The 252404-nt window shown below is 42.9% G+C and overlaps 6 protein-coding genes, 1 long non-coding RNA gene, 2 other non-coding genes and 1 pseudogene across 14 annotated transcripts; 5 read left to right on the top strand and 5 right to left on the bottom strand.

The window, feature by feature from the left end:
* The first annotated feature begins 1179 nt into the window (after window positions 1-1179).
* PPP1R8 (protein phosphatase 1 regulatory subunit 8) lies at window positions 1180-18836 on the top strand. Of its 2 annotated transcripts, none has more exons than XM_037057144.1 (7): window positions 1180-1296; window positions 3149-3209; window positions 7484-7637; window positions 9115-9335; window positions 10865-11009; window positions 14329-14393; window positions 17389-18836. In XM_037057144.1, exons 1-7 carry the CDS (start codon window positions 1241-1243, stop codon window positions 17740-17742), a joined length of 1056 nt encoding a protein of 351 aa, XP_036913039.1. In that variant the 5' UTR covers window positions 1180-1240; the 3' UTR covers window positions 17743-18836. The 2 variants fall into 2 exon arrangements, with proteins under 2 accessions (XP_036913039.1, XP_036913040.1); XM_037057145.1 differs by lacking the exon at window positions 1180-1296 and adding an exon at window positions 1533-1811.
* LOC118994594 (small Cajal body-specific RNA 1) lies at window positions 5042-5206 on the top strand. The gene has a single exon (XR_005068101.1).
* Window positions 18837-22893: 4057 nt separating the features above from the next.
* LOC118994526 (translation machinery-associated protein 7-like) lies at window positions 22894-26382 on the bottom strand (annotated as a pseudogene).
* A 15804-nt stretch (window positions 26383-42186) lies between these two features.
* THEMIS2 (thymocyte selection associated family member 2) lies at window positions 42187-58710 on the top strand. 2 transcript variants are annotated; one of them, XM_037057147.1, is made up of 6 exons: window positions 42187-42340; window positions 45579-45719; window positions 48139-48549; window positions 54022-55091; window positions 57471-57624; window positions 58059-58710. In XM_037057147.1, exons 1-6 carry the CDS (start codon window positions 42247-42249, stop codon window positions 58112-58114), a joined length of 1926 nt encoding a protein of 641 aa, XP_036913042.1. In that variant the 5' UTR covers window positions 42187-42246; the 3' UTR covers window positions 58115-58710. The 2 variants fall into 2 exon arrangements, with proteins under 2 accessions (XP_036913042.1, XP_036913043.1); XM_037057148.1 differs by lacking the exons at window positions 54022-55091; window positions 58059-58710 and having other exon boundaries at window positions 57471-57586.
* Window positions 58711-63864: 5154 nt separating this feature from the next.
* RPA2 (replication protein A2) lies at window positions 63865-82004 on the bottom strand. Its single transcript, XM_037057149.1, has 9 exons — window positions 81856-82004; window positions 81513-81619; window positions 77629-77730; window positions 77421-77534; window positions 73212-73286; window positions 72372-72488; window positions 66222-66329; window positions 65943-66037; window positions 63865-64573 (listed from the first exon to the last, which is right to left on the bottom strand). Exons 1-9 carry the CDS (start codon window positions 81866-81868, stop codon window positions 64489-64491), a joined length of 816 nt encoding a protein of 271 aa, XP_036913044.1. The 5' UTR covers window positions 81869-82004; the 3' UTR covers window positions 63865-64488.
* Window positions 64637-64758, bottom strand: LOC118994595 (small nucleolar RNA SNORA26). Its single transcript, XR_005068102.1, has one exon. It is a non-coding gene; the product is annotated as a small nucleolar RNA SNORA26 (small nucleolar RNA).
* A 10468-nt stretch (window positions 82005-92472) lies between the features above and the next one.
* SMPDL3B (sphingomyelin phosphodiesterase acid like 3B) lies at window positions 92473-112212 on the top strand. Its single transcript, XM_037057150.1, is given in 9 exon segments — window positions 92473-92766; window positions 103116-103329; window positions 106989-107080; window positions 108916-109065; window positions 110080-110252; window positions 111609-111694; window positions 111696-111858; window positions 111861-112123; window positions 112125-112212. Coding segments are annotated over 9 exon segments (1290 nt in total). The 5' UTR covers window positions 92473-92705.
* A 777-nt stretch (window positions 112213-112989) lies between these two features.
* Window positions 112990-119533, top strand: XKR8 (XK related 8). The gene is made up of 3 exons (XM_037057151.1): window positions 112990-113396; window positions 115334-115530; window positions 117945-119533. The coding sequence occupies exons 1-3, from the start codon at window positions 113104-113106 to the stop codon at window positions 118652-118654; spliced, it is 1200 nt and encodes a 399-aa protein (XP_036913046.1). The 5' UTR covers window positions 112990-113103; the 3' UTR covers window positions 118655-119533.
* A 2816-nt stretch (window positions 119534-122349) lies between these two features.
* Window positions 122350-218277, bottom strand: EYA3 (EYA transcriptional coactivator and phosphatase 3). Of its 4 annotated transcripts, none has more exons than XM_037057152.1 (18): window positions 218159-218277; window positions 182249-182349; window positions 175499-175542; window positions 173452-173531; window positions 172289-172355; window positions 169132-169268; window positions 162275-162412; window positions 157455-157540; window positions 154744-154927; window positions 150478-150617; window positions 146390-146473; window positions 145006-145095; window positions 142899-142957; window positions 140872-141032; window positions 138417-138531; window positions 137279-137400; window positions 134493-134593; window positions 122350-125987 (listed from the first exon to the last, which is right to left on the bottom strand). In XM_037057152.1, the coding sequence occupies exons 2-18, from the start codon at window positions 182279-182281 to the stop codon at window positions 125907-125909; spliced, it is 1722 nt and encodes a 573-aa protein (XP_036913047.1). In that variant the 5' UTR covers window positions 182282-182349; window positions 218159-218277; the 3' UTR covers window positions 122350-125906. The 4 variants fall into 4 exon arrangements, with proteins under 4 accessions (XP_036913047.1, XP_036913049.1, XP_036913048.1 ...); XM_037057154.1 differs by lacking the exon at window positions 218159-218277 and adding an exon at window positions 187508-187587; XM_037057153.1 differs by lacking the exon at window positions 218159-218277 and adding an exon at window positions 183662-183841.
* A 4121-nt stretch (window positions 218278-222398) lies between these two features.
* On the bottom strand, window positions 222399-229712 carry LOC118994521 (uncharacterized). The gene is made up of 3 exons (XR_005068066.1): window positions 229432-229712; window positions 225142-225253; window positions 222399-223173 (listed from the first exon to the last, which is right to left on the bottom strand). It is a non-coding gene; the product is annotated as an uncharacterized LOC118994521 (long non-coding RNA).
* Between the last annotated feature and the right edge of the window lie 22692 nt (window positions 229713-252404).

Below are 252404 nucleotides of genomic sequence, written 5' to 3' on the forward strand. Positions count from 1 at the left end.
CGTGATGGTAAATGATTGTATCAACATCTAATTGTGCAGGACAGCTGTGATTAAAGAGCATGGCCTTTGCCATCATACAGATTTAGGTGTGAATCCCACTCACCCCTTGTTCTAGGGTGAGGCTGGGCAATTCCATCCCTCTGAACCTCTGCTCAGTGATCATAATACCTATCTCAAGAGTGTAGAGAAGCTTAAATGAGATAACCCATATAAAATACATACTTGCCCAAAGAAGTAAGCACCCAATAGACAAAGCCATTATAACCAGAGGCCTTGCTGATAGTCTCTCAACTAGCCATTGACCCAGGGTAGGCCTGAATCGTGTTTCCTTTCATGATTTAGTCACTGTAACCAAAACTTAAAAATCCAAAGGGACCACAGCTTGATTACTATTGAGGATTTGGATGCCTGTCTTCTGGTCAAATTGTCCCTGGCTCCAGCTTGTCCAGACTTTATTTCATCAACAGACTGTATTTTGCAGTGTATACCGTGCACTTTTTTGCCCAAATTTTTGAGGGGAAAAAAAGGATGCATATTATAATCTTGTTTTGTAATTAGTTACATAAATATGTTCAAAATAAATGCTAAAATTCCTTTATAATACAAAAAACAAGTATCTAAATATAATAACTAATTGAATTTAAAAATTAAAACAAAAGCTTTTATTCCTGAAAGTCTGGACCCAAAACGTGGGTGCACGTCAATACACGCGATCGCATTTACACGGCAAAATATTGACCCCCTAAAGCGGATTCCCATATCATTTTCCGAAGCCCACGAGGCCCAGGTTTGGATTAGGAAGGGGAAGTGAGCATGCAACTCTGCAGAGAAGTGCCGGAAGAGAAACAGAAAGAGTGATCACTGCGATCTCTGCGCCCAAGCTCCTCTCTAGATTAGAGTGCAAGCCTGTGGCAAGGATGGAGTTGGAAGATTTAAGAGCTCAGAGGTATGGGGAGACCGACACCTCTCCTTAGAAGCACCTTTTCCTCAGACACCTCCCAGCTACGGAAAACCCTAGTCTTCGGCGGCTCTTCCAGAGAAGACCAACTGGCTCGAACACTGAAAAACACCTCAAAACCACATACACCCTAGTCTCCACCGCTACTAGAAGTGCCCTGTACGTGCGTGCGTGCGCGCTCGCGTGCGTACGCACAGAATACTGGGATGCCGCCTCTCCCCTCCGAGTCTTCCAGTTTCCCGGCGTGCTTCGAGCCCGCCAAATGGGAGGGGGAGACGCAAGATGGCGGCAGCCGCGAACTCTGGCTCCAGCCTCCCGCTGTTCGACTGCCCGACTTGGTGAGTGGCGGGGCGAGCAGGGGTGGACTGGCCTGGCCTGGCCTGGGCCGGGCGGCTCATTTCTCGCAGTGGGCCGAGTGGTTCAGACTCCTTGGGACTGATGAGGCAGAACAGTTGGTCGGGCCGGCGGCGTGTGGAGGAACCGGCAGCCGGGCCCAGGCACTGAGGAAACCCAGAGTTCGGGGGTTCTGAGGCGCTCGCTTACGCAGCCCCTCCGTCCACGAGCCGTTTGCCGGAGCGCTTCGGGGCCGTGGCCCTGAACTTACCCTAACTCCTGACTGCCTAGCGTTCTTGTGGAGCACCCTGCCTGCCCTGCTGCTCTCTGTCCCGAACGCGCACGAGCTGGCATCCCGGCCCCAACGCGACCTCGGAGCCCCGCATCCCCTGCGGTGCGGCACGCCTGGCCCGGTACCTGTTTGTCTCCCGCAGACTGAGAGCTCCCAGAGGGCAGGACGGCTCCGACCTACCCCTGTATTCCCAGCGACCAGCGCGCAGCCGGGCACAAGTGGGCATCAGTAATTGTTGGAAGGAACCCCTTTCATCCTTTCTCAAGTTTGGGGGAATAATGGAATAATTTAATTTAGTCTTTGAGTCGAGTACAAGATGAATAACTATGAATTGCCGGGCCAGAAGCCCCATCTGAGTTAGAGCTCTATCTCTGTTGCAACTAACCACAGAGATTGTATATTGTTTATGTGTTCATCTTTGCCTCCCGTTCTGTTGAGATCCTCAAGGGCAAGAGCTTTCTGATGCATCTTTACATTCCCAGCTCCTAGGCCTCAACCAGGCACCTAGTAGGAGTTCAGAAAGGATGTTTGGGATGCAACATTGCTTTTCCTGTTTCCCAGACAAAATGGGCCTTTGTCCAAGGCACTGTCCTTTCAGCAACGGAGTTAGCTCAGAATTATGAGATGACTATGTTGCTTCTTCAATTAAATGAATAGATACACACTTTTTGAATGCAAATGTAAGGACGAACTTCAAAGGAGCAAACATAGGAAGCAAGTGAGTGTGTGGCCGCTTTCTGGGTATCTGCATTTTTCGCAACACCTGGTTACTTCAGTCTACAAATTTTGTGTCAATTTTGGTTCCCTGCTGCATCAATTTCAGAAGTTGGACCAGGATAGTAAACTTACAGTTAGAGTAGACAGGTGACCTACCATTTCCTCAGGCTGTTATGCACCGGGTACTTTGTTAGGTGCTTTGACCTGTGTATCACCCTTGAATGCTGTGGTTATAGGAATTTAGAGAAAAAATTCCCTTAAAAGAGCCATTATAGCATGACCTGTTCAAGGGTAAGAACCATCTCTTGTATTTGTGGTCACCTGGTTCCATGGGCGTGATATTGGGTCGCTTGGATTCCCTAATTATGCACCTCTGATTTGGTCTCAAGAGTTCTGCTTGTTCTGTGATGGGATTGATCTTGATCAGCTCAAAACACCAATGGATTTGTTCAACCTTTATATGTTATTAGTGCTGGTGCCAAAACTCAGATTCAAATTCAAGTGATCAGACTACCCCAGCTATAGTACTTGGACACTCTGCTAAGTACTATAGTACTTAGTACACTGCTTTCTTTCTGAGGTAGAAATCCAGTGTTAAAATATAGGTTTCTTTGGTGCTGCTCTAAATACAGATCCACTAAAATCTGTTTTAGAGCAATTGAATCACTGGGGAAGTAAGTGTCAAACTTAGAAAGGAGCTGTAATAACAGTGAAGTAGATGACATTTCTGCTTGAAACATGAACTAATTATAGGCTGATAGGAGAGCTGCAGTGCTGAATGGGACAGTAATTGTAAATGGCATTTATGAACTCATCCCCAAAATGCTTTTTCCCCTCTTATTTTTCAGGGCAGGTAAACCCCCACCTGGATTACATCTGGATGTAGTCAAAGGAGACAAGCTAATTGAGGTTTGGAAATACATGTCTTCCCTTTTTTCCTACCACACTAAAGATTTTTTGCCAGTGGCTCACTTTTCCACCCCCTCTCCTATGCTTTGTTTTCCAGCAGTGCGACTTTTGTTCATCCTGATTTTTTTCTATTAAAAGCACATGGTGATATAACACATTCATACCTCATATCTCGCATAGACACTCAGTTTTTTGTGACTTCTCTCACCTTTTAAATGAAGGATTTTTTAATAGATCTTGGGCCTGTGGACCCTAATCAAACTGGAGCCCTATAATTTAGTGAATTCCCTCTCTATAAGTAAATGGAGTTGTGTGGAAGGTGCAAGATATGCAATAACTGGCCTGGCTGGTGTGGCTCAGTGGATTGCGTGCCCACCTGGGAACCAAAAGGTCGTCTGTTTGATTCTCAGGCAGGGTACATGTTGGGTTGTGGTCCAGGTTCCCAGTAGGGGGCGCACTAGAAGCAACCACACATTAATGTTTCTCTGCCTCTCTCCCTCTCTTTCCCTGGTATTTTACAAAGTACTAATTAATTAATTAATTTAAAATGTGGAATAACTGAAAAAGAAGTGAATGATGTCGATTAAGTTTAACTTTTAAGTTACTTTTGTGATATTCAGGCTCAAGCCCTTGAATGAATAGAATGGAATGCTGGTGAAATTTATTCATTTATTCAAAACATTGAGTGCTTACTGTGTTCCAGTTATTGTGCTCAGCATAGGGACTATAACAGTGAATAAAACATGGTTTCCTCTTTCAAAGAAATTATTTCGTGAGAAAGACACTTCACAAAAAATTCCATGGTGATAATTGAAATAAGTAGTATAAAGAAAAAGTTTAGCAGAATTCCAGATTTTTTTACAAGTCTCTGGAATGAACACCCCATAGAACTTGAAGAGAACATAAATTTTGATTAGCTAATAGGTTGTATATAGTTTTGTTTTTGTTTAATTCTTGTGGCACCATGTATTTACCAAGAATGGAGATTAAGCCTTCCTTCTTTGACCATGGAGGTGTGAGTCTCCATCTCTTAGACCACTTTTTTGTTTGCTTGCTCGAATAGAATTTAGGTTCTGGATCCCACTTCTGAGTGTATATAGTAAAAACATTTTTCCATGGTTGAAAAGTTATCAGTGAGATCTTCTGAATGATGTTCTGTAAATATACTGTTGTTCAGAATATTGTGGAAATACCCTGGTATTTTACAGAATATTAAGGCATGAGTTGTGATGAATTTTTTTATTCATCGTGCCCACAGCCAGTCACTTAAGCCCCTTTGTCGTGGGTTCTTCTGTCGTTTTATTTTATTTTATTTATTTATAATTGAATTTATTAGGGTGACATTGGTTAATGAAATGATATGTTTTGGGTATACAGTTCTATAATTCATTTGTATAGAGTTCTGTTTTAAGAGTTACAAAACAACATTATTCAATGAAATAATTTTGGTAAAATATCTATAAAACCTTTTTAACTGTAGCCTGTTTCACAAATATAAATACTGTTGCTAAATAGCATGAAGCTTTGAAGACATAAGAATCCATTTTGTTACTAGAATTTAATAAAGTTTCAATGTGCAACAGGAAGAAACAGAAAAGGAGACCTAGCCTTAATATCATATTCCTTTGTGAAATAATTTATATTTTCAAAGTGCTATCAGTTGTCAAACATCCCTCTGATTACTGTTTCCATTAACTGATAGTGTACTCTGTCTTTCATTGCTCTTAGGTGTGTTCAGTTGCCACACGGTTGTCAAGTTACAATCCTTAGACGTCACTGTGCTTTTTCTGAGAGGAATAGATATGAGATGTGCTTATTTTTAAGGATTTAGGCAGCACTTGATCTGAGCCGAACTATCTACATCCTAGCCATGTGTCAAAGGCCTGTGATGTGTTATGATAGCTGGGTTTAGGAAGTGCAGTATTAAAACAAAAGCCATGAGTCTTTTAAGCTCAGTGTTAAAGACACACTCTGAGTTATAATTCAGTGGCATAACTGGAAGGTACTAGCCATAGTTAATCAAGAAGTTTTGGCTTTAGTGATTATTGAAAAAGACCAGTGCATTATTTCATTTACATGGACAGAAGAAGCACACTATCCAGGAGTTAACAAATCTTAATTGTAAGACATACTGTTTTCCCGCTACATGTTCATGTTTTTATAATTGAAGTGCCTCTAATCATGAATGTATACATTTAACTTGAAAGCCCTTTTGTGCTCTTTTCCCCCTCTAAACATCTGGATTTCTATTATGTCTTTGACACCTCAGAATCATAGCAATTTGGTCAGTGTTATATTAGAACCCAAGAGCTGGTGGTCTTATATACTGTTTCCTTGAGAGTAGCCAGTGAGGACTGTGGTTAGCAAATTTTAGTTTGTGAAGGCATGATCTGTGTGCATGTAAACGTGAATGAGAAATGCACAGATATTACCCAGAGAGAATAAGATCTTGAAATTTCAGAGTTCTCTCGATTCTAAAGCAATGTCTTATATTTAACCCAAGTCTTAAAACTTGGGTCTAAGCAGACATAGGGATGGTTGTCTTATTGAGCTGTCAGGCTGTTAATTCCTGGTGCTGCCTAGCAGTATAGTTTGGACCTGGAACAAGCCTTGCCAGCAGCAGATGGGCACTCTGCTGGACAGGGTGTCCCAGAGGTGACCCACTTACCTATACTAGCTTGAACTAATTGAGCCTTAAGGCAAAGCTTGAAAGAAATCGGGTAAGTGATTGTTTTTTTTAAAAAATTAAGAGTGTGTCTATAGTATTTGTTCACTCATTAAAATGTTCCTTGGCATATGGTGCATTTTTCGATGCAGGTAGAGTGAAGAAAATATATAACGTGATTAAAAGAGCTTGGACTCTGAAGTGAGGCAGTTTCCATCTGTCTGAATTTCTAATTCAGCCTATAAATATCTAGCTGTGTGAACTTGAATGTGTTAATTTCTTTATACTTCTATTTTTCCATTTATAAAAATAGGAATAAAAGTACCTACCGACCTCACAGAGTGGTTGTGAGGATGAAATGACAGCATAAAACTCATCGCTGTGTGTGGCTCAAAGGTTCTCGGCAGTTGTTACTGTTATCAGTGCGTGCGGTATATTTCTGGTTTTGTGAGGAGAACACTCACTGAAAGTTCAGTGGCATAGCCAGCAATGAAACATAAGCCTCTTGATTCCTAGCCTCGTACCGTACTAACTTGACTGTGCCTCGCTCCTCAGCTTTGTGCTATGTTATCTCAGGGGTATTTAGGAGTATAATGTGAAATATGAACTAGAACAGAATGAGACCTCCTAAGGATTTCCTTTAGAGGAAAAACATCATATATCCAATAAGGGTTATTCTTTAAAATGGTCAGATGGTAGACTTAAAACTGGAGGAAGTCCTGACCAGTTGGTTACAGCATGGTCTCTATACGCTAAGATTGCAGGTCCAATTCCCAGTCAGGGCACACACAAAACTCAACCAATGTAGGAATTAAAACCAGTGAATTCATAAAGAAGTGGAACAACAATCTGATGCGTGCATCTCTCTCTGTCTCTCTCTGTCTCTCTCTCTCTCTCTCTCTCTGTCTCTCTCTCCCCGCCCTCCCTCCCTCTCCCCCTCCCCCCCTTTCTAAAAATCAGTCAATTAAAAAAATTAAAACCGGAAGAAGTGTGAGCAAAAATTTCTTTAGAGCTGTCTACAACCAGGGTTTACTGATCCAGGATTAAAAGAAAAATGACAGTGTAGTAAGTTTTTCATAAAGCTAAATCAGCTCCAAGTGTTTCAAAAGTACTTTGGGGCTCTGATGGCTGATTAGAATATAGGTAGGTGTTTATACCCCCTTCCTTTCCTAACCAATTGTTACTCTTCTTTTGGATGCATGTTTTCTGAAAAGCAGTCATTACTTTATAGATATGATCTGTGTTTTTTTTCCTGCTTGATCTAAAATTAAGATCTGGAAATTGATCTAAAACTTAAGATCCAGTGAAATCTTAAGTTTTCAAAGACAACCCCTCTTGCAGGCTACTTTCATCTGATAATTAGGACAGGTTTTTTTAATCAACACTAGACATTTGACCACTATATTTGGGAAGATTAATTGCATCTACCCCTCAAAACATTAGTAAATTATTTTGAGCTCTTTATCTTAAAGAATAAGAGGAAATAATTTTTTCCCACCTTGTCAAGGAATTTTATCTCTTCATAATCCTCTGTTTATTTGATTGGAAGAATGTTTGCTAAACCCTGTTGAAATGATTTTGAGTAATATTTAATCTAATGTTTATTTAGAAACTGATTATTGATGAGAAGAAGTATTACTTATTTGGGAGAAACCCTGATTTGTGTGACTTCACCATCGATCACCAGTCCTGCTCGAGGGTCCACGCTGCCTTGGTCTACCACAAGCACCTGAAGAGAGTTTTCCTAATAGATCTCAACAGTAGTAAGTAACTGACATCCCATCTGTCCCCGTCTCACACATTTCTCTTGGGCAGTGTAAAAATGCTCCTTGGGTTCTTCAGTTTCAAAATTGAGTTTTATTACTGATCAAGGAAAAAGTTTATGTTTGGTTTTTAAATCTGCTTTTCTTGACTCCTGTGATAATCACCTGTTTTCCTGAAATAATTGGTGACTGGAGAGCGAAGGTGTCCTGGAGAAGGCAGTAGGTATAGACAGAGAACAACAAAAATACCCAGGAGCTAGGGACCATGGGAATCCAAGCGTTTATAGGATCATGCTAAATTGTGGTCCAATTTAAGCAGAAGCTGTCATTAGCTCCATTAATGTAATAGAATAGTGGTGCAGGGCATTAAAAAATGCTTTTAAAAAAAAGATTTTATTTATTTATCTTTAAAGGGGGAGGGAAGGAGAGGGGGAGAGAAATAGCAATGTATGGCTGCCTCTCGTGTGTCCCCTGCTGGGAACTGGCCTGCAACCCAGGTATGAGCCCTGACTGGGAATCGAACCACGATCCTCTGTTTCGAAGGCCCACACTCAATCCACTGAGCTACCCCAGCCAAGGCAAAAAATGCTTTTGAACAGTTTAATTTTTTTGTAGTGAGTTATTTACTCCAGCTACATTCTGCTTTGACTACTAATAATATCAATTTTTATTTTATGAACATACTACAACTAATAAGATTTTCAACTTTGCCAAAGGTAATCCCAGGAATGAAACTGAGACTTAACTACATGGATCCCTGAAGTTTGTTCATTTTCTCATATATATAGTGTGAAATGTAAAGGAACCTGCTTCCTGGGCTGACCATGTCCTCCTTTGCACTTCCCAGCACGGAGCCCAGCCCAGTCTGCCTGTGTAATGGTTTTGGAGAGCCTTGTCTCACAAGTATTATTTGCAGGTTTATCTCATCTTTTCTCTCCATTTTACAACATGCAGAATGCAGACATGGAAAAGTTTTCAGACTCTGCAGTAGGATTTTGGCTTGCCTTGGCATTCATTATCACACCTGTTTCAGCCAACCTCTTTATCTTGTCCTGGGGAAAACCCAAGGATAACTGCCACCAGGGCCTGTGTTCCTTAGACTTGGGGCTGGAGAGGTCAGACCACAGCGATGCCTGTCTCTCACCATGGGTGGCATGGTTATTGCTGGGTTGGAGCCATTCCTGCCGGGCCCAGAACGGAGCCAAGCCTGTCTGGCAGCAGAGAGCAAGCGGTGGTATTTGTGACATGGGGTGACAGCAGGTCTGAAGATGTGTAAGAATTCCACTGAAGAGATTCAAGACCCAGTGAAGGAGTTTTCCTTTTCATTGTGACCCATGACAAGGGATGCAAAGTGGACCCAGTGTCATTTTCATTTTAAAAAGCAGAACAGATATGCTGGGAGGATGTTGTCTCCCTTCTACAACTCAGGTTTTTTTGTTTTTTTTTTCTCTTACCTTTTTGATTTGGTTATTCCCAGCACACGGCACTTTCTTGGGTCACATTCGATTGGAACCGCACAAGCCTCAGCAAATTCCCATCGATTCCACAGTCTCATTTGGTGCGTCCACAAGGGCATACACTCTTCGCGAGAAGCCTCAGACATTGCCGTCGGCTGTGAAAGGAGATGAGAAGATGGGTGGAGAGGATGATGAACTCAAGGGCTTACTGGGGCTTCCCGAGGAGGAAACCGAACTTGATGTAATTCCATGTCTTACGTCATTGTTTTGTCTTTTGGGACTCTGGTTTTGGCAGTGTGTAGCATAAAATGCCAATGACTTAGTGCCAGGAGATCTTCTTGAGGTCGGTAATGGGCCTTTGTCACTTAGGTAGACTAGTGTGGTCAGCTGTGACACACGTTGGATTGTTGCATTGTGTGAATTTGGTTTTGTATGACAAGGGGTGACAGTGAGACTAGGTCTCTTGCCAGTAGATACTCATGGTTTTCTTAATCACCTTCACTGGATGTTAGAAGCCAAGGCTGGGAGTTAAATTTTTCCCAAAGTTGCACTGTCCACGGTGGTAGCTACTGGCTGCATGTCAAGTACTTAGCAGTCATATATGACTAGTGAGTTCCGTGTTGAATAGCACAGATAGACAACACTTTTATCATTCAGAAAGTTTGATTGGACAGCACTGACGTATAGACTGAAGCTTTTTTGATACTGTTCAAATAACCCAGAAATCTTCTGAATAGAACTCACTAGACTATTTTTGTTCTTATGGACCTGGCTGCCCCGAATGCTGTGGTTGGTACAATATTTTATTTTATAGTTTTCTAAAGGCTGACCCCAGTAGTTTGTGATATGGCTGTCATCCTTTACATGTCTGTCCCTACATTGGTGTGACTGGTCTATTCAGGTAGAGCATGTGCAAGCGTGTCCTTAACCACCCACTTGCACCTATTGCTCTAGTGCGTTAAGGCAGTTTTCCAGCCCCTAGGGAGAAAAGCACTTATGGAAGTATTACAATTTAGAGGTTACTTTGTTACAAAGAAGTAGCCCCATAGCCGGAGGCCTTGATGGCAGTCGCTCTCGCCCTTTTTTCCTCCAGGCTGCTTCCATGCTTTTCTGTCTTTTAAATTTAGTGTGTGAGGTCCGCCTGGATCTTCATTCTCAAGACATTTTGAATATCGCAAACTGCAGTGCAGATTGGAGTAAGTCCAGAGGATGGGGAAGAGGCAGGCAGCAGGGCTGAGGCCGAGTGAATCGTGGAGATGGATGGGTGGGTGGTTGTGATAGAAATGGGGCCATACGCAGGGCCAGGGGAGTGACAGCACATTAATGCCAAACACTCTGAGTTCTAAAAGAAAGAAGCTGTCAGTTGTCCTTTCTCATCTCTGTTTTGTTGCTTTAAAAGAAGTCTTAGAGTTCCTTCCAGTCATATTCCTTTAATTCTCAGCATAAAGATGGGATAGCCTTCCTTTAAAAGAAAAGAAAGCTCAAAACCTCAACTCAGAGATGGTTGTACAGACAGCCTGTTCTCAGCTCAGGGCCTCCACCCCCTTTTGAATATCACCACTCCACTTGTCAAAGAAAGTGTCTTATACCTTCTGTCAATATTAGCAATCTGGGGACAGTAATGAGTTTTTTCTGAATAGAGAAGAGCATCTTGTCTGCCTGGGGAAGTCAAAGTTAGCCCCTAATGCCTTCCTGCCCTTTGTGTAGGAGTATGTTCTTCAGATCTTCTGTGTACTGACTCCTGTCTTTCCTGTGTGAACCTTGGCCTAGAACCTGACAGAGTTCAACACTGCCCACAACAAGCGGATCTCCACCCTCACCATTGAGGAGGGGAATCTGGACATTCAGAGACCAAAGAGGAAGAGGAAGAACTCACGGGTGACTTTCAGTGAGGATGATGAGATCATCAACCCAGGTGAGGTGTCTTCCCAGTTTCTTCTGATGGAAAAAGTGTGGTCTCGGAGAGTAGTGCACAGAAGCTACAGGGCAGTTGCAGTGTTTCTCACAAGGTTTAGGGTAATAGGTGCTACATTAGGGAGAGAGAGTTTCTGTAGTTCATTAGTGTGGTACCCTCAACACTCAAGCAGTGTCCACTTGCAGTGTGAGAGAAATAGCTAAAGGCAGGGCCCATGTGACTCAGTATACAGGGCAAAGCCGCAGTTTTCCTCTGCTGATCAAGTATGTCCGGGTCATAGCGAAGGTTTAAGTTAAGCACAGGTGTTTGCTCTCTTTACCTCTAAGGAGGACATTATTGTCTTTTTGCGGTTCTATGTGTGCTTGGTGACTCTTAAGATTGGAGAACCTTCTGCTGCTGCTATTAACCGCATTGAAGGCTGCCTGTCTGTTGTAGAGTAATTTATAGAAAGTTTGTCTGAAAATGTCAGTAAGATAAGGACATCAGATTATGGGACAGCCGCTCACTACCAATTTGTTCTATCGTTTAACATTTGTTCGTTGGGTTCCTGTTGTATCTTTTTTTATTATTATTACTTTATTGTTCAGTTACACTTGTCTGCATTTTCTCCACACCCCTCCCCCCAGGTTCATGTTGTATCTTAAGTACTCTGGTAGGTGAATGACATGAGCTGGGAGTTACAGTTTGTACTGTGAAGATGGAATTGGGATTCAAAAAACTTTGTTTGAACATAAATCTCAATGGATAGAAACAGTGATCCCAGACTAACAAGTCGCTATTAACACCCAAAATGAAATGTAATGAGAATCACTTTCAAGCCCTGCATTTAGGTTCAAAATATCAGTTATTTAAATGGAGGAGGAGACTCATAGGCATGGAGAACAGTCCCTTAGTCCTCTGGATGCTGGAATGTAGGGCAGGGACCACGCATGAGGGCGAGCAGGGGGAGGAGGCATGGCCCCTGTGGTTAGATGTGTGCAGGGCTGACCTTGAAGCAGTGGACAAAACCAGAGCCAGTGAGTAGCGTTTGGTTCGCTATAAAAAGCAGTGAGGAGCCCGGCTGGGTGGTTCAGCCGGTTGGGGTGGGGTCCCGTACCCGGAAAGGCTGTCGGTTTGATCAGGGTGCCTGCATGGAGGCAGCTGATTGATGTTCCTCTGTCTCCCCCTCTGTCTCCCTCTCCTCCTCTCCCCCCTTCCTTTCTCTCTAAAATCAATAAAGATATCCTTAGGATTAAAGCAACAATAACAACACTGAGTCCTTCGTACATTTAGAAGAGTTAAAAGGATTCCCGTGAAAGAGATTGGGGCATGCATTCTAGGGACCAGCTTGCTTTTCCCAGATGGTGTGTGAAGTGGAATGGTTCACTGCTAAAGGTCGTGAATGCCTTGAGGAAGTGTTTAGGCAGGGGTGGGATGACCGATCTCGGAAACTTATTCTGGGCCCAGAACCTGTGGAGTAAGAGTTTCTAGAGGTGGGACCTAAAAGTTTCTAGTTTAAAACAAGCTCTTATACTAATGAATAGCCGATAGCTTGTGAATTACTGGACTAGACAATCAGCATCTGATCTGCTTTGTTTTTCTCCTGGAGAAGTATTGCCCAGAGCTTTATTAAGGCCGTGTACTCAGGCAGAGCATAGTGTAGTGGTTAAAGAGTATGGACTGAAATTGGAGGGCCTGGGTTGGAAGTCCCCCTCTCTACTTAGTACCTGTATGACCTTGGTCAGGTAACTTAAAAGACTACTGTCCTCACAGGATTGGTGAGATTAAATGCATGATGTGTGAAAATACTTCGGATCGGTGCTCAGCATTCAGTAAACTCTTGATAATTTTAGCCGTTATATCCCCACCATCACCTGTCAGAATGTTGGCCTTCTAGCCATGCAAGCTTTCCTATACCCTGAAGTCTACTTAGCAGGGAATTTCTTGGTAGATGTCCAGGAGCAGGGGTCTCCTGGAATGGTTGTACCCTCTGTCTAGGAGTAGAATGGCTGGAGAGTGAGGAGAGGATGAGAGGCTTGACCACCATTCAGGCAGCACAGACCTGGGTCCCCCAGAGAAGCTTAGCCCCTCCCTTCTGTAGGCCTGGTGCATTCGTGGGGTGCACCCCCCAGTAGCTACCTGTCAGGCGCTCATTGCTCATGTGCCTCATTCAGCCTTCCTTGCTGAAGGGGTGACTGGAACAGGGCTCCTATGGGGATGAGAAAAGATAAGGGCGCCTTTTCTAGAGACCTCGTGTCCTTCCTGAATCTGGTTGTCTTTTCCTCTTTTTTCATGTGGAAGCCATTCATTGAACAAAAGTTGGTTGTTCAATAAATATCCCAGGGTATATTCTTTAGAGGCATCCTAACATGTGAAAAGCCAGGCTTAAATCAACCAGGTATTAATTATTCAAGTTAAGTAAGTAGTCTTTATTTTGCAAAGGAATTTATAGAAGTTTGTTTGTTTGTTTTTTAAGATTTTATTTATTTGCCCTGTTTGATGTGGCTCAGTGGGTTGAGTGCCAGCCTGTGAACCAAAAGGTTGCTGGTTCAATTCCCAGTCAGGGCACATGCCTGGGTTGCAGACCAGGTTCCCAGTTAGGGGTGTGTGAGAGGCAACCACACATTGATGTTTCTCTCCCTCTCTTTCTCCCTTTCTTCCCCTCTGTAAAAATAAATAAAATTTTTTTAAAAGGTTTTATTTACTTATTTTTAGAGGGGAAGGAGAGAGGGAGAGAAACATCAGTGTATGGTTGCCTTTTGTGCGTCCCCTGCTGGTAGTTAGCCTGCAACCCAGGCATGTGCTCTGACTGGGAAGCGAACTGCGATCGTCTGGTTCGCAGGCCCGCACTCAATCCACTGAGCTATACCAGCCAGGGCAAAATAAACAAAATTTAAAAATTTTTTAAAATTTATTTATTTTTAGAGAGAGGGGAGGGAAAGGGAAGGAGACAGAGAGGGAAAGAAGCATCCATGTATGAGAGAAACAGTTGCTTTTCACATGTCTCCAACTGGGAACCTGGCTTATAACCCAGGCATGTGCCCTGCTTAAAAATCAAACTGGTGGCCTTTTGGTTCTCAGGCTGGAGCTCAGTCCACCGAGCCTCACCAGTCAGGGCCTGAGTTGTTTTCTTGTCAATTAAGTGTTTACTGTAGTGGTGTTTACCTCATAGGCTTGTTAGGATTTAACCAGTGCTCAGCAACCAGTAAACATTCCAAGTATTAGCTGGATTTTACTGTTTTAATATGAGTTGTTGTGTTGCTTTGTTTGCAGTGAGCGCTATGCCCGTAATCCTCCCAGTAGAGTACCAACCTAACCTCTCCCTCACGTCTCTTTGCAGAGGATGTGGATCCCTCAGTTGGACGCTTCCGGAACATGGTACAGACTGCAGTGGTCCCAGTAAAGGTAGGAAGCACATTGTAACAGTATTTGAAATGCCATTTCATATGGTCTGGCTTAAAAATTCACTCTTTAAAAAAAAAAATCACTCTTACCCTGGCTGGTGTGGCTCAGTGGATTGAGTGCCAGCCTGTGAACCTACGGGTCACTGGTTCGATTCCCAGGCAGGGCACATGCCTGGGTAGTAGGCCAGATCCCCCATAGGGGGTGTGTGGGAAGCAACCACACATTGATGCTTCCTTCCCTCTCCTTCTCCCTCTCTTCCCCTGCCTCTAAAAATAAACAAAGTATTTTTTTTAAGATTTTTAAAATTATTATTATTTATTTATCTTTAGAGGGGAAGGGAAGGAGAGAGGGAGAGAAATACCAGTGTATAATTGCCTCTCATGAGTCCCCTGCTGGGAACTGGCCTGCAACCCAGACATGTGCCCTGACTGGGAATCGAACCGCGATCATGTGGTTCACAGGCCCGCACTCAATCCACTGAGCTACACCAGCCAGGAACAAATAAAATCTTAGAAAAAAAAATTCACTCTTTCATGTGAATGAAAGTTAAGTGTTAAATGTGTGCCTAATTTTAAAACACGTTCTTTACTGTCTCCCATTTTTTACCCCGTGGAAATACTTTTACTTCATCTATGTCCAGGGGATCCTGGAGAGCCATAGAAAGACTGTAGGTGACCAGCCAGGTCGATGCTGCATATAAATTATGGTTGCGATGGGTGTCTGTAAATTTACCTTGCAGTGAGCTTCAGAGAGACTCACCTTTCTTTAGTCTTTCCCTTCTGGCTCAGTTTAAGTTTTTAGGTGAGGAAGAGGCATTGTTGCATTTCTGCATGGCACCTTCAGCTTTCGCTGTGCCTTTATGCTGTGCGTAGGAATGGCACATACAGGAAAGGCAGCCCAGACCTGGATTAGGTTTGAAGGCCAGGAATGTTGAAGAACCAGGGAGAGGGTAGTTACAAAGGTGTTCTCATTGCTCAACAAATGGAGGAACTCTACCTGACAGCTAGGAACAAGTAGCCCTTTAAGTACTGAGATCCCTGTAAATAGGGGTATTCAAAAAGCAGTTGGAAGATGCTGGTCAGAGATGCTATAGAGATTTTTTTTTGTCTTTATTTTATTTTTTTAAATAATTTTTTTTATTTAATTCTTGTTCAAGTACAGCTTTCTGTCTTATATTCCCAACCCTGCCCGCCCCCCGCCCCATGCTCCCCACCTCCCTCCCATTTCCACCCCCCACCCTTAGTTATTGTCCATGTGTCCTTTATACTTGTTCATGTGAGTCCATCCCCTTTTCCCCTATGATTCTCTCCCCTCTCCCCTCTGGACCCTGTCAGCCTGCTCCATAATTAAGTGTCATTGGTCATATTTTGCTTGCTTGTTTGTTTTGTTTAGATCCCTGTTAACGGTGATATCATATGGTATTTGTCTTTCACCGCCTGGTTTATTTCACTCAGCATAATGCTTTCCAGTTCCATCCATGATGTTGCAAAGGGTAGTAGTTCCTTCTTCCTTTCTGCAGCATAGAATTCCATTGTGTAAATGTACCATAGTTTTTTGATCCAGTCATTGACCGAGAGATTTATTTTTAATAAGTCTTTAGAATAGCCCTGACTAGTGTGGCTCAGTTGGTTGGGTGTTGGCCTGCAAAGACAAAAGTCACCAGTTTATTTCCCAGTCAGGGCACATGCCTGGGTTGCAGGCCAGTTCCCAGCAGGGAACTCACGAGAGGCAACCATACATTGGTATTTCTCTCCTTCTCTCCTTCCCTTCCCCTCTAAATAAAATATTTAGTAAATAAATAAATAAAATCTGAGAAATAAAAAGTGGGATATATTAGACTAAATTAATATGTCAAATTCCTGGTTAGTCTTTATTTAATTCAAAACAAGTAGAGAAGTGAGGGGAGTCTAGTGTGAAAAACTATTTCAGATGAAATTTTCTGTGCAGCTCCAGTGTGTTTATGTCACATTTCCCCTTAAGCCCATTTCTGTCTTTGGAATGTTCTGTTGTCATTAAAGCATAAGACCAGCAGATATTTTTACTTTTATATTAGCTTTATTTTGGTATAATCCATACAGTGAAATGAACACATGTCAAGGGTACAGTTTGGATTTTGACAAATGTGAACACCTGGGTCACCACCATACTTAAGATTTGGAAAATTTCCATCACCCCAAGATGTTCCTTTATGTATCTTTGCTGCCAGTCCCCTGCCACTCCCAGACCCAGGCAATGAGTCAGTTCTTTCATTCACTACAGATCTGTTTTGCTCTGAGATTATTGTTTAAAAGTTGGGCACCCGGCGTGAAAATAGAGACTTAACTTCTTATGCACCCCCCAGCAAAAAAAATTTAAATACCTGCTTCCACCCATTATCACCTCTGTTTCCTAAAAGGACATTTTAACACCAACCCGCCCCCTTGCCCAGGAGCCTGGCTTGTATAGCTCAGTGGATTGAGCGTGGGAGTGTGAACCAAAGGGTCAATGGTTTGATTCCCAGTGAGGGCACATGCCTGGGTTGTGGGCCAGGTCCCCGGGGGGGCACTGCATGAGAGGCAACCGCACACTGATATTTCTCTCCCTCTCTTTCTCCCTCCCTTCCCCTCTCTCTAAAAAATAAATAAATAAAATCTTTAAAAAAATAAAATAAATAAAATCTTTAAAAACCCAATAAACAGAGGGGGAGGAGTATGATAACCTAAGGGTAAAGAATGGTCACTTAAACTGGATGGATGTGTTTTACTTTAGGAAAGCTCACACTCTGTCCTCACTTTTTTGGTGTGACTCAGGTCGTGAAGACTTTTTGTGGACCTGGCATGTTAGATGGCCACTGTAAACCCTGAGGTTTCAGGACAGTGAAATAGACTGGGAAATAAAACAACAATAAAACAAAAGGGGGCCTCCCCCAATTTTTTTAGGACTAGAGTAGAAAAAAAGCTAATTAGTACCACTCTGTGTCTCACCTCTTGTCTCCTCTGTTCCTTGTGAACCACAGAAGAAGCGAGTGGAGGGTGCTGGCTCCCTGGGCCTGGAAGAATCGGGGAGCAGGCGCATACAGAACTTTGCATTCAGTGGAGGACTCTACGGAGGTCTGCCCCCCACGCACAGTGAAGCCGGCTCCCAGCCACATGGCATCCACGGGACAGCACTCATCGGTGGTTTGCCCATGCCATACCCGAACCTTGCCCCTGACGTGGACTTGACTCCTGTTGTGCCATCAGCAGTGACCATGAATCCTGCACCAAACCCTGTCGTCTATAACCCTGAAGCCGTCAATGAACCCAAGAAGAAGAAATATGCAAAAGAAGCTTGGCCGGGCAAGAAGCCCACTCCTTCCTTACTGATTTGATATTTTTGGTCATGGAGAAGGGTGGGATTGGGTGGGAGTTGGGTGGAAGGGCGATGGGGGAGCTAATGAACTAGGGAGAAAATTTTCCATGTGTGCAGTATCGTCTTTCAGAATGTCTCCTGGGGTCCTAACCATGTAATATCAAAACTTGGGGTGGGGTTGAAATAGCCCGTAAAGACTAGTCTTCAGAACACTTTGAGTGTAGAGAAATGTTTTATACATCCTTTTAAATAGACTGCCCTGGCTCTCTCCCAGGCCTTTCATTACCTCCTCTTTTCTTCCCTCTTTCTAGGATCACTTTTATTTAAAGTCATGTACCTGGGGAGAGACTCCAGGCCCTCAGGTCGAATTCAGAGATGGGGAGGTGACCGTCACATCATCAGCCTTGTGGGTACTGCAGCCTAATTTATATTTACTGTCCCTTAAGTCCCACGTAGCAAAAGGGTTGCCACAGATCCGAGGTTGATCAAAAAGGGTTTAGTGCTTTTCAGTTAAGCTAAAGTTTAAACTCAGTGTTTTCCTGGTCAGTGGTTTTGAGGTCCAGTAGTTAGGCTTTTCTCTTGTGTTCTTTCTGGTGGAGTGAGAACATTTTGCTTGTGGCTGAGGCCAGTGCCAGAGACCCAGGTTGATAGTTTTACACTTACTACTTGTTTGAACTTGACCTTTTCTTGTCAAACCCAAGTACCCTACTTGCAGAAGTTTCTCATTTGATTCCAGAGTACTGTCCTCTACTCTCTAAGGCTTTCCTTTTCCTTTTCAAGTGTGTTAATGAAGGCAACTTACAAAGGATATGACCAGTTAGAAGAACTCCAATTAAAAAGAAAAAGATTTAACTTTGCAAGTAACTGATGTCTCTAGGAGGACGTTTTCAGAAGTTGGTTCAGAGGCTCTTTCCCCCCTTCGACTGAGAGCCCTGGCTGCGCAGAGCGCTAAGGCTCGTCCTGGCCAACAGACATGGGAGATGGAGGTAGGAAGCGTCGATATGAGCTTTGTACAGAGATTTGTACATTTGTGTAATAGGCCTTTTCACGCTTTAAGTGTAGCTTTTTACCTGTAACCTTTATTACATTGTAAATTAAATGTAACTTTTGTCATTCCCGTGCAGTTGTGATTCAGTCACCATGCTGATTCCCACCGACACTAGGGAGGTTTGTCAGAGGTACAGCTTTGGGCTTGGGGGGTGGTGCTCTGACCCCATTTTATTACCACACATAAAAATGCCCTCCGATGAATGCGAGACTTCTCATGGAGCCGGGTGGGTGAAGAGATGCCAGCTGCTCTTCATTGGGAGGCTGGGCTTTGGGGCATTTGTCCTGGAGTGGGTGTGGTTTAAACCTGGTCACCTGCTCTCTGGTTACAGCTGCAGCTCAGGTAGCACAGGAGCAAAAGGAAGCTAAAGTTGTGTATGGTTACAAGGGATTCCAGCTGGAGTTTGGATTGAATGGAAGTGTCTTGCCTGCTGGAGCGTCACTGCAGCAAGTGTACTTGGTGTGTGGCCGGGATTATGCACATAGGTGGCTTTGTGATGGAGGTGACAGCTCGGCTCCAGATCCCCTGGGTGGACAGTGGACTTGCAGCCAGCACAGCCTGATAACAGAAGGTCCATAAAGTCACCAGTGTGCAGGAAGTTGACTTCTCCATCGGCTCCTATAAAAAATGAGGGTCCAAGCCCTGGCTGGTGTAGCTCAGTGGATTGAGCGCGGGCCTGCGAACCACACAATCGCGGTTCGATTCCCAGTCAGGGCACATGCCTGGGTTGCAGGCCAGTTCCTGGTTCCCAGTAGGGGACGAATGAGAGGCAACCATACATTGATATTTCTCTCTCTCTCTCTCCCTCCTTCCCTTCCCCTCTAAGATAAATAAATAAAATCTTTTAAAAAGCCCTGGCTGGCATAGCTCAGTGGATTGAGCGCGGGCCTGCGAACCAGACGGTTGCGGTTCGATTCCCAGTCAGGGCACATGCCTGCGTTGCAGGCCGGTTCCCTGCAGGCTAACTACCAGCAGATGCACAAAAGGGGACGCACAAAACACCATACATTGATGTTTCTCTCCCTCTCTCCTTCCCCTCTAAAGATAAATAAATAAATAAAATCTTTAAAAAAAAAATCTTTTAAAAAAATGAGGGTTCTCATCTTGGGAGAGTACTTTCCTCTCATTGTCATGACACATTGATCACCTTCCCACCCTGCCAACCCAGCAGCGGCCCCCAACTCTTTGGAACTAGGGGCCAGTTTCATGGAAGACAGTTTTTTCCCTGACGCGGGTGGGGTTGTGGGGAGACAGGTGGAGCTTGAGCGGTAACACGAGTGGCATCCACAGGGAAGGAGAGGCCAAGGACCCCTGATGTACAGTGTGTCACTGGAGTTCACAGCCCCATGACAAGTCCTGTTTTCATCCCTATTCCACAGGTGAGAATACAGTCTCAGAGAAAATAAACTTCCCCGAGATCCCACTGCAGTGAGTTGGGGTTGAAACAAGTCTGGATCCAGGGTACAGGCTCACACAGCCTCCAGCACAGGTTGGGGTGAAGGGTGAGTGAGCGTGGCCCGCAGCTGAGGCACCGTTGTGTGCAACGGGCTGTAGATTTATTGATGTAGCTAGGCATTTGTTTTGAAGTTAATTGTTTAACTTCAAACAACAACGTACTTGAAGGTATGTGAAAGGATTTAGATTTAGTTTGGATAATAAAAGACATGCTTCCTAGTGAGAGCTCAGGCCCTGCATTATTTGGTTTCAGCATTTGTGTTGCAGAGTGAACTTGGCATTGGTGTCTCAAAGAAAGCTCAACAGAGCTTATCCAGGCCTGCGGAGCTATGTATATTTTCCTTCAGGGGCCCAGTTGACTTGAGTGGAAGCAGGAGTGCCTGAGCTTGGTGGTGACGTGAGAAGATGTGGCGGGCCCTGGCTGGTGTAGCTCAGTGGATTGAGCACGGGCCTGTGAACCACACGATCACAGTTTGATTCCCAGTCAGGGTACATGCTTGAGTTGCAGGCCAGTTCCCAGCAGGGGACTCATGAGAGGCAACCATACATTGATATTTCTCTCCTTCTCTCCTTCCCTTCCCCTCTAAAGATAAATAAATGAAAATCTTTAAAAAAATACCAAAATCCTTAAAAAAAAGAAGAAGAAGATGTGGCGGATCCTGGCCAGCAGGATCCGTATATGTTGTGGCTGCTCATGAACAAGTACACACAGACAACAGAAGTCCTGTGTAGAAAAAGGGATGGCATGGCCACTCTCAGAGAGAGAGGGCTAGAGGGCCAGAGAGCCCAGTCCCTGCCTGGCCAGGCTTTTATTGCTTCTCTGGGCACATTACATGGAGGGTAGTCCTCATTTACTATGCACAGGTTTGCTGCAGGGGATTACCTTTTACAGATAACAAAGGAAAGAATGTTGCAAACCACGGGAAAAAGTGGTTGATTTGGTCACACTCCATATTTGGGAGGTTTAGCACAGACTTTAGGAAGTTACAGTAAGCACTTGTGCCTCAATTCAGGGTGAGGGAGTTTTAGCAAAAGCAAGTCTCATAGCAGCCTAGGTACAAAGCAGACCTGATTCCCCATGGGAAAACCTCTCTGTGGGTGTGGTCCTGTGTTCCACTCACTCCCCACTGGTTTTCCGTGTGGAAGCTGAGCTACAATTCCACGCCATGTGAAATGGTTCCCTACAAGAAGGGATGTATGTGTAGAAAGAAACCTGGCTTGCCTGGTGCCATATTTCTGATTTCTCCCAATCATGTCTTCGTGCCCCTCAAAAATGAGCACTGCAGGAAGGAGCTCAGTTGCCTCTTTCCCTTAATGCAGCTTTAGACATTGACCTTCCTATTCACCACAGGTACTGACAAATGATTATCACTCAGATGAGCATGGTGCTGCTGAGAGACAGCCTCTCCCCGTAAGACACAGTCCACCCTGGATGGGAAGCGACCATGAGCTTCCCCGAAGTCCTGTGCCCACTAACGGGGCCATCGGCTAGGGAGGGAGAGGAAAACCAATGTTCCCCTTCCCCAGGGGGGAGAGGAGGTTGAATTCCATGAAGAAGGACAGGTACTGGCCCATTTCCCAGGTCATCCCGGTTTAGCATCTGCTGTTGGGTGACAGTTGCTTAAAATAAAGTAACTATTCTCTGCAAACCATAGAATTTTAGAGTCTGAAGGATTTATGAGATTCTGTCTGGACCCTCCGTTTTGCTTGTGAGCAAACCGTGGCAGTGGGGACTGACTTCTCTCAACAGGGCTGAACACGTAGGCGTAGTAGTAGGCGTAGTAGTAGGCGCAGTAGTAGGCGGTGCACTACTCCTGCCTACGGGGGGCCTGCCTCCTTCAAGGGAGCACGTACAATGCTGTCGGTGCTGAGAGCTTTAGTGGAGGGACAGACAGGTGAGGACAGTGTGACCTTGGGGGTCAGGAAGGCTTCTAGGGAGATGACAGTTGGGCCAAGCTTTGAAGGCCAGTAGGGATTTGCCGTGTGGAAGAGCGCGGACCAAGACTGTCCAGGGAGGGGAACCAGTGTGAAGAGGCATGGAGGCAGATGCTCATGTGCAAATATCGGATAATCCAGACTATATCACACACACACTCACCCGTCATCCACAGTTGGGGAGACTTCTTGCGGAGATTTCGGATGTTATAAAATCCCTTTGGCGGTGGATGAATAAGGCAATCACCTGGCCTCAGGTGAGACGGGTGTTTTAGTGCTGTCACATAATTTAGCAAATCTAGAGGTAAGTACAAATGTTAAGAGCACATGGAAGAAGAAGTTCCCGTAGTTCTGTCTGCAGGAAGGAAGGGTGGTTAAGGTCATGGAAAGTTCCAGAAGGGCGACATTTGTGTTTCCAAATGGTGGAGGGGAGGGCACTCCATGCAGGGACAGTTGCAGGACCAAAGGGGACGGGGTGGATTAAACCCCCCAGCATATGATGGGGGTGATGGGAAGGTTCTGGAGTGCTCACCTACTGATTTTTTTTAACAGCCATTAAATGAGTTGGTTTAATTCCAGATGGAACAGAATTCTGGATGGAGCAAAGACTAAAGAACGCACCTTGACAGGATTCTGGGCTAGGTTTACTCTGAACTCTCAGCTAAGGTTGAAATGGCAGTGAGAAGAACTAAGGAGATGAGCCAGTGCATGACTTTTTTTTTTTTACAAAAGTTTATTCTTAAATGTACAACAAGCTCCAAGACAACACTTCAGTCCAGCTATACGTGGCAAGAGATGTTGCAATAGGGAATCCAAATGTTGCAACGGGAATGGAATGAAGGGTCATCACAGCCCCAGAGACGAGAACAGCTCACTTTTCGCCAGATTTCTTAATTCCACCCATGGTCAGGGGGCCCTTCCCCGAGGCCTTCGCTCTAGTTCCTCAAGTCTCTTCTCTTCTTTTTGCTTCTGCTTGAATGCCTTATGGTCCTTGTCCATCTCCTTGACCTGCTTCTTGGTCTGCTTTAGGGGCTTCTTGCCACCTTTGTGGCCCGGACATTGCCCTGCTGCCTTGCCCAAAGCCTGCTACCGGAAGCTCTCACCTACTGATTTTGGATGACATCTATTTCGGAATAAAATCATTGCCTGTTCCCAGGTCCCCTGATGGGGACATGCGGGAGGCAACTGATAGATGTTTCTTTCACACATTGATGTTTCTCTCCTCTCTCCCTTCCCTCTCTCTAACAAATAAAAAACATTTAAAAAAAACAAAACAACAACAACTACAACAAAATCATTGCCTGTTCTACTAGGGAATCGGACCTGGACGGTCCACCTCTAGCAGAAGCAAAGTTGCAGTTCCAGAATCAGTCAGCAGGGGGCCCCCTGCCACCACCCTTGGAATCGCTGTGTTGACAGGTGTGAGCCCTGGAGTGGGTCTGTGAGGGGCAGATGAGGAGCACTGAAAAGAATACATCGAATTTTCTGGCTGGACACCTGTTTTACATGTGTTATCTCCCTAATTCTCCCAACTGCCCTCCCTGATAGGAGGTTGGTAGTGTCCCATTTTACAGGTAGGGAACCTGAGGCCCAGAGGAGTGCCAGGACCAAGGCCACAAAGCTGGCAAGTGGTAAGCAGAGAGTCCATCCCTGCACTGGTGGTTTGGACTATGCACAGCACAGGGGAGTTCCTGACTTGAGTCAATGTGTTGCCTGTGCCCTGGGCCTGTGAATACTCTGGATTTTGGTCTCTTTCTGCTTTTTCTCCCTCTCTGTTTCCTACTTCTTCTATCACTATCTCTGGTCCCCTTTAGGGGTCTGTGGGGCCTTAAGTGCTATCTCCACACCTAGGCCAGGTTGGGTGACGCTATTGCTTCATGGCCTGGGGGCAAGTTTACTATGGGAAAGTGCAGACAGATGTGGAAGGAGGCTCTGAGACGGGAACTTCTGATGGCCGAGTCTCCCGGCCTGCCTGCCTCTGCCCCCTGCCCACCCTGCCCAGCCAAGCTGCCACCTGGGCACTGGAGCCTGTCTCCCTCGCCTGTGGTCATGCCCTCTCCTACTGACGCTGTCCAGACCGCCCTCTGCTGCTGTGAACCACCCCGACCAGCAGTCAAACTCACTCTTACTGCTCTCACCTTAAAAGGAAACACAGCAAAAACTATCTCTTGATTCAATTCCACTTCCCCACCAGCGACCTCAGCTTCCCCCCAGCCCTTTCTCTGCCCTGCTTTGCAAAACATCTGATACAAATGGCCTCATCTTGCTGTTTCCAGTTCCTCTCCCCGCTTCGCTCCTGAAACCACCCCAGTCCACCAACAATTCATGGAAATGCCTGCTAATGGCCCCAGTCTGTCGTTTTCCCTGCTCCGATGGGGATGCTCAGGGGCAACCTCGTTCGCTCCAGAGGAAGAGCAGTCCTTCCACTGCACATGCTCCCCCTTTCCTCTTCCCCCTCCTACCTCTCTCCCTCTTGCTCACTGCCCTGCAGTCACCCAGAGTCTGGTTGATCCTTCAACCCTTGAGGCACACTCCCGCCCTGCCCCTGGGGCCGGACTCCGCACCCCCCCCCCCCGTCCCCCACCCCATGTCAGCACGGCTCCCTCACTCACTGACTTCAAGTGAGAAAGAGAAAAGCAAGCCCTGGCCCCCAGGAGCTAGTCTGGCACTTCAGGCTGGGCCTTGGGGTTCCCTGGCTGAATGTAAGCAGTTTCTCCAAACAACACATCACACAAGGGCACTCTGTGACCCTGGTGGATCAGAACAAACAGGACCACTCCAGAATCACGTCTGAGCAGAGAAAACACATGAAATGTGTCAAAACCACCAAAAGGACCAGTCTTCCCTGTAGAGGGCTGACTTATGGGCCCAAAAGATGTGTCTGCCTGAAACCTCAGAATGTGACCTTATTTGGAATAAGAGTCTTTGCAAATATCTCCCAAGGATATTGAGTAAGATCATCTTGGATTAGAGTGGGCCCCAAATCCAATTGTGAATGTCCTTAAAAAGGACAGAAAAAGAGAAAACACAGACACCGAGAAGACAGAGTGAAGACAGGGTCAGAGGGTGGAGTGATGCGTCTATAAGCCAAGGAATGTCAAGGAGTGCCAGCAGCCACCACGAGCTGGAGAGAAGCAAAGAACAGACTCTCGGAAGGAACCAGCCTGCCAATGCCTTGATGTCAAACTTCCAGCCTCAGAAACTGAGAGAAGGAGTAGATTTCTGTTGTGAGGACCCATCAAGTTTGTGGTGATTTGTTACGGCAAACCTAGGAGATTAATGCAGCTCTCCCCATATTGGCTAGCGTGAGAGCTGTTGATTCTTACTACCGGTAGCTGCAGCCTTGGTCTGGTCTTCCCTTCGCAAACAACAGTTTGTGAAGATCCCCAGCCACAGAACTGCCCCTGCTTCTAGACAGCATCCAATCCAGAGCAAAGCCCTGCTGTTTAAACCCTCCCAAATCATGGAACCCAAGCCCAAACCCTATGAGTGCTTTCAGACCCCCTCTAATTGAGTCGCCCGGTTTGTTAGCTGCCCTGTGTTTCTGGTGGTCTTTGGCAGGAGGGCATGGACAAAGTCACCGCCGGAAGCCAGCATCTCCAGTTACAGCTGCAGCCTGCCCCACCTTCTTTGTTCCTCACCCACCTGGAGGTGGAGATAGCAGCCTGGCCCTGGGGCTCAGGCCCGTTATTCTGGGAAAGCTCAGAACTGGCTGAAGTGGGTGGTCACCAGAGGAAGTGCAGGGACCGTATTACATCAGCAGGACACGGCGGGACTAGGGGGAAAGGCTAGCACGCCCCCTCCTAGTTCCAGTGGTCCCAACCACTGGTCCTCCGGAGACCTGCCCCAGATGGGCACCTTAATCGAGCCCCTTGGGCTCCATCCCTCACTTGCTATTCAGCCTCCTAAATGCTCCTCCCTTGTGCTCAGCATCCCAGGCAGGGCTTCTCTCCTCTCCTCTGGGCACTGCCTTGACCTCATAAGCGCTCCTCCCTTCCTGCCAGGTCCTTTTCCACACCACCTCCGACGGAGCCTCGCTAAAAACGCATTTCACACCACACCCATCAGGGACTCATCCCCAAAACCTCTGAGTCAAAGGCCAGCTCCTTCCTGGGGCCTCTCAGGGACAGTTCTCACTCCTTGCTGGGCCTCCACGGGGGCCACCACTTGGAACTTCCTTCTGTTCCTCAATGTGCTTTCTCCCTGCTGCCCTCCTGTCATCTCCAGCTCACTCTCCGTTAGCTTGTCACTTTCCCTGGTTGGCCTTCCCTGGTGCCCAGGCTGCAGAAGGAAGGTCTGCTTGAGTGACCCTCACCCACCAGGTTCTCCTGACCTGGGTGCCAGGAGAGCAGGCTGTCGTGTCAGCCACAGTGGGCCAGAAATATGGGTGACATTGAGCTGAAATGCATCACGTAGCCTTTTCACTCTCCACCCCCACTACTCCTGTTCCCCGGCCTTTTATCCTGACCCACCGGGTGCTGGGTGATGGGGTTGTTATCCTTTTTCCCAGTCAGGAGATGGAGGCCGTGCCTCAAACCCAGTGACACCCCTGAGCTGAAGTCACAGTCCTACGAGGCTCCCAAGCTGTTAGGGGAAGTAGGGCAGTGAGGAGAGAGCGGGGAGTTCATGTGGGCTAGGCCAAGAGAGTCCCTCGAGAAAGGGAACTTGCCCCAGGGGCTTCCTGCTCTGTACAGCCCAGAGGGGTGGTTTGAACCCAGGACCCTGGTTCAGTCGCTTCCTGGCTGCTGGGCTTTGGGTGCCCCACATAACCTTTCAGGTGGCAATTTTCCCACCCGTGAAATAGAAAGAACAAGATAACCTACAACTCAGGGTACTACAAGCTTAATGGAATGTAAAGCACTTAGCACAGTGCCTGGTGAGCCACGTTTACTGCCTCAGACCCCCACGCCTTCTCCGTGTATGAAAATTCAACTTCCCATCTCCTCTCCGTGTATGAAAATTCAGCTTGTGCAATGCCCAGACCAGCAGAGGGAACAGAGGACCTCAGGCAGATGTGCTGCCTGTGGGCTGTGTGACAGGGCCTTTGGGCGGGAGGAGGAACCTTTGACTTTGTATTTGATCCCTTTTCATTGCAGCTGGGGAAACTGAGGCTAAGAAGTGGTAGCGGCTGTTGTTGTTGCTCAGAGCTGGGCCCGGCACCTCTCACATTGAACGCAAGTTTTGCAGTGCCTTGGGAAGCCAGGCCGGGGAACCTGGACGGTGGGGGCGCGGGCCCTAGACTCAGACAATTACTTGACTCAAGATCACAACAAAGAAGCTGTGACTGAGACAAGCCACGAACCCAGGGCTCCAGATTCCCCATCCAGGGAGGCCTATCATGGCAGGTGTGGGGCTGGGTGGGGAGGGGGCAGATGCCACATCCCAGAATCCTCCCATCATCATTCAACAAATGCCAGGCTCTGTGGAAATAAGCCAAAAAGAGACATAGACCAGCCCTCATGGGGCATCTCGCTCACTGGGGATGAGATGTTAAGAATAAAGAATCAGCCAGGCGGTGAGAGACAAATACCATAGGATCTCACCTTTAACAGGAACCTAAACAACAAAATAAACAAGCAAGCAAAATATAACCAAAGACACTGAAATACAGAACAGGCTGACAGGCACCAGAGGAGAGAGAGGAGGGAATTTCAGGGGACAAGGGGAAGAAGGGTTTACAGGAACAAGTATAAAGGACACATGGACAAAAACTAAGGGGAGTGGAAATGGGAGGGAGGTGGGGAGCACTGGGGGTGTGGGCTGGGATGGGAGTAAAAGAGAACTGTACTTGAACAACAATTAAATTTTAAAAAATTACTGATATAAAAATTGGCCTCTGCTCCTGGTTCCTGGCACAAAGCTTCTAAAATAGGCTAGTACTTTCCTAAGTGACAAGAGCCCTGGGAGGGGGGAAAAGGCGCTAGAAACATCTTTTGTTTTATTGAAGTGACTCTGGGGAGGCTCCTGGGTGGTGGCTCATGAAGCCATGATCAGAAGTTTGGGGACTTCTGGCCGAGAGGGAGGCGTAGGTGGAAACACTGTGCCTCCTTGCACAACCAACTTTAAAGACAACAAAGATTTAGTAACAAAAACACAACCAAAACAGACAGAAAATTGAACTGTACCGAAGTCCGATAACAACGAACCATTCATCCAGACTGGTAAGAGGGGTAGAGTCAGCGGCTGACAGAGAGGGGTTACGCAGGAAAAAGCAGCCAACCAACCCAGGAGTGCAGGCGGCGGTTGGTGGATCCCAGGTGTGGGGTGGCAACGGGCGGACCCAGTGAGGGCACAAGGCAGCTGGCTGACTGTGGTCACACATTCACACGCAGATAAACCAGGCAAAGAAGCGAGCAGTGAGACAGACCGCACAAGCCAGGGCCCCAGCGATGGGAATTAAAGCCTAAAAGCACCAATTGGAAAAACTTTCAAGGGTCGAGGTGCTGGGAGAGGCTCCCAGGCTCACAGACAGTTTATTGGAGAGACCCACAGGGTCCTGGAGGGTGCACAAGCCCACACACCAGGGAGCCGGCATCAGAAGGGCCCAATTTGCTTGGGAAGCAGCAGAGGGGACCAAATTCCGAGAGAAAGCAGAACAAATTGCCCCTCTCTGATCTCACCCTCACATACAGCCTCACAACTCAGCAACCTGGGTTGCTCCGCCCTGGTGAACACCTAAAGTTCCGCCCCTCATACATAACAGGCGCAAGCAGACCAAAACAGTATGGCTGAAGAAGAAGAACAGCTCAAAGCCCCAGAGCCAATACTTCTAAGCAACCACGAGATAGCCAACTTATCAGATGCACAGTTCAAAACACTGGTGACCAGGGTGCTCACAGAACTGGTTGATTTTAGTCACAAATTAGATGAAGCAATGAAGGCTAAACTAAGTGAAATGAAGAAAAATGCACAGGGAACCAATAGTGATAGGAAGGAAACTGGGACTCAAACCAATGGAGTGGACCAGAAGGAAGAAAAAAACAACCAAACAGAAAAGAAGGAAGAAACAAGAATTCAAAAAAATGAGGAGAGGCTTAGGAATCTCCAGGATATCTTTAAATGCTCCAACATCCAAATTATAGGGGTACCAGAAGGGGAAGAGGAACAGCCACGAGTGGGAAACTTATTTGAACTAATAATAAAGGAGAACTTCCCCAATCTGGCAAAGGAAATAGACTTCCAGGGAATCCAGAAAGCTCAGAGAGTTTCAAAGAAGTTGGACCCAAGGAGGAACACACCCAAGGCACATCATAATTACATTAGCTAAGATGAAAATGAAGGAGAGAATCCTAGAAACAGCAGGAGATAAGGGGACAGTCACCTACAAAGGAGTTCCCATCAGACTGCCAGCTGATTTCTCAAAAGAGACCTTACAGGCAAGAAGGGGCTGGAAAGAAATATTCCAAGTCATGGAAGGCAAGGACCTACATCCAAGATTGCTCTATCCAGCAAAGCTTTCATTTAGAATGGAAAGGCAGATAGAGTGCTTCTCAGATAAGGTCAAATTCAAGGAGTTCATCATCACCAAGTCCTATGTGAAATGTTAAAGGGACTTTTCTAAGAAAAAGAAGGTAAAAAATATGAACAGTGAAAGGACAGCAAACTCACAGTTATTAACAACCACACCTAAAACAAAAGCAAACTAAGAGGACAGCTAGACTAGGAGCAGAACCATAGAAATGGAGATCACATGGAGGGTTAGCAACAGGGGAGTGGGAGGAGGACAGAGGCGGGAAGAAGGTACAGAGAATAAGTAGCATAGACGGTAGGTAGAAAATAAACAGGGTGGAGGGCAAGAATAGTATGGGAAATACAGAATCTAAAGAACTTGCAACACATGGACATAAACTAAAGGGAGGAATGGGGGGGAGGGAGTGTATAGGGTGGAGGGGAATGAAGGGGGGAAATGAGACAACTGTAATGCCACAATCAATAAAATATATTTATAAAAAGTTTGGAATTTCCAGCTCCTCCAGCCCCCTGCACTCCCACTTCTCCAGAGAGGAGAGAGGGAAATTGAGTCAATTGGTCACAGCTGAGGGACTTCTGGTCAAGATGGAGGCACAGGTAAACAGCTCACCTCCTCGCACAACCACATCAAAATTACAACTAAATTATAGAGCAACCATCACTCACAACCATCAGAAATCGAGTTTAATGGAAGTCTCATAACCACACAACTACAGAATCAAAGAAACCACATCCATCTAGACTGGTAGGAGGAGCAGAGACACAGAACAGGCTGGTCCCACATCCATGTGTGCTGGATAAAAATTCTGGAGGGATATCTTGGGAGCAAGGAGTGCTAGCTTCACACCAGGTCCCCTAGACCAGGATTCTAGTGACGGGAAGATAAGTTTCCATAACTTCTGGCGGCAAAAACCAGCTGGGACTCAGTTGGTGGAAGAAACTGCTGGTATCGCAAGCAGTTCCTCTTAAGAACTCACAGATAAACTCATCTACTCAGAATAACTCCCTCTGAGCTCTAGCACTAGGGTAGAAGTTTGAAAGGCACCAGCGGCATACAGGGAGGAAGTGAAGGGTGTGCTATCAAGGGGAGAGCTGGGGAACTGCTTTCTCCCAGATAGAAAGGCCATTGTCCCTTTTCTGAACCTTCCCTCAACTGAGCCACAGAGTTGGCAGACTTGTGCCATATCTGAGACTCCATCAACCTGGCTAACACTTTTTGCCCCACCCTAGAGATCCCCTGAAATTCTGTCCCACCCAACTTATGGGCCCACCCAAACTATTAACAGAGACTTTTCCACATGAATGGTTGATCTTGGCTCATGCTTTACAACTTGCTAAATTCTCTCAAACAAGCAACAGGCAACCTCGGTGGGCAGTCCCCAGCCCCCTACCTCTTGCTAAGTGGCCCCAGGTACGGCACTGGCAGTAGCCAGCCAAGATTCACAGCATGGCTTCACCTGTGAATTTCCAAGCTCAGCACAAGTAGCAACCATCTCAGATTGCTTTATAGCCTAAGCAGGGTGGCTCCAGGCAAAATACAAGTTGGGGCTGACCTTGGCCTGCACCACCCAGGAAACTGTAGAGCCTGCACACCCAGTGGACAGCTACAGACCACGTCAGAGCACATCACCCTGCCCTTGCACAACTGATCCTCCACGGAAGTCAGAGGTTGGTGGTCAGTGGTTATAGCCAGTCCTTATAGCTGACTGGCCTAGGTAAATTTCTCCCATTGACTTGCCAACAGCAACCAAGGCTCAACTACAAGAGGAGGGTGTACTCAGCCCACACAAGAATAGTACCCCAAGTACCTAGCTTGGATGGTAGGAGAGGCTGTGCCACTGCACCCTACAGGACACCTACTATATTAGACCACACTACCAAGACACAGAGTCAAAGCAGCTCTACCTAATACATGTAGAGGAGAGGCAACTAAAATGGGAGGAGACAAAGAAACATGGCCTAAATTTTTTTAAAAAAAGATTAAAACTCCAGAAAATAAGTAAACAAAATGGAAATAAACAATATGTCAGATGCAGAGTTCAAAACACTGGTTATAAGGATGCTCAAGGAAGTTAGTGAGGACTTCAACAGCATAAAAAAGATCCAGTCAAAAATGAAGGATTCAGCCCAAGCTGGTATAGGTCAGTGGATTGAGCGCAGGCCTGCAAACCAAAGGGTCATAGGTTCAATTCCCACTCTAGGTCCCACTCAAGCACATGCCTGAGTTGCAGGCCAGGTCCCCATTAGGGGACGTGTGAGAGGCAACCATATGTTGATGTTTCTCTCTCTCTCTTTCTCCCTCCCTTCCCCTCTTTCTAAAAATAAATAAATAAAATCTTTAAAAAGCTCTGAAGGATTCACAAATTGGAACAAAGAAAAACTTACAAGGAAACAATAGTAGAGTGGATGAAGCCAAGAATCAGATCAATGATTTGGAACATAAGGAAGCAACAAACAACCATGTAGAAGAAGAAGAAACAAGAATTTTAAAAAAACTGAGGATAGTGTAAGCAGCCTATGAGACAATTTCAAGTGGTACAACACTCGCAACATAGGACTGCCAGAAGGAGAAGAGAAAGAGCAAGAAATTGAAAATCTATTTGAAAAAAAAATGAAAGAAAACTTCCCTAATTTGGTGAAGGAAATAGACATGCAAGTCCAGGAAGCACAGAGAATCCCAAATAAGATGGATGCAAAGAGGTCTACTCCATAACAACTCATAATTAAAATGCCAAAGTTTAAAGAGAGAATCTTTTTTAAAATATTTTATTTATTTATCTTTAGAGAGAAAGAGAAAGAGAGAAGGAGAGAAACATCAACGTATGGTTGCCTCCCGTGAGTCCACCACCGGGAATCAGTCCGCAACCCAGGCATGTGCCTCAACTGGGAATCGAACCGCGATCATATGGTTCTCAGGCCCGCGCTCAATCCACTGAGCTACACCAGCCAGGGCAGAGAGAATCTTAAAAATAATTAGACAAAAGCATTTAGTTACCATGCAGGGGAGTTCCCGTAAGACTGCCAGCTGGTTTCTCAAAAGAAACTTTACAGGCAAGAAGGGATTGGCAAGAAATATTCAAATTCATGGAAAGCAGGGACCTATAGCCAAGATTGCTCTGCCCAACGAAGATATGATTTAGAATCAGAGGGCAGATAAAGAGCTCGCCAGACAAGAAAAAAATGAAGTTCATCATTACCAAATCATTATCATATGAAAGGTTAAAAGGACTTATTTAAGAAAAAGAAGATCAAAACTATGAACAATAAAGTGGGAATAAATATATATCTATCAACAATTGAATCTAACAAACTAATTAAGCAAATAACAAGAACAGACAGAATCATATATAAGGAGAGGGTTTGGATGGTTGCCACATGGGAGGGAGATGTGAGGGAATGGGTGAAGAGGTGAGGGGATTAAGAAGTACAAATAGGTAGTTACAGAATAGCCACGGGGATGTAAATTATATTATAGGAAATGGAGTAGCCAAAGAACTTATATGCATGACCCACAGACACAAGCAGTGGTGGGGAGATTGCCTGAGGGAGTGGGGTGTGTTGGGTGGAGAGGGACCAAAGGGGAAAATTAAAATGACTCTAATAGCATAATTAATAATATATAATTTTTAGCCCTGGTTGGTGTAGCTCGGTGGATTGAGCGCGGGCCTGCAAACCAAACAACCGTGGTTCGGTTCCCAGTCAGAGCAACATGCCTGGGTTGCAGGCCAGTTCCCAGCAGAAGATGCACAGAGGCAACCACACGTTGATATTTCTCTCTCTCTTTCCTTTCCTTCCCCTCTAAAGATAAATAAATAAAATCTTTATATATATAATTTTTAAAAAGAGTAAAAAAATTGCTTATGCCCATGTGAGGAAACCTCCATAAAATCCCAACAGTACAGGGTTTGGAGACCTTCCGGGCAGGTGAACATACTCCTGTCCTGGGAGGGTGATGCGCCCAGCTCCACGCAGACAGAAGCTCCCATACTTGAAACCCTCCAAGACCTCACCCTAGGTGTCTCCCCATCTAGGTGTTCATCTGTATCCTTTATCATATCCCTTCATAAACTGATATTCGTAGTATTTTCCTGAGTAATGTGAGCCTCTCTAGCAAATTGATTGAACCAAAGGAGGGGGTCCTTGGAACCTGCAAATTATAGCTTGTTGGTCAGAAGCACAGGTAATAACCAGAGTTTGTGACTGGCATCTGAAGTGTGTGTATGTGAGGCAGTCTAGTGGGACTGAGCCCTTAATCTGTGGAATCCAACGCTGTCTGCAGGTGGATAGTCAGAATTGAGCTGAGCTACAGGACACCCACCTGGTGTTGCAGGGAATTACTTGGTGTGAGGGGAAATTCTCTGGGAGAATGGGGTTTTCCCTACATGGTCACCCAGGCAAGAGAGTGGTGTGCATTCCAGGAGGAAGGCATGCCATGTGCAAAGGTCCTGTGGCGAGAAATGCAATACAATATGAAAAATGCTTACCTTTTAAGAAGGTGGAGTAGAGGTATCTTCTTTTCCATTTTTTCTTGAAAACTGACCCTCCCCCAAACACGTATATCCTGAGAGGAAGAAGCAGGAACTCTGCATCTTCTAGGAAGAGGTTTCTGACCTCAAAGTATAATATTATTGAAAAGCACCAAGTGCTCTAAATCCCAGTGTGGTTAAATAATGGAATTATTGAATAATTTAATCTGCTCTCTAGTTCTACACTAGAACTCGGCCTCCTCCGGCCTGTTCTTCCTTATAGTGTTAACTAATAAAATTCCAATGCCTGGCCCTAACAATGAAAGTCTTCCTAATTAACAACTGCTATGAAAATAAACCTCAAAAGATGAAAAGGAGCTGTCCTTTCTCCCCTGAAGCTGCAGAAACAAAAGTGCTCGCTATGCTCCATCATAAACATGAACGTAAGAATCAGTCCCGGCTGGGTCAGTTGGTTAGAGGGTCATCCTGATACACCAAGAGTGAGGGTTCGATCCCCGGTCAGGGAACATACAAGAATCAACCAGTGAATGCACGAGTAAGTGGAACAACAAATCGATGTCTCCCCGACTTTTCCTCTCTCTCTTTAAAAAAAAATCAATGAAAAAAAAAAAGAGAATCAGATGTGATGGGGTTAAAGTGAGAACTTTCATGAGAGCATCTGTCTTGTTTTCCTGTCCAGCGTGGGGATTTGTGGGGCTAGTCGTCAAGAACATGTTAGGTCTTCCCGGCTTGTGCGGCTCAGTGGAATGACGCCAGATTGTGAACCGAGGGATCACCGGTTTGTACCTGGCCAGGGCACACGCCTGGGTTGCGGGTCAGGTTCCTGGTTGTGGGCATATGAAAAGCAACCAAGTGATGTTGTTTCTCCCCCTCTCTTTCTCTCTCTCTAAAAAAAAATCTCAAAAAAAAGGGACGTGTTAGTTCTGTCGATAGAAATCCGTCCTCAAAAGGGTTGTTTGTGCAAGAGTCTTCTCTTGTTGTTAAAGTAGATTTTATTGATTATGCTATTACAGTTTTCCCATTTTTCCTCCCCTTCACCCCCTTCTGCTCTGCACCGCCCACCAGCATTTTCCCCCACTTAGTTCATGTCCAGGGGTCGTACATATAAGTTCTTTGGCTTCTCCGTTTCCTGTACTATTCTTAACCTCCCCCTGTCTATTCTGTACCTATCGTTTATGCTCCTTATTTCCTGTACCTTTCCCCCCATTCTCCCCCGTCCTCCTCCCCACTGATAACCCTCCATGTGATCTCCATTTCTGTGATTCTGTTCCTGTTCTAGTTGTTTTTTAGGTTCAGTTGTTGATAGCTGTGTTTTTTGTGACTTTACTGTTCATAGTTTTGATCTTCTTTTTCTTAGATAAATTCCTTTAACATTTCATATAATAAGGGCTTGGTGATGATGAACTCCTTTAACTTGACCTTATCTAGGAAGCACTTTATCTGACCTTCTATTCTAAATGATAACTTTGCTGGATAGAGTCATTTTGTATGGAAGTCCTTGCCTTTCATGACTTGGAATACTTCTTTCCAGTCCCTTCTTGCCTGTAAGGTCTCTTTTGGGAAATCAGCTGAGAGTCTTATAGGAACCTTTTTGTAGGTAACTCTCTCCTTTTCTCTTGATGCTTTTAAGATTCCCTCTCCTTATCTATAATCTTGGGTAATTTAATTATGTTGTGCATTGGTGTGTGCTTCCTTGGGTCCAACTTTTTTGGCACTCTGAGCTTCATGAAAGTCTATTTCATTTGCCAGACTGAAGAAGTTCTCCTTCATTATTTATTCAAATAAGTTTTCAATTTCTTGCTCTTCCTCTTCTCCTTCGGGCACCCGTATGATTCAGATGTTGGAATATTTAAAGTCATCCTGGATGTTCCTACGCCTCTCCTTATTTTTTGGAATTCTCATTTTTTCATTCTGTTCCAGTTGAATGTTAATTTCTTTCATCTGCTCCAAATTGTTGATTTGCATCCTGGTTTCCTTCCTTTCACTGTTGGTTCTCTGTATATTTTCCTTTATTTCACTTTGCATAGCCTTCACTTTTTCCTCCATTTTGTGACCATACTCACCTATTTCTGTGAGCATCCTGATTACTAGTGTTTTAAATTCTGCATTTGATAGATTAGCTATCTCTTCGTTGCTTAGTTCTTTTCCTGCAGCTTTGATCCATTCTTTCACTTGGGTCATATTTCTTTGTCTTGGTGCACCTGTTACATTGTAAGGGATTTAAAAATTTTTTTAAAGAATTTTATTTATTTATTTTTAGAGAGAGGGGAAAGGAGGGAGAAGGAGAGGAAGATAAACATCAGAGTGTGGTTGCCTCTCACACCCTCCTAACTAGGGACCTGGCTCGCAACCTAGGCATGTGCCCTGACTGGAAATTGAACCAGCGACCTTTCGGTTTGCAGGCCGGCACTCAGCCCACTGAGCCATACCAGCCAGGGCAACCTTCAATTCTTTTTTTTAAAGATTTTATTTATTCATTTTTAGAGAGAGGGGAAGAGAAAGAGAGAGAGGGAGAGAACTATGAATGTGTGGTTGCCTCTTGTGCATTCCTTGCTGGGAACTGGCCTGCAACCCAGGCATGTGCCCTGACTGCGAATCGAACCGCGGTTGTTTGGTTTGCAGGCCTGTGCTCAATCCACTGAGCTACACCAGCCAGGGCTCAATTCTTGTTGAACAGATATCTAGAAGTGGGATTGCTAGATCATATGGTAACTCCATTTTTCATATTTTCAGAAACAGGTAACTTTTCACTAAGCCTGTGCTGAAAAGGCCTAGCTACTTCCCCAAACCCAGAAATTAATTTAGAGTTTTTTGTAGTGTCGGAGCTCAAAGCCTCACCCTTACTCCCAGGACTGGGCCCACTTCCTTCTCTCTGCTCCAGCCATGCAGGTGCTGAAGTCCCTTCCGGGAGAGAAATGCACACACTTTCAACTTCCACTCCGTCCCACTTAGAAAGTACAGGGGCAAACATCTCTGTGGGCTCAAAACCACTTCTTCAGACCCACGGTCCAAAGTTTCACTTTCTTTCTGTGTTCCGGCTCTGCCCCTCCCTTAGCTTTGCTCTCGGGACCTGCCCTGTTCCCAGGCCTGAGCAGCTCCTGACCAGCCCTCCTCAGCCCAGCGGCCTTGCCTGTGATAGTGACCCCTCTCTGCCTTCCCAGAGCCCTGGGTCCAGACCGTGGGAGCTCCTCCGGGTAACCCCGCGTGCTCCCAAAGCTCCTCATGCACCCCCCTCCTCTCCCTCCCCTCTTCATCCTCTCCTTCCTCTTTTCCTCTTCTCTGCTTTCTTTTCCTTCCAGTTCCTCATTCCTCCCACCTCTTGTCACCCCTGCCTCTCTTTATCTCCCTCCTCACACAAGGGTCCTTGTCTGCTCCCCTCTTCCCAAGGTCAAGAATGCCAGAGAGCGGCACACTGACTTTCCCATCTCACCAGAGCACAAGTCAGTCCTTCGAAACTTTACAACCAGACATGCTCAGCTTCTTGAAGATACTGAATATCTTTTTCCAGAGGTGGCTTTTTCCCTCCAGGGAAAATCTTCGAGGTCAGGGCGCCACCCCCTCCACCCCCTCACCCTGACTGTCTCCTCATGGTCTCAGGGATTCTTGTCAGGGAGCTGTTCTGTCTATAAAGAGAAATCTGGAAAACAGAAAGGACAACAGATCGCCTTTGAAGCCCCCGAGGTTCCCAGGGAGGGCGGGTTTCTGGTCTCATCCTATGGGTTCTCTGCACAGGTCTCTGCGGGAGACTCTGGCACAAGGTGGGCTCTTGCTCTCCCAGGGAGAGGGCAACTCTGGGGAGGGAGAGGGAGCACAACTTCGGGGCCCACGGGTGGGTGTGCACCCACTCCGGTGAGGCACCCTCTCACCCAAGTACCCTTGTATGCTAGACGGCTGTGGGATGTGTGAAGGGGCACATTTCTCACGGCCACTCCAGAGCAGCCATCAGGGGAGGCTGCATGCAGGCCATGGGGAGAGATGTGCGTCAGGGGACCAGCAAGCAGAGGGCTTCAAGCCTTGGCCCCTCTCACTCACCCCTGGAGCTGAGGCACTCTCCACATCTCTCCCACATCTCGGTCCTGAGCTTCCCGACTGCTGGTGTGTTTTCCACTGCATTGGACCAACGTGCCAAATTGGTGGACATGTAAGTGAACAGTAAGTCACTGTAACAACCATCATCCGGTGTTGTTTCAATATTATGCCTCTTACCCTCCCAGAAAGGGGGAGGTAACTCCTGCAGGGCCATCCTACCCCCTGGTATGTTGTCGGAAAGTACCAGGCTACGTGATACCCTGTACAAGAGTGTACGATGCCAACACAGCTGCATCTGTTTCTGGTCACCCTGAATCATTCTGCTACTCTGACTCGGGGTGGCTGCCCACAGGAAGCCCCCAATGACCTCCAGATTCCAAAAACTCTAATAGAGACGGGTGGGCGAGACAAGGACGCCAACTCTGGCTTGCTGCAGGCGTCCTCTCGGGTCTCTTCTCCACCCTCCCCTTCCCACCTCTGTGTGAGCCAGAGCTTTCCTCTTCACACCCAGCTCAGCTCTTAGGAAGCCATGGAGACCAGGCCAGGGCTCCCGGTCTGCGGAAGTGGAAAGGGCTTGGGCAATGGTAAATTCAAATTCCAGTTCCTCCATTTGCATGTTGTGCAACAGCGAGGAAGACGGTTTCCCACTCACAATCTTATTTTCCTAAAGCAGAAAGCAGAGTAAAAGCACATGACGTCTTAAATTTCAGATAAATGTCAGAGGCACAGGAGGCCCTTGGCAGTAACGACAATACGACGTGAGGTCGAGCACCACCCGTCCTTCCTCATTGTAAAGAGAGGAGCTGAGGCTCAGGGAAGTTAAGGGACTTGCCCAAGATCACACAGCTAAGAAGTGGAGGAGCCAGGATTTGAGCCCAGCTCTGCTTCCAAAGCCTGTCTTTTTATTCTTCATCCTCTGCCACAATTCTAGGCAAAGCTGGACTGAGCAGAAATCTGCCAGTTACATGGTCTGCTGAAATACTTGTCCATGGAGAAGAGAGGGAGAATCGCCACTTTCTCCAGCCTGCAGGAAAAGCCCAGTAGAGCTGGGTTAAAACCCTAGCATCTCCATTGCTCAGTGCATGATCTCAGGCAAGTTCCTTCACTTTTCTGAGCCTCAGTTTCCACATCTGTAAAGTGGGAATAATAATGTTTGTTTTGCCTGCTTGTAGGGAGAATTAAGTGAGCAAATGGTTGTGTAAGGTCTGCGTGGAGCACACGCTCAGAGAATCACATCTGTTGATGTTTCTGGAGACATGCAGAAATGCCCCATTTGTCCCATCTTCTCCCCTTAGCAGACCCTCTTCCTGGGCCCAGGGCCCTCACAAGCCTCTGTGTTCCGCTCGTCTCAGCTCCTCCCTTATCTTATCAGGTTCACTGGAGGCTCAGGAGCCTTTCAGCACCAATGAAATACACCCTTAGAGGCTGTAAAAACCATCCTACCATTTGACCCAGAAATTCCACTTCAGGAACCTATCCCCAGAAAATATTTTTCACCTGTTTATTCAATGAGTCTCAATGCTAATTTATTGAGCATCTACTATGTGCCAGGCTCTGTGTGATACACTGGGGAGCAAAGCAGTCTGGCACCCCAGGCTCTGCCCCCTCAGAAGCCAACTCTAATTGCTGAGGAGAGTTAGCCAATCGTTAAGACAGTAACTGCATACATAAATATAGAACTGCAAATTGCAGCAGCAAGGAAATGGTTTTGCTGTATCCCTCACAGTAGGCTTTTGCCTCCTAGTTTCAGTAGGTCTGCTTCTGTGCCCAGAAACCTGGTGGAAGTTCTCATGAGATATAGGCCCAGTGAGAGAAAGGAAGTTCCAATTTTCTGTGAGTGTTATTGCCCAAGAGTTTCTCCTCGAAGGTGAGGGCTGGGTCCTAGGGTGCGCAGTCATGTCTCTGACTGTTCACGCAAGAAAAGAAAAAGACAACAAAAATAATAGGCTGCCCAGTGGGAAGGAGCCCTCTCAGTGACTCAATCGTGGTTCCTGAACATCATTCTCCAATAAAAGGAACGAGGACTTCTGGGAGAAATGTAGGGCTGGGGCAGGAAAAAGACAAGATGAGCCTGGAGCCTCCTGTAGCACCAGACAGTAAGGACAGGCTCTGGGACAGAAGGAAGGGGGCCTGGCAGGGGGACCCAGGAGCCAGCCAGGAGGGAATCCCAAAGCTGGAACAATCTGAGCAACAAATTAAACAATGTAGGATTAGATTGTGAGAGTATAAAATAAATATAGATGAGTTCATGCTAGCATAAATTAATAGTTGAATAAATAAATAAGTGGGGAGAAGAGGAAATCGTTCTGACAGAGGAATTCCAGGTAATTTATTTGGCTGTCCTCCCCCTTGGAAGGTGCGGCTTAGCTCCCCCTCCCCCCTGTGATCAATGCACCTAGTGCCTTGTTTCCGAACAGGGTACATGGAGAGGGGGCACTAGCGACTTTCCAGTGGAGAAACCTGGAAACCCCACCTTAACAAACGATCAAGGTTCACATCACAGTGAGAAGCCATGCGGGATGCCACGCCTGCCCTGGGAGGGTGTGGTGAGAGGGACACATGCCCCTGAATGCAAGACTCCTGGATGGCCATGAGGAAAACATCAGAAAAAAAACAAAAAAAGATTAAGAGACATTCTTCTGCAAAGCACCCGTCCAGTGCTCCCCAAGGCTGCCAAGGTCCTGAGAAGAACACAGAAAAGTTGAGAGTGTGTTACAGATGACAAAGCGCCAGCTGGGATCCTGGGTGAGGTTCTGGAAAAGGAAAAGGTCATCAGTGGAAAAACAGATAAAACCCAAGTAATGTCTCCAGTTTAGTTAACAGTCATTCAGCAAAGCTGGTCTCTTACTTTTGACGAATGTGCTATGGTAATGAGACCGTGGCATTGGGGGATTTGAAACTAGCTGAGGGTTGGATGGGAAATGTCTACTATTTTTGCAACTTTACTGTAAATCAAAAGTTGAAAGAAAAAAAAAAAACCACAGGCAGAATAGAGTGGAAAGAAATACAACAAAATTTTAGGAGTAAATGTATTTGGGTAGTGGAGAAAGAATGTCCTCTTTTTATTTGTCAAATATCTTTAGGGTTTATTCCTTTTCTTTTAAACATTCATTATTTTGATTAGACGTCTTCTACTGCTTTTTAAAACCATTTTATTCATTTTTAGAGAAAGAGAAATAGAGGGAGAAAGAGAGGGAGAAACGTCAGGGTGTGGTTGCCTTTGGAGCGCCCCCTACTGGGGACCTGGCTGGCAACCCAGGCATGTGCCCTGACTGGGAATTGAACCAGCGACCGTTTGGTTCGCAGGCCAGCACTCAGTCTACTGAGCCACACTAGCCAGGGCCCCATAGCATTTCTTTTAATCCTCACAACCAGCTAAGTGAGATAAGATAGGGAAAATAAAATTCGGAAAATCAAAGTGATCTGCCTCAAGTTATATAACAAGCAAGATGAGGCGCTGAGATTTGAACCTCTGTGGATCTGACTGACTCCTGAGGGACAGGGAAATATAAAAGCTTTATCTGTTCTTGTGGGGTCAGGACAAGAGGGTGGACTCTCTCCCAAGCAGATTTCTCTTTAGCCCAAGAAGACCTTTCAACTAGAATCATCAGGGGAGTAGGTGCGTCCGGAGAGGTAACGAGTTCCCAGTCAGCGGAGGGATTCAGGAACCGCGACCCTCTATTTTCCTGCTCAGAGCCAAAGGGCAGGGCCGCGCGTCTACCGTGAGACCCAGAGCGACACCGGGCAGGCCGGGTTTCCTTGTAACTGGGAGGACCGGGCGGGGGGCGGTGGGGGGCTAGGGAGCGGGCGCAGGGGGCCTCGGGGCTTCGTCTTCCCCCTGCACTGCCGGGTCCGTCACGGACGGCTGCAGACGCGGGGCCTGCTTTCATTCACGCAGAGCCTTCCTTATCCAGGCCCAAATCGTGCCGCCAAGAAGACAGGCAGGTACCGCAACCCATTCTAGAGACGCGGAAACTGGGGCCGGGCAGGCAAACCGCCTACCAGCGAGGCGGCGAGCGGCCCCTCCCCGCGGGGCGGGGCTCGGGCGGGAGCGCGGCCGCCCGGCCACTGCGGCCACGGCCAGCGAACCTCGCGGACCATGGAGCCCGTGCCGCTGCAGGACTTTGTTTGCGCCCTGGACCCCGCCTCTCTCCCGCGAGTGCTGCGAGTCTGCTCCGGCGTCTACTTCCAGGGTGAGTGGCCGGCGGCGACCGTCCGACTCGCAGCGCCGCGGCGGCCAGGGCCTCCCGGGTGTGTGGGCAGGGGCGCTGCGGGCGCGTCGGAAGCCCGGGAAAGTGCGCCCCAGCTTGGAATCCCCACGCTGCCCCTGCTGTGCGACTCGGGGCTGCGCGCCACCTGGGAAGTAATGGGCTCCGACTGCCAGGGGGGCGGAACCCAGCCGCGGCGGGGTCAAGCCGCTGTGCGCGTTGATTGAGGTGCGGCTGTGCGGGGCTCCAGCGTCAGGGCGCCCAGGACTTGCAGCTGTTGCTTGATTCTTAGGTGCCGGGTCAGCCCTCTGCTCCGTGTAGCCTCGTGCTCCCCTCCACTCCCATCTACACCAGCTCCCTGCGGTCCCTCCATCGCACCTTTGTGCTCTGCTAGACGGTGGACACTACTTGATCTGATCAGCTCTTCAGTTCTCAGCTTAGTGAAGAGAACTGAATCCCTCATCCTTGAAGCCTTCTCGGCTCTCTGCTCCGTACATGCCCGCACATCTGCTCCCCTGGCCACAGCCTGCCTTGTTCACAGGTGGTTAGTGCACAGCAGGGGCTCGGTCACTAGTTACTACCTGAAGGAGCAAGAGACCAGGGACTGACCGGCAGTGGAACACGGGAGAGGACAGAATGGCTGCTCAGCAGATGGGAAACGCAGGCTGCTGATGGTGAGGGATGGGCTGAGGGAGACAGAACAGGGAAGGAGGAGGAGAGGGAACCCAGACTCTGGGTGGGGCTGGGGAAGCTCCTTCCTTAGCAAATTAATGCGTGGCTGCCCTGACTATCTCCTCCCCTCTCTCTGTTCCCTCACACTGCCACATCAGCTTCCAGAATTCCGAGGCCCCAAGTGTGTCCTAGATGGAGGGTGAGGCATATGGAGGGACATAGAAGGCACAGGGCAGGCCACCGCACACTGGGTCTGGCCAGGTCCATTTGGGAATCTGATGGATCTGGGTTCGAATCCTGACTCTACCTCTGGGGGCTTCCGGCAGGCACCTGTGCTCCGTTTGCTCTCTTCCCGACACCCGCTGCTTGCTGTGTGTCTTAATATCTGAGTTTCATCATTCTGCCTGAGCTGGCTGGTGGGAAGTGACGGAAGTTAGGGTAAGAGAAGGACCAGAGGGATGCAAGTGTGCAGGTGAGGGTGAGTGTGGAGGGGACAGACCGTGATACTGATGGCACAGGCTCCTGGTCTGGACACTTGGAACGGGTTAGGAGTTGCAGTGTGGGGAGCAAGCACCCTGGACTCAAGTCTCAATTGGGTCTCTTACTACCTCTGATCTTGGGCCACCCATGCAACCTCGCCGAGGCTCAGTTTCTTCATTTGGGAAAGGGAAATGTCTGTCCCTTTGAGGGCAGTCATGGGTCATAAATGCAATGACCCATATGCAATACTGACCACAGCACCTCCCCTGGACCCACCAGCCCCTTGCCCCACCCCCAAAACTGTAGTCAGAATGTTTTATGAGCCTATGTATGTTTTCCGGGTGATAAAGGGAGGGGTTTTCACCACTTTCTCAGGGCTATGAGAAGGGTTGTGCGAGTAATACTCGAACCTTACGAGTGTCCACGCTACAGTCTTTCCTGTAAGCCAGACTCCAGCCTTTGTCACAGACTGGAGGGGCCAGGCCACCAATACTCCCACCAGCTGTGCAGGCAACGCCGGCAAACTGGAACAACAACACAGTGACTACGCTATTCATTCAGCTTTTATTAAGGTAGATTCAATCCAAATGCATACTAACCTAGTAACAGTAATAGTCACTCAGAAGCAACCAGCAATAACATCACACAAGAGCATTGGGGGATAATGAACCTGAGTCCCAAGAGTCCCGATCAAGTCTGGTGTGGGAGACAGCCGGTCAGTGCCTTACAAGGCAGAGTCTATGGCGGCCTCAGAGCCAGCCAGGGCAAGGTCGATGGGAGCAATGGAGCGTCCGTCCGTGGTCTCAGCTGCCCATTCACAGGCCTTTGCTTTCATACTCTTGTTTGACGATGCAGTGATGCATCAGCCTCTTGTTAACTCACGTTGTTTTGTGCCACCTCCATAGGCGTGTTGGTTATATCACTCCACCGAGCTGCTCTGAGAGGGTGGTGTTACCCTTCAGATAAGCATGGGCTGTTGACCACATTGCAGAGCGCATGCCCTAGGGATTGCAACACCCCTACCCGTCATTGCTCCACTTCGCGCACGCAAAACATGGCCCCCCTCCACACCATCTTAGTCGACAGGACTGACGCTGCCTCAGTTCAGTCCTCCTGGCTGCAGGGCCCTGCTGGGGATGCCCTGGGTTGGGCTAGGGTGGGGTGGGTCAGGTGGCCTTGACGCTCACCCACCTGTACTTTCCCGGTGGTCGTCAGCAGGACATGGAGCCTGCACACTCGTGTGTGATCTCTCCCCAGACAGATCTCTCTCCCGAGAGATCTCTACCAAGCACTTCCCTGTTTCAGATGCTACTTCGAGGGCCCAGAACCCTGCCTGCGGGGCACACGCTGTCAGTGGCCCTCCGTTCTGGCTGCGCATCCTTTAAAAACAATTCATCTGATGCCCTGGCTCATGTAGCTCAGTGGATTGAGCACGGGCCTGTGAACCAAAGGATTGTGGTTTGATTCCCAGTCAGAGCACATGCCTGGGTTGCAGGCCAGTTCCCGCAGGGAACTCATGAGAGGCAACTATACATTGATACTTCTCTCCCTCTCTCCTTCCCTTCCCCTCTAAAAATAAATAAATAAATAAAATCTTTAAAGAAAAATTCATCTGAAGAAGAAAGCACCGGGGCAGCTGTTAGGCTTTGTGTGAGCTTGGGTAGCCACTGACCCTCTCTGGGCCTGATTAAATAATAGTGATAAGGGAATGGGTGTCACAGGACCATGCACCCACTCGTGACTTGAACATATATGGACAGGCCAGGCCTGTGCTGGCCACAATGGTGCTGAGATGGGTCAGCCCTGCCCCATAAGCTGAGTTCAGGAGACACAGGGCTGTGAAGAGGGCCAGAGAGTGTACCATGGAAGGGTACATCCAGCACTAGAAGAAGGCAAAGGTGGCATTTATGCTGACGGAGCACAGCTCAGCCAGTGGCCATCAGGTAAGGAAAGACAGGGGAAGGCGTTCCAGACGGTAGAAGCACGTGTGCACAGGCGTGGCCGAGCAGGGCACAGGCCGCCCGGTGCTTGGCCCTTGCTGAACGGGGAAACTGCATCTGTGTCTTCGTAGGCTCCATCTATGAGATCTCCGGGAATGAGTGCTGCCTGTCCACAGGGGACCTGATGAAGGTCACCCAGCTCCGCCTCCAGAAGGTTGTCTGTGAGAACCCAGGGACAGGTCAGACCATAGAGCTGGACCCCAACTTCAAGGGTAAGGTTGGCACCCCTGTCTCCCCATGCGCCCTGGCCCCCTCCAGGCACCCCTGCGGACACACTCTCAGGCTTGCCAACTCCTGCATGCACTCCCGCCCCTCTGGGTTAGCACGTGCAACTCTCACGTCCACTTGGCCTCCAGGCTCAGGATGTCCTCAGGGTGGCCTGACGATGCCCTGATCCTGGCCGCCCCCTCCCTGTCCATCTCTCTGATCACATTTGGCTGGGATGTTTTGTTCCAGGTCTTTGTCTACGTGCCCGTCTCTGTGTTCGCTCATACCTTTGCTTACTAAACATTCGCTGACACCCACTGTATGGCCTCTGCTGGGGGTGGGCGGTGTGGGGTTTGGGATGAACCCGGGCAGCTCTCTCCAGTGGGGAGCTCCCATGGTGGCAATGAGAGGAGGGCGACAGTAGAAGTCGGCACAAGTTAAGAGGGGGCTCTGGCATGAGCAGCCTGCCTGGGAGGGGGGTGGTCTGTGCAGGCTTCCTGGAGGAGGTGGCACCTAGCTGGAGGAAGGATCTCTAGTGGGAGCAGCTAGAGGGAGTAGCATGTGCACAGTGGGGCTCCAGACCTCCACATCACTCAGTTATTGCAGGAGGTGTGTGGTGAGGCGGACTGTGGGCAGATGCCGAAGCCGAAGCCTAGGTGGGGATCTTGCTCTGTCACTAACTGTGGTTTTGGCCACTTCCTGTGACATCTCTGGGCCTCAGCTTCCTCCTCTGTGATGGAGTTACTCAGGCTTGATGTAAGGCTAAAACGGTTTCCATACGTGGAGCATGCAGTGAAGCGCAGAGCGGGCACCGTGTGAAGGCCGCCCTCAGCGAGAGCCACCGTGCCCACCCAGACAGGATGGGCGTGGCTGTGGGTGCCAGGCGAGTGGGCGGGGCCTGTGTGGGTCTCAGACCATTTCGGTCTCCACAGTGAATGTGAAAGTGATGTGTGTTATTTTGTATTTGGAGGATTTTGTTTTTATTTTGAAAAGGTTTCAAGTTTACAGAAGACTTGCTAGAACTACTGTATACCCTTATCCGGATTCACTAACTGTTAAACACTTGTTATATGTGCTTCCTCTCTTTCTCTTCCTCTCTCTCTTCACACATACATACACCTACATATAAATATGTGTTACTGTATATGTATGCCTATATATTTGTCCTAAACTACTTGAAAGTAAATTACAGATGTGATGCCCTTTACATCTAAATATTATTCGTAATATTTAGTGTGTCTCCTAAAAAAAAGGACATTTGTTCACAGAACTGGTTTAATGATCAAATTCAGGAAATTTAGTATCGATGTGATATTAGTGCCTGATCATGGTCTGTATTCAAACTTCATCAACTGCCCTAATGATGTCTTTTTTGGGGGGTATAGTTAAAAAAATTATTTATCAGTTTTAGAGAGACAGTGGAAGGAGCACAGAGAGAGAGAGAGATTGATTTGTTGTTCCACTTATTTCCACCTTCCTTGGTTGGTCCTTGTATGTGCCCTGCCTGGGGGTCGAACCGCAACCTTGGCATGTGGGAGCGGTGCTCCAGCCAGCTGAGCTACACGGCCAGGGCTGCCGATGTCTCTTGTAGCAGTTTTTTCCCTCGATCCAGAATCGAGCCCCAGATTCTGGCTGCTGTCCTCTTCATTTAGTCTCCCTCGAGCTGGGAGAGTTCCTCCGCCTTTCCTTGTCCTCACATCCACGTTTGTGAGGCGTCCAGACCAGTGCTTCCGCAGAGTGTCCCTCAGTCCGGGTTTGCATGACGTTTCCTGGATTGGACATGTGATGCGTGTTTGGGGCAGGAAAGTCTCTGAAGTGAAGTGATGTCCAGATATGAGGTTAGTTTAGACAAGAGGAGAATGGACGGGGTCGGGGAGGGACAGAGGGAGGAGAGCAGCCAGAACTGGCAGACACTTAAGGGGCGGGGGGTGGTCAGAGCTCATGCAGCCAGTGGCTCCTGGGCTTCCAGTTTGGGAGAGGGAGAGTGGCACTGCCCCTGGTGGGGTGACAGCTGTTGGGTGTGTGGCACTGGAGCAGCAGTGAGGCATCTGGAGGCAAAGTTGGAGAGATCAGAGGCAGGGGGAGTCCAGAGGTAGGAAAACACAGCTGCGGTTGGTGGCTCTGGTCGGGAGCACGTCCCTGTTCTGTCCTCTCTCCCTGGCAACAGTCCCTCCGTGTCTGTGCCCTTGTGTGAGAAGGAACTGTCTCCATTTCTGCTCCTCGCTGTCCATTCACACACGGTCCCTGGCTGCCTCCCACCTCTCAGCCCTGTGGCCCAGGGGTTCAGATGCTGACCTGTCCTTGGCGCCTTATCCTTGGGGGAATCTGGAAGGGTTCTCGTCAGCCAGCCCGGAGCCTGGTACATTTGGCCATGGGCCCAGCTGAAGCCTGCTCCACCCGGATCCCCTCTGCTGTTCCCCACAGGCCACTTCAGCCCCCTCACCGGCCCTCAGAGCTATGGAACCCTGGAGGAACTTGTCTCTGCTCTGATCCGGAGCTCCAAGCCGCTGCCCGTCTGGTTCATGTCCATCTACAGAATTGACACACAGACCAGGGTGGTGCCTGAGGAGCAGCCCCTCATGCTCGAGGCTGTGGAAATGCACCTCGGGACCTGCTCTGCCCGCTGTGTGCTAAGCATGGGGACCCAGGTGGTGGCCCTGTATCTGCCCCTGTCCACCAAGGGGCCCTTCTGGGAACTGGAGACGGGTGCCCCTCGGACCCTGCTGCAGGCCCTGCAAGACCCAGCCCTTAAGGGCCTCCTCCTCACCTGCCCCACCCTCCCCTGGCGCTCCTTGATCCTGAGGCCGCACTATGAGATCCAAGCCATCATGCACAGTGAGTTGTCGGGACAGGTGGGTGGGGGTCGGAGGGGAAGGGAGAGAGGGCCCCTGGGCAGCTGCTCTGACGGAAGATCCCCGCCACAGTCTAGCGATTCCAGGTGGCTTACAGTTTATACAGAGTAACAGAATGAAGATTCTGAAAGAGTGGGAAACTAGGTGTAAATGGAGATAGGCAAATAACCTAACTCTAGAGCAAGGTCCCAGATACGTTATAAAATTGGGCAAAGTGGGTTGTGAGCTTACTAGCAGCTAGGACACAGAGTTGCCACGTGAAACCTTGACCATTTGCTCAGGAGGAGCAACCTCTTCTCCTGCTTCTGGGGAGAGCAGGTGCTTCTGCAGGTCCTTGTGTCGGGGTGGCAGAGGGCATGGACTGAAGCCCCAGCTGCTTCACGGGGTACTTCCTAGGCCCGGCTGGGGGCAACATGCCCATGACGCAGAGGCAGAGGGCCTGTCCGGTTGGAGGCCAGGCCTGAGCAGAGGCGGAAAAATGGTACCTGGGCCCTGCTCCCTGGAGGCCAGAGTTCAAGCCCCCTGGCAGTTACCGAGACTGTCGGTCAGGATGGCTGACAGATGGCAGAGCCAAGCGGGGATTCTTTGCTCTGTTTTTGAAAAAAAATTTTAATTACTTTATTGTACAAAAATTCAAACCTGTACAAAAGCAAGGAGGAGGATAACAGACCCCCACAACTCCATTACCCAACATCGCAATTGTTGGCTGTCCTGTTTCATCTCTCCTCAGCTCCCCCTCCCCATCCCGCACCTGATTGTTTCAAAGCAGACCGACCCCAGGTACTGCAGCATTTCTCCATCAATACTCCAATATGTGTTTCTTTTTTAAAAAAACTATGTCTATTTTAAAATGCGACTTTTTTAAGACACCGAAGTGTTTAAGAACACTGTGCCTGGCAGTCCAACACACTTAAGTACTGTCAGGCAGTCCTTAACCTGTTGACAACCTGGCAATACTTCTGCTGGGATCACTTTCCCAGTGGGCATCACTCATCATGTATCTCGGCAAACAAGGACCAATGTTTGGCCGCGGCATTTATTGGTTAATATCTGACCACCCTTCGCGGCAGACCCCTGGCCGTGGACCACAAGCCTCTGTCCACTGGCCTGTTTTCAGCATTTCTCTAGCCCCACTTAGTCTGATGGATGGTCCCAGCCAGCACTTCCAGAAGCTCAAGCTGCTCTTTGGCTTTAGGGACCATTAGCTCTTTGGGGTTCACATAGTTAGTTGTTCATGTCTTCATACTTCTGTTGGACAACTCCTGTTTTCTGATTGGATTCATGCTTTAGAATGGAGACTGGTCCACTCTTCTTGCTCTTTTTATTATTATTATTATGGTGCTTGTGTAAAAGTCTTACTTTTATTTTTTTAAAAGATTTTACTTATTTATCTTTAGAGGGGAAGGGAAGGAGAGAAGGAGAGAAATACCAATGTGTGGTTGCCTCTCGTGAGTCCCCTGCTGGGAACTGGCCTGCAACCCCAGCATGTGCCCTGACTGGGAATCGAACTGCGATCGTGTGGTTCGCAGGCCCGCACTCAATCCACTGAGCTACACCAGCCAGGGCTAAAAGTCTTACTTTTAAAATATTGGTGAACCACCTGAGTTTAGTTTCATGCTTCTTTCTATCTCTGTAGTCATCCTCTTCAGTAATAATCCTGTTCTCACTGAACCTGACATAGACCATGACAGATGTGTCAGGAAGGAAGAGGCTGCCTTCTTCATCCTCACTCACTTCCAAACGCAATAGCTCTCCATTTTTCTGCACACTGTCCAGCCATTCGGGCAAAAGGTCATGATTTCGATGTGGCCTCTTCTTCATGTCCTTAGTTGTAGGACTTCTGCCCAGCTAATTTGAGGCAGTTCTGAATGGTGGTTGTTCTATAGTTGAGTTATTGTTTTGAGGTGGTTGTGGGAGATGCGAGTACTGCATTTACCTACCCCGCCATCTCGACCGGAGGCTCGCTCTTTTTAAAAAAAAAATATCTGCCATCCTTAGGCTCATAGGCCTGCGCTCAATCCACCGAGCCACACCAGCCAGGGATGACTCTTTTTTTAAACAGACACAATACCACCATCATACCAAATTCATGAACAATCATTCCTATGGCCAGCACACGTTGGCGACACCCACCCGGTGTTTGAATTTTCTCCACTATCTCATACTTTTTAAAAATTTTATCCACCTCAAGACCCACATAAGGTCTACAACATTGCCATTGATTGATATGTCTCTTAAGTCCACTTTAATCTATAGGTTTCCCCTTTTTAAATTTTCCTTGTAATTTCTCTGTCGAAGAGAGTAGGCTTTTTGTCCTGTGAGCTTCTTCACATTTTGGATTTTTGTCACCAGCATCCTTTGTGGAGTGTAAACCCCATCCTCTGTCCCCTGACTTTCCCGCTGGGTGGGCCCTGAGACACCCCCAGGTCTGCCGATTCAATGTGGGGACTCACGGGACTCGGCACATGGTTGTACTCACAGCTCTGATGGATCCCAGCGAAAGGACCCAAAGCACTGTCAGCAAAGGGAAAAGTACATGTGGAGAAGCCCAGAGGAAACCAGGGACTCACACAGGGAGTTAATTCCTCCAGCACTGAAGGGCCGCAACATGTGTGAGGTGTTGTCTGTGAGGGAAGCTCACTGGAGTCTCAGCGCCCACAGTTTTTACTGGAGACTGGTCACGCAGGCCCCTGCTGCCTGACCCCTACAAAGATTCAAGACCCCCAGAGGGAAAGCAGGTGTTCAGCTTAAATCACATCGTTTGCACAGTTTGGGCAGTGACTCGCTTTTTAAAAAATCCTCACCCAAGGATATATTTGTTAATTTTAGGGAGAGAGGAAGTGGGGGAGACAGAGACAGAGAAACACTGATCGGTTGCCTCCTGTACATGCCCAGACCATGAGTTGAACCTGCAACTTTTTGGTGCACCAGGTGAGGCTCCAACCAACTGAGCCACTTGGCTAGGGCCCACCTTTAAAATTTTTTTAATTTACTGATTTTAGAGAGAGGAAAAGGGGGAGAGAGGGGAGGACAGGGAAAGAAACATCAATTTGTTGTTCCACTTATTTATGCATTCATTGGTTGATTCTTGTATGTGACCTGACCAGGGATAGAACCTGCAACCTTGGTATACCAGGATAATGCTCTAACCAAATGAGCTACCCAGTCAGGGCACCAGTGATCCACTCTTAACAGGGGAGCCCTCCCCAAATCCACGATTCCTGCATGTCAGCCAAGGACTGACATTGTAGGCAGGTCTTTCTAGGGAGAACAGTCTCAGGCATACTGTGTTAGTTCCAGATTTGTACACACCTGGAAACAGGCACTTAGCTCCAGAGGCTTAACAGATAAAAGGGACACAGTTTTTTTTATAGTCATGTGAGGTGTAGGGCAAGGAATTCCCACTTGACTCTGTGTCTGCCACCAACCTAACTGGAGCATCAGCCTTTCCATGGGGTGTAGATCAGATAACACAATGGATGGGCCAGTGTGATGTGAGTGGCTGCTGCTGACCACTCCCTAGATCCATGATTTTGTTAGAAATTGCAATGGTGATATTTTTTTTAAATATTTTATTTATCTTTAGAAGGGAAGAGAAGGAGAGAAATATCAATGTATGGTTGCCTCTCATGAGTCCCCCGCTGGGAACTGGCCTGCAGCCCAGGCATGTGCCCTGACTGGGAATCGAACCGCGATCATGTGGTTCGCAGGCCCACGCTCAATCTACTGAGCTACACCAGCCAGGGCAATGGTGATATTTTAAGCTTGTCATTCCTTCATGGGGAAACTGCATAGAGAACACTCCTCACTTACTTTGTTACACTCTGTACAGGACATAGAGGGCATTGTGTTTGTGTATGCAGAGGTCCCTGGACACCATTCTTCAGCTCTGTTCAGGCTTGGTCACCAGCTGGTGAGACCTGACTAGGTTCTACCTCTGAGTCACCAACCCTGCCACCAGCCTGTGCTGAGGACTAATAAGTAACATTATTTTTTAAATAGATCTTATTTATTTATTTTTAGACAGGGGAAGGAAGAAAGGGAGAAAGGAAGAGAAACATGCATATGTGGTTGCCTCTTGGGCACCACCTACTGGGGACCTGGCCTACCACCCAGGCATGTGCCCTGACTGGGAATCAAACCAGTAACCCTCTGGTTCCCAGGCCGGCACTCAATCTACTGAGCTACACCAGCCAGGGCCTTTTTTTTTTTAACTGGTTTTTAAAATACGGAGTTTGCTCCTTAGCATCCTTCAGTGGGTGATTTGGGGTCTTTTAAAAAATCATTATGAATTCACAATTCTAATCCACTGAAATTGTTATTCTTATTTGAATAAATTATCTCAGCTTTGGTCAATGGGAGCCTTTTCAAATTGGCTCCTTACGTTTTGACATACCTTCGTGGCCTTGAATAGGTTTTCTTGCTTTCTGGTAGAAGATGTTTGAGGCTCATCTGAACATTTCTTCCCAGGTATGGAGGTTAGCTCTTTCCCAGCAAGCCCTGGGCAGTAAGAGACCACAGTTTGGGGAGCCATGGGTTTTCATGGTGGGTGGGGCTTGGCAGGCTGGATAATGAGGCAGCTCAGTTAATCCATGAGTATTTTGAAGAAAAAAACCAAACAGTATAATGAACCCCCACATCTCCCAGACTCAACCAATGATCAGTCCACCTGGCACAAGCAAAAACTCTAGCAGTGTGACCTGAGGGAAGTAATCACCACCCCACTAAGCCTCAGTGTTCTCACCTGCAAAATGGGGACATTATGCCCTGCTCCATCTTCCGTGTGATGTGGGTCAGCCTCAAGACATATCAGTTTTCCTCATACCCGAAATCACCCTTTGAGTTTATACACCGGGTAATAATCCAGAGAGGAAACAAGATGCCCAAGGTTATTTAGTCATTGTTTATCTTGACTTGGTTTTCTCTATTTAAATCCAGGAAGGACTTAGAAAGGCAGCTTAAAAAATTACATTCAATTAAAATTAAGAAGTGGTTGAACTGATTGGATATTCTATATTATAATAGGAATTACCAGATAATCACTATTATTTCAGCGTAGTAATACTGTGATTAGGTGGTTAAATTTTTAATCACCCCTCGTTTTAGAAATCACAGATCTTGTGATATGATGGCTCTGATTCAAAATAATCCAGTGGAGGGAAATAGACGGAAGTAGAGATTAAAGATGGGCCTTGAGTTCAGTGTTGTAGGTGGGTACATGGGGGTCGCTACACTAGTCTTTTTACTTTTATAAATGTTTAAAGCTTTCTAAAATAACTTTAAAAAGAAAGAGGTTGAAGGCAAGAGTTGGCCAAGGGATCTGGGACAGGACAGTGCTGGTAGGAAAGACAAAGGGAGAGAGGTCAGCCGGCCCAGATCTCTTTGCTGGGGCTGAAGAGTACACTGCTGAGGTGGCGTGTGGCCACAGCATTAAGCTGACCTCTGCCCTCCACAGTGCGCAGGACCATCGTCAGCATCCCTTCTACCCTGGAGGTTGACGTGGAGGATGTCACCACCTCCTCTGAACACATCCACTTCATCCAACCGCTGCTGCTGAGCGAGGTCCTGGCACGGGGAGGCCCCTTCCCCTTGAATGCACAGATCCTGGAAGTCCCGGAGGGGCCACCCATCTTCCTCAGCCCATGGGTGGGTTCCTTGCGGAAAGGCCAGGGGCTCTGCATCCATGGCCTAGCTTCACCTCCCTGGCGGGTCCTGGCCTCAACCAAGGGCCGGAAGGTGCCCAGATACTTCATGGTCTCTGGAGCCTACCATGGGAAACTGCGGCGACGGCCAAGAGAGTTCTCCACAGCCTATGACCTCCTGGGTGCTCTGCAGCCCGGCCGGCCACTGCGGGTGGTGACCATGAAGGACTGTGAGGGTAATGAGGAGGAGATCCCTGGGTTCTCTTCCCTGGCTATGGGAGACAGGCTGGAGGTGCTGGGGTCTGGTCAGGCCCATGGGTCTCACGGCAGGGACATGGACGTCTTGATGTGTCATCGGCTCAGTGACCAAGCTGGGGAGGAGGAGGAGTATGAAGAGGAGGCAGAGGATCAAGAACAGATTGTGCTGCCCCTCTACTTCTCTGGCAGCTTTGTGGAGGAGATGAGCGATGCCCGGCGATATAACCTGGCAGATCTGACTGCCCAGTTCTCACTGCCCTGTGAAGTCAAGGTGGTGACCAAGGACAGCAGCCACCCTGCTGACCCTCTGCCCCTCTTCCCTGGTCTGCGGCTTGAGGAGAAAATCATGGAACCCTTCTTGGTGGTCAGCCTGGACTCAGAGCCTGGGATGTACTTCGAGATCCCTCCCCAGTGGCTGGACCTGACTATTATGGAGGAGGAGGGGCAGCCAGGCCAGCCAGCTGGGTCTCTCCCCGCAGCCACAGTGGAGGAGCTGACAGATGCCTTCTATTATCACCTTCGGAAGTTACCGGCCTCAGAGAGCCAAGGCCCTCCACCCAGGCCCCCGAAGCGTCAGAACCTCAGCGAGCAGGAGAAACAGAGCAGACTGGAGGGAAGCATGAAGGTACCAATATAACCAATGTTGGCGGGATGGGTTCACCTGTTACGGTCCCTGCAAAGTTGGGCCATTCTCCTTGGTCTAGCATCACATTTCTCTTATGATTGTATGGAACTTGCAGTTTGGAAATGCATACTTTGCACCTATATTATTCTTATTCCATCCTGACAGTCATTATATTGGTGTGATAATCCATATTTTACGGCTGAGAAAACGAGGACTCAGCAGCCCTGATATGCACCAGTCACACTTAATTACCAGGAAGGCTGAACTGGAGCATAAGCATTCTGATACCAAGTTCATTGTGCTTTGCCTTTCTTCGCTACCCTTGTTGTCACTCCCTAGTTCAAGATTAATTACTTCTGACCTAAACTATCTGGCAGCCTCTTTAACCCCTCCCTGCAGCTGTCAGAATGGTCTTCGAAATCCTCCCCTGGTCACCAATGGGTTTTGGTCCCATTTTCCAAAACTTCCAGTGGCTCTCCATTGCCAGAGATAGGGCAGACCCCTTAACACAGCATCCAGGGTCTTTTATCAGCTGACTTCAGTATCACCTTCCCAAGGCCTGTCTTCCCCCACCAACTCCGAGGTTCACAGTCTAGACTCAGAGAAGCTCCTGAAACCCCTCACAGTGCCAGGACTTCTGCCTCAGCACATTACACACACCATCCCTTTCTTTCAGGCTCATGGGCAAGGCTCAGCTTAGATTTCCTTCTAGGCAGGGTCCTCCCTCTCATGTGTTCATACTGCATGTTGGACACAACTGGGGGGTGGGGTGGGGGACACGTAGTTTTCGGTTGGATTCACCTGAATCTCTCTGGTTACAGTGAGAGTCCTATGGGGACAGACCTTACCCACTCCAAAGGGGGAAGAGAAAGTGCCAGTGCGTGCTAAACTGAACCAAACTGGATCCCAGTAAGGGGGAAAGAACCAGGTAGATGTAAAGGCTCAATCCCAGTCGCAGTTTACTCACTGTGTGGCCTGGACTCTGAGCATCTGCTTTCTTACTAGTGGACCTGAGAGAACAGCGCTCAGTGCTGTTTCATTAGCTGCTGACTGTTGGGCGCTTACTCTGTGGCAGGCACCCTGTACGCATTGCCCTTCTTAGCTCCCACACTGTCCCTCTGCGGCCGGCACTGTTACCATCTCTTTGTACCATGGAGAGAATGAACACAGGCGGGTAAGGCAGTCTACCTGAGATCATGCGCTCACAAATGGTGAGCTGGGGTTTGAAGTCAGGTGTGACCACGTGGCTTGAGCAGCTGACTACCAAGCTCTACCTGTAGTTTGTATTGTGTGAGTAGTGGGACAAGAGTGGAAGTTCAAAAGATGAATTCTGCATCTCAGGCCCAGAGTGGGTCCTATCTGCAGAGGAAGGACAGTGGTTTGCAGAGAGGACAAAGAATAGATGGAGACTTCCATCAGTGCTGGAAAGAATACAGGACAGAGAATTCAGAGACCTCTGTCCCAGCCATGTTTCCTGATGGAAGTGACTTTGGGGCCCAGTTTCTGCTTCTTCTTCTTGATCTAGCAGCTTGTCCTCTCTGGGTATCAGTGCTGGCTGCTAACCAGGAGCTGTACTGTTTGCTCTCTAAAGCATAGTGTGGTAGAAAGAACACTGGCTTCGTTTATTTTTTTAGTTTTTATTTTTTTTGATTTTTAGAAATGAAGGGGGGCGGGGAGAGAGAAAAGGAGAGTGAGAGACAGACACACGGAAATGGAAACATCAATTTGTTGTTGCACTTGTTTATGAACTCTTTGGTTGATTCTTGTGTGTGCTCCAACCGGGGATCAACTTGCAACCTTGGTGTATTGGGATGACCCTCTAACCAACTGAACTACCTGGCAAGGACCAAAAGCACTGGCTTTAGAGGTGACAGACGTGTTCTGGGCTAGAGCCTTGGCCCAGCTAGGGAGTCCCTATGTAGGGTTTGACATGTCATACTCTCTCTGAGCCCTGTATAAATTTGGGACTGAACCAGTGACTCAGGATCGCCCAAGGACTAAATGAGCACATAGTATCCGGCACAAGGCAGGAGCTCGGGACAAGCCCCCTTCCCCCTTGCTACTCCTCTTGGCCCTAGAGCCCTGCTCTGAGGTGTCACAATGGCCTTTCCCCTTTAGCAGCAGATGCAAAGGACAATGACCAGAGCTCGGGACACTGTCTCTAGCTCCCACCACATTCTTCTTACCCTGGCCCTTTCCTCCCCTGCCAAAGACCATGTCATGTGCTTGTGGCAAAAATCCCAGGGTTCTGAGAAGCCCCACCTTGAAAAGGAAGTAGAGAAGGGAGCAGAGGAAGTGACATTTGAAGGAAGTTAGAGTTCACAGATTCTGCTGCTGTTTCTTGGGACCCTGCTGACTTCTGTTTTTTCCCCCACTTAGTCTTCTCCTGTCTCAGAACTGCAGCAACGCCCTCTGCTGCCCAAACTCAAGATGACGACCCTGGCAAAGGCCACAGAAGTTGGATCAAATACCTACAGCAAGATTCCTGCCCGTAAAGACCTCAGGCCCACTAAGTGCAGCACACTGGATCCAGGTGAGTCCCATCAGCCATTCACCTTTGTCCTTGCCCCTACCCTTCCCTTCCCACTCCTTGGATACTGCTAGCAGAACATTCAGCAGGGCCCTGCCCCTGGGCAGACCTTTCTGCAGCCCAGGCTGGATGGTCAAGCCTATATGTGGTGGACTTATGCTGAAGGGTCCCTACTAACCCTCTCCCAGGGGCCCCGGAGCCTAGGCAAGGAAAATAAGCTCCTTTCAACACGCTCCCTGTTCACCCCAAGGGATACAGGGAGAATGTTTGCAGACTGTTTAGTCAGAACAAATGATAGTTTCCCAGCTAGCAAAGACCTTAAACATTCAGACCAACCCCTTCCCTATCCAGACATGGAAGTGCGCCCTGAAGTGGGAAAGTGGGGGAAGCAACCTGCGTAAGGCCACAGACCCTCACTGGCTTGGACTTCTTTGCAGATGGTGATAAACATGACTATGAAGAAGTAGTTGAGTGCTTTCGGAAAACCCTCTAAAACGCTGGAGGAACCATGCATCCTAACTGCCTCTTCTCAGGGAGTCTGGGACACCAGCCAACTGTGACAAGCCTTTAGAAGACCTTGAACAGTCCCACAGAAACCAGACTGCTGACAGGGAATAGCTTTGTGGGACTATCTAAAACAGGAAGGACACTGCACCAGCTTCTCCCAGGTTCCAGGTTCCTGCCACTGGGGCTTGTTTGGGCTGAGCCCCTACACTGGACGTCCTCAGACTCAGAGCTTTGGTATCCAGAAGAGCCAACTGGTTTCTACTCAACCCTGTGATCCCAACACCAGCTATCCTACTGGTTGGTACGAAAGGAGTCAAAGTCACCAACCCTGGTGATGGCAGCACAGTGATTCCTGCCTCTTGGTAAAGGGGGACTCAATCCTGATCACCCTGAACTTTTTTTTGTTTGCCACTCCCACCCCCCTTCCCACCCCACCCTCCACCTCTGCCCTAAGGCTTTAATCTCCTGAGAGACCAGGATTCACTCTCTCATCTCTACAGAACCTCGCATGGCAGTTGCAGGTGACTACCCAAGATTATTTCACTCAAAAACTGTAAACTAAAAATGATACCCAGGCTTCTGGGAAAATGCAAAATCACTTGTTCTGTGTGCCAGCCCCTTTACCATCTTATTTATATCCTTTCTGAGGTAGACAATAGCATGATTTTAAAAAACAGGAAACAAGCTTGAATGATAAAGTTTCAGAAGGCAGACTAGTTCCGAACCTGGGTTAGGATCCCTGCCCACCACCTGTCACACTGTGACTATGAACAAGTTATTTTAACCTAAGATCTAGTTTCTTTATATGTAAAATGAAACTAAGTCATCTGCCTCACAAAATTGTTTTAAGAATCAAATCAGGTAACCTTTGTAAAGTACTTAACACAATGCCTAGTACAGAATAAACACGTATCATCATTACTGACCAAGATCAGACTTCTGCTCCTAGTGTCCGCAGTGTCTCCTAGTCATGGTACTGTCTCTGTTTGACTCAGCTTCTAGGGCTGTTTTAGGCCTGTTCGGTGAGGGAAGTGAGACCACAGGACTCATTTCCTGAAGTGGTGGGACTATGGTTTCCTGGAACTGACCACCTCGGTCAGCAGAGGACAGGAGGCAGACAAAAATTTGACCTGAGTCTCCAGCTGAGGTGAGAGCTGAAAGAGGGTCAAATTTCCAACCCCTGGACTCTAAGGGTCCCCTACGGTCTGACATCTTTTTGCCTCCCATCCCTCTGGCCTGTCTGTACCCACTGGACTTCCCAGGTCTCCTGGTCTCCATATCACCGTATGGAGTTTTCCAGGTAAATTATTTAGCACCCCATCCTCACCTTCCCGGAAATCCTTGTGCCCTCCTCCAGGAAGGCAAGCTGAACTGCACAGGAAGATCCCGAGGAAGAGACGATTCTGGGATAACCAGTAAACAACAAAGTGAGAAAGTTCTTCCCTGGCACAGAGCCCAAGGGGCCAAGCCACATGCAAAACATCAATAGTTTTCACTTCAGACTTCTGGCCAAGATAGAGGGGTAGGTGGAAACACTGTACCTCCTCACACAACCAAATTTAAAGACAACAGAGTATTAGTAACAAAAACACAACCAAAACACAGAAAACTGAACGGTATGGAAGTCCATCAACAACGAACCATTCAGCCAGACCAGTAAGAGGGGAGGAGTCAGCAGCTAGTGGAGCGAGGTTGCACAGAAAAAAGCAGTCTACTGACCCAGGCACGTGGGCAGTGGTTGGCAGATTCCAGGTGTGGGGTGGCAACGGGTGGACCCAGTGGGGGCCCAAGGTGGCTGGCTGACCACGGTCACACATTCACACTCAGATAAACCAGGCAGGGGAGTGAGCAGTGAGACAGACCGTGCAAACCAGGGCCCCAGCGATGGGAATTAAAGCCTAAAAGCACCAACTGGAAAAACTTTCGGGGTTGAGGTATCGGGTGAAGCTCCCAGGCTCACAGTTTGTTGGAGAGACCCACAGGGTCCTGGAGGGTGCACAAACCCACACACCCAGGAGCTGGCACAGGGCGGGGCAGGGGCGATTTGCTTGCGGGAAGCAGCAGAAGGGACTGATCCAAGAGAGATCAGAACAAACACCATTACTCCTCTCTGACTCTGCCCCCACATACAACATCATAACCCAGCAACTGAGTCACCCTGCCCTGGTGAACACCTAAGTCTCCGCCCCTCATACATAACAGGCACAAACAGACCAAAATACTATGGCTCAAGAAGAACAGCTCAAAGCCTCAGAGCCAATAGTTCTAAGGGACCAAGAGATAGCCAGATGCACAGTTCAAAACACTGGTGATGAGGATGCTCACAGAACTGGTTGATTTTAGTCACAAATAGAGGAAAAAATGAAGGCTAAACTAATTGAAGGGAAATGCACAGGAAACCAATAGTGATGGAAAGGAAACTGGGACTCAAATCAAGAGAGTAGACCAGAAGGAAGAAAAAATTGACCAAACAGAAAAGAATGAAGAAACAAGAATTCAAAACAATGAAGAGAGGCTTAGGAACCTCCAGGATATCTTTAAACATTCCAACATCTGAATTATAGGGGTACCAGAAGGGGAAAAGAAACAGCCACGAGTAGAAAACTTATTTGAACAAATAATAAAGGAGAACTTCCCCAGTCTGGCAAAGGAAATAGACTTCCAGGAAATCCAGGAAGCTCAGAGAGTCCCAAAGAAGGTGGACCCAAGAAGGAACACACCAAGGCACATCATCATTACATTAGCCAAGGTTAAAATGAAGGAGAGAATCCTAGAAACAGCAAGAGATAAGGGGACAGTCACCTACAAAGGAGTTCCCATCAAGACTGTCAGCTGATTTCTCAAAAGAGACCTTGCAGGCAAAAAAGGGGCTGGAAAGAAGTATTCCAAGTCATGAAATGCAAAGACCTACAGCCAAGATTGCTTTATGCAGTAAAGCTTTAATTTAGAATGCAAGGGCAGATAAAGTGCTTCTCAGATAAGGTCAAATTCAAGGAGTTCATCATCACCAAGCCCTTATTATATGAAATATTAAAGGTACTTATCTAAGAAGATAAAAATATGAACAGTGAAAGGACAGCAAACTCACAGTTATTAACAACCACACCTAAAACAAAAGCAAACTAAGAGGACAGGAGCAGAAGCATAGAAATGGAGATCACATGGAAGGGTAGCAACAGGGGAGTGGGAGGAGAAGGGGGGAGGAGGTACAGAGAATAAGTAGCAGAGACGGTAGATAGAAAATAAACGGGGGAGGGCAAGAATAGTATGGGAAACACAGAATCTAAAGAACTTGCGACACATGGACATAAATTAAAGGGGGGGAATGGTGGGGGAGGGGTGTGCAGGGTGGAGGGGAATGAAGACGGGGAAATGGGACAACTGTAATGGCATAATCAATAAAATATATTAAAAAGAAAAAAATCAAGTTTTCACTTCACAATTAATTTTGGCATCCAATTGAGCAAGATCACCAAAAGTATGCACAGAAGAGGGCTGATAATTCCTATAAAGGGACTAATGAGTGGCCAAATGAGAGGATGAAATTTCACAAGGAAAACTGGGCTTAAAAGGAAAATGTGTGAAAATCTCAACTGCGTGTGTGCCCTCTGAGCAATGAGGGTCGGCAGAGTGGACCAAAGGCAGATGTTAAATGCAGGGTGCTTTTGTCTTCTTTCTCTCTAGAATAACCCCCTGGGCATGGGAGGTGCTCTGATGGGGACTGAGATTCCCTCTGAGCAGTGGTCCCCAAAGTAAGCACATGCCTGGGAGTACCTGAGTTGGTCTACTGGAACACATGAGTTATTAGTACACCCCTTCATATCTTTAATATTCTTTTTTGCTTATATTTTGAATGTTTTATAATATACAACATACTAATACAGTAAATAAATGAATATAAATTAGAGGCATATGCTCAAAAAATTTATTAATGAGTCAAATTTATCTCACCTGTATTTTAAAAAACAAATCAACTGAACCACATCAAACACTACCTCTTACTGGCCTTTCTTTAGTTAAACCCAATAAAGCACTACTATTTCTCAAAGAGCCCAACTTCCCAGGTACACCTAGAGAAAGACTGGAGAGCAGGCTGGATGCACTGCTTGGCTGTGATGTTGGGGGGTTTCTGAGAAATTGGGAGCTACAGGAACTTGTTTCATGCTGTCTCAGAAACGTGCTAGCGGAACACTATGTATACATCCCAGGTGACCACAAATGCCTGCAGTGCAGATACCTCCTGCTGGAGCAGGGGAGCTTTATAAAGGCTGGAGTTTCAGTCTGCTGAGGAATGGGCTGCCTCTCAGGCCTCTGTAGTGCTCAGAAACCACACAACTTCTGTAAGACCATGTAAATGCCAAGGTGGCAGGGAATTCAGCACCACTGAGCAGTTACTCTGTGCTCCTGGGAATGCTGAACCAGCAAGTCCTGTGACTCCAATCTCTTATTTTGCTTTAAATTCCTCATGCTTGACCAATGGGCTGACATAATAGGTACTCAACAAACACCTAACTTAGCAAGGAAATAGTTTTTAACTACTCAAATTAAAAAATCAAAGGAATCAAGACTTCTGCCCAGAACCACTGCTATTGCCTTGACTATTGGAGAGCACTAGCCTGACAACTAGAAAGAAGTTCACCACCCATTAAAGTGTCCTATCATGCATTTCAAATTCCAATGTATATGGTTTTTATAACTTATCTTTAGCTCACTGTCCTTTATTGGAAACAATCAAGAAGCAAACATAGCCCTGGCTGGCTGGCTGGTGTAGCTCAGTGGATTGAGCTGGGTCTGCGAACCAGAGGATGGTGGTTTAATTCCCAGACAGAGCACATGCCTGGGTTGCAGGCCTGTTCCCAGTGGGGGGCGCATGAAACCATACATTGATGTTTCTCTCCTTCTCCCCTTCCCCTCTAAAGATAAATTAAGTCTTAAAAAAAAAGCAAACAGTGCCTGACTTTTAACATCTGCACTACTTCCAAGATGGGAACTACTCTGCCTATATAGAAAGTAACAACCACTTTATTGTTCGAGGTTAGAAACCAGGGTGGTAGAGCCTTCTTCGCACAGCTGCTAAGATCTCATTTAGAAATACAGTTAAAGCAATCATAGAACTTTTATTTGCATATTACACTTGACTGACTTACCTCAGAATTGAGTTCTTTCATTCAAGAAGTAGCTTACTCTCTGGAGTTGTCAGAAACATCTTTGAACTAGTTTCTTCTTCCACAAGAAAAGGAGCTGATTAAGTTGTCCAAAACATAGCTGAGGCTTTTAGTTTCACCTTGAGGTGACAATGGCAGGTACCTGATTCAGTCACATGATTATATTCTGCCAGAGTCAAGATGAAGGCCTGCCTTACAACCCTCATTGAAGGTAACACTAGATGCTTTACAAACTTTATTTCATTCAATTTTCATAACAAACCTATAAGGAAATGATGTTGTCTTTTCTTTTTTTTAAATTAATTGTGAGGGGGAGAGATCAATTTGACCAGGGGTCGAACACAACCTTGGCTTACTGGGACAAGGCTCTAACCAACTGAGCTCTCCAGCCAGGCACCCCTGATGTCTTCCATAAATGGAGGCTCTCAGAAGCTGTCATTATCCTGCTCAAGACCCTAACTGAGAAGGAGAGTCAAGACGTGAAACCCAGTCGAGCCACGCTCTGCTGTCTCAGATAAGGTAGTAATTATACTAACTTAACAAGAAAAATAAGGACATCTTCACAAGTTACTACAATAATATAACTATTTTATTAACCACATGGATGCACTTACTTTATACAAAACACAGTAACATTTCTTCCTCTCCTCTGACACATGAGGCCACCACTCTAGAACCTCATGTTTACAAAAATGCTTTTGGCATCAGCCATGACGAGTTGAGGGAAAGTGCAATTCTGAAATTAACACCACATAACCAAAACGGGGAACAAAACCTGGCAGAGGTTAGCACATCTCTTGGGTGGCTCTCTGCTGACAGGCCCTGGTTGTACTCATCTTCTCTCAACAGAAAATATTTTAGGAGTAGAAACTCCTGAGAATTATGTAAGTAATATTGCCCAACTCTCTTGGTAGCATCCTTCTTCCACTTCCATCTCTCCTGATATTACTATAACTAGCTAATTTGTAACTTCTTTAAGAAATACCACTCTGGATCACCCCGTCAGCTGGCCATCTCCCTCTGAACGTCAAAAAAACAGAAGAGAATAAGTTTCAAAAGGAGGTCAACTGAGACCTTTTACAGATGAAACTTACTTTCTAGAAGTGAAACTGGTCAAACGTAGGCACAGCTGGACAAAACAGATCATGAAAATAGGTCCAGCTGGAAAACATGTTGGGTGCTCAATTAGGTCCAGTTATTCTGCGTCTGTGGATTTAAAATGATCGTCATCCACAGTAGAATAGATGTGTCCCTCGTTGCTTAGAAAATCCACAGCTTGCCTGGAAAGGAAGTGGGGGAAAAGGCTCATTTTTTTTTATTCTTATATTAAAAAAATTTTTTTTAGCTGTGACACCAGACAGGCTCCAAAGAGGAGTTTTACCATCTCTTCTCTGGGTTTTATGGAGACTGACTTTACCCTTCCGTGTTAGCCTCTGAGGGCACTGGGTTGGCCTTAAAAGGGCATAGGAAAGAGCAAACGCTCATTTTCAAACTACACAAGAGAATGGCAATTGCCTTTCTGATACTGCCACAAATGTAAACTTCAATCATTTCCCCACCCCCACTTTCGATCTTAATTAAGAATTCACAGCCATTTGCTCACAAAAAGCTCTTGCAGGGAGAGATGCTGGTAAAAAAAAATCAGAAAACTTAAGTAATCCATGGAGACAATGGCTACTGGGAGAGGGCTGCCTTGGACTCTTCCCCCAAATTGTGTAAAGGCAAAAAAATAGGGCCTCACTCCAGTACCAGTGTAAGCAAATCAAAACAAGGATCTAAAGCTATAGTCCTGCTTGCACATAAAAATCCCCTAGAATAAAGAGCTATGTTTAAAAGTTGTTCCTCCCAACCCACCCACTGAAACTCTACCACCCTCTCTGGGAAGTAAAGTTGCAGGAAGTAAAGGGAAGGTCTTCCCAGAAATGGTAAGAGACCTTCAAATCCTTCAAGGCTCTCAGAGTAAGTGTCAGTAACATATTTAGTAACAGTAATAATTTCTAGAACACCTACTATGTGACAGCCATTCTGTACCTCATCATCATAGTAACTGACACAGAAATTATTATCCTCATTTTATAGGACAGGAAGCAGAATTAGACCTGAACCTAAGCATTTCTTTTCTATCTAGGCCTAGATTATAACCAATTTATGGTAACAACTGTAACAAGCACTGTAACACTCAGTTTGATCAATTAGTTCACTAGAATCAGGAAGCTGCTTATCTGACAAGTTGTCAGGACAGGAATGGTGGGGAAGGCCCGTCTAACGGCTTCAGGTCCAGGAAGCCTGATGCACACATCTCCACAGTGGGGATGGTAACTCAAATGGGACCGTACTTCTGAGGACCAGAAGCTAAGGACCTTGCTCCTCCAGATTAAATCAACAAGAGGTATTAGGTCAATTTTTGCTGAAAATTACATCCCAGCACAAAGTGGGATTCAGTATTTGTTGAATGAATAAATGAATGAGAGATGTGACAGCACCATCTTTGTGAGTTCTTTTTCTACTTTTCCATGACCGAATAACTTCCTTCTGTAATTAGGCTGCAATCAACACATATTTTAAACTCACCTCTCATTACCAGGAAACTCTGATGAGGTGAAATGGGTATACTTCTGGAGCACTAGCTCATAGAAACCAAATACTCACTTGATTGAGGCTATAGTCATGTGCTGAAGCTGGTTCTTGAGATCGTGAAAGTTCAATCCTTCAGGTCTTGGGCAAGCTTTAATCAAATTCAGCACCTGAACATTCAAATCAGAAAGATTTTAGCAACTACTTTGCATCAGCCCCCTTATTAAACTTAAGTATCTACAGGAAGGAAACAAGTTGGGTTCTTAGACAACCTTAGAACCATTAAGAAAGTAACAAAATTTAGGATTGTCTATGTTTTGCATTTCTGGAGTCACGTGGGTATGTATAATTTACCTGGTTTTGGGCCACAGTGAGACCATTTGCTGGTGTGAAGCTATTCCCACCAAAGTTCCCTGCTTCACCCATTCCTGGATTGCTGATGGGGGCTCTCCCTGCTGAGGGCTAAATTAAAAAGTTCACAACATTAGAAAATTCATCAATTTAACCATAGTCCTTGCTATTTCAAAGAACTTTTAATAAGGAGCTTATAAAAAATAATTTATGCAGAGTTTTCCCAATACCAAGTAATTACATTGGAAGGGAGAGCTACTATCTGATATTTCAAAGGAAGGTGAAGTAATCTTTTGAAGCACACATCATACCAGAGAGAAAAGTACCTCCTGACTCCTTCTATTCTCTGTGATGTGGGGGGAACCACAGGAAAACTAGCACTGAAAAGAAAATTATGCAGGTCTCCTATAATATTCTTGGTGATGAATCACTCAAGCATTCACTGAGTGGCAACTGGGCATGAAGCATTACACGGAAAAAATAGTTTCCACAGTCTCTTTTTACAACAACCAAATTAAAAAAAATAATAGACTATAATCACTGTTTTCATTTCCCTTCTTAGTCACCCCTCAAACCATTACTATTTAAAGTTCTCAATACACCTTTGAAACAGTTCTCACCAAAGACTTTTCAACCAACAGTAGCCAACAGTCTCTTTTTTAACACTTGACCTCTCAGAAGCAGACAATGCAGAGCATACTCCTATTGTAATGTACCCCTCTTTAGGCTTCATTTTTATTTCTAAAAAGATTTTCTTTATGTTTAGAGAGAGGGGAAGGAGAGAGAAAGAAAGGGAGAGAAACAACAGTTGCCTTTTGTTTTCACCCTGTGTGGGTACCAAAACCACAACCCAAGCATGTGCCCGAACTGGGAATAGAAACAGCAACCTTTAGCTTTGTAGGATGACACCCAACCACCTGGGTCACACATTCTTTTTGTTTTCCACTTACCTCTCAAACTATACCTCATCATACCCCTCATCAGCCTTTTCTACCACCTGTCTCCCAAAAGGCTGATCATTCTCCCAGGATTTCACTGCAGACCTCCTCCTAGGCCACAAATTCTTATTCCCAGCCCTCTGGTTGGATATCTCCACCTAGATATCTCATCCTTCAAAATAAAATTCATTACCTTCTTCCCTAAAACTGTTTACCCTGCTATATCTCATCTCAGTTAGTAAACCCAAATCTAATCACACAGATCCCCATCATCCATTCGCTTACCTTCCACAATCTGTCACCACAGCCTTTTAATACCATTTTCAGTGTTGAGTCAGTCCTCAACAATCCTGGTCTCCTGACTGCTATATCAGCTGCCAGTCTCTCCTACCCCAATCAACCCTCCTCTTTACCAAGTAGTAACTTCAAGTCATGCCACTACTCTGCAAAAAGCTTCCAGATGGCGCCCCCTGCCTGTGAAAAACATATAAAACTTCTACATATTCAAGACCTACCACAACTAGACATCAAAATCTGTATTTTATTCTTGATAACTCCGTTTCAACACTTTACTCCCCAGCTGCACTTGGATTTCTTGCCATCCACAAACATCCTTCTTACCCGAACATGCTGTTTCCCAGCTGGAATGCTCCTCACCCCATCTGCCTGCTAAACACTTCCTTAACATTTCCCGATTCAAGTTCAGTCACGGCCTTCCTTCTTGGCTAGCACAGCATTTGGCCCAATCTTTCTCATGGAAGCCATCACACTGCTTCCGTGCTGCTTTCCCTCCCCAAGCCCCTTCATGTTTTCACAGTGCCTCGTGAGCAGTTCATGCTCAGTCAATGGTTAATCTATTGAACTAAGTAAGGATGACAGATCCAATGTCAAGTATTTGTAACAGCACACAGGGGCACTGCAAGAGCTCCTCAGGAGAAACCCCATCCAGTCAGGAGCGTCACTCACCCAACAAATGTTCATCAGAAGTCTACTGAGAAAATGTCTATTAGATGACATTTGAAGAGAAGAAAACAAAACAAAAACAGAACAGAACAAAACAAAACACCAAGAGCCAGTCACGGTCCTTTGTTTTCAAGCTAGGTACCTCCACACGGCCTGCTGGTGAAACAGGAACCTTACATTGTATGATCCAGGAGCACTGAACTGAACGCTATTTCCTACCTGGTCACCTCTGCTGAAGAACTTCATGTCCTGCTCCAAGTGGCCCCACCTTGTGCATCTTTTAAGGTTTGGTTTAGGCAAAACCTCCTCTGGGGAATCTTTCTTAACGCCCAAGTTAGGATAGGAAACCCTTCTCAGGTTCCGAGGCACCTTGCACTTGCCCCTTACCACTGCTTAAATGCTCTGAACCCCCGATGCTCAATGCAAACTCTTTGAGGGAAAGAACTGTTTACAACTCAGTGTAACTGTCTATACTCCCAGTTTTTAGTCCCTAACCACCAATTTTTACTTTTGCCCCATCCTGTATATTATTAAGTATAGGAATAAAATAGACACCTGAAACTTTTTATCCAATCTCATTCTCAAACCAACTTTCCCCCTTTCCTCTACTGAAGCCTCTCTTTTGAAGACCCATGTTTCCAAATCTGACAGCAGACCTCTCTCATTATCTTATTTGACTTCTAGGTAGAGTTCTGCAATCATCTCTACTCCCTCCTTCTTAAAATACTCTTTTCATAATATTCTACAGAATCACTGGTTTTCTTCCTGCCAAACAGGCAACTTCAACTCTCCCTGGCTCCTATTCTGCTTCCTTACTTTTAAAGGTTAGTGTCCCACAGCTTAGGTTTCTGACCCCTTTACTCTCTGGCTGTGTTACTTCATACAAGGCTTTTTTTTCTTTTTAAAATATATTTTATTGATTATGCCATTACAGTTGTCCTAATTCCCCCACCTTCATTCCCCTCCACCCTGCATACCCCTTCCCCCACCATCCCCTTTAGTTTATGTCCACGCGTCTCAAGTTCTTTAGATTCTATATTTCCCCTATTCTTGCCCTCCCCCGTGTATTTTCTACTTACCATCTATGCTACTTATTTTCTGTACCTTCTCCCCTCTTCTTCTCCTCCCACTCCCCTGTTGCTAACCCTCCATGTGATCTTCATTTCTATAGTTCTGCTCCTGATCTAGCTGTCCTCTTAGTTTGCTTGTTTTAGGTGTGGTTGTTAATAACTGTGAGTTTGCTGTCCTTTCACTGTTCATATTTTTCATCTTCTTTTTCTTAGATAAGTTCCTTTAACATTTCATATAATAAGGGCTTGGTGATGATGAACTCCTTGAATTTGACCTTATCTGAGAAGCACTTTATCTGTCCTTCCATTCTAAATGAAAGCTTTGCTGGATAGAGCAATCTTGGCTGTAGGTCTTTGGATTTCATGACTTGGAATACTTCTTTCCAGCCCCTTCTTGCCTGTAAGGTCTCTTTTGAGAAATCCACTGACAGTCTGATGGGAAATCCTTTGTAGATGACTGTCCCCTTATCTCTTGCTGCTTCTAGGGTTCTCTCCTTCATTTTCATCTTGGCTAATGTAATTATGCTGTGCCTTGGTGTGTTCCTTCTTGCGTCCAACTTCTTTGGGACTCTCTGAGCTTCCTGGATTTCCTGGAAGTCTATTTCCTTTGCCAGACTGGGGAAGTTCTCCTTTATTATTTGTTCAAATAAGTTTTCCACTCGTGGCTGTTTCTTTCCCCCTTCTGGTACCCCTATAATCCGGATGTTGGAACGTTTAAAGATGTCCTGGAGGTTCCTAAGCCTCTCCTCATTTTTTTGAATTCTCATTTCTTCATTCCTTTCTGGTGGGATGTTTTGTTCTTCCTTCTGGTCCATTCCATTGATTTGAGTCCCAGTTTCCTTTCCGTCACTATTGGTTTCCTGTGCATTTCCCTTCAATTAGTTTAGCCTTCATTTTTTTCTCTATTTGTGACTAAAATCAACCAGTTCTGTGAGCATCCTCATCACCAGTGTTTTGAACTGTGCATCTGGCTATCTCTTGGTCCCTTAGAACTATTGGCTCTGAGGCTTTGAGCTGTTCTTCTTGAGCCATAGTATTTTGGTCTGTTTGTGCCTGTTATGTATGAGGGGCGGAGACTTAGGTGTTCACCAGGGCAGGGTGACTCAGTTGCTGGGTTATGATGTTGTATGTGGGGGCAGGGTCAGAGAGGGACAATGGCGTTCCCCTCTGCTGCTTCCCACCTCTGGGGCCTGCGCGGTCTGTCTCACTGCTCACTCCTTCACTGGTTTATCTGCGCGAATGTGTGACCGCAGTCAGCCTGCTGCCTTGCACCCTCACTGGGTCCGCCTGTTGCTACCCCACACCTGGGATCCACCCATGGCTGCCTACACGCCTGGGTAGGGAGATCTTTCCCACCTGACCCAGCTCTGCTGCTGGCTCCACCCCTCTTACCATCTGGCTGAAAGGTTCATTGTTGTCGGACTTTCGTATAGTTCAATTTTCTGTGTTTTGGATGCATTTTTGTTACTGAAACTTTGTTGAGTTTAAACTTAGTTATGAGAGGAGGCACAGTGTTTCCACCTAAACCTCCATCCTGGCGGAAGTCCCATACAAGGGTTTAAATACCACCTGTACAACAGTGATTCCCAAAGTTCTACCTCCATCCCTAACCTTTTCCTTGAGTCCCAACCTTATAAAACATTCAACCATCCATTCTGTTCTCCACTTACATATTTGGCACCTCGCACTGGGTTAAATCCAAAACAAAACTCTGGATTTTACCCTCCAAACTTGTAAGCTTCACCTAGGTTTGGGCAAGCTCAAGCCCAAACCTAGGAGTCATTTCTGACCCTCCCTTTTCCTTACATACTGTACCCAATCCTCAAATAGGTCCTGTCAGGTCTACCTTCAAATAACATTGAAATCCTACTACTGTTACCATTCTCCCATTTTCCTGTTGCTATTCTTGGTGCCTCATAGTCTACTTACCATACAGCAGCCTGAGTGAGATTTTAAATTGGTAAATCAGACAACCTCACTCCCTACACAGATCCTTCTAAAGGCTTGGCATCAATGAGAATAAAGTAATCCTCATCATGACCTACAAAGCCCTACATGATCTCCATCCTGCTTCCTAGCCTCCATCCAACTGTTTTCCCTCTCATTTGCTTCCCTCCATATTTTGGCCTTCTTGTTGGTCTCAGACATGCCAAGTGTATTCCAGCTTCATGGATTCCAACCTTCCATTCCCACTGCCTGGAATGTTCTTCCATCTGAATGGTGCCATTCTTTTTCCCACCATCACTCTCTTCTCCTATTCTGCTTAATTTTATTTCAGCACACCTACAGATATCTAAAATTATGTATTTTTTTAATTTATTGCCCATTTCTCTCAAGAACATCCTTAATGGCTCATCAGTCTCTCCTACTGTAATCAATCTTCCATCTTACCATTGGAACCAGAGGCATGGAAACAGGAAACAGACTGACAGCGACCAGAGCGGAGGAGAAAAGAGGAGGGGAGGAGAAAAGAGGAGGGAAGGGGATAAGGAGGGAGAGAAGGGGAAGGGTCTAGTCAAGGAATAGGCATAAATGACCCATGGACATGGATAACAGGGTGGTGACCGACTGGAGAAGCGGGGGTGGGGTGGGGCAGGAGAAAGCAATGGGAGGAAAACTGGGACAACTGTAATAGAACAGCAATTAAAAAAAGAGAGAAAGAATCATCTAAGGACATTCTAACACTGGAATCAATAACCCCCTTGGGTGGTCCTAGATGGACTTGCCAAACTAAATTCATACAAAAGAAAATGTTGACAAATTTCAGTACAAAGCAAGAAATATAACTTCAGGGACAAAGTAATGGTGCATACATTTTAACTAGACAGCCAATAGGCTGGAAGGAAAGCAGCAAAATGCTGTCCTAGTTGAGATTTTCCTTAGACTGTAGACCGACAATCCTGGCACTAAGAGCCGAGTCTATAATTACACGTCTACAATTGAAGGTTGTCTTAGGTCCCAGCCATCCATGCCAGTGGGATCAGAGGAAGTTGTACTTTGAGAGGAACATGACTGCTTCATTGGAATAAAATAACATGGCAAATCTCATGGAGGAAATGTTTTAAGGACTGAATAATACCTTTATTCTGGCTCAACCTTCAAAACATCAAGTTTATCAAAGCCAGAGCACAGAAGCTGGTTATGCTCTTAGGGGAGGGAGAACTGTGAGTGAGGCTGCTCACCTGGCTGTTAGCTCTGGCCAGCATCATGTGTGCGTTCACCACCTCCAGGATGTGTGCGGTGAACTCATTCATATCATCCAAGGGCATGATCTTAAAGGCTACCAGGCTTTTTTTGTTCTATTGAAAAATGAATAAGGGATAAACGCATTCAAGTCAATTTCAGGTAAAAAAAAATTGGCTCTTTTCTTGATTATAATATCTTGCTAATATGCAAAAAATTTGTTACATACTTAAAATTTTAACTCAAGGTTAATCCAAAATAATAAAACACACACCAAATCAGTAACCTTGACTTGATCAAGGTTACACTATGAAGCGAAGCCTAAGTATTCTGACTCTAAATCCAGGGTCTGCCCACCCACACCTACAGGTGGCAGCTGTAGGTGGGGATGCTGCTCTTTCTCTACCATTCTGTCAGTGTTATATTAAGGTAAAAACCCATTATTTCCTTTGGAAGAAGAGAACAATAACATAGCTTCATTATAGCTTCCATTAAACATAGTACCTTAGTTTTTGTTGTTTTAAAGATTTTATTTACTTATTTTTAGAGAGAGGGGAAGGGAGAGAGAAGGAGAGGGAGAAAAACATCAATGTGTGAGATATACTTCGATCAGCTGCCTCTTGCACACCCCTAACCAAGGACCTGGCCAGCAACCCAGGCCCGTGTCCTGACCGGGAATTGAATATGTGCCATTTTGGTTTGCAGGACAGTGCCAATCCACTGAGCCACATCAGCAAGGGTGGAACCTTAGTTAAGTTTTAAGTACCCTAAACACAGGCATGAATCCAGAGATTGTTTTATGCAAATACATTTTAACAGTCATTTCCCCCCAACTTTACCTGGAAAGACCGCAGATGACCAGCCACTTTCACATATGTTTCTGGAGGAACCACAGTGTTTTCACCGCTGGCATCCTAACAAATAAAATACAAACATATCACTAAGGTTTTAGTGATGGTGGTCAAAGCCTCTTTAAAATCTCTAAATTATGTGCAGAAACAGAAAGTTATGAAGTGAGAGAGTGACAGCACCCTAACATGGCACTACCTACCTAGTTTGCTCTACCTTTCAGAGTTTATTTTTTTGTAAAATCAGAAATTAGAATAAAAATCTCTAATGTAATTTCCAGTTCCAAAGCTCTGTGTTATTCACATCATAGAAAAGCACACAGTGACCGCACTCTCACTCAATGCTCTTAGGCACACAACTCTCTGGCAGACAGTGGACATTCTTAATGGCATAGCAGTTCTACTTTTAGGAATTAATTTTTAGAAATTAAAGCAATTAAGAACACGCATTAGTATTTAGCTTTAGGAATATTCATCATAGTAGAGATTACAATACAAAAAATTTAAAACACCTTAAGTATCCAACAACACAGAATTCTATTAAACCTCTGGGAAGACCAGTTGTAACATGTAGGAAAAAAGCTGATTTCTCATTTAGGGGAAAACACACATCAAAAAATGTTAATAATGGTTAACTGGGAGCCCTGGCTGGTGTAGCTCAGTGGACTGAGCAAGGGCCTGCGAACCAGACGATCGCGGTTCGATTCCCAGTCAGGGCACATGCCTGGGTTGCAAACCGGTTCCTTGCAGGCTAACTACCAGCAGGGGATGCACAAAAGGCAACCATACATTGATGTTTCTCTCCCTCTCTCCCTCCCCTCTAAAAATAAATAAATAAATAAAATCTTAAAAAAAAAAAAAAATAATGGTTAACTGGGAAAATTGGAGTTTTCTAGAATATGTACACTTTACTTATAAGAAAAATATATAAACCAAGTATTAAAAGATTTTCCTGGTTATAAAATACATGACTATTAAAAATTAGAGAATAAAATATGTCTTTAAAAATAAAACTCCAATTTCCATCACATGAAGATCATCAACTATTTTTTTTGCATTTCATTCTACCTACCTATTATTTTACATAGCTGAATCTATTACCAGATAAAACACCCAAATTAACATTAAAGAGTAAAAAAATTTTAATTTCTCTAAAACCAAAAAAATACAAGTAAAAATGAGGAAATTCTCATTGACAAGACTGTATTTTTAAAAACTATCCAACAAAAACTTAAGATTCATAAAACCCACTGTCAGAAAGGGTGTGGAGAGCTAACTGGGTACTTTTATGCACTAATGAAATATATAAATTGGTACCTTTATAAAGGGGGAAAAACCTGTAAAAATATAAATTAAAAAAATTTTTAAAGTAAAAAATATATACATGTATATTTCTTTCAGAAAATCTAGTTTTAAGAATTCATCTTAAGGAGATCACCTCATAATTGTGAAGAGATATACACAACAGAATTCTTGGGGCACTGTCTAGAATAGCAAGTAATTGGAAACAAGTTAAATGTTCCCTGATTGGACCTGCTGTTAAAAAAGAGATGGAATAGGCAGTTGCCAAAAATGATAATGTAAATCTGTATTTATTCACATTAAGAAATCAGTCCACAACACAGTTTTGAATGAAAAGAGCAGATTACAGAGCCATTGCATATCATATCCTTTGTATGAAACTGTAGGGATACATCTAATACAGGTACAGACATGCAGAGAGAAATTTCCGAAAGGTATTTACCAAAATGTTATGACAGTAGTCATCTCCAAAATGTGGGCTTTTGTGGGACTTTAATGTTTTATAAGCAAGCATGGTACATTTTGTGTGAGCCCGTAGTACTATGAATCCTTAGTATTTCCTGCCCCACTTGATGGCAGGGACTGTTTTTTTCAATCTTTGTAAACCTGGAACCGAGCAGTCTGGTTAAATATCTATATTCCAATAATAACCAGTAAATAAATCATCCTGTATTTTCCTGAGAAGTAAAAAATAAATAACTACCAAGTTATTTCTCCACAGATAACTTGTGGATTTTGAAGTGAAAATAGAACTCAAAGTGTTTATTATCCAAATTTTCTATAAGGTGTTTTAAAAACAACAATGTAAAAAGCCAAGAGGACTTCTGCCCAATTAGAAAATAAAAAGGATAGCCCTAGCTAGCTGGTGTAGCTCAGTGGATTGAACCTGGGCCTGTCAAGCAAAGGGTTGCCGGTTCAATTCCCAGTCAGGGCACATGCCTGGGCTGCAGGCCAGGGCCCCATTAGGGGACACATGAGAGGCAACCACACACTGATGTTTCTCTCCCACTCTTTCTCCTTCCCTTCCCCTCTCTCTAGAAATAAATACATAAATAAATAAATAATAAAAATAAACAAAAAGGATAAACATGTATTTTCTATTTTTTCCATACATGTTACTCTGCAAAAACGGAGTCATCTTATACACACTACTATCTTGTAACCACTCTTTTCCTGTGAACAATTTATGGTAAACACTTTTTTGTGTGATAATACATACATTTCTACATCATTTGGAATATTTTATAAACATACCATGGTTTAATTAATTATACCCTATTGCTAGCATTTTGAGATTGACTTTGTTTTTATTATAAACAATGCTATGATTAACACTGCTAGAACTGAATCACTGCACACGTATTTAATTATTTGCTTAATGTAATGGATTGGCCAAAAAGTTCGTTCGTTTGGTGTTTCCTCCTATAATGGCTCTGGTAGCACTTAGATGTCTTTAACTTCATATGAAACAATTTTGTTAGAATGTATTGTGATGGTTGTCATATCAACGTGCATTAAAAAAACTTACCAAAATTGGTGAATTTTTGTGTAGCCATTTTTATACTGAGGGTGGAAGATATTTTGTGACATTTTTGGCAAATTATACTTTATTATTTCAAGAAAGGTAAAAATGCAACTAAAACACACACACATACACACACAAAAAAACCAAACCAAAACTCAAAGGTTTGTGCAGTGTATGGAGAAGGTGCTGAGACTGATCAATCATGTCAAAGCAGTTCTCAAGTTTTGTGCTGGAGATTTCCCGCTGGACAATTCCTTATAGTGAGACCAGATGGAAGTTGATAGTGATCAAATTGAGACACTAACTGAAAACAATCAATATTATACTGTACCACGTGGAAGACAGCTGACATACTCAAAATATCCAAATCAATAAAGTTATTGGTAAAAATGAAAAAAATGTGTCTTTTACTTTACAGAAAAAAAAAAACAAACGGACTTTTTGGGCAACTCAATAATCTAGTAGTGGAGAGAAACGTCAACATTTTTATGATGGATGATTTTTGATCATCAGCTGACTTGAGAAAAGTTGTATCAATTTATACTCATCATCAGAGTAGGATGGTAGCCACTTGCCCATAAAAACAGTGACTTACTAAGTGCTAGAGGCACTATGCTAGCTACTGCTCTCATCAGAAGTAGGCAATGCCATTCTATTTTTTTCTTTGCCAACTTAGCAAGTTAAAAATGGTATCTTAACATTTATTAAAACTGCTTTTGGCCCTGACTGGTGTAGCTCAGTGGATTGAGCATGGGCTGTGAACCAAAGGGTTGCGGGCCAGGTCCCCAGTGGGGGGCACATGAGAGGCAACCACACATTGATGTTTCTCTCCCTCTTTCTCATTCCCTTCCCCTCTCTAAAAATAAATAAATAAAATCTTTAAAAAACCACCTGCTTTTGTTGTTGTTGCAACTTATATTTCATCTACAATGAATTATCTGTGCATCTTCTCTGCCTGTTTTTCTAAAATACAGTTGGTTTTTCTGCAATGTGAGAGTTTTTATTAAATAAAAAATTTAAGTGTTTGTAGTATGTTGCAGAACATTTTCCCATTTATTTAAATATTTACTCAGGGCCCCCTATGTAACTAGCTTTGTTCTAGGTGTTGGAGATACAGTGACAATAAAACTCCTTGTTCTCAGTTTACATTCTAGTACCTCCTGTCACTTCCTTTCAACTTTGTTTATAGTATTTTGCAAAGTTTATAAAGTTTTAAACTTTTATAAAATCGAATAAACTGACCTTGTCTTTGCAGTCTTGCTCATGTAATATTTTTATAAGAACCTTTAAAAAGTAAGACTAAAAATAGTCCAACCTGGGACTATATCTCAAAAGTCCCAAAGTAACCCCAACCTGATTAAAAAACCACTTACATCCGTGTCAACCCACTGGCGAACATCCATGGGTGCAGCTGTCATGTCATCTATTTTGTAAACAATGTTGGTTGGAGCCTTCTCTGCATGTCGGATTATCCCGATAATGACAACCTAGATCAGAAGAAAAAAAAGTTTGGTTTTTTTCAAAACCAAAGTAACATTTATATATTTTTAAATGAAGTAATTTTTATTTCATTCTTCATACCTGTGAAATCTCAACACTTCCAATTCTGAACACTTCATCGACCAGAGTGGCAGAAAGCAGCTGAGATATGGTACAGGGCACAACGTGCTGGGCTCGGGCTCTCTGAAAGAAAAAGTATGCATAAATTCAATTGAAATAGTAACTGCTGCTCATTTAAGACCTGTTTATGTGCTAAGAACTTTGCATACATTGTAACACTGGATCTTCAAAACAAACCTCATTATCCTTGCTTTTCAGAAATGGAAACTAAGATCATATAACTAACAAATGCCAGGTTTAACTCCAAAGCTCCTGATGAATGGGTAAGTTTGTGTTGTATTAAAGATTCACCAAAATGAGTGGACCAGAGTAGAGACAACATAAGGATGACCTACTTTCTGAATAAACCTTTAAGAGGAAACCCCAGCTTTAGGCTGAAGACAAGCTGAAGCTAGCTATTCATCCCTGATGAGGTAAGATGGTATTTGGAAAGGATTTGAGAAAGGGCCAGTGGAGACAGAACTTTGGACTTGCTCTAAATTTCTTAATATAATAAAAAGTTAGAGGTATGACTTCCTTTAGGACAGATATTCTGACAACCAGATGGAAATCTTGGAGAAAATAGGATAAGAGCTTGGTCACAGTAGACATCTTCCAAGATCGGGCGAGATCAGGTGCGTTCATGGTGGTATGACTGTAGATCCACACTAGACATCTTAAAGGGACAGGATGTGATAAGACAGAAGAGTGTCTAGTCAGGACACTCAAGACACACCCTGAAGCAGTCTAACAGTGTTAACTCCTTCTTGCCTATGACTGGCCAGGGTTGTCTGGGTGACATAAAGATGAGTATAGTTTGCCCTTAATACACTCCAAACCTAGGAGAGGTAAACACATAAGTAACAGACTTGATCTTGATACACTACAGAATGAGATGTGCTATGTGGGATATCAAAAAAATTTATTGGCGATTTGGAGAAGAGGGAGCATTTTAGGCTGAACCTTGAAGTGAAAAAAATTTGACAGTGAAAAAATAGTGGCTAAGGAGTAGTAAGTATTCACAGGCTGAGGACAAATATGCATTCCCACACAGTAGACTCAGGTTCCACTGAATTAGTAGCTGCAACTTTGCCTGTAAGGTCCAAGATACCAGCAATGTTTTACTTTGCTGAAGCACAATTTTGGGTAAGTATTGACAGGATGGTAGAAAATAAAATAAGCCCAGCCAACCACCAGAACACATGCCACAAATGGCAGCACTTGAGGGTTAAGATTATGGCTCCACTACTCAGGAACGCTGTGTTTTTGGTAACATCTCTCAACTCATCTGTACCTCAGTTTCCTCATCTATAAAACCAGGATAAAATCATTATGAAAATGAAACATATGGTTAAGTACTTAGAATACCACCTGGTATATCACAATATTCCACAAATATCAGCAATTGTTCCTCACTCTGTACATTTGCGATAGCTTTTAATAAGGATGTGAAGGAATCAACTAAGTTTTTCAATTTTACTTTAAGGTATTTTATAGGTGAAGTTATATAGTGTTAGTATGCACTGATTTAAAATTTGCTGATGTCCCATATTTAGCTCTCACAATGTGTATTTTGTTTTCACCCACACAACTGACATTTTTATTATATCTGCAGTATAAGAAAACTAAGAATCATCATGGTAACAGCAGCAAGATAACATGGGCTTCGGAGCCAGATGGTGCTATTGACCTGTGTTCAAACCCCAGCTCCATGGCCCTGGACATAGCACCAACTCTTCTATAAAATGAAGATATTTACTTTTCGAGTTGTAAATGAAACATATAATGTATATAACAGTGATAATACCAATCTCTAATAGGTATTCAACAAATGTGATTACTTCGCAAGTAAAAAAGTTATGTACGGTTAATTACTAGATGTTAGAAATACCTTCAAATTCATCGCAAATCAGTTATGGCTTGTTTTTTAATAAGCACCTATTATGTGCCAGGAACCGACTGCAAAGCATTCCCGGTTTGTTCCAAAGAGATTCAGAGTGTGCCAGCACAAGTGTGTTTGATTTTGAAAAGAATTATTTTCTGGCTGACTATCAGCCACAGGCTACTCTGAAATGAGGTACTATACAAAATCACTATTTTTATAGGTAATACATTGAAAATTTCATATGGGTCAATCAAATATAAGTTTGTAGTCAACAGAAAACATTTAAATAGGGCACTGATGTAATTTACTGTGGAAAAGGCACCAGCTTTTAAACACAAAAAGACCTAGGTCTGAGCATACAGATTATAACCATCATTATTCTCTGAAAAGTTGTCTTAATACAGAACCCAACCTCGGAATCCAGAGATAAAAATTCTACTAACTAGAGCCCTGGCTGGTGTAGCTCAGTGGATTGAGCATGGGCCTGCGAACCACACGATCGCAGTTCGATTCCCAGTTAGGGCACATCCTGGGTTGTGGGCCAGTTCCCAGCAGGGGACTCATGAGAGGCAACCATACATTGATGTTTCTCTCCTTCCTTTCCTCTCTAATGATAAATAAATAAAATCTTTAAAAAAATTCTACTAACTAGAAGGAAGAAAAATAGCTAAACTTAGGGAGAAAAGATGAGAACCAATTATCTAACTTGTTTTCACTTTCACAGACTCAAAGACGACAGAATTTAAAAAACTGGAGTCCCTCTAGTCTCCCTGGGAAAAGAAAACTACAACAGAGAGAAAAAAAACTGCTTACCAAAGTTTGGATTTACTTAGCATCAGATGTGCTCTGTCTGCTTCCGGTTACTTACTGCATAAGCTTAGGGAGCCCCTTCATCTCCCTAAGCCTCTGCTGCACCCTGGAGTTAAGCAATAAATACCTTACAGGATTATATAAAATCCCACACAAAAAATAGAAAGCACTGTCCAGATCCATGAGAATTATCGATGAATTCTTTCCACCAACACCCAGCCCTGAATGAACAGTTCAGGTGTAAAAGCTTACTAACCTGTGCACAGAACCTGCTAACACTGAATCTTAATACCACATCTGAATGACACCTAAAGAGGCCAAACTAACCCAGTATTTAAAGGATGAAATCAACAGCAGTTAAGTACAAACTCTCCTCTGAAAGAGTAAACAACCAGCCCCAGCACCCGAACAGCTATTTCCACGGCACTTTCTTACACTTCAGCCGATTTATTAATTCCTTGTGGTATGAGGAGTACCAGTGCCATTATCAGTCGGAAGAAAACCAAGCCACTAAAACTACAGGTTCAGGTCGCTTCACTGGACTCACACTGCCAGTTAGAAGGCAAAGTACATTCTGGGCACACGGTATTCTGGCTCCAGTGCTCAGGTTCCTTAAAGGAACACCCAGGACCACTCACTGAAAGCGACTTCCGGTGCAGGCACTGCCCATACCGCATAATGCCAAGTCTCACCACCACCTCGTAAGGCGTATTACCAATCCCGCTTAGTAGGTGCACAACGGACTCCCGGGAAGGAAGAGAAACGTGTTCAGTGTCACTACACTCCGCGAGTGGCGTTTAGAGCCCAGATCTGCTTGACCTGGAAGACCCCGCCCTTCCCACCGCGTTATATCCTATCACCTGTGTTTAACTTTAAAACGACTCTGAATACGTAGCGAACGTAAACCGGGCTATTCATTCACGCCGTTTTCCCACGAGACTTGGGCAAATTCGTACATTTCAAAACAAAGCCAAGGAAACAGTGGATGCAAAGTTAGAGGAGGCTGCTCTCTTCAGACTTACAGCACCTGCTATTGTCAGACTTGTAAGATTATAATTGATCTTTACCGAATCGGTGCCTATTTACACCCTTTCTCCGCCGCATACATCTTCCCACATGGCTGAGTTTCGAGGTTCAAGACAGATAAAATAAAAACACTCTTCCAACCTACCGATTTCCTTTCAGCCTGAGAAGGTGTCGGCGATCCAAAGCCCCCCGGGGACTGGGTGTAGCCACCGGCTCCCCCGAACGTGGAGCTGCCGTAGCTTTCGTATCCACCTGGTTTTAAATAACAGCCGTGTTAGTATCGGAGCGGCTCCCCAAGCTTCCGAAAACTCCACAGGTGTCCTCCGTCGTCACTGCCCCTCCCCAGACACCCCCAGGATCTACCTCATCTTCTCCGCCCCCCGCCCCCAAAACGCCCCATTTCCACTCCCGCCGCTGCACGCCTCTCCGATCCCCTCCCTCTTTGCTAAATTCTAGCGAACGCCACCCTCCACCGGACTTGTCATTACTATTCCACATCATGGTCACGATGCCCTCAGGAAAGGCGCGCCGGGAGTTCGAGAGGGCAGTGCTCGCCCTGCACCTCAGAACCTTGTTGCGGTCGCAGAGCTCTGTCTACTTTTCGCTGGCGCCACAAACTCCTTCCCGCGGACGGCGGAGCCAATCAGTGACAAGACCGCTTCTCGCTTCACCCAATCAGTGCTCGTGAGTCCTACGCCTTTTCCGGTCTTTGCCGGCCAAGCTCCAGGGGACTCTCGCGCTACCCCCAGCAGAGCCGGAAGCCTCCGCGGCCATCTTGCTAAGGACAAAACACACTGCGCACGCGGAACAAGGCTCTTGGAGATGCTGTTTGTGTCTCAGTAAAGTAACCAATCCAATAATACTTCCTCATCTCGGGACCACAGAATCCTACTGCCGTCAATGAGCGGCCTTTGACGTCACTTCCTTCGTTCGGCTTTTTTTTTTCTGTTCCCGCCAAATTTTAGATCAACGCGACGCCTTGATCTAAAGCGCCATAGAATTTCCGCTTCTGAATCTCCGCTCCGCAGTCGCCGGGGATGCGCGCATTCTGGCGGTTTGCAGTACTAGATACGCCGCAGCCCTTCGCGGAATTGCTTAACCTTTAACATAAAAAGCCAAGTTCTCCCTGTCTCTTACTGTCACCCCTTGGTCCTGATTCTCCCCAGTGAAGCTGTAAGAAATCTGCAATTTCCCCCATGATGGCCTTCTTAAAAATCTTGAGGATTACGCTCTCCCCATTTATCCTAGCCCCAGTCAAATCTAGCTCCGCATTTTCGGTTGCTTCAGCTATTCATAACGTGGTGTGTTCCTCCTACAGAGAGTGGAGCACGTCTATAGGTTTTTTGCTCTAAACACTATTAGGTTATTAGACACCCCCCCCCACATTTACTTATTACAAATATTTACTGATTTCTCTTTTGTTCTAAACGCCATATTGGCTACTGGGAGTCAATGGTAAAGAAGGTAGACATGTCTCCTGAGCTCCTGGGTCGTTTTATTTTCTTTTCTTAAAACAGCAGGTGCTCTTAAGCATTAACATTTATTAGCTAAATCCTGTGAAGTTGGTAAGGTACCGTTATCGTCCGTATTTTACAGATGAGAAAACTGAGGCACAGAAAGGCTAAATTTTTGGTGTTTGCATTCAAACCCAGAAAGTGTGATTCCATTAACCAGTGTAGTTACTATGCCTTCTCGAACATCCTAGACAAAGTCAAGTGAATACTGGGTTTAGGCAGGAAAACTGTAAATGTAGGGGTTTGGATAACAGAGGGAAAATTTATTACACTTTTTTTTCTGTACAGTAAGGAAAACAACCACATACACATAATAGTAAATAGCAATTGACACAGAGAATATGCAGCCAGTATTGCCAGATCATTCTGTGTTTTAGCAGATGTCATAAATTTGAATTTTTGTGTAAAAGTTTCTGAATTTTAATTTAAATAAAAACCAAATCAAACAATTTCAAAATACTAGGCCAAAGAAAGATGTCTGTGGGCCAGCTGTTACTTTGTACGTTCTGTGAGCCTCCAAATCACTGCTGAGGAATCAGGACCGGAGATATGGCCAAGGAGAAAAGTCGGAGGCATACCAAGGAAACATTATTATATATAGCCAAGGTGACTGAAACTTACATAGTTTGACAACTAAGAGCAAATTTACGATATATAGGATAAAATGTTTGAAATCAAGATTATTCTGGGGAATTTAAGATGTGAGCTCACTTGGGTTACCGTATTTTCTTGTTTCCTATCCTGCATCCATGCTGCCCTTTCAGCTACATAAAGATGCAGAGACAGTAGAATAGTGGTGGCCAGGGGCCAGAGAGAGGGAGGCATGGGGAGTTGTCGTTTAATGGGCACAGAGCTTCCTCATGCAAAGAAAAAGTTCTGGAGACGGAGTGGTGATAATTGCACAACAATGTGAACGTAGTCACTGTCACTGAACTGTACACTTCAAAATGACGAAAACGGCCCTGGCCATCCATGGCTCAGCTGGTTAAGTGTCGTCGTGCAAAGCTAAGTCTGGTTCTGGCGGGCACTTACCTGGGTCGACGCAGGCCCTGTCTCCGGTTGGGACGCATGTAAGAGGCACAAGATTAATGTTCTGCACCCTCTCTTCCTCCCTCCCTCTCTCTCTCTCTAAGAGTAGGTAAATAATGACTTGGACCCTGGTTTGTGGGGTCCGAGGCATTATGGATGAGACACGACAAATTCACACGGACTACCAAGTCCTGTGGAGGAAAAGGGTCGGTGCAGCTTCTCTCTCAGGAGGAGAAAAGCCTCGGCCCTTGCCTTGATAAGCTTTTATTGCTTTTCTGGGCACATTCCATGATGGTCCTTATTTACTATGCACAGGTTCACTTTAGGTGGTTACCTTTTACAGAAAACAAAGGAGAGGATGCTGCTAATCACATCACAGAAGAAGGATATTTGCAAATGCAAAGGGAAAAGTGGTTGAACTGGTTACACTCATCCTTGGGAGGTTTAGCATAGATTTTAGGAAGTTACTTGAGAGATATGTAGTAAACATTTTCTGCCTCAATCCAGGGTGAGGGAATTTTAGCAAAAGCAAGCCTCATAGCAGCCTAGGTACAATGCAGGCCTGAATCCCCATGGGAGAACCTATTCATGGGCCTGGGTCCTGTGTATCTCTGAGTGGGAACTGGGCCCATGCCATGCAGAACAGTCTCCTATAAAATAAATTTTTTAAATAGTGAAAATGGTAAATGTTATGTTATTTGTATTTTATCATGATTAAAAATTTTTTAATCCACTTTGCTGTTTATTAGTACACACTACATGCCATATACATACATTATCACTGCTAAATGCTTAATATGCATCATCTCCCAAAGTTTTTGATGGTCACTTTAATCTGTAAAGTCATTTTGCCTCCACTTTATGAACATGCATATTTTAATCAGAATTGTCCCAACATTGGTGAAGTTTCATTTATACGGAATTCTCTGATCAATTTTTTGTATAATGGGATTTAGCTATTTCTAATTTTTCCCATTTTTAATTTTGCTGAAATCATTTTTTTAATGTGGATCAGTGATTTTTCCTGGGAAAACTATACAATGAGGGTTTAATTCATCATCCAAATTTGATCCATAACAATTTTTACTGATATTTTTACACCTGTCACTATAGTTTTATGGGTGTCCATTATTTTTATTAAGTACAATTTGATTCTGGGGACTTTTTGCAGTTTTCAATGTTATACACAAAATGTGGTTTTCCAATTTTTTCGTTTAAGAATTTTACTGGGTGGAGTAGCCATTTTCAATTTTATATTGTACTGATTTTTTTACCAGTAATAATCATTATGAATTGGATAATAGTGATATAATTATTTTAATACCAGGAAGGTTTTTATATGTGGCAAAACACTCACAACTAGTTGTTTGATATTGATATTCAATTGATTAATTGATATTCACTTAATTAAGCTCTTATACCTAGTAGAACTTGAAACCAATCTTTTGGGAATTAAAATATTGTCTATAAAATTAAATATCCTTAACATTTTAAACTGGAACTAAAGTTTTGTTATGCCAATTCTTATGAATACTTCAACTATCTTAACAAGCAAACAGAACACAAAATTGATAGTTAATTGTGAAGCTAATGACTTTTAAGTGTCAGAGCACCTCCCTTGCACATCTTCTAAAACCCCTTCTTTTGTTTAGATACATATTTACTTTCATTCCTTACTTTGATTTTTTTCTTAAATAGAGCCACACAAATTATATAATCTTCAAGCCCCACAAAATCGAGCCTCCTGCCCCTGCCTCCTTGGAGCATTGTTTTATTTTGTTATTGTTCCTAAGGTTCTGTAATATGACTTTGATTCCTTTCTGGCCTTTCAAAAATCCAATCACACTGCAAAGAAAAAGGGATGTCATATTAGTCCACTTGACTTTGGATTTGGGTCTTCAACAGATTTTTGGTCAGGACTCAAGACTTGCTCATGCGGTCCAAGGGATTTTCATGAGCCCACAGATGACTAGGCTGAGCTTCCTTTTTGTGATGTTTACAAAACTTTTAGAATCACATCTGTCTCATAGGTCTTAATTTTTGCAACCTAATGTCTTTCCTCAAAGTCATGGGCTTTCAGTCTCACTCGTCAGCATTATATAACCTATTGTCCCACTACATTGATGGGGACTTTTGCAAGTTTGAAATTTTATTTATTTCTATTAATACATTCTTTTGTTATATTCATAGGGCCACATGAAGGCCTCACTTCCCAGAAGAGGAGGAATAGTCTGTGGACTTAGCAAGACTCTAGGATGGTTGGCTAGTTAGTTCAAGGAGCGCGCTGCTGTCCTCACCTTCCGCTCAGTTTTGTGTTCGAGCAGCCCAGCCCAGCCCAGCCCAGCCCATCCGCCCTTCCTGTTCTGCCCATGGTTCCGGTTCCATCAGCCGGGACTCTCCGACTTCTCACAGGTTTGTGAGTTGCTTCCATACCCAGGTGGAAACAAGTGTGTATGCACCCTTTGTAAACAGGCATCTAATCAATAAAAGAAGCAAAGTACCTGAAGCTAATATGAAATAATATGGAATGTAAATGCTAATTAGAAAAATACATATATAAAAAAGAAGCAAAGTACCTGTACATATTAATATTACTTATTAAAATAAAAAGTTAAACATACTCTATAACAGTCACTATTTTGGGGTGTTTCAATTACCTTTCTGTGCTCCTTTTCTATTTGGATTGTCATTGCGATTTCATGGCCTTTCACAGATTCTACTTGTTCCACTAACTATAACAATGACAATAATAAAATAATTGTTATGCTATTTTGATGCTGCAGTCGTCACTTCTTGCCCTGGGAAAGGTTGGTTTCTTTGTCCTATCAATATTGCTGATGTTCTTTAAAGCCTTCTGGCTTTGGCAACCTGAGGACGTTTTCCTACCATCCAGTGTGGTTCCTTCCTTTTCCCAAGACGAGAACTCGGCGCCCCTCCTTTGCGTGGAGAGTGGTACACCTGAGCCTTATGAGAGTGGTTGATGGGCAGGGGATGCTGCTTTGGGAGGCCACTTAGTAATTGCTCAGCAAAGAAAACATTTATTTTTTAAGGTTAGAAGTTTATATTTATCTTCCCAATCATCACAGCATGTTACTGTACATTTGTTACACTGACAAATACACTGTGGATAGTTTTTTAAATATCCACAGGAGCAAAGGACATAAGCTTGGCAAAGACATAGGATTCTGGGTGTGCCTCTGGGTCAGGAGGGAACGATCAAAAGGTCCTGCTTTATTCACTTAATCTTCACTTTCTTCATTTACACCCAAATGAGGCACACACTACTGTCATCCCCATTTTACAGATGAGGAAAGTGGGCTTCCAACCCTTAACTATGATGCCTTGTCCTTCGCCGTGTCTCCTTTTTGCCCGCCACCCACCCCCCCGTCAGCACATCTTCACCTCCAAACACTTTGATGCTGTTTTCCCATCATACTAACAGAGGTGAAAGGGCTTATACCCACTTTTCTAAACAATATTTGCAATTTTAAAGTGTGTCCCAGAAAGGAGAGAAAGTGTGCCCAGGAGGGCAGATGGTAAGAGAGAGACCCACAAGGGGTGACAGTGCCCAATCTGGATGTCAGGAGAAGAACTTTGGACTTTTCCCCATAGCCATGGGGAGCCACTGAAGGTTTGGGAGCAGGGGAGTTACTTTGTCACTTCTGAGTTCGGAGATGACCTTGCTGGCACAGTGAGGGAGTACAGACAGGCCAGGGACCACCCAAGACTGGAGACCAGGTGATCTGTTGGGAAGCTGGAGAAATAGTGAAGGTAGCATTGGTGTGGGCCTGAACCAAGGCAGAGGGAGGGGGGGAGAGAGGGAGAGGTAAAGCAGAGGTTGCAGGAAAGGGGGAGGTTGAAGATGTCTCCATTCATGTTTTATTTATCCAGCCAGTCTTATTTACTCTACCAAACATTTATTCAAAAATACATTTAATGCCTATTCATTGCTAGGAGCTACACTAACCCTGAACTTACTCTAGCTTTGACTATGGGTGACAAGAAGAAATAGGAGTGCCTGAATTTGAGAGCAGAAGTAGGCTTCTTCCGTTAATATTCGACCATGCTGAGTTTGTCGTTTACGGCCAATTCAGAATTTCTCTCTGGGGTCTTTAAGGATCAACCATTAAAAACAGCCCAGCTTCGCCCCAATCTGAAGTGGTTCAGTGGATGGAGTGCCGACCTGCAAATCAAAGAGTCCCAGTCAGGGACTGGTTGGATTCCCAGTCAGGGCACATGCCTGGGTTGCAGGCCAGGTCCCCCACACAGGGCACGTGAGAGGCAACCACACATTGATGTTTCTCTCCCTCTCTTTCTCCCTCCTTTCTTCTCTCTCTAAAAATAAATAAATAAAATCTTTAAAAAATAGAATAAAATAAAAACAGCCCAGCTTTGAGAAGGCACACATTATGTGGTACAATTTAAGGCCTCTCAGGTTTCATCACTGACATTTATTTTTTTGGACTGGTCACTGCTGCGGCAAAGGGCAAATTCAAGTGATTATTCTGTGATCTTTTCACGCCTTTGCTCCGGAGCCTCTAGTGGTTCCCTGTGATCTACAGGAAAAAGTTCAAGGTCCTTAGAATGGCTTCCAAACTGTGCACTAGCACAGCTATGATTTTATATTTATCTGTGTGAATCTTACTAAAGCTTATTTCTCTCACTAAACTATAAACTATTTTTGTTTATAATTGTATCTCTGGCACCTGGCACGTAGAGGCTGCTTAATAAAAATCTGTTGAATGAATGAGTAAATGAATGAAAGCAAAAGAGCAGTGTGTCTTTACTTGAGAGTGACTGGACTAGATGTCAACATTCATGGGTTCTACTGTGGCCCCATTCTTGACCTTCTTGGACTAAGTCCTTTGTGGACTTGAACCCCAGGCCAACCTCAGCAGCAGCCTGGCTTCCCGGAGGCTCTGAGACTAGGAATGGCCAAAGATCTCGGCCCTTAGGGGCTGTCCCCGACACTCCCCAGGGCTTTGTGGCCAGGGTGTTTGTTTCATGTGGCTGCTGAGGTGACAGGCTGGAAGGGCTGGAGCAAAATCACGAAGAATGCTTGCTTCTCACAGCTTTCATACAACGTGCTTTTCTCTCAGAGTGGCGGGGGTTTCCTGGAGATTACAGTTACCACGAGCCAAATAAGTGCTATAGGCAATCCGAAGGAAGGACTGGTTTGCACATAAGGAGGCAAGCCCCAACGATTTGGAGTTCTCTGTCTCACTATGTCTTCCAGAAAACCCAGCACGGATGGGTTCAGTGGGTCAGGCTGGGCCCAGGAAGAAGCCACTGTCATGTAGGTAGCAAAATCCTGGCCGAGGGCTGAGTAGGGGCTGAGATGCCGCCTGGCTCCACTCCGAACCCTGGCTGTGTCTGTCTGGGATGTGGGGGCACCTTTTCTAATTCACACAAAGGCCTAGAAAGGTGCCTTTTTCTACTTGCGTAGTCATACCTCATGGGTCAGCAGTGGCGATGGTGAGGGGAGGGCCTTCTCGGGACACCGACCAAAAAGCTGGTGTATTTAAAAGAAATCTTTGCATTCAGCCAAAATCCAAGTGGGACTCTAACTCCCTCAACGGGTTTAGAAGGAGCACCTACACCCCCTCGAAGCTCCTCACCTTGTTCCAATTTCTAGTCTAGCTGTTGTCAACTCCATGCTCAGCCCTCGAGGAGTCACCTGCCTGAGAGTTCTTGCCTGTCCTCCTTCCCCACCAGTCTCCTGGGTTACCTTCCAAGCCTACCTCCAGGTGCTGTACGTACCTTGGAGTGATTACGAATTAGGCCATAGGCTCGGGTGCCAGAACAGTCATACTTCCTTATTTTCATTAAATCAGCAGCAGCTGGTCTCTGAGCCCTTTTGCTCTGAACTGGCAGAATATCAGTCGTGGTGATTTTGACGCCCTTCCCGTCCTTGGGATGACTTGTGGCCCTGAACATGGATAGGGCTTTAGTCTTCGGTTGTCTGCGAGCCCTGCTGGTAGACTCCTCGATGAAGCCTGTCTAGTTCTGAGGGGCCAGAGGTTCTGCTACAGCTCAGATCCCAGGGGAGTGGCTGTGTCGCGAGCTTCTCTCCTTCAGAATCTAAGCTCCATGAGAGCAGAGAGTTGTGGTGTGTGTGTGTTTTTTTTATTAAGATTTTATTTATTTTTAGAGAGATGGGGAAGGGAGGGAGAAAGAGAGGGAGTGAAACATTAATGTGTGGTTGCTTCTAGCACACCCCATACTGGAGACCTGGCCTGCAATCCAGGCATGTGCCCTGACTAGGAATCAAACCAGTGATGCTCTGGTTCACAGGCCTGTGCTCAACCACTGAGCTACACCAGCCAGGGCCTGAGAGTTGTTTTAGTTCATCACTGTCTCCCCAGAGCCCAGAAGCTAATAGACATTTAATATTTATTGAATACAAGTGTATGTTCGAGGACTTCAAGTCTGAACTGCAGATACGTTCCCACCTGGAGACAGCCTGGATACATCCGGAATCCTGTAAACCTCTGTCTGCCATCCTGGCTGGGCCAGTCTCTTACAGGTGCTTCCCCACGCTCACCCCTCCACTATCCACTCTAGGAGGTCAGAGTGAGGCAGGATAGTAAGAAACTAGGAAAATTCCTGGGTGAGTGGAATGGGGAAACTGAGAGAAGACAAAAGAACGGGCCAAACAGTTTGAGTAACTCACGGCCAGCTGGTGAATGGTAAGAACTTATTCTCCTTAGCAAAGGACACTTGAGAGTGAACGGTTTATATCCCTCCTCTTTAACCAAAGAATGCATAGCTTAAACCTCCCTGGTCTGGGAAATAGAGAACAGAGACACAATGTCATTTGTGCCACCTAAACCCAAGGACAGACAGTGTCAGGGGAAAAATAACAAAAACCCTATTAAAAGCCAGAAAGACTCAAGAAGAATAACCCTGGCACCCTCTGCCAGGCCAGCCTGAACCCAGGCTGTACCCAGAATTCCTTCCCATCCGAAATGCCATCATTTGGGAAATGAAGGCAGCCACAGCGCGCTCACTCAGGCATCCCCCAGGAAGGAAACCAGAGAGCCAGAGCCCCCGAGAGTCCTTCTTTTATTTCAAATCATCTATGGCCCATAATTCCGTGTGGTTTGGAGGCATTCAGCTTCTCAGCCAATCCCATCCTAGACGGTTGCCTCTGGCAAACTCCTCTGCACCAGAGCTGCCCCCTGTGCCCCCCCTACAACCCCTCTCCAGTGATCCAATCAGATCTCTCTCTACCCAGCAGACAGCAGGCCCACTTTGGCTCACTCCTGTTACTCTGTCCACCCCCAGTCTTTCCCTTGTTTCACCGCCCCCAGCCTTAATGGATGTATTCTCAAAATCACTTGGACTCATACTGTGAAATCTTTCCTACTCGAAGTCAAGAACCCACACACCACAGGCAGACCTACTCCAGGCTGGTGCCTGTCCAGTGACAAAAGGACGAAAGCCTGGAGGTGGCTTCTTCAAAGAGTTATAAACAAATAATTTTTTTTTAAAAAAGCCCTACCTGGTGTTGCTCAGGGGGATGATGGGCTTTGTCCTGCAAACTAAAAGTGAAAGGATAAATAAAGCCAGTGCTGTCTGCCATCCTGGTGCCGTTTGCCAAGTAGGCCTATGATCTTATTAAATATGGCTGACATTTTACTCTTCTGAGCTTCTGTCTCCCAGACCGGAAATTACCGGAAAGCCAGGACAGTATGTGCCTAAGTGCTCCCTACAGTCACCGGCAGAAGATAACATTTGCAGCGTATGCAAAACCAACAGAAACTTCCTGTGTTACAAGGCCCCTAACAGCCGAGGGGCCACAGAACAGCGACTTCCTCCCACCCTTTTTTTAAAAGATTTTATTTATTTATTTTTAGAGAGAGGGGAAGGGAGGGAGAAAGAGAGGGAGAGAATATCAATGTATGGTTGTCTCTCATGAGTCCCCTGCTGGGAACTGGCCTGCAACCCAGGCATGTGCCCTGACTGGGAATCGAACCATGATTGCCTGGTTTGCAGGCCTGCACTCAATCCACTGAGCTACACCAGCCAGGGCTAGTACCTTACTATCTTGAGGGCAGAGGCTGCCCTGGGTGACCTCCATCTCCCCGGGACATGGTTCTCAGCGTGAATGAATGAATGTTTCTTAGTCTTGGTTCATTTGTGGTTGAGCAGCTGTAGCCCCCACTAGCACTTAAGTTCCTTTGATGGCAAAGACCTGTCATACTCTGCCGGCTTGTTCTGCTGGAGAGGCAACATAAAAACTCCAAGCGTTAACGACGTTTGCCTCTCAGTGACTGGGGTTGGGTGAGTTTCCTGGGGAAGCCAGTTGCTGGCTGGACTGACAGGGTCTGAGGAACTAGTGGGACACATGCTATTTTCTTTTAAAAAATATTTTATTTATTTTTAGAGAGGGGGGAAACACGATATGTGAGAGAAACACATACCACCAGTTGCCTCCCTCACCAGCCCCCCCACTGGGGACAGGCCTGCAACCCGGGTATGTGCCCTGACTGGAAATCAAACCAGGAGTGCCTTGCTTCACTCCTCAGGGACAATGCCCAACCCACTGAGTCACACCAGTCAGGGACAGGTGCTATTTTCTAACTCAGAGTCCAAAGGCCCAGCTCACACCCTGCTGGACAACAGAAGAAGAGCCAGAGGAGCCAGACGCCTTAGATGCCTGGGGACGCCAGACAACCAGACAAAGAAAGCTCTCCTTAGGGAACTGGCCACCCAGCCCTAGTGAGGAAGCCCGTGGCGAGAACACGGCTCCTGGAGAACCTCGCGTCTCCTGGGACGCACAAGCCCCTGGGATGAGGCTACTCAGGCTGCTGATTTTCCTGGCCCACTGGGGAGTGGCCAGGGCTGAACTAGGTAGGTGCTGAAAATGCCTTTGATGCCTCTGTTTTGTACCCTGAACTCAGGATCAAGGTTGCTGGAGGCTGCTCACAGAAAGCCGGTGGTGCTGCTAAAACGACAAGGCAGGAGCGGGGCACGGAGGCCAGGCGGGAGAGTCAGTAGGCTGTACGGGTGCTGTCTGATCCTGAAGATTGTAAGTGGAGGCGACAGCTGGCCAGGGGAGGAACAATGACTCTGCTAGAGGTGCTGAGACATAAAAGCCAGCCAGCTGGTAGAGGGAGAAGGTGGCAGGAAGATGCGTGAATTCATTCAGCAAATATTGGTTGAGGGCCTTCTATGGGAGACCGAAAAAGCCGTTGTTCATGCTGCCTGTCATCTGCCAGACCCAATAAGCAGGGACAGGGACTGAATCTTTATGAGCGCTTTGTTCAAATGGCCAGAGACCTGCAAAGACGGTGGGTTTGTACCCTAACAGGCCGTCTTCAATTCCATTTTAAAATTTCTCTTTTTAAAAGGAGAACAAAGTGTAGGTAACAATGAGTTTGGAATTCAGTAGAAAGTTCATTGGACTTAAAACCTGCAGCGTTCTCACCCTGGGCAGTGGTCTTTTGCTGTGTCCCCGGCAGTGGGCGTCTCACCCTGGAGCACAATGGCTCAGACACCACCTGATGGCTTGCTGCCCCCCTGAGGCACAAAGGTGGAACTGCTTGTGGTCTCCTGGAGTCAGGATGGGTGACACACTCAGTTCCCGGAACAAAGCTTTTACATGCATTGATTACCAAGCTTATTGGCTATTACCTAAACTGAAATTGTCCAACTTTCGAGTCCCCCATCATATGCACCACAAGCTATGCCAGAACCAGAAAAGAAAACCAACAAAGCCCCAGTCCGCCTGAAGCATTCCTTCATCTGGGAAGAAACAACCCAAAAGGCACAGGCACAAAGTGTTCCAGGAGACAGCAAGCACTATGAAAAACAATAAAGCAGAATAAAGGGAGGGGGAGAGGTGGCCAGGGAAGAGCTGTCTAATAAGGTGACAGTTGAGCAAAGACCTTGGAGGGAAGGAAAGAGCGATGTGGACGTCTGGAGAACATTCCACTAAGAGAGGATGGAAAGTGCACAGGCTCCAAGCTGGACACACAAGAGCGTGGGAGGATGAGCGTGTATAAACTTGTAGACAATTTGAGTCAGAGAGAAATGGGACATCATCGGAAGGTTTTAGGCAGAGCTGTGATGTGATCTGAGGAGCATATATTTAAAAGAACCTCAGGCTGTTGTACTGACAAGAGGCAGGGGTCTAATTCTTGTTGGTTTGCCTGAGACTTTCCTTATTTTATTTTAAGATTTTATCTATTTTTAGAGAGAGGGGGAGGGAGAGAGAAAGAGAAAGAGAGAAACATCGGTCGGTTGCCTCTCACACGCCCCCAGCTGGGGACCTGGCCTGCAACCCAGGTGTGTGCCCAGACTGGGAATCAACTGGTGAGCTGTCAGTTCAAAGGCTGGTGCTCAATTCACTGACCCTCACCAGCGAGGGCACTTTCCTAATTTTAGCACTTCAAGTTTGGCATGCAGGATGCTCCTGCCATCCTGGGCAACCTGAGACCGTCGGCCCCCCTAGTAAAGGAGAAGCAGCCAAACCAGGGAGGAGACTGTTCCCACCATCTGATGAGAGGGTGGTGGCTTGGCCTGGGGTGGTAGGGTAGGAGGTGGTGGGAGATGTCTGATTCTGGGTTTTTGTTTGTTTTTTCTTTTTATTCTTTTTGGTTCTGCACAAGACTTGTTGACAGGGGCTGGGAGTAAGAGAGGAGGGTTCCAGGGTGGTCCCAAAGTTTAGTCTCAGCAACTGGAAGGACGGGTTGTCATTTGCTGAGATTCAGGAGGAGGAGAGCAGTCTGATCTGGGTACGTCCAGTCTGACATGCCTGTTGGAGGGTTAGGTTTCTGTGCGATTGGAGGGCAGTCAGTGGGAGGGTTGCACCTGCAGTTTTCTTTAGGATTCTAGATTGCCCTGCTCTGGAGTCCTTTGAATGGAATCTTAGGGATGATCCAGCACCCTTTCTGCAAGGGCAGAAATTGAGGCTGACAGGGAAAGAACTGGCTCAGGGTTCTGCTTGTTGCTTGTCCCTTTGGAGCTCAGTCCTGCTCAGTCCTCCAGTCACCCACTTTCTCAGACCCTTCCCAGGAGCAGCTGAGAGCCCCGGCAAAGCGCTCTGCCAATGTGGCCAGGCATCTCAGTGAGGAGGAGATGGGAGGTGGGCACAGGAGACCAGAGCGAAATGCCTGGGAAGGACTCAGATCAAAAGCTGTGACTTAAAGGTGGAAATACCTCTGGGACGAGCCCTGATAGGATGTGTCCTCCTCCCACTGGGAGGCAGACACCCAGCTCCCCTCTGGGGGATTCAGAGCCCCCCCAGTCTGACTGCAAGCTTAGGAATGATGGAATGACTCTTCTACTCCCTCACGCGTTCCCTCAATCTTTCACTTTGAAGATTTTATTTGTTTATTTTTAGAGATAGGGGAAGGCAGGGAGAAAGAGCGGGAGGGAAATATCGATGTGTGAGAGAAACATGGATCGGTTGACTCTCACACACGCCCCAACAGGGAACCTAACCAGCAACCCAGGCATGTGCCCTGACCAGGGATCAAACCGGCGACCTTTTGGTTTGCAGGGGAATGACCAGCCAACTGAGCCACACTGGTCAGGGCACTCTCTCTCACTTTCCAATATGTTTTCTTAGAAATCCAAATGCCAATGGGCAATCCCCCCACCCCAGGGTCTTAGTGATTAAAAAGAATTTCTCCTCCCTCCAAATGCACCAAGATGCCATTTCGGCATTTTCATAACACTAACAGAAAGTGCTAACGACCATAACAGACTAGCTAAATAGATTAGGGTAAAGTCTCCCGGTGGAAAAGAGTCAAGACAACACAGCAGGATTGAAAACAGTAAGTAACTTCATTAAATACTTACTATGTGCCTCACACTGCTGAAATTTTTATGTATTACCCTCACAACAGCCTCGTGAAGTAGGGGTTATCGAGGAAACTGAGCCTCAGAGACAAGTTAAGCGACTAGCCAAGGTTACCCATCTAGTTAATGTCTGAGTCTGGACCTGAACTGGGGCTACACGATTCCAGTCTGTTTTAAATAATGTGACGCCAGAGCAAACACACACGCAGGAAAATAGCCGGGAAGAGCTAACACTTGTTTATTGAGCGGTCATGATAGGCTACACTCATGTTAGGTGCTTGATATATGCTCTCTTTCTCAAGCCTGTTTGAAACATGAAATTAAAAGCTCATTTGATTTTTCTAGTCCCTGTGAAGTGCTTTCCATTACCAGTACATCCATTTTGCAGATGAGGAAAATCAGACTGGGGGGGGGGAGCGGGGCGCACAACAGCTGCCCAAGATTCCAACGCTTAGAAGTGTCAGGACCAAGTCTGTACTATGGACCTTAAACAAAGAGCCAGATGTTTCTCCAGCAGCCTAGGTTTATTCAGGACATGTGGGCTAATGGCGAACTAATGGCGAACTACAGCAAGTCCAGAGCATCAAGGCCGGGAACGGTTCTATTACAGGGGAAAGGAGCATTTCCCAGGGGCTGCCGTAAACAAGGAGTCCATTAGAGGAAACCGGTAGTAGAAGTGTAGTGGCTTTTCATTGGCTGAGTGGTTGCCAGGCAAGAAAAAGATCCTCCTTCTTCGCGGTGGAGTAGTGGAGTAGAAAAACATCTTCCTGTTGGAGATGGAAGTAAGGAGGTAATTGACTGTTAGGGTGTGAGAGCACCTGGTACAGGCCCTCCCAACTCCAGTTTAACTGAGGTTTCTGTTTATCAATCTTCACAGCACTCAGTTGCATCATGTCCTTGACGTATTGTATTGGGATGATTTTTTAAAAGACTTTATTTATTTACTTTTAGACAGAAGGGGAAGGAGAGAGAAAGAGGGAGAGAAACATTGATGTGTGAGAGAAACATCCATCGGTTGTTTCTCACTGCACCCCACAGGGGACTTGGCTCTCAACCCAGGCATGTGCCCTGTCTGGGAATTGAACTGGCAACCTTTGAGTTTGTAGGCCAGGGCTCAACCCACTGAGCCACACCAGCCAGGGCGGGACGATGGTTTTCATAGGGACTATTTTATTTTCTCCAAACGTTCTGGTACACATTTGTAATTTAAAAACAAAATTAAATGTAAAAAGCATTCCACAGCACCTCTAAGTTTTTACAGAATCTGAGGCTCTCTCAGAAGTGCCAGAGAACCCTGAGACACCCAGTCAGAGGGTAGTCAGCCCTGCTTTGCAAAAAACTGTAGGGTTCCTACTTCCACCTCCCTTAGCCAGGAGCTCGGGTGGGGCACCAACCTGCAGCTCTTTCTCTCCTCCCACACGCACCCCATCCAACACTGCATTATCCTTCAGCTTCTAATTGCGTGAAACAGACAAGATTTTTCAGTGTGGGTCATTATGGTCGGAAAACATTTCCCTCCAGAATGGTAAGTCCCTACCTCACGGGACTGTCGTGAGAAAAGGGCAATCCATGTAGCTAACGCAAGGGGCCAGCCAGTAAATGCTGGATTTTACGAGTGAACCCCCAGTGTTTTGGAGGGCCTTCGTTTATGGAGGAGGAATAACAATGGAAGTGTTTGCGGTCATTGCCTAGTGTCAAAGACAAGGGACTGAAACGGGGACCAAGGTCGTTTGGTGGTGGGCATTATACACATAACAAAGTCATGGAATCACAGAGTGTTAGAACTGGCAGGGCCTTCAGATAACCCTTGTCATCCTCTTGTACCACATTTGAGGAAGCGAAGGCACCAGAGAAGGAAACTGGAGGCCTGAGGGATGGAGGGGCCCCCTGGGGAATGACCACTGCTGCTGGTTTGTCCGGCCTGCTGCCAGGTGCTCCGTATGGGATTTCTCCTTTCACCCTCACCTCCACCCTTTGCTACTTACATTGTTATCCCCATTTTACAGAGAAGGAAACTGAGGCTCAACTGAGGAAATCTCTTGTTCAAGCTGCCACTATCGGTGTGGAGGAACCAGGATTGAAAACAAAATTTTCCTGATTCCAAATTTCATGCATACTCTTTCAAAAACAACCCCTCAAGTCAGAAAACCTAGGTCTGACCTTTTACTATCTATATGACCCCGAGTCTCTATTTCACTACCTATAATATAGGGATACAAGTGGAGGAGAGATTAAATGTGATGTGAAGCACATACACAGTAAAGCTCTGTAAAAGTTTAAAGGACGTTTTTTTTTTAAATATCTAAGGTCACACTACTAGCTGGTGGCGAGTATAGTGCATGGTGATAATTTTTTTAACATTTTTAAATTGCTGTTCAAGTACAGTTGTCTCCATTTTCCCCATCCCTCCCCTCCACGATCATTTTTTAATCATGATCAAAATGGTTACTGTAATAGAATGTATTTCATTCTATTGTCCTGAGGTTTCATGGGTAGAGAGTTTGGCACAGCACCTGGCATTCAGTGGGTGCGAAATAAATGGCAGGTGTCTTCCTGCCTTTCTTTACTCTGACCATAAGCAAAGTCACTTTTTGGCCAGTTTAAGACCTTCTTGGGCTCTAGGAATGATTTTTGTGAGTCCCCCACCCCGTCAGAAATCACAGTAAAAGGATCTCACATTCTATATGGCTTTTAATTAAATCTTTAATATTTAAAATTGCTTTTGAAATGATTTCTTGATTTTGATGGCTTTTCCCCTGCTAAACTTTGGAGCCAAAGCATTTCTGCAGATCTCAGACATGTCATGGGCCTTACAAAGTACTGGGCCCTGGGCCCTGTGTCTGCCATCCCCAAAGGACAAGGAGGCCCGGTGGTCCCTTTTGTGAGGGGAGGAAGAGGGCCAGCAGATGGCTCTGCCTGCCCAGGGACAGGGAGCAGAGCCGAGCAGTCAAAATTAAAACTAGAGGGTGCACTGTGCCCGCCGGCCCTGTACTGGACAAGAGCCATCTAGAAGGAGACAAGATCTGTCTTCACATTGTTCTGTGGCAGATGTCCTGTCCCTGGACCTGCACCTTACCTGCAGAGGACAGCAGCTGAGGGGACAGTAAGACAAGCAGGGAAAGGGTGCAGTCACTCCCCCAGTCCCATCTCCCTCCTGTGGGCAAAGGGGGACTTGCAGGGTCTCCCAGGGACCAAATTCAGAGTAACCCCTGCTTTGAGTTGCTGAGTGCTTTTGAGTTATATTGTCTCCTTTCAGCCCTCACAATGACCTGAAGAGGTGAGTGGAGGGCCGTGTGCTTTTGTCCCCATTTTACAGACGAGAAAAATGAGGCACAGAATAAGTTGCTCATGTTCACACAGCTACTAGGCGCTGGAGCTGGAATTCCAACCCAGGTCTGTGCCTTCAAGTACTCATTGTACTGGATGCCAAATTTATTCATCTTCTCAATAATTAGTGAATAATAATGACAGCTTAGTATACCTTCTCTTAAAACTCAAGAAATATGTGAATACTTCTCATTTTAAAAGATCCCAGCAGTACAAACATATATAGCCTCTTAACTTTTAAAAAAAATTTTATTTATTTATTTTAGAGAGGGGAAAGGAGGAAGAGAGGGAGTCACCAGTGTGTGGTTGCCTCTCACACGCCCCCTACTGGGGACCTGCCTGCCACCCAGGCATGTGCCCTGAATGGGAATTGAACTGGTAACCCCTTGGCTTGCAGGCCAGCACTCAATCCACTGAGCCACACAAGCCAGGGTTAAAGCCTCAACTTTAACGAGATCCCCAGGTGTGGGGTCTGCCCAGTAAAATTTAAGAAGCTCTAGTCTAAAAGGTAAAGTGTGAAAGGGTCCAATTCCCCACACCCTCCCAGGCTCACTCCTGACCCAGGGGAACTGCCAAGGACAGTGGTGTGGTGAGATTCTTTTCTACAAGCCCTTTCTCCTTCACTGTTTTATTTGATGCTCAGGCCAGATATCAAACACCCTCGGGCTCAGCAAGGCCAACTGTTTGCCCAGAGCCCTCAGCCAACTCGTGGAAGAGCCTGGATTAGAAATCAGATCACTGCCTCTCTGTCCACGGTTCTCGTGCCCACTCTCTCCTCCATGATGTGGCCATTAAAGCTTGATTCCTCACAGTCTGTGACGATTTCCACAGACCCCTGCGGCTCCTTTTCCTTTATGGGTAACATAAGTGTATTATAAAAGCCACCTTCTGGGGGCTCTGAGTCAACATCATGTCTCAGCTTTGGAGTCAGAGAGAGGTCTGGGTTTGAGCCTCGGCTTCCTTATCTGGTAAATGGGCATGAGAATCCCACCTCAGAGAATGGCTGCAAGGGTGAAATGAGACAAGCACGTAAAGGGCACCTAGCCAAAACTTCTTTGAGTGCTAACCCTCCTCCTCACAGCCTTGCTTATTCATCGAACATATACGAGTATATTCTGGCATCTTCCACATCCTAGGCACTACGCTAGGTGCGGAGGACATAGAGATCAACACTATAGGCTTCATGTTCTTATGGAGCTGACACTGTAGACAGGGAAGATGGATGATAAACAAGCCAACTAGATGATTTTGCCTGTGAGAGTGTCCTGAAGAAAATAAAAGTAAGAGACTCCTGGTCGGTGTAGCTCAGTGGATTGAGCACAGGCTGTGAACCAAAGAGTCACCGGTTCGATTCCCAGTCAGGCCACGTGCCTGGGTTTCAGGCCAGATTTCCAGTAGGGGGCGCGAGAGGGGCAACCACACATTGATGTTTCTCTTCCTCTCTTTCTCCCTCCTTTCCCCTCTCTCTAAAAATAAGTGAAAGAAAAAATAAAAGAAAACTGAGGGAGGCAATAAATAGTAATCAGATGGTTAGGGGAAGTAACACCCGAGAAAAGGTAGTTATGGAAGGCTTCTCTGAGGAGGTGACCTTCGGCCTGAGGCCTGAATGAGGAGGGGAAAGCAGCCATGTGATGACCTGGGGAGGACTGAGGAAGGCAGTGGAGAAACCACAGAGGCCTAATGAGGAGAATGAATGATTGGGGTGAGCTGGCTGAGCAGAGGGTGAGGCCTCCGTGAGCCACTTCCACAATGAGGAGACTGGAGCTCAAGGAGGTGGAGGCCCCTGTCTGGACCTCTGGCTCTCTCTGCCATTCTTTCCAGTATCCTGGCCTCCCCTGGAGTCAGGCCTTCAGACACACACACACAGGTCACAAGACGTGCGGGGAGGCTGGGAGGAGTTTCAGCTGCACACACCGACTAGACTGGAGCTTACAGGAAAAGAAAAACGGACACTTGAGCCTCTGTCAGTGGACAAGGAGTTTCTGAAATGAAGAAACGTTTGTTGAATATTTAGAGGGACGACGTCTAAGGGCAGAGCTGCTCAGTGTTTGTGGTTAGTTAGGAAAGAGCCTGCTTGAGGCAGGGGCATGGCCCCTGCCACAGTCTCCAGAGAGGAGGGCAGCGGGTGCTCACTGCAGCCCACCTGGCCAGCCCACTCTCAGGCTCGGAAGTGGCAGTGACCCACTCAGAATCTCAGTGCAGGGGCTTGGGAAAGCCGTCAACCCTGTTCAATTACTAGTGGAAATGGGGCAGTTGGCTTCTTTCCTTGGGTTTAGGGTCTTATCCCATAGGAGTAAAATAAATATATTAGTGATCACAATTTGTGTGAAAATTTTTAATTCTTCCCATTATAAGCAAGGGCTCTCAGTTTGGGTAAAAAATAAAAGTGCAGGCATAGACTGTTTACAAGAAGATCATTCTAAGCCCTGTCTGGGTAGCTCAGTTGGCTACATCGACCCAATATGGCAAGGGCAAGGGTTCAATCCCTGGTGTGGGCACATAGAGGAATCAACCAACAAAGGCATAAATGAAACAATAAATTGATCTTTCTCTCTCTCTCTCCCTCTTCCCCCCTCTCTCTGTCTCCCTCTAAAGTCAATTTTTAAAAAGCCATATCTAAAATAAAGTTACTGGTGTTCTCCCCTTAGTAATCCTTCCTGGGAGAGGATGGGGAGCCATAGAATCCCCCCACCATTTTCCACGGGATCTTGGGCATGTTGGCCTTTGACCTTAGGTTTCTTATCTGCAAAGTGGGGCTGATGATCCATGACACCTCCAGGGCTGTGGTGAGGATGACTACATAATGACCTTGGGAGGGGCCAGGCTTTACTTGGCCAGTCATTTGCAGCTTAATGTGAACAAGTTTCTGCTTCTTTCTTGAGACCGGTTTTAGATCCAGAGATCTGTGGGAAAGCTCAGAAGCACCTGGGGGGAAAGCCAAGAAGTGAGGATCAGGGTTTGCCTTCCAGCCTGTCATGGAGCCACACCAAATGTCTGGTGGCTTGCATGGTGCCCTGGTCACCCAACCCTGAAAGCAACAGAAGCCCAGACCCAGGCCTGGTTTCCTGAGGTTGGGCTGGCATTGACTGCAGGCTGTGAGTGACACAGGAAGTGGAGACAGAAGTGAGAGTGTCAGTGGAGGGTGAGGAAATCCCAGGTCTCACCCCTGTTGTAGCCAGAAACACAGGATTCAGGGCAGGGGCTGTTCAACCCTCTTCAGTCAACATCAGTGAAACGATGCACATCGGTGCTGGGTGCAGGTGGATGCATCCACCCCACGTGGGGGTCTTTGGATCCCCCTCTCTCTATTACTCCAAGAGATTTCTGGCATTTCAGCCTCACTTGGTTTGGAGCCGAGGCCAGGTTTCCGTTGACACTTTAGCCACCAGGATGGCTGCCGGCTGCTTGAGCCATCACCACCCTGCATCCGGAACCACCGAGAACGCCCCCAGGAGAGCCTGGCATGAGAGAGTCAGCCCAACCCGAAATTACGTTCCATCTTTTCTGGTCCAGCATTTTCAAACTCTACTTCCACACCAAACTCTATTCTTCAGGCTTTTGATGGTATTACTTAGCAAGACTTTCCATTTGCTGTAGAAGCCTTCTCCCAGGGCAGACTTTTTGTATTTCCCTCGAGCAGGATAAGATATGGCTCTCAGTACGGACTCAGAGAGGTGGGGCGACTTGCCCAGGGCTGCACAGCTGACACGTGGCTCTAGAGCCTGAGGGCTTAACCCTGACCCTCTCCCACCTCTGCTTTAAGACAAGCACTTTTCTTAGAATTTCCACAGGCTTCTTGAGGGTCACGCTTCAGCCCAATCCCTCATCCTGACAGTGCGGTGGGGAGATGGAGAGGACCTTGTCAAAGGCCCCAGGTAGGGACCCAGAGAGCTAAACCTGTGCTCCGCTCCACTCAGTGCCTCCCTGGGCAAATACCGTGGCCCATTTCCTCTGGACCCTTCCACCTGGGCAACCTCCCCTGCTCCAGCCCAAGGTTCCCCCAGACTGCCTCCCCATCCGGGCTCAGGGAGGGCCCAGCATCGAGAAGGGGCTCCTTTCCCCTGCAGGGAAGTTCTGGCACATCTCTGACCTGCACCTTGACCCTGATTACAAAGCATCTGAAGACCCCTTCCAGGTATGTCCATCAGCTGGCTCCCAGGCGGTGCCCAATGCAGGCCTCTGGGGTGACTACCTCTGTGATTCTCCCCGGGCCCTCGTTGTCACCTCCGTCTTCACCATGAAGGAGATCCAGCTGAAGCCAGACTTCATCCTCTGGACAGGGTGAGAGCCATCAGGACAGCTACGCTTCACCGGGTTTCTGCTGTGTGCCGCCTGTAGCCTGGCACCTTCCCGCACTGTCTCCCTTAGTCCTCACTTGGAGCTCAAAGGGACTCTGGGTGTGGCTGATCCAAAGTCTGTGCCCTCAACCTCCTGGCCTCCTGGCCTCATCAGAATGCAGAAGGGCTCCCAAATTTTAAGTTGTGGGGTGAATATTGCAGCTACTCCCTCTAGGGTTTAGGCGCCACAAGCCCTAGGGACCCAAATGCAGGGATGGGAGAGGGTAGAAGGGTTGAGGTGGTTTGGCGTTGGGACGACGTGTCCTGGTCAGCTGCTGGCCAGCGTTGGGCTGCCCTGGCCAAGGGCACTCACTGTCTCTGGTCAGAGCACTGCTCTGTGTGAAGAGAACTTGAGGGGTGAGTCCCGCTCAGCCACACAGACGCCATTTCTGCTTCTCATCCGTGGAAGTGAGTCCTCCTGTTACAGAACAGACCTGGTGTGGGGGGGAGTGGGGTGTCTCGGGCAGTGAACAATATACTATTACCAAATGGACCCCCCTTTTTATTCGGGGGTTCCACCCCTGTACTAGGTTTGCTTTGCCTGCCGCCAGAGGTAAGACATCTCTCAATGCTAGAGATTGATGAAAAGGAAAGGAATTATTTATTTAAAAGTTATGCACACTTAGAGTGATGACTTAATGTCTTCATTATAATACTAAAGTCCTTTAGAATACCCACAGATGCACACAGTCCTTCCTTCTCCCCTTTGCCCCATCCGGGGTACCATAACTCAGGAAGAAGAAGTAGAAGTCCGTGGTCCAGGCAGCGCCTCGGTTCCAGCACCATCCGCTGTGTTCCTCCACGATCTCCACGCGGTCCCAACCTCTTCCCCAGCCGTGTGGTCAATTCTCTCCTGCCACAGCTGCACAGTCCCAACTCCTCCACAGCCTTGTGGTTCTGTCCGGGTACAGCTGCCATGCCTGGGTTTAAATCTCAGCACCAGCCCTCCTCTGAAGCCCCATTTCCAACTCCTCCCACAAACCGTCACACCTGCCAGGACTCCCCTATCCTTCCAGCTTTACTGGGCTGCCATAATAAGTCTAGGCAGGCATGGGCCCATGGCATGGAGCCAATCATCTCCAGGCTCTCACGCAGGTGCTGTGACCAAGGGGAGTTACATCCCAGTTACATCCTGCATTGAAGTCACTCCCATCCCCCTGGCTCAAAGCCTGGCCACAGCTATTTAACATATCTGTGAAATCAGTTAAAGATGATAGATATATTAAATGACCATGCCAGCTGTTAGCTGCAAAGCTGTTGTTGTATAAAGCAGCTCTCAATGGCCCTGCTCCATGTGTCCCATCTCCCAGCTCAGTCTGGTGGGGGTGAGGACATCATATATATTTTTTCTAATATTTCCTGAACACCCTGAGTTCTGGATCCCATTACAAATCCTCATTTTGCCCCCCTCCTTGCCTTGGCTGCACCCTACTACACTCCGACTTTACTCAGCACTCACTGTCCTCATCACTCTGCTCCTTCCCGCCTTCCCTCAGCCAGCCTGGGGTAGACAATGGGAACTGCGACGATGTAGACCCCAAGTCGCCTTCAAGGAGCTCACAGCCTTGTGGGTGGCACGGGGACTGACTAGTACATCCCAGAGATGAGAGCGGCTCCCTGGGGGAGGTGGGGACTTCAGAGGGCAGGTGACTCCCCCTGGGAGGACTGGGAAGGATTTCCTGCAAGAACTGGCAAACCCACGAGATGGTGAGGAAGGCTGGCAGGAGCTCTAACTGTGATGCCCCCTCAGTGTGACACGGGAGTGACTAGAAATGACCTCAGATGGACCCAGTGGGGAGGGGCAAGGCTGGACACTTAAGAATGATGTAATAGTGTCTCAGGTGTCTCTGGGCTCAGACATCAACCTAAGATGAGTATGACCTTTGGGCCATGACCCTGGACTCCTGCTCCTGAGAGGGCTCTGCATGGGGGAGCCTCTGAATTCTCTGAGAAGGGGCCCTCGGAGAGAGCGGTGACATTCTGAAGGATGTGATCACTTTGGTAAAGGTGCTGCTTTGCGAAATTCATGACCCTTTCACAGAAGTGTGATTCTTCTGGGAAATCTCTGGGATCTTGCAGAGATGTATGGCATAGGATGAGACGACCTCTGGGACTTTCAATAATTCTTTTTTAAAAAACATTTTATTTATTTATTTTTACAGAGAGGGGAAGGGAAGGAGAAAGAGTGGGAGAGAAACATCAATGTGTGGCTGCCTCTCATGTGTCCCCTACTGGGAACCTGGCCTGTAACCCACGCATGTGCCCTGACTGGGAATCAAACCAGTGACCCTTTGCTTCACAGGCCCTTGCTCAATCCACTGAGCCACACTAGCCAGGGCTCAATAATTCTTTAATCTAAGAAATTTGACTTCCTAGGGAGAACTGTAACCTTTTGGGGGAACAATATGTAGAGACTGGATGCGTTTTCTATCAGACAGAATAAGATCCTCCAAACTAGGGGAAAAAAGGAATTTCGTTCCAACGTCTGAACTTCTGGCTTGTCCCCAGGGAGGACTGGGCTACAAGGCTCCTCTTGCTGCCCAGTGAGGGTTTCAGAGTCACAGTGGATGGAATGGGTGTGAGCTCAGACTCTGAAGCCACCTGGGTTCAATTCCTCACTCCACCACTTTCTAGTAGCATACACTTAAGCAGAATTCCTCACCTTTCTGTGCCTTGGTTTCTTAATCTGCTAAATGGGAACAATAATAGAACCTGTGTTGTAGGCATTTTATGAAGAACAAATTAGTGGCTATGGGTACAGTGCACAGAAAGTAGCTGGCACGAAGTAGGCCAGGGAGAGCCGCTGGCAGCTGTATCAGTACTATTAAGTTAATTACCTTCCCCCGGAGAGTGTGGGCAGGGCTGCCTTGCTCTTTGGGGTCCAGCAATCCCTAAGGCTTTAGCTTGTTGGGGCTCCTACTCCAAAGTTCACCTTCCCCCATTCTCTTCCCGTTCTCCCACCTCACTGTGCATTTTATAAGGTGGATACAGCAATTTAGGTCCGTCAGATGGGGAAGGAGGGGCACGATTAAATGGTCCCGAGTCAGGTCTAGATTCTGCCATAGAGTAGATCTGAACTCTGTGCTCTGGAGCCAGCTCCAGACTTCTTCGAAACCTTGGAGAGAGAACTCAGATGGGCTCTCCGCTCAGAGTGCCCTGTGGGCTTGCAGATGGACTGGAACCCTAGAGCTTCTCTCTAAATAATATGAGTTACATCCTAGCAGCTGCTAGTCTAATATATATATATGTATAATTATACATATATAATTATACATATATATATGTATAATTTTCCCCTAAGTCCACACATCCTCTGTAAGTAGGTACCATTATTACCCCTGTTTCACACATGAGCTAATGAGGGCTCAGAGAGGTTAAACAACCAGCCCAGGGGCCCACAGCAGGTCAGTGGCACAGCCCTGGTTTGAACGCTGTCCTGTGTGACACCTAACTGGAGCCTGGCCATACATTTCAGTGGCTGTCTGAGGCCCAGTTCCATGGCCTCTTTTCTCATAGCAGAGCACGCACCCCACCCACCACCTTGCTTTTCTCGTCCCCCATCCTGAGCTGCCAGCACCAAACTGGCCTGGTGGTGTTTTGCAGTGATGACACGCCTCATGTCCCCAATGAGAGGCTGGGAGAGAAGGCCGTGCTGGACATTGTGGAGGAGCTGACCAAGTTCATCAGGAAGGTCTTTCTAGATAAGACCCTGCCATTGGTCCCCCATCACATCCCCTGAACGCCTGGCACCATGAGACAATAGCAGCAAGATGCAGAGGAATGGCCTTTGTTCGTTGACAGCGATGGCTGTGGCAAAGGTCCCGTGCCAGGCACTTCACAGCCATTGTTTCTCACCTTCCAACAACCCTGCAAGGAACATGAGAGCTCACTGGCCACACACAGAAAATGCCTGGCATTTCACTGCCTCCTGCCCTGCCTAACACCAGACTTACTGCTCCTTCTCAAGGCACCCATGGTTATACACAGGCTTCAGTCCTGGGTAAGTCTCACATGGGCTCATGCATCGCCCTGTGTCCTGCTGTGTCCCTGGAGTTACCAGCTACAGTCCTCAAGCCATCCTAGCTGCTAGGACTTCAAGGAGATGCTGATTTCCAGCCAAGGTGCTATTTCTTGGTGCTTCCCAGACCTTCCTTCAGAACTTAGGAGCCCTAGGGGACTGTGAGTGATTACGGCTGCAGCCCTATGAGATATGACAGGGAGAATGGGGTCTACGTGCATACTGGCACCTGCCCAGAGTGTAGCTGTGAGGACTAAATAAGGAAATCCAATCACTCATTTAGTCAGCAAATATTTCTTTAGCATCTACCCAAGTCCAGGGGTCGGGGGACTTGGTGGTGAACAGGATGCCATGTCATGACCTCATGGAGCTCGTAAGGAGCTTCTAACATTGCCTGGCACACAGGAGCAGCAAAACATGGGAGAGATTCTCTCCCTTCTCATCAGCCCCTGAGATTCCAGATGTTTGGGGGGGGGGGTTTAATGGATCTTTAATCGCTGCTGGCAGTTACTTTAGAGAGCTCAGGTTCTCCCAGGCAGTAGCCCTGAAGGCTTCCTGCTGTGTGAACAACTCCTGGTGGGAGTTCCACAACCTGCTCCTTTGGTAGAGCTCTCGGCATTTCCAGACCTTGCAGGCTCTATAGGACAAAGGGTTTGTTGGCGACATTGCCCCAAGTGGGGATTGGAGGCTCCAGCCTTCCTTCCTCATTGGTTCAAGGTCACTCCCTGGGGTGAGCCAAGCTCATAAGGGCAAGGCCCTTCCCTGAGGTCAGAGGAATTTTTCGTTTGTCCTCAAGTATTTATTGAGCAACTACTACCTGCCAGGCACAGTGGTAAAATAAAATCAGGAATGAAGCTACTGACAAGGGGAAAATGAGTCTGAGGGGCTCCCCTCCGTTCCCCCTCTTGGGCCAATTCATAGGCTACTTCCTCAGGGAGTGGCTCTTCCCAACAGCCCACACACCTCTCATTACTCAATACCCGCCAACCCTACGGCACTGCAAGGCCTCTGGGATGGGGACTGGCTGCCTGCTACCAGGTCTACATGTTGGCACAAACTAGGTGCTCAGTAAATACTCTCAATTCCTAAGTGAGTGAAACTCCTAAGGCCTCACGGAGTGAGCCAGACCTCTCCCCTACGAGTAAGTGGCTCTGCACTTGGTGAGAACAAGGGGACACTAAATTACCAAGGGGCTGATAAGGGGTCTGAAGATTATTCAGACCTTCTAGCTTTCTCCTTCTCATCAGCTGATGCTTCCTCTCTGACGGGGAAAGTCTGCTGGGAATGGGGTTGGGGTCCAGGATTGGAGAACTCACTGCTCCTCCTTCCCAGGTCTGAGCCAAGTTCAGCCAGATTCCATTAAATGAGGTTTTCAGCTTATCTCTGTATTTTCTTCATCTGTGGATTTTCCCTTTGCTCTTCCCCATTAGCTCTGATGACATTGCCAACTGAAAATGACTAACAACTCCACCAAGCGCTTTCATGTGTATATTTTTACGTTTCTCCTTTCCCTCCCAGATACTAAAGTATATGCTGCTTTGGGAAATCATGACTTTCACCCCCAAAACCAGTTGCCAGCAGGGAGCAACAATATCTACAATCGGGTAGCAGAACTGTGGAGGCCCTGGCTCAGTAATGAATCCATTGCTCTCTTCAAAGAAGGTACTATAATACCGTTTGCTACTACACACACTTATTACCTGCCAAGGTCTGATCTAATCCATCTGCACAACAGCCCCATTTTATAGATGAGGAGACTGAGGCTTAAAGGTACCAAGTCACTTGGCCAAGGTCACCCAGCCTAGAAGAGGCGGACTTGGGAGCAGAATCCAGGGCTGACTCCTGTGCTCTTAACCCCATGGCACTAACTAGGATCAGAAGTGAATATTTATTGAGCATTTACTGTGTTTCAGGCAGTACCCTCAGCGTGTTATTTGACTTCTAGCAAAAAACCTAGGAAAGGGCAGTTCAAGTTCAATTCAGTTCAAGCAGGGTTTCTCAACCTTGTTGTCACTGCCAGCCTTTGGGCCGGGGAGTCAGTGCTGTGGGAGCTGCGCTGTGCCCTGTGGGATCGTTAGCGGCACCCCTGGCCTCTTCTCACGAGATGCCAGTGACACCCCCAGTGGCAATAACCAAAGAATGTCTCTAGACATTGCCAAATGTTCCCTGGGGGGCAAAATCACCTGGTTGAGGACAAGTGACCCAAAGACACTGTCGGCCCATGGTAACCCTGACTTACTCTCTCCCCTTTCCTCAGTCCCCTGCTGCCAGGTCTCCCCATTGGTCACACTAAACCAGATGCTTGTGGCACAGAAGCCGGCAGCTTTGGTTCACACAGATCAGCTCCTGGGGCACAGAGCTGAGTGGGGAAGGGTTGATGTGCATTGGGAGGGGCAAACACACCTCACTGTCATTGCCATTATACAGATGAGGAAACTGAGACACAGAGAAGTTAAGCAACTTTCCTAAGTTGCACAGCTAGTAAGTGGTAGAGCCAGGACTTAAACCCAGGCAGCCTGGCTCCAGAGCCTTTAGCCTTAACCCCTGATACTCTTTTTATGGGGAAGCTGGGAAGGGAGGATCAAGGGAGGGATAAGGTGGAGAGTGAAGGAAAGCAGGCAGAGTGTGTCAGAAGCAGAGGACCCCTTTATATTTTCCCTGGCTCTGAGGTCCTAGGTGCGTTCTATACTGAGATGTTCCCAGGGCCGAGGCGGACTGGGCGAGTTGTGGTCCTCAACACCAATCTGTACTATAGCAACAATGAGCAGACGGCCAGCATGGCTGACCCTGGCCAGCAGTGCCAGTGGCTCGAAGATGTGCTGAGCAACGCGTCCAGAGCTGGGGAAAGAGTAAGGGCTCCTACCTCTTCCCCTCCCACTCTGAAATCGCTTCCTGAACAAGTCTCCCACCTCAGCACAAATTCACCCACTGTCTTGAGATGCACACATCACAGAGGGTCTTCATCAGCCTGGCGCCAGGAAGGGCTTCTCCCACCCTCAGAACAGCTTGTGAGGCTGGGACTCCAAAGCCCATTGCAGATGTGAGGCTCCTGAGGGGCAGTGATGATCCCAAGTCACATAAGTGGTGGAGCTGAGACCAGAAGCCCAGTCTCCAGACTGCAAATCCATTGCCCAGTCTTTTCTTTTTTTTTTTTTTAAAGATTTTACTTATTTGTTTTTACAGAGGGGAAGGGAGGGAGAAAGAGAGGGAGAGAAACATCAGTGCGTGGTTGCCTCTTGGGCACCCCCTACTGGGGACTTTGCTCACAACCCAGGCATGTGCCCTGACTGGGTATCGAACTGGCAACCTGTTGTTTCGCAGGCCAGCACTCAATCCACTGAGCCACACCAGCCAGGGCCAGTACCCTTTCCATTACTGTCAAACTCCATGCCTGCAGCCTTTCTATGGGCTAGACCTCAAGGGGATGCCCTGCCCTTGAGGTGTGTCCACCTAGTCTCCAGGGCTGGCAGCTCCCTGAGAACTGGCCCTGTGTCTCTTCTGCTTGAGTCCCTGCACTAAACAACAGCACATTTCAGCAGGATCTCATGGCTGGTGCTTCTGTGCACTCACTGTGGATTATCTCATTTAACTCTCCAAGATCTACCAGTTAGTTGCTGTTCCCAGTGAAAAAACTGAAGCTCAGAGAGGTAACATAATGCCGGTGTCCAAGCTATAGTGTGATTCCAAGTTCACGCTCCTCGCTGTGCTCTCCCTCACCCTCACTCTGCCTCTCCCATCGATGGCCAAGGGCCCAGGTATTGTTAGCTGAGCGACTCAAGGAATGTAAGACACAGTCACACATTAACACACAGCAGGTGCTACACAGTTATTCAAGGCAAGTTCAGTCACAGCGTCCGAGTTCTCCGAGAGGTCAGTCTGTGAGAACCAGCAAGGTTTCACCACGGAGGTGCTCTTTGACCTGCGATTTGAAGTCTCACTAGGACTTGCAGAAGTGAGATGAGAAGTGTGCTCCAGGTGGTGGACACGGCATGGGCAAAGGCACAGAGGCTGGGGAGCACGTGTACATTCGTTACTGGGTACGGAGACTACTGGAACCTTCCCGGGAGAAGGAAAGGACAGGACTTCAGGAGAAGGGACCTCTGAGCCTGTCTGCATGCCTTCGGGGAGGCAGGCACGTTCTGAGTGGTGGAAATGAAGGGTTGGGGAGGCCATCTCTGAGCCGCTCCTGGCCCCCTTCCTCACAGGTGTACATTATTGGCCATGTGCCCCCCGGGTTCCTTGAGAAGACTCGGAACAAGGCCTGGTTCCCGGAGGTCTTCAATGAGAAGTATCGCAGGGCAGTTCTTCGGTCACCACCACACTGACAGCTTTCGGATGTTCTACGATGATGCAGGTACTCACCCTGGGGGGTGCCTGCTGGCCGCTGGCCCCCTTCTCGTCAGCCTGCCTCAACCCGAAGGCATGCAGGCAGTTGCTCACGGCCGACCCGTCTTGTGCCCCGTCTCCAGGACATGGTGACTTACTTTGTGAACTTGAGCCAGGCTAATGCGCGGGGATTCCCGCTCTGGAAACTGGAGTATCGGCTGACTGAGGCCTACGGAGTGCCCGATGCAAGCGTCAGCTCCATGCAAGCGGCGCTGGGCCGCATCGCCAGAGACCAGGGCACGCTGCAGCGCTACTATGTCTACAATTCGGTCAGCTACGACCAGCGGGTCTGCAGCGAGGCCTGCCGCGACGAGCACGTGTGCGTGATGCGCGAGCCTGCGCGCCCCCGGGACTGCTCCGACGTGCTAGCTCCCGCTCCTACTGGGGGCGCAGTTAGGTCTGTGGGCGTTGCTCGCACGGTAACCTGGCCCCCGCCTACCGGATCTCAGAGTTCGCCTTTTTCCGGGTGAATGGGAGCCCGCGCCACTCACTGAGATCTGGATTTTTCCAGTTTCCCGACGTCCGCAGAGTGGAGGATGGGATAGCCAGACCACCAAATGCAGCCCAAAGATCCTACCACAAGCACATTTCTTCCAAGTTTCACATTTTATGTAAAAAAAAAGCTCATTATGCATCTTATTTTGTGTATTATCCTTTCACTATGTAAATAATGTTTAAAGCAACTCCCTTGCACAGTTAGCGAACGTCCCTCCGCGGATAATGGGAGTAAAATGAGCCGCCAGGAAGCCGCATCTCACTGATCCTGTGCCCTCTATCTCCCTGGAACACGGCCTGAACTCGAGGCACACTTAGTTCACGAAGTCCCGCCATCTGGGGTCATAAGAGGCCTTTCTGTTTTATTTCGCAACAACGCAATGAGACAGCTCCCAGTTCTAGCCTGGGCGCTAATCTCCAGAGCATTTAGCCGTTGTGGAGCTCCAGGTCCCTCAAGCGCAAAACAAGGCAATTAGAAGCCTGCTAAACTAAGGGCAGGGCACCTCGGACAGCCGGCCTTCGGCTTCAGACCGAGCGGTCCTTGGGACTCAGAGGGACTGAGTGGGGTGGGTGGGACATCCTTGGGCACGCTGGGTGGGGCATCCTTGGGCACGCTGCAGAGGCGTGGCCCGGGCAGCCTTCCGGCCGCTAAGAGGCGTGAGCGGGGGCCCGCGGGCCTCGCTCCTCCCCGGACAGGGCGGGACGTGGAAGTCCCGCCTAGGAGGAGCGGGCCCTAGGGGCCTCAAGGGTTTGTGACCACCTCCTTCTTGAGGTAGGACCCAAGCTGGGAAGGGAAGGAGGGGGAGAGGGTGGCGGGCCATGCCCTGGTCACTCCGCACCACTCTCTTTTGGGACCTGATCCTGGGCGTATTGGGCATCTCTGCCTTCCTGTTCCACCTGGGCTCGGACCTGTGGACCGTGAGCCAGTATGTGCTCAGCGGTCACTACCTGTGGGCCGCACTGGTGTTGATGCTGCTGGGCCTCTCCTCGGTCGCACTGCAAGTCTTCAGCTGGGTCTGGCTGCGCACCGACCCCGCTGACCTGCACTCGTCGCAGCCCTCAGGCCGCTGCCTGGCGCTGCTGCACCTCCTGCAGCTGGGCTACCTGTACAGGTGAGCGCCCCGCCCTCGGGAAGAGGGAGGTGGAACGGAGCCCAGGGGTACCTCCTGCAGTGCCGGAGAGCGCCCTGACCCAGGGAAGCGGGTGGGGAGGTATCCCATGGGCACAGGCGAGCTGCCTGCTCCTTACGGAAGGGTAACCCCGGGTCATCTAGCCTATTCTTCCTGGCACAGGTAAAGAAACTGTGGCCCAGAGAAGAAAGGCATGATTGGGAGTCAGACCTCTCTGGGATCCAGTCTTGGCTTTGCCACCTGTGTGACCTCATTCCCGTCTTTCTCTGAGCCTCGGTTTCCTCCTCTGTTAAAAAGAGAAGTGATCTAGAGACAGGTTTGCAGGGATGCCTGCTTTGAGAGGTGCAGGAAAGAACACAGTGCTTGGCTGCTGATGGACTCTATTGAAGTGTCCCCTTTAGCTGAGGATGGGGCCTCAGGCAGTCACTTGACTCCTCTGGGTCTCAGTTAACTCTTTGTTCCAGTGGGGGTGGTCTTGGTGCCTGCCTCTGTTTGATAAGGAATAAATGAAATGAGACCCGTGGATTGTGTGCAAATGTCAGCCAGCTTCATGCTTACCTGGGTCATCCTGAGAGCTTCAGCAGCCCTGAACCCCAGAGCAGGGCTTGTCCCCTCACCCCTGAGTGCCTCTCACCCTATCTTTCCCAGCTTTATTCTCCTAGAACATCTCCCCCCCCCCCCCCCCGCCGCCCCTATACATCTGACCAAGCAAGAGGGTAGAGAAGGGGTCTGATTCATCTATGTCCCTGGAGCCAACCAGGGCTGGGCATAGGCCCCATCCCGGAAAGTCTGTGTGGGTTTGCTCCTTTCCAGAACTGGCAGGGCCCTCTATAGTTGGGGAAACTGACACCAAGGGATCAGAGTCATGCGATAAAGTCAGGACACGATGTGGTCTGAGTTGGGATGGGGTGGCTGGAGCCAGGATCTGCTCTTGAGTCCATTTTTACAGATTCTCACCAACTCTTGCCTTGACAAGCCTGCACTGAGTGTCCGGGAGTGGGCGAGAGGCGCTGCTCTCAATGTGGCAGTTTCGCCCGAGAGCCTGTACAGGCATCACTGAAACTCTGGGTGGGCACGAGGAGGCACACTTATTACCATCTTGGCAGGCCTTGGTAAGCCCCAAGTCCACAACTGCATCACGTGTCTTCCCTTCTCTGATTTCTGCTGAGTGCGAGGCAGACAATGTACTGAGCTTTGGTTTTGAAAATGGGGTCTCTGTGTCTCCCTGTGACTAGGCTGAGGCAGGGTCCTGCCATGGCTTTGGGGAAACAGAGGCAGAGGCTCCTGCTCAGGGGGAGCCCCAACCCAGGCCTGCCTGCCTACTCCCTTGCTGGGTTGTCAGGTCCGCCCAGGGAGGTAACAGTACACCTCTGATGAATGAATTCGCAGTGAGTGACTGGGCTTACCCCGCAGGAGCCAAATGAGACCAGTCGTGGGTAGTGAAAGCCTTGTTGTGTCTTCCACTCCCCACTCATGCTGGTGGGTCACCCAGGCCTGTCTCTCCAACCTCTGGACTTTCTGAACTTTGCCGCAGTGTGACACCCCTTCCCCACAGGATTCTAAGAACTTCTTAGGCTTGCTAAATTTTGATAACTATTACTTTATGCAATTTAATCTTATGCTATTGTTATTCAAACATTACTGCTTACTAGCCCTTTGTTTTCCCATCTGTAAAATGGGGATGTTGGAAAGCATGAATGAGACGGGGTTTGTGATGACAAACCCGGCGGTAGTTGTATTTATCCTCATTTTACAGATGAAGAACCAAGGTCAGCGAGGTTGAGTGGCTTGTCCACAGCCCCACAGCGTGTTAGTGACGAGCTGGGACTGGAGCCTGACGGCATCTACCTGCTAAGTAGGGGAAGGAGGGATGCCTCAGGACCCTAACCTGGCCCCTTGGCTCATCCGTATGTGCCTAGGTGCATGCAAGGGCTGCGCCAAGGGCTGTTGGTGTGGCAGCAGGAGGTGCCCTCCGAGTTCGACTTGGCCTATGCCGACTTCCTCTCCCTGGACATCAGCATGCTGCGGCTCTTCGAGACCTTCCTGGAGAAGACGCCACAGCTCACGCTGGTGCTGGCCATCGTGCTGCGGAGCGGCCAGACCGAGTACTACCAGTGTGAGTCGCACTTCCAGCGGTTAGTCCCGCTCTCATTCGTGGGCACGTTTCCCACAGATACCAGAAATGCTTTCACTCTGTTATGAGAACTGCTTAGAAAATAGGGGCGCACGCTTTGGTTGGGCAGGTCTGGGTTCCAAGCCAAACACCAGCCGTATGAATTTGGACACTGACTCAGCCTCTCTGGGTATCAGTTTGTTTTCATCTGTAAAGTGGACATAACAAATAGTCCCACCTCGTGGGACTGATGAAAGGATTGAGGGAGGTGACACATGTCAAGCCTGGCGCCTGGAGCATAGCAAATCTTAATGATAGTTTTTACTATTTTGAAGAAAACAGATAAAGTATGTAGGGTGTCTGACACACAATAAGCAACTTATTGGTCAAGAAGCTGTGTACTGAGCACCTTCCTACACATGTTTTTATTGAGCACCTTTGTGCCTGTCCCTGTACTAGGGACGCGGCCCCTGCCCAGCTGGGTGACTGTAAAGCCGGCAGTTCCAATGTGCTGAGTGATCCGAACAGGGAGATGCAGGTGTCTTACTAGCCAGGGGAGCAGTCTGTACGCTGAGGAGCTTCGGGGAGCTTTTCCCCTGTGAAAGGGAAGTAACAGGCCCAAGGTCACAGACCAGCCAGTGGCCCAGCTAAGACTCCAACTCGTGTCTGATTCAAGGTCTGGGGCTCCCCCTTCTCTGCCACACCCCTGCCACCCGCTGCTGTAAATGCCACAGCCTCCCGAGGAACCAGTCCCCCCTCTGGCACCACTCACTGTGTGACCTGCAGAGTCTTCCCCTCTGTGGCCTCCGTTTCTCCAGCTGTACAAGGTGGAGTTGGACTTGATCTCCAAGGACACTTTCAGCTTGCAAATTTGAGTCTGTAGTCTTAGTTGAAAAGCCAGTGATAACAGTCATCATGATCGAGGGCCTACTATTCACCGGGCACTGTGGAGAGTGCTTTATTGCCGGTGTGCACATTCACAGATTGGTGCTGTGTTTATCTCCACTTTGCACAAGAGAAAAGAGGTACAAAAGGGTGAAGCGATTTGCCCTGGGGCACACAGCCGTCACTGGGCACACGTTTTTGTCTATTTGAGGGCCCTGGGTGTCAAGGACTAGGGACAAATGGATACAGTCTACTCTGTGTGTGTGTGGGTGGGTGCAGGGAGAGGAGTGAGGGAAGAGACAGACTCTCCCAACTTTTGATTTAGCAAACATTTATTCGGCTGCTCCTGTGTGCCAGGTACTGGCCTGCCTGGGGACCCCAGGGGAGCAGAATCTGTTTCCTGCCCTGAAGGAGCTCAGAGATAAGGAAACAGATAATTATTCCAGACAGAAGTGAGTAGGGTAGGGTCTGGATGGGTGGCTGTAGGGAATGCTTGGGTTGGAACTTGAACGGTAAGGAGGAGTAGGCCAGAAGGAACGGGGTACGTGCTCCTAGCCCACCGAACATCACGGGCAAAAGTCCAGGCCATGCCCTGGCTGGTGTAGCTCAGTGGATTGAGCTCGGGCCTGCGAACCACATGATCGCAGTTCAATTCCCAGTTAGGGCACATGCCTGGGTTGCAGGCCAGTTCCCAGCAGGGGACTCATGAGAGGCAACCATACATTGATATTTCTCTCCTTCTCTCCTTGCCTTCCCCTCTAAAGATAAATAAATAAAATCTTAAAAAAAAAAAAAAAGTTGTCCAGGTCAGAGGACGCGGCGTGCTGGGCAGGCTGGGAGAATGCCAGTCCTGCCGAGACCTGGAGTGTGGAGGGGAGGATGGCTATAGATGTGACTCCAGACTGGGCGTGGGGTGGGGAGGAAGCCTCCTAGAGACAGTTCAGTGCTGCTTCCCTCTGGCCCTGGAGGCCCTGGAGCTTCCAGTCCATGGCATACAACCAGGAGGTGGGACAGGATCACTGCTATTAACTTTGAGTCTTGGAAGATCAAGACCAGGGCCCAGTCCGAGCATGGAGGAGAGGGGAGTGAGGACGCTCCAACCATACAGCCAGAGGCCTATTGCCACCTCTTGGGGTTTCCAGCTTCCCTTTCTGAAACTAAGGGGGAACTGGGACTGCTGATTTCAGATCCAAGATAGGCTTGGGTTCTTCTGGGAAAAAGGGTTACAAGGCTCTCTAAGATGCAGACGTGTGGCCAAGACCCAGGGGTGCAGATGAGGATGTGTATGTCACACCCCTTCTTGTCCCTGAAAAAGAATTACTGTGATAGCACCTGAAAAGTAAAGCTTTGTGGTGAAGGGCAGACCCCATATTTGAATCCCAGGTCTCTTTTTGGCTCCCCAGCTGTAGTTTTCCCTCCAACAAATTGAGGATTCTGGTACCTGCCTCAGGCTGGTTATGAGGGCCCCGGGAACCTGGGGGCACCAGGTAGACTGCCCACAGAGGTCAGCCGTTTCCTGTTCCTCTCTGTAGGGGCCAACATCTGCACGTCCTTCTTTGGCATCTCGTGGGCGCTGCTTGACTACCACCGGGCCTTGCGCACCTGCCTCCCCTCCAAGCCGGTCCTGGGGCTGGGCTCCTCCGTGATCTACTTCCTGTGGAACCTGCTGCTGCTGTGGCCCCGAGTCCTGGCTGTGGCCCTGTTCTCAGCCCTCTTCCCCCGCTACGTGACTCTGCACTTCTTGGGCTTATGGCTGGTGCTGCTGTTCTGGGTCTGGCTTCAGGGCACCAACTTTATGCCGGATCCCTGCTCTGAGTGGCTGTACCGGACAATGGTGGCCACCATCCTTTATTTTGCCTGGTTCAATGTGGCCAAGGGTCGCACTCGAGGCCGCAGCATCATCCACCTGGTGTTTCTCCTGAGTGACAGCATTCTCATGGTGGTCACCTGGGTAACGCAAAGTGCCTGGCTGCCCAGTGGGATCCTGCTGCACATATTGCTGCCTGTGGGCGGCATCAGCTTCCTTTTGGGTCTGGTTCTGCGGCTTGTCTACTACCGCTGGCTGCACCCTAGCTGCCGCTGGGAGCCTGCTGAGGTGGACGGGACCCGGAGCCTCTGCTGCGTTGAGTTGTATCAGCTGCCTCAGAACAGGCGTATGGTCCATTTGGCCCATAATTTCTTCCCTAGGGCTTGGGATGAGGCTGCTTCTCCAAGGGAGAGAGAGGTAAATGGAGTCCTTTGAAGCAGGGTCAGATCCAGCCAGGGGATGAAAGGATAGATGGAGTCAACTGGCAGAAGATAATTATGCTGCTGTGGGCCTTGATTCATTCAACAAGCACTAGAGGCCTGATCTTGCCAGGCTCTGAAGACCGGAGTTGAGTGAGACAAAGCCCTCCCTCTAAGGACAAGAACAAGATGAGGAGGGCCAGGCCTTGGGGAGTCAAGGGCCTCAATTATATATAAAGCACTTTGGGAGGAAAGAAGAGATCCCCTTTTCTCCTTCTCCCAGTCAGTTTGTCTGGTGCCCAAAGCATCCCAGTGTTGGTATTTCCACCTCTAATGTAATCCGCAGAGGTGCCCTCCTGCCCTAATTCCCCTATCCTGGGTGAGAAGGTCCTAAGACCTCCAAGATGTGTTTTCCAGAGTCCTTTCTCCCCTGCCTGACCTCGGTCGTTCAGTTCACTCACCAGTTGTTTAGTGAGAGCATTTGATGTGCCAGGAGCACCCTTCCATCCTTGGAGCCTGGAGCAAGATCAGCAGCCACCTTTACTGTCTCCGCTGCTCCTTCGGGGGCTCTCCTGCCGGAAGCCAGGCATGCCCAGTAGCTGGCCCCTACCAACCCCTCCAAGGCGGTGGCGGAGGGGGGCAGCTATTTTAGTGCCGCTGGCCCAGCCTCTGCTCCTGCTCTCAAGGGGCCACCTTTCAACCATGTGCCTTGTGGACCTGTGGTCTGGGCCATGACTCAGCCGTTGAGTATTTTTTATGCTTTAGGCAATGTACGTTCTACCTCAGTCTGTCGTGAGAGAAGGGAAGGCGTGTGCCTGTCTGCAAGTGAGAGACATGTACGTGTTTTTTTCGAACAGTATTACTAGGTTATTATTAAAAAGCTTATAAAATTCTCTGAACTAGTTGTGTCATTAAAGTAAATCTGCAGAATCCAAAGCCGCCTGGAAAGAAGGGGTCAAGAACACAAAGTTCACTGCTTGAAGTCGAGAAAGGCCTTGGCACAGAGAAGAGGGCTGGCTTAGGCAGGACTTCTCAACCTTGGTCTCTAAGTTTCAGGAGCTGGTGAGCTGGTGTGGGTTGATCGTTCAGGTGGGCATCAGAACCCAGATCTGGACGGACTTGTGCTCTGCTGCTGGGCCTGGCAGGGGGAGCCACAAAAACCACCTTCGGTACCAGGAAGGGAACACAAGAGCCCAGGTGAAGGTCTTGAGGCTGGGAGCTCAGGGAGGGTGTAAGTGATGAGGTGGCTTAGGGTACGTGGAAGTAGGTAATGGTGCCAGGGAGATGCAGCCTCTTGCTGCTCAGAGAAGTCTGTGGTTTAGAGAAGCAGGAACAGGAAAAGGGTGCTGGGGACAGAAGAAAACAGTCGCCACTGTGATGGGACTCAGGATGGTCTTCAGTTCCATTACTCATTCATTCTAGTGGAGACAGATGTAATAAACAGGGTAAGTAAAAGAGATAGTGTTGAGTATTATAAGAAAGAGCAGGGAAGGGGACAGGGAGAGTGCGTGTATTTTCGTGTGTTGTGTGGGAGTTACAGTTTGATGTAGAATGGCCAGGGAAGGCCTCCCTGAGAAACCAAGCCCTAAAGGACATGAAGGGGAAAACGACGCATGTGAATTTTATCCCAGACACCAAGTCAGCAGTGACTGTACGAAGGAGGGTTTGCCGCCGCTATACTGGCCCACTGCCAAGGATGACAGATGAGGGCCTGGGAGCAGGGGAGGCTCTGGGGAGGTGATGCTGGTGCTTAAAATAGAAGAAGCAGAAAGGATTTCCAGACTTTTGAATTTCATGGACCAGTAAAATAGTCAACATGGTCCCCAAATTAATCAACGTAAAAAAGGCAGTAAAAACTATCATTATTATCTTTATCATTTCTAAAAGAAAGGATGTCATTAACTCAGGTAAAGGTCCATTCTTTGAAGCAAATATATTTGAACACACACATGCACACATAAAACAGTGAAATCTTATCATTTTTCTTAACTCGTAAGGAATGTCAAGGGTTGAGACCCCGGACTGTGGGCTGAGTGCCCAACCTAGCCTTGGACAGAGGTCCTAAGTTTCACTAAACCCAGGTTTGCTCCATTTACTTTTCCACATTTCTGCCTGTCATATGTGGAGACTGGGTCAGAGATGCCAAATATGTCAAAGGAAGATGCAAAGTTTTAGGCAATTCTATTTTCCCGAGAAAATCCCAAAAGATGTTTCTAATTTCTTGCCTGAGTTCTGATCTATCCTCTAGATGAAGTTGTCAAATGATAGCAGTATGTATGCAATCAACTCCCAACAATGTATGCTGTACTGCCTGAAAAGCCAAAGAGCTTCATTTGTATAGACACCTAAAAGTTTACAGGTGAACGTCTTTGAAAAGACGAGTGATGCTACTAGAACTTTCCTTTGAAGCCCCGGCTGGTGTAGCTCAGTGGACTGCAAACTGAAAAGTCACCCATTTCGATTCCCAGTTGGGGCACATGTGTGGGTTGCCCGTGAGGTTGCTAGTTGGGGGTTCACAAGAGGTAACCAATTGATTTCTCTCCCTCAATTTCTCCCTTCCTCTCTAAAAATGAATAAAATTAAAAATTGTGTTCCTTTGGAGATTCCCATCCTTTTTTTTAAATGTCAAGAAACTTGTTTTTGAAGAATAAAAATCTCCTGAATTGCCAGCCACAACTTTTTTTGTGGAATGTGCAGATGTTATACTCATGGTAGGGGAGATGGAGACGTTTACTCTTTGGGCTTGAGAAGCAACCGGTATTGTGGTATTTCTACTTATGAGCCAGCAGGGCTACAGCAACTCACGAGTTTGCTGTTACAGTATGGTCTAAAATGCACACCTTCTGATGAAAAGATTTAATGCCTAGGATACATGCAACCCCCTTTTCTGGGGTAATTATTTTGGGAAAAAATACACCTTGTAGTCTGACGTGGATGGTACGAGCAAGCTAGAACCGAATTCTGATTTCCTTCATTGAAATAAAAGGCAAAAGAGTTATTTTTCCAGGCCAATAATGGACAGTCAGACCCAAATCTGAAGAAATGAAATGAGAGGAAGTCGCTGATATGAAATGAAATCAAGCCCAATCAGAGCCCTGGCTGGTGTAGCTCAGTGGATTGAGCACGGGCCTGCGAACCACAAGATCACGGTTCGATTCCCAGTCAGGGCACATGCCTGCGTTGCAGGCCAGTTCCCAGCAGCGGACTCACGAGAGGCAACCATATATTGATATTTCTCTCCCTCTCTCCTTCCCTTCCCCTCTAAAGATAAAGAAATAAAATCTTTAAAAAAAATCAGGCCCAATCAAACAAGGTTTAATGTCAGCCTGTCAGTTTATTGCTTTTGCATGTTAAGCTCAGCACAGCAAGTTACTGTCTCTGTAATCTTTGGGTGTCAGCACAGTTGACATCACATGATCTCTGTTGCCATACCAGTTCTAAACTTTAAAAAGCAATATATTTTAGATACAATTAATAAACTTTCCCTGGTAAATAACTTCAAAATATTTTTTATTTCCCTGTGTACACTTTTTTATACCAAATGGTTGGTTAGTTTGTTTCTACTTTTTTGGTGAAATTAATGACTCAGTTATTAAAAGGATGGTAACTTGCTAACAAGCTCTTCAGAGTTTTATGAAGCCTTTCTCAGGATCCTACTCAGCTGGGCAACTGGGCTGATCCTACTCAGAAAAGACACAGGAGCAAACTGTATAGAAAATAAAAACTTTATTTTTTTCAAGTTTACAAGATAGTTCCCATTACATATAGCATTACGGTCAAAGACTCTACAGCCACGAATGCCCGCAGTCACATAAATATATCCAATGCAATCAACGCCTTTTCCTAAGTGAGGCATGAGTCATCCGGAGGGCCGGGTTGCGAGTCGAAGTCGTCCTTCATGGGATGGCTCCCGTCAGTGCATTAGGAACTAGCCTGTGAGTGAGCCTTGCTTGCTAGAGCTGTCGGACTCCGAGGAGAGAGAGAAACTGAGGGCCTGTGGACTGGGGTGGGTCAGAACTAGATATTCTCTCGTGATTTAAGATACTTTAGAATCTCAGAATTCAGATTTGGCTTGTATAGTGTGAATCTGGCGAGTTCTGACTTTTGGATGAAAAAGAAAACCAATTTAGCAGTAAGAAATACATGGTTGCTTAAGAGAGGGGCCCTACCTGCTCCTTCCTGGAGGAGCAGAGAAACACCCCGAGCTCACCACCCCTCAGCTTAGACCCTCACTCTCCCAGGAAGAGGGAGAATAGCTGCCCCTCTCCTACACTCCCCCGCTGCTTCAGTGACACTGACACCCATTCAAGGGCGAGAACATCCAGAAGCTCCATCTGCTGCAGCAGGAGTTTGCGGCCAGATTCCACTTGGGAGCTTTAAAGCGGAGTTTGTGTAAACTGCGAAGGAGCTGTGGCACAAGTCTCCGAGGACACTGATTTTGGCCCCCCTCCCAACTTGCAGAGCAGAAGACAGAACACCCCAAAACAAATAAAAGCATCTAAATCTGGAGCAGGAATCCATTCTCCTGGACACCACCAGCTGCCCCAGGGGGACTGGGCAGGGTGATGCTAAGGCACAGTTTTACATTCGAAAGTCAAGCCACCTCTTAAATCCAGAACACACTGGGTAACTCCAGATCCCTCGTTAGACAAAGTCTTCACCACGAAATGTGCAGACCCATCTTACAGAACTCACAGTCCCAGCTGGGGCAAGGATTCATCATGTGGCTAATTTCACAGGGACTCTCTCTAATAAACAGGGCTTCCCCCTTGATGAAGGGACCACCCGTGTCCTTGGACCCTAAGCTTCCAAAAGCTCTAGGTGCTACCACTTATTTTCCTTTCCAGATCTTCGTGCTGGGGAGGAGGAAAACACAGGGTAAAAGAGCAGTTTCCTGGACAATTCATTCTGGCAAACAGAGGCCAGGTCCCACTTTCCGCCTGCCCTCTGAATGAGGGTGGCAGCAACCAGGAAGAGCAGATGCTACTCAGAGCTTCCTCTCCACTCCTCGTCACTTTCACATCCCTTCTGCAAACACTTAGGCGGGGCAGTCAGGGCAGGAGGAAAAAGGCCATTGACAAAGGGGTCCGGGTCATAGTCTAGGAATAAAGAGTTCTTCCCAAAGGGCAGGGAGAGGGATCCGTGTGTGGACCTGTGTGGTACCACTCCACAGCCTCTCAAGCTTGAAGCAAAGCACCAACCAGGTGGCCTATGTGCAGGGCAGGAAACCGACAGTTACACTGCTGGCAGTGGGCTTGGGGCCTGGAGAAAAGCCCACCCTAGAGCTAAGATCAATTATCAAGCAAGGCAGAGCAGCTTCTGAGCAACTGTGTCGAAATCAGACCAAGGCAAGGTCTGCCTCAGACTATATAACCGCCCCTCACCCCCACCCCATCAATGGAAACAAATCCAAAGCAGCAGCTACACAATGAACACTGACCTCAACTCCTCTCCAGAAACCTCTTTCCTGAAATGGTGAGCCCTGAAGCAGTTTCTCAACCAGTTCTGAAGGAATGTGTACAAACAGCCTTTCTGTGCTGTATGAGTGACCCGGCCTGGGGAGGAGTCTGGCCTCTTTGCGCTGCAACATCTCTGGAAATTGGGATAAGAACCTCTGGGGGTAAGCAAGCATGACGGGCTGGTCAAGGACGCCTCCTCCTACCGAGAACCCAGACTACATTCCTCTGAGGTGCTTACATCATCACTCCTCACTGCAGCCTGGGACAGGCTGAACTTCTTCAGCTCCAGGGAAGTATATCCTTCCTGAGCAGACACCTGGGTTGGTCTTGGAGGGATGGGGCATACACACACGCAGCTGGGCTAGGAGGCTGGGCCTGGTGCTTGGCACCCAGCAATTTTCCCAGACGTCAGGCTGGGAGATGTTCCTGAATTTGGCCCAGGATCAAGTTTCTAAGCATGGAGTAAGGGATCCAGCAACTTCCTTTAAAACAGGAAAGTCTTCCTGGCTTCCAGTTTCTCATTTCAGAATGAGATTTGAGAAGTGGGAAGGGTGTACTGTGGGAAAAATGGGGTTTGATCACAGCAATCTCCTGTTCAACTTCAGATAGAGATCTGGGTAAATATATACCCAGAGTACCCTTCACAGGGCACAAGGGCTTCAAAGGAAGTCAACTACATTGGTAGTTTTGCCCACAGTGTAGTTAAGAGCTTGTTCTTAGACTCACTTTGACATCTTGGGCTCAAAGCCTAGGGACTGGCCAGAGCTGAATGGAGCTGGCTGTGAGGTACACAGAGCGGGAGAGGGACAAGAGCCCAGGCTGATGGCCAGGAAGGAAGAAAAGGCTGTAGGGTGAGCATCTGTTGCGGGGAGAGTGCTTCTCGGCAGGGCGAGGGTGGAATATTCCTGTTTCAAGAACCTAAGTGAGAATTCACACGAAGCCTTAGTCCCTTCTTTCCAGTTTGGAGGTAAGCCCCTGGGGCCTTGTCTTCAAATAACCAAGTCGAGCTGAACTGTCTACGAGGAGTTTCCAGGATTGTGCCATTTGGTTAAAGGGGAAGAGGGGTTAGAAAGGGGACGAAGCTTCCAGGGTGGGAAATAACTAACGCTACTCAGTGCCTGGCGCCCCACAGTTCAGCACACTAGGAGATGGAAGAACGGGAGGGAAGCCACCCCAGACAGCAAACCACCGGAGCCGTTGAAGAGGTGCTACTGTCACAGAGAGGTATTTTAGGGAGTTCAATGACTATTTTCCAAGGGAACTTTACACACCCCTTTCTTGTTAGAAAAGGGAGGGAGAACCTGCTTCAGAGACCAGACCCTTACCTATAAAAATTACATATACATTCACTGGGGATATGTCCTACGGCTAAGGAGATTACAAAGACTGCAAGAGGTGTTATTACAAAAGTCTGCACATTTTCCCTATCACCACAAGTTAACAGCAGTTCTCACTCAGGTCACGGACAAAGAGTGCAACTCTGCCCCCACAATTTCCTTTTTTTTCTTCATTTTTTGAAACAACATAAAAAACAAAAGAAAAAAACCCCAGAAGAATTAAAAGCACTGTAGCTGCAGCGAGTCTATTGTTCTCCCAGTCCAACTGTCTCCTGCTTCTGCACGAGGGTGAACGTGGGGCAGCAGCTCGCTCTTAGCCAAACTAAGTGTCGCCCCTTGCAGCTACTGGTTCTGATTGTGTTCTCGCCAGCATTCCATGGAGAAAGACAGAGTGAGTTCCGAGTTGGTTCCAGTCTCCAGCTCGCTTCAGGAGTGAAACAGAGCTCATGGGGAAGGCTCTTCATTCCAGTTCTTAGAGAAAATCAAGCTCCAAAGCCTGGTGGAGGGACACTAGGTCCCCGTGGTTTGTGATCCTCCAGAAAGGCATGTTGTGCTGGAAGAGAGTGGGGAGAGCTGGTTAACCCAACTTCTTTTGGGAAGGCTTATCTACCCAAACCCCATTCTCCACAGACCTCTCCCCAAGGTAGTGGGTAGTCCTCTCTACCGCGGCCCAACTCGTGGGGCTGCCAAAAGGGCCGAGTAAGTCCTATGAATAAGGACTTTGCACACTATGGGGCACTACAAATGTGAGAGATTTCTGTTAGGTTTCAGGGATAACTCTGTGCTTTTATGAGAGATATCCTTATTCTAGCTACTATATAGGGTCTTTAGGATCAAATAAAATACCCACATCAGAAATTAGTGCTAATACTACTTTTTTTTTATATACAATTTTTTAAAGATTTTATTTATTTATTTTTAGAGGGGAAAGGAAGGAGAGAGAGAGAGAAACATCAATGTATGGTTGCCTCTGGTGTGTCCCCTACGGGGAACTGGCCTGCAACCCAGGCATGTGCCCTGAGTGGGAATCAAACCGCGATCGTGTGGTTCGTGGGCCCGCACTCAATCCACTGAGCTACACCAGCCAGGGCTAATACTACTTTTTTCATAGGCCCAAATCTTGTCCATGACCAAGATTGAGAACACACGGCTCTGGGAAATAAGAATCCTATTATATAATACAGTCAGAATTATGTCCACAATCCGGCATGCCATTCTGAAAGCCTTTTAACAGGCTTTTAAAAATGCAAGTGGTACTTGAATAAGAATTAAATTAAAAAATTATTTAAAAATAAATAAATAAATAAATAAATAAATAATTTTTTTAAAAAAAATGCAGGTGTTAGAAACCATGTTTTATGAAGCTGAAGAAGATTAGCTTTAGTGATTGTCTTGTTCAAACTGGTTAAAAATTACCCAGAATTTTAAAGTCTTACAACAGTTCTTTTGGCATATAACTCAGTTTTTTCTAGCTTGCTGCTCACACACAATATTTAAAAGGTTTTTAATATAAGAAGAAGCAGACTTATGCTGTGCGCAGGTGGCCCAGGCTAGGACCAAGATGTGAAAGGCAGAGAGATAAACGTAAGTGCAGTGGAAGGTGGAACATCCTAACGGTGTGCACAACCCCACAGCAGAACAAGATGTCTGGGAAGCAGCCTCCTTCAGGTTTGGGTGGGTTCAAACAAGGACCACGGCGTCCCTCCCAGAGGCTGCAGAAAGGATCCCTCCCAGGAGGGAGGCTGAACCACAGAGGCTCTAGGGCATTCTCCAACAGGTACATTCTACGGTAGCGCTGATACCAACATCTACTAGTATCTTTCCCAGAGGGCAACAAGAACTTTAGAATCAAAACTCCAAAGATAACACAAACAAGTGGGAAAACAATAAAGGTCCTTGAATTGCTACATAAAGTGGCAAATGAAAACACAATGAGTTAACAATGCCAATCAATTACCAACAATCTCACAGTTCATTAATAGTTGCCGACGGTTTGTATGTTATTGAAAAAGAAATTCAGACAGCAGTCCTAGTTGACAACCCACTGTCTCCAAGTTTGAGACAGAGATTTGCTGGAAGAAAACTGGGATAGAAAGACCTTCTGCAGGTCCATTTAGCAGAAAGAAAGAAACTCAAAGAGGATAAGCAAACTGCCCAAGTTCACACAATTAATGATTCAGATTTCGACCTGTGTGATTTTAGATTCCACTGCCAAGACTCTGTTTCCATCTGTTTCCTGTGTTAAGAAGGGACAACTGAAGTTGAAGAGTTAACATCACAACAATCTCTTCAGGGCTCAGAAGCAGGAGGAACTTTCTCCAAACAATTCCCCGATTATAATGGTTTTTGAGAATCTGAAGCTTGGAAAGTCAATTCTATTTGCCTTTTTTGTAGCCAAACCTCATGCTCCTCAGAAGGCAGTGCCGGAAGTTGAACTGTGATATAGCTGCTGGAGAGGCGCAGGTCTATCCCAGAGCGAGCTCAGGAGCTGGATCACCCTTCAGAGGTGAGGGGAGGAGGCCGGAGCTGTGCCCCCACCCTCCGACTAAGTAGGAGCAAGCTGTCTGTGGGAACGTGCTGTAACCTTAGGTAAGGAAGCTTCTGCTGAGGGCAGTCCTGGGAGAGGGACCGTGGGCCATCAGCGGCTAAGAGCAGGGGGCTAAGGAAATGAATGGCTCGGGCCTGCTGGGGTCTGGGCGGCACACCACTGCATCCTCCAGAGAGCGTAAGACTGTCGGTCTAACCAAAACATTTCTTCTCTCAGCTAAGATCCTGATAACATCTCACTAAACAAACAATAAGTTAATGTTTTATGATTCAGTATTTGAACTACAAAAAATTGAACTACAAATTTTTTTCTTGTCATTTAAATAGAGACTCAATGTGTGTTGTCAGACAATTCAAAAGTCTGATGTCTTCCTTCTCAGTAAAAAATGAGAAGCCTAACAACAACCACCACCATCACAACAACAACACTTCTGAATGAAGGCCACTGCCTCTCCAAGCAGATAGGTGACTCAAGAAAGCACACTGAAGGTCAGGTTCAGATTCTCCTTAGAATTTTTTTCCATTCCAGACTTCCGCCAAGATGGAGGCATAGGTGGAAACACTGTGCCTTCTCCCACAACCAAGTTTGAACACAACAAAGGTTTGGAGAACAAGGACACACCCAAAGACCAGAAAACGGAATTATACGGAAGTCCGACAACTACGAACCGTTCAACGGGGACGGTAAGAGGGGCGGAGCCAGCAGCGGAGCTGGGTCGGGCAGGACAGATCCCCTGACCTAGGCGCAGGCAGCCCGGAACCAGTCGGGGTGTAGGGCAGACTGACCGCGGGAGCACATTCGCGCACAGTGAGACGGACCACGCAGGCCCCAGGGGGCGAACCCAGTGGTGGAGGGCTGACAGCGGTGGCACACTCGCGTGCAGTGGAACGAAACGCGTGGGCCTGGTGACGGTGGTGGCTGTGGTGCTGGGCCGAGGCGGCAGGCGGCAGACGGGAAGCCATTGTCCCTCTTTGACCCCGCCCCCACATACAGCGTCACAACCCAGAGACTTAGTTGCCCTGTTCTAGTGAACACTTTAGGGCTCTGATCCTGCTACGGAACAGGCACGAACAGCCCAAAAGATGGTGCAAGAAGAACTCAAAGTCCCAGAGCCAATAACTCTAAGCGACCGAGAAATTGCCAGCCTCTCAGAAGCACAATTCAAGACACTATTTATCAGGATGCTCACAGAACTGGTAGATTATAGTCACAAATTAGAGGAACATAGTCACAAATTAGAGGAACATATGAAGGCTAAACTAATTGAAATGAAGGGAGATGCACAGGAAACCAATAGTGATGGAAAGGAAACTGGGACTCAAATCAATGGAATGGACCAGAAGGAAGAACAAAACATCCCACCAGAAAGGAATGAAGAAATGAGAATTCAAAAAAATGAGGAGAGGCTTAGGAACCTCCAGGACATCTTTAAACGTTCCAACATCCGGATTATAGGGGTACCAGAAGGGGGAAAGAAACAGCCACGAGTGGAAAACTTATTTGAACAAATAATAAAGGAGAACTTCCCCAGTCTGGCAAAGGAAATAGACTTCCAGGAAATCCAGGAAGCTCAGAGAGTGCCAAAGAAGTTGGACCCAAGAAGGAACACACCAAGGCACATCATAATTACATTAGCCAAGACCAAAATGAAGGAGAGAATCCTAGAAGCAGCAAGGGATAAGGGGACAGTCACCTACAAAGGAGTACCCATCAGACTGTCAGCGGATTTCTCAAAAGAGACCTTACAGGCAAGAAGGGGCTGGAAAGAAGTATTCCAAGTCATGAAATCCAAAGACCTACAGCCAAGATTGCTTTATCCAGCAAAACTTTCATTTAGAATGGAAGGACAGATAAAGTGCTTCTCAGATAAGGTCAAGTTCAAGCAGTTCATCATCACCAAGCCCTTATTATATGACATGCTAAAGGGACTTATCTAAGAAAAAGAAGATAAAAATATGAACAGTGAAAGGACAGCAAACACACAGTTATTAACAACCACACCTAAAACAAAAGCAAACCAAGAGGACAGCTAGATCAGGAGTGGAACCATAGAAATGAAGAACACATGGAGGGTTAGAAACAGGGGGATGGGAGGGAGAGAAGGGGGGAGAAGGCACAGAAAATAGCATAGATGGTAGGTAGAAAATAGATAGGGGGAGGGCGAGAATAGTGGGGGAAATATAGAATCTAAAGAACTTGAGACACGTGGTTATAAACTAAGGGGGGGAGAATGGTGGGGGAGGGAGTGTGTGGGTGGAGGGGAATGAAGGGGGGGAATAGAACAACTGTAATGGTGTAATCAATAAAATATATTTAAAAAAAAAGAATTTTTTTCCATTCCAAAGCACATACAAAGGAGAGCTTCGGGCCCTGAAATCCCACTCTCCATAGCCTGGTAATACGGCTTCAAAAATTTCAGCCTGCAAAATGAGAAGGCATTCCTTAGATTCTAAGCTTTATTCAGTTTGAATAGCAGGTGTATGCTAAAAACTTATAATCAGCAGTATACACAGAAGGGGACTGGAAAATTAACTGCATGGCTATCGTGAAGATTATAATTTGTTTTAAAATACACCACAGAGTCGTGAAGCTGTTGAAATGAAGTTTCATCATTGTTTTGTTCCAAATTCCTTCTATGGATTTCAAATGGAATCGGACAAATCTGTTCTTTCTCCTGATGTTTTCTTTTCTTTAATATCATTTTCTTCTGAATTCCTAGAGCCCCTCTAAGATTTTCAAAATTCCATTTATTGGATATCAGAATGTATATGACAAACTTTAAATTCTGTACCAACAGACCTAAGATACTGTACTTGTGGTGCTTTCTCAACTTCTCCAGATATGCTGGGATTACTGTTAATGAATCTGGCTAACCGGATTAGGGGAATATATTTCACTTTTTCTTCACCTTCAGAAATGAGTTCTGTCATTTCAGTTCGCAAAAGAGATCTTTTTCACTTGTAGCCATCACTACTTCCTCCAGGTGTCACCTCTTCTCAGCACATTCCCGGCCCACCTTTTAATGTCACTGCTCACCTGCTATGCTCCAACCAGGCTTCCTGCCTCCCTGCCCCTCCCTCCCAGGTTCTCCTTTCCATAAACCAGAGCACACAGTCATAGCTTCAAAATACATGCTAACCAGACTCAAGTCTAATTCTGTAAGAGAGAAAAACCATTTCTTCAAAGAAGCAATGTACGTAGGCCTAAAGCCTATCCTGGTCATCTATATTACAAGTTACTTTTTTTAATTTCACATTTCTTAAATTGTTCACGAGATTGAGCATTTTTCATGTTTATCAGTCATTTACATGTTTTCTTTTTGGTGAATTTCTGGCCATTGTGCTTGCCCATTTTTTAATTGGAAATGTGGTTTTTTTCTATTGATTTGTATATGATCTTTACCTATTTAATCTATTTTTCCCCAATCTGTGACTTATGTTTAAATAAAATAGAAAAAAAATCACTCAATAAATATATCAAAATTACTTCAAATTCAACTTTTGAAGTAACCGAGCTCAACATTCTGCTATCACAAACTAGCATCTTTTTAATATGTTCATAAATCTGACCATAATATCACCCTCACCCTAATCCTGTATTTTTTACGAAAAGGGTATGTTCTTGGGTACTGGCATCAGGCGGGAGACCATGAGCTGCCTCAATTCCAAAGAAATATAAGTTTTACATGTTTTTAAACATGTGAAAAAAACCCGATAGTATCATTAAAAAAAATTGTAGACATACAAGGCAAAAAAGCATCTCTAGGCATTGAATTATAAGAATCGAAGAATTTTCAAGCAAGTTGAGCAAATTTTGTAATAAAACCATTCATTTTACAGATAAAAATACAGGAATACAGAGAGATTGAGAAATATGATCAAGGGTATGTCTAATTACTATATATTTATATATTTATAAATTATTATATATTATAAAATACAGGCAAGTATTTTATATACATATGTAAAAGTCATTTTATTTTATTAATGGTACAAAAATCTTTTTTGCTTTTACTATTACTAATAACATTTTTGGGGAGTGCTAAGTGAATATTGCATTTTTATTTTTTAAAATCCAAGGTTATCACTTTTTGATACAGCAATCCAAAAGCTGAGTTTAAAGTTCAGCTTATCTTGATACTTGGTTATTAAAAGAAAAAGATAACTCAAACATCTGTAGATTCAATACTTACTTTTCAATTCTATCCATTTATTCAAAAGTATTTTTGAAAATTAGCAAATTTCTACCTTTTCTATTATCAGTTAACTGTTTTTGACAACTGAAATATATTATATTTTCAGACTTCTGCCAAGATGGAGGCGTAGGTGGAAACACTGTGCCTTCTCCCACAACCAAGTTTGAATACAACAAAGGTTTAGTAAACAAAGACGCAGCCAAAGAACAGAAAACTGAACGATATGGAAGTCCGACAACAACCAACCGTTCAACTGGTAAGAGGGGCAGAGCCAGCAGCGGAGCAGGGTTGGGCAGGATGGATCCCCCGACCCCAGGCGCCCAGGCAGCTGGGGTAGCATCGGGCAGACCCAGTGAGGGTACAAGGTGGCAGGCTGACCGAGGTCATACATTCACGTGCAGATAAACCAGCAAAAGAGTAAGCAGTGAACAGTGAGACAGACCGCCTAGGCCCCAGCGTTGAGAAGCAGCAGGAGGGGACCATCATTGCTCCTCTTTGACCCCACCCCCACATACAACATCACAACTCATCACCAGGTCTGAGTGGCCCGGCCCTGGTGAACACCTAGGGCTCTGCTCCTCATACGTAACAGGTGCAAACAGACCAAAACATGGCTCAAGAAGAACTCAAAGCCCCAGAGCCAATAACTCTAAGCGACAAAGAAATAGCAAACCTATCAAATGCACAGTTCAAAACACTGGTGATCAGGATGCTCACAGAACTGGTTGATTATAGTCACAAATTAGAGGAACATATGAAGGCTAAACTAACTGAAATAAAGGGAAATGCACGGAAACCAATAGTGATGGAAAGGAAACTGGGACTCTTATCAAGGGAGTGGACCAGAAGGAAGAAAGAAACAACCAAACAGAAAAGAAGGAAGAAACAAGAATTCAAAAAAATGAGAGGCTGAGGAACTTCCAGGACATCTTTAAATGCTCCAACATCCAAATTATAGGGGTACCAGAAGGGGAAAAGAAAGCCACAAATGGAAAACTTATTTGAACAAATAATAAAGGAGAACTTCCCCAGTCTGGCAAAGGAAACAGACTTCCAGGAAATCCAGGAAGCTCAGAGAGTCCCAAAGAAGTTGGACCCAAGGAGGAACACACCAAGGCACATCATAATTACATTAGCCAAGATGAAAATGAAGGAGAGAATCCTAGAAGCAGCAAGAGATAAGGGGACAGTCACCTACAAAGGAGTTCCCATCAGCCTCTCAGCGGATTTCTCAAAAGAGACCTTCCAGGCAAGAAGGGGCTGGAAAGAAGTATTCCAAGTCATGAAATCCAAAGACCTACAGCCAAGATTGCTCTATCCAGCAAAGCTTTCATTTAGAATGGAAGGACAGATAAAGTGCTTCTCAGATAAGGTCAAATTCAAGGAGTTCATCATCACCAAGCCCTTATTATATGAAATGCTACAGGGACTTATATAAGAAAAAGAAGATGAAAAATAGGAACAGTGAAAGGACAGCAAACTCAGTTATTAACAACCACACCTAAAACAAAAGCAAACCAAGAGGACGGCTAGATCAGGAGTGGAACCATAGAATTGAAGAACACATGGAGGGTTAGCAACAGAGGAGTGGGAAGAGGAGAAGGGGGGAGAAGGTACAGAGAATAAGTAGCATAGACGGTAGGTAGAAAATAGATAGGGGGGGAGGGCAAGAATAGTAGGGGAAATATAGAATCTAAAGAACTTGAGACACGTGGTCATAAACTAAAGGGGAGAATGGTGGGGGAGGGGTGTGCAGGGTGGAGGGGAATGAAGGGGGGAATAGAACAACTGTAATGGTATAATCAATAAAATATATTTTTAAAAAGATATTATATTTTCAAATTTTAAAGAAGTGTTTGAATCCCAACGATGTGCTTCATTTTAAAGTGATGACTTTAAAACATGTTAGAAAAATTTGTCTTCAAATATAGAGATATGAGTTTTATAGATGATATTATATCTATTTCAAAAATAAAATTAAATGATTATTTTTTAGCAAAGGCACTGCCCTCTACAATGAAGATGGAAGACAGGGCTCACTTCAGGTTTAAGGATGGGGTACCTGTAGCAGGGTTCGAAGAGTTTAAGATTTCTGAGTGGCAGCGAGGATGGGAAGGGGGAGATCTAACAACTTATTAAAAAAACTCCACTTGGGGAAAAAAGATGACTCTCTTTCTTAAAGAAAAATGGGAGAGGAAGAGAAAAAGAGGAACAACACCGTAAATGCACGACAGATTGCTAAGATTTCTGAGTTTCACCATTTTCCTAATTGCTCAGTGCATTCCCACACAGACTATTTTCTTTACCATGGTTACCTGCTTGGCTGCAATTTCTTCATCTCGTCCATCTCCAATCACTACATATGTGACTTTCTTTCCAAACCTTGACACAATTCTCTCAAAGCAGCTCTCTTTACCTGATGAGAGAAAGCAATCTCCTATTAGGACATTCCACCTTACCTTTTTTCCAACACCAAAGCAAAGGGATGCTTCCTGCTTGTGCTCAGACAAAATAAGTAGCAGCCCCTGTAGTTTGCCCAGTGGGGCATAGTGGCGGCAGCTGGAGATCCACCGGCCTCTGGATCTATAACTGGGCGGCTAAGAGCCCCAGGCAGTGGGAGAACTGTGCATACCACCTCCCTTTTCCACATCTCCTGTACTTTACACAGTTGACAAAGCAATGTTCAAGTTACTCCTTATTTAATTCTCAAAATAATCCAGCAAGATAGGTATCATTTCCCATTTTAACAGGTGAAGTGGGACTACTGACTTAATCCAGATTGAAATAAGCTTATAGCAAGAGTCTGGGCTCCTGACTTTGAGTCTAGACTCTAGACATTGTGCCATGATGAATGGATATCTCTGAGGGGAAACTGTCTTAAAATATATAGCAACATATCAAAATTCAAATCCCATCTGGAACCTACACCTAAAACATGCACAGATGGTACATGTTTATTTGCATCTACTTTTTATTTATAGAAATAAATAAAAAGGTCCTGGTTGGTGTAGCTCAGTGGATTGAGTGCCAGCCTGTGAACCAAAGGGTCGCCAGTTTGAGTCCCAGTCAGGGCACACGCCTAGGCTGTGGGCCAGGTCCCCAGGAAGGGGCATGTGAGAGGCAACCACACATTGATGTTTCTTTCTCTCTTTTTCTCCCTCCCTTCCCCTCTCTAAAAAGAAATAAATATTTTTAAAAATAAAAATGAAAAATGCCTTGCATATAAAAGTGATCAATAAATATTTGGTGAATGAATGGAGAAAAATAAATGTCAATTGGTGGGCTTATAACCTCCATAGATACTGGTATATTAAAATAATTAAGGTTGGGGTTTTTTTGGTGGAGAAATCTAATCAATAGGAAAGTAGTAGATTAAAAAATAACTGACCACAGCTCATCTTTCAACTCCAGGCGCCTCTCCTTTGCTACAATAAGAAGTAGGAACTGCAAGTACAGACTGAACGGTCTGGAGGGAAGAAGATGGTTGTCATAATCCTCTTTCTCACACTTAAGGATCCGAGTGAGACCCTGTGCTGCCTTCTCGATGAAACAAGCTGGTTTTGTATAAATTTGGTGCCAATTAATGAACTAATTCAGCAAATATTTATTGAGTACCTACTATTTCATATAGAGGTATACCTTGGGGACACTGCAGGTTCAGTCCAGACCACCACATTAAAGCAAGTACTGTAATAAAGCCGTAATCTCTTTGCTGGTGAAGGGTCTTGCCTTCGATTTGTAAAAAAACGTAACATGTGAAATGCAATAAAATGAGGTATGGCAGTACTTGGTACTGGAAACATTTTTAAGGGTTAAAAAGTACCTTCATAAATATAATCTCATTTGATTTTCACAACCTCTCTGTTAGTTTCTGATTTTACACAAGAAAACTGAGGACCAGGAGCTAAAATAATTTGCCTAAGGAAAGAGCTGGTGAGCAAGGAAGCTAGTCCTTAGTAGGGTTTTGCCTTTTCAAAAAATTGTAGTAAGAACATACAACCTAAAATTTACCATCTTAACCATTTCCAAATGCACATCTCAGTGACGTAAGTACACTCACACTGTTGTGCAGCACATCTGCAGAACTTTTACATCTTGTAAAACTGAAATTCTATCCCCGTTAAACTCCCTATTTTCCCTTCTCTTGAGCCCTGTTAACCACCATTCTACTTTGTTTCTATGAATTTGACCACTTGGTACCTATATAAACGAAAGCACACAGTACTTGTCTTTTTGTGATTTGCTTTATTCAGCATAATGTCTTCAAGGTTCAAACATGTGGTAATGTGTGACAAGATTTCCTTCCCTTTTAAGGCTGAGTAATATCCTGCTGCGTGTACATACGGCATTTTGTGTGTCCTTTCCTCTGCTGGGCATCTGATCACTCCTACCTCTTGGCTATTGTGAAAATGCTCTTATGAACAGTGTGCAAGTATCTGACATCCTGCTTTTAATTCTTTTGGATGTATACCCAGAACTGGGATTGCTGGATCATATGGTAGTTCTATTTTTAGTTTTTTGAGGAACCGCCATACAGTTTTCCATAGCAGTGGCATCATTATACACTTCACTGAAGTGCACAAGGGTTCCAATTTCTTTACATCTCTAACACTTGTTATTTTTCTGTTTTTTGAAAGCAGCCATCCTAACGGATGTGAGGGGTTTAACCACTTTTAGACGAGATCGGGCGTGTTCAGGGTGGTTTAACCATTTTTAAATATACGGCTTAGTCTTTGATTTTTAACCGAGTGACTTTTCTATTATACTATACTGCAGTGCTCTCTCTGTGAAAAAGAAATCTGAAATGAGGCAAAAGTAGACATTATGTTCTCTCAAATATTGTAAAGGAAAAGAGCACAGTAAGTTTGAAGTCCCACAGATCTCGAATGAATCCTGTTTATGTAACTGACTATCTATGACGTCTTGTGCAAGCTATACAACCGTTAAGCCTGAACTGCCTCATCAGTAATATCAGAAGACTGCTGTGAGGGCTACAGATATATAGAAAGTGTCTAAGAGAGAGAATGGTAAACTATAAGTGCATCCTAAGTAGGAAATATTATTGTAAGGCCAGTGACAAGCAGCAGAATAGAAACCATACCAATTTTGGTAGCACTATAGATGTTTTCAATAGGAAATATTTCTCCAAGCCCATAGAGGAGAACCTTGGCCAGAGCTGGAACCAGCTGTGTTGTAGTGATCAGAACATTCACACAATTCTTTCTAGAAGGGAGAAAGAAGAAAAAGAAAAGAAAAAGGTGAAACCAAACCAACCCAGGAGCAAGCACGCAAATGGATCTTCTCTTTAGGGTCTAATTATTAAAAACTAACTCTAAAGGACATTGCGTGATATTTGTTTAGTGCCAATGTTCATTTATTGCTCTAATTATTTCAGGTTTATTAACTTTCCATATAAAGGACAGAGATTCTACAGTGGGCACAAAGCAGACACCTGATTCTTGCCTCGTTTTCCTCTGACCAATGTCTCACTGCACTTGTTAGCTAGCGATTACCACCAACGATACCACCCTCTAGAAAAGAGATGACCAAGACTTTCAGTTACAGAGCCATGTTAAGGGCTGAATACAACTCAGCCCTTAAATGAGATGTGATTTAAGTTCTTCACACAACAGCAATACAAATTCCAGTATACACATTAATTTTGCATGTTCTTTATAAACTTCACTGAATGACCTCGGTGTCAGTTTTCTTGTTTGCTCTATTACGTTATAGATCTGGAATTCTACTTTGAGGAAGGAAGCAGTAAGGGATATTGGTAATGAATATGACTGTATTTATTCTCCTTCATAACTTTCAAGCTGAAATCTCCTTAATCTGCTTAATGTACCCTTTTCTTTTCAATCCTGCCTTCCTGAGTTTGATACATTTCTTTGGCGATTCCTGTCCTTAGGATGTTTGAGATATGTCTCCTGTACATACGTATTCTTTGATGTCACCAGGCCCATCTCATGGGCTGAAGAATATGAGTTATGGAGTTTTAATTCTGTGAGCAAAAAGTAAGGGGAAAGAAAAAGGCTTTCTTTTACACTCTCTTAAAATTCTAAGGTGTGTTGTTAGTGTAAAATGACCGTGCCTCCAACCTACTCTAAACCCTTCCTTCCAGTCAGGTAAACTCTTCTCACCCCATCCGAAATCCTACTTTAGGAAGGCCTGTCCTGGACTAGTGTAGGAAAGGGTGTGTCTGAGAGGATGAGAGACCTAAAAGAACCATTTCTTACCTGGACTGGATGAGAAGTAAGGACTTTAAGGCAGTTCCTAACCAGGAATCTGTTAAAACTTCAATCTCTGCTCTTAGTCTCTGCAGTGCTTCCTTTCTCTGGGGACTGAGAAGGCCTTTGGGAATAAAAACAGACATGTTTATCGTAAGACAACATATCCGTGCTGACACTGAGGACTAAATTCAATTTAGAAGTAGTGTGTCACTGATATAGTCCACTGAGCTAATATATTTCTCTTCTTAAAAAACCCTGGAGTAGCCTACTCAAAATACATTTTTTATTTCCTTCATTGGAATGTTTTGCTAGAGGGCACAACAACAAAACCAGCTGATGAGAACACTGTGATTAGATTCTGGCACAAGCTCCTTCATCACAAATCAGGAGCAGAATCTGCAGAATAGTGGGCCATACCTTGAGTAGCACTGATGAAGATATCACCTCAAGAACAAAAGGGGGAAAAATGTGTTACAGCTGAAAGAGTCTGCAGCATCTCCAATCTCTTTCTAAAGAAACCAGAACCCGGCGGGGAAAGCGTGCTAGGAAAGGGGTGCTAAGATTACACAGAAAGTTACCGGCTTTTGGTCTGAGAAGCCTTTCCATTACTGCACATTGCTCCCATGATGACTGGGCTTGTTACCCCTTTCAGAACACGTCCACCTGAGATTCCAGGTAGAATGACCACCTCTCTGAATGTCATTTATTTGTATCCAACTTACTTCTGAAACAACTCCAGCTGGTAACATACTAAAATACTGCTTAAGATCAGATAATTAAGCATAATGAAACAGGATTTATCTGATGAGAGCATTTTATCAGATACTTGAGCTGTAATATTCAAATACTGAATCTGGCCCTGAATTTTCCATAATAAAGGTAAAAAAAAAATCCTATAGTCTACTACTAACATTCCATAAAAACAAAAGACATTTCTGCCTTGGCTGGTGTAGCTCAGTGGATTAAGCATGGGTTTTGAACCAAAGGGTCACCAGTTCAATTCCCAGTCAGGGCACATGCCTGGGTTGCAGGCCAGGTCCCCAGTGGGGGCCACATGAGAGGCAATCAAACACTGATGTTTCTCTCTTTCTCCCTTCCTTCCCCCTCTCTAAAAATAAATAAATAAAATCTTTTTAAAAAAAGACGTTTCTATGAGGATAGAACTGTGTATAATTTATTTTCAGATCAATGGTTTCATAATGCAAGCATAGAATTAGATGACTCTCAATGCTTCTAATAAAACAAAACCAATACCTCTATGCCATGTATGATATATACATAAGTGTATATATGTCGTATGTTTAATGAATAGTATGATGTGGCATCTTTATAATTCAAAAGTTTTACAAAATGCAGGTGGACGTTACTTAGGCTCAGGGGATTCTCACAGAGGGTTATATTACTTTCTTCAAGAAACTAGGACTAGGCACTCCCTAGGCCGAGAAAGAATCAGACACTTTAATTAGATTCCCAAAGCCCAGATGCCTATGATTTTTACCTGGTATTGGAGGGCTAGAACAGGAAAGAACCAAACTGCCTTCAAAGTCCTATTTTTATTACCTGCACCACAGAAAGTGGTAGCATGGTACGGTAGGAAGGTTCTCTCACCTGGGGTAATATACCTCTAGGCAGTCTACAGAACCCCTGAAACTTCACACAACATTTTGTGTGTATGTAGAAGTTTGAGGGTGATGGTTCATAGTTTTAAATATTTTCTCATAAGGGTATATCACTAAAAAAAGAATTGCATAAATGTCAAGTGGACCAAGAGTTAAGGGATGTGAATTCCAGCTGTGATAGGTCATTAACCTGCTATGATAACTGCCCATGTTACTTTCACAATGGACATCAATTTCCTCAAATGCAAATAAGGAACTTAGATTAGCTAATATCTCTTTTAATTTGGACAATCTAATTAACACATTCATTCCAAATAATAAAACTTTAGGCCTTGTGGCATCTGACATGTGAGATATTTCTAGGCAGAAAGAATTCGCTTGGTCCTTCATATTAACACATGAACACTTCCAACCTATACTCCTGGACCTGGTTTTCCATCTACTATAAACCTAATCATTAGTTCTATGTGACTTGTCCTGATATATTGGTTAAAAAAAGAAGAAAGAAAAGGCAACCTATTACCCAGTATTGACAGTAGTTTTTGACTTCAGAATAAAACACGTTATCAAATATAATCGATGAAACACATTTCCTTTAAAAAGGACTTTGTCTAAAAAGAACAGGAGAACTTTGCAAAGTTATGCCAAGAGAAGTCCATGAGAAATGCAGAGCTTCTCCCCAAAGCGTTTTACTAGAAACTTCATGTCTTTAAATGCAGGATTAGAATGTTATTGTGACTCAAGTGCATAAGCAGTTGCTGAGGAGTTCTAAGGAACCCCTGGAAAAGTAAGCAGGAAACAAGAAGGAAACAAAGTCAGTCAGTGTTGTAGGACACACTTACCACCCACGTTGCTTTTATGCTTGTCATAGATTTCTCTCACTTTTCGGTAACGGAAAGCCAGTTTTCTCATCCAGTCCACGCCTCCCTGCACACCCACAGAGGAACCATGGCTGCCACTGCCTCCTGAGCCACTGAAACCATCTGTTGAGAAACTGTAGTTGCTGCAGGGAGGATAACGAAAATTAAAATCTATACCAAATGGGGTTTTTGGATGAGTGCCGTCTGGGATTCTCTGTCCTATTCTGGGCGCCTAATGCCAAGGCTGACGACAGAGTCTATCTTTCACTAGTTCTCTATCTCACCCCTATTACTTTATCAAAGAAAGGGCAAGAGAGATACGAACAATTCAAGCACTGGCATCCCACAGAGACTGGCTTAAAATACAGCATTCTTTCATTAATGACAGTATTTTACAGTGAAAAAAAAGACCCCCAAAAGACAGAATATAAAAGTTCTGTGTATGGGGAGCATTTCAGATCTTGTTCCCTGGCATGCCCTCAGTTTGGGTCAAATAAACTGTTACTTAAAAGAAAAGTGTGTATGCACATACAAAACGACTGCATCTATGTAAGGGGACATTCTCTTTGGGTGATCTGTTGGCTAGTTTACTACGTGCAGGGTCCAATGTGGTGGCTTTAAAACATGTCCACGATTCTTGAACACTCCTCCCTTCTAACTGTGCTCCCTCTAGGTATGTACTGTATTTGAGACAAACAGAATGTGGTGGAAGTGATGGTGTTAGACCTCAGAGACTAGGCTCCTCTTGTTCTCTCTTGGAGCATTTTTCCTGAAGAAGCCAGCTGTCACATGAGAACGCTCAAGCTGCCCCAGGCAGGGGCACACAGGGAGGAACTGAGGCCTCCTGTTCCCGGCCACAGGTGAGAGGCTGAAAGCAGATGCTCCAGCTCCAAACAAACCTTTAGCTGATTTTTAGCTCTGGCCGATATCTTGACTTCAATCTTACAGACCCAGACTCAGAACTACCTAGCTAATCACTTTCAAGTTTCTGACTTACAGAAACTATGAGATGATAAATGTTTACTATTTTAAGCTAAGAACTTTTGGCATAATTTGTTATACAACAGATAGCTGATACAGGCATACCTTGGAGATATTATTGGTTTGGTTCCAGACCACCCCAATAAAAGCAAATATTGTAATAAGACAAGGTTGGTGGAGGTTTTTGACTTAAATTTGTAAAAAAATGTAACATCTATGAAGCCCAAGAAAATGAAGCACAATAAAAGGAGACATGCCTATATAGTTAAATAGGCTGGGTAGGCCTAATACTTCCTAAAAAAAGATTTTAAAATGACTGAAAGAATTACAGACAAGTTGGTTTAATCAAAAGCCAAAACACAGTTCAGTAGGTTATGCGATATTCTATATTTAAGAAAATAAAGCTGCCAAGACTAAAATAGGTAATTACTGGTTAGCCACAGTAAAATGTCATAAGAATGGTGGGTTGGGCATTGCCTGGCAAACCAAAAGGTCATTGCCAGTTTGATTCCGTCAGGGCACATGCCTGGATTGTGGGCCAGGTCCCCCGGTTGACTTGCGCAAATCGATGTTTCTCTCCCTCTCTTTCTCCCTCCCTTCCCCCCTCTCTAAAAGAGTAAATAAATAAAATCTTTTAAAAAATAAGTATAACCAGTCTGGAAGCACAATTCTGACTAAAAATCTAGCCAGAGGGAAACCAGTACATCCTTTACTTTGGAATGCTTTTCCTTATCCCCTCACTGCTACCCATTCCTCAGCGTCACACTCAATTCACCGAAAAGGCCACTCTAATGTTGGCAAACATCTGCCCCCCAACGCCCATCAGAAATGCTTTCCTTTCTGTGCTCCATCACATTTCCTATTGTCACCTCATATGGTGTGACACTGATAACTGTGTTCGTCTCCTCTAACAGACTGTGAGCTCTTTTAAGGCTGTGTCTTATTTATCTTTGTTTTACTCTAAATGTAGGCAGTGTTTTGTTCGTAACAGGTGCAGTGATGTTTACAGCATCATTGTTTTTTATCACCTTAAATCTTGGCCATTGTCATCAGAAGCCACATCTTCCACATGCACCTGGTCACACTCCTGTTAAAAGACAAAAGCATATACTACTTCAGTCCAGTGAGCAGAAGTGCTGCTACCACCGTGACATATTGTGAAAACAATGGTGGGGCGATGGGATACCTTACGGCCTCTCTTACGGGTGGAGGATCACTCTTACCCCCCTTGCTGCCCACCTTCTTTTAAGACCAAATCATATTCCAGTCTTCATGAAATCTTCCTTGATCATCCCCACCCTCATTTACGCTCTTATCTCAATCGTTCATTTCTCCAACAGCTCATGGGGTATGAGTACAAGCTCCCTTACACTGTCAGGTGAATGTCTATGTTCCATAGTAGGACTGAAAGTTCAATTACACTTTAGGCCCTCATGGCATGACCCCTATCTTACTTCTCCTTTGTACCCCTCTCATCTTGTCCAGTGACCTTACGGAGCATGTACACAATAAATTCTTGCAGATAAAACAGATGTTGGTAGAGTGTGGTATGAAAACTAAGAGTGACTGAAACAGAAATTTATAAATTCAAGCTTGGTACTCAGAAGAGGTTGTCTAAGCCAATCTCCTCATGTTATAAAATGAGGTGAAATGATTTACCCAAGTGGTAGAGCCTAGGTCTTCTTACCAAATCCAAGGTTCTTTCCACTATAGCCACACTGCTCCTGACATGAAACGCCACCCACTGCCTCTCTGTGACAGACACTCCTCTGGCACCACCTAAGGCAGTGCTGTCATGTCCACATGCATCAGAATCCTCTGGGGAAATTTTTGAAAAGTGCATATTCTTGGGTTCACCCCAGACCTACTTGAATTAGAATTTCTGGGAGTGAAGTCCTAGAATCTTCCTTTTATTTAACAAGGTCCCCAGGTGATTCTTATGCCCCCTAAAGTTGAGAACCACTGACCTGGGGGGCAGGAACACATTCAGGTCAAATTCTTCACAGAACTTTCAGTCCTGAGTGAGGACTATGTCTAGAAAATCATTACAAATACAATTTGGCAATAATTATTGGCACATAGAAGGTTTTCAATAAATGTTTGCTGAATAAAAACTCTGATGTCCTAACTTATCAACATGTGAAGTTGAGGAAAGAGATTAAAGCTCCATAGAACTTAGACAAGAGTACTGGAGTTTAGAGCTCTAGTAATTTAATTTGTTGGAGAACTGTCTGTTAAGTAGAACTAGGCTGCATTTTTAAAGGAATAGAATTATTTCATATTTATAAAAAGCTATCTTATTTTACTTCAAAATTTTCACTATTTTTAAAACTAGGTGATATATGTGGTATACAGTTTGAAATTCAAAAGGACATGAAGTGACACATCTGCTCCTTCCTATGTCTGTGTCCCTGCAACGCATTCCCCTCCCAAGACAGAACAACTGGTCCTGGTTCCTTGTGTAGAATAATTGCTTAAATGAGGCCCCAAAATAGGACGGTAACTTTCCTAACTCGGCACTCACACGCTGGTCTTCCGGTTCCCAATTCTGTGTTCTCTCCACCACACCATGTTTACCTCAAAGGTGAACTCAAATATCAAAGCCAAAAAACTCCCCAGAAGCTCTGTGTTTCCCGGTTTTCCTGTACCTACCTATAAAATGACCCTGACTGCCAAGGCTAAGCTACGCATTAGCATGTGGAGGCAAATCAGCATGTGGAAAATACAGTGAGTCACAGAAGTCATTTACAGATCTGACAAAACTAGAGACTCTTTCAAAGGAGGTAAAATTGAAGAACAGCAAAGCAAGTAATCAAACCCGCCTTGTATATTATTTAATATACATGAATAAATTGGAATGGTTTCTGTATCAAGTGTTTCGCCTAATGGGTTGGGATTTCCTCTGGAATAAGATCACTTCCACAACAAAAATCAAATTTGGAGCCAATAAAACTGAGAATCAAAACCGTGGCGGCCTAACCAAGGCACCATTCCTGCCACAAACACTGTGCAGATCCACGCGGCCAGCTGGCCTCTCCACCCCCAGCCACGTCCCTTCTATGTACAATAAGCACAGCGTCGACAGTTATTCAACGCATGTTTTACCCAAGTACAGAAACAAGGTTAAATGCTTACCTCTAAGTCATTGAAAAATAGGTGTGTATCAGCCACTTCAAAAATCATTTCTTCCATAGTTAAACCTGAGCCAATCACTACTGTTGGGTCCTGGAAGACAATAAGAGAAAAATTTGCCTAACTTGGTACTCACAGCACAGCTTCTGATCCTTAAATGTTTCAAAATTATTCTGGGTTGAGGCCAAACAACAAAGACCCACAGACCCTGATGCAATTTTACTCACAGTTGTAAGAATCTAGAATTGCAAAAAGTTAAAAATCTCAGGATTTTAGTTTCTAGAAAACTAAACCCACTTAAAAACCCCCTTAATTTTGGGGGGAAGAGAAATTCTAACTAAAGCCAAACTACTGATATCGTAACACCCATTATCTTCTCTACACACACACACACACACACACACACACACACACACACACACACACACAATGCGATACCAGAAGTCAGTTATCCAAAAATCTCAACAACCAGGAAATAAGTAAACATAGGCTGAAGAGTCAAAATATTTGCAGGAAAAGCAATGCGCTTAGCTTTAAAATGAACAACAGAAGCTGTATGCTACTTATTTATTTAGATTAGAGAGAGGGGAAGGGAGGGAGAAAGAGAGAGAAAAACAATGATGTCAGAGAGAAGAATCAATCGCTTTCCTCCCACACGTGCCCCAACTGGGGACCGCAGCTGCGACCTAGACATGTGCCTTGACTGGGAATCCAACAGCAACCCTTCACTTTGCTTGATGGCGTCCAACTAACTGAGCCACACTAGTCAGGGCTGTATGCTCTTATTTTACATACCTTATAAACAACCTAGCTATGTAGCATATGAGCTTGCCAGTCTATATACTAAAAGCCTGTGGAAATAAAATGTATTCACAGAAAAAAAATTACAGCCAGAAGGTAATTTAGTGTAGAAATATACAGGCAATAGCAAAAAACCAGCTCATCCCTTTATTAAAACTGATGTTTATATTGGTGACTAGACAAGTTAAATTCTGCTTGATATATTTAAGAAGGTATGTAATCTATTTTACAAAGATAGTTTCTATGTTGCCTATATTGTGAATTTATGTTATCTGGCATAGAAACGGCTAAATGAAATGCTCAGGTGGGGATGTTACAAGTGATCTAATGGATAACAGATTGGGCCTTGGAACACTCCATCCTGAGACTCCACTCTGTTTTAAGAATCATTTCCATACTTCATTTATACAAAATACCACTCTCAAGTAACTTCAGCTTTCAGCACTTGCCCCAGGTCTAGTCTTGAGCTTTACCGTCAACTCTGCCTCATCGTGGAGCCTGCCTGGTCCAAGCAGAGAAAGTAATTCCAGTTACCTGCCCATACAGCAGGAAAGGGCGAGTCACAACAAAGAAAGGTTCAAATTACCTTTCCATACTTCTGGGCATAGGATCCAGTAAGAAGGGAGTGGAAGATGATGATGGTTTCATCCAAGTCCCACAGAAATACCCGCTGAGGGAGGAAAACATAAAAATAGTGAGTGAACATCTTTTCTAATCACAACGAAATAGAGCAAGAAATCACTAGTGGAAAACTGAAAAATTCACGAATACGTAAAAATTAAATAACACAATCTTTAATAACCAAGGATCAGAAAAGAAATCACGAATGAAATTAGAAAATATTTTGAGATGAATGAAAATAAAAACACAACAAAACAAAATTTATGGAATGCGGCAAAAGCAGTGCGAAGAGGGAAATTTACAGCTGTGAGCACATACCTTAACAAAGAAGTAAGATCTGAATCAATAACCTAACTGTATAACTGAAGGAACTAGAAAAAGCCAGAAGAAGGAAGGAAATAATAAAAATTAGAATGGCAATAAATTAAGCACAGACTAGAAAATAATAGAGAAAATCAATAAACTAAAAGTTGGTTTTTTGAAAAGATCTGTAAAATTGACAACTTGTAGACTGACTAAGGGAAGAAGACTCAAATTACTAAAATCAGAAATGAGCATTATGACTGATTTAACAGAAATAAAAAGGATTATAAGAGAATATTATAAACAGCTGTACATCAATAAATAACCTGGATGAAATGAAATTTCTAGAAATACACAAAGTGAAAAAATGACTCAAAGAAGAAGTAAAATTCTGAATAGACTCTTAATTGATAAGGTGATTGGGTCAGTAATCAAAAAATCCCAAAAAAGAAAAGCCCAGGACCAGACGGCTTCAGCAGTAAATTATACCAAATATTTAAAGAGGAATTAACAGCAATCCTTCTTAAGCTCTTCCAAAAAGCTGAAGGAGAAAACACTTCTTAACCCACTCTATGAAACCAGCATTACCTTGATACCAAAGTCAGATAAAGACACTACAAAGAAAAAAAAAAGGAATCTGTAAACCAACATACTTATGAATATCAATGCAACCATCCTCAACAAAATATAGCAAACAAAATTTAGCAGCACTTAAAAGAACTATACATCATGACCAAGTGAGATTTGTTTCCAGGTTGTAAGGATGGACCAACATACAAAAGTGAATTAACGCAATAACAGAGCACATTAATAGAACAGAGGGGGAAAATCCACGTGGTCCACTCATACGAAAAAAAGCACCTGACAAACTTCAACACACTTTTATGATAAAAAACCAATAAACCAGAAATATAAGGGAACTTCTTCAACATAATAAAAGCCATATATGAAAAACTCACAGCTAACATTATACTCAGTGATCAAAGACTGAAAGCCTGACCTCTGAGATTAGGAGTAAGAAAAGCATGTCTGCTTACACCACGTCTACTTGACATAGTACTAAAAAGTCTAGTCAGAATAATTAGGCAAGAAAAGGAAAAAAGGTAGCCCAATGGGAAAGAAGTAAAATGATCTCTGCAGATGACATGATCTTCTGTGTAGAAAATACTAAAGAATACACAAAAAATTTATTAGAGCTAATAAATGAATGCAGAAATAATTTGTTTTGATACACTTGCAATGAATAACCCAAACAGAAATTTAAAAAAATTCCATTTATAATAGCATCAAAAATAAAATACTTAGTAATAAATGTGAGGAGATGAAAACTTATACACTGAAAACTATAAAACATGCTGAAGGAAATGAAAGACAGACTTAAAGAAATGACAAGACATCCCATGTTCATGAATGGAAGACTTAACACTGTTAGGATGACAATATTACCCAGAGCAATCTACAAAATCAATGCAACTTCTATCAAAATTCCAACTTGATTCCAATTTGATTCTAATCAAAATTCAATGTTTTTTAAAGAAACAAAAACCTCCTTCTAAAATTCATATGGACTCTCAAGGGTTCCAAAAATAGCCAAAATAACCTTGAAAATAAACCAAGTTGCAAGTCTCACACTTCCTGATTTCAAAGCTACAGTAACCAAAACAATGTGGTACTAGTGTAAGAATAGACACATACACCAATGAAACAGAAGACAGAGCCCAGAAATAAACCCTGATATATACTGTCGATTGATTTCTTTTCGACAAGGAAATGAAGGGGGAAATGGGGAAAAAATTCTTTTCATCAACAGGTGCTGGGAAAAATTAGACATCCATGTGCAAAAGAATAAAATTAGAGCCTTAAAGTACATATAAAAATTAACTCAATATGAATCAATGACCTAAATTTAAGAGCCAAAACAATAAAACTCTTAGGAGAAACATAGGTATGTTCATAATCTTGTATTCTTAGGTACAATACCAAAAGCACAAGCAATAAAATAAAAAAAACTTCATCAAAATGTTAAACTTTTGTGCATCATATATCTGATAAGGGATTAATACCTAGAATATATAAGGAATTCCTAAAACTCAATAAAAAAACCACTCCAAATAAAAAATGGGCAAGGGATTTGAACAGACATTTCTGCAAAGGAAATAAACAAATGGCTAATAAACACATGAAAAGATAGTTAACATTATTAGTCATTAAGGAAATGCAAATCAAAACTATAATGAGGTACCATTTCACATCTGTTAGGGTGCCTATATCAAAAAATATGGGAACTCAGTGTTGATAAGGATGTGGAGAAATAGAAACCCTCATACATGGCTGATGGGAATATAAAATGGTGTAGCCACTATGGAAAACATTTTGGTGGTTCCTCAAAAAGTTGACCATAGAATTATCGTATGATCCAGCAATTCTACTCCTAGGTCTACCCAAAATAATTGAAAAGAGGGAGTCAAAGGGATAACTGCATAGCAATGTTCATAGCAGCATTATTTACAATAGCTCAATGGTGAAAAAACCCAAAGTGTCCATCAACAGATGCATGGATAAGCAAAGTGTGGTATATACATAATACTACAATGAAATATTATTCAGCCATAACAAGGAACAAGGTTCTTATGCTTGCTACAACAGGGATGGACCTTAAAAACATGTTAAGTGAAATAAACCTGGCACAAAAGAATAGAATTGCATGATCCCCCTTTTATGAGACAACTAGAACAGGCCAATTCAAAGAGAAAGAAAGCAGAACAAAGATTATAGGGATCAGTGGGGGAAAGAATAGGGAGTTTATTGCTGAATGGGTGCAAAGTTTTTAGGATCATGGAAATAGATAGTGGTAACAATGAAAAAACATTGTGAAAATATTTAATGCCACTAAATCACACTTAAAAATAGTAAATACTATGTTATGTATATTTTACCACAATTTTCAAAATTGAAACTGAGAGTGAGTTCTGTTTTTCTGAAGAGATATATTAGATTTTCTTTCCTTCCTCCCTCCCCCATCCAAGAACACAAGGGAAGAATGAGGCTCTAAATTCAGCTTGAATTTACCTATGCCTTCAGAATACCTATCAATGTACCTGTTTTTAAATACAGCTTTTCCCCTTATTAAACTGTATTAAATTGAAAAAAAGCAAAAGGATTAATATCAAAACTTTACCATTATTAGTAGTCTGTATGAGTTGCTAGCCTTTTTAATAACAAAGCCAAATATATGCCCATAGTACATTCTTACAGGGCTTAACCACAGAATAAATGCGTGTAAATCTCGTAAGTTACCAGATCTGGTTGCACATTCACAGGAACTTGGTTGGCCTAAAGCACTTAGACTCTCATTTTACTCTGAGATTTTAAGTGGCGATTTTTGCATGACATTACTTATGATACCCTTTGCTTTCTGAATATGATGCACTGTTCTTTCTGTTCTCCTCTCAATATAGAGACTATTTTATTCTTTCCTTTAGAGTTACTGGTTCCTTAAATTCAGAAAAGCTTTTTTGATGCTTTTGATAAAAGTGTCTGAAGTGAGATGGAAACCTATGAGCATGGAGAAATGTGGTGGTTTTTTTACACTTCTCTTTTCACTTGGCCAACTCAATTTCTCTCACCCAGGAATGAAAGGGTACACAACGTAGAACCCTATTATCCCATGAGTTTCAGATATATGTTTGGTAAACTTAAGAAATGAGGAAAAAGACAAAGCTGATAACTTAAATGAGGTTCTTCCCATACTTCCAATTCACTATCCTGGGAAGAGCTGGCATCGGCTTTCCTCTTGCCCCGGTTCTTTCCAGTCATGTTCTTCCTGGACTGGTCATCAGCATCTTTACTTGGTGTGGTCTGGGGCAAAGATGGGCTTGTAGAAGGGTCTCCTGGAAAGGAAAAGCAAGACATTTACTGCCAAAGGTTGAAAGAACCAAAGCATGAAGAGGGTCAACAGGTTTTCTGCCCTTCAGAATCATATTGCAGGGATAAAAAAGGAAAAAACCAAAGTAATCTAAATAATTTGGGAATGGAGAAGTGGGTATTAAGCATCAAAGGTTCCTAACATTGCTGACAGAGTTATAACTATAGTTTATACGCCTGCCTCCCAATGAAAGAACTCATCTATGAAATTATTTTCAAAAAGCAAAACAAAACAAAAAACACACAAAAACCTTCTAGATCAGAGTTTCTCAACTTGGCACAATTAACATTTTTGAGCCTAATGATTTTTGTTGGGAGTGTGCTGTCCTGTCACTGTAGGATGTCTGGAGCATCCTTGGCCCCTACGTTCTGTATACCAGTAGCACTCCGTCCCAGTATGACGGCCAAAAATGTTTCATACATTGTCAAATGTCAAAGGAGGGGTGCATAGTACAATACTGTGTCTAATTGCAGAAGACTGCTCTAGATCCATTTACTTACTTACAATAACATACAAAAGACAGCAGGACATGTTAAACTACTCTATAAGAATATAATAAACAAGAGTTTCTGACAAGATCGAGGCACAGGCAGACATGCTTCATCTCCTTGCACAACTACAAAAATTACAACTAGATCTCAAAACAAATAATACTCAGAACCGTCAGAAAATTGAACTGTATGGAAGTTTGACAATCCAGGATTTAAAGAAACTACATTCATCAGACAAGTAGGAGGGGCAGAGACACGGAGATGGAGCAGAGAGGCAAGGAGACATGGTGTGGCGTGGAGAGGCGGTGGCACAGCACAGGCACAGGCAGCCCCACATTCATGTGTGGTAGATAAAAATCGGGAGGGATACCTTAAGAGCAAGTGATCCCAGCCTCAGGCCAGACCACACAGCCCAGGGTTCCAGTGCTGGGAAGATAAATGCCCATAACTTCTGGCTATAAAAACCAGTGGGGGTTGGGGCAGCAGAGGAAACTGCTGGATCTTCAGGAAACTTCACTTAAAGGGCCTGCAGTCTTAAAATGTATGCAAACCCACCCACTCTGGGATTCAACATCAGGGCAACAACTGGAAGGGTGCCAGCTGCATACAGGAAGTAGATAAAGTGACTAGAAATGGGGTGAATGCTAGGCAAGCCCCCAGAAGCCAGGCAGCAGCACAGTCCCCTCTCTGAGTCCTCCCCTCACACAGAGCCACAAAGTGGTGAAGCGGGTTGCTCACCCTGAAGATTACCTAAGGCTCTACCCCACACAATTACAGGTACCTTTTGCAGGGAGTCAAAGCTGCTCTACCTAATACACAGAAAGAAACACAGGGAGGCTGCCAAACTGAGGACACAAAGAAATATAGCCCAAGTGAAAGAATAGAACAAAACCCCAGGAAAAGAATAAATAAAATGGAGATAGCCAATGTTTCAGATGCAGAGTTCACAAAACTGGTAATCAAGATGCTCAAAAAACTCATTGAGTACAGCAACAACACAAAGGAAGAAATGAAGGTTACACTAAGTTGAAATAAAGGAAAATCTATAGGGAACCAGCAATGAAGGGAAGGAAACCAGGATTCAAATCAATGGTTTCAAACATAAGGAAGAAATAAACATTCAACCAGAGCAGAATGAAGAAACAAGAATTCAAAAAAATGAATAGAGCTCTGACTGGTGTAGCTCAGTGGATTGAGCATGGGCCTGCAAACCACATGATCTCAGTTCGATTCCCAGTCAGGGCACATGCCTGGGTTGCAGGCGAGTTCCCAGCGGGGGACGCACAAGAGGCAACCATACATTGATATTTCTCTCCCTATCTCCTTCCCTTCCCCTCTAAAGATAAATAAATAAAATCTTAAAAAAAAAGGAATAGAGGCTTAGGAACCTTTGGGATAAGTTTAAACCTTCCAACATCTGAATCATAGGGGTACCAGAAGGAGAAGAGGAAGAGCAGAAACTGAAAACTTACTTGAAAAAATAATGAAAGAAAACTTCCATACTTTGGCAAAAGAAATAGACATACAAGTCCAGGAAGCACAGAAAGTCCCAAACAAGTTGAACCCAAAGAGAACCATACCAAGACACATTATAATTAAAATGACAAAGCTAAAAATAGAAAATCTTAAAAGCAGCAAGAGAAAATCAGAGAGTTGCCTACAAAGGAGTTCCCATAAGACTGTCACCAAATTTCTCAAAAGAAACTTTGCAGGCAAGAAGGGACTGGCAAGAGGTATTCAAAGTGATGAAAAGCAAGGGCGTACAACCTAGATTACTCTATTTGGCAAAGCTTTCATTTAGAATGAAAGGACAGATAAAGTGTTTCCCACACAAGGTAAAACTAAAGTTCATCATCACCAAGCCATTATTACATGAAAAGTTAAAGAGACTTATTTTTTAAAAATATCAAAACTATGAGCGTTAAAAAGGCAATTAAGTTCACAACTATCAACGACTGAATTTAAAAACACACAAAACAAAACAAAACTAAGGAAACAACCAGAACAGGAGCAGAATCATAGGTATGGAGATCATATGGAGGGTTATCAGCTGGGAAGGGGAAGGGGGAAGATAGGAGAAAAGGTGCAGGGATAAAAAAGCATAAATGATAGGTACAAAATAGACAGGGGGATGTTAAGGATAGTATAGGAAATGGAGAAGCAAAAAAACTTATATGCACAGCCCCTGGACATCAACTAAGGGGGCGGGGGGCATTGTTGGAGGGAAGGACGGGTACTGGGCAGAGGACGAAATGGGGAAAAATGTGGGACAACTATAACAACATAATCAATAAAATATACTTAAAAATATAATGAACAAAATTCAGGGAAATTGTATGAGATTAAACAATAGTTCCTTCAACAAACAAAGTACATAGGTGAATAAAACAGACATAGAGGAATTTATCGGTTAAAAGAGATGAAATACATATCTACCAATCACAGTGTACGGACCTGACTTGGTTCCTAATTTAAACAAAGTGTAAAAAGAAAAACAAAACTCCTAATATTTATGAGAAAACTGGAAATATGAATAACTTTTGGTACTTTATAATATTAAGAAATTATTGTTGAATTACTTTAGGTGGGATAATGGAATTGTAATTATGTTGAGTACTTATCTTTTAGAAATATGATGCTTAGAATCTGGGGAAGGAACTGGATGAAGTACAGTTGAAACAAGACTGCCTAAGAGTTGTTAATTATTGACAATGGATGGCGGACACATATGGATTCACTATACTACTCTGACAACTTCTGTGCTTGAAATTCTCCATCATTAAAAAGTATTATGAAGAACAAAGATATCTAGAGATATGAATTTAAAACTAAAGCACAAGCATATATAATTATTTCAAAGTAATTGAAGTTGGAAGTAACCATCTGTATGCCCATTACCTAGAAGACCGGTAAAAAGCAAGATGCACAGAAAGCCGCTTTAGTTGATGTAGAGCACTGCTTTGGAAAATGCATCATAATAACATTCCATTCCTCCAGTCACATAATATAATAGCAAACCACCAATTTTTCATGAAAAAAAGGGATAAATAAAAAGTATATGCATGTGTTTATTGAATGTGTGTATAAAACCTTTAGGTCAGTTTTTTTTTTAACACAGGCATCATAATTCATTAATACATTTCAAAGCTAAATGTACAGGTCTAAATTTGTAGGTTAAATTTCATGTATTTCTTTAGCTTTCCTGGAATCTTAAAGGGATCCATGACAGAAAAAGTTAAGAACTACTATTCTGAGGCTGGGCAGAAGTCCAAAATATTAAGACTAAAATTGGAGTCCTTCAATTTTTACAAAATGTGCCATGATTCAGAAGTTCCCGGGGACAATCATGTTAAGGTCATAGGGAGGGTAAAGTAAGAGTCATAAAAACAGTCTTTTCATTCTTGGTACTTTCCTGTTCTCTGAGGTTATTACACTCTACCTGCCAATGACTCATCACGGTCTGGTCCCAACGTTTGAATACTCCTGAGGGGGAAAGCCAGTAGCATAGGAACTGTAACTTAGACCAGAACAAAACAATCGTCCCCAGCACCTGTTGGATGAAGTGCATTAAGCCAAAATTTTTAGGGCTGTGGTGCTTACCAGAGGCAAGTCTCTGTGCTGCAGGCGCAGGTACCATGACACTAGGCTTCTCTGTCTGGTACGTGGTCGCTGCTAACGTGGTACTCTCAGCATCACTGTTAGTCTGGCCTGTGACTCCAAAGCTGGAGCTGGGGTAGCAGGCCTGGTACTGACTCTGACCAAGGATAGTATAGGTGGGATAGTCCTATAGACCAAAGAGATTAAGGGAGAAAAACAAGTCTTTTAGAAAAAGCAAAATATTAATTTCGACACAAGAGACTTTCATGTCCCTCTTATTCATGATTATTTTCCTAAAACATTAATTTGGTTTCTCATTTACCTATCCATATCTTCCACCTAAACCAATGATTTTCAAAACGTGTCTTGATGGAAACCTAAGAGTCAAGAGTAGATGACTTGGGGCTGTCTGGGATGAGGGGAAGGCTGAGAGGGGCAAGGTCCCATGCGCTGTACACACAATGTCCCTTTTCCTACTACAATAGCTCTTTTTTTCTTTCATTCTATTTTTATGTACCAAATTTTTAGATAAATATCTGCATGAATTCTTGAAGGAGGTTCTCTTTAAGTTTAAAAAACACTGCACTAGATGGTTGTGCTTCTAAGGACAGAAGGACTTAAACCAAAAAAATAAAATCACATATCCTATATTAAAGTTTCCTAGTTTAAAAACTGAGTATCTTTCTTTCTAAAATAAGTGAGTTTTCTTTAAAATATTCAAAGATGCCCTGCCCAAGTGGCTCAGTTGGTTGGAGCATCGTCCTATACACCAAAAGGGTACAGGTTTGATTCCAGATCGGGGCACATACCTAGGCTGCGGGTTCAGTGGGGGTGCATCCCCAGTGGGGGCGCATAAGAGAAGCAACATATCTATGTTTCTCTCTCTCTGAAAATCAATAAACATATCCTTGGGTGAGGATTAAAACAAAACAAAACAAAACATTCACAAAGAATTTTTGGTGGTTTCACAAGCACATATAGGTCAAAACTTACCAAACTATACAATTTAAATCTGTACGGTTTACTGAATGTCAATTACACCTTAATAAGGCTGTTGGAAAAGGAGGTATAATGTAATGCACAGCTCAAAAACACACCTTAAAAAATTCCATTGACATTGATCTTGGTGATAAGTAGGAAGATGCTAACTAATCAAGACCAATTATTTATAAAGAGTACATAAGCATCTCCCATAAGTGTGTGTATGGCTGTACATGGGTGGGAAGAGAGAGTATTAAAGAAAAGAATAACCATACTAGCTATATTCAAGGAAGTTACAGTTTTAGCAGGAGCTAAGACAAAAACGTTTCCAACAAATTGGCAATAAATTGTATGTCAAATGAGTGAAATACAGAGGAAGACAATTATCACTGAAGACTGTGACAGTCAGGGAGCTTTCTGAGATAAATAAGCAGAAGAGATAAATACAAGAATAGGCTCTGAAAAGGTTTTATTAAGGGGCCACAGATGTTCAACCTGGCTGGAAGGGTCTCTATATAACTTGGATTCTTTAGGCAATGGGGGTTAACCCATGTGGGGCAGGAAATGGGGATTATCAAATTCAAACCAACAAACAAAAATACAAAAGGATAATGAGCAGGTGAGTATAGGATAAAAAGTGGCATTTAGAGGGAATTAATCAGATGTTTTAGAAAATAAACAGACACAGCAAAAAAATGAGAGAGGAGATGAATGTCTAGGTTTATTTAAAAATGGCTTCAATGATAAAAATTGAGATGTGATAGAGAAAAGTGGTTTTATTGTTGAAGAACAAGGGAACAGAAGAAAGGGTAGAATGAAAGGTTGGGTTTAGATATGGTAAACTTAAGGAAATAGCAGGACATTAAAGAAAATATGTCCCCCAATCAGCAGGAAGCCTCAGATACCAGAGGTTACGAATAGACTCTATTTCAGAGGTAGTAAATGGATATTGTGAATGTGGTTAAACATTACCGAGGAGGAAAAGCATGTGGAAAACTAAATGGAAACTGTCTATGACAGAAGACAGGACCCCCCCAAAAAAGCTAAGAAAAGGGAGAGAGATAGATGTATTCTGAAGAGTGCCAGGTACACAGCAGGAATTCAATAAATATTTATGGACTAAAAGAGCACAAATGTAGGAACAAACATAAAAAAAATGAACCAGGATAGTAGTATGTTAATTATAGCCAGAAAAAAAGATCCATGGCTACAGTGGTTGATAATATTAATTGCTGCAGAGAAACAACAAACAAAAACATTATGATAAAAGCACTAAAACATTACTAGTGAGCTAAGCATAAAATGTTAATATAATAATGAACAAAACCACACCAGGAATGTGTGGCTAGATTAAAAAAAGTAGAAGCAATATTAATTCATTCCACAAGTATTTATTATGTACCTTAAAAATGAGTGCCAGTCATTTTTATGAACTGTGGGAATATTAAAGTGAGCAAAATAGAAAAACAGATCTCTACCCTCATAGAACTTACATTCTTGAAGGGGTGGGGTAGGAGGTAGAGATACACACAGTAGATAAAGGGAGCAGATAGAACTGTATCATCGACAGCATGAGAGAAACTGGAAGGTAGCCTGAGAAAGGATCCGGGGTGCTGGCTCTCAGAGCATCCAGAGAAGGGTCTCTCTAACCCATGCGGAATGTTTTTTAGATTGGCAAACTGACCACGAAAAGAGGAGAGGAAGAGCTAGCTAGATGAAGAAAAGCACCATACCTGGTTTGAAATGCTGGAAACCGCTGCTGCTGGAATATTGGCAATTGTAGATGAAGTGGGTATCAGGCTGGCATTTGTGCTTGAAGCTACAGGATTGAGAGTGTTGAGATATTAAAATAAAATATTACTGTACATAATATTGTATATATTATTTTACATAATATTGAGATACTACGTAAAATGCCAGAAGTAATTAAAAATTTACTGTTTCCTAAATAAACAGATCTACGAGGATATAAAGACAATTGGCAAAGGAAACAAATACTGGTTTTGCTCTTTAACATGCTGTCCTGTAATTTAGAGTTGCTTAAATAACTGCTCAAACATTTTTCTGTTTCAACTTGAGTCTTTGACTATTCCTACTCAAGTCCTAGAAGGATAGACACCACAGGTTCATACTAATGTTACCAGTAAATCGGAACGCAGTTCCATCTTCTCCAGCAGTTGACAAATGACTCACCTGCAATACGGCCTAGTGACAATCAGTAGAAAACACAAGAGCTCTGGTAAATCCATATGTAAATGCTACACTATAGTATTTATTGTCACTTGCCCTGCACTATGCCTTTCCTGAAGGGACATAATTACTTTGAGAAAGAGAGATGGTCCTCCAAATTCTAAAGTACCTGGAGTTGCTTCTTAGGCACTACTCAAACAATGCATATAATAAATTATTAATGTGGATCAACAAACACCATGATCTAGCATTTAATGATTTTACCAATGAGCCTGGAAAAACTCAGGAAATACTAAATATTATTCTGGCCAAGTAAAAATATACCCTGTAAGTTAATTAGGCTGCCTATCTTGAGATAAGGAATTTGGGTTAAGTTTTTCATACCCTTCAAAGAACCACAGATTCCACTAGGGTTTTAATCAAGTCCTAAGTGACAAGTATTTGCCACAGAGACCATTTTTCAGGTGGACAATAATGGGGATTGAGGTCTTAAATCCCACCCACTCACTTATAAGCACATTTAGACACGGTTCCCACTGCAGCCACAAACACCATAGGGGTTCAGCATCGGATAGACCTGACTATGTCAGTACGCCCATTAGCCCATTAGCAACTAAGTCCTCTAGAGGGGAAGTTAATAGGAAACCTTAACTAAGGTTTCCTAAGAAATAGGGCAGATGAACGATGCAGCAGAAACTTGGGAGAACTGGTCAAAATCAGAGGAAATTTGTTATCCCTTTCGAGAGAACTCGGCTTAGAAGAAAAGTGTAGAAGAGATTAAGGTAAATTAGATATAAGGAACAGTTACTGCTGCAACACCAGTTTTCAGATGAAGAACCTGGGACAAAGAAGAGTTAATATGTCCACAGTCATGGAGATAATAACTCCTACTGACATATATCTAAATGCCAATGGCATAGAAACTGTTTTTGGATAAGTTTCCACTCCCACTTTCACAATGGAGCTGTGAAATCACAGAAAGACAATTCATCTGAGAACCATACCCCAGTAGAGGTTCACCTAACAGTCAACACAGGGAGAGCTCTGATCAATGACCATGGTTACAGAACTGTGAGAGGCACAGCTGAATTAAGTGACACTGCCCCAAAGCTGGAGGTTTAATGGTGCATAAAAGTTGTTGCAAGGTTTAGTTTCTGCTCACCCCTTTGCCTGGACTGTTCTCCCTGGCCTGTCCCTCTCATCCTCCCTGCTCAGTGATGGCTCCTCCTTCTCAGAGACTCTCTCTGACCCCTCCATTAAAACTACCTCATTTACTGTTTTCCCAATAATAGAAATCTATCCTTTATTCCTTTCAGAGTAATTTTCAAGGTCTGTTTATTTATTTACTTGCTTGTTTTCTATCCCCTCTACTAGTGTGTAAACTCCATTAAGGCTTAATCTTAATATCTTACTCATTATCTCCAATATCTAGCAAAAGGCCTGGCCTACAGGTGAGGTGACACTCAAGAAATACTTATGAGATTCTTCTAGATCTTGTATACATGTATAACTTCAAAAATTCACGTATGGCATGTCAAGGTCATCAAAAACAGGGAAAGTCTGAAAAACTGCATAGTCAAGAGGAAAATAAGGAGGCATGACAACCGAATGAAATGTGGTATCATGGATGGGATTCTGGAAAGAAAGAGGACATGAGGTAAAAAACTAAGGAAATCTGAATCAACTATGGGCTTAGTTAATAATCATGTACCAATATTAGTTCATTAATTGTAATAAATATTCCATTCTAATGTAAGATGTTAGTAATAGGGGAAACTGTGCAAAGTGGGGAGATACATATAACTTTACACCATGTGCTCAATTTTTAAAATAAATCTAAAACTATTTTAAAAAATAAAGTCTATTAAAAACCAGCCTGGTCATTAAAAGACTATTGTATATTACCAACAACATCAGAGCCCAAAGACATTCATTAAAAGTAAAGATTGAGTTAAAATTAATTTTGAAATTTCTGTAATTAACTTTGCCATTTGAATATTAATCATTTAAACCATCTCAACTAAAGAAAATTACCAGAGATTGGGCCACATAGAGAGGGTACAGGAAAAGATTAATATGATGGGTAAGGGAATGTTCCTGTTTTGACCACTTAAAAAAAAATCAATACATGCTCCTCGTTTTTATTTTGTGGAATGACTGGGTAGTTACACACATGGGGGAGGAAGAAGCCCTGACCAGGTAACATTAATTTTCCAGGCTAAAGGAAATAAAAGTGGGGGTGAAGAAAGTGAGTGGAGAACCCAAGTAATTTAAATGTGCCGATAATACCCATATTTTATTTTAGCCAATTGTTTCAACTTGTTTTCTACCACTTTTTCCTTCAAACTAAGTGGCAAAAACAAAAACCAATCATCTAATGGTAAACTCCTTTTTTATTAAAAAAATTTTCAATTACAGTTGACATTCAATTTGGTGAACTTCTGCCTTAAAATCTCCACCAATGTTCTAATGAACAATACAATGGATCAATAGGTTAACCAGGAAAAAGGAAGAAAATGGATTTAGATATTTGTCACAACAGATTCTTAATTATGGGAAGCTTGGTAATGATACCATGAGTTTAATATTGAAAGTCATAAATTTTCAATCATAAGTCACTCATACTTTGGGGTCAGACTGCCCGGCTAACATCCGGACTTATTAAATTTGACCTTACACAAGCCACTTTGCTTTTCTGTGTCTTATGTTCCCCTTCTTTAAACTGAAATAAATAATAGTTCTTCCCTCTTGGTATGTTGTCAAGTATACGAGTAACAACTATGTATTGCTTATAACAATGCTAAGAACATAGTAAGCACTTACTAAACACCAGCAATAACCATTATTAGCAAAAGGTGAGGAAACCAGGTTAATCTTTCAAAAGGGGGGAAGATGTATTAACAGCCAAGTTAGGATAGTGGTCAACAGAGTTTAAAATATATTTTCATGACCCTTTTAAAGCAATGAGTTCCAAAAGACCTTCAAAAGGTGGTTCCTCTTGTTTTACAAGGAGGGAGAAGTAAGCATAGCTATTAAGTTCTTCAAATTCAAGATACAATGACAGAAAAGTACCACCTTGGAAAAGGGTTATTAATACAAAAAAAGGGAACCCACTGCTTTTCTTTCATGACCTAGATGCAGCCAACCTAGGTGTAGACATGAAGGATATACCCATATACCCGTTAGAGGGACTTGGCAACTAGATTTGCCCGTAGTTGGACCCAAAAGGCCTACCAACCTAGAGAAATACTTTATAAAAATGAAAGGAGGTAGAGGGCAAGACAGACAAAGTCATGCTCTTTGAGGTTTTTTCACTCCTGGGTTGTTCTCCTTTTAGAAAGGAGGAAGGGGAAGGGGACGAACACAGAAAGAAGGGAAAATAAATAAGAGGAGACTCGGTAAACAACAGGAAGTAAAGGTGGCTCAGAGCATTGTCTTGGAACATGACCAGTTCTGTTCTCAATGGACCACAAAGAAGTAATTCTCAATCACTTAACTGAAAACTAAACTGAAAATCAAAATACTTTGTTTAATATAATCTACATCGAACACTTTTCATCGCCGAAGTTTGTATCTTAAGAGTCTGTCAGTCCAGGTTTTGCTGTCCCACCCTCATCCCTTGGGCAACTATTTTATAAGTAATCAAATTTAACAGCTGGGATAATCAGGAGAAAGGAGGCAGATGAGAAGCCAGGTACATGGACATTAGTTCCCAATCTGGATCAATGATAAACTGCACTGGATTTGGAAAGTTTGGGTATTAATTCCACAGTGCCTTTTGAGTTTCTTGGTCTCCACTCCTAATAGTCCTGTCATACTTCTAACCTTCTAGAGAAAGAACTTTGGGAAGGCAGAGATGTTTAGAGCTCAAAATTTAACGCTATGCTTTTCATCATGAAATAGAAACAAGACAACTTTGTGAGCAAAAAAACGCTCTCCCAAGAAGTGGTAAACAGAGGTAGAGGTATGACAAAACCACAGCAGAAAAGCAGCACACATCTTCCAAAGCAGCGCTCATTTCACATTCTACCCTATTTGGACTTCGTATAAAAGAAATCAGTCAAGTTCTAACCCATGGGGTCTTCTGCTCCTTTATAGGACAGAATGCCAGTGAGAACAGACAGGTTTTCTGAACACCAAACATGCAAAAGGAAAGGCTTCAACTCTACTAAGCAGTTCACATTCAAATGTTAAACTACTTACAAACCACACTCGCATGTTCTGGTTTGCCTAACACGAAAAGCATGCACAGATGCACATATCAGAAGGCAGAGCTCCTATTACCCAATCTGTCAGGAGATACAGGTAGATTAAAAACAAAAACCAACAACAATAAAAAACATACACATCCATGCCTATTTACCTTGAATGGGGTAAGAATAATGTGCTGGGCTTGGCTGGCTTGTGGTTAACCCTGTAGTGCAGGTAAGAACACTGTGTTGACTTGGAGATGGAGTCTGAATTAAACCACTTTCAGGTTTCATACCTGGCCACAATGCACCTGAATCAGATAAATTGGACCAATTACAACAATACACTGGGACTGAGGAGCATGGTTATGCTTTCAAATATCAGCCAGTAGTTTAAAATCTAAACCTTAAAAGAAAAATAAACTTGCTTGTAAGAGAATATTATTGATTCTCTCACTATGTACCACAAGCAAATACAACTTCAAAGAGCTGGGGAGCGGGGCCATAGAAACAAAAATGTTGTCAAAACCCTAATAGTGAGAGAGAGAGAGAGAGAGAGAGAGAGAGATACACTCATTTCAGTAGTTGGGGGAAATTGACCAGGGTTCAAAAAAGAGCTTCTGACACCCAACAAGAGTATCTGTTGTAAAGAGTGCCTGATGTTCACGTACAGCAATAAATCACTTATCTGCACTGTCAAAGTGGTAGGCATTCCATGTAAGTTTAAAATTCACTTACCCATGCAACAAGCACCAACTTTTTCTAAAATGTATTAAATACTTCTCTGCTTTCTTAAGCTGGTTATTTTGTTATCTTTGTTTCTTCTGATTAAGAAAGACATACCTGCTTATTTATATAAATTAAAAACATTACAGAAATATGTAACTTAGAAAAAACAAAGTCATATGTAATCCCATCATCCAGACTTAACCACTATCAAGTTTCTGTACGAATCACTCAGGTTTCTTCTATAGATTTACTAGTGTTTTTTAAATTTTTAATAAAAATTAAAAATATATTATACACACTTTAAAATTGGCTTTCCACATACCTCTAAGAGACATATTTCCATGTCAGAACATATAAATTTATTTCATACTGATAGACATCATAGCTGTTCATTTTTACTTTATTTTTATCACAATGCTCCTGAGTGACAATCTTTCTAAAATGTATTTATATCCTTTCCTGCCTTCTTGGCAGGGAGGAAATAGAGAGCATACCTTTAGACTTTCTCACAATTATTGCTAGAAGTTCATATTCTGCTGTGCTATATGTATTACAGAAACAGAGGCTACTGTGATATGTGAAGACATTTGCTTAGTACTAAAGAGAACTCAATTACATGCTATGATTTCTAGATTCTCGTACCACTTTATCTTTTCTCTATGATCTGTCACTTCTTGGTCATCTCCTGTCTCTGGTTGCATCTACCTCCCTTCTCATTTGTAGTAAACTAGGAAGCCACAGACAAAGCTTTGCTTCTACATGACAGCCTAAGGATGCCCTTATGGGTGAATAGCTTTTGTGATAATTTTGCCTATAGAAAAAAACTGCCTATTGAAAAATCTATTTATTTAAAAAAAAACACAAAACTTTACTGGCTGGTTGTTCACTGTGTTCTGAATAGCTACAGTTGCTGGATCAGTGTAGTTGAAACTGACAATTCATTTCAAGAAGTTCATCAATCACATTCCAGGTAAGAAGTCAATACCAGCATCAGCTGCAGCTTCAAATTCAACATTACGTCATTTTGTTTACTTCTAATCTGATAAGGAATTTATAGAAACACAATGCTTTAATGATAAGAACCTCGGCTTCACCAGGGCACTGAGATATCTTAATACAACTCAGACCTGTAAAATTTGTCAAAAAGTAAATATAAGAATAGTAAGGGGGGTGTAAACATTTTTAAAAGGCTGACAATGGGACATACTTATCCTAGTTATAAATTTTACTATAAGAATAGTAAAGGGAGGTGTGAAAAATTTTAAAAGGTTGACAATGGGAGATGGTAATTGCCTTGACTCAAAATCAAAGCACTAAAAGAAAAAAAGCCATATTCTTTTCTCACCTATTAAACACACAAAATGACTTATTGGAGACTGAGGAACATCACCATCTCTGCCATGAATAAGGAGGACTGTCCCCCAACCCCTGGCCCCAGACACAATCAGGGTTCATGACCACTTAAAAAATCTTATCCTGGTTACACAAAGCCAAAATTCTTACTATATCTGATTTTCATCCACTAAAAGTTATTTGAGAATGTTATTCTTTAAATAGTTACAGTGTAAAATTTGAATATTAGTGCCATGATTCAGGGTGGTATTACAAGTTTTAGTAAACAAATTCTATTTCAATGTCATAAAAACTTTCAGATTCAACTGTAATCAATGTGATTTTTCTCTAAATAGGTTCTGAACCAGAGGTGTTGGATTTGTGAACATGTTTATTACTACACTGCACTAAAATGCCACCTTATTACTAAAAATAGTATTAACCAAGCCCTGGCTGGTGTAGCTCAGTGGACTGAGCACGGGCCTGCGAACCAGAAGATCGAAGTTCGATTCCCAGTCAGGGCACATGCCTGGGTTGCAGGCCAGTTCCCAGCGGGGGTCAGTTCCCAGCAGGGGACACAAGAGAAACAACCATACATTGATATTTCTCTCCCTCTCTGCTTCCCTTCTCTTCTAAAGGTAAATAAATAAATAAAAATTTAAAAATAGTATTAACTAAGATTAGTTTTGCTAGTCTCACTATTTAGTATTGTTTTAAAGTTTCAAAATGTAAAGGGTCTATAAACTGGACCTTTATATAAGGTTAAATATTAATGCAAAATGTCCAAGACAAGTAGGGGAATAGGTAGTTTTGAATGTTTTTGGCCAGAGACATGAAGTAAACATTTAACATATAATTATTTTATGAAGACCAGAGAAACAGAAGATAACATGGATACCGCCCCCAGTGTTACTGCAGCCCTGCTCTTTAATAAGCATCTTCCTTTAAAACTACCTTTCCAAGAATCCCAAGTAATACATGGTATGATTTTTCTACAGAGTACGACTTATTGCCCATAGCAAACGATGCAACCAAACCCTGTTTTCCTGACTACTCCGTGCCCACTGCTCTATGCCTACAACTACAAAGCTTCTTAGATCCTTTCATGCACAGAAAGTCTTATATGGAGCAACAGCTGTTCTAACTAACAATGGGTGAGGAAGTCTGTCTCTGAGTCCTGGCCTCCTACTGCCCCACACGGGGGTCTTACTGTAAACTTTACCCACGTCTCTGAGCACAAGTACGTTTTACTACGTTTACTGGGTCAGTCAACAACCAAACTAGCCTGAACAGTTCAGTTTATAGTAACACATATCAGAGAGGTGGATCTTTAGAGATTAGTTTGGTTAGGAATTGAAGTACACGTTAATGCTAGGAAAAAAAAAACACATGGAAGAACAGCTTGGTTCGTTGATTTAATAGCTCACTGGTATGAACCAGTATAAATACTAAGTAATTTACTCTGATTACTTATCCTAGTTATAAAATAAGTAGATGTATATTATAGAAAATTAGGAAAATATATGTGTAAGGAAAAAATTCAGTCTTACCACACAGAAAAAAATATAGGCAGTTCTGGCTTTGCATGGTTCTGAGATCAAACTATATAGTACCTGTATTATTAATTTTACATTTTTTTCTTCCAAATTAGTCTTTATATATATATTCTTAAAAAATAACTGGGAAAAAGGCAGAAAACTGTACTTCAACAATAAACATTTTAAAAACTGGAAATATTATATTGTATTTTAAGTTTTATATACTACTTTTTTCAATTAAAAATCTCTTTTCCCAAGATGCTAAATACTCTTCAAGAATGTGATTTATAATGGCTACCTAGTTTTCCATTCTATGGACTCATTGCAATAGAATTCATACCTTTCCACTGATTGTACATTGCATCCAATCTTTTGCTATTATAATGATATAGTGAATATAACAGGTAGTAAAATTTTGTGGATGTCTCTAATTAGCTCCATAGGATAAATTCCTAGAAGTAAAATTACTGAGGGAAATGGTATGAACATCCTTAAGGCTCTTAATATATAGTCAAATCTTCATCTCACATAAAGTTCTTTTAAAAGAAACTGAACAGTGGCAGCTAAGGCAATCTTTTATGAGCTCCGTAAAATTAATTAGCCTTTTCCTCACACATTCAGGTCTCACTGGAAGTTAAACAACTAATCCTCTTTATACCATCCCACATTTCTAGATAGCTCTGAAAAAAAAATAGGACCACTGTTCCGTTACTTTTAAAAATTACTCATAGTCTTCCTAGATTTCCTCTAGTCTTTCTCTTGTCTTCAAGAGGAAGACTTTAAATTTCAAACAACTGAGACTACCTTTTTCATACAGACCTAAACCAGTGATTTGAAACCCTTTTCATCTCATGGCACACATAAACTAATTACTAAAATTCTGTAGCACATAAAAAAAATGTATTTTTTGCCAATCTGACAAAAATAGGTATAATTTTGATTGAGTTATAAAAAATAAATAATACTAGTAATTATCCACCATTTTTGTTCCAAAGTGATTTTCTAAAAAATCAGGTGCCCATACTTGTATATAAGCATTCTGGTACCAGGAATTAACCAATCAGATGCAACCCTATGCAGTGTGACCAATACGATGCAACTCTTTATTTTATGACCTACATATTTACGGTTCAATATGAGGCATTCACACCGGATGGCTACTGTTGTGTTGACTGTTGTTATTTATTTATTTACTTGACAATCTAAGGGAAAAGAGGTCGGTGCCCTTGATTAAATAGGTACTGCAGGTTTTAAAAATTCTTGTGGCACGCCAGCTGAAAATCACTGACCTAAACAATGAGCTCTTCTGGAGTTAAAGGGACCTGGGTTTAATTCTAATCCTAGGCAGTTTTACTAATTGCACGACCTCAGGCTACTCACTTAATCCTTTTAAACCTGTTTCCTCATCTATAAAAAGGGATAACACTACTACTTAATTCTTAGGTACCAGAGGATTAGATAAGACAATAATGTAAAGTGTGAAGTACTTATTCTTAGCACACTGCTTAGTACAGTAAGCACTCAATACATATTAGACAATATTACAATTAGATTTTCTGAAGCCCTGTTTACATCTGAAATAAAATAACAGATTGGCTAATCTAGTTTTAGTGCTAACAGGAAGCATTAAGATGTCCAAATTTCCAAAATCTTCACAAGAAGAAATGAAGTGTTTTATATTTGGGTGAACACATTTTAAAAAGCCATGTTAACACATAAGAAAATGTTTTGAAAACAGTATTCCAAACATCTGTTTATAATGTCCTCTAAATAATGAGAATATGCTATATATGTCATTTGTATTACCCGACCCTAAACCTCTCTCCAGTGAGTCTCATATTTAAAGTCAAATTAAACTAATGATTACCTTCCTGAATTACACAGATGATTTTATAAAATAAGTCTCCCTGGTGCCCAAATAGTGAACAAAAACAGATTAATTAAAGAGTCTGCTATAACCACTATTTCTTCACAATATAAACAGGTTCCTTCAAGTTTTTAACAAGGATTGATCTATTTTACAGAATTTTCCTTTTTTCTTTAATATAAGGGAAACACGGTGATCACAAAAGATACCATAATATCTAGGGCCTACACCCACATGGCTGTAACAGGAGTTTTATTTAACACTGAACAATAAGAATGATCAACAATATCATAAAGGGCTTTGGCTTGCTAATAATAAATTTAAATCAAAACAGAGAGTTAAAAAGCAATGTGAAAATACTTTGTATTCGCTAGCCTATTGTTAGCCAGCTAATAAAAATTCTGCTTTAATATATACAAAAAGAAATAAATACAAACATAATCATAGAGAATTCTACTTCCAAAGGACTGCTCAGTCTTGCCCAGTTAAATGTAGCACAAATTCAAGACTTTAGTATACCAGCGGAAACCGACAGGCATGGAGGCATGGAGTACAAATGCAGAAATGAGCATTTCTGTTTCTCTTCTCTTGTGCAGCTACCAAAAACCAGTATCATGAAACATAACCCCCCATTTTTGTTTCTCGTAGTTATCAGGAGCCAAGGAATGCCTCAAAGTAAGAAAGGTGTCACCATCACAGAAGATTAGCCGCATGGGCCAGGAAAAGTAGCAATGTAGAAACCAAAGCAGTCAACACTAATACATCCATAATCTGTGGTGATCTGTTTGGAAGATTTTTCTAATTCCCAGATAGTTTCAGTAAAGACTACAGAGATACAATTTTATTAATACGTTGCATGTTTTAAAATAACACAGTATTCTCTCAATTATGACACCACTTCTAGGAAAGCAGGGAAGAGGTAATAAAGCACATTAAATATATCTATCAATTTACATACACAAAGAAAAATAGTGCATATATTAAGTGTCCAAAAAATCTCAAATTGTCTTTTAGTTAATCATTCTAATTTATAGTTCATGTCCAAGATACCTAAAACCAAAGAACAAAACTTTCTATGCACCTAAGTTTGTACAAAGTTGGGGATTTCCTCCACCATTAGGCATATTCTATGTGGACATTTACATTACCTGGCTTTAGCAAAAAATTGGTCACTTCAAAATATATTTATTATGCTTACCTAACCAAGGTACCATGTTTTGTATAAAGTGAGCAAAATCAATAGTAATTTCTCAAAGCTTTTCCACAATTACTTAAAAGAGTCCAAGCCTTACAGTCAAGACTTAGTACCTTGGAAATTTTAGTAGCTAACCTTGGTAGATAAATGAGTACAGAAAAATTATGATTTTATATTACAGGCATCAAATACACTGTTGGAAAGTTGCCTGCACAACTTCTATCGCACCTGTACCTGAGTAAGTGCTCTGCAAAGAACAACTCATCTCTCTGCTTCCTCATCAGCTAGCTTGGTTTGGGGGGAAAGATCAAAGTTTCTGGGTGATAAAAGTCAACATACTTAGAAACTGCTTATAATAGGATGCCTTACCAAAAGGAGGTAGTCCATACGTTTGGGTTGCCTGAGGGTAGACAGCATACGGCTGAGACTGCTGTAGTGTCTGGTACTGAGTCTGCCCAGGATAAGCAGTTTCTGAAGCAGGAACTGAGAGGATATGTGCATATGGTCTAGAAAAGTTCAAACAACAAAAACATGCACGTGTGATTTCAGTAATGAAAAACAGGAGAAATAACTAATACCATTAAATGTAAAAAATCAGCAATGAAGAAACTAACCTTCTACAAAATGTGTCTTACTGTGGTCAGAAAGTAAAGATAATATTTCCTTTCCAGGTTCTACTATAACCTACCTAAGAAACAATTTTATGGAAAATTCGTGTTTTCAAATTTCCTCACAAGATCCAACTACTATGCTATCAACATCTGTGGTATGCTATGTGTACGGCCCTAAGTGAAGTACAAGGATGGATTAAACTTGTTTATGCCCTTATGTCTACATATAAAATAAAACCTAAAATAACAGAAAATTGGACAGAACAGGATTCACAACTGGTTCTCATTCTCCACTCAGCCATCTGGGCCAAACTAACGTTTTAAGAGGAAAAGTGGGGCTTGGGAAAGAGGGTGAGGCTGGTAGAGAAAAGGCAAAGCAACTGCATTAGAAAACAGGGAGTAGGAGTGGGCCCCAATATTGCCAGATCAAGTCTATAAAACAGGAGCCAGGTAACCAATAAAGTCTGGGAAGTCCCAGATAGGACTCAGAATTCCTCCATGATATTTAAGCCAGAGTATAACTTTACTAGTTGCTGCCAGTGACATCAGGTTTAACTAGGAATTTAAATTCAGCAGTGAAACTTCTGGGAATTTAGACTAGCTAGATGACCTGGCCATTTCATTCATGTTATGCACTGAATTTTTAGATGTAAGTTATATTATATGGTGAATTATGCTGCACTTATAATACAACAAAAAATGTTTTGTGTGCCATATAAGTAATAATTACTAAATAATGGAGGGAAAGGGTGTTTCAGACAGCAAAAGGATTCTTTTCAAAAAGGTTTGGGGGACAGGAAAATGGAGGAAGGCAATAAAGAAGTGATGTGTCAGCTGAGCATACAGGATGTGCAGGAAGAGGAGAGAAAGGGTGTTCTAGGAAAACAGAAAAACTCCAGAAAAGGTACAGAGGGAGGAAAGCAAGGGCTTCAGCCTGCAAAAACTATAGATTATATTAAGGGAAGCACTAAAAGGGAAGGGAAGTAGTGAGGAAAAAATATAAGACCTTGAATATTAGACTAAAAGAGTTCAGACAAATCAGGAACAAGGGGAGTCACTGAAATTGCCGAGCAGAGCAACAAGATCAGAGCTGCTCTTTAATACAGATTAGTCTGATGATGCTTTGTATGATGGATTACATGGGGGGAAAAACCGGAAATAGATGTCTAGGTACAAAAGATATACAGGAGATCTGAATTAGGATACAAGGCACAGCTAATAAGGTATCCTGAACATAACACGTATGCAAATCTTTTCTGAATGAGTAAATGAATTTGGAATATGCAACATATTACCATCTCAGTGAATTCTGAGAGATTAAATTTGAAAACTCCTATTATTCTTAGCCAGATCTGAGCCAGGCAATAGCTCAGGTTGTAGTTGTTAATCAAATTGCAAGGGGAATTACTTAAAATCGTAGTGATTAATCTCCAGATATATCAAGATTGTATTCTTAATCATACAGTGTCTTTGTAGCTCAAAGTATTCTGTTATTGCCTTCATAATGATCTCAGAGAACAAGTTTAGTCATTTCACAGAAAATCACATGAAAATGACTGGCCCAAGGATACTATTAGTGTTAATGCCAGATTCGATTTTGGAAAACTCACTGAGTTAACTTTTTGATGAGGGTATTTTTTAATTGATGTACAATCAAAGTACAAATGAGCACAAAAGAGGGAAGATGCCAATTTTCTTCCACAACAGCATCACAGACAGGCATCACTCATCCCTATTACCAGTTTCTAGTGTCCTGCATCATCTAGGCACATAAGAATATGCAGGCTTGTAGGTACTGGGTTGGCCAAAAAGTCTGTATGGTTTTTTCTGTAAAACAAAGGACACATTTTTCATTTTCACCAATAACTTGATTGATTTGGATATTTTGAGTATGTTGGCTATCTCCTGATAATTGGCTTCTAGTGGGTAGAGGCCAGGGTGCTGCTAAACATCTTCCAATGTGGAGGACAGCCTCACAGCAAAGAATTATTTGACTAAAATGTCTACAGTACCAAGAAACTTCACAAACTACTTTTGATATGTTCAGTCAGTCACAGCACCTTCTCCAAAAACTGCACAAATCTTTTTTTACATTTCAGTTGCATTTTTACCTTCCTTGAAATAACAAAGCACAAGATGCCGAAGATGTTGTGTATTTTCTTCCATCTTCAATATTAAAATGGCTGTACAGAAATTCACCAATTTTCATAAGTTTTTCATAAATGCACGCTGGTATGACAAGTGTCACAATACAATCTAACAAAATTGGTTTGAATGAAGTTAAAGACCACTAAGCGCTACTAGCACCATGGAATGGAAAAATGTAACGAACATTTTGGCCAACCCAGGATTTATGCACAGTACATGTAGGCTCACAGCCATCAATGGTAGCCTGGCATATGCACCATTCTGCACCTACTCATCCTGGAGATGATGAACTTGGTCAATTTTAAATACTGGTCCTAACCCCTCAAAGGCTCAAAATGCCTCTTACTGACTTCAACTCACTTAATAAACCTGACTAACTTCACATCCACTTCTACCCTGAGGACATTCAACAAGGGACTGAACAGAGATTAGGTGTTCTTATCGATCTGTCAAGGTAAAGGAAGGAGAAAATGATCAGAGGTCAATCAGTGATATGCTCTGATCACTAAGAGCATCTTTTACTTTCAGTGCCTACTCATTTAGAACGGGTTTCTCGGTGACAATGATCCATCCTGGGCAACTGTCTACTTTTAAAAAGGATCTTACAGACTACATATTTGGAAGGAATAAAAACTGAAGCAGGGACAGAGAGAACAAGAGAGGTGAAAATAAGTTAAAAGTCAACTTAATAAATTAAGTATCAAGTTAAATTTTGCAATGAACCAAGAGAAAAAGCATATGGATTTCGACACAATTATTCGACTTACTTTGCAGAATACATTTGTGAGGTATAGTCATTGGATGAGCGAGGGATGTAATCGGTGCACGTCATAACTGAAAGAAAGATATCACCAGGAGAAAAGTCAGAACATTTCAAAAATGAAATGAGAAAATTGCATATCTCACTGTACAGTCTTTCAAATTAAATTACAGAATACAGCTTGGACATCAGAAATTTAGTAAGACTATGTAACAGAAAATACCTCACTCTCCTAATAGCAGATTTGGAGACTTTTAGAAAGTAAAAGAAACTAGAATGTGAGGGGTATGGAAAAAAGCTGAAGGCTAATACCAGCTGATCTCTACCTTCACCCTTCACTGATTTAAAATCAAAGACGAAGCAACCTAAGTTCTCAGCTATGCTCACAGGCAAACTTAAAAAGCATGATCCATATCTGGGAAACTACATTATACTTCAACTTACTCATTCTCTGGGTGCTTACTCTCTACTTTGGTCACACAAATGACTTTCAGGAAGACAGATTTAGGGGGAAATACCTGATTTTATTAGAGAATTATTGCTACTGCTGTGTATAATCAATAGCAGAAAGATGTAACTATACTTCTGTACTATTTTTTTCGGTCCTGTGGTAAAAGCTTTACGTTTGACGAAGCAGAGACAGACCTGAGGAACTGATAGGATGCTCTGTTAAACTAGCAAGTAAAGAGATTTTCACAGCTCAACTACTCCTGGAAGAGCTGTGAGGGATCTACCCTCAATAGGAGGGTATATCCTATTGAGCTGACTCTGCCTGGGGGCCCAGTATCAGTCTTGGGCTCTCAGGGGATTACTTTTCTTTTTGGCCTGAAATGATAGGTAGTACCAATGGTTTTAGAAAAGGTAGAAAAATATCAAGCCTTCTGGGTTAGCAGTAGAGGTTGACTCACAAACTTTTCTGATTTTGAGTAAGGCACTCTCATCTTTAAAACATCCAATATCAAAGCAAAAACCAAAAGCACCAAGTGTGACTCCTGGGTGAGTGAATTCCATGTGATTTAGTCACATATGTGTATGAACACACACACAAGGAAAGGAAAGGCTTCTGAGCATTCTGGGACAAACAAGGCAATCAGTTCAAACCAATTCTAGAACAACCTCACTTGGTTTATAGAAATACTGCTTCTGTCATGCACAGAACATGGTACTTACTTTCCTCTGACATGGTAAGGTTTGAAGCAAGGCTTGAAGTTTCAGGTTTCTGATCATTGACTTCGGGGTTGCTTACTTGACTGGGAGAACCAGAATGAATAAATTAGCCCCTGAGTGATGTGCTGCATTGCTAAAAGTAATTAAATCAACCCACTTCTTCCGAGGCTATACAAAAAGAGCAAAGTAAGTCTTCATGACATCCTTATTCCTGGTTTTTAGCAACTACCTGAAGAGCTATGACCAGGGTTAGTACCCACAGCATTCTACAGGTCTTTCTCATATCCCCAGACTCCTTCAGTTTTTATATCACAGAAATTCCAGCTAAGTCACAAGCAAGTCAGATTTTCTCTAGAGACAATGTGGTAAAAGAAAAATTCCACAATACCTAAAACCGCTTTAAAACAATGGTTCTCAAAATAACTCAAGATGTTTTTTCAAGTTATACATGCTTGCTGCCAGGGGTTCTGAACCTTAACATGGCTTTCTCTTCTCTCCCAACTAAAAATAAATAAATTTTAATTTGTTATTATACCCACAACTGAGCAACATCTTTTGTTGTTGTTGTTTAACTTATAAGGAAAAGTAAGAGAAATTGCAAAAGACAAATCACGTAAACGGAGAGGCCAAGTCATGGTGTTAGACACTTCCATGTCAAGGGGATTCTCACTGAAACACGAACAGAGATGGTACTGTCATTACTTGCAATGTCCTTCCTCTTCCTTCTACCGTACTTTCCACTCTCCAATTATTCCCTCAACTACCAGTACAGCATAATCTTTAGAAGTCCAGGGCCAGACTGCTTGAGCTTATATTCTATTCTGCCAAATCCAGCTTTGTGACTCTAGGCAAGTCACTGATCTTCTTTGTGACCTAGTTCTTCAACTGTCAAGGAGAGGTAATGATAGAATCTACCTTGCAGAGTTGTTATAGAGATTAATGAGTTAATATATAAAAAGTACTTAGAGCAGAGACGAAAACAGAATAAGTACAATATAACTATAGTTAGTATTATTAGATTACGATCTCTCCCCAGTCCAGGCATCCTTCCTACACTCATTTTCCCTAGAAAGAAATCTGCTTTGCTGTTCTACACTCTAGGGCGAAATGGAGGACATTGTACCAGAGGCTCCATATGGCTGGAAAGATGACATGAAGACTAGTTTCTACATAGAGAATTTTTTTTAAAAAATCTTATTTACATTAAAAAAATACACAGCACCAAAATGCTTAAAGCTCTTGTATCTTTTTTGAACAAACTTCTAATATTGGAGTATAATATCAATAAAGTTTTTTCCTCTGGCATATTCTGAATGCTCAATTTTTCCTCAGTTGGAGAAGGGGAAGAAGGGAAGAAAGATAATTTTAGAGATCTGGAAATAAAACATACCAGGAAAGGTGGATGGGCCACCAAGAGTGTGTAAGTGCCTGCTTGAAATGTTACCATGACTGAAAACGGAGACTGGTCAGCATGGTGTTGTTTCCTCTCTCAATGTTCAGTGATCAGAAATACAGACAGACGTAAGAGGCAGAGAGTTGAATTTAACAAAGGTTGTGGTTTTGCCAGGGAAGTACAACACAGAGGAAAAGGGGAGGAAGTTAAGGCCATCTGCAAGGTACTGACTAAAGTAACAGATCTTATCATTTAAGCAGCATAAGAAAGATATTGAAGTCTTTGTTGAGAGAAGGGCCAATGGTTTGTCCCTTGCACTTCCCTTACTTCTGCTTATTCTTCCATTTCGTACTCTCTACATCTGACTAAAGAATATTCACCACTGTGTCTCCTCCATCTATCACAGGCTCTGACAGATAACATGAATTTGGTACATGCTGTGGAGTAAATAATGAATACATAAAAAATAAATAAATCAGCACTTAAGTTTTTCAAGAACAAACTTTTGGAGGGAATTTTTATTTTAAACCAAATAATTTCAAAATATAAAGATTGATGTTAAAAACCATAAAGAGAGTAGTCAACCTAAACGGTGCTGTCATTAGCATGTAAAAAATATATAAGTATATCATTAAAAGGAAATTCAACTTTACATACCTTAAAGTTTGCTCTCCTGATTCCTGCATCTTGGCTTTTTTAACCTGCAAAAATAAACACACAAAGAATAATGTAGTGATCTGTTTTTGAAATCATCTAGCTACTCAAATGTGGGGCTAACATTAACTAATAAATTTCAGGGTAACTGTCTTATCTTGCTTAGATTTATTTAATTAACCATTATTACATTTTTGAGTTAGAGATAAACTGTTTATCAGATGGACATTTGTTTTAATTTTAAAGAAAAAATGTTTATCAGATTCAAGGTAAAATATTTATCAGGATTGTTATCAGGATGAAATATCTAAACTTGAATACAAACTAGTTGGTTTTAAATTTTAACAGATATACAACATAATTATATCATCAAACAGCAAATTTGGAACTCCTGATATCATCCATTCAAAATTTATTTACCAGAAATGTCTTTATACTTAAATTTCCTACACATAAAAAAATGAACATAAATTCATATTAGGTTACCATTAATTTAAAAATATTCTTCGTACTATTTTTTCCCCCAAATTTTCATCTTTCCTAATTCCTTCTGAGGTAAAAACATTTACATTAAAACAGTCTAATCCACAAATGAAGAAAATCAATGTTTAACACTGCTAATGGATTTCCTAGCTTTCATGTTACAAAATAATCTGATAGAGTTCTCTAGCTAGAATAGCTAGTTATAGTAGAGGCATGCTTAGTATGCTTAGCCACACAAATTATGAATACATAAAAGCATTTCAAGCTAACACTAGGCAACAATGCTGCTAAATTATTTTAAACAAATATAACAGGAGGGACTATAGCTATTTAATGTGATTAAATTTAACATTTCAGATAGCATGTGCCTTAATCTGGGCAACTGCAGGTCCCCCTATAAGTCAGGGATAGGGAGCATGTGCTACCTTGGCATTAGAGGCAGGTAAATGAACTCAAAGGCTACAGACATACTCGTCATTTCACTAGATTACAAACACACAGTCCAGAAACAGACAGAATGTAAAATAGTGTGGCTACTAGTAGTTCCTCAAGACAATGTAAATAATAAAAGCAAAATAAATACAAGGCTCATAAAATTTTTCAAGGATGTTTATTTCTCATAAGAAAATACAATAATAAATACAACCAAACATTTTTGGTTCCTTGATTATGGTGTCTCAATAGATGTTACATTTAATGTTGTTTTAAGTTTCTTAGGTACCAGTAAAGATAAAATAAAAAAAAAGAGGGCATTAAAAACCCTCTCCATTTAAAAACGAAATTACAGAAGCAAAAGGAAAAGAAATAACAAAAACAAAACCACTTGAGGTAAATAAATCTTTACTAAGCATGATATTGAGTTCAAAAGTCATAAAGGAGAAAATACACTGATTATACAAAAATTCCCAACTTCTATATGATAAAAAATACCTTAAACCAACCACACAGTCAAGGGACCCCAGGCTGATACACAGACTGTGACAAAAGAAGTTAACAAACATATGACGTGACTTCATTGAAAGGGGTAGAAGAAAAATAGCTGACTTTTAAAATATATATATATATTTTATTGATTATGCTATTACAGTTGTCCCAATTTTTTATCTCCTTTAATTCCCTCCTCCCAGCATCCTCCCCTCCCATAAGCACTCTTCCCCCCCTTAATTCATGTCCATGGGTCATACATGTAAGTTCTTTGGCTTCTCCATTTCCCATACTATTCTTAACCTCCCCGTCTACTTTGTACTTATAATTTAGTGCTTTTTGTTCCCTATACCTTTTTCCCGATCTTCCCCCTGCCCCCTCCCCAACAGCCTTAAAAAAAAGATTTTTTTTATTTATTTATAGAGAAAGGGGAAAGGAGGGAGAGAGAGAATCATCAATGTGTGAGAGATACATGGATTGGTTGCCTCCTGCACACCCCCAACTGGGGGCCTGGCCCTCAACCAGGTATATGCTCTTGACTGGAAATCAAACCTACAACCTTTCAGTTCACAGGCCACCACTCAATCCACTGAGCCACATCAGCCGGGGCTGAGCTGACTTAATAAGGTTGGAAAATGGTGTTTTCACTGGAAACTGCAAGGCTAAAGAGAAGAAAAATTAAACTATCTGCCCTCCATAATTTCACAAATGACAAAATGCAGGCCTGTGTTATAAAATGTGCTATCTTTCCCACTTGAAGATGACAGTTATTTACATGTCAGATAATAATGTAATTTTCCAATAATGGGGATGAATTTATGCTTGGCTCACCCAAAGACCCTCTTTGTGATCAAAGAAATGTAATTTCTGAGCTCGTGGTTTAGTGACCAAAATAGTCTCTAGTCTTTAAACAGTAATCCATACAAAGAAAACTCTAGATTGAAGAATCTATTTTATGTTGGCCTGAATTTTAGTAGAACCACAGGAACACTCTAGCCAATCAACTAAAAAAAAAAAAGTCTGTCTTGGAGCAGAATTTTAAAACATACTATAAAGGCCTTTCAAGTAAAAACCATGCCTTTTCACTTTTTTATTACAATGCCAACTCAGTATTAAAAAAAGTACCCAGAAACAGAAAAGAGGAAAATATACCTGAAGTCCTACCAAACAAAAAGACTGGGAGAGGAAAATGTTTTATCAGCAAATTTTTTACCTTTCTTTTTTTTTTAAATAAAGATTCTTTGTAGTGCCCCCCCCTTTTTAAAAAGATTTTACTTATTTATCTTTAGAGGGGAAGGGAAGGAGAGAGGGAGAGAAATATCAATGTGTGGTTGCCTCTCGTGCATCCCCTGCTGGGAACTGACCTGCAACCCAGGCATGTGCCCTGACTGGGAATCGAACCACGATCCCTTGGTTCGCAGGCCTGTGCTCAATCCGCTGAGCTACGCCAGCCAGGGCCTCCTTTCTTTTTTTTTTTTAAGATTTTATTTATTTATTTATCTTTAGAGAGAGAGGGAAAGGGAGGGAAAAAGACAGGGAGAGAAACATCAGTATGTGGTTGCCTCTAGAGCGCCCCCTACTAGGAACATGGCCTGCAACCCAGCATGTGCCCTGACTGGGAATTGAACTGGCAACCCGTTGGTTTGCAGGCTGGCACTCAATACATAGAGCCACATCAGCCAGGGCTAATTCTTTACCTTTCATAGCCCCTTGTCTGTCTTGATTTGGGTATTCATGTCCTTGTGTAAATCAGGGATAGAAAGCATGTACTACCTTGGCACTAGAGGCAGTTTAACTAATTCAAAGGATACAGACACATTTCACTGGATTACAAAAGTACGGGTTCAAACAATATAATCCAGAAAATGACAGAATGTAAAACAGTACAGCTACTTTAGTACTAGTTCCTCAAAAGGTTAAACAGAGTTACCATATAATCCAGCAATTCCATTTCTAGCTCTATAACCAAGAGAAATGAAAACATATGCCCACAGAAAAACATGAGTGCACATGAATGTTCGCAAAAGCATTACTCAAAATAGCCAAAGAGTGAACACAACCCCAGTATCCATGAACAGATGAATGGATAAATAAAAATAATAATAAATAAAATGATGAGTTTTGCATATTGAGTCTGATTATATATATTCTAAAATTTTTTTCCTCTGCATATAATGTTCTTTCAAAACGAGTTCAGAGAGCACCCCTGATAGTCACAAAGGAGTTTTTTAAGTGCTTCCAGTTTGCCGGAAACTGTCTTGGATTATACCTCTTATTCCAAACTGAGTTTGGTCAGTGCCCCCTTTCACTCTTTAAAAGAGTTCCTGTTTGAACAATAAATACGAGCTGCTTCAGAGTAGTTTAAAAAATGTGAAAACTGAGCAAAAAACACTGACTCAGGTAAATAGTGACCATAGAGAAAAAAAACCATTTCTGATTGCAGAAAATGGAGGACTGACTGGCAATAAAGGAAAGTGAAAAGTAGAACCTTGTGGCTAGGATTTATGTTGCATTATTTAAAATGACCTGAACAAATCTTAAATCTTAAGATAGAGCAAGTAAGAGCCCTGGCTGGCATAGCTCAGTGGATTGAGCGCGGGCCTGCGAACCAGATGATCGTGGTTCGATTCCCAGTCAGGGCACATGCCTGGGTTGCGGGCCAGTTCCTTGCAGGCTAACTACCAGCAGGGGACGCACAAAAGGCAACCATACATTGATGTTTCTCTCCCTCTCTCCTTCCCCTCTAAAAATAAAAATAAATAAAATCTTAAAAAAAAAGATAGAGCAAGTAATAAATAAAGAAACAAAAGTGGGGTAATCCAGTAAGAAAAAGGCAAGAGATCCCCAACAGTTACATCTCTCTCTACATATAGGCAAACAGTCGGGTTAAAAATCTTAGCTTTATTATCACCAACTTAGTATAGGAGCATTCTTTCCACTCAAATTTTCAGCTTCCACTATGGCCTGTGAAAACTTGTTCTCCTCCAAGTCTGACGTTAACTCTCCTATTTATTTTTAACAGTATGTGTTCTTTGTTTTTTGGGAATGAAGAACTTATTTAGCATCCATTAATCACAGAGCCAAAAATTATTTATATTTCCTCTGAGCCAATTCTCTGACCCACCTCCCTTATCTAACTCATACACACCAGATCAATATGTCCCTCACTCTAAATCAACTCAGAGCCAGATGGATACCAGACAGTTCGAGACAGCCCCTATACACCAAAGTCCCTGGAATTATTCAAGCTAGCCAATCCTAAACTGTTTACCCTGCTTTGTCTTGCATTGCCATGCTTGCAGAAACCCCAATAAAAGTAGCCCAATCTATGCATTTCCCTACCTCCTCTCTGCCTCCTAATCAAAACTGGTGCTTCCCTCTCACCCCAGTCTCCCCAGGAGCCCTGTATGGCATGCCATGCCTCTAGTTTCTAAGGGAACTGTGAGCAACATTAAACGTTTCTTTCAAATGGCACTGAACTCAGTGTAGTTCCTCAGTCATCTTTATAAATTAAGACCCAGGCACAAATTAGTAAGAAAATGGTGCTCCAAGACAATCACCATTTACAGTCAGCAGAAAATCTGTTTTTAAAGTGCTTTAATTGCTTACCTTCCTCTGAAGTAAAATCAGGTTTTATACGTTATGTTATAGAAAGTGAGTAAAAATGGCAAGGAAATGAAGCAGAGCAGAAAAGATGAACCACCAAGCAGGCCAGCCTCACAATTCTCATTACCTTAAATAGGCAAGGAGTAACTAACAACAATACTCATTTCAACAACTTATATAAGTCTTTTGAAACCATGATTAGACCTTTTACTACATTAAAAACTCAGTAACGTAATTTTCCTTGGTATATTTAGTGCCTCTAATTCAGCTATTTGTCCTTATAGCACATAGCACTGCTGAGGATGATTTTCAACCCTACAATTCCCCGATTATTAATGTCTTACTGGGGCTAGGGAATGACATTCCAAATGTTTCAAAAGGTTGTTTTACCAATTGCTCATGTCTTCCTAGTTTCACGCTTAAGTGAGAGGGCTAAAAAAAAAATAATGGCAAAGTACCCTATTTTGCCATGTATAATCTGCACTTCTTTGCCTAAATTTTTGAGAGAAAAATAAGGATGTGCATTATACATGGGTATAATGATTACTTGGGTACAACAATCCCCTGTATAATGTGCACAAAACCGTGGGTATGTGTTATACCAGGGAGCATGTTACATGCAGCAATATATGGTAATCATCAGTACATTATTTCTCAATGTATAGAAAAATATTAAAAACTTACTAAAGGACTTCAATATAATATTTAAATGGAAGCTGGTATCTATGGAATGGAAGTTTCCGTAATGTAAATAATACATCTAGTACATAAAAATCATACCCCAGTACCTGCTTTCAAAATTTAAATTTTTCTAAGTTGGATTTTCATAAAGAAAGGTAAATGGGTACCACTCTATTCTCTTCTACTATGAGATCCAAGAGGCTCACTCAGGATGCAAACTGAGTCAGTATTTATCTGACTTCAAAAAAAGAAACTCAAGACAAAAGGAAAAGATTCTTTAACATAAAAGTATCTTAAGAGAATGATTATTATTGCTTTCCTTTTTAAATGCTAAGGTTCCAAAAATAAACAAAAAACAAGAAGTCATGCAAGGCAATAAATCCATATCACTTGTGGACATTTAAAATGATTTTATTTATTTATACTAAGTATTTAAAAAGAAATGAGGATTCAATCTAGTCTCTAGGATGTTATCTTTTTAAGAATTAGCTAGTGGTCAGATTATACTGTCTTCAACTACTACAAGTTAGACTGGTAAGGGAAATTTAGGTCAAGATAAAACTAAATTTCCTGTCAGAAGTGGTGTATACTGTTTGGTAAATAGATGTCCTCTTTTATTTTCTAAAAATTCTAAGAACAGCCATTGGTTTTTTGTTCTTTCTTTTTTTCCTGGTCTGTCCCACATCTGACTGAGACCCACGGCACACTTTGCTGTCTTGCTCAAGCACCGGCCAGCCACTCTGCCCTTCCCTGTGACCTCCCCGGGCCACCGATCAGACCCAGCAAGTTCCCTAAAAGGAAATATCCACTGATTTTTTCATGACTTTTCCAAATACAATATTAACTTCGTAATGCTGAATTTTCAAAGCAGACTCTTTGGCACTGTTAGCAAAATATGCATTTAAGAACATAAAAAATTATTTTCTTAGAAGGAAAGTACTAAGGAGTCTTTTCCTTATTTTTATTTCCCATTTAGAATCGGCAGTATAACTAATATTTAGAATCTCTTAAAATTAACTTTTCTACAATCAATTTAAAATTGTTAAAGGAAATACTTACTGGTTGCTCTGGTAAATCTTGCTCTTCCTCCATGAGGACTAATATTTCTTTATTACACTTATGTGACTGGGTCCCAAGTGTCTCTAGGCAGTCTTCACAGTCTGTTGAAAAAAGAGGGGGGATTCAAAGTTTTATGTACCTTAAAGCATTATCATTCAGGCCATCAGCAAATTATTTTTTAAATATTTTGCTACCCTAAGCTTTCCACGTGAGTTCCAATCTCAAAATCTCAAACTTGCACGTGGCTCTTCAAAATTGACATGCTGCACTAAGTCAAAATAGGCGTACACAATGGTGTTCATAATACCCTGCAAAAACCAACACGTGGAACCACCTCTGCTGTACTTAAAACATGGGTACTCTAGTGCTTATTACATTAAACATTTTACAATGACAGCCATGTGCTGATAACTAGAACAATTTTTTGAGGAGTAGAGTTACATTTTTTAATGATAAAAAACTAGCCTAGCAAGTCAGTAAGTTATGATAACATCTAACCTGCTTTCATGCAGAACATTTACATAACTGTTGACACAGACACACAGAATCACTTTAAATATAACAAATTGGAATATCAATTAAATATTTTGTCAACAACTATCTATACATATAATTAATTTCAAAGAAAATTCAATTATCTGGATTTACCTTAATAATGCAAATAAATAAGTAAAACTTTGAATTTTATTTTTTAAGATTTATTTATTTATTTATCTTTTTAGAGGGGAAGGGAAGGAGAGGAGAGAAGTCTCAATGTATGACTGCCTCTTGTGCGCCCCCTGCTGGGAACTGGCCTGCAACCCAGGCATGTGCCCTGACTCCGAATCGAACCGCAATTGTGTGGTTCGCAGGCCCATGCTCAATCCACTGAGCTACGCCAGCCAGGGCAAAACTTTGAATTTTAGAATTAAGAAAAAATAATCATGTAAAGTGGGGGCTCAATTTTAGTCTGAAATAATGAGCTCCACTAAATATATTGCCTAGCCAATTATTTCAGGAAAATCTTTACCTTCTTAGATCCTGCTCTTCCTGTCTTGATTTTCAAACTAACAAAAAGTAATATTAATAATAATAGGACTCTAAGTACCACATTTACCAGGTGTTCTGGTAAGAACACCTTATTGTGTCTGACATTTTTTACTGACATTAGAAAACTTAAACACATTATAAAAAAGAAAAACTCCATGGCTATTTAACAAAATGAAACTAGCACTTCTCCAAAACAGATGTGATTGCTTATGCTTTTAATCAAGGTCACACCTGTTTTCACTTCTACCAACCACATCTAGCTTGCTTTAGCTTTATATACTGTAACCAACTTAGTATATAAAGCTAAAGCAAGTAAAGACTCTTATTGCAGAAGTAACAAAAATAGATAAACATGAAAAGAAAAATAAAAAACTTCAGTTATACCAAGATACCACCACTTCTTCTGCTCTATCTTGGTGCAACACACTTTTAGAGCTACACTCCAGATGGGAAAAGGAGAGAAAACATGTGTTAAGGGAAAAAGATTCAGAGATGTCCAACTCTGACACAGCTTTACTCCCTGCCCTGATCTAGAATGTCAAAAGAAAAAAAAGTTTAAAGGTCAGAAGCAATGGATACTCAATGCACTCACGTGTAGCTCATACACGGAGCCACAAAAGCTAAGTTCTCCCACTACCTGACGTAGGTAACTAGTGCTGCAGAATTACGCACTTACTAAAGCTCACAGGCACTATCTTCCCCACACTTGTTTTGCTCTACCCAGAACAGCATAATCAATGTGATATGGAACTGACTCACAATTACGAAAGATGAAACATTTTTGTTTCACCAACTTATATCTATCTAACTTTTAAATTGAAATGTTTTTTCTTCATGGAATTTTAATACTGCCTAAATGAACATAATGTACATCTATAATTTCATCCTGTAAGAAAGAGCAAAACCAGAGCCAAATCATCAAGAAATTGTAATGCCTTTAACACCTCATTTGTTCAATTTTTGTATAACCAGCTCGCATCTAAACAAAAAGTGATAATATCCCATGTTTTACTTAATTGAAGGCCATAACTATAATAGCTGCAATCTTTAATTGGTAGGTTATCAGCAAGGGAGAAGGAGGGGTATTCCTTCTCATAGGGAACGGGTTATAAAATCGACCTCTGGGCAAGAGGAAAGTTAGAAAAATTTTGTTCTTTAAAAAAGGATACTCAAAAACATGACTTTAATTTTGTTTTTAAGCACAAAAACTAACTTATTTTAAAAATATGAACATTCAAGGAGAACAGATTTTTATTAATCAAAAGGGGGTTATGGGTTTTAAAAGGCAAGAACTAGTTCTCTTCATACTGGGGAAATAAACTTTTGGAGGCTATATAAAATGAAATGTTAAAATCTTGAATTTTGCTTTTTAGAAATATAGTAATATTATGGTAATTGTTATAATGGAAATGGACTAATTTTCTGTTTTTCTTGAGACAAATTCTATGGTTAAGTAGCAACAAAATCTTCTTTAAGAGAACAATTAGCAGATAGTCCTTTCTACCTCTCCCATTGCTTCTATACAAACAAGTCTCCTTTATTGTTTCTGTCTTTAAAAATTACTTTTATTTTCTCACCTTTTAAATTTAGAGGAGTAAGAAGGGCATAAATAATTTCTATAGTTAGAAAAAAATCTTTTCAAACAACAACAAAAAACAATCTACAAGCAAAGCATATGATTTATTACAGAATCTTCTGGGATTCTACTTGCTATCTGTGATATGTGTGAAGTATGCACACACACTCTGGTACATCTGTATATAAAATATAGTAATAATGACATAAATCACATAATTCCATCACAACATGCATCTAAGATACTTTCCATCAATATATTTGTCCTTACTTCCAAAAAATTATGTTAAAAGACCTGAAACACAAGAACATACTAAATACAAAAACACAAGTCTTTCCCATGTTTCTAACATGTATCAATACACTACTTTAAAAAAAATAAGTATAAAGGTGACTTTGGTATAATGAAAGTGTGAAGAGTGAAGAAATTCCACACTGAATTTAAAAAACAACTAAAATTTGGGGCCCTGGCTGGTGTAGCTCAGTGGATTGAGCATGGGCCTGCAAACTAAAAACAACTAAAATTTGGGGGAGGAGGGTACAGAAATTTGCCTAGTTACTTGAACATCAGATATTAAGTTTTGTTGACTCAGGTGCTACAACTTTTAATATTAAGATCTTACACCATTTTCTACAGTGACACGTGCTTACAATCGAAAGTCGAGTTTACTAGCCACCAGATGAAGTGTTATGTAACACAGGCACAGTGATAGAGCACTTGATAATAACAATACAAACCTTAACATTCTCATTTCCATGTATTAGCTTTACAGTTTAATCTAATTGTAGTTTTCAGTTTGTTTTCTTTCCCCACCATTAAGGTAACTTGACATTTCTACATTCAGTGAGATTCATCTTTTAAATATCCAACAATATAATGGTTTGACATAGAAGTGGAAAGTGGATTCTTAATGTAAATTAGTATAATTGCATTATACTAATTATACTATAATTATACTATAATTCCAACAGCCAATGAAATTACAAAAGTCTCTGAATTCATTTTTATTTTCCGCACATATAAGGCACTTGGATAAGTAATGTCTTTTAATAATTTTCTAGTTTCAGTTTTTACAACTGGTTTCTAAATACCGCTGTTTTATCCCCCTTCTTTGGTGTTTGTTAGTAACTATATGTCCTCATAGGCAGAAATCTGGAAAAAATCTACAATTGAGAACAAAATAGTACTACCCTACCTGAAAATGCTGACAATAAAAACACGCAGAACTTTGGTTTGAGTCAAAAAGATTGCACAATTTTAAATATTGTGACTTCACAAGCTCATACATAAAAGGTCTTTTTGTAATATGGCAGCCACAATTTTTAATCCTTAGAAATTCAAAGGGAAATAATTAGTAACAAATATGTTATTTCAAGTTTCTAACAATTCCAACTTCATAATTTGTTTGGTATCAAGTTCAACACATTATTTACCCTATAGTTGTAAATGCCACAAGCAAGAACTTGGGTTACTTCAATATGTAATTATAGCTCTTAAATACTGAAAAGGAAATTTAAAATTATATATATAAATATTTAAAAGCACAGTATAAGGTCAGTTTTTTTTCAGTGAAAACAAAGGGCATATCACTCTTAATTATAGCATCAAATGTCTAAATAGAGCAAAACAGCCTGATGATAGGTAGTAGAAGGAAAACTTGCATGCAGCTAAGTGTGCACAGAATTATTCAGGAGTTACTGAGTGTCTTCGATAGAGTTCTCAACAGAAAACAAGTAGCTCATAAATTTGATCATTAACTACACTGTATTTTATAACTCTATTTACTACCCCTTCAGAACGTGATATATAAATTTTCAGAGCACACCAAAGAAAATGCTACAGAAGTTTCCCTGGAGAAAGTTAACAGAATCCTTCCCAAAAGTAATTATATCTCATATAACAGTTATAAATAATAGTAGCCTAAAGAACTATGAAACAGTGGTCTATAACCACTTAAGATTTTTATTAATATGTGGGTCACTTCCGTATTTAAAAAATACTTAGCAAATGTTTAGCAAGGTGGCTTCAAATATAATTATTTGTATGTCTTGAATAAAAACAAAAAGCAAAATTACCCTATTCAAATGGCTTTAAGATGACTGCCTCACATATTGTTATTCACAATAACTCATCTATTCTAAAGGGAATCTACAAAGGAATTCAGAAACAAGTGTCCTAACACCCAAGGTACCAAACATACAGCCTAAAGGCATCTCTTCAAAATAAATTCTAATTTATAAACTAGGAGGCTTTAAGGCAAAATCAGAAAAATGTCAGGATAACGGTTTCAAAACTAATTTTTGTGGTCTCTTGCAAAACGGTGCTTATTAGCTATATGTGTTGGTGAAGATGATACTAATTAGTAATCTGGACTTCATAATCTACAGAATATAAATATTAGCTTTCAAATAAGTACAAAAGTTTATTCCAATACCTACAAATTTCTTACTGAAAATTAGGCAAAAATAACAGTATCTTGGAGGAGAGAAGAACAAATAGAGGCAATTGGGGATATCTTCCCTACGCCAGTCTTTAAAACCAATTATAGTGGGAAGGATAGAGATCATTGATCAAGCATTTATAATAATGATTATTGTTTATAATCATTGTTGTGCATTTATAATACACCAAATAGTTTTACATTCGTTTCTTACCTAATTTTATCTCCACAACTCTCCTAAGACACAGGAAGCATCACCCTCATTCTATGGTCCGGGCAACTGAGACTAAGAGATGTAAACAATTTGCCAGAGGACAACAGCAGTCACGTTTCAGGTTTAGTAGAAACGCATCAAGTAAAGAGACTACAGGTGACTGGCGATGGCTGCACAACATTGGGAAAGTACTTAATGCCACTGAATACCATTCTTGAAAAACGGTTAAAATAATTTTTGTTAGGTTTCCACAATAAAAAAGACCTATGAAACTAGAAACACCAAACAATGATCAAATATAAAAAGTACTTACAAGTGGAGAAAAATCAATATTTAAAAAATATTGTCAGAAAAAACAAATATCAATGTGGAGAAAAACATATCCACATCATACACTATGGTTAATTTTAAATGTATGAAGAACTAGCAGTATTAAAAAATATTGGAAGAAATGGAATAACACATTTATCTCATCTGTGGAAAGAGAGAAATTTTTGAGCAATAAAAATGTAAGCAGCTCATCAACAGATCCAGTCACGTAAAATACTTTCATGCAATGAAAAAAATAACAAATCTAAAATTAAAAGAATAAAATAAATGTAAGCAATATCTTCAATAATTACAATAGATAAATTTTAATGTCTATAACATAAACCCAACCAATTCGACATTTACCGAACATCTGTTATTTGGCAAACAATGGCTAACATTCATCCATCAAAGGATGCAAGCAGTTTAAGATCAAATCAGCACTTGGGAAAAAAGATTCTCACTACTAAGTAAATTTTAATATTTTTAAGATACTACTATACCATACCTATTAAACTATCAAAAATAAATCTAAACAACAAAACCTACAGTTATCTGAACTCAAGGGAGACAGGAAACAGGCACAGCTTTAAAATCAAACTGTTCTCCAGTTAAAGAGTATAAAAGAGGTCATAAAATTGCCCACGATCTAAAGAATTTTTGTTTTTTTCCCCTAACGTTAAACAGAGGGGTAAAAAGCTAACTCTATTTTAAAGAGAAAGTCTGTTGTTCACAGAAATGAAAAATGAGAAACAACCAACACGTGGAGAATGGTTTACCGATGCTGTGATTCTACAACTGAACAGTCTACATTAAAATGAAAAGCGTAACCTATTTCAGTACAGGCTCACTTAAAATGTGAAAAAATAAGATTTTACATTAATTGCAGAATAATAGCAGCTTAAATATAATTTGTTAAAAATCAAAAGCAGATACAAAGGAATATTATGCTGAATGCTTAAGGTTTGTACAATAAAATGTTTAGGTACATTACTTTAAAAATGTTTCTTCAAAAACAATCAAGCAGTAAGCTAAATCTGGACATAAATTCTACATTCTGGCTCATTCATTTTCCTCAGGAAAAGACTTAAACTTTGAGGGGAAAGCAATTTAAATTGCAGTGATCCTCCCTTACCCCCAAATCTTAAGTTTACAATGATACTAAAGGCAGAAAGATTCATTTAATTTTCCTGCTGTCATCTCTTTCACAAGAAGTCAAGTTAGACCCTGCACACAAATCCAGGGTTGCTTCATTTTAGGGTTCTGAGCAAAAGCGTTCCACTTCTAATAGTTCAAGAATTTGATAACAGAAGACATTTCATATTTGGTTTTACCCTTCTGGACAGAAACTATTCACTCTGTGAATGCAAGAAAATTAATAACATATGATGCTACAAGAAATACAGAGTATGAAATTGTTAGAGGAAACCCTTTCTCAGGGTAAACTAAAATAAAAGGTGCGGAGGCACTGCTTCATGACGTCTGCAAGGCGCAGAACCAGCAGCAGAATCCAAGATTCTGAACTCCCTTGTCTTTTTCCCCTTCAGAACAGAGCACACAACCTTTCCTTTTAAAACTGCATTCCTAATATTACGTTAGGCTATTTATTCATTTTCCTTCATTAATTCTGCAACTATTCTGTTACCTGACTTTGACCAGAACCTTCAATATATTTAGAGGCACAAAAATTTTAAATCTTCAATTTTCCCATTTCCCATCAGGGATGCCTAAATCAGAACTTTAATTCTTTATTAGGTTTTGTTAACTAATTTGAAAAACATCATTTTAAAGTTTGTGTTAACTAAAAAGTTTCCTTCCAAAAAAAAAAGGAATGACAAACTTTATTTCCAATTTTAATATCATATCTTCAGCAAGAGATCACAGCATGGGTACTACTTTCTTAGAGGTTGGGACCTAAGTTTCCCTCCCCTTGATAAGCCAAAGCTTTTTTTTTCTTAATTTTTAATTTTTTTCAAATATAATTTCTATTCAATATTATTTTGGATTAGTTTCAAGTATATAGCACAGTGGTTAGACACATACTTTACAAAGTGTTCCCCCTGATTGATATTTCCAGTACCCAACTGGCACCATACATGTTTACCACAATATTACTGATTACATATATTTCTTACACTATACTTTACACGCCCATAATTATTTTGTAACTACCAATATGGAAGGCTAAAGTTTTAAATTAAAAAGAAAGGGAAGGAATGAAAGAAGGGAGGGAGGGACAGAGGATCCACATCCTAATTCCTAGAAGCAGTGAATATTAACTTTATTTGGAAGAGTCTTGGCAGATGTAATGAAATTAAAGACTTTAAGATGAAATTATCCTCGATTACCTAGGTAGACCATAAATGCCATCTTATGTCCTTATAAGAGAAAGGCAGAGGTAAATTAACTCACACATACTGAGAAGGCAATATAAAGAATGAGGCAGAGATTGGAGTGATATGGCCAAAGACAGCCAGCAGCCACCAGGAGCTGGAAGAGACAAGGAACAGATTTTCCCCTTAAAGCCTATGGAGGAAGTGCATGCAGCCTTACCAACACCTCAACCTCAGACTTCTGGCCTCCAGAACTGTGAAAGAATAAATTTCTGTTGTTTCAAGCCTCCAAATTTGTGATAATTTATTATGGCACTCACAGGAAATTAATACAAATAGCAAAGAAAGTTTTGTACTTTATTTTATTTTTCATTCATTTTTGCTATTACCACTCTGCGTGAGTTTGGCCACTGAACGAAATACACAAGCTGAAGACAAAGGTGGAAAACGAAGAAAAGTATGAAAATAAAATATAACATCATTAAACATGCAGCTGCAAAAATGCCTCCAAACATTAAGAATAGGGTGAACATAAAACACTAAAAAACCTTCCAAGTAATTAGACAATCTGCCTAATAGGACTGTCACATAATTACAAAGTTAGCATTCTCTTGCTTTCATTCTGGGCCAATCCCTACATTTATAATGGGAGAAATTCCCAGCTAACCTAGTAATAACACTGGCAGTCCCAGGCATTTCATGGATCTTGAGAAGCCTTACTGATCTAATGCCTTGAGAACAAACTCAAGTACTGACAGTCTCTGACTTAATGATGGTTTGATTTATAACTTTTCAACTGTATGATGGCACAAAAGCAATAGAAACCGTATTTCGAATTTCGATCTTCTTCCAGGCTGGTGATAAGTGGTACGAAACCCTCACAATGCTGCAGGAGCTCCCAGTCAGGCACATGACCACAAGTGTAAAGAACCAACACTACTGTGCAGTGTGTTGCCAGCATTTGTGTTCTCAGCTCGTACAAGCAAGACTTAACGATGATGTCTGGTAGGTTAGGTATATTAAACGCATTTTTGACTTATGGTGTTTTTAACTTATAATGGGTTGATTAGGATGGAACTACACTGTAAGTTGAGGAGCACACGTAATACTATTTTTGTAAGACAGCATTTAAAAATCAGGATATAATCACTATACTGTTTGATGTGTTTTGCCTAGAAAAAAAAAATTACTGCTCGAGTTAAACCTGAAATATACACAAGTCCACCCTTCCAGTGGATCTTAACTAAGAATAGTAGGCAAATTATGCTTCAAAATTGAAGCTCCTATTTTTTTCTATTTTGATTCAAGTTCCTGTTTTGTATTTCTCTCATAGTCATTTTTATATCGAGTATTATACTTCTCCATAAAAACATTTACTAAACATTTCATTTTTAATTTTGTAACACTGTGCTAAACACTGTATCAAGAATATTTTAAACAGATCATAGAAGGATAACAGACAATCAGAAATTTTTGTTATCAGAAAAATGTGACTTTTCTAACTCGGCAAATGCTTTTTTGTCTGTTTCTTTCTTTGGGGCCTCCTTTGTTGTGTATGTCTTAAACAGAGCCCTAAAATCCTTTCTAAACACTAAAGTCACAAAATACCTCAAACCAGAACACTAAAATAGAATACAAGGTAGAATATGTCAGGTATTAAAGCCATATTTTGAAAGAAATCATAATTACTTAATGTGTTTGACTGCTGTTGGTCAAAAATTAATGTCAGTGTTGAAAATGCCACTTAACACTAAAATGTATAGATTAAAAAGAATAAAAATATAAAGACTTGGCTAATTTAACCAATACAAGCTGTTAACACTAACTTCAAGCAACAAAGTAAATGAGAAGAGTAAATTTTAAAAACTTACTCTTTTTAAAAAAATTTATTTATTTATCTTTAGAGAGGAAAGGAAGGAGAGAAAGAGAGAAACATCAATGTATGGTTGCCTCTTGTGAGTCCCCTGCTGGGAACTGGCCCGCAACCCAGACATGTGCCCTAACCGGGAATCGAACCGTGATCATGTGGTTCTCAGACCTGCGCTCAATCCACTGAGCTACACCAGAGCTACATCATTTTATGGTTGGGCAAAAACTTACTCTTTTTTCTTAATAAAGACTCTTAATTGAAATGATTTTCCCAGAGGTTCTTTCTATTATTTTCTGGTTGGTCTAAAAGGAAGAGACCGAATCTACAGAGGCCAGCAGTCACAAACTTTAGAATCTCCTCTGAAACTTAAAAAGGACTATATGCAAATTAAACTCATTCACCAAAGGAGAGTATATAACATATATAGCATTTTGGAACAGATATGAACTGAAAAATATATTCTTGCAGTAAAAAGAACCAAGACTAGTAGTGTTTTTTATAATTTGGTTATATGTTACAGCCAGAAATAAAAACTAAAAGAAAGTTATACTAAATGTAATATGGTATCCTGGATTGGATCCTAGAATAGCAAAAGAACACTAGTGGAAAAAATAGTGAAATCTAAGTTTGGGAAGCCTGGATTTAGCTAATAGTAATGTGCCAATGTTGGTTTCTTAGTTTTGACAAATGTACCGTAGTTATGTAAGACATTAATAAGTGAGGAAAAAAATAAGTGAGAAAACTAGGCAATGGGTATATGGAAACGCTCTCTGCTATCTCTGCAGCATGGCTGAAAATCTATTCCAGAATATTATTTTATTATCCCCTACTTAAAATTATTCCAAAATAATTTTCCATAATAAAAGTTTACCTTTAAAAAATGAGGTGTCATTACATGCTTACTAGAATGGTTAAAATAAACAAAAGTGGCCATACCAAATTGACAAAAGATGCAAAGCAACTAGAACCATCACACATTGCTGGTATAAAGACAAAAAGGTATAGTACACTTACTATGGAAAAGTCTGGCAGTTTCTTACAAAGCTGAACATACAGCCCTGGCTGGTGTGGCTCAGTGGATTGAGTGTGGGCTGCAAACCAGGGATTCACTGGTTCAATTCCCAGTCGGGGCACATGCTTGGGTTGCAGGCCACGTCCGCAGTGGGGGCCACATGAGAGGCAACCACACACTGATGTTTCCCCCTCTTTCCTCCACCTTTCCCCTCTGTCTAAAAATAAATAAATAAAATCTTTTTTTTAAAAAGCTAAACATACTTATAATATGACCCAGCAATCCCACTCTGAAGTATCAACCAAATGAAAGGTAAACTTATGTTCACCCCAAAACCTATACATGAATGTATATAGTGACTTTTTTCACTGATACACTCAAATGTCCCTCAAACTGGTGAATGGATAAACTGCTGTCCATCTAATACAATGGAATACTACCTAGCAATTCATAGAACAACCTGGATGAGTCTCAAATGCATTATGTTAAATGGAAAAAGCCAGGCTCCTTTTACTGTATTTCTTCTTCTGGGGGGCCGGGGGGGAGCACAAAAGAGAAAAAGCCAGGCTCAAAAGCCTACATATTATAAAATTCCATTTATATGACACTCTTTATATAAGAACAAAAAACACATCAGTGGTTGCCAGGTGCTGGAGATTGGGGAAGGGACTGGCTACAAAAAGGCATGAGGAGCCCTGCCTGGTATGGCTCTGTGGATTGAATGCTCTGGCCTTCGAACCAAAGACTCACTGGTTCCCAGTCAGGGCACATGCCTAAGTTGTGGGCCAGGTCCCCAGTAGGGAGCGTGTGAGAGGCAACCACACATTGATGTTTCTCTCCCTCCCTCCCTCCCCCGCTCTAAAAATAAGTAAATAAAATCTTTTTATTTTATTTTATTTATTTATTTTCAGAGAGAAGGGAAGGGAACAAGAGAGGGAGAGAAATATCAATGTGTGGTTGCCTCTCATGTGTCCCCCACTGGGAAATGGCCTGCAACCTAGGCATGTACCCTGACTGGGAATCAAACCGCGATCCTTTGCTTCACAGGCCTGGGTTCAATCCACCGAGCTACACCAGCCAGGGCTAAATAAAATCTTTTAAAAAGAAAAAAAAGGCATGAGGACACTTTATTGGGGTGATGGACATGTTCTGTATCTTGACTGTATTGATAGTTTACATGATTGTATGCATTTGTAAAACTCAGAATTGTACACTTAAAAGAATGAATTTGCTGTATGTAAATTATACCTAAAAAATTATAATAGAATCTCTTTAGATTTTTTTGAAAATTAGTCACATGAAGCTGAATAAAATTCTATGACTAATATAAGCAAGCAAAATTATAAACATAGTTGGCTCAATAAACTATTTATGAGTACAGAGATTTTAAATGTTGGCTAATAAAATTATAAACAGTTGGATCAATAGTTTTTGAGTAGAGATTTGAAATGTTAGCTATATTACTTGATATTGTAACAGAATAGTTTCCCATTAGTTAGATGACTTTAGGTCAAACTGTATAAATTATTATTTTTTATTTTATAATTTTATTTTTATTTTTTTTTAATTTATTTATTTACCTTTAGAGGGGAAGGGGAGAGGGAGAGAAACATCAATGTATGGTTGCCTTTTGTGTGTCCCCTGCTGGGAGTTGGCCTGCAGGGAACCTGCCTGCAACCCAGGCATGTACCCTGACTGGGAATCGAACCACGATCCTCTGGTTCGCAGGCCTGTGCTCAATCCACTGAGCTACACCAGCCAGGGCCATTATTTTTTATTTTAAAAGCTACTACCTTCAGACACTCTCTCCCTACCAAAATAGTACTGGTAGAAAAATTCTACCCATATGCTAACCCCCTAAAGGTAGATCTATACATTAATGCAATTCAGAATCAATCATATCTAAAATAGCTAACACTTATTGAAAGATAAAAAACAGAGAAAAAGGATGGAAGAGAGAAAAAATGAAAGAACAAAAGAAAGAACTTGAGACAGGCAATGAATCAAGTAAAGGATCTCTCTGCAAAGCAAATATACATTTATCAAGCCAGAAGAATTATTCTATAGCAAGACACTTTGCAAATCCCATGATACCATGAAAACATGTATCTGACCAAAAGAAAAAAAAAAGGCGTGTGTGTGTGGGGGGGGTTAATCCCAAAGGGATTTCTACAGTTTTAAAAGAGGAAACACATAAAAGCCCACATCAGCCCTGAATGGTGGCTCATTTTGTTGGACTGTCATTCCATAAACCTAAGGATTGCAGGTTCAATTCCTGTCAGGGCATATGCCTGGGCTGTGGGTTCCATCCTTAGTAGGGGCCGGGGGGCGGGGGTGGCCGCGAATGTGAAAGTCAACCAATCGATGTTTCCCTCTCTCCCCTCCTTTCTCTCCTCTCCTCTCTCTAAAAATCAATAAACATGTCCTCAGGCGACGATAAAAAAGCCCACACCATTGACTGGAGAATCATTATAGTTGTCACTGTTTTCTTTAAAAAATAGTTAAAGAGCTCATAGGCATGTAATACAATACCAAAAGGGTACAAAAACTTGTTAAGGAACCTAGTTTTATGAAACATGTTCCAAAGAAAATTGTGATCACATTCTTATAAAGTCAATCATTCCAAATGCACTACAGGAGCTAACTAATAAGGCAAATTACTACAAAGGAAAGAGATGGGATTCAGGATCAAAAGGGTTCAGCTCTACTACCTACCAGCTACAAAACCTTTCACAAGTCAGTTTCAGTTTCAAATTCAGTCAATGAATACTCAGGAAGAGTCTAATACCATGCATAGTGTCTGACACATAGTATAGATACCTCAAAAAAGGTCAGTCCCCTTTGCATTCCTAAGCATCTTGCTAGACAGAGTGGAAGAATAAATCAGGATCATTTCCATAAGGCATTCGCAATTCGGTGGATTTCTTAGTTTAAGATCACAGCAAAACCATAAAAAAAAAGATTAAGTTTGACTTCATCAAAATTAAAAATCTTGACATTTTTCTCCAGAAGCCATAACTGATTTTTCACTAATAGTCTGTCCTCAGTCCACATCTTATTTGCATTTTCTGCAGGATTTGATGATGCTGACTGAATGCCCCATTTGTACTACACCTTTTGGGGGTACCTGAAAATTCCTTTTTCACCCACAGGCTTAAGCCCTTTAGTGTCATATAAATACACACAAACACACACGTGGGTACTTTTTTTTATCCTAGGTAATTCTACCCCTCTGATATACCCTGACAACCTACAGAAAAGACTGCAACAATTAGTGCACACTTCCTCGGGCTTTTTAACGAGTACCAAATAGCATCAACCTTTAAAAATTTCTGCTTAATTCAATAAGGAAAACATTACCCCAGATTGTATCATTTGTATCTTTAATTATAAAGAAAAACAAGTGTTTTCAGCTGTTTGACTTATTTCTCGTATACTGCCTAGTCATTATCTTCTCCTCAGTTTGTATGAGGGTCCCCGATCCACATAGAAACTGGGAAGCTTAATATTTGGTATCAGCTCATTGTAAATCATGGAAATTAGCCTTTTCACTTATATTATGCATTTTCTCACCATGTCTTTGTTTACAGCATATTTTGTCAAAAATGAGTTATAACTTTTGGCAAATAAAATGTCAATCTCTGCCCTGGCTGGCGTGGCTCAGTGGATTGGGTGTGGGCTACAAAGGAAAGGGCTGCGAGTTCAATTCCTAGTCGGGGCACATGCCTGGGTTGGGGGCCAGGTCCCCAGTGGGGGTCATGTGAGAGGCAACTACACATAGGTATTTCTCCCTCCCTTCCCCGCTCTAAAAATAAATAAATATCATTTAAAAAATGTTTGTCTCCTCTTTCCCAAATATTAAATCTACTCCTTCATCTTGCCTTCGGATATTAGCTTATACCTTCATGATAATTTAAGTAACAGTGCTAATGCTGGGCATCCTGTTCTTGTTCCTCACATTCATGAGACTACTTCTAGCATACCACTAGCATACCACTAAACGTGAGAGTGGTTTGGGTTTGAAGTAAGTTTTTTCTTCATTGTGTGAAATAAGAACTCATCGATTTTAATTATATGTAGAATGCTCATCAAGAATTGATATTAGGTTAAATGCTTTCTTGGCATTGAAAAGATGATCATGTGGTTTTTGTCTCATCTATTTTTTTTAAAAGATTTTGTTTATTTATTTTTAAAGGGAATGGAAGGGAGAAAAAAGAGAGGTAGAGAAATGACAATGGTTTGCTTTCACATACCCCCAACAGGCACCTGGCCCGAAGCCAGGGCTCTCTCTCCTATTAATAAAGCATGTATATAGTTTTTTAAATACTGAACCACGTAAGCATTTATTTCAGAGCTGAAACCCTACAGTTGTACGTTATTTTAACGTACTGTTGAACTCTACTTTCCTGTACTGAATTTAAGATACCTACATTAATATTTGTAAAATTTTCCCATTTTGTGTTGTCCATGAAGTTTTGGAATCAACATTCAATTAACTTCCTTTAAAGAACTGTAAACTTTTCTTCTTTACTCATGCTGTACAGCAGTGATTTTCAACCAGTATGCCGCAAGAATTTTTAAAACATGCAATACCTGACTAGTTGAGGGCATTGATCTCTTTTCCCTTAGATTGTTAAATTAAAAAAAAAATGACAACACCCAACACAATAGCCATCTGGTGTGAATGAATCAAGATTATATCTGGTTGTGGGTTTTTTTGTCATATTAGCAAAAAATGTATTTTTTGGTGTGCCAGAGAATTTTAGTCATTAGTTTGTGCCATGAAATGAAAAAAGTTGAAAAATCACTGCTCTAGAGCAGACCTAGTTGTCTCTTACTTGGCTCCTAGAAATAACGTACCTATGAAAATATCTGAGTCTAATGGTTTCTGTGGAGAGTCCTTAGACAACTTTATTCTTTTCACTGTTATTAATCTATTGAATTTCTTTCTTCTGGGATCAAATTTGGTAACATTTTTCTAAAACAGTCACTTTATACACGAGAAAATAATCGTTATAAAAGGGAGACACACCAAGTCACTGTAATTACAGCAGATCAAATTTAGTACAACCACATGTGCCTACAGAAATATAATCCACCAAATTAGACCAATCAAAGCATGTTTTTAAAATCTTGCAGCAAATATAGATTGTCCACACTTCCCCAAATAAAATTTTAGCAAATAATTTCTCCCTGTCTCCTGTGACTGGGCCTAAGTAATTCTTTAAATGTGTGGCTTAATTTTAATAAAATAGTGTCATGGGAATAAGAGATTGTGGTGAATAAAATCCAACAATCTAGAAAAAATAAATTTAAAAAGTTTTAAAAATAGCCCTGGCTGGTGTGGCTCAGTGGATTGAGTACTACACTGTGAACCAAAGAGTTACCAGTTCAATTCCCCAGTCAGGGCACATGCCTGGGTTGCAAGCCAGGTACCCAGTATAGGGTGTGTAAAAGGCAACCACACACTGATGTTCTTCTCCCTCCCTTTTTCCTTCTCTTGCCCTCTCTCTAAAAATAAATAAATAAAATTGTTAAAAAATTAAAAGTTATTAAAAAATTAAATTAAATAGCCACTTTATCCAGATTATCAAGTTATTTGTATAGGGTTTTAAACATATATACGTGTGTGGTTATTTCATTTTCTTTAAAATGCCAAATTCTACCACATAACCTCCCAAACATCATCCAAATCAGTTTACTCTCAATGAACTTCCAACTGATCTAAATCAGTAATTAGAATATTCTGGTTCAAGAGAGCTGACAAAGCACACCCATTTATATTCTCTCTTCAGAAATCTAGCCCATAAAAATAATAGTGAAAGAATGAAATAGACAAAATACATGACAACAAAGAAAGTCAAAATAGTGTTTTCAGGAGTTAAAAGACTCAACAAATTTTTAGAAGACAGAAAGTAGATAGAGAATTGATATCAGTGTCATTCATTTATTATTTCAAGAAACATTTTATGAGCCCTTACTGGCTCAGGGGATTGAGTGTCATCCCCAAAGCAAAAGGTCACCCATTCAATTCCTGGTCAGGGCACATGCCTAGGCTATTGCCAGGCACCTGGTTGTGGGTGTGGGGGAGGCAACTGCCCCATGTTTCTCTACCTCTCCTTCTCCCTCTCTTCCCCTCTAAAAATATAACAAAATAAAGAATAAATAAAATAAAATTGAATCTCTTTATCCTAAAAAAAACAGAAAAGAAATAGTTTATGTACTAGGTGCTGTTCTAAGCATTGGAGATAAAGCACTGTGCAAAAAAAGACAAAATCCCTGCTCTCATTGCATTTATAGTCTAATTGGAAGGAAGAGACAGATAACAAGTAAATTACTATTCAAGCAGTGGTAAGAAAACTAAAATCAGAAAAGGAAACAGAGAAACTAACTCTGTAGAATCTGGATTCTCTGTCATATGTGGCCACTGAGGTCTCTAATTAGTTTAATGGTCAGCTAATGATTAAACTGAGATTTCCTTAAGATGTCTGGAACCCAAATCTTCTACTCTATACCAATGGACTCTGTATGTATATTGGGGCACATGTTTAACACTCAGCCAGTTAGTTTACAACTCTACCTTAGCCTTCACTACCTGTTTGCACAGAGCATCATGATAAACCAGAACTGAGAGCTTAGGGCCTTCTCCAGTCTTTCCTAAACATGCACACAGCCACGCACATGTGCACAGCATCCTAGATTCTGAGAAATATATCAGAGCTTCACCAGTCCCTTATGGACATCTCATTCCTCAGCTTTTCTTTTTAAGATTTATGGTTAGCTTATTGTTTGTCCCAACTGTTATTCACTGCCATAGGCAGCCAGTATGTTCAACAACTGTCTCTAATTGTTTTCAGTGAATACCCTAATGGGAAAAAGGGTATTTGTACAGAATAAGCTCCAAGTCGGATCAAGCACAAACAGTCTTGTGAACAAGGTCTTTCAAGGAACCTCCCCTTAGGTCAAGTAATGACAATTCTCTGGGAATGGGGCTTTGAAGGAGCTCCAATCTTGTTCTGCCCCTTTCAGTGGCTTCCAGCTGCTAGTTTTCACCATGATTGGGAGCAGCTGGTTTTCAAGGCTACTGAAGAGCCGGAGAAAGGGGGATGGAAACAAAGCAAGTTAAAACTCTACAAAGTTTACTGTTTTTGCTGAGATTCAGCCATTTTTCTTGAATAAATGTTTTAGTCTGCTGCAAGCCTGTGGTTAATTTTCAGTTGTGAAAAAGTTGACACTATTTTTGCCAGTGTTCTCATTGCTCTTAGAAGAAAATGTCAGGGGTTCTTACTCTGCCATCATTGTTGACATGCTCTGCATTTGACTTGAGAAATTTTCAACTCAACATTTATACTTATGAATTTGCTAATCTACTTTTTATTTTTTTAATATCAATATTTACATTTCTTATTTCCTAACATTACTAATAATGCTCTTCTTTAAAATCTCCTTCAGGGCTGGAAAGAAGTATTCCAAGTCATGAAATCCAAAGACCTACAGCCAAGATTGCTTTATCCAGCAAAGCTTTCATTTAGAATGGAAGGACAGATAAAGTGCTTCTCAGATAAGGTCAAGTTCAAGGAGTTCATCATCACCAAGCCCTTATTATATGAAATGCTAAAGGGACTTATATAAGAAAAAGAAGATGAAAAATATTAACAGTGAAAGGACAGCAAACTCACAATTATTAACAACCACACCTAAAACAAAAGCAAACCAAGAGGACAGCTAGATCAGGAGTGGAACCATAGAAATGAAGAACACATGGAGGGTTAGCAACAGGGGAGTGGGAGGAGGAGAAGGGGGGAGAAGGCGCAGAAAATAGCATAGACAGTAGGTAGAAAATAGATAGGGGGGAGGGCAAGAATAGTGGGGGAAATATAGAATCTAAAGAACTTGAGACACGTGGTTATAAACTAAGGGGGAGAGAATGGTGGGGGAGGGAGTGTGTAGGTGGAAGGGAATAAAGGGGGGGGAATAGAACAACTGTAATGGTATAATCAATAAAATATATTTTAAAAAAATGAAATCTCCCTGGCTGGTGTAGCTCAGTGGATTGAGCGCGGGCCTGCAAACCACACGATCGCGGTTCGATTCCCAGTCGGGGCACATGCCTGGGTTGCAGGCCAGTTCCCAGTGTGGGATGCACGAGAGGCAACCCTACATTGATATTTCTCTCCTGTTCTTCCCTTCCCCTCTAAAGATAAATAAATAAAAATTAAAAAATAAAATAAAATAAAATAAACTCTCCTTCAGTTTATAGTATTCATTATTTTCTTTAGTGTTGGTTGAATGTGGTATCTCGTATAGTATCACAAGATACTATACAAGATAGTATCTCAAATGACTAATTAATCTAGGTTATTAGTTAATATTTATAGTCAGAAGTTTCAATTAAACAGCTTTTCCTCTGAGTGGATGAGAATCTCTGTTCCCCTGTTGTTAAATGCAGGTTCTAGTTATATACATCCACTTCTAGGGCCTATGAAAGAAGGGTAAAAAAATATGCAGTTAGGCAGAATCTGCAGGTAAGTTGCTATCTGGATAAGAGTCCTCATCTCTTCTGAACATCATATAAATTATTAGGAATACATCTGGTCTCTTATGCCAGGCCTTTGACTTCAGAGAGAGTAGCTATCAAAGTTTTATATCCTGGAAAGAAATAATGGAGCAGGAAACTCACTTTGCTTTTTGCTTTCTCTGCCTTTGTAAAAGCAGTCTATAGTTGTTGCTGAAAGAGTATTCTTGCTTCTTTCTCTAACCTCAAAATTCATTCATTTGTTTATAAAATATTTCTTAGTGTCTACTATATGTCAGACACAAGTTTAGGTACTGGGAATTTAGTGACAAACAAAGTCCCCAGCCTCAAGGAAACTTATATTCTAATAGGAAGATAAACAAATATATAAGCATTTGTTTATCTCATATTTCACAAATAACAACTATGAAAAATAAAACAAACTAAAGAACAGACAGTGACTACAGGGAAGCTATTTTAAATAAGGTGGTACTTCTGAGGTGGTAATATTTCACCAGAGATCTGATGAAAGGAGAGAATCTGAATAATGGAAAGGAAGAGATCTGAATAATGGAAAGGAAGAGCTACAAGAAGATGTGAAGGAGAGCTTTCAGAGGAAGTAATAAGTGTGAAGAAACTGAAAGGGTAACATCTAGGCATGTTTGAGAAACAACAAAAAGGCCAAAGTTAGCAAGTGAATGAGGGGTAGAAAATGAGGCCTGAGAAGCAGGCAAAGGGTCAGATCACCAACCCTGTGACATGCAATACAGTTTAAGAAGCAATGGGCCCTTTAAAAAGCAAGGGAATGAAATGATTTGATTTATATGTACTAAATAAATACTATGTGGAGAACAGACTATAAGAAAATATATGCCCTCTCCAGGCAGATTATTCAATGCATTTGGAAAGCATTTCACTGGACTTTATCCAGGGGACAAACATCGGATGATCAAAATTGAGAGCAAGGGCCAGGAAACTGATGAATGCTCCAGGCACCCTTCCATTCTTCATATTTGCTTGCTTAGAGTCTAGTACATTTCTGAAACTTCTTCTTTAAGCTGTGATTTCTACTTTCTCCATTGATCCAATCTCACTGTTTCAGAAATTCACTAAAATCTTATCAGCTGATGGCAATTGTTTTTCATTTACCTTTTAAAAAAACATCTAACAAATCTACTAACATATTTATTTAAAAGTCCTCTGTACTCAAGAGTCTGCTAAAGACACAAACACCCAGCAGACCTATATTCAGCTGACCTTCCTTAAGGCTATTTTTTAGAGTGACTTTAAGAGAACATTTTAGCTCTCATAATTCAGACATCAGCACAAATCACATTTCTTTTTTTTAATAATTTTTTTATTTAATTCCTGTTCAAGTACAGCTTTCTGTCTTATATTCCCAACCCTGCCTGCCCCCCACCCCACAAATCACATTTCTGCAGCCATAAAAATGCAACCAACTACATCTTCCCTGCTTGACTTTCTGCAGACAGGCAAAAGCCATCACCATGCTGGTCAACTCCTTCCATAAATAAACAGCCCAGCCAACCAACCGTGGTCAAGTTGATGAATTTTTCCAGCTTCTTTATTTGGGAGGCATAACTGATAACGTATCATGGTATTGTCAGCTGTAGGAATATTTATAGTAACTTTACACTTAATAGAACACTACCAGAGCTTACTGAGAAAGAATACTTAAAAATACACTTAGGGTGTACCAAATTTTTTTAAATTAATTTTTAAAAATATTTTTTTATTGATCATGCTATTTTTAAATATATTTTATTGATCATGCCATTTCCCACGCTTCATTCCCCTTCACCCTGCACACCGTCTACCACCCACATTACCCACCTTTAGTTCATGTTCATGTGTCTTAAGTTCTTTAGCTTCTACATTTTCCATACTATTTTTGCCCTCCCCCTATTTTCTACCTACCAAATATGCTACTTACTCTCTGCACCTTTTCCTCCTCTCCTCCTCCCATTCCTCTGTTGCTAACCCTCCATGGGATCTCCATTTCTGTGGCTCTGTTCCTGTTCTAGCTGTCCACTTAGTTTGCTTTTGTTTTAGGTGTGGTTGTTAATAACTGTGAGTTTGCTGTCCTTTCACTGTTCATATTTTTTATCTTCTTTTTCTTAGATAAGTCCCTTTAACATTTCATATAATAAGGGCTTGGTGATGATGAACTCCTTGAACTTGACCTTATCTGAGAAGCACTTTATCTGTCCTTCCATTCTAAATGAAAGCTTTGCTGGATAGAGCAATCTTGGATGGAGGTCCTTGCCTTTCATGACTTGGAATACTTCTTTCCAGCCCCTTCTTGCCTGTAAGGTCTCTTTTGAGAAATCAGCTGACAATCTGATGGGAACTCCTTTGTAGGTTACTGTCCCCTTATCTCATGCTGCTTCTAGGATTCTCTCCTTCATTTTAATCTTGCCTAATGTAATTATGATGTGCCTTGGTGTGTTCCTCCATGGGTCCAACTTCTTTGGGACTCTATGAGCTTCAAAGTCTATTTCCTTTGCCAGCTTGAGGAAGTACTCCTTTATTATTTGTTTAAATAAGTTGTCCACTTGTTGCTCTTCCTCTTCCCCTCTGGTACCCCTATAATTCGGATATTAGAATGTTTAAAGATGTCCTGGGGGTTCCTAAGCCTCTCCTCATTTTTTTGAATTCTTGTTTCTTCCTTCTTTTCTGGTTGGTTGTTTCCTTCTTCCTTCTGGTCTACCCCATTGTTTTGAGTCCGTTTTCTTCCCATCACTATTGGTCCCCTGTGCATTTCCTTCATTTCACTTAGCGTAGCCTTCATTTTTCCATCTAATTTGCGACCAAATTCAACCAATTCTGTGAGCATCCTGATCAGCGGTATTTTGAACTGTGCATCTGATAGGTTGGCCATCTCTTTGTTGCTTAGTTGTATTTGCTGTGGAGCTTTGATCTGTTCTTCCATTTGGGCCATCTTTTTTTTTGCCTTGACGCACCTGTTATGTAGTGAGGTATGGAACCTTAGGTGTTAGCCCAGACAGGGCAACCCAGTTGCTAGGTTGTGACACTGTATGTGGAGGCAGGATCCAAGAGGGAACAATGGCGCTTGCTCCACTCTGTCGGATTTCAGTCCCTTCCATCCCTTCCCCCAAGCAAACTGGGCCTTTCTGGTGCTGGTCCCTGGATGGGTAGACTTGTGTATGTTCTAGGACCCTTTGGGTCTCTCCAACAAACTCTCCTATGAGGCTGGGAGTCTCTCCCTGCACCTAAGCCCCCACAGGTGTTTTCAACCGGTGTTTTGAGGCTTTATTTCCCAGCACTGGAACCCTGGGTTGTGCGGTCTGCCTCACTCCCTAGTTTTGCGTGGTTTATCTGTGTGAATGTGGGACTGCCACCCGGTCAGCCAGCTGCCTTTTGCACAGTGCTTTGCTTCACAATCGCCACCTCGCTGGGTCTGCCCATTGCCAGCCTACGCCCAGGGTCTGCCAGCCGCCATCTTGCGCATGAGTGCCCGCTCTTTTTGTGTTGCAACCCCTCTCCACTTGGCCTCCTGACTCCACCCGGCCCACCAGTCTGGATGAATGTGTCTATTTTAACTCCCTGGTTGTCCAACTTCCATACAGATCAATTTTTATGTCGGTTCTGGTTGTTATTTTGTTTCTAAATTGTTCTTTTCCTTATTTTGGTCATGCAAGGAGGCACAGTGTGTCTACCTACGCCTCCATCTTGGCCGGAATTCGGGTGTACCAAATTCTTCACAGGAAAAATATTTTATTAGAAATAGATTCTCTAAGTATAACTGTTTTTACAATTTCTAATATTACTTCTTGGAAAATAATCCCTTCAAATTGTCTATAAACAATCTTTTAATAAAAATTAATGCAAACTTCCCCCCACAAACTTTCATTAAATAGGAAAATGTGTTCCACAGGAAAAATTCCAAAACCACAGTAAAAAGAATTGGGAAAGAATGAGTTAATCTGCATTAGATGTGTCAAAGTGACCTTAATAATGATCCAACAGTTCTACCACATTCCTTCCAACCCTCCTTAGATGGACCTCTGTTTAGTTTTTAGTAACTTGTTAGTCACAAAACAATTTCTCTAATGCACGGAGATCTAGACTCCACAGAACTCATGACATCCACAAATTTATCTTCATCCTCCTTTAATCTGTGAAGTTAACATTTCTACAAGAATCACAATATTTCCTGTGGGTGCTATGGCCTGACACATGGTATACTTCAATATGAATATTCTAGAAATGTGTTGTGATATAATTCTATATATTTGGGTATTAATTAGCTCTCTAGTAATCTGGATAAAATTTACTATATACTACATTAACAGAACAAAAGTCTTTTGAAATACGTCTTTTTGTTTGTTTTTAAAACTTTTATTGATTTATTTTTAGAGAGAGGAAGAAAGAGGAGAGAACATCAATGCGTGGTTGCCTCTCTTCTGCCCCAACTGGGGACCCAGCCAACAACCCAGGCACGTGCCCTGACTGAGAACGAAACCAGCGACTCTCTGGTTCACAGGCCGGCACTCAATCCACTAAGCCATACCACCCAGGGCTGAAATGTGTCTTAAGCTATCGGAAAAAGTATAAAATCTAGGTTCAATTCTTTTTTTTGTTTTATTTCTCCAAACTTATTTACTCCTTCAAAAATCCATCAGCCATAATTTCAGTACTGTCATTTCAGCAGAGAGTAAAGAACAGTGAAGTGAATTTTAACACTTATTTTTTATTTAACACTTTTTAAAAACATTTGTTATTGGCCAAAAAGTTCGTTTGGTTCTTTTCCATAAGATGGCTCTAGTGGCACTTCGTTGTCTTTAACTTCATTTGAAACAGTTTTGTCAGATCGTATTGTGGCAACTGTCTTATCAGTGTGTATTTGGAAAAAAATACCAAAATTGGTGAATTTTTGTGTAACCATTTTAATATTGAAGATGGAAGAAAATACAAAATTTTTGGCATATTATGCTTTATTATTTCAAGAAAGGTAACTGAAACACACCAAAAAGGTTTGTGCAGTATATGGAGAAAGTGCTGTGAGTGATTAAAAGTGGTTTGTGAAGTTTCATGCTAACGATTTCTCGCTGGATGATGCTCTAAGTTTGTGTAGAACAGTTGAAGTTGACAGCGATCAAATCAAGGTATTAACTGGAACAGTCAATATTATACCATGCTGGAGATAGCTGACATACTCAAAATATCCAAATCAATAAAGTTATTGTTGAAAATGAAAAATGTGTCTTAAAAAAATCCACAAGAACTTTTTGGCCCACCCAGTATTTCAACTAATTCATCTCTGTAAGAGGTAAGTTTGGTGAGCTTAGAGCATTAACTCTGGAGCCATGCTACTTAGGTATTTGGACCTAAGTGAGAACTTGGACAAATTATTTTACTTTCCTGGGCTTCAGGTGCTTCATATGTAAAACGGAAATAATAACTGTCTTTTTCATAAGCTTGTCATAAGATTTAAATGAGTTAGTATCTGTAAACCTTAGAATACAGCCTGACACACAGTACACATTTCTTTTTCTTTTGTTAAAGAAAAAGAAAATATCTCTGGCTCGGTTGCTCAGTAGCTTGAGCGCCAGCATGCAAACTGAAAAGTCACTGGTTCAATTCTCAGTAAGGGTACATGCCTAGGTTGTGGGCCAGGTCTTGAGTTGGGGTGTGCAAGAGGCAACTGATGGATGTCTCTCACACACATTAATGTTTTTCTCCCTCTTTTCCTCCCTCCCTTCCCATCTCTCTAAAAGTAAATAAATAAAATCTTTAAAACTAAATAAATAAATACCCTAGACATAAGACAGACTCAGGAAAGAAATCTGGTCTTGAAAAAAAAATTCAATTCATTAATTTCCCAGCTTCCAGCCAAGGTGGAGGTGGAGGTAGATAACACTTCACTTCCTCACACAACCAAAAGAAGGATAACAACCAATTTAAAAACAAAAACCAACCAAAACTGCCAGAAAATAGAACCATATGAAAGTCCCACAACCAAGGAATGACAGAAAAAACATTCATCCACACTGACAGGAGAAGCGGAGACAGGCGGCAGGCTGGAGAGTACGCGTGGCAGGGTGGTGGCTGGCAGACCGGCAGTCCCACATTTGTGTGGGGATAAGCAGGGAGAAACAACTGGGGAGCCAGACAAACCCCGCACAGGGAACTAAATCCTCAAAATCTCTGGCTGTAAAAACCTGTGGAGGTTGTGGCGGTGGGAGAAACTTCTAGTCTTACAGAAGAGTCCACTGGAAGGACCCATGGGATCCTACAATATACACAAGCCCACCTACCTAGGAATCAGCACAGAGTGACATCTAAAAGTGCACAATTGGCTTGAGGGAAGTGGGGGAAGTGACTGAAAGCAGGTCAAGAGCCTAACAAGTGGCATTGTTCCCTATCTGATCCTTCCACCACATACAGCTAAGTGGGTTGCCCTGCCCTGATGAATACCTAAGGCTCCACCCCTTACAATGTTAAGGTAACAGGTGTGCTGAGACAAAGAAATATGGCTAAATGAAAGAAGAGATAAAAACTCCAGAAAAAGAACTAAGAGACGAGGAGCTAGACAACCTATCAGATACAGAGTTCAAAACATTGGTAATCAGGATGCTCACAGAAATGGTTGAGTATGGCCACAAAAATAAAGAAAGAAGTAAAGGCTATAGGAAGTGAAATAAAGCAAAATAGGGAACCAACAGTGGAAACCAGGACTCGAATCAACAATTTGAAACAAAAGAAAGAAATAAACACTTAAACAGAACTGAATGAAGAAAAAAGAATTCAAAAAAATGAAGAGAGGCTTAGGAACCTCTGGGATAACTTTAAACCTTCCAACATCTGAATCATAGGGGTACCAGAAGGAGAAGAGGAAGAGCAAGAAATGGAAAACTTATTTGAAAAAATGAAAGAAAACTTCCCCAATTTGGCAAAGGAAATAGACATGCAAGTCCAGGAAGCTCAGAGAGTCCCAAAGAAGTTGGACCCAAGGAAGCACACACCAAGAAACATAATTACATCACCCAAGATTAAAGATAAGGAGTGATTATCTTAAAGGCAGCAAGAGAAAAGGAGACAGTTACCTACAAAGGAATTCCCATAAGACTATGAGTTGATTTCTCAAAAGAAACCTTGCAGGCAAGAAGGGGCTGGAAAGAAGTGTTCAAAGTCATGAAAGGCAAGGACCTACATCCAAGATGACTCTATTCAGCAAAGCTATCATTTAGAGTGGAAGGGGAGATAAAGTGCTTCCCAGATAAGGTCAAATTCAAGGAGTTCATCATCACCAAGCCCTTACTATATGAAATGTTAAAGAGACTTAGCTAACTAAGAAAAAGAAGATCAAATAAAAGCTATGAACAGTAAAATGACAACAAACTCACAATTATCAACAACTGAACCTAAAAAAACAAAAACAAACTAAGCAAACAACTAGAACAGAAACAGAACCACAGAAATGGAAGTCATATGGAGGGGGGAGAATGGCGGAAAAGGTAAAGGGAATAAGAAGCATAAATGGTAGGTACAAAATAGACAGGGGGAGGTTAAGAATAGTATAGGAAATGGAGAAGCCACAGAACTTGTATTGAACAACCCATGGACATAAGCTAAGGGTCGGGGTGAATGCTGGAGGGGGATAAAGGAGAGGGGGAAAAATGGAACAACTATAATAGCATAATCAATAAAATATATGTAAAAATCAATTCATTAACTAGTTCTTCTTAGTTTTTCAAAGGGCAAAATATTAAAATTAATATGGGTAAGTTCCAAATAACAAGAAAGTCCTATGAGAGATTAAACCAGTTGGGCCTGTAGCCCTGACACTCTTTTTCACTTGGCATTTATTCCAAATACTCTACATAAGAACTTTCCCTACGAGTCTTCAAAGAAAGTTCTGACTTTCTGGACACTACAACATTGACTGTCAATCACATCCTATTTGCAAACATGCAGAACTCATCACGGTCACAAATACTTTCAGAAGATCCAACTGTGAGTTTTGAGCTATTAATAGCTAACATTTATGGAATGATTTTTATGGGGCAGGCACTGTTCTGAGTAGTTTACTTATATAAGCTGATGTTATTCTCTCAATATGCCTGTAAGATAGGTAGTATTTACTATCATCACCATGATAGTAAAGATAAGAAAACAGAAGCACGTAGAGTAACTTCTTCAAAGTTATACACCTAGTCCAGGGGTGTCAAACTCGTTTTCACCAGGGGCCACATCAGCCTCGCAGTTGCCTTCAAAGGGCCAAAATAATTTTAAGACTGTGTAAATGTAACTACTCCTTAACTATAAAGGAGTTGAAATTTCATTCAGCCCTTTGAAGGCAACCGCAAGGCTGATGTGGCCCCCCAGTGAAAATGAGTTTGACACCCCTGAGGTAAGTAACCAACCTGGACCAAAAGTCCAGACAGCCTGGCTTCAAAGCCTGAAATCTTAAACACAGCTACGTTCATCGGTATGGAACATCACTGACAGGACTGATGACTTTAACACTGATCAAGCTAAAATGTATGCCATGCCATGCTACAGCCACCAACAGCTAGAATTCACAAGCTAAGTAATAAGATACAAGAAGGCAAGTTTTCTTCTTTATCCTTTCTCATTCTCATTCTTCTCCTGAGCCTCGGAAGTAAATATGAGTTAATATAATTGAAATGCTTTAAGTAGTGCCTGGCACATAGTAAGTGCTCATTAAGTATTAAGAGGCGGTGGTAAAAACAGTAGAATATGCCTACTAACCCTGCCTCACTCTAATGGCTACCATGTATAGGAACTGTTGATATCCCTACCATCTTTTCCCCTTTTGTCATTACAGGGAATCAGTTAATAAATGCATTCAGTTCATTGTAAAACACCCAAATGACTCTTTAATCTGTTACTTTCACCTGACCATAACGCAGTCCTCACTTCTCTTCCTGACTTACAAAGACTGGATTGGGGCCAGAAGAAAGGAGAATAAAGCAGCTTTGTAACTTTTTGACTAGTTGCCAAAAGCAGAAGCAAAGTTTGTGAAAAGCAACTTAATCTACCAAAACTTTGACTGTTAGATGGAAACTAGCAAAGAATTCTAACGAGAGCAGCTCTGCATATGACAGAGCATTTTCAACCACAGAATTATGACTTCAGTTTTAAAAGTGATGTGACTAGACACAGCAAAGAACAGAGATGAAAGCAACGATAATCAAAGCAATAGGGTCTCCCCTCTCTCAACTGTTCTGCACAATTATGCAGTTAAAAGCTCAACAAAATCAAGATACATTTCAGAGGAAGAAACTAGCAAACCTAAACTTTTTCAATTCAAAAAGACAATACTGGAAAACAATCTAGCAGTCACTAGAATTTTTAAAACTGCAGACACAATGCATTAATAGGTTATATCAGTTTAGTGGAGACCAACAGTTTGTTTTGAATGAAATACAAGAAAACAAAATTAAATAGAAAAATATTAAAATGCATCCCTAGTAGTAAAATAATTATTTCATGAAACTTGTTTCAGTTTTAAATATTAATATGTATATATATGTATAAATACTGGGTAACAAGGAAAACACATCTTATAGTGGGTTGTAATCAAAAAAGTTTAAAAGCCACTGTACCAGAACATAAAAAACTGGCCAGTCAAAAAGGAGGAAAATATTTACTTCAAACTACATATGAGAAAACATTCACAGTTTTTGGTGGTTCTCTAAATTATAGTTCTTTAAATGCAACACTCTGAAAAAGAACAAACAAAAAGGAAACCATCTGGGTAAAAATCAACAGTTTAACAGAGTTATCCAAATAAATAATTTCACAAAATGTGAGGTACTGAAACTAAAAAATATATACTAACAAGAGACAAACAGAAATGAGAAAAAGCTAAGACTTTCAGTTCACCTGGCTATTAAATGCCACATCAATACGAGATGATCTATTCCCTTTGCAAAAGCTCTCCTTGTCAGTCCCAAGAACACTTATTCATCGGTATTATCTAATCACTGCTTCCTAATCTATAGCAAAAACCTGGTGAAAAGAAAAGGTAAATTTGTAAAATTCAGTGATTACTAGGATATTTTTTATATGACACATGTACTATTTTTTTAATCCTAAAATATTCTCTAAATTCTGAAATATTCCAAGAAAAAATCATACACACATTTTGAATAATGTGTCGGTAAAAATAGTGAGATGATGATTAATCTAACAGAAAAAAAATTAACACAATTGTGCTAAATTAAAATTGCCTCTTATTTTGAAAAAAATGGAGGAACAACAGGTGAATCTGACCTAAATCTTTTTCAACTACTATGGAAACTAAAGAATAAAGTTCAATTCCACCTAAGAGCTAATCATTTTAATTTATCCCCATAGTAACAAGTGCTGATACTACCAACGAAATACTAATTTTCCTAAATTCAGTAAGTGCCACATTATTAAATTTCAGGTGAAAGAAAACTACCGAAATTCTAGGAGATAAACTATCAAATCCACATAGAAAAAGAGTTGCTTTTGAAACAAAATAAATGTTTAAATCAAAGCAAAGTACATTCTAAATACCAATAAGTAAATCATTATAGCAAAGTTTAACTTTTCAGCCCCATAAAATACTTTTCCCACCAAAGGCAGGGGAGCATAACAAAAACTACTATAAAATAAACTGTATTTAATTAGTGTCTGAATTAATAAGGGAAGTTAATATACAAGAATTAAAATAAGTAGTATCCCTAACCAAGTGTCACTTCTTACCAAGAATAATTAGTTTCCTTCTGTTAACCAAAATCTATAATTCTCAATTGTTTGCAAAATACTTACAAAATAACCTCTTACTATAGCTGAGTCCCAGACTCTTGCATTAAGTGCACCTCAGCTAATATAAAGTCATCTCCTCCCTTAAAGGTGCCAACAATTTTTTAAAATTTGAGAATAAAAGCATAAAAGAGCATTAATGTGATGAATAATATTCTAAATGACTGTTTTCATTTTTCAATTTAAAAAAGAATTGGTTTGGGCCCTGGCTGGGTAGCTCAGTGGATTGAGCGCGGGCCTGCGAACCAGACGATCGCGGTTCGATTCCCAGTCAGGGCACATGCTTGGGTTGCAGGCCAGTTTCTGGCAGGAGCCAGTTCCCTGCAGGGGGTGCACGAGAAGCAACCATACATTGATGTTTCTTTCCTCTCTCCTTCTCTTCCCCTCTAAAAAGATAAATAAATAAAATATTAAAAAAAATAAAAATAAAAAAGAATTGGTTTGTGAAAGTTCTCCCCTTTCTAAAGGAAAAATAAAAACACCAATTTAAATATATTACTCTAAACATGATAGTCCTAAAGAGATTAATGTGCTTAATTTTGCACAAATTTCCAAAGTTGGAAATGAGAATGAAAATAAGTCAGAAATTTCAGTTTTAGTCTTTTAATATTCCAAAGTTGTTAAATTCATATTTGAAACATTAGTATTTTAGAGTTTAAAACTATTACATATTTATTTAATATTCTACAGCTCAAAGAAAGGAAAAAAACTAATGTCAAGGGTTTAGACATTTTAGTAATATAGAATATATTTTATTTATACTGCCTGTTCTCCAAATAATGCAAAAGTAATTAACGTCCATAAGATTTTTTTAAGAGGGAAGGATCTGGTCCTGTTTTGCTTTCTTAATATATGACTTTTGCTATCTAAGAACTAGAAGTAGTAAAGGGTTTGTAATTTGCCCTAAGCATTGATAAAAAGTCCAGGTAACCCCACCCACCAAAAGATTCCCAACCAGAAGCAGTATTCTTTTGTGTTTCAGAGAAATTGTATTTCTTCCTTAATCTAAAAAAAGAAGAATCCCTAAATTAGTAGGCACAAAAAGGTCATGAACTCTAGAGACATAAAGACTAAGTTCAAAATCCAGCTCTCCTGATAACTAGCTTTGTTAGTTTAGGCAAGTTATGTAACTTCTGTCCCCTCATTTTCTCCTTTGCAAAATGAAGATAAGAACTGTATATTTTTTAGGGTCATAGGATTAAAAATTTAATATATGTAAACCACTTAGAACAGTTTCTGGCACAGACTAAGTGCTGTATAAAGCTGGCTTTTATTTTTACTGTTTGCCATTATAGATTTTTACAGTTCAGTTGTGAAAAAGTTTCCTAAATGAAAATTATTTAATGGTACCTATAAAGAATATTTTATATTAAGCTGTGATGCAGAGTAACACAAGTACCTTAAACTCAAATAATCATGAGAAACCACTGAGTGTTTTTGAAAACAATAGAAAATCATAAAATCTAGCTTAAAAATCATATATCATTGTCACTCATAAGAAGCAATTTTCTTAGAGTTAAACCTCTTTGAATTCTAATTATGTTGTCTCTCTCTCTTTTTTTTTTTTTTTGCTACATCCTGAAGATGTAGGACTGACATTTACACTTAAATACTGAATTTGGTTTCATTTGTACATATCTAAATTAAACCATTTACACTAATTTACCAATTTACACTAATGTCACCTACTTCATGTGAATAGCCTATTTATGTATTTTAATTGTACATAGTAGGTATCTAAAGGAAATATGCTGAAAGAAATGTATTACGAAAATCACTAGGGTGAAGAAAAAGAAACCTCACTAAGTATAAGTATCAACCAAGCTAACAGGTTAAGGTGCATCCATCACAATCTGTAGTAACATCTTTAAGATATTAAGTACTGACTGCCTTGGGTTGATCTGTTGACTTACAGTAAGCCAGCATTATTTACACTTTTTCTTTTCTGATTTAAAATATTACTAAATATTTAAAAGGGGAACACAGTAAAGATAAATTTTATGAGGCCCATATTTCAAGTATCTGTTTTTTAATATAAGTAACAGAGAAAATGCCCCATTTCTACATTTAATAACTAGATATTACAGGGCTTAGGTTTATGGGACCAACTAAAAATATCAACATGACAATGTGGCTGCTGTTCCATTGTTTGCTATGTTCTCTGCCAATAAAACTATCAGTAAGTCAGTTTATAGCTTAAGCCACATATTCTGTACAAGAACCTGCATTGTATTTTTAAGTTAATCAGCAGATAGTAAGCCCACCTCTTGCCACTTTACTATAAATAAAACAATTCAATCTCTTGGTATAAACCAATTAAGTTAAAGTATGGGAAGAATAAACTATTCCTAATATTCTTAAATATATTTCTAGGTTGAACTAATTTGAAAAACTTTTCCTCCATTTAAATCACACATAAATTAAAATATCTTGTTTTCATATGCAGAACACAAAAATCTTTTAGACAATCTACCAAAAAAGAAGTTCCATGAGCCTCTATCTATAAGCAAAACAAATAGCATGGAGCTATGAAGTGGCCTTGGCACATCACAGAAACTCATACCACAAGGTACAAATGGTAAGCACATGAAGGAGATGTAATTTGTTTCTTAAATTTTTAAAACTGTATTTTCCTTAAAACATATGCTAAGTTCAAGGACAAAACTCAAAACATGTAAAACAAAACACACAAGTAAAATGTCAAAAAGTAACAACAAAAAATAAGCCAAATTAAAACAAACTGGTAGACACAACATATGCAAAAATATATTTTAAACTCTCAGGATTATAAACAAAGATTTTGCCTAACTAAAGTAGAAATTTCTATAGAAAGCTGACAGTAAGTCCTCTCCTGAGCTTTAAAAACACATACAGATGATCCTCAAATAACGTCGTTTTGTTCTAACGTTGATGAGATGCACAGGAACTTAACTCTTCTTTGTATTAGTCTATGGTAAAACTAGTTTTATTATATGTTCTTTCACTTAGAGTCACAGAACTTACCAATGACGTTAAGTGAGGACTTAACTGTACACACTAAATTGTCTCTACTACTTTTTTTTGTTTTCATTTCACAGCTAGGTAAGAGGCGCAGGCTTTTCAGTAATTAGAAAGTAACAGTGTTCTGTATGAAGATCAGGAACAGGAACACAACTGTTCCAATGAGACCACAGGATGTTTGTTTCAAGTGGGGGCTTTCATGCAGAATTTATACCATAATAGGTAGAAATGATTTTAGAAGAGGAAGAGACTCCCTAAAATTTCTAGCTTCTTCTGCATAACAGTTCCTTTCTAGAGTCCTTCTTTGAATTTAAAAATCTGTCATAGATGTATTTCCCTAAAATTTTCATTCCAACGTAAAATAGAAATAAACCATTAAATACTAGATTATGCTCACAAGCCTACAGCTTTGATAAAACTAAAATCCACTTCTCTGTGTGCATGTATAGGACTTCTTTGTTTGTAATTATATATATATATATATAATTATATTATATTCATATATATAACTATATTATATTCATATATATATATGACTTTGGATAAATCATCATCAATCCTTTAAGCCCTAATTTCCTTACTTGTAAAATGAAGGGATAAGTCTGAACTCTATAGTTTCCTCCAGCTGTAAACTCCAGAAATCTATCTAGGTTTAGACTTAGAAATGCTCAAGAAATAAAAAGAAATGAAAAAGGCTGAGCCCTGACTGGTGTGGCTCAGTAGCTTGGGCATCATGCTCCAAACTGAAAGGTCACCAGTTCAACTCCTGGTTAGGGCACGTGCCTGGGTTGCAGGCCAGGAGAGGCAACTGATCTCACACATGGATGTTTCTTGCCCTCTCTTCTTCCCTCCCTTCCCCTCTCCCTAAATAAATAAATACACAAAATCTTTCTAAAAAAAAGGAAAAGGTTGGAAGATGGCTTTGCATCAAACCAAATACAGACTGACTATGGAGTGCCCATGCTAAAATAAAAAGAAGGAAAAAAGTCCACAAACCTGGAGGTAAAGAAGCAGTAAGACAGAGTCAGTCTGTATTCATTAGGGTTAGTTTTTAAGGATGGGAAACGTTGAGGCCACGTTGAACAGAAGCTAGAGTTTCCAGCGTAGATGCTGGAGAGGAGTACTGCTCAGGAGCTTTCAAAGGGGCTTCCCTCAACAGTTAGGTCCTGAAAGCCAACAAGAAGGGTCCTTTTCTGTGGCTTCTATGGCTACAGGGGGACTAATATGGCTAAGCTCCAAAGTCCTTTGCTAAAAATAGATGAAGGGAACAGCCCAATTTTGGAATAAGCAATGGTCTATGCTATGTTCACATATGTATATGTATCATGTAATAAGGAGACTGTTCTATAACTCACTAAAGAGAAGCACGTGTTAAAAGCTGTATTTATCCTGTTCACCGAAGTACTAAATTTTAGAACACAATTTATATAATTATATAAACTGATCACACAAAAACATTCGCAATCAAATGCTAGACACACACCATAAAGATCAGAAAAACAAAAATAAAAATTATCTCAAAATATACCCTGCATCACAAAATTTGGGAAACAGGACACTAACCATTATTAACACCAATCCTTTCATTTCAGAGAAATTTAAGAAATTTAAGTCTCAAAATGAGAAAAATATGGTTTTAAGAAAAAAATAAAAAATAAAAGAAGAATATTCTAACAAATAAAGTACTGTAATGTCTGGCTTATGAAGAAACCAGAAGAAAAACAGAAAGTTGTCAATACAGTAAAAATGAAGAAAGAATAAGAGGCAAGGATAAAGACACATGTACCCACTGAGTTCAATTAAAGAAAACGTACTTTGAAATGACTATAGTGAACTCTTCAGCAGAAAACGTTTCCGTTTTCTGCACACTAAGACTTTGTCAATAAACTTCAAAAACCTGGGGGTTAATAATCTCTCAAGAAACTCTGTCCTCTGTCACAGCAACTGTCCGTAAGTAAAGCACAAGGAGAAAACCGCTGATCAACCCAGAACCTCGCATTTTTTTGCCTTAGGCGTGCACGTCTCCATTCTCAGGAAATCGAGAACACCAAAACAATAGAAATCCCTCACGATCTGTCAATTACCAAGATCCCTGAAGTCCAATCGCTCCTAGTTCCGCAGCCTACCACCTGCTATCCCGTTCTACGGAGAGCCCCCAAAACTGTGCTCCAGCGAGGCACTGGGAACGCCTTTGTTGTTCCCTAGCTACGGAAGCAACCAGAGAAAGCAACCAGGCGCCTCTAGGCAAAACCTTCCCCAGGCCGGGTAAATCTGCCCCGATCCGGGGTTTGGCACAGCCCTCCGCTAGCTAAGAAAAGGCGGGAGAACCCCAGGCGAAGCACAGGTGTCACCTACTAGTTCCGGGAGGGGTCAAAAGTGAGGAAAGTTGGAGGACAAGTCCCTGGGACCCTGTGGAGGATGACCACAATGAGGCGGTGGGCCGTCCAGCTGGGTAAAAGAACAGCGAGATCCCGGGAGCAGGGGTCGGGGAGGAGTGGTGCTGAAGTGAGAGGAACGGGAAAATCCAGAGGCAGCGGCGGACGGAAGTACTGAGGAAGAAAAGGCAAGAAGCCGGGGCTTGGATGAACCGGGTAAGGCTGAGCAAAAATAGCGAAGCGAAAGGCGTACGAAGCAAAAAAGGCTAAAGTGAACTAGGCGAGGCCAGCGTGAGGCAAAGGGCTGAAGTGAAGGAAGCAGAGCCAAGAGAACCCACACCCACAGGGATCAAGACAGAATTTTCGACCCGTCTCCCTACCGACTGTACTCGTCCGGCCTCGCTCAGACCCTGTCGGCAGCAGAGAATCACCCGAAGGCTGCAGGGGCCCCGCAGCCGGACATGGGGACCGGTCCAGACTCACAGAAGAACCAAGCGGGTGGAGGAAACCGCGGCGTTAGCGTGACCCGGATGCGCATCCCTAGGAACCGGAAGTTACCGTCCAGGGTCACCTCACAATCCCCACTTCATTCCACCAGAAGCCCCAGGGCGCATGTGTCAGGACAAACAGGGCGGGGCCCAGCCATTTCTCTACTCCGGCGAGCCCCGCCTCTGGTTACGCCTCTCTCGGCGTTGGCTCTCATTTTTCTGAAAGGTCTTTTCGATCCGTGCTTCTATATAAGAAACATAAGGAGAAATGCCTTTGTTGGATTTAAAAGGACAGTGGGAGGATGGGTGGGAAGTTTTGGAAGACACATGTGGGGGAAGGGTAGTTCAAGGTGATATTTTTATCCCTAATATTAGCTTATAACTAATTTTATTTGGCTTACAATTAACTTCTGTTTCATGCACATTATTTTATGTAATTATTTTTGTCATAAGCAAAAATTTTAAATTCTTCGTTAACTTTACCTCAATATGAGCTGAAGTCAAGGTTTGTGGAGGCCTGAGAATTATTCAATTGGGGGGGCCCTCTAAGAAAATTCAAAATACATTTTTTTAAAATTTTCATTAACACAAGATCGAGGAAAATTACACAGTACTAATTAACTGCTTGATATGCTTCTAAGATACTTTTTTGGTAAAGTTTTTGGCTGTAGTTTTGGATCACCTCTTCCTATGACAATTGACTAAGTGATATACCATATATGTACTAAGATCCTTGACTCCTCACTCTCACCCCACATTCATCAGCAAGTTCACAGGATCTGCCTTCAAATTCTATCTAGAGTCAGAACGCTTACCGCCTCCATAAATGTGCAACTGTTTGCCCTTTCCTACCCTTGCTCTCCCACAATAAACACACCAGCGGGCTTCAATTAAAACCTTGATCAGATCATATTGCTCCTCCAGTGGGTCCCTATTTCAAAGTGAAACCCAAAATTCTTACATTGGCCTAGAGGATCCTCAAGATTTGACACCACCCCCTCCCCAGCACAACTAACCTCATCTCCTACTCTCCCCATTATCCCTCAAGGAACATTGGTCTGTTTGCTGTTCCTCAAACCTGAACATAGACTCAGGGCCTTTGTGTTTGCTGATCCTTCCGCCTAGAATTTTGTTCCCCCAGATAATAGCATTATCAATTACTATCAATAGCAATACTACAATGGGAAAAATAACAATAGAATGCTGTTCCCCCATTCCCTGTCACCTCTTTTACCTCTTTGTTCAAATGTCACCCTCTTAATGAGACCTTCCCTGACACGATTTCAGGGGTGTCAAACTCATTTTCAATGGGGGCCACATCAGCCTCAAGGTTGCCTTCAAAGGGCTGAAATAATTTTAGGAGCGTATAAATGTAACTACTCCTTAACTGTTAGGGAGTTGAAATTACGTTTGGCCCTTTGAAGGCAACCACGAGGCTGATGTGGTCCCTAGTGAAAATAAGTTTGACACCCCTGCTACGTATTTTTCCTTGATACTATGTTTAAAATTGAAGCACCATCCTGCTTACACATCTTAATACAGTCCCTCCCACTTAATTTTTATGTTATAACATATACTTCATTTGTTTAATGTCTCTCTCCCCACACCCACACATACCAGAATGTAAGTTCCATGAGAGCACATATGTTTGTTTTGTTCATGGATATATCTCGCACTAAAACAAAGCCTGACACCTGTAGGCATCCAATAAATATTTGTTAAATGAAAGGATAAATTGCTCATGAATTTTGTTATTGGTGATCTGAAACCACAAAAGCTGAGCCACCAGCTCCACCAGGGGGTGCCCACGTGTAACCAATGTGGTATCCCCAGAAGTTACTCCTACAGCGAACAAACTGTTAATTCTGAAACGGAGCTACAGGAGGGCGTGCAAATTCCTCCCCAGAGCACAGTTTTGTATCTACTAGCGATAAAAACCCTCCAGTTTCCTCAGAGTCCCTTGATAATAAAGTTCAAACTTTCTGCTACGCTCCACAAATCCCTTATTAGCCCGCCCTTCCTAAATCTGACGTCATGCCCAACTTTCTTTCCTCTCAGGCACTGAAGTCTAGCCATTCTCTCCCTTCCTATACAAACCAAGCTTTCTTGTTTCAGGACCTAAGCACATCCCCTCTCTCTCTCAAACATTACCCAAACTACTAAATAACTGGTTCCTTCTGCTTTGCTCAGTTAAATCTCACTTCTGAAGGCTTCTTACAGGCCTCTCAGTATCCTGTCTCCTACCTAAAGGACCTCCTACACCCCCTTCCCATCCATACCTTATCTGTTCTTCACAGTCCCCACCACTATCTGAAATTGCTTTGCTTATTTGTCACTGGAAAGTAAGCTCCATAGGGGTCTTTGTCCCTCTTGTTTGTTGCTGAATTCTCAGCCAGCACTAGAATGGTTGCCATATAGTAGATGCTCAATAAACAAAGTAAATAATTACTAATAGTTATTGCAGCTTTACTATGTGTCACTGGCTGTATAAGAGCTCATTTTTGAACTCTTTTAAACACCTTAGGAATTATTAAGATTATCTCCATTTTACAGAGCAGGAAAGTGAGGCAGGGTTAGATTAAGAACTTGCTTGAGGCCACAAAACAAGCAAGAAGCAAACCTAGGACTTGATCAAGTCTTATGACTTCAGAGCCCCCGATTTTAACTATTGGGCTATGTTCCTCTCAAATTATAGGGAGAGCAATAGGTAACCAATTATGAATTCATTTCCTTCCTAATTTTTTCCTCTGATGTCATGCATTTATGATCACTGTCATGATCAGGAGGAGTGGAAATGTTTGTTGTTGTTGTTTTCCTATACTACTGTTGACAGATATAAAGAAATATGACAAAAATATGGTTTTATTCAATCTGGGTCATAGGTATTCGTACTTAGATTATTTGCTGTAGATCTGAAATACTTCATTCAAAATTTAACACAAAGAAAAGGCTATTAAAAACTCTAAAAATATTATAGCAAGATCTTTCTTTTCAAAAAGACAAGATATAGATCAAAAGTCTCGTTACACTGAAAGTATCTAAACATAAGGTCTGTGAATGATATGTTTCCATTTTTTCAAAAGATTCTATTTATTTATTTTTAGAGAGAGGGAAAGGAAGGGAGAAAGAGAGGGAGAGAAACATGGGTTGCCTCTCACATTCTGACCAGGTGCAAACCTGCAACTCAGGCGTGTGCCCTGACAGGGAATCGATCTGGCAACCTCTTGCTTTTTGCAATGACATCCACCCAACTGAGCCACACCAGTCAGGGCCGTATGTTTCCATTGAACAAATAATAATAATGAAAGTATGATCAATGTTTTGTAACAGTCACCTTTTAAACTCTCCAGAAATTGACATTTCTAAAGTACATTGGTCTGGGCTTTATTTCTGTTGATATTCTCTATTGTACCTAACACAATCTTATTATATACACGACTGCTGACACTCTAAAAGCGATCTATAGTTGGTAGGATTGTAAAAGGTTTCCACCACTATGGAAAACATCATGGAAACACTATGGGAAACAGTTCCTCAAAAAAAATTCAAACTAGACCTAATGCTATGCAGCCTTTATGCTGTCATCAGGCACAACATACACATAGGTCGAGGGTCATTGTTAACAAGAATGAATATAAATTCTATCTCATGTAATCTTAATTTCAAATCTGGAGAGCCTTTTTTTCTTAAAGATTTGCTTATATTCTTGTTTTTCCGTAGTCACATTTTTGTTCATTAGCCTCTTTTGCAGGCATCTTTAAAGCCCCTCGTCTGACAAGTAGGAGTTGTATCGCCCAAACCGGGCAATAGCATCCCAGTAAATGTAGGGCAGTCACTGAGATGTGTAACAAGCACTTGAAGGAGTGAAAGCACCTGTCAGCTCCTTCCTGTTGACTGACTCCAACTGTTTGCTTCTGGATAACTAATTAACTTTTTAATCAGTCACAGTACATTCTCCATACACTACGCAAATCTTTTTACGCGTTTCAGTTGCGTTTTTACCTTTCTTGAAATAACAAAGCATAATGTGCTGACAATGTTGCCCATTTCCTTCCATTTTCAATATTAAAATAGGTACACAAAAATTCACCAATTTTGATACAGGTTTTTTCGAATGCATGCTGACATGACAGCTGTCATAATACAACCCGACAAAATTGTTTCAAATTAAGTTAGACAACTAAGTGCTACTAGCAGAGCCATCTTATGGAAAAAAACAAATGAACTTTTTGTCCAACCCAGTATAAATGGGACATTTTCTGCATCCTTACACAGCCAATTTTGTACTCACTAAGACCTCACTTGAGGACATATTTTGGTTATGCGTTGCTGTATAACAAACTACCCCCAAATTTGGTGGCTTGAAACAACCTCTGTAGTGTATCTCACAACTTTTCAGTCATTGATTTGGCCAGGACTCACCTGGGTGATTTCTCTCTTCCATATGCAGTCAACCAGGGTCAGTTGGTAGAATTCTAACTGGCAGCTAAGCTAGTCTGCAGGGTCCAGCACAGCCTTCTCACGTGCCTGGCACTTGATGGGAACAGCAGGGAACCCTGGGTTCAGCCGCTCTTCTCCTCCTGTCGTCTCAGAGCCTTTCCACGTGGTCTCTCCAACAGGGTAGTTGAACATTTTACACAGCAGCTCAGGCTCCATAGACAGGTCTTGGAAGCTGCCGTTCTCTTAAGGCAAGCCTGCAAACTGACAAAGCATCATTTCCATCCAAGTCAACTGGTCAAAGCCATCATGGAGCTTACCTAGATCCAAGGGAGGCAACACAGACCCTGGCCATTGTCAGAGTAACTTAGACCTACTGCCACTTCTGTTACCTGTCTGGTGTTCACCAAGGAGTTCCTGAGGAAACATTCATTTTGATGTATATCAACCTATTTATTTAGCAACTGAAATAAGCCAAACGTAAAAGGACAAATATTGTATGTTTCCACTTGATGAGGTACCTAAATAGGCAAATTCAGAGAGAGAGAAGGGAGAAGAGATGTTATCAGGAAGTGGGAGAAAGAGAAATAGGGAGTTGCTTATTGATACAGAGTTACTGTTTGGGATGATGAAGAAAGTTCTAGCAACAGATAATAGTGATGGTTGTACAACATGCCAATGTACTGAACGCCAATGTACTGAACACCACTGTACTGAACAATGTACTTCAAGAATGGTTAAAATGGCAAATTTTATGTTATGTATATTTTGCCACAATAAAACATCTAAAACAAAGCCATGTAATGGAAGCAATGTAAAATTTTCTACAAAACAACTAGCCTGAATCTTCCAAATGTCAATGTCATTAAAAAGCTTAAAATTTTAGGGGAATTAAAAGAGAATAAAGAGACTGAACAACCAAGAGCAATGAATGACCTTTGATTCAATCTTGATTTGACCAAAAAAAACTATAAAATAAAGTTTTTTGTATAAAGGTCAAATTTTATTTTTAATGACAATTTATAAAATAAATTTTATTTTGAAACAAAATTACAATTAACATAACATTCCCTTGACAAAATATTACTTTATGTTGGTAGTGAAAACTACTTTCACCAGATATGCACTGGATACATAAATCATGGAAATTCAATATTGGAAACTATTATTCCAAACATTTAATGCGCAGTACTTACATGATGGTATAAATGTTAGTTTTGTTTGTGTATTTTTTCATGTGATAACTCAGTATTAATGGAGTATATAAATACACATTTGGAATACTCTATGTAATTGTGGTAGCTGTAATAAAATTGTATATATTGGAAAACTCATTAAATTAAATACATACTTAAATAATAGTGGTGGGCTGAATTGCATACAACTTATACCTTAATTAAGCTGTTTTTTAAAATCTTACATGATTCTTATGAAGGGTTTAATGGTAATTTATTCATACCAACAAATACTAGATGTCATATATATGAAAATCTCTTGAATGAAATAGAAATTTACCAAGTACCATTTAATTTTCTTTATATGATAAAGAAAATAGTTGTCAAACCTACTAAATCTATGGGAAAGTTCAAGTGTGATTGTGCCTATTCTAATATCTTGCTATTGTGAATATTTCATAGTCTTTTTTTGTAAAACAAACTAAGCTGATTAAAGGTTGATGATGAGACTGTCAGCTGTGAACATCTTTACTTCATTATTTTTCATATTCTTTGTGACAGCAATCTCAGTTTATATTATAGCATTCAACTGAACTTTGTCCATTGAGCTGCCTTTATTTATCTTGAAAACTGTTTTTGTTTGCCCCAATGTATACCCACAGGAAGGCTTTGTCTCAGGTTTGTTAGGATGTATAAAATACATTCTTTTCTCAATTGAGGAAATTTGAACATAAACTCACTATTATGAGATATTATGGAATATTTATCAACTTTCCTAGATGTGGTAATGGTATTGCAGTTATGTAGGAGAGTATTGTTATCCTCAGGAAATTCCTGAAATATTTAAAGGGTAAAGGTCATAATGTCCATAGTTGTCAAGTAGTTCATCAAATTAAAAAATGCACAGAGAAATTAAAGCACATGTACCAAAATATTAGCAATTGTTGAATTTACTCCAGGCTGGTGTGGCTCAGTGAATTGAATGTCAGCCTGTGAACCAAAAGCTCACTGATTCGATTCCCAGTCAGGGCACATGCCTGGGTTGTTGGCTAAGTCCCCCCTTGGGGGTGCCCAAGGGGCAACCACACATTGATGTTTCTCTGCTTCTCTCCCTCCCTTCTGCTCTATCTAAAAATAAATATAAAATATTTTTTAGAAAAACAGCAATTGTTGAATTTAAATGAAGGGTATATATGGAATCATTGTTTTATTCTTTTGACCATTCTGCATATTTAAAAACACTTGAAAATTTCAGAATCTTGACATTTCAACACAGAACAGTATTCATAGAGGACACCTTCTGTTTGTGCTCACCCAGCATACGTATGTGTCGTATGGTAACAGACTTCCATTTATCTGTGGGCATTACTCTCCCCCAACGTATGCTCCCTTATGATGAATTTCAATCAAGGTACCCTCTCCTTCCCTGAAGAAGATGGATAGATGCACAACCCAAGTCAGGTCAATCAAAGCTCCCTTGGAAGAATTTCACCTTGGGTAAATTCGCCTTGGGTGAATTAACACAAGGCACATCTGACAGTGCTTGGAGAGACTGCTCAACACTTCCTGCTACCTAGATCCCTGGTGCTACTCCGTTAGCTTTTTCCAAGTCCTTTTTTAAAATATATTTTATTGATTATGCTATTACAGTTGTCCCATTCCCCCTCCCTTCATTCCCCTTCATCTGCACACCCTCTCCCACACACATTACGCCGCTTTAGTTCATGTTCATGTGTCATAAGTTCTTTAGCTTCTACATTTCCCATGCTATTCTTGCCTTCCCCCTGTCTATTTTCTACTTACCATCTATGCTACTTATTCTCTGTACCTTTTCCCCCCTCTCCTCCTCCCACTCCCCTGTTGCTAACCCTCCATGTGATCTTCATTTCTGTGACTCCGCTCCTGTTCTAGCTGTCCACTTTGTTTGCTTTTGTTTTAGGTGTGGTTGTTAATAGCTGTGAGTTTGCTGTCCTTTCACTGTTCATATTTTTTACCTTCTTTTTTTAGATAAGTCCCTTTAATATTTCATATAATAAGGGCGTGGTGATGATGAACTCCTTGAACTTGATCTTCTCTGAGAAGCACTTTATCTGCCCTTCCATTCTAAATGAAAGCTTTGCTGGATAGAGCAATCTTGGATGAAGGTCCTTGCCTTCCATGACTTGGAATATTTCTTTCCAGCCCCTTCTTGCCTGTAAGGTCTCTTTTGAGAAATCAGCTGACAGTCTGATGGGCATTCCTTTGTAGGTGACTGTCCCCTTATCTCTTGCTGCTTCTAGAATTCTCTCCTTCATTTTAATCTTGGGTAATGTATTTATGGTGTGCCTTGGTGTGTTCCTCCTTGGATCCAACTTCTTTGGGACTCTCTGAGCTTCCTGGACTTCCTGAAAGTCTATTTCCTTTGCCAGATTGGGGAAGTTCTCCTTTGTTATTTGTTCAAATAACTTTTCCACTTGTTGTTCTTCCTCTTCTCCTTCTGGTACCCCTATAATTTAGATGTTGGAACATTTAAAGTTATCCCAGAGGTTCCTAAGCCTCTCTTCATTTTTTTGAATTCTTGATTCTTTCTTCTTTTCTGGTTGGTTGTTTCTTTCTTCCTTCTGGTCCACTCCATTGATTTGGGTCCCAGTTTTCTTCCCATCACTATTGGTTTCCTGTGCATTTTACTTCATTTCAATTAGTTTAGCCTTCATTTTTCCCTCTAATTTGTGACTAAAATCAACCAGTTCTGTGAGCATCCTGATCACCAGAATTTTGAACTGTGCATCTGATAGACTGTCTATTTCTTCATCGCTTAGTTGTATTTGCTCTGAGGCTTTGATCTATTCTTCCATTTGGGCCATTTTTTTTTTGTCTTGACACGCCTGTTAGTAATGAGGGTGGAGCCTTAGGTATTAGCCCAGGCAGGGCAACCAAGTTGGTGGGTTGTGACACTCTATGTGGGGACGGGGTCCAAGATGGAACAATGGCACTTGCTCTACTCTCTAGGATTTCAGTCCCTTCTGCTGCTTCCCCCAAGCAAACTGGGCCCTTCTGGTGCTGATTCCCATGAGGGTGGGCTTGTGTACATTCTAGGACCCCGTGGGTCTGTCCAACAAACTCTCCTGTGAGTCTGGGAGTCTATCCCTGCACCTCAACCCCCACTGGTGTTTTCAATCAGTGTTTTGAGGCTTTATTTCCCAGCACTGGAATCCCAGGTTGCGTGGTCCATCTTGCTCCCCAGTTTTGCCTGGTTTATCGGCACACAGGAATGTGGGACCACCCGGTCAACCAGCTGCCATGCACGCAGTGCCTCACTGGGTCTTCTCACTGCCACCCCACACCCTCAGCTGGGGTCTGCCAGCTGCTGCCTGTGTACCTGGGGTCCACCCACTGCCATCTTATGTGCCCAGGATTTGTCAGCTGCTGCCTTTTGTGCCTGGTGCCACTGCTTTTTTCACCTCAAGCCCTCTCTGCCCGGCTGCCCGACTCCACCCCTCCTACCGGTCTGGATGAATGTGTCTATTTTAACCCTTTGGTTGTTGGACTTCAATACAGTTCAGTTTTCTGTGAGTTCTGGTTGTTATTTTGTTTCTAAATTGTTGTCGTCTTTATTTTGGTTGTGTGAGGAAGCACAGTGTGTCTACCTATGCCTCCATCTTGGCCAGAAGTTCTGTTTTCTTTCCCAAGTCTTGATGTCCAGCTTTTTGTTCAGTGACCTCTGTCATCTCTCCAATCACATACCTTTGCTGTTGTTGTCATTAACACCATAGCTAGTCGCTGATGTTTTTTTAAAGATTTTATTTATTTATCTTTAGAGAGGAAAGGAAGGAGAGAAGAAGAGAAACATCAACGCATGGATGCCTCTCATGAGTCCCCCACCGGGAAGTGGCCTGCAATGCAGGCATGCGCCCCGACCGGGAATCGAACCGTAACCGTGCAGTTCGCAGGCCCACGCTCAATCTGCAACGGTGCAGTTCCCAGGCCCACGCTCAATTCACTGAGCTACACCAGCCAGGGCGTAGTCGCTGATGTTTTTAACCAATGAACCATAGGTGATACAATGTTTTGTCTACAAAAGACACAGAAAAATGGCATAGGCAAAATTTCTAGCATGGAAAATCTACTACTTTTATACGACAGTTTAACATCTTCCAGGCAAGAGACAAATTACAATGTGGGATGAGCTGTGAACAACAACAACAACAAAAACAGAAACAAACACAAACACAAAAACAATAAAAAACATTCAGAGTTTGAATAAATGAACAGTGAGAGAAGCATTAAATTGACTCCTTCCCTGGAATACAGCCTCACTTTCCTACCAAAGCAAGCAGTGAAAGTGAAAATAAGTGGAAAGTAGAAGGAGCTTCATCTGCTCCGCAGAGGGGGAATCTCACAATAACATGCCTGCGGTTTACCAGGCACCCATTGTCCCAGGCACTGTGTTAGTCCTTCACAACCATCAACTCACTGAATCTTCTCAACAGCACAATTATTATCTATTATTTAGCTATATATACTACTCTGATCATCCCCACTTTACAGAAAACTGGGGCTCAAGGTTGTTAAATCACTGAGCCAGAGCCCCAGAAGGAAGAGAGGCAGGATTCAAACACAGGTGTATGACTCCAGCACAGTAAGTAGCTGCTGGGACTCCTGGGCCAGCCTCAAATTAGCATCCCTGAAGCAAAAGCCCCTCCCCCTCAAGTTTCTGAGCCAATCGGAGAGACACCAATGGATAATTGAGCAGCTCAGCTTATCTCCACCCACTCTGGATCCTTTAGCTTCCATTGCAGACACCTCCCACAGCGCTCAACTGCTGGTAGAGGGTCCTCTGAGTTACCCCTGCAGCCCACAAGCACTGGGTCTGGCAAGCCTTAGCCTCCCGTATGCCACACCCTCCCAATTGGTGGCACTTGTTAACCCCTGTTTCACTGTGTTAATGTCATCCCCCAGAATTAGTTTTCTCCCACTCCCATCTCCTAGAGTTACTAAAGCCTAATGGTTAAAAGCAATGACTTTGGAGCCAAATGCACCTAGACCCAAGTCCCTGCATCACCAGTGCCTACCTGTGTAAAGTTTCTTCATCTTCAGGCTTCCAATCTAAAAATAAGAATGATAACTTTACCTTTTTAGTAGGGTTGTTGTGAGGATAAAATGCACTAAATTATAGCAAACATCTGGCACAGTGCCTGGCACTTTGTAAAATCTCAGTAAATGGTAGTTATTATTTTTATTATTTTCATTGTTATCCCTTTGCTATAGTCTGTCAAGCCCCTTAACATTTTCCTGGCTTGGGGCCTGGATTGCCTGCCTTCTCTTTTGTCAAGTTTTGTTTCTTTCTTTCTTTCTTTCTTTCTTTCTTTCTTTCTTTCTTTCTTCCTGGAAATGAATTCCAACCCTGGGAGGGCTCCCCACTCACTGGTGGGTCTTCTTCATTTAGACAGATCTTCCAGAAACAAAATTCAGTCTGCCTGACTTTTTCATTAAACTTATTTCCAGGTGGAATTTTGCTGCATGCCCACCCATTTTCATCTAGAACTTGAATGTCAGTGATAATGCCTCTGAGAGAACAAATAAAGGAAAGGGAGTTGGGAGGTGGGGGCAGGATCCAGTGCTTACTGTGAGTCATGCACACACATCTCCCCTCTGAACCTCAATTTCCTCAGCAATAAAATGGAGAGTCTTGCTCTTAACTGTCAGACGTACGGAGAATTCCACGAGATAATGGCTAAAACGTCCTTGTGCCTAGCACAGAGTAGGCATGCATAGTGTCAGTTTCCTTCTCTCTGGCAGACCATCACCATCTTGAAATACTGCCACCGGTGTCCTAAAAGAGAGGTCCCACCCTTAAGAAAACAGCGGGGCTCCCCCTTTCCTATTACCCCACCTACCTCTCCCTAGTCCCTCCTTTCACTTCTCTGAATTGTAGTCATTCTGAAGTTGGGTGGGGGGGTGACACAGGACAAAGAGACTTTCCCTGGGACTCAGCCAGGCCCAAAGTGGCCTTGCTCAGATGCTGTTTGGCCAGAAGCCAGACTTGCTGTTTAGAAAAACACATCCATTCTGGGCACCACTACCCAAGGGAAAACTATGAGAGACTTGAAAAATAGCAGTAAAAATGATTAACAGGTTAGAAAATAGAGCCTGTGAGGAAAGACTACAGAACCTAGATTGTTCATGTTAAGGAAGTGAAGGCAGGAGGGGCAAGGCAGGGCACTGCTAAGAAACAGCTTTGAAAGAGTCAGAGCCAAATAAAATACAAAAAACTATATTGGTGCATCTATTGTACAGACGAGGAGGGGTGAGTGGCGGGACAATGGAAGTATCCTGGCAGGTCCATTGACACAGGAGCCTGAAGCTGGGTGACCTCTTCAAGAAAAAGAATGCCCAATTATCAACACAAAACTGCTGTGCCCTTCCTGGGCTTTGGGAGGGGTCTGTTTGGAAGGGGCACTGAAGCTTAAGCTCTGTTGCCTTCGCAGTAAATTCACCTCCAATTAAGGGTGCAAAAAGTAAGCTGGTATCAGGTTTGGGAAATGGTCATAAAACTTGATTGTTCTGCAGACTCTGCCTGGAAATGCCTTCTCTCCCTCCTTCCCCAAAGGCCTCTCTCTCTAGCCTGTAAAATGCAATGCAAGCCTGCCCTCCTCTCAGAAGTCTTACCAGATGTAGCTTTTCCCCGCCACAGTGGTTTGGTGCTTCATCTTCACATGCGTACCCACCATACCTTGTGCTAATTTGTACCACTCCACTGTTCATTCATTATCTATTGCTGCTTAACAAGTGTCCCCAAAATGTAGTCGTTTAAAATAACACACATTCATTATTTCACAGTATCTGTGGATGAGGCGTGTAAGCGTGGTTTTGCTGAGCCCTCAGTCATCTCAAGGCTCAGCCAGAAAAAATCTGTGTCCTAGCTCCCATGATGCTTGTCAGGATTCACTTACTCACAGGCTGTTAGACTGAGGCCTCAGTTCCTCAGGAGCTGCTGGCCAGAATCCCCCCTCTGTTCCTTGCCACATAGGCCTCTCCATTACATAAGCATGGCAGCTGGCATCATCAGAACAAGCAAACGAGAGGGCGAGAGCAAGCATGCCAGCAGGGTAGAGGTCCCACTCCTTTGTAACCTAATCATAGAAGTGACACCCTATCACTTTGGTCATATTCCATTCGTGAGCAGTGCTTCACTAGGTCCAGCCCATATTCACAGGTAGGGAATTACACAAGATCATAAACACCAGGAGACAGGGATCATCCAGAACCTTGTCAGAAGCTGCCTACCACAGCTGTCACTTGTTCTATTCAGCCTTATATCACTACCTGTTGTCCTACCTGTCTCTGCCATCCCTTAGGAGCTCCTTAAAGACAGAGACCACATTTCACTCATCTCTTAGTGCCCCCTAGAGGCTAGCACAGGCATCTTCAACTTATTATGAAAATGCAACTACAAAGATGCTCGGAGGTTTACCAGTTATTGCGAGGATGAACTGTTTATAACAGCACAGCAAACCTCCCCTTTGGAAACAACAAACCTGTAAACTACCTGAATGTGCAATGGTAAAGGACTGATTACATACATTATGTTACAATCATACAGTGGGTATTCTGAAGGCAGCAAAATGAAAAATGTTGGACAATAGTAAATGACAGGAAATGATTCTTACAATACTGTACATTATTTTAATATTATACAACTTTGCACATAATTTGTTGTACATTCGGAAAGCAAGTTACAAAGCAGTGTGTGTACTTAATATTTTAAATTATATTTTATTGATTATGCTATTACAGTTGTCCCAATTTTTCCACCTTTGCACCCCTCCACCCAGCACCCCCCACTCCAACCAATGCTCACACTATTGTTCATTGCCATAGGTCATGCATAGGTTCTTTGGCTACTCCATTTCCTACACTGTACTTTACATCCCCAAGGCTATTCTGTAAACTACCTATTTGTACTTCTTAATTCCCTCACCTCTTCACCTTTTCCCCCACACCCTTCTCCCATCTGGCAACCATCAACACTTTCCATATCCATGATTCTGTCTCTGTTCTTCTTGTTCGCTTAGTTTGTTTTTTAAATTCGGTTGTTGATAGATATGTATTTATTGCCATTTTATTGTTCATAGTTTTGGTCTTTTTCTTAAATAAGTCCCTTTAACATTTCAAATATTAATGGTTTGGTAATGATGAACTCCTTTAGGTTTTTTCTTGTCTGGGAGGCTCTTTATCTTCCCTTCAATTCTAAATAATAGATTTGCTGGGTAGAGCACTCTTGGCTATAGTTCCCTGCTTTTCATGACTTTGAATATTTCTTGCCAATCCCTTTTTGCCTGCAAAGTTTCTTTTGAGAAATCAGCTGACAGTCTTATGGGAACCCACCTGTAGTAATAACTAACTTTTTTTCTCTTGCTGTCTAAGTTTCTCTCTTTATCTTTAAACTTTGGCATTTTAATTATGATGTGTCTTGGAATGGGCCTCTTTGCATCCATCTTGTTTGGGATTCTCTGCACTTCCTAGACTTGCATATCTATCTCCTTCACCAAATTAGGAAAGTTTTCTTTTATTATTTTTTTGAATACATATCCAAATTTCTTGCTCTTTCTCTTCTCTTTCTGGTGCGCCTATGATATGAATGTTGAACCACTTAAAGTTGTCCCAGAGGCTGCTTATACAATCCTCATTTTTTTGGACCTTTTTTCTTCTTTTTGTTCTGATTGGTTCTTTTTTCTTCCTTATGTCCCAAATCATTGATTTCATTCTTGGCTTCATCAACTCTACTATTGTTTCCCTGTAAATTTTTCTTTATTTCAATTTGTGAATCCTCTGTTTCTGACTGGATCTTTTTTTTTATGCTATTAAAGTCCTAAGTTCCATGAGCATTCTTACAACCAGTGTTTTGAATTCTGCATCTAATAGATTGCTTACCTCCATTTCATTTAGTTCTTTTTCTGGAGTTTTGATGTGTTTCATCATTTGAGCCATGTTTTTTAGTCTCTTAATTTTGGCAGCTTCCCCGTGTTTGTTTTTATGTATTAGGTAGGGCTGCTATGACTCTGTGTCTTGGCAACGTGGCCTAATGTAGTAGGTGTCTTGTAGGGTCCAGTAGCAGGGCCTCCCCTATTGCCCAAGCCGAGTATTGAGGTGTGCCCTTTATATGGGCTGAGTACACTCTCTCTTGTAATTGAGACTTGATTGCTGTTGGCAAATCAATGGGAGGGATTTACCCAAGCCAGTCACCTGCAAGGATTGGCTGTGACCACTTACCACAAAACTCTGCCCTCTGTGGAGGATCACCTGTGCAGGGACAGGGTAGTAGTGCTCTAAAGTGGTCTGTAGCTGTCCATTGGGTGTGCAGGTTCTGCTGTTTCCTGGTTGGTGCAGACCAAGGTCAGCCCCGACCTGTGTTTTTCCCAGGGCCACCCTGCCTGAGCTATAAAGCAATATGATAAGGCTGCTGCTTGTGCTGGGTTTGGAGATTCCCAGGCAAAGCCAAGCTGTGAATCTAGGCTGGTTGCTGCTAGTGCTGGGCCCAGGGCCACTTAGCAAGAGCTACAGGTGCTCCGGGCTCACTGAGGCTAGCTGTTGCTTTTTTTAGGAAGTCGTGAAGCATGAGCCAAGAGCAGCCATTCATATGGCAAAGCTGCTTGGATGGGCCCATAAGTTTGGTGGGGTGGAGCTGCAGGGAATCTCCAGGTTGGGCAAACAGTGTAAGCCAGGTTGATGGAGCCCAAGATATGGCACCTCCCTGTTGGTTCTGTGGCTCTGTTGGGAGAGTGTTTCAGATAAAGGACAATGACCTCTGCCTGCCTTTCTGTCTTGGAGAAAGCTGTCCCCCAGCTCTCACCTTGATGCAAAACACTTCAGTTTCTCCCTGTATGCCACTGACGTCTTTCAGACTGCTATCCTAGTGCTGGAGCTCAGAGGGAGTGAGTTTAAGTAAGTCTGTGTGGGGGTTATTTTAGAGGAACTGCTTGGGACTCCAGAAGTTTCTTCCAGCAACTCAATTCCCCCTGTTTTTTTCAGCTAAAAATTATGGATACTTACCTTTCTGATACTGGAACCCTGCCTAGGGTGAGGCTGGGACTCCTTGCTCCCAAGATATCCCTCTTGAGTTTTTATCCACCACACATGGATGTGGGACCAGCCCATTTCACGTCTCCACCCCTCCTACTAGGCTGGATGATGTGGTTTCTTTAATTTCCTAGTTGTCAGACTTCAACTCAACTTCTGATGGTTCTGAGTGATGGTTGTTCTCTATTTAGTTGTAATTTTGATGTGGTTGTGGGAAGACAAGGTCCATGTTTACCTATGCCACCATCTTGAGTGGCAGTCCCCTCTATATTTAATTTTTTTTAAGATTTATTTTTTAGAGAGGGGAAGGGAAGGAGAAAGAGAGAGAGAGAGAGAAACATCAATGTGTGGTTGCCTCTCACATGGCCCCCATTGGGGACCTGGCCCACAACCCAGGCATGTGCCCCGACTGAGAATCGAACCTGTGACCCTTTGGTTTGCAGTCCACGCTCAATCGATGGAGCTATGCCAGCCAGGGCTGTATTTAATATTTTTACAAAATAAATATACATATAGAAAAAGTCTGGAAGGATTTAATCAGTTTTGAATGGCCATGAGGTTCAGCTAAACTAGTTTTAAGTTTTTAAACAGGTATTTTGATTTTTGTTTTTTGTTTGCTTGCTCGTTTTACTCTTTATAACAAAATGTCTGAAAGTAGGCAGCCTCTGGCCTTGGTTCTCTCTGGCTCAGTATGGCCAGGTTTTTTGGCCTTCCCCTTCTTGTCACCCTACTGTCACAAGATGGCTACCCCCATTTAGGGCATTATACCCACATTCAAAGCAAAAAGAACAGGTAAGGGGAAGCCCCAGTCGTGGCTGACTCTTTACTAAGAAAGCAAAGGCTTTCCCAGAAGAACCCCATGGTGTCCATGGACACTCAGCTACAAGGAAGGCTGGGGCCACAAGAAACAGAAATTTCATGATTGGCTCAGAAAATCATAATTTATACCCTAGTTACACTACCATTCAAATAAACTTGGAGGTCTGTTAGCAAAAAAAAAAAAAAAAAGGGAGAAGGATTATTAGGTAGGCAATTAGCTGCTGCTCCCTTTAGACAGGACATGGTGCTGCCCACTTTGTCATTAAGAGAGTCACCTCATTTCTTCTAATCTTGTACCCAGATTGCTTTACTCAATTAATCACCTGGTAGCTACTGAAGGCATCTGAGCTCTCAACACATGAATATAATCTAAGAAAGTGTAAAAAAAATGCTTAATTGTCCTCCATTATCCACTATTTCCTTCTTCCTTCTAGTAGTAAAGTAACCCTCTCTTCAAGATATATCAGAATAAATGGCTGCCCAGCTCAAAATCATATTTTCCAGCCTCCCTTGTAGCACACTGGGTGTGACCATGCAAGTGCTCACCATTGGAAATTGAATAGAATTGACACGAGCATCACTACTCCTACATCATTTCTGAATAAATACATACATGCATGCATATATACATACATACATAAATGTTGTTAACCACCTGCTTCCTCTTTTTCCTCTTTTTCCCCTTTTCCACAGGCTGGGAATTTAGATGTAGAGGTGGAGAGCTGGCTTTGCCAATGTTCTAGGAGAAGGCAGAGCAACAACCTTCTTTGATTCTTTGATCAACAGTCAAGTTCTGGGAAAGGACACGATTCAGATAAGCTCTGGGAACCCCTCGAACAAAAACTTCTGGTTTCTCTGAGGCAGAATCACCCGGAGGGCTTGTTAAAAAACACAGATTGCAGGGGCCTACTCCAAGAATTTCTAATTCAGTAGGTGTAGGGCGGGGCCCAGGAGTCTGTATTTTAACAAGCGTCCAGCTGCTGATGCTTCTGGTCCAGGACCACATATGAGAATGACTGTTCTATAGCAAACACATCAAATGACTCAGCTTCAGTTACCTTCTATCCCTGCGGTATCTCCACTCACAGTCTCAAACTCCTGATAAAATCTAGTGCCCTCAGAGCTGAGTCACCCCTGGGGTCAGAGAAGTAGAGTCCGGTGATTGGCAGCCCTATGAGTACCATGAAGGGTGGGGGTGGGAGAGAAGTTCCCCCGAAAAAGGAATGACAGACTCCCAAAAATAGATGTCCTCAAAGTGGTAATTGGCCAGGCTGAATTCACAGCTCTCTCCAGCTGGAGTAAGATCTGCAGCAGCAACTTTTTCTCTCAGAATAGAGAGTTCCAGAAGAGGAAATTAAAAAAAAGAAAAGAAAAGAGGGAGTAGGTGGACTCCTATGAACCATTATCTCTATTTAAACCCAATTCTACTTTTCTGCCCAAGAGAGGAGACTCCTCCCTTCTGGAAGCTGGCAATCAATTACACAGCTGCTTTGGTGGCTACGGAAGCCTGAGGAGGCAAAAGAGCCCATTTTGACCAGTGAGGCCACCGCCCAGGCTAGTGTGTCACTGTGCATGCCGCAACTTTTGTCAGCCTCAGAGAGAGTGTCGCTAACACCTAGTTCCTTAAAAGCCTGAAAACTCATTTTTTGCATTATTTTATATGCTCACAATGAATTTTCTCCTTCAGAAAAACTCTGTAAAGAAGAAAAAAGCATTTTTTAATCTAAGTAACCAAAGCTATTGTGGTATAAGTCTTGATTGTTATCTATCAAATTTACTTAAAATGAGGCCTGCCTACACTTATGAACCAATATGATGATTTAAGATAGCAACATGGGGTGTGTTAAGAACATCATGTTAATATTTACACGGTAACCAACATAATACACCATATTAATAGCATAAAGGACAAGAAATAAACACACAGTTATCTCAATAGGTACCTAAGAAACATTTGACAAAATCTGGCACCCTTTCATGATAAAAAATGCTCACCAAACTAGGAATGAAAGGAAACGTTCTCAATCTGATAAAGGGCATCTACAAAAACCCCACAGCTAACACCCTACTTGGTCGTGAAAAACCAAAGTTTTTTCCTTAAGATCAGTTTCTAATATCAATGGTCGCCAGGAGCGAGGGGAGAGGAAACTAGGAAGTGACTGCTGAAGGGTTCAGGGCTTCCTTCTGGGGCGATGGAAATGTTCTGAAACTAGGTAATAGCCGTGGCTGCAAAACCTTGGGAATGAATATACTAAAACCCACTGAACTGTACACTTTAAAATGGTGAGTTTTATGGTATATAAACTGTATGTCAAATAAAACTGTTATTGAAAATATATGTATTTACACCAGGACAACGTGTGATGCTATGTAGCTAGAAGGAAAAAAATCCCACAATTCATGGCAGCTTGCTTGATACAGAAGGAAAATTATTTATCGGCCTAATCATTTGGTTGAAGAAAATTCCTCCGTAATTTTCAAGTGTACTTGGTCCTCTATTTCGAAGGGCACTTTAATGACGGTTCTGTAGGGCAGCTTCAGCCTGAAGTTTAGCTTGGGGTCTAGTACAGGGAGGAAAGTGGTTTGCACCAGAGAGTAAGAGGAGCTTTGGGGTAGACTGCTGGAAGCTGAAATGGGGCCAGAGAGAAGCTGGAGGAGATGGTAGCAAGCTGATTCCCAAGCAGGGATGTAGACAGGAAAGAATTGCTCTCGACAATAGTAGCCCATGAAATTTTAGTGATGTCTTATTTACAGTTTTAAGGTGGTTCCAATACTGTGCTGAATTGCTCCCTCCATTTCCCCAAAGCTTCAGTAGAACCAAGTGCCAGGGACACTTGGGGGAATGAAGGAATCAGGAATACATCCAGAAGGGGATGAGAGGGCCCAGAAGAAAGAAAATGGCATCAAAGGAGCAAGAGTGACTAAGAAGTAAACTCTTCCTTGGTTAGCAAAAGGGATTGCCGCACCTCTACTCCATCCCTTGCCATAATCACAGGAACTGGGGGGAGACGGCTAGAAATCAAGTTAAGGATGGTTTTGGTTACATGGAATTTTTTAAAAGCCCAATTCAAAATTAAGGCAATTTTATTATCTCTCACAAGAAGAAGTTGTAGATTAGATGAGCTCTAGGTTTGGTACCTGCTACCTGCAGTTGGCTAGCTTGTCCTCAGGCCACTGTAAAGCCTGCCACCCGTTTGCATACTGATGGGAACCCATGCATTTTTTATGTCAGAAATCCAGCCTAGACTGACTTAAGGAAAATGAGAGTCCCCAGGGACTTCAGGCATGTCTGGATCCAGGAGGGTATCAGAGCTCTCTTTCCCTCTTTCAAGTTTATTTGATTTTGCTTGGCTTTACTCTGACAGGCAGCGAGATGGCTGCTGACAGTGCCAAGCCTTCAATGCCACGTAAATCATGACAGGGGGTGGAGTGAGGGGGTGGGAGAGAGAAAGATTTTCTTCTAATGTTCCAATGACAAAATTCATGAAGGGATTCTGATTAAGTCACAGGACCATCCCTGTACTAATCACTAATCAAAGTACATAGAACTTGGATTGGCCAACCTTGGATCTTCTGTTTACTCCTGGGACATGTGGTCAGAACCACCAAAACCATAAAGACTGAACTAGATTGGGGGAGGAGGAATGATTGCCTGTAGGAAAGCAGGCCAAGTAACTAAAATGTGTCTGCTACATCCCAGAAGGCTACGGGACATGAGGACCCCAGGATTCCGTTGCAATCTGAGGCTTAGTAGGCACCTTCTTAGAACTACGCCAAAACGAAGGAGTGAAAGAAACTGGAAAGTTTGGAAGGCCTACTTTGTGCTTGCCCAAGGCCACAGAGCTAAGGACATGGCAGAGCCTGGATTTAAATTTATGCCTTTTTAGTTCCAAAGTGCATGCGCTTAGCACTGGCAGAAGTGAGCAAAGGCAGAGGGGCCAAGACAGAGAGGCGTATACTATTGTGATAGAGAAAGGGGCCCAGCAAGCACCACAGGAGAGCACTTGGCCCGACCTGGGAGTATGAGTCAGGAAGAAGGGATGTTTGCTTATTGATTTTAAAAAGAGAGAGGAAGGGAGAGAGAGAGAGAAACATCAATTTGTTGTTCCACTTATTATGCATTCATTGGTTGATTCTTGTATGTGCCCTGATTGGGCATCAAACCCTCAACCTTGGCATGTGCTCTTATCAAATGAGCTACCTGGCCAGACTGGAGGAGGAGATATTCAAACTGAGGCTTAAAGGACTATGATATTTTGTCGAAGGCGTAAAGGAGAGAAGGAAGAAAAGCAGTTGTCTGTGTAGGCAAGGAGGCCACGAAGACCAGAGTTTCATTTTTGGACAGTCACTGTCCCGTGGGGTGGGGACTTTCTTGTCCTGTCTCCTCCTAGCTCCGCTCCACAAGATTGCACCATAACAAGCTACCACATTTCTGGCACAGTTGTTTGCTTGTGGGGTTTCCAGAAGCATTCTCACAGTGGTGGGGACAGTGGCCTGCGTTCTGCCACCTACTCTGTGTGTGACTATTTGCCAATCACTTCCCCTCTTTGGGATGGAGTTATCTACTAAACTGTATTGGGCAAATTGACTGCGATGGTTGTGCACATCTGTGACTGTACCAGAATCCACTGAATTGTGCACTTCAAAGAGGTGAATCATATGGCATGAGAATTATATCTGAATGAAGCTTTTAAAAAAATAGTAGTGAGCTAGGTAATGGGGAAACTTGGCCTGAGAGCTGCAGGGCTATTGCAATCAAGGCTTTGCTGCTTTGTAGCCAAAGTACCTTGGTACTTTTTTTCACTTTATCTCTCCAAATCTCATTTTCCTCACTATAAAAGGGGAACCCTTATCTTGTTTAGATGGTTAAGGAACAAGTTCGGTCTGGAGTTGGAATGCTAAGTTAGAATCCTGGCTCTGTAATTGATGATCTCTCTGTGCCTCCGCTTCCTCATCTCTCTCTTTTTAAAATATTTATTTATTTATCTTTAGAGGGGAAGGAGAGAGGAAGAGAAACATCAATGTATGGTTGCTTCTCATGCATCCCCTGCTGGGAACTGACCTACAACCCAGGCATGTGCCCCGACTGGGAATCGACCGCGATCATGTGGTTCACAGGCCCCCGCTCAATCCACTGAGCTACACCAGCCAGGGCTGCTTCCTCATCTCTTTAATGGGGATAATAGCATTCACTTCATAGCATTGTTGGGAAGATTGAGTTGATACCCACAAAGTTCTGAGAACTGTTCCTGCCATGTGGTTCAATAGTTCAATAAAAAGAGTCGCTAAGTTATTGTATCTATTACATTTCCTGGATTCTATTTGGGATCTTCCTGACAGGGTGTAACTGCCCACCCAAGCCTCCTCCTGGACTTCCCGAGAACTGAGGATTCCCCACACCCGAGCCCTGCCCCTGATCTGGGGGTGGCCTGCCAGCCACGCCCCTCTTCCCTGAGAATGCCTTTCCTCCAGGAGTGGTCTCCGGCTGTCCCCAGCCATAACAGAATGGACAGGGGTGGGCCCCTCCCCCAAGCTGGGCCAGTCAACTTCTTTTTCCTATAAATTTGGAATTAAGGCTCTGAGATATGTTAGCAGGTGTTGCTGGAGCTGGGAGGTGGCCCAGCTCCAGAAGGGCTGTCTTGTACCATGTGAATGGAGGCCTCGCAAAGAATGCAATGGACCGGGTAGCCTCAGAAGGAGAAGGAGAGAAACATTCTGCTTTGAATTGTGGTGCATTCCCACTCTGTCACTCAACACATTTATTGAGTACCTACTATGTGCTACCCCCAGGGATACAGCAGTGAATTCCTGCCCTCGGGTATAACGGGAAACACCTGGAAGTTTTTGTGCAGAAGAACAACACGATCCTATTGCATTGTACGAAGTCACTCTGGCTGCTTGGAGACTGGGTTGTGGGGGACAAGGAAAGAAGCAGAGGTGTCACAACAGTGCAGGCAAGAGAGGGCGATGGCCAGGACTAGAGTGCTGACTAGGACCAGAGAGGGAGTGGGGAGGGTGAGTGGGAGTCTGCGTCTAATTCTAAGTTTCCAGTTCTTGTTTCTAGTTCCTCATGAGACCTGTCTACTTCCTGCAGCCAAGTTCATCTAGATTCCCCCCTCCCCCCTCCCCCAAAATGTCTTCATCGCCTGGGCTAGTGGTGCGAGGAGGAACCTGCTGTTTGCGTTGAGCCTCTCCGACTAAGACACCTTGGCTCTTCAGTCCGGTCTGGTTCATCCCTCTCCAGGACGTGACCGATTTCCTCTCCCCGTGTTACGGAAAGTGTTTTCTCTTATTACTCTTCTGAGTGCTAGAAGCAGGAAACATCAGCCTCCTGAGGGAAACTTTCCTGTGGAGAACTTTCCAAGGAAGCAGTCGGAGAGGATTTATTTTATGATGTGGGAAAAATACTTACAGTATGTCATATACTACTTCCAGTTTTGACTGGTGCCAAACAGCACCTTTAAGTAGAGTCCAGCAGGTCTTTCAGAGTAGGCTCAGGAGCTCAGGGGAGCCAATCCAGTCTGAAAAGGCAGTTTTGACATGGTATGTGCCTGCAGCATCAGGTAAAGAGAATAGACAATAGAAACTGCTGCTGTGTGCCTAAGATCTATTTAAAATATTTCACACACTTGGTATATACAAACACATAAAATATGTAGATTATAAAATATAACATATATTAACTCATTGAAGCCTCAGGGCAACCCTATGAGGTAGGCTATCATTGTTACAGATCAGAAAACTGAGGCACAGAAAAGTTGTGTCTCAAGTCACAGTACCAGTAAGTGGTGGGTCTACGATTCATCCCGGCATTCAGGCTCCATGCTCTTAGCCAGTGTTTCTCAGCCAGGAGCACTAATGGCATTTTGGGTGAGATAACTTTTTGTTGTACAGGACTGCCTATCCCACCCATCGTAGTAAGTTTAGTATCCATGGCTTTATATACACGAACTCAGTTTAGTCCTCTCCACAGCCCTGCGAGTCAGGCATTGTTATTCTCATCCCCATTTTACAGAATAGGAAACTGGGACCCAGGGCAGCCTGCCCTAAATGACCCAGCTCATAACAAGGGGAGACAGCGTTCAAACCCAAGCACTCTGACGCCAGGTCCTGTGCTTTTAACTACTCTGCTATCCTATGTCACTGTGAGTTAAGAGACTAGACAAAGGTAGGGAACGCCCTGGCCAAACAGCACCTTTAAGTAGAGTCCAGCAGGTCTTTCAGAGCGGGCTCAGGAGCTCAGGGGAGCCAATCCAGTCTGAAAAGGCACAGACAGGTGGAACCAGTGACCCTTTCCTTCTGCAAAACTGACCAACAGATAAGGGGAGAAAGAGGATGGGATTAGAAAAAGTCTAACCTGTAAAGGTCACAGCCCAGGAACTGGGAATAATCAAGAAATAGGAATCAGGAATCCACACCACAGTAAAGTCAAAAAAATGTCTGGAGCACCGGACTGCCGGATGAGTGCCCTGTCGGCTCCTCCTCCTGCAACTGTTCCTCCCCTTAAAGGTGTAAGGCTGCCTTGGACAGCCTAGACACACCTTTGCCTGGAACTCAGCCCCTTCACACCATGCTCAGAGTGCTCACATGTGGCTAATGGCGGGGCTAATTGGCACCGTTTCGGACAAAGCCATTGGCAGCTGATAAGACCAAGAGTCAAATCTTCTGGCTCTATAATCCCACTTCAAAACTAATTCAACAAAAGGCCAGAGAGCTGGGGATAGCAGGGCTTGCACTCTCTGACCTTGTACCTTCAAGCCAACTGCAACTCATAGGCTGCGGAGTCCAAAAAGCAATACCGTGAAAAGAATAATGGGCCATCACCCAGGATATCATCTCACTCCCAACTCAACCTTCTCTTCAACTGAAGTTCAACTGTGGGGCCCCGCCCCTGACCCTTCACTCCATCTTCCATTTTCTACCCTATTTCAGGCCTTTGAACTCGGGAGGGATTCTGACTCAAACTCTCTGCCCTGGAGGAAACTCTCACTCCCGCCCACTTCAGGAGGAACTAGCCATCCAAGCTCAAGTCATCAGGGCCTTTGCCTTACTCAGCAGTCTCTTGTTTGCAAGTAGAAGAAACCCAGTCCCACTGGTAAAAGGGAAGAATTTGTTATGGAAACCCAGGGGTCTCATGCAACCGCAAGGCAATAATTGCAACCATGAAATAGGAGATGGCAACAGGACCCCTCCTTGCTTCTGTTTCTAAAGAGAGGCCAATAACATGGGTATCTTATCCCAAAGTGAGTGAATGCAAGGCGTTTTCCCATGCAGAAATTACAAATGAAAAGAGTAGAAGCGGTTTTACCACTCTTGGACTTCTCAAGCAGATCAAAGATGTTAAAAGGTGGTAAGAATATGGGAAAGGAAGAAGATTTGGTGCAGAGACGTCTTTGCAGACAGCATTGTCTGCACACTGTTCCCATCCAGGATGGGAAGGGAGTGACATGGAGAGGAGTACCCTACGTTATTTCAAGCCCGAGGAGGCAGTTCTTCAATAACAGGTTGTCCCTCCACACTGTGGCCCTGGGGTTGACTTCCCCCTAAGAAATCCTGAAGATGAGAGATAGCTCACCCACTTTTTGGCTACACATATCAAGAACTTTCCATGTGCTTTTCATGCATTAACTCATTTAATTCTCCCAGTAACTCTGGTCAGTAAGTGCTGCGTGTTGAAGCCTAGGGTCCTCATTCACTGACACATTGCACGTATCCTCCCACATCAGCAAATACCGTTCTGCCGCGTGGATTTAACTTGGCTGCACCGTCTTCCTCTGCACAGCTATAAAGCTTTGCAGTTACACACATGGGCTCCGGAGTCAGACTGCCTTTTTCAAGTCCTGTCTCAGCCAATTATATATCTTACAGGACCATTTTCATGAAAGAAATGTGTGTATGTAACCCAAGGATCGGCAGCCTGGGTCATCCCTACATCTCTAGCCCACTAGGGTCGCTTTTAATTCAGTGATGTTTCTTGAACATCTAGCATCCTCCAGAAACTGGAGATGCAACAATGCATGAGACACATGTAATTCCCTGCCTTCTTAGAGTTTATATTCTAGTAAGGGAGACAGACAGTAACATGTAAAAGTGCCAAAGAAGAAGAATGCAAATATAATTTCAGTGAAGGGGGGAAGACAAGGCGCTGATAAGATGGAGAAAGTTTAATAAAACTGTCTTGGACTTTCAGACCCTGGGGTGTGGGGAACCCAGAGTCCCCCCCAATATCTCTAAGGATATGGTGGGGTGTGGGGGCTGTGAGTCTATGGCTTCCCATCTACTCGGGCTCTAATTCCCTTTTCTTGGATTCTTAACTCTCTGTCATCCTATAGGTTCCTGAGATGGACAAACAGTACATTGAGAATTACAATGCTGCTTGGTCTTGGCTTAATTCCTCCTCCTCCCAAGAAATGTTTAGCCAATCAAGTCCTTGCAAGTCTTTGTAGGCCAATGAAGCTGTTCCCTTTCAGTTGCAGAGCCCTTTGGAGATGGCCTCATCCCAACCTCCTCCCACCCATTGTATAGACAGATGAACTGAGTTTCACCTTCTTCACTAATTTTCCGGAGAAATTTACATTTCTCCTCTGAGTTTGAAAGTTAGGACAAAATGTGTGTTCAAAGAAACATAGAAGTCCGTCTGAAGTTTCATCAAAAGTTTATCTCAGGCTCCTAAATTGTCACCCCGTGGGGACACTTCTATGCTCCCGAGCTACAAGTGGCAAAGCCAAGGGAACTATGTGAGATGCGCAGAGACGGGTGTCGCAGAAAAGGGAAGTGGCGGCAGTTGAGAGGAAGAACAACATCCTCAATTTTCAAGACATTTACAAAGCGTGTGTGTTTTTTTCTTTTCTGAGTTCCCTCTTCAAGGAAATTATACCTCCCCAGTTCCAAAAAAACGTATTGGCATACCTCGTTCACCTTTTTGGTTAAAGAGACAAAAACTGAGGCAACCGTGAGACGCCTATAGATTGGTAAAAACTTAAAATAGTTACAATGGTCGGTGCTAGTGGAGATGTGACGAAACCAGTCCTTACACAGTTTGCTTGTGATGTGGTAACCGGCGCAATCCTTTAAAAAGCAATATGGTAAAATGTTTCAGGAGGCAGTAATTCCTCTCTGGAGCATTACCCTAATTAAATTATATAAAAAAGAAAAAAGTAAAGTAGCAAAACCTTGGAAATGGCCTCTGTACCAAAGGTGTTTTGAGTGTGTGCTTTGTGGAGGTTGCCATGTTTTATACCCAACAGATGATTTCATTTAATCCTCAAGAGAATTCTATGCAGTAGATACTGCTATTTTAGCCCTCATAAACCAAATAGGGAGACTGAGGCCACAGGGAATACCATAGTTTTGCTAATAACTCAATAGAGTTAAACCTGGGAGCTGAACCCCAGCAGTGTGCTTCCAGGGTCACACCCTCCACCCCTGTGTCTGGCTGCCTCTGTCCCCAGTGACTGGCTGCACCAGTGTGCAGTTTCCTGTTCCCAGACCTGGCCCCTCAGCACTGAGCTGAGATCTTGATCTGATAGTAGGCTATGAAAAGCTTCAGGGCAAAGAATAATTTGAATAGTTGAGGAGGAATGATGATACAGAACTCCTTTCCCTTCTACAGCGGTGTGTGAAGAGAGGGCAATGTGCAGAGGACCACAGATAGGTCATCTCATTAAATCCTCCCAGCTCCAAAGTAGGGGATTATCAGCCTCTCTGACAGGTGTGGAAACTGGAGTGGGGAGGTGGCCGGCTCAAGGTTACACAACAAGTAAATGAAAACAGTCTCCGAATCCTAGCCTGGAGTGTCTGATTCTAGGGCCCACGCCCCTTCCCCAGGCTGGCTCTTTTACAAAGGCTCAATATAATTACCGTAGTTGGCTCAGGCTGGGGGACTGACGGGCCGGGCAGGGAGGACATTTGGTGGATGGGCCTAGGCACTCTGACCCAGCTGTAATGGCACCTCCTGTACCGGAAGTAGGCAGTCCAGGTTTAGGTTGCAAGGACAGGTGAGGAACTCGGTATGACCTTGGCAGGTGCTTGGTCGGTGTGACCAAGAGGAAGATGTCAAAGTAAGAAACAACCAAACTCTTCACCTTTCCCTTTATCAACACCCTTTGCCACAAAATTTTGCAGTGCTGTCCCTGATGCTGGTCTTAGTCGTGTAACTTGCTTTGCCGATAGGACATTAGCAAATGTGACACAAGTCAGGGCTTAAAAAGCACTCTTTGGCCTCTGCCATTACACGTGAGAACGTGCCAGAACTAACCTAGTGGAGGAGCAGAGCTAGAGGCCCTAGTCTTTCCAGCCAAGGTCAGACTAGATCAGCCCACAGCTAGCCAACTTCCAAACACATGAACAGATCCAACCGAGATCTACAGAGCTGCCTAGCTGACTAGCAGATGTATAAGCTCATCATTGCATGCTTGTGAAGCATGTGATTCTTTGCTAAGTACCATTATTGTGGCAATAGATAACTGATATTCCCACGTTACAGCAATGCCCCCTTATGTTTGGTTTCACTCTGCTACTTCAGTTACCCAGGATCAACTACAGTCTAAAAATATTAAATGGAAAAATCAAAAAAATAGACAATTCATAGGTTTTATATTGCACACCATGCTAAGTAGCATGATGAAATCTGGCTCCATCCTACTCCATCCTGCCCAGGATATGAGTAATCCCTTTGTCCAGCATATTCATGCCCTATAAGCTCCCTGACCATTAGTTACTTAGTAGCCACTCAGCTATCCATTAGTCACTCAGTTATCAAATCGATTGCCATGGTATTTCGGTGCTCAAGTAACCCTTATTTTACTTAATAATGTCACCGTCATATAAAGTATTACAGTATATTCTTATAATTGTTAGAATTTATTATTAGTTATTATTGTTAACCTCGTATATGCCTAATCTATAAATTAAATTTTATCATAGGCATGTACTTAAAGGGCCCTGACTGGTGTGGCTCAGAGGATTGAGTGCTGGCCTGCAAACCAAAGGGTTGTTGGTTTGATTCCTAGTCTAGGGACACACGCCTGGGCTGTAGGCCAGGTCCCCTATAGGGGGCGTGTGAGAGGCAACTACACATTGATGTTTCTCTCCCTCTATTTCTCCCTCCCTTCCTCTCTTTAAAAATAAAAAATAAAAACTTTAAAAAAAGGAATGTACATAAAGGAAAAATGATACCTCTATATATAGGCGTATCTGAGGTTTCAGGCATCCGCTGGGAGTCTTGGAACATATCCCCCAGAGATAAGGGGGGACTACCGTAATTTGCTTTGCAGGCTTGATGGAAAAATAACTCCAAAAGACCCATCCCATTGGAGAAGCCACATCCTTCTTACCCTGGAGGGTAGAGTGAAGCAGCCTCCACCCCACCAGAGTCTGTGTGTTGTGGATGCGGTGCACAAATTTACACAGACCACAGAGTCCTGTGGAGAAAAAGGGACAGCACGATCACTCTCTCAAGGGGAGAGCACCTTGATCCTTGCCTGGACAAGCTTTTATTGCTTTCCAGTCGCATTATATCAAAGAAGGTTCTCATTCATTATCCTTATAGGTTTACGTTAAGTGATTACCTCTTACAGATAGCAAAAAAAAAGAAAAAAGTTGCAAATGCAAGGGAATGATAAAATAGATTAATTTGGTTACATTTCATCCTTGGAATGTCTTGGCACAGACTTTGGGGAGTTGCTTCAGAGATATACATTAAACATCTGCAGTCTTCACTCAGGGTGAGGGAGTTTTAGCAAAAGCAAGTCTCATAGCAGCCTAGGTACAATGCAGGCCTGATTCCCCACAGGAAAGCTGATCTGCGCAACTGGCTCCTGTGTGCCACTTCACATTTGATCGATTTTCCAGATCAATGCTGGGCTACATTTGCCATGCCACACTGATCGGTTCCCTATAGTAGAGCTATAATGAAAGCTAATCTCATCAAAGCTAAACCTTCTCCTGAGAATTTCAATTTTGAGATAGTGAGCCAAGATAGAAGAACTTGTTGGAGGACATTCTTCATAGTGGTGGGGGCAGCACTCAAGCAAACGTGTGCCTGCAACCTGATCCTGGGCCCTCAATCCCTCCTTGGTTCTTGTCTGTCCCCAAACTTGCTTCTCCAGCTACCCATTAATTCTTCAAGCCCCATCCACATCCTTCCAATAAATTCTCTTTTGCTGAAAATTCGCGGAGGTTGTGTCTGTGACTTGCAACCAAGAACCCTAACTGCCAATGTATGTGTAGACCCGAATTCAAGTTCCAGTCTTGCTGCTCATCAGCTGATTGTTGTCCAAGGATTGATGGATAGACAACCTCCCAAGAGGTTCTTTGGCCCTGATGCCTCTCAAGAAACACAAAGAAATGAGGGCAACAGTGTTAAGGGTTCTGAGTGCCAGCTCCCATTTTGCCCTGAAATGGGGCAGTTATCTCCTCTCCCTGCATCGAGGCAGCTGAGTCTGGCGAGGTGAGCAATGTTTGGTTCATGAGATGCTTACACCTCATCTGTGAATCTTCAGGGACAGTCTTAGAAGGGCAATGGCAATGTCCTCACCACCTAGTTCCTAGAATGTGGATTTGGCTTTATTATTTTCCTACCCTGCTGTTTCTTGAGGCTGGGTTCCGTTCAATGTCCTTCTAATAAAGTCGATTCCAGAGACAGTTTCAGTTTTGCATCCAAAAACTTTCACTGATGTAGTAAGGATGATGTTTGTTTTTAGACAGAGGGAAAGGGAGAGAGAAAGAAAGGGAGAGAAACATCAATGTGTGGTTGCTTCTGTACACCTTGTACTGGGGACTTGGCCTGCAACTCAGGCATGTGCCCTGACTGGGAACCAAACCAGTGACCCTTTGGCTCTCAGGTCAGCACTCAATCCACTGAGCCACACCAGCCAGGGCCCAATGTTCATCTTTTTAGAGAAGGAAACCATACTGGAGTGGAATTTATTTACTGACCTAGACCTCTAACAGACTAGATTTTGATTGTTCTCCATGTCACCATCTTCCAGAAAAGAGTCTGGCAATGGGCCAGAACTTTGTACATGTTTTGGAAAGTAGAAAGGAGTAACAAAAGTATAGAGAAAGATAGCGGGAAGGAGGAAAAAGAGATACAATAGGAAAGAAAGGAAAAGGAGAACTTCCCACTCCTAAAGTTTTGGCAAACCATCAGCCTTTTCAGATCCATTTCCAAAGTCTTCAGGAAGCAGATGCAGTTTCTAGAACTGCATGCTGAGAATCCAACCATTCCCCATTTCAGAGGAGAGCAGAGTGAAAAGAAGAAAGGGTAGATTTTGGTGTCAGACTTGGGGGTTTTATCCACTCCTGGCTCTATGACTTTGGAACATGCCTCAGTGTCCTGATCTGAAAATGAGCATGTGTGTCTGTGTTTTTAAGAGACATTTAGTGCCTACAGAACAAGATACTGGGGATTTAATGGTGAACAGACAGAGACAAAGCCCTTGCTTCCCTGGATTTTATAGTAGTGGTTATGTTGGGGAGAAAAGCATTAATCAAATGAGTACACAAGTGAACAGAAAATTAGAATTGTGTCAGCACTACCTAGGTTAAATACACATTTTGTAACATCCACAGTGGAATACACAGAGAGTCCCAAACAAGATGGATGCAAAGAGGTCCACTCTAAGATATATCTAATAAGATGCCAAAAGTTAAGGATAAAGAGAGAATCTTAAATGCAGCAAGAGAAAAGCAGTTAGTTACCCACAGGGGAGTTCCCATAAGACTGTCAGCTGATTTCTCAAAAGAAACTTTGCAGGCTAGAAGGGACTGGCAAGAAACATTCAAAGCAATGAAAAACAGGGACCTACAGACAAGATTGCTCTACCCAGCAAAGCTATCATTTAGGATCAAAGGGCAGATGAAGAGTTTCTCAGACAAAAAAAAACTAAAGGAGTTCATCATCATCAAACCATTATTATATGAAATGTTAAAGAGACTTATTTAAGCAAAAGAAGATCAAAACTAGGAACAATAAAATGGCAATAAATACATATCTGTCTACAACCGAGTTTAAAAAACAAACTAAGCAAACTAGAACAGAGACAGAATCACAGATACAGAGAGGGTTTTGATGATTGCCAGATGGGAGAGGGGAGTGGAGGAATGGGTGAAGAGGTGATGGGATTAAGAAGTACAAGTTGGTAGTTACAGAATGGGCATGGGGATGTAAAGTACAGCATAGGAAATGGAGAAGCCAAAGAACTTATACGAATGACCCATGGACATGAACAATGGTGTGGGGATTGCCAGAGGGAGTGGGGAGTGCTGGGTGGATGGGTGCAGAGGGGAAAAAATAGGGACATCTGTAATAACAAAATCAATAAAAATAATTTTAAAAAGAAAGAATTTTACTGACTCAGCTCTTTCATACCCAGTAACTCAAGCAGCCAGAGTCTGGCTATGTTTTTATTTAACTTCCTAGGTCGTTCTAAAATACATGCGGACAATGTTTCAAGAATTGCCACATGTAAGAATCTGGGGATTTTTGACTTTTGGAAGGAAGTAATGAATCAGTTTCTTAAAAGAAATTATGGGGTGTCCAAGAACACCCCAGAGTAAAGGGGCATCCCACTAAATGAGAGTAATTTTTTGCAAGTCATATATCTGGTAAGGAATTGATATGCAGAATAGATAAAGAACTCTGAAAACTCAAAGTAAAAAAACAACTCAATTAAAAAATGGTTAAAGGACTTGAACAGACATTTCTCCAAAGCAGATATACAAATGGCCAATAGGCACGTGAAAAGATGCTCAATATCACTAACCATTAGGGATATGCAAATCAAAATCACAGATAAAACCAGGAAACAAGCGTTGACAGGTGGAGAAATTGAAACACTGTGTGTTGCTGGTGGGAATGTCAAATGCTGCAGCTGCAGTGAAAAATAGTCTACAGTTCCTCAAAAACCTAAAATAGAGTTACCATATGACCCAGTAATTCCACTTCTGGATAGAAGAGAATTACTGTCACACTCTGTTCCTCTCTTTCACCATTTCACATTTCAAAGGAAAATTTGGAGTTACCCAATATAAACTTTTTGAAGAGGAGCAAAGGGAATGGGGTTGTGAGCTAGAGTGAAAAGGGAGGCTGCGGGGAGAACACCAGTGTCTATCCGGACAGAACCTGACAGTCACTAAGTATCTATCCTTGCCAGACACTAAGGAATTTTAAGTCCTCAAAACTCTGCTATTATGTCAACAGTGAAACTATTTGCACTTTAGAGATGAAGAAACAGAAGCCCAGGGAGCCAAATAGTCTGCCCCAAATCACAGACTAGGTGAAGCCAGAAATTGAGTCCGGTCACGAGGCCCCAGAGGCCAGTTTACTGATCACTATGCAACACAACGCAGGCTTTGGAGTCAGAATTCAAACTCAGATGACTGGTGAGTACAGATTACAGACCCGTTAGTAACCAGAGAGAAATTCAAACTAAAAATAAAATTGTACTTCACACCTACCAACACTTTGAAAGTTGGACAATGCCAAGGGTGGGTGGGGGACTGGGGAAACAGGAACTCTCATGTAACTGTGAGTAGGAGTGAGCATAGGCTGGTGCAGCTGTTTGAGAAGTGACTTACTTGGCAATTCTTCATTCCATTAATATGGGTGGAGCCTACGACCTGGGAATGTCGCTCCTGGGTATGCATCCCAGAGATATTTTTACACTCATTCTTAGGAGAACATGGGGAAGCATCTCCTCAAAGGAGTTGAGGGCAACGTAAGTGTTCATTACCAGGGGAATAGGTACGTAAGATGTAAATGCACACAGTGGAGAGTGATGGAGCAGATGTTGGCATCAATGAACAGAGGTACGCACTACAACATAGTTAAACTGTAAAAACAACGCCAAAAGGAATTGGGGGAAAAACGAGACCTGAAATGAGGTCCATAGCCCACTATATGTATTATGTCCTTTATGCCAATGTGAAATTAATACACACAGAAGAAGATACAGAAGAAGTCAAGGATGTGGAACCCTAGAACTGTTAGGGGAAAGGCCAGAGAATGTTAAAGAAAATGGCATGCATTCAGACAGAAAACTAAGAGAAGTGTCTTGCAAAAAGGAGGCAGTAGAAGATCTATGCATCCCTGTTCTATCATGTTACCTTGATCAGCCATTTCCCCTTTTTGATACTTGCTTTTCTTGTCTGGAAGATGGAAGATATGGACCTTCACATGTAGACATCGTGAAGGAAGTGGACAGAGGAAGCCAGCGTAGGATAGGAAGCAAGGAGCCACACAGACCCAGCCGTTCACTGTGTGGCCTTGGGGAATCATTTCATTCTAAGCTTGTGCTTTAAATAAGGTGGTCAAGGCAGACCTCACTGAGAAGGACATTTGAGTAAGTCCTTGAAGAAGTCAAGGGAGTAAGCCACACAGCTATCTGGCGGGGGTGGGGGGGAGTGATTCAGACGGAGGGAAGAGTCAGTTCTGCCCGCAGGTAATGACGGGAAGCTCCCCTCACGGTGCCCTGGACACAATAAGCGGTCAGTAGCCACCGAGTGTTCACCTCCTTCCCTCCCCTTACAGAGATGTCCAGATCCAGGTGACCACTTAATGCACCTTCTAGCTTCAGTGACAATGAAGATTTCCAGATTCACATCCACTGTCCACCTGCAGGAGTGCTTCCCTCACTGACCATAGGAGCCACACCAGGGAAGGGGTCATTGCTGCTGGACATCAGAGCCCTCAACTC

Source organism: Sturnira hondurensis, unplaced genomic scaffold, assembly GCF_014824575.4.
Source record: "Sturnira hondurensis isolate 20B ecotype Veracruz unplaced genomic scaffold, ASM1482457v3 Scaffold0009516, whole genome shotgun sequence".
In the NCBI taxonomy this organism is placed as follows: Eukaryota; Metazoa; Chordata; class Mammalia; order Chiroptera; family Phyllostomidae; genus Sturnira; species Sturnira hondurensis.

Excerpts from the sequence above, each read along its gene's own strand:
- PPP1R8 (XM_037057144.1), top strand. The coding sequence starts at position 1,241 with ATGGCGGCAGCCGCGAACTCTGGCTCCAGCCTCCCGCTGTTCGACTGC. Across the intron at positions 7,638-9,114 it reads CCTAATAGATCTCAACAGTA|CACACGGCACTTTCTTGGGT; the intron begins GTAAGTAACTGA and ends GGTTATTCCCAG. Across the intron at positions 9,336-10,864 it reads AGGAGGAAACCGAACTTGAT|AACCTGACAGAGTTCAACAC; the intron begins GTAATTCCATGT and ends ACCTTGGCCTAG.
- THEMIS2 (XM_037057147.1), top strand. The coding sequence starts at position 42,247 with ATGGAGCCCGTGCCGCTGCAGGACTTTGTTTGCGCCCTGGACCCCGCC. Across the intron at positions 45,720-48,138 it reads GCTGGACCCCAACTTCAAGG|GCCACTTCAGCCCCCTCACC; the intron begins GTAAGGTTGGCA and ends TGTTCCCCACAG. Across the intron at positions 55,092-57,470 it reads GACTGGAGGGAAGCATGAAG|TCTTCTCCTGTCTCAGAACT; the intron begins GTACCAATATAA and ends TCCCCCACTTAG.
- RPA2 (XM_037057149.1), bottom strand. Across the intron at positions 72,489-73,211 it reads GTCATCTGCGGTCTTTCCAG|AACAAAAAAAGCCTGGTAGC; the intron begins GTAAAGTTGGGG and ends ATTTTTCAATAG. Across the intron at positions 64,574-65,942 it reads ATGACTATAGCCTCAATCAA|GCAAGCTGTGGATTTTCTAA; the intron begins GTGAGTATTTGG and ends CTTCCTTTCCAG.
- XKR8 (XM_037057151.1), top strand. The coding sequence starts at position 113,104 with ATGCCCTGGTCACTCCGCACCACTCTCTTTTGGGACCTGATCCTGGGC. Across the intron at positions 113,397-115,333 it reads CAGCTGGGCTACCTGTACAG|GTGCATGCAAGGGCTGCGCC; the intron begins GTGAGCGCCCCG and ends GTATGTGCCTAG. Across the intron at positions 115,531-117,944 it reads CCAGACCGAGTACTACCAGT|GGGCCAACATCTGCACGTCC; the intron begins GTGAGTCGCACT and ends TCCTCTCTGTAG.
- EYA3 (XM_037057152.1), bottom strand. The coding sequence starts at position 182,281 with ATGGAGGAAGAGCAAGATTTACCAGAGCAACCA. Across the intron at positions 173,532-175,498 it reads TCAGGAGAGCAAACTTTAAG|TCAAGTAAGCAACCCCGAAG; the intron begins GTATGTAAAGTT and ends TGGTTCTCCCAG. Across the intron at positions 162,413-169,131 it reads GTATGGACTACCTCCTTTTG|GTGCATTGTGGCCAGGTATG; the intron begins GTAAGGCATCCT and ends TATCTGATTCAG.